Source organism: Thamnophis elegans, chromosome 5, assembly GCF_009769535.1.
Source record: "Thamnophis elegans isolate rThaEle1 chromosome 5, rThaEle1.pri, whole genome shotgun sequence".
Lineage (NCBI taxonomy): Eukaryota > Metazoa > Chordata > Lepidosauria > Squamata > Colubridae > Thamnophis > Thamnophis elegans.
The window spans coordinates 95,804,502-96,038,806 of NC_045545.1; the positions used below are offsets into that span (position 1 = coordinate 95,804,502).

The following is a 234,305-nucleotide window of genomic DNA, read 5'->3' on the forward strand; positions in this document are numbered from 1 at the left end:
TGTCTCTCTCTCTCTCTCCCTCTCTCTCTCTCTCTCCCTCTCTCTCTCTCTCTCCCTCTCTTTCTCTCTCATGATCAGTGGTGTATTAACTATTAAGCAGACTAAGCATCTGCTTAGGGCACCATGCAAAAAATGAGTTAAATTGTTCTGCTTTCTCCCTGTTGCTTGTCACCTTCTTGCCACTTTCTCCCAGCAATGGACCAATGGTTTCCTTAACTTTTTTTCTTGTTTTTAACATGTTGGAAGAAGCTTTTTTTGTTAATTTTTACTTTTGTGGCAAGCCTTTCTTCATTATGAGCCTTAGCTTTCCTCACTTCCTCTTTACAAGCTCGGGCTATTTGCTGATGTTCTGCCTTAGTTATGTCCCCCTCTTTACACTTTTTATATTTATCCTTTTTGTCTTTCATATCTTGTGAGGGGTGGTTTTTTTTTTTTTGAAAGGAGTTCAAATTTCGGCACATTCTGAGACTTCTCACTGCTCATATTTAATTTAGAATGTTGAGGATTGAGTGGGATTTCGGTGGCTGTTTATGATTTTTTTTTAATGTAATACATTTTACTGTCCTATAGGGCAGTGTTTCTCAACCTTGGCAACTTGAAGATGTCCGGACTTCAACTCCCAGAATTCCCCAGCCAGCATTTGCTGGCTGGGGAATTCTGGGAGTTGAAGTCCGGACATCTTCAAGTTGCCAAGGTTGAGAAACACTGCTATAGGGTGCTCTGCTTATAATTCAGATATAATTCATTGACATTTGCCAATGTCAAACGCCTAGGAACTCAGGAGATTCAGGCAGTTCAAATTAGGTATAAAGATTTATTGCAAGCTTAAGCTGTCTACAAGAATCGGAACTACTAACAGTCCAAGCCAAAAATGGCGGGAGATAAGAGTCAAAGTCAATTCCAGGTGGGCTGGGCTTAATTACAATACGATAGCAGAGTTGGAAGGGACCTTGGAGGTCTTCTAGTCCAACCCCCTGCCTAGGCAGGAAACCCTATATCGTTTCAGACAAATGGATGTCCAACATCTTCTTAAAGGCTTCCAATGTTGGGGCATTCACATCTTCTGGAGGCAACTTCTGTTCCACTGATTAATTGTTCTAACTGTCAGGAAATTTCTCCTCAGTTCTAAGTTGCTTCTCTCCTTGATTAGTTTCCACCCATTGTTTCTTGTCCTGCATTCAGGTGCCTTGGAGAATAGTTTGACTCTTTCTCCTTTGTGGCAACCCCTGAGATATTGGAAGACTGCTATCATGTCTCCCCTAGTCCTTCTTTTCATTAAACTAGACATACCCAGTTCCTGCAACCGTTCCTCATATGTTTTACTCTCCAGTCCCCTAATCCTCTTTGTTGCTCTTCTCTGCACTCTTTCCAGAGTCTCCACATCTTTTCTACATCGTGGCGACCAAAACTGAATGCAGGATTCCAAGTGTGGCCTTCCCAAGGCATTATAAAGTGATATTAACCCTTCACATGATCTTGATTTTCTCCCTCTGTTTATGCAGCCTAGAACTGTGTTGGCTTTTTTGGCAGCTGCTGCACACGGCTGGCTCCTATTTAAATGGTTGTCTGCTAGGACTCCAAGATCCCTCTCACAGTTACTACTATTGAGCAAGGTAGAACTTTTATAAGGACTCACACACAGAGAGTTGTCCCATTCTTTCAAGCTGGAACGGGACAATTTGCTGCTGCCAACGTCACCATGGGCAACTTGCCATGCGATAATATAATGTGCGGTGTGTGTGTGTGTGTGTGTGTGTGTCAAACTCAAGGCTTGTCATGTGGGCAGATCCAGCCGGCAACGTGGGAGGATTCAGCCCGTGGGGCCATCCTGGAAAACGTAAAGAGCCGGTCCGTGTTGCTTCAGCCCGGTCTACCCAATGTGAAGAGGAAACAAACGTGCCAGCAGTTTGGGGAATAGTGTCAAGCTGACCGCGCCCACCCAGCCGGCCACACCCAGTGAGTGGCGTTATGCTGGCCACGCCCCCCCTTTGGCCGCACCAGTGGTGGGATTCAAAAATCTTACTACCGGTTCTGTGGGCGTTGCTTGGTGGGCATGGCAGGGGGAAGGCTACTATAAAATCTCCATTCCCTCCCAACTCCAGGGGAAGGTTACTGCAAAATCCCCATTTGATCCTCCTGATCAGCTGGGACTTGGGAGGCAGAGAATAGGGAGGGGCGGGGCCAGCCAGAGGTGGTATTTGCCAGTTCTTCGAACTGCTCAAAACTTCTGCTTCCAATTCTCCAAAACTGGTCAGAACCTGCTGAATCCCACCTCTGGGCCGCACCCACCCAGTCGCCCCCCCCCCCCCAGTGAACTGCAGCCCTCATGTGGCCCTACTGAAAGTGAGTTTGACACCCCTGATGTAATGATTCAATTTAATTATTAAAAAATATTTAAATTTAAAAATACAGTAATTTTTGTCATTCACATTTCATTTTGTCCCTCCTTTTGGATCCTTTCTTTAATGATTCTATTCCACCATTCCTTGATATTATTGTTAACTCCTGTCCTGCAGCGAGTTGTTGCGCAGTGAGTTGGTTGTGGTGAGCTGGCTGCGACTTCTGCGCTGCTTGTGTGTCTTCCAACCTTGGCATAGTAAGAAGGGGGAGTCTGTGGACATGCCAAGCAGGATAAGGTTAGAGCTGCTGCGTGCGGGTACATCAAAGTAGGTGACCACTGGGTGGTGCCACAGAATGGATTTAATCTGTGTCGTCAAATCATCTTCTATAGATAGATGGATGGATGGATGGATGGATGGATGGATGGATGGATGGATGGATGGATAAAAGAGATACATAGATGATAGATGGATGGATAAAAGAGAGATAGATGATAGATGGATGGATAAAAGAGAGATAGATAGATGATAGATGGATAAAAGAGATAGATGGAGGGATGGATGGATAAAAGAGATAGATGGATGGATGGATGGATGGATGGATGGATAGATAGATGGATAAAAGTGATAGATGGATGGATGGATGGATGGATAGATGGATAAAAGTGATAGATGGATCACTTTTATGGATGGATGGATGGATGGATGGATGGATGGATGGATGGATAAAAGATTGATTGATAGATAGATAGATAGATAGATAGATAGATAGATAGATAGATAGATAGATAGATTGATGGATGGATGAATAAGATGGATGGATGGATGGATGGATGGATGGATAAAAGTGATAGATAGATAGATAGATAGATAGATAGATAGATAGATAGATAGATAGATAGATAGATGTTAGATGGATGGATAAAAGAAATGATAGATAGATAGATAGATAGATAGATAGATAGATAGATAGATAGATAGATAGATAGATAGATGGATGGATGGATGGATGGATGTTAGATGGATGGATAAAAGAGATGATAGATAGATGGATGGATAGATGGATGGATGGATAGATGGATGGACAGATGGATGGATAAAAGAGATAGATAGATAGATAGATAGATAGATAGATAGATAGATAGATAGATAGATAGATAGATATACAGACAGACAGAGGCAGATGAGAGAGGGGGTAGAGGATTGGGAGATAGATAGATGGAGAGAGAGAGAGATGAAAGAACATGGAGACAGAAGGAAGAGGAGAAGGAGAATGAAGGAGAAAGAGGAAAAGGAGGAGAAGGAAGGGAGGAGGGGAAGCACATAATCTGAAGACCGTCTATCATGTCATGAAATTCACCTGACATCCTTAATCTGATTACGGCTAGTCCTGGATTCACGACCATGATTGCACCCAAATTTAGTTAAGTGAGACGTTAAGTGAGCTTTGCCCCATTTTATGATCTTTCTTGCCAGTCATTAAGTGAATCACTTCAGTTGATGAGTTAGTCACCTGTTTGTTATGTGAATCCGGCTTCCGCATTGACTTTGTCAGAAGGGGGTGACAAAACCTTGGGACACTGCAACTGTCACAAGGATGACCCCATTGCCAAGATTTTAGATTTTGATGACATGGTTATGGGGTCAAAAAGCGGTGCGGCGGCCTAGAGGTGGAGCTCTTGCCTCACAATCTGGAGGCTGTGAGTTCGATCCTAGGTAGAGGGAGATATTTCTCTCTCTGGGCCCCATGAGAATATATCTGCTGAACAAAATTCCACATAGGCGACAGGGAAGGGCATCCGGCCAGTAAATACTCTACTAGCTCCAGTTGCCCACACTCACTCCCCTCGAGGGATTATGGGGTCATTAAATGAAGATAATAATTATGGGGTTCTAAAAGGAAGGTTCTACATTTAGGCAAGAAAAACGAAATGCACAGGGACAGTATAGGTGGTACCTTGCTCAACAGTAGTAACTGTGAAAGGGATCTTGGAGTCCTAGTGGACAACTATTTAAATAGGAGCCAGCCGTGTGCAGCAGCTGCCAAAAAAGCCAACACAGTTCTAGGCTGCATCAAGAGAGGGAGAGAATCAAGATCATGTGAAGTCTTAATACCACTTTATAAGGCCTTGGTAAGGCCACACTTGGAATACGGCATTCAGTTTTGGTCGCCACGATGTAGAAAAGATGTGGAGACTCTGGAAAGAGTGCAGAGAAGAGCAACATATTAGGGGACTGGAGGCTAAAACATGAAGAACGGTTGCAGGAACTGGGTATCTCTAGTTTAATGAAAAGAAGGACTAGGGGAGACATGATAGCAATCTTCCAATATCTCAGGGGTTGCCACAAAGAAGAGGGAGTCAAGCTATTCTCCAAGGCACCTGAGGGTAGAACAAGAAGCAATGGGTGGAAACTAATCAAGGAGAGAAGCAACTTAGAACTGAGGAGGAATTTCCTGATAGTTAGAACAATTAATCAGTGGAACAGAAGTTGCCTCCAGAAGTTGTGAATGCCCCAACACTGGATGTTTTAAAGAAGAAGTTGGATAATCATTTGTCTGAAACGGTAGAGAGTTTCCTGCCTAAGCAGGGGGCTGGACTAGAAGACCTCCAAGGTCCCTTCCACCTCTGCTATTCTATTCTATCTATTCTATTTGGGTTAAAAAGTGGTAACTGTTAGAAATAGTCATCAGTGCCGTAACTTTAAGCAGTCACTAAGTGAGCTGCGTTTAGTCAAGGAATACCAGTACTAAATTAACCTACTGGCTCAACACATTGAACTATCCACTAACCAAAAAGGTTGACTTTTGGATGTTCTGGAATAAAATTTGGCTGAAAGGGGCAAAGAATTTGAAAGAGTGAAGTCCAGGCAGCTGTGAGTGTCATTGAGGGGAATTTGCCTCTGCAAAGCCAGCAAAATCCTGACACCCAATTGCTAAAGCCGTTTTCCCCTTTCAAAAGTTTTACTTCTCCATTTAGCTTAAAAAAAAAGTTTTAAAATTAAAAAAAAATGCCTAGATTACAAATAACGGAGCAAATGCATTTACTTGCTCAAGTGTTATTCAATTGGGGGCGGGGGAATAGAGTGGAATTGGAAATCAGCAAGAGATCCAGCAAGATCCCTGGGGATCATCTAGCTAATCTTGGTTGGTTTTGAGAAAGGTAACTAGGATCAGCTCAGTTTAAGATTTAGGTGGGAAATGATTACTGTGGAGAATAGACCAGGATTGGGGCAGGGAGGGGAGGGGGGGTGCGATCCTAGATTAATGTTTCTCAGTGTAATGTTTTGTCTGAAACGGTATAGGGTTTCCTGCCTAGGTAGGGGGTTGGACTAGAAGACCTCTAAGGTCCCTTCCAACTCTGCTATTGTATAACCCTGGCAATTCTAAGACTTGTGGACTTCAACTCCCAGAATTCCCCAGCCAGAATGGCTGGCTGGGGAATTCTGGGAGTTGAAATCCACAGTTCTTAAAGTTGCCAAGGTTGGAGACTTCTGCACTAAACACCATTATTTGTTAATCCTGGAATAAATCAGGTGTGTTTTGGCCTCCAAAATAAGGATTAAGACAGAATAATAATATAGCAGAGTTGGAAGGGACTTTGGAGGTCTTCTAGTCCAACCCCCTGCTTAGACAGGAAACCCTACACCACTTCAGACAAATGGTTATCCAACATCTTCTTAAAAACGTCCAGTGTTCACAGCTTCTGGAGGCAAGTTGTTCCACTGATTAATTGTTCTAACTGTCAGGAAATTTCTCCTTAGTTCTAAGTTGCTTCTCTCCTTGATTAGTTTCCACCCATTGCTTCTTGTCCTGCCCTCAGGTGCCTTGGAGAGTAGCTTGACTCCCTCTTCTTTGTGGCAACCCCTGAGATATTGGAAGACTGCTATCATGTCTCCCCTCGTCCTTTTGTAGGAAGTTAGAACCCACCCCTCTCCTAGAAAAATGAAATATCCTGGGAAATATTGAAAAGGCAGAATATTATATTTCCCTGGATAAGAAATGGAGAAACATGTTTTTAGGCAGGAAACAGACTCTCTCTTAATAGCCCCCTCACCTTTGTTAATGGGCCATGAAAAGAAGCCTGAGCTAGTCTTTCATAACAAAGGTAGGATTAGCCTTCTGCAGAAACTCACCACGTGGCATCTGGGAACTCAACCAAGCTTGGGTCTCAAAAAGGCACACGACTTACAAAGTTAGCCCCTGGGAGTCTGACAAACCAATCAGAATACATTTCTTACACAGGAACAGGAAACAGAGAGGTGGGGCCGAACTGAAGAGTATAAAAAACCCAGGAACTGACAGGAAGCCCCTTCTCTCTCTTTTTCGTCTTCACCCAACATCTGGAAGCCTGTGGCCCCCGTTTCCTGTTCAGGAGCTCCAGCCATGTGATCCTGTCCGCCATTAAACCATCTTTCCAAGCAGCCTCCATGTTTCGAGTGTCTTTTTCCCCACTTGGAGCTGAGCCCAGGTGGAGATTTTTTCCAACACTTCTTTCTATTAAACTAGACATCCCCAGTTCCTGCAACCGTTCTTCCTATGTTTGAGCCTCCAGTCCCCTCATCATCTTTGTTTTGCTCTTTGTCTGCACTCTTTCTAGAGTCTCCGCATCTTTTTTATATCGTGGTGATCAAAACTGGATGCAGGAAGGAAGGAGGGAAGGAAGAAGGAGAAAAGAAAGGAGGGAAGGAAGGAGGGAATGTAGGAGAGAAGGAAGGGGGAAGGAAGGAGGAAAGGAAGGGGGAAAGGAAGGAGAGAAGAAAGGAGGGAAGGAAGGAAGGAAGGAGAGAAGAAAGGAGGGAGGAAAGGAGGGAGGAAAGGGGGAAGGAGGGAGGGAAGGAAGGAGAGTAGGAGAGAAGAAACGAGGGAAGGAAAGAGGGAGGGAGGGAAGAAGATGTAGGACCGTTGTAAGATAAGATGGATCTATGGGATGGCAAGAAAGCAATTTTCAAGTATATTGTCAACTGTAGGGAAAAAATTGTTATAAATACATATTATTAATAACAGTTATGAGATCATATAATTGTGAATGTATATAGGAAATTGATAAAATAAAAAATTGTTAAAAAAAAACAACTGGATGCAGGATTCCAGGCATGGTCTTACCAATAGCTGAACATCATTTGAGGAAAACTGTTTGATGCTAGTCACATCTCTAGAGAACGACCCAAGATTTTCAGTGCTAACAGAACTACTACCTCTTCTTGTTCAATCCTTGGTTAAGCATTTTGTAGGGTTTTTACAGTGAATCATCTGGAGGTTAGAACTGAGAACTGAGGTTACGGGACGATAGCTGGAAGATAGACTGTAGAATCCTAAAGAAAAAAGGAAAGGATATGAAACAAAGTTGGGTGTGTGGAAATACCATCCCCAAGAAAACATGAACTGGGATCTGAAAGAGACACCTATAACAATAGGAAAAGAAAGGAAGGGAAGAAGGAAGGAAAGGTGGGGAGGAAGGAAGTAGAGAATGGAGGGACGAAGGAAAGGAAAGGAGTGGAGGGTAGAAGAGAGAGGAAGAGAAGGAGAGATAGTAGGAGAGGAAGAAGAAGTGTGGAGGAGAGGTAAGGGAAGAAGAAAGAGGTAAGGGAAGGTGGGTGGAAGGGAGAGAAAAAGAAGAAGAGGGGGGAGGAAGAGAAAGAAAGAGAAGGAGAGAAGGTAGGAAGGAGAAGAAAGAGGGTAGGAGTAGGGAAGAGGTAAGGGAAGGAAGAAGGGGATAGAGAGGAGGAAGGAAGGAAGTAGAGAAGGAAGGGAGGAAGAAAAGAAAGAGAAAACAAGGTGGTGTCTTAGCAGGTGCGAAGGATGGCAAACAAAGCATTTTAAACTATACCTTATAACCTTTCAAATGGAATAATAATAATATAAGAATGGCAAAGGAAAAGAATAATTATGTGAATGTATATCTATAACTGTATCTAAGAGAATAAATGACAGTAAAAATATAAAGCATAATATAGGTAAATAATATCTGGTCATAAGTAGCTAAGTTTAAAGAAAGAAAGAAATGTACATAAAAATGGATAACGAATAACGAGATTATGAAGCAAGATAGAAATGTATAGAAGGGAAAACACTAACTGCAAAGAAACCGATTCGGAACTGCGATATGATATACGATGGAACTTATTGTTCCTATGTTGTTTTTAAGTTATGTGTTTGTTTTTGTTGATGTGTTTATGTGTTTAAAATAAAGTTATTAAAAATGAAAAAAAAAAAAGAACTGAAGTTACACGTGTAAGTACAAACTGCAGCTATCTGCAGCAAATCTGTGCTTGTCAGCTATTCTTTGCTGTTGCAATGTGTTCCCCAGGAACGAACAAGGACACGGGGTGATGATACGAAGTATAACCTGTAACATTCACTCATTTGAATGATAACACTTGATTCATTCAGGGTGTGAGAACATGTACATTCCCACGAACACCAATGATGTAATGACTAACCAATGATTGTGCCTTGGAGACTTGTTAACCAATAATGATATAACACGTAAAGTAGGTGAGAACTAAAAAGCTGCAAACACTATAAGAATGATGATTAATAATTTTGCTGTTGATTCTGCTATCCATGGAATGCTTCATGCTGTTGATTCTGCTATCCATGAACTGCTTTTCTCAATAAACTTCTGTTGGTTCAGCTATCTGTGGGTGGATTACTTTCTTTCATCTTCAGCCTCGGGACCCTAAATGTTACAACCAATTTATCTACGCCCGGCTAAAACTCCCATGGCTATTTGTTTGTAACCTTCAATTGGGCAAAACGGTGCATTGTAGAGCAATAGCAATAGCAGTTAGACTTATATACCACTTTCAGCCCTCTCTAAGCGGTTTACAGAGTCAGCATATTGCCCCCAATAACAATCCGGGTCCTCATTTTACCCACCTCGGAAGGATGGAAGGCTGAGTCAACCCTGAGCCGGTGAGATTTGAACAGCTGAAGTAGCCTGCAGTACTGCACTCTACCCACTGCGCCACCTCAGCTCTTGCAAGGGTTTTTGAATCAAAGCGTCTAAATTGTGATACCTTACAGAAAGGGACCAAAGTTTTGGGAGCCAGGACTCCAGTAGGAATTGAAATTCAACCAAGATATGGCTGCAGTCGTATAGTCATTGTTTCCGGCACTCCCTGCCAACCTCCCGCAAGGAAGGTCAATGGGGAAGCCAGCAGGAAGTCGGAAGTCTGCTTTTTTTGCCTGTTTGTGGTCGTTCTGTTTCTCTGTTTAGGTGAGGAAATATCTCTGCAAGGAGGACCCAACGAGTCACAGGTTGTCTAATCTTCATCTAAGGCTGTGTATATACAACACACCAAACAGTTTTTCCTTTTCCTCTGGTCTTCCGTTCCAGTCAGAAGAAAAACACATGGACGGCAATTAGAAAGCGCACCTCAGATTTATAGATTTATAGATTTATAGATTTTATTAACATTTGTAGGCCGCCCTTTTCCCTGAGGGGACTCAGGGCGGCTCACATAAAATCAGGGAGGGGGAATACAAAACAATGACGTGGACACATATAATAAAAGTAATAAGCAACATACATTCATCATTCGGGAGGGGCCGCTATCCTTGTCCCCAGGCCTGACGGGCTAGCCAGTTCTTAAGGGCTGTGCGGAAGGCCTGGACGGTGGCGAGGGTACGAATCTCCACGGGGAGTTCGTTCCAAAGGGTCGGGGCTACTACTGAGAAGGCCCTCCTCCTTGTGGTTGCCAGCCGGCACTGGCTGGCCGATGGAATACGGAGGAGGCCCAATCTGTGAGATCTAATTGGTCGCAGGGAGGTAATTGGCAGAAGGCGGTCTCTCAAGTATCCAGATCCACTACCATGCAGGGCTTTATGGGTGACTAATAGCACCTTGAAGCGCATCCGGAGATCGACAGGTAGCCAGCGCAGCTCGCGGACGATAGGTGTTATGTGGGTGAACCGAGGTGCACCCACAATCACTCGCGCGGCCGCGTTCTGTACTAGCTGAAGTCGCCGGATGCTCCTCAAGGGCAGCCCCATGTAGAGCACATTGCAGTATTCCAGCCTAGAGGTCACGAGGGCCCGGGTGACTGTTGTGAGAGCCTCCCGATTCAGGTAGGGTCGCAACTGGCGCACCAGGCGAACCTGGGCGAATGCCCCCCTGGTCACAGCCGTAAGGTGGTGGTCAAACGATAGCTGTGGGTCCAGGAGGACTCCCAAGTTGCGGACCCTCTCTGAGGGGTATAAAATTTGACCCCCCAGCCTGAGTGATGGAATATTGGTCGAATCTTTGGGAGGGAAACACAACAGCCACTCGGTCTTTTCTGGGTTGAGCACAAGCTTGTTAACCCTCATCCAGTCCATAACGGCCTCAAGGCCTCGGTTCATCACGTCTGCCGCTTCATTGAGTTGGCACGGGGCGGACAGATACAACTGGGTATCGTCCGCATATTGATGGTATCTGATCCCGTGCCTACGGATGATCTCTCCCAGCGGTTTCATGTAGATGTTGAATAGTAGGGGGGATAAGACCGAGCCCTGAGGCACCCCATATGTTAGGGGCCTAGGGGACGATCTCTGCCCCCCCACTAACACCGACTGCGACCTGTCCGAGAGGTAGGAGAACCACCGCAGCACGGTGCCTCCCACTCCCACCTCCCGCAGTCGTCGCAGAAGGATACCATGGTCGATGGTATCGAAAGCCGCTGAGAGGTCAAGGAGGACCAGGATGGAGGAATGTCCTCTATCTCTGGCTCTCCAGAGATCATCGGTCAATGCGACCAAAGCGGTTTCTGTGCTGTAACCGGGTCTGAAGCCAGACTGGAAGGGGTCGAGATAGTTTGCTTCCTCCAAGGACCGTTGGAGCTGGAAGGCCACCACCTTCTCAACAACCTTCCCAAGGAAGGGAAGGTTGGAGACTGGGCGATAGTTATTAAGAACAGCTGGATCCAGAGATGGCTTCTTTAGGAGGGGTCTCACCACCGCCGCTTTCAGTGCGGCGGGGAAGTTCCCCTCCCAAAGAGAGGCGGTCACAACCGCCTGGATCCAGCCTCGTGTCACCTCACTGCTGTTAGTAACCAGCCATGAGGGACACGGGTCCAGTACGCAGGTGGAGGCACTTACAGCCCTCATGGCCTTGTCCACATCCCCGGGGGTAACATCCTGAAACTCAACCCAGAGACGTTCTACTTGATCCTCTTGTGCCTCGGCTGGAACTGCAGGGATGGAGTCCAAGTCCGACCGAAACCGAGCAATTTTGTCCGCTAAGAATTGGGCATAATCCTCAGCTCTGCCCTGCAAGGGTTCCCCCGCTTCCCTTTTATTTAATAGGGAGCGGGTTATCCTAAACAGGGCGGCTGGGCGGGACTCAGCGGACGCAACCAAGGTGGCTATGTGAGATCTTTTCGCTGCCCTAAGTGCCCTGGTGTATTCCTTGGTGCAGGTGGTTACCATTGCTCGGTTCGATTCGGACTTATCGGACCTCCATCGGTGCTCTAGGCATCTCCTCCGGCGCTTCATCTCCCGGAGTTCATCTCAGGCCATGTTTTCTGCCTTTCTCTTCCTCCTCTGTTCTCTTTCAACCCCAGCAATGGGGGATTCAGACCCTTACCATGCCAGCTGGACCTGCCCACACTCACCTTTTCTCCCCTTCCAGCAAATCTATTTCATTCCAGCCAGCCACCCGTATTCAGTTATAGACCGAATACAGCCGAGGTGGCGCAGTGGTTAGGGTGCAGTACTGCAGGCCACTTCAGCTGACTGTTATCTGCAGTTCAGCGGTTCAAATCTCACCGGCTCAAGGTTGACTCAGCCTTCCATCCTTCCGAGGTGGGTGAAATGAGGACCCAGACTGTGGGGGCAATATGCTGACTCTGTAAACCGCTTAGAGAGGGCTGAAAGCCCTATGAAGCGGTATATAAGTCTAACTGCTATTGCTATTGCTTTTGGCCTCCCAAACCCTCCGTGCATCGCGTTTTTGCCCTCCCCAGCCCCCAGAAGCACTCTGCACTGCTCTGCACAGCCCGTTTCCCCCAAAAATGGGCCATGCAGAGCACTGCAGAGTGCTTCTGGGGGCCGGGGAAGGGGCGAAAGCGCGACACACAGAGGCCAAAAATTATTATTTTTCTTGTTTTCCTCCTGTAAATTTAGGTGCGTCTTGTAGTCTGAGAAATACGGTATATTGCCCCCAACAATCTGGGTTCTCATTTGATGGTGTAGGAAGTTATCACCCAGCCCTCTCCCAGAAAAAATGAAATATCCTAGGAAATATTGAAAATGCAGAATATTTCGCTGGATGTGAAAAGAAAAGAAACCTGTTTTAAAAGACAGAATAGCTGCCTGTAGCTTCCTGCCCATCCCCACTTTATCAATGGGCCATTACGAAGGCCAGGCTAGTCCCTTTACATAATAAAGACTTCTCCACTTCAGCTCCGAGGGGGGATGAGATTAAAGCATGATAATATTGGCCCTTTACTCAACTGACCACATGGCATCTGAGAACTCAACCAAACCTGGATTCAAAACGCAGCCTAGAGAGTTGCCCCTGCATGGCCCCATGGGAGTCTGACAACCAATCAGAATACATTTCTTACACAGGAACAGGAAACAGAGAGGTGGGACTGAACAGGTTATAAAAAGCCTAGCAAGCCCCTCCCTCAGCCCTTCTCTTCTTCTCCACCAACATAGAAGCATGTGATCCCCTTTTCTGTTCAGGGCTCAAGCCATGTGGCCCTGTCCACCAATAAACCATCTTTCCAAGCAGCCTCCATGTCTCCAGTGTCTTTTCCCCCACTTGGAGCTGAACCCAGAAGGACATTTCTTTCATCAATGGAAGGCTGAGTCAACCTTGAGCTGGTAAGAGAACTGCCAAATAGCTGATAGTCAGCAGAAGTAGCCTACACCACGGGGAATAGGATAGGATAGGGTAGGGTAGGATGACAAAGAATAGAATAAGGAATAGAATAGAATAGAATGACAAAGTAGAATAGAATAGAATAAGGAATAGAATAGAAATAGAATTATATGGAATAGAATAGAATAACAGAGTTGGAAGGGGCCTTGGAGGTCTTCTAGTCCAACCCTCTGCTTAGGCAGGAAACCCGATACCATATGGACAAATGGTTGTCCAACATCTTCTTAAAAACTTCCAGTGCTGGAGCATTCACAACTTCTGGAGGCAACTTCTGTTCCACTGATTAATGGTTCTCACTGTCAGGAAATTTCTCCTCAGTTCTAAGTTGCTTCTCTCCTTGATTAGTTCCCACCCATTGCTTCTTGGCCCTGCCTTCAGGTGCTTTGGAGAATAGGTTGGGGAGAGGATGAAGAGGGAGCCCCTCAAATATTGGAAGACTGCTATCATATCATTTATTTGAATTCCATCCCACCATCACCATCTCCATCTCTGTCATCTCCTTTCTCTGTTTCTTCTTCTCTCCTTCTCCTTTTCCTCTTCCTCCTCTTCTTCCTCCCCCTCCCTTTTCTTCTTTTTCTCCTGTTTTTTCTCCTCCCCTACATCTTCTTCCTCCTCCTCCTCCTCTTCTCCTCCTCCTCCTCCTCTCCTCAAGCCACTTTCCCCATCATATGTCCCCTGTGCACTCTTACAAGCTCACAGGCTTTTCTTGGCCTCCATCACTGCCTCCATACAGGCCCCGTTCCTTCTGGCCTTCCTTGTTTGCCTCCCTCCCCACTTTAAAAATAGACCAAGATTTATTCTCTGCCAGCATGGAAAGCCCCCACCCCCCTGGGGCGTAAGAGAGGAAGCAGACAGGCTTTTGAAAGCCAAGGGGGAGGGCTGACTGGGGAGAAGGGGAAGATGGATGAAAAGGACAGGAAACCACCCTCCCCGCCCACCGGGACAGCCCCATAGAGGGGAACAGGCTCAAATGCAAACTCCCTGCGGTTGACGGGAAACTCCTGGGGTGTCTAGACGTGGTCTTGGCTGACTCTGCTGGATGGCTTCAAGGAACCCAAGAGGGTTCTCTCTCTCTCCCCCCCTGCCTCTCTTCTATCTATATTCTATCTTCTATCATCTTTCTATGATCTACGTGATTACCTATCTATCCTCTATGATTTATATATGATCTCTCTCTCTCTCATCTATCAATTATCTATTTTCTGTCTTCTATCATCTATCTATGATAGATCTTTATGATCTATGATTTATTATCTATCCATCCATCCATCTATCTCTTTTATGATCTATGATTTATTAACTATCTATCAATTTATCTATCTATCTATCATCTATCAATCAATCAATCAATCAATCTATCTATCTATCATCTATCTCATATCTATCTATCTATCTATTAATTATCTATTATCTATCTATTATCTATCATCTATGTATCTATCATCTATCTATCATCTGTCTGTCTGTCTTTATCTATCTATCTATCTATCTATCTATCTATCTATTAATTATCTATTATCTATCTATTATCTATCATCTATGTATCTATCATCTATCTATCATCTGTCTGTCTGTCTTTATCTATCTATCTATCTATCTATCTATCTATTAATTATGTATTATCTATCTATTATCTATCATCTATCTATCTATCATCTATCTATCATCTGTCTGTCTTATCTATCTATTAATTATCTATTATCTATCTATTATCTATCATCTATCTATCTATCATCTATCTATCTATCATCTGTCTGTCTTATCTATCTATCTATCTATCTATTAATTATCTATTATCTATCTATTATCTATCATCTATCTATCTATCATCTATCATCTGTCTGTCTTATCTATCTATCTATCATCTATCTATCATCTGTCTGTCTTATCTATCTATCTATCTATCTATCTATTAATTATCTATTATCTATCTATTATCTATCATCTATGTATCTATCATCTATCTATCATCTGTCTGTCTTATCTATCTATCTATCTATCTATCTATCTATCTATCTATCTATCTATCTATCTATCTATCATCTATCTATCTATCATCTATCTCATATCTATCTATCTATCATAGTCGTCCAGTCCAGTCCATCCATCCATCCATCCATCCATCTATCTATCTATTGCTTGCGACCACCTATAGCTGTGATGGCGAACCTGTGGCACGCAGTGCTACAGGTAGCACACGGAGCCATTTGTCAGGGCATTCGCCTGGCCAGTGTGCATATGTGCGCTGGCCAGCTGACCGGCCTTTTTTTGAGGCCGTTTTTTGCCCTCTGGAGGCTTCCCTCAAGCCTCCAAAGCGTGAAAAACCGGCCCTACGGGCAAACCAGAAGTTCAGAAAAGGACTTCCGGTTTGTTAGTAGGAATGTTTTTTTGCCCTCCGGAGCCTTCAGGGAAGCCTCCTGACGGCCTTTGAAGGCTCTGGAGGTCTAAAATCGGCCCTACGGACATCAACCAGGAAGTCACTATTCCCAAACTTCCCAGTTCCCTGTAGGTCTGTTTTTGCCCTCTGGAGACTTTCCCCTAAAATGGAGGCAAAAACTCTCACGCAGCCCTTGTCAATAGGCCATTAAGGCCTGGGCCAGTCTATTCTACATAACAAAGATCTACCTCCTTCAAGCAGAGCCATAATAGGACTCCCAAAGCCCTTCATTACATCATCACCCACAAGAATCAACCAAGCATGGTAATCCAGGACAGCCTACAGAGTTGCCCCTGCATGGCCCCACGGGAGGCTGACAACCAATCAGAATACAAGCTCAAATTCAAAGCCCAACAGAGGGTCTCTCTGTGTGTGTCTTTCTCTTTCTCTCTCTTTCTCCCTTTTTCTTTCTTTCTCTCTGTTCTCCCTCTCTCTTCCTCCCTCTCTCTTTCTCTCTTTCTCTCTCCTTCTCTCTCTCTTTATCTCTTTCGTTTCCCTTTCTCTCTTTCTCCTTCTCTTTCTCCCCTTTCTCTCTCTCTCTCTCTTTCTCCCTTTCTCTTCTCCTTTCTCTCTCTCTCCCTTCTCTCTCTCTTCTTCTCCCTCTCTCTCTTTCCTTCTCTCCCTCTCTTTCTTTCTCCCTTTCTCTCTCTCTTTTCTCTCTTTCTTTTTCCCTTCTCTTTCTCCCTTTCTCTCTCTCCCTCTTTTCTCCCTTTCTCTCTCTCTCTTTCTTTCTCTTTCTCTCTCTCTCCTCTCCCCTTTCTCTCTCCCCCCTCTCTCCCATGTGCCTTTTTTTTGCCCAGGACCTCAAACCATGTGATCCTGTCCACCATTAAAATCATCCTCCCATGAATCCAGTGTCTTTTTCCCCACTTGCAACTGAACCCAGATGGACATTTCTCCCAACTCTCCCTTGCCTTAATTCAGGGGTGTCCAAACTTTCAAACTTTCAAACTTGTGGACTTCAACTGGCAGGGGAATTCTGGGAGTTGAAGTCCACAAGTCTTAAAGTTCCCAAGTTTGGACACCCCCGCCTTAATTCATCTCCGTTCTGGTCTGGGGTAAGATGGCTGGACTCCCTCCCTGCCAACAGCCCCCTCCTCATCAATCTACAGCTATATCTAGGAGCTGACCGGCTTTTAATTATTGAGCAGAAGCCCCCCCCTCCCTCTCTCCCCCCTGTTCTCCTTGGAGAAGATCAGCCATTGTAGATTCCAAACATATGTGGACCAGCTGTACTGCAGGGCAAATTTTGAGAATGGAGATCCATGCTTTCTAAAATGGCCTTTTCTGTTGTACAATTCTATTTTTCCATCTTTCTGCTTACAGTCCAATGTTTGGAGAGATGAGCAAGTTTTCAGGAATATGCGGGCAGTCCTCCACTTACAACAGTTCATTTAAGGACTGATCCAAAGTTGCAACATCACTAAAAAAATGGGGGGGGACGACTGATGACCACGTTTCACACTTACGACCGTTGCAGCATTTTCAGGGTCACATGATCAAAATTCAGATGCTTGCCAACCAATGCATATTTATGACGGTTGCCATGTCCTGGGGTCACATGATCTCCTTTTGTGCCCTTCTGACAAGCCAAGTCAAAGGGGAAGCCAGATTCACTTTACAACCGTGTGACTAACTTAACAATTGCAGTGATTCACTCAACAACGCTGGCAAGAAAAGCTGTAAAATGGGACAAAACCAGGGGTGAAATTCAGCAGGTTTCTGACAGGTTCTGGAGAAATTTTGTATTGGAAATTTTGAGTACTTCGGAGAACCGGCAAATACCATGTCTGGTTGGCCCCAGAGTTGGGTGTGTTGTGGCCCAGCAGGAGCCGTTAGAGCTGCCACCAGACTCCACCGACAGCGAGGGGCCCTATGAGTCGGCTCTGGAGGATGTGGAGGACCCTGGACAGGGTTCCGACTCCGAGCAGAGCGCAGAGAGGCTGGATGGCCACCAGGAGGCGCCTGAGCCTTGGACCAGTGGGGAGGAGGAGACAAGGGAGAGTGAGCCGGAAGCCAGTACTGAGTTGTTCCTGGATGCACGCCATCGAAGAGCTACTAGGCGTCAGGAACAATTACGCAAGTACAGGAGGTAATTGCACTCAGCTGGTGGTAATTAGGCTCCTCTCCAGACTACAAAAGGACTACTTATGCACACGCCCCTTTTGCAGAAGTCAACGCAGGAACTAATGTTGGAGGACATTATTGTGAGCTTGGCAGGCTGGATTGCTGCCACGGCTTATCTCTGCTGGATTGCTGCCCAAGCTTGTCTGTGCCGGTTTGCTGCCAAGGACCAGTCTGCCTGTTAATTAAATGTCGTAACTTATCTTTGGCTCGGAATGTGTTGGTGTGGGACGAGGGGGGTCAGAACAGGGTGGGAATGGGGATTTTGCAGTATCCTTCCCCTGACACGCCCACCAAGCCACGTCCACAGAACCGGTAGTAAAAAAATTGAATTTCACCACTGGGCAAAACGTACTTCAGTAAACTGTTGTCTTGATTAACAACAGAAAATTTGGGTTCGATTGTGGTCATAAATTGAAGACTACCTGTGTATTGTTTATCCAAAGCAGCTGAAGGAAGGACAAGAAGCAATGGGTGGAAACTGATCAAGGAGAGAAGCAACCTAGAACTAAGGAGAGAAATTTCCTGACAGTGAGGACAATTAAATCGGTGGAACGATTTGCCTTCAGAAATTGTGGGTGTGCCAACACTGAAAGTTTTTAAGAAGGTATTGGAAAGGCATTTTTCTGAATATGGTCTCTTGCTTGAGCAGAGGGTAGACTAGAAGACCTCTAAGGTCCCTTTCAACTCTTCCCTACTCTACTCTCTACTCTACACTCCACTCCGTTCTATTCTATTTTAATATTTTCTGCAGTGCCCTAACATTAGGTTTCTTCACATGGTTCTGTTCTCCAAATTCCTTTTATGACAGTTATATCAGCCATTGTGGTTTCCCCCAGCTACTGAGTCAAACCAGCCCAACTTTCCTTTTTTTTTTAAAAAACCAGATTGGCTTCAAAGCTGGGGAACCTGTTTAACAACGCACACACCCCCTCGCTCTGTTAGAGGAAATCTAAGATTTTAAGCCTAGATTTCACGGATCGCTTGCACGGTTCCGGTGTGGTGAATTACCACAGAAATGTATTTTTATACCTTCCCTCTTGCATAGCTACAGAAGGGGAGAAGGGGTTCAGGGGGGGGGGGGAATGGGACACACACGTGAATTTACCAGAGTTGTTTTTTTAAAAAGCAGCCTGAAGCAAAAGACAAATGTAAGGGAGTTCGAAGCTGCAGTTTATCTATACACCAAGATACACCCACGTTACACCTATCCTCCGCGAGCTGCACTGGCTTCCCATTGGTCTCCGAGCACGATTCAAGGTGCTGGTTATCACCTTTAAAGCCCTACATGGCCTAGGACCCGGATATCTACGAGACTGTCTTCTGCCGCACACCTCCCTAAGACCGATAAGATCGCACAAGATGGGCCTTCTCCAGGTGCCATCAGCTGGACAATGCCGGCTGGCGACGCCTCGGAGGAGGGCCTTCTCTGTTGCTGCTCCGGCCCTATGGAATGAGCTACCCCCAGAGATCCGGACCTTACCCACTCTCATGGCCTTCCGTAAAGCCATTAAAACCTGGCTTTTCCGGCAGGCCTGGGGCTGTTGACCTCTTGATTGAGTGGTGCTCTGCCCGGCTGGAAAGGGGCATTGCCGGCAACTCCCCCCCCCGCTCCAGCTGGGCACAGTGCCACCCACCAAGCTAGTGGTATCCCAAAGGCATCAAGCAATGTGAGTGTCTTTGCCCCCCCCCCAGCTCCCGAGGCTTTGCGCCTTCGGGATATTGTTAGGTTGGTGAGTGGCGCTCTGCCTGGCTGGAGGGGGGGTTGTCCAGGGGGCTTATTATTGGGAGAGGGCATATATTTTTGCCCACAGGAAAAATATGTCATGGCCTTATTATCAGGACATGTCATAATTTCGGGGAAACACGGTAAGCAGCTTGGGTGGGCAGGTAGGCCCTCCAGAGTACCATACCGGAACGATACCGGGCAGGCACCGGTACACCCGTACCAGGGCATACCGCCTGCAACCCACCACTGGTGTTTGTGCTCGAGCATAACTCTGGAGCGCCTCGAGCAATTTCACCCAAACTTGGTACACAGATGACTACTCTCTGGAGAAAAATACCGGGGGGTTAAGACACCACTAACACCCCTTCGGGGTGTGTGTTCTGTTAAGATGCAGCATGTTGTGCTTTAAGACGGCTTCTACTGTACTGCCTTAAAATGGCTTCTATTGGACAGCGCAGTGGAGATGCCACGGTAACAGCTACACAATACTCCACAAGGGGGCTACCTCTGGTAAGGGGGAAAAATCCAACATTAGAAATTACGTTTGGTCCAGACATTTCCCCCCTATAAATAAATGCCCGGGTAACGCTGGGTTATCAGCTAGTAGGTCATAAAAATGGGCAAAAACTTTACCGAACAAAATGTCTCACGTAGCAAACAAAAATGTTGGGCCCAGTTGTGATCGTAAGCCGAGGGCTACCTGCCTTCCTGTCCAATTGTTCTTATTTGAAGCTCGTTCGGTGTGGGGAAACCTGTTTGGAAATTCGCTTCCTACAATTACCTCCGCCGTCGCTTGCCTATCGACCATTGTTCAACCATTGTTCGGAGCGGCGGGTCTGGAGGTCTTTGCTGAAGGTGAACTTCCCTGCAGGTGAGCCCGTAATGGCCCTGCCACATCCCACACCTGCTGGCATCCATCACCGAGCACAAAGCTGTTTCTGCAATCCCTCCCCTTTTGTGTGTCTGTGTGTGTGTGTGGGGGGAAGAAATGCAATTCCATCTGCTAATGGAAAGGGGGAAGATGTCACATTCCATCTCTCAGTTCACTGCCCCAGGGGGAAGTGTGGGGTTAAATCCCTGCCCCAGCCTCCCCCTCCCCACCCCACCAGAAGGTTCCTCCTGCGATGGAGTTTGTTTTAATGCGGGATATATATATTTTTTCTTCCTTCTCTTTGGACTCAAAGGTTGGAGGATGGGAGGAAGGCAGCGGGGAGGAAGGGGGGGTCAAACAGCAAGGGCCCCCGTCTTCCTGAAGGGAGGGGAGGAGCACTGGAATCCGAGGTCAGCCCGGCATCTCCCAGGGATGAAAGGAAAGCAAGGTCACCGAGGACGGGTCCCATCATGGTGAAGATGAGCGGGGTGGGGAGATGGGGGAGGAAAGCTGAAAGGAGAGAGAGAGAAAGAGAGAGAAAGAAAAAAACAGACCTCCCAAATGTTCACCTCTTCTCAAGAAAATAAGAGAACATTTCTTCCTTTCTTTCCTATTTCCTTCAAGACAGGCAATGTTTCCTCGATTGATTGATAGATTTATGTATTAATAAATTCATTGGCATTATTACATTTATTTACTAAATTTATTAAATCGATTCCATATGTTAATATTTTGTTCTACTGTGATTGATGATGATTTTAATGTCTTTTGATGTTTTTATGCGGTAAGCTGCCTGGGGTCGTTGGATATGAGATAGATGGCGATAGATGGATGGATGGATGGATAGATGGATGGATGGATAGAAGATAGGTTGGTGGATGGATGGATAGATAGAAGATAGATAGATGAATAGACAGATAGACAGAGATAGAAACACAGATACATAGAGAAGTTTAGATAGATAGATAGATAGATAGATAGATAGATAGATAGATAGATAGATAGATAGATAGATAGAAGACATGATTGTTGCAGCATCTCCATGGTCACATGATCAAAATTCAGACGCTTGACTTGTGTTTATGACGGTTGAGATGTCCCAGGGTCATGTGATCCCATTTTGCGACCTTCTGATATGCAAAGTCAATGGGGAAACCACCTAACAGCCCTGTTACTAACTTAACAACTAGAATGGTTCACTTAACAACTGTGACAGGAAAAGTCATACAATTCACTTCACTGTCTTACTTAGCAACCGAATTTGGGGCCCAGCTGCAGTCGTAAATCGAGGTCTATCTGTAGGCCCTTCCTCTGCAAAGCTGGTTATATTCTATTTGTCAAGTCTGAATGCTACCTACCCATCTCACTCTAGCGACCTAGTCCTTGACTTACAACCTTTTATCTTTTCGTGAGCAAAGGTACATTAGTAACATGGAGGTTAAGTCAACCTGGCTTCCCCATTGACTTTGCTTGTCAGAAAGTCGTAAAAGAGGATCGTGTGATCCTGAAGACACAGCAACGGTCGTAAGTATGAACCAGTTGCCAACCATTCGTATTTTGATCGTGTGACCATGGGATGTTTGCAGGGGTCATGTGACAAGGTCAAAAGCCACTTTTCCCACTGCTGTTGTAACTTTGAGCGGTCGTAAAAGGCGGGGTTGTAAATCAAGGCTTACCTGTACACATATGGCATCCTGGGAGCAGAAGACAGGTGGCTGATTCAGCACCATGGAGAGTTCTGACTGTAGCTTCTTATTCTTGGTCCCAAAGGTGCTTTTTTCAAGAGGAAACTGGTGTTGTGGCCCATCAGCGGCCAACGGAGCTGGCAGCAGATTCAGACAGTGAGGAGGCTGGGGAGGAAGATGAGCCAGTCCTGGAGTCTGGGGGAGGCTCTGAGGAGGGCTCTGTGTCGGAGGCAGAGGAGGGGTCAGGGCCGTCTGACAGTTATCAGCTGCCTTCAGAGGCAGACGTCAGTGAGGCAGAGGAACAGCTGGAGCCTGTTCCCAGTGAGCGCATGCACAGAGTTGCCCGATGAAGGGAACAGCTAAAGAACAGGGGTCGACTTGGGAGTAAGGCCACAGGTGGACAATGAATGGCCCCTCCCAGAGGAAATAAAAGAGGAGCGACAGGGGAATGGAGTTTGCAGGAGACCATTAGTTCGCTTCATTGTTTTGTGACTCTCCAAGACTCCTTGCCAAGTTTTGCAGCTATCAGCCTGGCAGCTCTCCAAGCCAGAGAAGGTCTGTGACTGTAAATCCTCCCTCGAAAGACTTTGGTGGATGGGAATGTGCAGAATTCACAGTCAATTAATAAAAGGATTTTTGTCGGGACAAGGAGTTTGCTTCAGGCTCTTGGGAAGCCTCGGTCAGAACAACTGGACTTTCTTGTTTTTTCTTGGAAGACGTTTCGCTTCTCATCCAAGAAGCTTCTTCAGCTCTGGCTGGATGGTGGGGAATGGAAGGATTTATATTCCTTGCAGACAGCTGGTCATTTGCATCCTTGATGCATCATTGAAGCCACTTGGAGGGTCATCTGTGCCCTCAGGGTCACCTGAATGGTACAGATGGGTGTGGAGTCTCTTTTTCACTAAAAGTTGTTTTCTCCCTCGTGTCCCTTTGCTGTTGAAGACAGACGCAGGTAGTTGGGGATGAATCTGTCTTGTTTGCATCTCAAAGTAATGGGGAAGCCGAAGTCAATGGGGAAGCCAGATTTGCTTAATAATTGTGTGACTGACTTAAGAACTACAGTGGTTCACTTCACAACGGTGGCAAGGAAAGTCATAAAATGGGACAAAACTCACTTAACAAATGTCTCGCTTAGCAATTCTACATGTTGGCCTCAACATAGTGCGCATTGCATTATAGGTGCGGGCACCTTGTCCGTGCTGTCACGCACACACACACACACACACACACTTTCAGCACACAACAAAAAGGTTAGCCATCACTGTGCTAGCCATTCCTGACTCTAGGGGGCGGTGCTCATCTCCGTTTCAAAGCCAAAGAGCCAGTGCTGTCCGAAGACGTCTTTGTGGTCATGTGGACGCCGAAGGCGCACGGAACGCTGTTCCTTTCCCACCAAAGGTGGTTCCTATTTTTTCTACTTGCATTTTTTACATGCTTTCGAACTGCTAGGTTGGCAGAAGCTGGGACAAGTCACGGGAGCTCACTCCGTTATGTGGCGCTAGGGATTCGAACCGCTAAACTGCGGACCTTTCTGATCTGCAACGTCAGCTCCTTAGCCACTGAGCCACTAAACAATTTAAGGCGGGACTTCCTGGGAGGAGCCTACTGGTGGGGGCAGCAAAAAATCAGCTGCCTCCGAATTCCTGGCTACGTACCTGTTTAGAGGATCTTCCATCTGACGTCTTATCAGGTTTTCTTATCCTTCAGGCAAGAAGGAAAGAAGAAACTGTTTTGCTGGCAAATGCTCTTCGATTTTTGCAGCTTTTGTGCTTGCAGGAAAGGGGGGCTAGCCCAAGGCAAAACGGCTGTCCGTGCTGGGAACTTCAAACTGCCTTGTGCAGGACAAAGTAGGTCTCTCCCACTCTGCTCTAAGCTTTGTTTGATTTATTCTTATCACGAGCTGGATCCGTTTACTGTGGACAATAATTGCTTATCAACATTTTAGCTTCTTTTCTTTTTCTCCTCCGAAAAACTATTTACTCAGAGGCTTCTAAAATGGCGCCGAGCAGGCTGGCCTCTCCGGTAATAACGAACACTTTTTGCTAACTCTCACAAAAATTCAAAACAAAAGAGATTGCTTATCATTTGTTTTGGTTTCACAATAGAAGAATTACTCCTTCATTAACCTTGCTTATTTGGAAGTTAAATGGTGATGAATCTGCTGAATGGTCTTGTTACAATGTTTACTCACTGAAAGTTTTGCCAAGCCTTAAACTTCAAAATAAAAGCCTCTTTACTTAAAGCTGCCAATTCAGGCAATAGAGTTTTATTAACTGCAGGCAGATAAATTTTGAAATGGCTTCAAAACCAAATATTAACTTGAAGTCGTCACCCTCTACTTCCAGGGGCACATCCTCAGTGCCTGGCACAAAGCTGCAGCCTCCGCTTCCTACACCCCCTGCTGGGGATGTGTTAACGAAAGAATTTTTCCTGAGTAATCTAAGCGAGGCTCTCAATGCACAGACAATTAAAATGGAAGATAAGTTTAGAGATAATAGAGAGGAGAGAAAAGAGGAAATAAAAGAAATGAAAGAAGAAATTAAAAGTGAAATAAAAGGACTTAAACAGGAGCTGTATGAGAAATTTGATGCTAAGGTTGATAAAATTAGAGACGACATGCTGAGTCTTGTAACTGTATTAACAGAACATATTTCTGGAGTGGAAGATACTCTAGAGGTTCTTAATGATGCCAATGCTAACTTAACAGTGAAAACAGAGGTGGTGGAACAAAAAGTGGAAAATGCTGAAAAAGAAATTATTATGATACAGTACCGACAAATGGAGTTCGCATTAAGAGTAAGGGGGCTGCGTGAGGAGAAACAGGAGAACCTGAAACAGATCCTATCGGAAGCTTTTGACCGCCTGATGGGAAGACCAGGGACCAATCAAGACTGGCGAATTGACAAAGCTTACCGCGTTAACTCCTGGCTGGCAAAGCAGAAGCAGCTTCCTCGAGACATCGTTATATATTTTACTACAAGAGAGTTTAGAAATATGGTACTGCAAGCATCTTATAATACTAAGCTTCAAATTGGCGGTCAAGACCTGGCTGTTTTGAAAGAGATACCACCTCAAATGTTAAGAGCCAGGAGGGACTACACTTTTTTGGTCGAAGAACTCAGAAATCGTCAGATACAGTATAGATGGGATGCACCATTTGGCATCATATTTACATTTGATAAGCAAAGATACCGCCTCAACTCTGTATGGAAAGCCCGAGATTTTTATTATAATATATTGAAGGCCGGACACCCTGCACCATCTGGACCTAGAGAAAGACCACAAGAAGGACAGGATAGACAGCAAACTATCAAAAAATTGGTTTTATTCAAGTTGAGGATAATCTGTTTAAACAAATAAGAGATCAAAGCTTAATGCATATAAAGAGGATATATAATGTATTAATACAGATGGATTCAGAAACAGAATTAGTTAAAGATTGTATGATAAAATGGGCTCAAAATATTGAGGAACCAATAATGTTGGATACATGGGAAAGAATCTGGGTAAGAAATGTGAAATTTACACAAGCTCAAAATCTGAGAGAAATTTTTTACAAGATGTTCTATAGATGGCATTTAGATCCTAAAAAGTTGGCTTCTATGTATCCGAATGTACAGCCTAAATGTTGGAGGTGTGGTTCTCTCGATGCTACATATTATCATATATGGTGGACTTGCCAAAAGGTTAAGGCATTTTGGATAAAAATATGGTGGGTCATGCAAAATGTTTTTAAAAGAAGGATAAAGTTTAGTCCTCAGTTATTCTTACTAGGTATATGTACTGACTTTACAGTGGTAGAGACCAATTTGACTTTGCACCTGATAACTGCAGCAAGACTGTTGGTGGCGCAATATTGGAAGAAGGAAGACTTGCCTACAATCCAAGAATGGACATTGAAAGTAACAAACTTAGCGGAAATGGCTAAAATATCGGCATATCTCAAAGATCATTCAAATGAGAGATATAAACGAGACTGGAAAAAATGGATTGACTATATACAAAATAAATACGGGACTAAGAAATTCCAGTTAGCCTATGCTTAAGATCAGAAATGATTTAAACTGTTAAAAGTTAGTTCAGTAAGAAGAAGCTAAGGTCAATCTAGAATGTCATTAATTTCTTTATTTCTTTTTTCTCAATAGATTTTAGACTGTGTTAGTTAAAAATCCATACCGGGTACGGGTTCTGGGTAGTCGGGGGGGGGGGAAGGAGGAGGGGGGGTGGGGGGGTGGAGGGAGGGAGGGGTACACACAACAACAAAAAAAAAATTGTACTTCAATGTTTTAATGATTGACAAATGACATATTTGTGTTTTTTTTCAAAGAAAAATAAAAAAGTTCTGTTTAAAAAAACAAAAAAACAATTTAAGGTGGCGCAGTGGTTAAATGCAGCACTGCAGGCTACTGCTAGATCAGCAGTTCAGCGGTTCAAATCTCACCGGCTCAGGGTTGACTCAGCCTTCCATCCTTCCGAGGTGGGTAAAATGAGGACCCAGATTGTTGGGGGCAATATGCTGACTCTCTGTAAACCGCTTAGAGAGGCCTGAAGGCCTATGAAGCGGTATATAAGTCTACTGCTATTGCTATTGCTATTAATCATGGTGAAAACCAAAGCAAAGTTGGCTTCTTCTGCAAAGACTTCCACTGAACTTTCCCTGACCCGGTTCAACGTTGTTGTGTGAATGCAACTTGGGGTTCCCCCCTCCGACAGACCCCCCTCACCTCCTCTGAAGGAACTGCTCGCTTTCCATCTGATTGTGCAAGCCAAGAATGTACCAGTTTCAATTCGGTTCTTAAAAGGATTTAAATAGCAAGGAGGAAACGAGATGGAATGCTGATTATTCTGCTTTCTCCTTGTGCTCGGCTCTTGAACCCAGCGACCCCGAGACCCTCCCCACTGATCTCAAGGTCAGGGAATGCCTTAGGAAAAATTGGGGTCTGCGAGGCTGCTGGCCCAGGGAAAAGATGGAACCAAAAGCTTGTTTTGATAACTCTGTGGGAGCCTCCTTCATTCCTGATAATTTCAAGCTTCGGGCAAATTTAGCTTTCGCATCCGAGACCTTTCGTCCCTGCTGGGAACAATGGAAGGAGCAGCAGCCCCTCCACAGTGGCGGCTAATCCTGTTAGTGGACATTTAACTCTTTGAGGGACTTCATCGGGAGGAAAAGATAACAGAATAACAGAGTTGGAAGGGACCTTGGAGGTCTTCTAGTCCAGTGTTTCTCAACCTTAGTAAGTTGAAGTCCGGACATCTTCAACTTGCCAAGGTTGAGAAACACTGTTCTAGTCAACCCCCCCTGCTCAAGCAGGAGACAATATAGCATGTCAGACAAAGGAGCTACCAGAAGGAAGAGGGAGTCCACTTCGACGTTGTGGGGGCTTCCTCACTGGAGGTTTTGAAGAAGAGACTGGACAGTCACTTATCTGAAATAGTATAGGCTCTCCTGCTGGGGGTTGGGCTAGACTAGAAGACCTCTAAGGTCCCTTCCAGCTCCATTCTATTCTAGCTAAATGAACAACTTTCTAGAAATGAAAAGGGGGTGACATGATAGTAATCTTATTTATTATTTATTATTTTATTTATTAAATTTATAGGCCGCCCAATCCCGCGAAAGAAAAAAGGAAAAGGAAAGAAAAGAAAAAATAATTTAAAATTCACAACACACATTCGTTCTAGTCGAGGCTGGACCTTTCAATAAGGTCAACAGCCCCAGGCCTGCCAGAAGAGCCAGGTTTTAACAGCCTTCCTGAAGGCCATGAGAGTGGGCAAGGTCCGGACCTCTGGGGGTAGCTGATTCCAAAGGGTCGGAGCAGCCACAGAGAAGGCTCTTCTCCGGGGGCCCGCCAGCCGGCACTGACTGGCTGACGGCATCCGAAGGAGGCCCACCCTGTGAGATCTTATCGGCCGTTGGGAGGTATGTGGCAGTAGGCGGTCTCGTAGATACACTGGTCCTAAGCCATGTAGGGCTTTAAAGGTAATGACCAACATCTTCCGATATTTAAGGGGCCGCCACAAATAAGAGGAGGTCAACCTATTCTCCAAAGCACATGAAGGCAGGAGAAGGAGCAACGGATGGAAACTAATCAAGGAGAGAAGCAACTTAGAACTAAGGAGAAATTTCCTGACAGTGAGAACAATGAATCAGTGGAACAGAAGTTGCCTCCAGAAGTTGCGAATGCTCCAACACTGGAAGTCTTTAAGATGTTGGATAGCCATTTGTCTGAAATGGTATAGGGTTCCCTCCCTAGGCAGGGGGTTGGACTAGAAGACCTCTAAGGTCCCTTCCATCTCTGCTATTGTATGTATTGTATAAACTGTGGAAAGAGTGCAGAGAAGAGCAACAAAGAGGATTAGGGGACTGGAGGCTGAAACATATGAAGAACGGTTGCAAGAACTGGGTATGTCTACTTTAATGAAAAGAAGGACTAGGGGAGACATGATAGCAGTTTTCCAATATCTCAGGGGTTGCCACAAAGAAGAGGGAGTCAAGCTATTCTCCAAAGCATCTGAGGGTAAAATAAGAAGCAATGGGTGGAAACTAATCAAGGAGAGAAGCAACTTAGAACTAAGGAGAAATGTCCTGATAGTTAGAACAATTAATCAGTGGAACAGAAGTTGCCTCCAGAAGTTGTGAATGGCCCAACACTGGAGGTTTTTAAAGAAGAGACTGGATAACCATTTGTCTGAAATGGTAGTGGGTCTCCTGCTTGGGCAGGGGGTTGGAGTAGAAGACCTCCAAGATCCCTTCTGACTCTGTTATTCTCTTCTGGTCTGTTCAAATGAAAAGAAGGACTAAGGGTGACACGATAGCAATATTCCAATATTTGAGGGGCTGCCACAAAGAAGAGGGGGGCCAACTTATTCTCCAAAGCACCAGAAGGCAGAGGACAAGAAGCAATGGGTGGAAACTAATCGAGGAGAGAAGCAACCTGGAACTAAGGAGAAACTTCCTAAGAATGAGAACAATTAATCAGTGGAACAACTGGCCTCTAGAAGTCGTGACTGCTCCAACACTGGAAGTTTTTAAGAAGAGACTTGGAGAGCCACTTGCCTTAAATGGCACGTATGGGGCCTCCCGTCTGAGCTGGGGGTTGGACTAGAAGGCCTCCAAGGTCCCTTCCAACCCCATTATTCTTTAAATGGGAGCTGAAGTACATGGGCCATAAAGGGGCCATGGCTGCCCACCCCTGATGTATCCTGGCATGAAAAGGATCCTTATGCCCAAATTGGCAAAGACTTTAAAAATGATTCAGCCTGGAATCCAAGATAAGTGTTGGGACTGCAGTGGGCATAGAGAGGAGATTTATTCCTTCTCTCCTTTTTATGACTCGGGAACTGAAGGGCCTCTTCCAGAATTGACTTTCTTCACCCCACAGGTGCCTGGGGGGATTTTTTTATGGAATGCTTACAGCAGCTGAGAGGACAATGAATTTCTTCTTCAGGACTGGGAAATCAGAGATGGGAGAAATTCTCTCTCTCTCTCTCCCTCTCTCCTTCTATCTCTCTCTCCCCCACTTTCTTTCTCTCTCTCTCTCTCCCACTTTCTTTCTCTCTCTCTTTCTCCCTTTCTGTCTCTCTCTTTCTCTCTCTCCTGCTCTTTTTCTCCCTTTTGCTCTCTCTCCATTTTTCTTCCCCCCTTTCTGCTCTTTCCTGCTCTCCCCCTCCCTAGCTCTTTCTGTCTAATCTTTCTCCCTTTCTGTCTTTCTTTCTCCCACTCTCTCACTTTCTCTTTTTCCCTTTCTCGCTCTCCACCTTTTGTCTCTCTCTTTCTTCCTTTCTCCCTTTCTCTCTCTCGTGATCTCTTTCTCCCTGTCTTTCTCTTTCTCTCGCTCTCTCCCACTCTTTCACTTTCTTTTTTCTTCTCTCTCCACCCTTCTGTCTCTCTTTCTCTCCCACTCTTTCTCTCTCCTGCCCTCTTTCTCCCTTTCTTTTTCTCTCCCCCCTGCTCTCTTTCTCCCTTTCTCTCTCTCCTGCTCTTTCTATCTGTCTCTCTTAATCTTTCTTTCTCTCTCTTTCTCCCACTCTCCTGCTCTCCCTCTCTCTCCACCCTTGTTTCTCTTTCTTTCTCTCCCTATCCTTGTCTCTTTCTCTCCCCATGCTCTTTCTCCCTTTCTTTTTCTCTCCCTTCTGCTCTCTCTTTCTTTCTTTCTGTCTCCTGCTCTTTCTCTCCATCTCTGTCTCTCTCTTAATCTTCCTTTCTCCATGTCTTTCTCTTTCTCCAGCTCTCTCCTGTTCCCTCCCTCTCTCTCCACCCTTCTGTCTCTCTCTCCCGCTCTGTGTCTCTTTCTCTCTCCCCCATGCTCTTTCTTCCTTTCTCTTCCTCCTGCTCTCTCTTTCTTCCTTTCTCCCCACTCCCCCCTGTCACTCCCCTGCTCTGTCTACTCCACATAGGCCCCATACAGTTCATCCCTTGACGCTATTGAAGGGTTTAAGCTGAATTCAAGGCGTCCATGACCATCATCGCAGTTGCTCTCACAATTAAATAGGGATCTTTATGGTTTATTCCATTTTTAGAGTTTACAGATTGCATCAGAAGAGTGCAAACACAGGTGGTCCTCCACTTACAAGTTCATTTAGTGACCGTCCAAGTTTACAACAGTACTGAAAAAAGTGACTTATGATCGTTTCTCACACTTATGACCATTGCAGCATCCCCATGGTCACAAACGATTGGCAACTGACTCATATTTATGACGACTCCAGTATCCTGGGGTCATGTGAACCCCTTTTGTGACCTTAAGACATGCTAAAGTCAACAGGGAAGTGTGTTTCATTTTACAACCACATTACTTACTGTAACACTGTTGTCGTTCCCAACTCTAGGGGGCGGTGCTCACCTCTATTTCAAATCCAAAGAGCCAACACTGTCCGAAGACGTCTCCGTGGTCATGTGGCCGGCATGACTAAACGCCAAAGGCGCACGGAACGCTGCTCCCTTCCCACCAAAGGTGGTTCCTCTTTTTCCACTTGCATTTTTATGTGCTTTCGAACTGCTAGGTTGGCAGAAGCTGGGACAAGTCACGGGAGCTCACTCTGTTATACGGCGCTAGGGATTTGAACCGCCGATCTGTCGACCTTTCTGATCAATGAGCTCAGCGTCTCAGCCCCTGAGCCCCCGCGACCTTTATTATTCAAGTCTTAACTGGCCCCCAAATGCCCCTTTGCCAACGCCCTTCCCCTGTTCCCTGTGCAGGCAGTTCTGTTTCCCACCCACCCACCAGCTGCCCCCGTCCCAGAACCACCTGTAAGGCAAGCGAGCGCCCCTTTTCCCAGAACCAAGGGAAGTGCGTTGTGGCGAGGCTATAACGGGGACAGGCGGGGATTTTCCTGCTGTCTGTTTGATGGATGTGTTCTGGGGGTGGTGGTTAAATCTTCTCCGGTTTGGGTGCCACGCACAAGCTTGAGTTTCATCCTTCAGGCCCCGCGACGGGGGACGTCCACAAGGGAAACAGATGCCCCATTCCCAAGGGCTGTCCGGCATCCGCCAGGTTTTTTCCATCTGGATGTCAGCTCTCCCCTAGCGATGCCCTTCCTTTCCCTCCCTTTTCCCTTCTCCCACTCCTTGCAGGAATCCCAAATGGGGTGTGTGTGGGGGGGTGGGAGTTCTAGATTTCCGGTGCAAAAGGGTCGCCCGCCCCCCCCCCCCCCCAAAGCCCAAAGGAACAGGTCAGGAAAAGGACTGGTGGGGTAGTAGGCCACCTCCAGCTGCAGAGGAAATGAGTCAGAGAGAGAGGAGATGTTTTCACGTCCCATGGTAAGGAGTGGGGGGATTTTGGGGGGAGACGGGAGAAATCCACTGCTTCCACTTTGGAAGATTTATAAGCTGAGGCTCCTGGGGCTGAGCTGGGGAGAGGAGGGAGAAAGAAAGGTCTTCTGAATGAGCACAGGGAAGGCTTTCTCAGACTTCAGGCAACTGGAAGGGGTGTGGACTTCAAATCCCAGAATTCCCCAGCCCAGCCAGCAAGTTGTTGACATTGATAAACACGGTTTTGAAGGTTGCTCCTCTTTCTACCTCTTCTTTCGTCTTCCTCTTTTTCTTCTTCCCCTTCTCCTTCTTTCCCTCCTTCCCCTACTCTTCATCTTCTTTCTTCTTCTTCCCCTTCTTCCTTCTCTTCTTCCTCCCCCTCCCCTCTTCTTTCTTCTTTCTACTTCCTCTCCTCCTCCTTCTTCCCCTTCCCCTTCTTCTTCTTCCCCTTTTTCCTTCTCTTCTTCCCCCTACCTTTTCCTTTCTCCTCTTTCTCCTTATCCTCTTCTCCTTATCACCACCACCATCTCTTATCACTATCACCATCTACCTGTCTTCCCATGTCTGGATGAGGCCCTTCATGAGTGCTTATTTCTAACCCCTATTACATAGTTAGATGGTCAGGCTGAACAAACCACGGCTGGGACCTTCCTTTTGGTGCCTTTACAGCTGCCCAGACCTGCCTAAAACTGTTGCTAAGTGAGACATAGGTTAAGTGAATTTTGCCCCATTTTGTTGTTGTTAGTTGTGAAGTCCTGTCCAACCCATCGTGACCCCATGTTCCTCCAGGCCTTCCTGTCCTCTATCATCCTCTAGAGTCCATTTAAGCTCACAGCTTCGGTGACTCCATCCAGCCCCCTCCTTCTCTGTCGTCCCCTTCTTCTTCTTTTGCCCTCCATTGTTCCCAGCATGAGGCTCTTCTCCAGGGAGTCCTTCCTTCTCATTAGGTGGGCAAAGTCTTTGAGTTTCCTCTTCAGGATCTGGCCTTCTAAAGAGCAGTCAGGGTTGATCTCCTCTAAGACCGACCAGTTGGATGGCCTTGCAGTCCAAGGGACTCAATGCAGGAGTCTTCTCCAGCACCAGAGTTCAAAGGCCTCCATTCTTTCTTATGCTCAGCCTTCCTTATGGTCCAGCTTTCACCGCCATACACTGCAACTGGGAAAACCATAGCTTTGAATATATGCACATTTGTCGGCAGGGTGATGCCTCTGCTTTTTAGCATGCCCCATTTTACTACCTTGTTAAGTGAATCGAAGAAGCTGTTACGTGAATCATACGAACTAACTTCGCCATGTCAGCTGGAGAATTGTGGGAGTTGAAGTCCAGCCCTCTTAATTTTGCTGAGGTTGAGAAATCCTGTTCTAAAGCAGTCTCCTCAACCGTTAACCATTCCTTCCCCATTGGACTACACATCCCATGCCTCTCACAACACAGAGGGTAGCTTAGCTGCCTACCTTGTGATGCTTGCATTGCATTGGCATCCTTCGGTCTCAAAAGACGATGGTATCGTGCTCTGGAAAGAGATCAAAGCTGGAGTGTCCTCTCCAGAGCGCGAGGACTGGGTAGATTAATATGGAGGATCCAAGCAGCAGATCCCCCCTCTCCACGTCACTGAAATAGTCCAATGGAACGGCAGATCCGATACAATTGATTCCAGCTGCGTCGCAGGAGTTACCAAAATGTGGCTGTACACAGTCACGAACTGCTTCTGGGACTCCGGCTCCGGATCTTGCCTCGAGGTTGACTCCAGAAGCCTTTTCCAGTAGTGGACAAGAGCCACAAGGCAGTGGAGGCTTGTAATCAGAGTTTCCTTTTTCCTAGAAGACGGTTCGGCCTCTTTATCTGCCATTGGGGCGTAGAGCCCTCTTCCGCCTTCAAAACTGTTGACCGTCTTCTCCGGTAACCCTGGAAAGGGGCCCTTACGAGATGCTCCCAGCCGGGCCAGCTGGACCAAGGTTTTTTAAGGAGGTTACTCCTCCATCACTCAACCTTTTGTCCTGGCTTGTGACAGGCAGAGCCTGGCTTCCCGAACGCCGGGCCCAGGATGGCGGGTTTAATGCTTGCAACAGCCCTTGGTATCACATGCTCATAGTTTGCAATCTTCCAAAGCAAAGTTAATGTGGGAAACCGGATTCGTTTAACGACTGCAGTAATTTCCTTAACAACTCTGGCAAAAAAAGGGTGTGAATTTGTGCGTGACTCACTTAACGACCACACTGCTTAGTGACAGAACCTCCAGTAGCAATTGGGGCCATAAATCAAGGACTACCTCTAAACAGCGGAAGGTTGGGAAAATCTCCCAGGAAAGTAATTACCTGGATACAGGTAGTCTTCGAATTATGGCCCCAATGGTGCCCATAATTTCTGTTGCTAAATGAGACAGTGGTTAAATGACTTTTACCCCCTTCTTGCCACAGCTGTTAAATGAATCCCCGCAGTTGTTAAGTTAGCAATCTGGTTGTTAAGTGAATCTGGTTTTCCCATTGACTTTGCTTGTCGGAAGGGTGACATGATTAAAAGCTAGACTAAGGGATAGAAATAAAGGGAATATGAATGTACTACATTTTTATTTGACGAAATGAAAGTAATAATGAGAAATAGGTGGCATAATTGAATAATGAAAGATTGTAGCCTAATATAGATGCGTATATTGTTATGGGAATTATATAAGTTGATTGAATGTGATAATATTCAATTTGATCAGTTTTGTTTGTATTGGAATGGATGGTACCACACGCACATTGATTTGACATTTATACTTAACAAAGAGAGAGAGAGAGATCCCTATCATCCAGATTGCATCTGTGTCTTATCAAAAATACGTTTTTATTTTTTAAAAAATACATTCTTTTTTTAAAAAAACTTATTTTTTAAACTTTGGGCTTAAACAAGGCAAGATGCCTATCTAGAGAGCATCAGGGAGGGTATGCATTTCCTTCCCTGAACTCCCACCCATTCATCCACCAATCTTTCTCCTACCTTTGTCAAAGTTAATTTAAAGACAATTCCCCAGTGTGTTTTTTTTCCCCCCACAGCTCAGCAAATGCCTCCTTTCACATCATGGAAAAAAAGACAAAACAAAAAAATTGCAATCAGCTTGTCAACTCCCACCACGGAAAGCATCCTGCTTCACCCACCCCGGGCTGGGAGGGAGCTGGGGATGGCGGGGACAAGGGACCACGACGCATTGCCATGGGGGGGGAGCGGGGGTGTGTGTGTCGTGTACTTGTGTGCCCACACCCATAATTCTATGCGCCCTAGGAGAGGAGAAAGGAGAGGAATAGGAGATAGGGAAAGGCAGAGGAAGAATGGGAGGGAATGTAAGAGTAGGAAAGAGGGGAGGAATGGGAAGAAGAGAGGAAGGGTTAAGGGGAGGAAGGGGAAGGAGAGAAGGGAAAGGAGAGGAGGAAGGAAGGAAGGAGAGAAGAAAGAGAAGAAAGGGGGGTAGGAAGGAGGGAGGGAAGGAGGGAGGGAAGCAAGGAGGGAAGGAAGGAAGGAAGGAAGGAGAGGAGAGAAAAAAGGAGGGAAGGAAGGAGGGAAGGAAGGAGAGAAGGAGAGAAGAAAGGAGGGAAGGAAGGAGGGAATGTAGGAGAGAAGGAAGGGGGGAAGGAAGGAGGAAAGGAAGGGGGAAAGGAAGGAGAGAAGGAGAAAAGAAAGGAGGGAAGGAAGGAAGGAGGGAAGGAAGGAGGGAAGGAGAGAAGGAGGGAAGGGGAAGGAGGGAGGGAAGGAAGGGGAGTAGGAGAGAAGAAACGAGGGAAGGAAAGAGGGAGGGAGGGAAGAAGAAGTAGGACCGTTGTAAGATAAGATGGATCTATGGGATGTTAAAAAAGCAATATTCAAGTATATTGTCAACAGTAGGGAAAAATTGTTATAAATACATATTATTAATAACAGTTATGAGATCATATAATTGTGAATGTACATATGAAATTGATAAAATTAAAATAATTATTTAAAAAAAAATTCTATGCGCCCTACCCCCACGCATGCGCACGTGATCCCCCCATGTTCCCTCCGCTTTTGGCACACGATGGCATGGTGGAGCCATTTTTCGCCCTCTCCAGGCTCCAGATCCTTTGTAGGAACCTGGGAGGGCGAAAAATGCCTTCCCCCCCCCCCCCCGAGGCCCTCCTGAGGCTGAACACGACCCGTTTGCTGACTTCCGGTCGGACCGGAAGACCCATTTTTCGCTCCCCACAGGCTCCAGAGCCTTTCTAGGAGCTTGGGGAGGGCGAAAACAGCCTCCCCTCCCCGGAGGCCCACCGGAGGCCGAAAACAGCCTGTTTCCCGATTTCTGGTGGGCCCAGAACAGGGGTGGGTTTCAACCGGTTCGCGGCGGTCCCTGCGAACCGGTTGGTCGGCGAACCCGGAAGTAAGTAACTTCCGAGAACGGCGAAGGGCCCGCCCGCCCGCCCACGCTCCTTACCCGGTTTTGACGAGTTCTGCGCTTCCACGCATGCGCAGGATGCATACAGCGCCTGAGCGATCCTCCAGGAGCAGCTGGAGCATCGCGCAGACGCTAGTACGCATGCGTGCACCGCGCGCGTGCACGAGGACGCCGCCGGCCCCATTCCAACCGAACCGGTTGGAACGGGGCGAGAAACCCACCCCTAGCCCAGAAGGCTGGAAAATCAGTGGCTTGCGTGTCCACCGATATGGCTCCATAGGATGACATTCTCAAATTACGACCACAATCGAGCCTGGAATTTCTGTTGCTAAGCGAGACGTTGGTTAAGCGAATAACAGAAAAAGAGAGTTGGAAGCGGTGTCGACTATACAATTTCAGAGACATGGCGGGATTTCTCCAGCCCCTTTCACGCCACCTGGCCTTGCTGACAAAGTCCAGGTAGTGCTCAACTTACAACAATTTGTTTAGTGACGGTTAACAAAGTTACAATGGCACTGAGAAAAAGTGACTTATGACCATTTTTCACACTTACGGCCATTGCTGCATACCCATAGTGAGGTGATCAAAATGTGGCGCTTGGCAACTGATTCATATTTACGACGGTCTCAGCGTCCCAGGGATCACGCGATCCCCTTTTACGACCTTCTGGCAAGCAAAGTCAGTGGGGAAGCCAGATTCACTTAACAACGTGGGTTACCAACTTATCGACTGCAGTGATTCACTTAGCGACCACGGCAAGGAAGGTTGCAAAATCAGGGGAGAAAAAAAATCACCCAACAACTGTCTGGCTTAGCCACAGAAATTTTGGGCTCCGTTGTGGTCGTAAGTCGAGGACTACCTATATTTGTGAGATTTATAGGTTGCTGGGCTCCAGAAAGACCTTTGGGGGCCTTTTCTAAAAATGGAGAACAATAAAAAAGGAAATCCTATGCATCTGCAATGAAAAACCCTTCAGATAACTGAAGACACAATTTCCGGGGGCTCCCCAAGAACCCCTTCCACTCCAAGGTCTGGGAGAGCAGCCAGGATTTCCATAATATAGAACAGAATAGAATAGAATATATGGAATGGAATAGGAATAGAATAGAATAGAATAGGGAATGGAATAGGAATAGGAATAGAATAGAATAGAAAAGAATATATGGAATGGAATTAGAATAGAATAGGGAATGGGAATGAAATAGAAATAGAATAGAATAGAATAGAATAGGAATTGAATAGAATAAGGAATGGGAATGAAATAGGAATAGAATAGAATAGGGAATGGAATAGGAATAAGAATAGAATAGAATATATGGAGTGGAATAAGAATAGAATAGAATAGGGAATGGGAATGAAATAGGAATAGAATAGAATAGGAATTGAATAGAATAAGGAATGGGAATGAAATAGGAATAGAATAGAATAGGGAATGGAATAGGAATAAGAATAGAAAGGAATAGAATAGGGAATGAGAATGGAATAGGAATAGAATAGCAGAGTTGGAAGGGACCTTGGAGGTCTTCTAGTCTAACCCCCTGCCTAGGCAGGAAACCCTACACCACTTCAGACAAAGGTAATATAGGTAATCCTTGACTTAAAACCATTCGTTGGATGACTAAAGTTACAATGTCACTGAAGAAAACTTCCGTGAGTTGAAGTCCACAAGTCTTAAAGTTGCCAAGTTTGGGGACCCCTGATTTAAGTCAACAGGACAGAATGACAGTCGGAAGGGATCTTAGAGGTCTTCTAGTCCAACCCTCCCCCCAGCTCAAGTAGGAAAAACTATACAATTTCAGACAAATGGCGGAATTTCTCCAGCCTCTTCACGCCACCAGGACTTGCTGACAACTTATGACTGTTTTTCCACACTTCCGGGGGCCACGTGATCAGAATTCAAGGGCTTGGCAACTGGCACGTACTTATGATGGTTGCATTTATCAGAGTTTGTTGCAGAACATCACTTCCAGAAAGCACACACAGATAACTGATTCAGCTGGATTCATTCACTTCCTTATATACATGTTAACACATGAAGATAAATGTGCAATACCAATGTAGGCTTTCTCCAATGCAGTAGAAGTTACAAGCAGAACACAAGGAACAGTATAGCACAGAGAAGTTTTCAGGTCAGAGCAGGCAGAGTAGTTTCAGTTTCGATTCTCAGCACAGACTCAGATCTGTTTTAAGCTCCCATAAATGAATCAGTGTGGTTCTTAAATTAGCAATCCGGTTGTTAAGTGAATCTGGTTTCCCCATTGACTTTGCTTGTCAGAAGGTCACAAAAGGTATCATGCGACCCTAGGACTCTGCGACCGTCATAAATAGGAGTCAGTTGCCAAGAGTTCGAAGTTTGATCACATGGCCATGGGGATGCAGCAATGGTGGTGTGACAAATGGTCCCAAGTCACTTTTTTTCAGTGGCTTTTTGAGCGGTCACTAAACAAATGGTCGTAAGTCGAGGACTACCTGTGCTTAACTGGATGCAAAAGGCGCGTGACAGCTGCATCTTGAGGTGTTAAAGCGGGCAAGAGACGATGGGTAGTTGAGCTCTTTTTTAGAATAGAATAGAATAGAATAGAATAGCAGAATTGGAAGGGACCTTGGAGGTCTTCTAATCCAACCCCCTGCTTAGGCAGGAAACCCTACCCCATTTCAGACAAATGATTATCCAACATCTTTTTAAAAACTTCCAATGTTGGGGCATTCACAACTTCTGGAGGCAACTTCTGTTCCACTGATTAATTGTTCTCACTATCAGGAAATTCCTCCTTAGTTCTAAGTTGCTTCTCTCCTTGATTAGTTTCCCCCCATTGCTTCTTGTTCTGCCCTCAGGTGGCTTGGAGGATAGCTTGACTCCCTCTTCTCTGTGGCAACCCCTGAGATATTGGAACACTGCTATCCTGTCTCCCCTAGTCCTTCTTTTCATTAAACTAGACATACCCAGTTCCTGCCACCGTTCCTCATATGCTTTAGTCTCCAGTCCCCTAATCCTCTTTCTTGCTCTTCTCTGCTCTCTTTCTAGAATCTCCACATGTTTTTTACATTGTGGTGACCAAAACTGAATGCAGCATTCCAAGTGTGGCCTTAGCAAGGCCTTATAAAGTGGTATTAACCCTTCATGTGATCTTGATTCTAGACCTCTATTGATGCAGCCTAGAACTCTGTTGGCTTTTTTGGCAGCTGCTGCACACGGCTGGCTCCTATTTAAATGTTTGTCCACTCGGACTCCAACTTCCCTCTCACAGTTACTACTATTGAGCAAGTTACCACCTATACTGTCCCTGTGCATTTCGTTTTTCTTGCCTAAATGTAGAACCTTACTCTTTTCACTATTGAATTTCATTTTATTAGATAGTGCCCAATGTTCAAGTTTGTCAAGATCCTTCTGTATCTTAAGCCTAACTTCTGGAGTGTTGGCTATTCCTGCCAGCTTGGTGTCATCTGCAAATTTGATGAGTTCCCCATTTATTCCCTCATCCAAATCATTGATGAAGATGTTGAAGAGTACTGATATCAAGAATCCGTTTATTTGCAAACCAAGTGGCATTGAGGGAGGGGTTGGACACATAGTGGATTGTTTTAAGCTGCTGCTTGAAAGCATTGCCCCAACCCCTCCCCCCCAGTGATTTTTGAAACAGGGGGACAGGCTTCCTCTCTTCCATTCAGAGAGTGGGTGGGGTGGTCAGAGGACATCCTGCCTTTAGAGAGACCCCCTCCTGCAGCCAAGAATTGGATTTCCAAGTGATAATAATTATATCCCTGAAAGTATTGTTTGTTTAAAAAGGCATGAATCATCTTTTCATCTCAATAGCTCCCAAGGCAAAATGCAGGTTGAATAAGAGAGGGGGGGAGGGGGGAGAGAGAGAAAAAAAGAGAGGGAGAAAAAGAGAGGGAGGGAAGGAGGCAGGGAGGGAAAGAGAGAGGGAGAGAAAGGAAGAAAAAAGAGGGAGGGAAGGAGGCAGGAAGGGAGAGGGAGAAAGAAAGAAAGAGAAAGGAAGAAAAAGAGAGGGGGAAGAAATGAGGCAGGGAGGAAAAGAGGGAGAGGGAGAGAGAGAAAGGAAGGAAGAGTGGGAGAGAGAAAGGGAGAAAAAGAAAGGGGGAAGGAGGCAGGGAGGGAGAGAGTGGAAGAGAGAAAGAGAAAGGGAGAAAGAGAGGGGGAGGGAAGGAGGCAGCAAGAGAAAGTGGGAGGGGGAGAGAGACAAAGCGAGAGGGAGGGAAAGGAAGAAAGAGAGCGGGAGAGAGAAAGAGAGAGACAAAGGGAAAAAAGAGAGAGGGAAGGAGGCAGAGAGGGAGACAGAGCGCTGAAGAGAGAGAAAGAAAGGGAGAGAGGGAGGGAAAGAGGGAGAGACAGAGAGAAAGGGAAAAAGAGAGTGGGAGAGAGAGAGAGAGAGAAATTGGGAGAAAAAGAGCTATAAATCTTAAAAACAACCACAATAAACCATTGGGTCTTCCACTGGGGCTAATTTGGGCATCTCCTGGGGTAACAGAGCAATTTGCAGTTGCTTGTTTTGTGAGTTGAGGATCCAGTGTGCTTATGGAAAGCAACAAATCCTGGGTTTTGTTTTGGGGTTATGCCTTTTGGCGTGGGTAAGTGCTTTATTGCAGACCAGGAAAATTTTGTAAGACGGTTTACAAACCACGGCATGAAAAAGTCGAGTCGGTTATAGAAGAAATCAAGAAGTAATGGTTGAATCCACCTAATGTCACTTTTGTAGGCTCCCTACAGCTCAGTGACGATGGAGGTCAACCCAACCTTCTCAGGGTTAGCTTTGAGATGGACGCCTTGGTGCTCTCTCAGAGTTGTTTCCTTGCAGACGTCTCATTACCAAACTCTGTAACCCCATCAGTGCTAGAAGGGGGGTGGGGTTTGCTCTTTGTGTACATGCAAGGAATGTGCCCTGTCAGTGTTAGTGTTGTGGTGACCTCCAATTTCCAAATTGCCTCCCCCCCCTGCAACTTCATCCAGATGTGAAAGCTTCTGGGGACAAATAAGGGTTCAGCTGGGTTCTAACCTCCAAGGATGGAGCGTCCCCAACTTCTGGAACTGAGCCGTTCCACTGACTGACTGTTCTGACGGTCCATGGGATTCACCAGGTATCTCAAGAAGATCTCTCTTCTTCTGGCTTAACCCAAACCAACCAGGATCGAACCCAGTTTGTGCTTGGATGAGAGGCTACAAACAGTTCTCTGCCCTAATGACTGGCTGGGTAGGCCAGGTGATCATGTGACTGGGCGGGCCTGGCCAACTCAATGATACTCATCACACCCTAACCAGGACCCGCCTCCCAGCCACTCACCTCAAAGGCCTCAACAAGGAACAATTTCCCTCTCTATTTGTTTACTACTATTACTGAACATCCAAAAATGGCCCAAAGAACAGCCAAAAAACAGCCCGAAAACAAGGCAGGGGCGGGGCCAGCCAGTGGTGGGAATTAACCAGTTCACTGAACTGGCAGAATTTTAACAACAGGTTCACTTGAACTGGTTCAAACCAATGGAATCCCACCTCTCTCATAAAACCACAAAGTTTTATGTGAGGTGGGAAGTCAAGCACATCCCAAAAGGCCGAAGAAGGGAATCCAATCTAGAAGAAGAGAAGAGCCGATCAGGAGATGCTCCCAGAAGAGAGAACCAACCTAGAATTGAGGAGACGTTAAAGGGACCAGTGTTGCCAACCCCTGTTCTATGTTCTCTGAATGGTTGATGTATCCTTGCAAAGGAATTCTATCCGGGTAATCCTCTGGAATTTTGGTCTAGTTCGCTTTTTGTTAACCGGGGTTAGTTTTGGCCCGTTGACTTAACGCAGCCTGGGATTGAGTCATTGTTCCTTTGCCCAGAGTCTTCTTTCGGGAACACTCAGCAGACGGGAGACAGGAGCAAAGCCGGGGGGGGAGCCTTTGTTTGCACAGTTGTGCAAACACTCCGCGTCCATTACTTCTGTCTTCTCAGCCATCACAAAGGACGGGAAGAGGCTCCCATTTGGTGCCCCGCTGAGGGAGTCCTCAGTAACCCCGAGGCTCTGCCAGGGTGGGGTTGGGAGGAATCAGCACAGCGGCCAGAGAGGGGGAGTTCCTAAAGAGGCCCCGTTTTTTGGCAAAGGGGCTTCTGCAATAGAATCTCAGGAGCCAGGAGAATCAATGAAGCCCCAGTAAGTTTGCACAGTACGAGAGCGGGTGCAATAAATCTATCACCCCCCCCAAAAAAAAATAAAACCCAGCAGGACTTCTCACAGGTGAAAAGGTTGAGATTCTTTCTTTGGGAAAATAGCAATAGCAGTTAGACTTATATACTGCTTCATAGGGCTTTCAGCCCTCTCTAAAAGGTTTACATAGTCAGCATATCACCCCCACAGTCTGGATCCTCATTTCACCCACCTCGGAAGGATGGAAGGCTGAGTCAACCCTGAGCCGGTGAGATTTGAACAGCCGAACTGCAGAATTGCAGTCAGCTGAAGTAGCCTGCAGTGCTGCATTTAACCACTGCGCCACTTCTCTCTCTCCCTCCTTCCCTCCATTCATATCTCTAAATAGATAGATAAATAGATAGATAGATAGATAGATAGATAGATAGATAGATAGATAGATAGACCGACAGACAGACAGACATATCCATCCATGAACTATTCATCTCTCTCTATTCATCTATCCATCCATCCATCCATCCATCCATCCATATATCCATCCATCTCTCCCCCCCCCATCCATCTATCCATCCATTATCTATTAAATTTAAAGGTAGTCCTCAACTTACGACTATAAAGCAGCCCAACATTTTTCTAGCTACACGAGACGTTTTTTAATTGAATTTTGCCCAATTTAATGAACTGTCTTGCCACAGTTGTCAAATGAATCACTGTCATTGTTAAATTAGTAGCATGGTTGTGAATCTGGCTTCCCCTATTGACTATCCTCTCCTGTCCTGTCCTCTCCTATCGCCTATCCCCTATCCTATCATTCATAAACTCTTTGGGGTCCTCAGTGGTTTTTAAGAAGGCAAAAAGGGTCCAGAGATCAAAATACTTGAGAAGAGCTTGGGTTAAGAGAGCCCACACATTCTGCATTCCTGGCACTTGGATGATTGTATGTGTGAACAGGACCAAAAGATGCCCGTCCTGGCTCACATGAACCACCCCGCCTAAAAAAAAACACACACCATCTCCCGTTCTGCTGAGAGATTGTGTTATTTGAGAAGCCGTCTCAAATCTGGGGCCAAACGCAGATGCGAAATGCCGATACAGCATTCCCTTTTCCTGACCAGCTGCTTGTGTGCAAATAATCCGCCAAAGTGAAGAACAGAGATCTTAGAGAGTGTCCAGAAGTGGCAGAGGCAAAACCTTTTTGGGTTTTGAAGTGGTGGGGGGGATTCTTACATTTTTGAGTCTCCCCAAGAACACCCTCCTACCCAGGGCTGCCTTGATCTGCCCTGCTCACTTGGGGGAAATTGCTAGTCAGAAGCTGGGTTGCAGCTGCTGTACCTGGCAGGGGATTGAACCCTGCCAGCTAAATAAATATAACATTGAGGAGGAGGAGGAGGAGGAGGAGGAGGAGGGGGGGGATAATTTTGGAGGGTGGGAAGTACAGCGTGAATGCCTGAAGTCAAAGATCGCAAAGGGCGTTACAAGAATTCAGGAGGAGTATCGAAGACTATTTGGAGTCATAAGCAGCTGGAATGAGGACACCTTTGCGCAGTGTTTCTCAGCCTCAGCAACTTTAAGCTGTATGGACTTCAACTCCCAGAATTCCCCCAACCAGCCATGCACCTTGGCCACTTTTAAGATGTGTGGACTTCAACTGCCAGAATACCTCCCGCCAGTTGACTCAACTGTGGCAAGAAAGGTCGTACAATGGGGATGCTTCAAAGGTCGTACTTTTTTTCAGTGCTGCTGTAACTTTGAACCGTGACTAAACAAACCGTTGTAAATTGAGCACTACCTGCAGCAAGTCCTGGTGGTGTGGAGAAATTCAGCCATTTGTCTGAAATGGTATAGGTAGGGTCTCCTGCTTGAACAGCGGGTTGGACTAGAAGACCTCCAAGGTCCCTTCTGATTCAGTTATTCTGATTTGTTTTCTGAAATGAAAAGGCCCCTGAGTCCCAACAAGGTCACAAGAGTACAGGTAGTCCTTGATTTTGTAACTTTGAACAGTCACTAAATGAATTGCTGTAAGTCAAGGACTTACCTATATTGTTGCAGACACCCGGAACGCATAATTTGCCCAGCTTCCTATCAGTCTAGCCTGTGGTGTGAACCCTGTGGATAGTGTAGGTTCTCTTGCTTGAGCAGGGGGCTGGACTAGAAGACCTCCAAGGTCCCTTCCAACTCTGTTAATTCTATTCTATTCATTCTTTCCTAATTTCATTCTGTTCTGTTGTGTTCTATTTTATCCTAATTTAATTCTATTCATTCTTTCCTAATTTCATTCTATTCTACTCTACACTATTCTGTTCTATTCTAACTTCATTCTTTCCTAATTTCATTCTATTCTATTCATTCTTTCCAAATTTCATTCTATTCTATTGTATTCATTGTTTTCTAATTTCATTCTATTCTATTCTCATTCTTTCCCAATTTCATTCTATTTTATTCATTTCCTAACTTCATTCTATTCTATTCTATTCTATTCATCCTTTCCTAATTTCATTCTATTCTATTCTAATTTTATTCTTTCCTAATTTCATTCTATTCTATACTATTCTATTCTAACTTCATTCTTTCCTAATTTCATTCTATTCTATTCTGTTCTTTCCTAATTTCATTCTATTCTATTCTAACTTCATTCTTTCCTAACTTCATTCTATTCTATTTTAATTTCATTCTTTCCCAATTTCATTATTTCCCAATTTCATTCTATTCTACTCTATACTATACTATTCTAATCTCTTCATTCTTTCCTAATTTCATTCTATTATCTTCTTTCCTAATTTCATTCTATTATCTTCTTTCCTAATTTCATTCTATTATATTCTTTCCTAATTTCATTCTGTTGTGTTCTATTCTATTCATTCTTTCTCAATTTCATTTTATTCTATTCTATTCCTTTGGGGGGGTCCTAAGCGCTAGGAAACCTGTGGGAACCTTCCTAGGTGTGGAATCCACTGGCTTCTTGAGGTTTATTCCCCCGAACACGGCACCTCGGGGCGAGGGGAGCGGACCAGCGCGTGTGAACCTTTCCCGTCCGCGGAGACCGGTTCCCTCCTTGCCGCTTCTCCCTCCTTCGAGGGCAGGAAAGGCCCTGACCGTTGCCAGGACAACGGAAACCCCCGCTTGCCCTTGGCAACAATCTTGTCAGGGCTGCGCTCGCGCTCTCTCTCTCTCTCTCTCTCTCTCTCTCTCTCAGTATCCCATCATGCTCAGCGCTCCCCACAGGTCCGGCCGCTTGACAGTTGCGCTGCTCCCACCTCTCTCTCTCTCTCTCTCTCTCTCTCTCTCGGGGAGAAAACACAAGCGCGAGGCTCCATCGGGGCGTGGCTTAAGGAGACAGGGGTCCTCTCTCTACCCAATCAGGGACGAGATCGCCTGCTTTCTTTCTTTCTTTCTTTCTTCTTTTTTTTTTTTTTAAAGCGCCGGCCGGCCCCGCCTCCTCCTTCTCCTTGCCTTTGCCGGCTCTACCGGGCTCGGGAATGGCCCCTCCCCCCCCAATCTCTCCGGCCAAGTTGGGTGAGGAGGAGGCAGGAGCGCGCGCGCGCGCCCCTCCCCCTGTCCTGGGGGTGGGAGGAGGAGGAGGAGGCGGGAACGCGCTCCGGCGGTTCGCCCCCCCCTCCTCCTCCTCCTCCTCCTCGGCGCGGCTCCCCTTTATCCCCCCCCCCAGCCCCGTGAGGGGAGCGCGGCGAGAGCGAGTGACCGCTGCCCCCTCAGGTAAGCTGAGGCCGAAAGGCGCTTGCAACTTGACAACTTCCCTCGCGGGAGGGGGAGGGGGAGGGGGGTGTTGCCCCCTCAGTGCCCCGGGAGGGTCGGAGGAACCCCTTCCTCCTCTCAGGGCGGGGTTCAAGGTGAATCCTCCTCTTGCCCCCCCTTTTTCCAGCGCCCCCCCCCCTGAGGCTTAAGTGAAATTGGGTGGGAGCAAAAGCCACCTTGCGGGTTGAAAGAAGGGGGGGAGATGAGAGAGAGAGAGGAGGTGCCCCCCCCCAAGCGCTTCCTGAAGCTGGGGGGAGAGAGAGAGAGAGAGAGAGAGAGAGAGAGACCACCTTGAGGGCTATTCTGAGGGGAAATGGTGGGGGTGAAAGAGGAGACAGCCCCAATAGCCTCTTAAGGAGGGGTAGGGGTGAATAGGCCACCTTAAGGGCTGTTCTGAGGGGATATTGGGGGGGGGTGAGAGACAGAAGAGACCCCCCCCCAGCGCTCCCTGAGGCTGAGGGGGGGGAAGGGAGAGAGAGAGAGAGAGACCACCTTGAGGGCTACTCTGAGGGGGTGAAAGAAGAGACACCCCCAATAGCCCATTGAGGAGGGGTGGGGTGAAGAGGCCACCTTGCGGGCTGTCCTGAGGGGATATAGGGTGTGTGAGAGACAGAGGAGACCCCCCCCCCAAGCGCTCCTTGAGGCTGAAGGGGGAGAGAGAGAGAAAGACCACCTTCAGGGCTACTCTGAGGGGAAATTGTGTGTGTGTGTGTGTGTGAAAGAAGAGACGCCCCTTGAAGTGGGGTGTGTGTGTGAAGAGACCACCTTGAGGGCTGTTCTGAGGGGAGATGGGGTGTGTGAAAAATGAGACACCCCCCCAGGGCTCCCTGAGGCTAAGGAGTGGGAGGCCACCTTGAGAGCTATTCTGAGAGATGGGGTGTGTGTGTGTGTGTGTGTGTGTGTGTGTGTGTGTGAAAGACACGAGATGCGCCCCCTGAAGTGGGAGAAGGGGGGGCTAAAGAGGCCAACATGAAGGCTATTCTGAAAGGAGTTTGGGGGGTGAAAGAGGAGCCCCCCCTTCCAAACCGCAAGGGAGGGGGGGAAAGGCCACCTTTCGGGCTGTTCTGAAGGAAGATGGGGTGAGAGAGAGAGAGAGAGAGAGAGAGAGAGAGAGAGCAGATTCCCCCTCCCCAATTCGTCCCCTGAGGTTGATGGGGTGGGGAGAAGCCACCTTGAGGTCTGTTCTTGGAATATCCTGAAGGTTAGTGGTGAGGGGGGGAGATGAGAGAGAGGAGATGATCCCCCTGCAAATGGGGCAGGGGGCGTCCTCTACTCTCCTTTCGCCCCTGGACGCGCTGCCTTATTTGGGGCTGGGGGGCCAAAGGGGTGGGAGGGCTGAGGGCCGGCAGAGGCTGACTGGCAGGGGGTTAACCCCCTCCTGCTGCTCCCCTCCCCCTCCCTCCCCACCTCCAAAAGGGGAATTTTCCAGCTGGTAATTTCTGCTGCGTCAACACCCAGCTGGAGGGAGCGAAGAGGAGGGAGACAAGGGGGCATTTTCATAGCAGCGCCACTTCACCAAAGAGGACCATCCACCCCGGCTGGGCTGGACTGATAAAAGAGATATTTAATTTTTTTTTTTTTTAAAAAAACTTTTTAAAAACTAAGCATTTGTGCAAGTTGGACCAAGAGTTACTCAAGTGAGAGAAGGGGAGAGGATAGAGCGACACCAAACTGCTTGGGAGAAAAGAAAAGAAAAAGGGAATGAGGTAATAATGTTGATGAAACATGTATATTTTCTCACTTTCTGCTTTCTCTTTCTGCCTCTTTAAAAGCTATGCCTGTTCTGTTTGGGATTATTGCCTTTTCCCCTAAAACCTGACCCAGATTGCCTGGTCTTTGCTTCCATTTTAATTGCAGACGGTAAACATTGAAAGTCACCCCGGTACCTTGAAACTCAGCCTTAGAATTTAGTTACCTTTTAGTTCTGGAAGTTCAAAATGCTTGCAAAAACTTAAGAGACCGGTTTGAAAATATAGGCAGGTAAGTACCTTTTAATGGAAGGGCTGTCCTCAGAGAATGATTAGTAGAGGAAAGAAGAAGTTATAGGCTTCTTTTAAAAAAAAAATAGAAAAAGACAGTAACGGTGTGGAAGAGTTTTCAAAGTTAGCGTTTTCTTTTTGTATGTGTAAATAGCTAGGTTTGTTCCATAAATGTAAGTAGCCTTTTATAGGGAAATCCCTGATGACAAATAAAGCACACAATGAAGTGTTCTTGTGGTGGATTAACTGGAATAAATTGAGAAACTGAGTACTTAACCTAAGTGATATACTGTATATATTTAATTTAGGACAAGAAATGTATATGCAAGAACGGTTTCATCTTAATTGAGTTTTCTCCTTATCTTCAGTTTCTTGAATTTGTTTGACATAGAGTACTGAGAGGATTATCAGCTTTATTTCATGATATTATAAAAAGGATATTATAGCAAGTTGTGCTGCTGAAAGTTCCTGTACTGAGCTGAACTGGTTGAACTGGTTGTATATATCATGAAGCAGTACTTCCTTTTTACCTACCTACCTACCTACCTACCTACCTACCTACCTACCTACCTACCTACCTACCTACCTACCTATGCATCTATTGTATATATGTGTGGGGTATTGCTTTTATTATAAAAGGCTTTTTTCCAAAGAGCAAAACTTTTGATTTAAAAAATGAGACACAAATCTTCAATTCTCAGAAGAGTCTTTTTTCCATGTGTATTGAAAACTTTGGCTGTTTTGGGTTACTTTTAATAATTATAGTATATTTCACAAAAGTGCATAATACTGGACAGCTGATTCTGTTTTATTGACTGGCTGATTTGGAATGATTTTATAGCGGTTGAATAAGCTACTACTAGGCAAATTCATTCTTGAAATTTTGTGATACAGTATATATGTACGTCCCTCGACTTTATAGTTTCAATATATGTAGCTCAGGGTTGAACAGTGGAACATCAAGGACTCCTCATTTACAGTTTTAATTTATTTAATGAACAATTATCACTTAACTATATCACATGACAGATTGCATTCTGTAAAATACTTGTGTCTTGATTTAGAACTTGTGCTACATTTACGGTATCAGCTTCAGCACTAATTGTGGCTGTCATTTATTTTGATGAAATATTAATTTTGCTGTTGGTAAATTAGATCACTGATTGAAATTTTGTTCTAATAGAAAGGGTGTACTTCAGGTTGTGATATATCATATGTGCAACTCTTCTAAAACCTGATCCAAATTATGTGGTCTTTTCAAAAGTGTAGTATTTAGTAATTAAATATTTTAATATCTGATGTGGAATATACAGGTCAAATCTTAAAATATAAGGGAAAAAAGGAAATGGGGCATATTGTCCCCATGGCTTGTAATTTTAGGGTAGTTTTATGGTAGTAATTAGGTTTTTTCCAGGTGATATATCTAAAAGAGATGCTTTATAATACAATCTTGGCACACTTTTTGTGGGGAAGCTAGGATAGTACCTTACTAAAAAGAAGCTAGCATTGATATGAGACAGCTATACTCCATGAGGAAATTTCATTTTCCTACTTTATGTGAACCTGTTCAATAATACCTCACTTTCTTGTAATGTTCTTATTAATAAAAGATTGCATACATTTACATATAATTTATCTCATTCTAGCTTATTATGTAAAAGTAAGTTTAGCTATTATTTTGACTATTAATTTGTTAATAAAAAGATGAAAACACTTAGTTAAAATCTTTGAAAGCTTTTCTTTACCTATCCCTTTATCTCCTGTTAGCTATCTTTTATATTCATAATTCCCAGAATTACTAATTATTTCTATATAGAAGGCCATAACAGGTTTAGTAGACTATTTGATGTATTCTCAAATTTCTGTTGGCTAAAGTAGTTATTCTCACAAAATCTGTAAGTTCAACTGTTTAAGTTTTTTTTCAAATAGTAATAGTGCAAATTAAACATTTAAAGCTAAACTTTCAATGTTGCAGTAGTACTAAAAGCTAACATTCTCAAGAATATATATCCTGTCAGATTAATTATTCCACATTTGTTTTAAAAACAGAATGTTAGTTCATTGTTTTGTAAGTATTCTATATAGAAAATAGTATATATTGAAAATAGTATTGTATTCAGAAATCTAGTCCCCATAATCGGTTTCATGTGAACTTAGTCTTTGTATCTGCTAACCATATTCCATGTCTTATATTGTAGAAAACAGGACAATGGGGGCATATAATATATAGTTAAGCTATAGACTGCATAAAAATATATGGACTATAATAAAACCAGGACAGTGCATGAATCCAGCCAGCAAGTGTTTATAGAAGTGTGATGCTTGGTTCAGAGCTTTATGGTTTTTATCACATTTGTTAGTGATAGTTGATCAAATGAATTGTATTCAATTTTGCAGACGGCAAAGCCAGAATGGACAAGTATTATCTTAATTAAAGAAAATAAAATGTAAATAATTTTGTTAGAATGAAAACTGTGAAGACAAAATAACATAAAACACGACATAAAATAAATTAGAAATAATGAGAAATTTAGCATTACAATAGTTAAAAAGGGATATGGGACATAGAATATGTATCTTGAAAGCTATTTACTTGAAAAAACGAGATTGTTGTTTATCACAAATGAAAACTAAACATGAATAGACAATCTGCAACTACAAAAAAGAAAAACTCTGGTGCAATATATGTTACAATAAAGCAACCACAGTACAATGAATTGGAAGTAATCATTCTATTTTATTCTGGCTTATCTGAAATACTAGATCAAGATCTGGGGTATTGCATTTTAATAAGAGGGTAGAAAAATGAATTTAGAGGAAGGTAGTCAAAATAGTCAGAAGTATACAAAGGAAGATACATGGGTAGTCCTGGATTTACAACAGTTTATTTAATGACTGTTTGAAGTTACAACAGCACTGAAAAAAGTAACTTATGACCATTTTTCACACAACTATTGCAGCATCCCCATGGTCATGTGATCAATATTCAGACGCTTGGCAACTGACTCATAGTTATGATGGTTGCAGTATCCCAGGGTAATGTAATCTTCTGACAAGCAATGTCTCTAGGAAAGTCAGATTCACTTAACAACTGTGTTACTAACTTATCAACTGCAATGATTCACTTAACAACTTGTGGCAAGAAAGATCATAAAATGGGACAAAATTTACCTAATTAATGTCTTACTTAACAACATAAATTTTGGGCTCAATTGTGGTTGTAAGTTGATTACTAACTATATAATGTTATGGAAGGTTAAGAACTGGGTATTTTTATGCCTCCTTAACATGGCTATCCTCCAGATGTGTGAATTTCCATTTCCAGAATTCTCCAGCCAGCATGAACTTCTAGGAGGTGCCCACATATAGAATCCCAAGATTTTAAGGCCTATCAAGCCCTTATTCAAATTCATTTGAATAAATTGAAATAGGATTTTAACCTAGGAAGCCACGGATAGATGGAAGAATCTTGGAAGAATCTTACGTATTCTATGGTGCAGCATTGGTAAAAGTCATACCTTATACTAACCAGTGGTAGGTTCCAGATCCTGTCGCAACCGGTACGCTGCGGCGAGGCCGGGCATCCACCGTGTGCACTGCGCACGCATGCGCACCACTGCCCTGCAATGCTCCAGCTGCTCAAATGGCCCGGTTGGGTCAAATACAAGTAAGGAACGCGGGCCAGCGGGTTGGCCCTCCTAAGTACCGTACCTGGTACTCCCAGCAGGCACCGGTATGCTCTTACTTGGGTGTACCCGCCGTAACCCACCACTGATACTAACCCTTATTTTATAAATTCACTGTGATTTAGCATTATAAGTGATGCAGGATGCAGGTTTCTTCAACATCAGCAATTTAAAAGTGTCTTGTTCATTGAGAAGTGTTAATTCCAGCCATTATTTCAGATTCTACTTAAATAATATATAGTAAAATTGAACTTAAAAGGTTACAGTTGTTTTCTTTGCTATTGTTTGTTTGTTTTCTCTCCCCTCCCTCCATATGCTTACAACATAAATAAGATTTTTCCAACATAAATGGGATTTTTTGCTTTCTTCTATCTTTGGTAGGAAAATAAAGGGCTCATTTAGATGTTTTGCATGTTTTAAGAAAAATAAGTATTGTAGCTTAGTATAATTTATAATAATCCATCAAGACTATGCAGGCCTAATAAATTCTGGTATAATTCTCATGAATAGAGTAAGAGGTCTTGAGAGGAATCTCACATCTCACATTTTTTTAAATAATGTTTAACTTGTGAGAAAGAATTTTAAGAAGTAATACACTGAAATGTAGCTGTATTTAATATTTTAACTAAGATGCACTACAATCCTATATTGAACCTAGGAATATTTTTATTGGATTTTGAGAGGAACTGCTTTTATTAATGTCTAATTGTTCCTATGTTATTTTGGCTAAGATTCTAATTTCAGTAGCAAGCATAGCATTCATACTGGAGTATTAGGCCAGCCTTGATTCACAGCTGTGTTCACTTCCATATATACAAAGAACTGTCCAGAAGGAACCTTTTAGCTGATATATTACATCAAAAGCATGATAGCATTTCCTTGCTGCCACAGATTAATATTGCTGTAGTCATTATGGTACCTGCTCATCAGTAAAATTGTGTTTACATTGACTTAAAACTGGTGGAGGCTTGAGGTCATTTTTATTGTGCTTCACATAGCTGATCTCCCGATCAAAAGACATCAAATGATGTTTGGATTTTCAGTGGCAACATGTCAGCCTGACTGTTAATAGCATGTTTTTGAAGAGTAATATATTTGGGCTGCCTTAGAGGATGAGTATTGGATGATCTTTCTATAACACACTTAATTCAGTCCACTACTAATCTTGTCAAATCTCATTACTGGTAGTTTTGGTAATACACAATCATACTATATGAGCTTGAACATGTTTGGAGCTAATGTTTGCGCCTCCTCTCTTCCTTTCAGTTCCTCTGGTTGCTGTTTAAAGAGTATATGTCTTTTCCTGGCATAGGATACCCATGCCAGAACCAAAGCACATCTCTGTTTGGATCGGAATACTATACTGCATATTCTGCTCCCATTAAGTTTTCATTAACTCACTGATAGTGAAATTTTCATTTACTAGAGTTATTGAGTCTGTCATCTGCACGTCCATAACTGTCTGGTTTGGCTCTGCAACCAAACAAGACAGACACAGACTTCAACGGATAATTAGAACTGCAGAAAAAAACATTTGCTACAAACCTGCCTTCCATTGAGGACCTGTGTACTGCTCTAGTCAAAAAGAGGGCTGTGAAAATATCTACAGACCCCTCACATCTTGGACATAAATTGTTTCAACTTCTGCCTTCAAATGACATTATAGAGCAGTGATGGCTAATCTTTTTCTAAAAGTGTGACAAAACTGTGTGTGTGCGCGTGCTATTGCATGTGTGGTGTGCCCACCAACCTGCGCATGTGTGAGAGCAACCCCCTACCGCCCATGTGCAAGTAACCCCTGGCGGGGGGGGATTTTCGCCATCCTCAGGCTCCGGAGGCTTTCCTGAGGGCCTCTGGAGGGCCGTTGGGCCATTTTCGCCCTCCTTAGGAAAGCCTACGGAGCCTGGGGAGGGCAAAAAACAGGCCCAATAGACCAACCGGAAGTTTGCTCCTGAACTTTCAGTTGGTCCTCTATTCTATTAAAACTTGCCTTTTCTCCAGGCCAGTTTATGAAGTGATTATATAGATGTAGTGGAAACAAGAATAATTTACAGATGTAAAAAGGTATGGAGAGGAATTGGGTAAGATAACAATATAAATCAACCCCCTTAGTTATATTTTATTATCTCATGACTTTAATTACTTTGGCATATTTCTTACTACTAGTCTCTGCTTTATATAATTTTTCTCTATTCCAAATGGAAATAGTTGACAGGTTTATATGTATATATGTTTATGAATCAACTGTCTAAATTCTGACCCAAATGAAGAAAACTTGATAGATACTTTCAGACAAGACGAATGTATTAAATGCAAGAAAGACAGGCTTGGACCAAAACACTTTTGGAAGGATAAACAAGATCTGAGGGTAAATCTTGAAGTAAAAACTTAAAGTCATGTGGAAAAAAAAAAGAATGATAGAAGATTCAAGATAGACAAAAAAATATCCTTTGCACAGCATATATTCTGCATATAGAATTACTTTCCCTGAGATGTAGCAATGGCTACCAAGCTAGACAACTTTAAAAGGGGATTAAACAAATTAATGGAGGATAATACGATTAATGATGCTTGTATGCTTCTTTCAGGTCTGAGGTAGCATGCCTCTGACTGCCAGTCATTGGGGAACAATAGCAGAGAAAGACTGTTGCTTTCATGGCCTGTTTACAGTACGTATTCCCACAGGAACTATAGGCACAGGATGCTACAGTAGGCAGCTTTTTAGCCTGATCCAGCAGAGTTGCCTTTAATACTACATTAAGAAAATAATGTTCATCTAAATTGAGCCATGTGTTTACAAGGAAGCTATCACAAAATTAAGAGTAATAAAGGTACTCTATCATGATTATTGTATGAATGTTGTTTGGGGGAGAAGATGCATTCATTGTTCTCTTTGTACGAACATGGATCTGAACATATGTTGTCAAAGCAATCTCTAAATCTAAATGCTAATCAGACCTGCATTTCATGGAATTCCAAAAAGCGAAAACTTTTAAGCCTGAGTTTGCGTCTTCACTTAGCTCTCACATAAAAGTCCAAAGTCATATAATCTTAGATTTTAAAAAAGCTGTCCCAAAGCATTTCCAACGTAGGTAAAAGGACTAGATTATCGTGGTAGTCATAAGGGATGAATTCAAAGTATAAAATACTCTAAGTCAGTCTGTTACAGATATTGTTTCAACACTTGAAAATTCTTAGGCTGAGGTCCCCAGCCAGTCCCAATGGCACTGGTCAAGGCTGATTTCAGATTCTATCTGATGGTCTAGTCTCAAGATGTTGCTCAAAGCAGCCTGTCACTTTTCCCCTTCTGTTTGACTGTCACTGTTGACTTGAAGACCATATTACTATGTCAGGAATGAATATCTAGATTTACAAGTCAGAATGGAAAAAGCCAGTTCAGCTTGAAGAGATTGGGTTTTAGTTAGCTAAACACTTTATTGTGTTTAGCATGGAAACTAGCCTGGTTATACTTATATATTTGACCTAAATTTGAAATGAGTAATAATACTATGTGTGTTTCTGTCCAGGATTCCTGCATGGCTACCTTTCTCTCCTCTAAGATATTTGGATTATTGTACACTGCTGTACATGAGGTTGCCTTTTAAAAGACCATTCAGAAACTGCAGGTAGTTTCCCAACTTGCAACCACAATTGAGCCCAAAATTTCTTTTGCTAAGTCAAACATTTGTTAAGTGAGTTTTGCCCCATTTCTTGCCACAGTTGTTAAGTGAATCTGGCTTCCCTGTTGACTTTTCTTGTCAAAAGGTCACAAAAGGTGATCACATGACCCAGGACACTGCAACCATCAGAAATATGAGTCAGTTGCCAAGCTTCTGGCTTTCGATCACATGACTACAGGGATGCTGCAGTGGTCATAAGTGTGAAAACGGTCATAAATCACTATTTTCAATGCTGTTGTCACTTTGAACGGTCACTTAATGAACTGTTGTAAGTCGTGGAGTACCTTTACAGCTGATTCGGCATGGGGCAGCCTAGTTAGTTATGGACACACTAAGGTTATTTAATACCTTTTCTGGAGGACCTGCATTGATTGTTGGTTAACTTTCACATGCAATTGAAGGTGTTGGCTGTGGCCTTAAAGCCATATATGGCTTAGGGGCTTGGTATCTTTCAGACAGCCTGTTGTGAGTGGAATCTGTCTACAACATTTGGTAAGAACTGGAAAGGAAGGAATGTTAAGAGTCCCTTTGCTGAGATTAAGCCCACTTCAAGGGCCTGGACCTAGACTTTCTTATTACTTTGGAAAACTTTCTTATCCATTGGAACTAGAGATTTTCCCTCCCCTTGAAGATCTGGCTTTTCTGGCATATAATTCTTTATTGGCCAAGTGTGATTGGATAGAGACACAAGGAATTTGTCTTTGGTGCAGATGCTCTCAGTGTACATAAAAAACAACATACATTCATCAAGAATCATAAAGTACAACACTTAATGATAGTCATAGGGTACAAATAAACAATCAGGAAACAATAACAGTATAAATCATAATTATATGGATGTAATACCAAATTATGCATTTTCTTTTTTGTTGTAACAGAATATTTAAATGTTTCCCGATTCTTGCTTCTTGTTACAGGTAGTCCTTGACTTACAACAGTTCATTTAGTGACTGTTCAAGGTTACAATGGCACTGAAAAAGTGACTCATGACAATTACAACTATTGTAGCGTCTCCGAAAGGCCACCTGATCAAAATTCAGGTGCTTGGCAACTGACTCATGTTTATAATGGCTGCATTGCAAATGGAGAAGTCAGATTCGCTTAACAACCGTGTTACTAACTTAACAACTGTGGCAAGAAAGATCATAGAACAGGGCAAAACTCACTTTAAAAATGTCTCAGAAATTTTGGGCACAACTGTGTTGTATTTCGAGGACTACCTGTATATGTATTGTTTTAATATATAATGTAAGACTCCTGATTGGAGACTTTTCTCTCATGGCTTTGCATTTCTATCTAAGATTTTCCCTCCTCTTTTTTATATTTTTATGCATGATACACTGTGTGTTTGAGTAGTATAAGCAATGGCAACATGCTCCTTGCTTGAGTGTCACAAACAGAGGGACATTTTTATTTCCCATATTCTCATATTCCAAGTCATCTAAACGTTATGTATGTTTATATAATCAATATTGCACAAATACCATTGTATTGAGGTAATAAATGCATTAAGAGTTGTAACAATAAAAGGGGAAAAGACATAGCTTACTTTATGCTGGTTACCATAAGGATTGTTCACCTGAAGGTGTAAATAAACTGAGGTTGAAGTGAATTAATGTATAGCTCTCTCAGTACATAGTTTGCTGGTGTAATTGCTTTCTTGACAGCTACTGCTATCTCTCTGAAAAAACAGAATCTGCATTTGTAGACAATTTCAGCAATAGCTTGATATAATCTTTGCATACTATAAGTTCTTTTTAGAATTTAAAACTGCTCATTCTTTTCTTAATTATATTTGAAAGATAGTACAAAATGCTACGGTAATTATTTCAATACCCTATAACTCAGCTTTTCTCAGCAGTAGCCCCGACCCTTTGGAACGAGCTCCCCGTGGAGATTCGCACCCTCTCCACCGTCCAGGCCTTCCGCATAGCCTTGAAGAACTGGCTCGCCCGTCAGGCCTGGGGATAGGATAGTTGCCCCTCCCGAATGATGAATGTATGTTGTTTGCTATTTTATTACATGTTGTCCTACTGTCTGTATTCCCCCCCTTCCCAGTTTTTGTGTGAGCCGCCCTGAGTCCCCTCAGGGAAAAGGGCGGCCTACAAATTCTAATAAAATTCTAAAAATTCTAAATTAAACAACAATAATAGTTGATGAAATCATCTGTCAGAGTTGAATCAAACCCATTGTAAATACGCCTTTGAAATGGTTTTACTAATGTAGAATGCTAATCATTACAGGAATTTTAGCAGATATACTGGTTTTTAGCCTTTCCCTCCCACTAACGACCCCCATGATGTTTGGCATTGATGTTTCTGTCTGCATTGAGAGAAAAACGTCCATTGGTGTCAACGGTGTTAACCTCTCTCTTTCTTCCTCACAGAGTGTGCAGACGTGGGAGTGCAAATACTTTTAAATGAATCATCAGAAGGAAGACATGGAGATTGCCTCCCATTATCATCATCTGCTTCAGGAACTCAACGAACAAAGGCAGCATGGTATCCTCTGCGATGTTTGTATTATAGTGGAAGGAAAGATTTTCAAGGCTCATAAAAATATTTTGCTTGGGAGTAGTCGTTACTTCAAGACATTGTATTGCCAGGTGCAGAAGACCTCTGACCAAGCCACAGTCACTCATTTGGATATTGTAACAGCACAGGGCTTTAAAGCAATCATTGACTTCATGTACTCGGCACACCTTGCATTGACCAGCAGGAATGTTATTGAGGTGATGTCAGCTGCCAGCTATCTTCAAATGACTGAGATTGTGCAAGCTTGCCACAATTTCATAAAGGCTGCTCTTGACATAAGCATAAAGTCTGATGCATCGGATGACCTTATTGATTATGAGTTTGGGGCTTCCTCTAGCAACAGTACGGATGCTCTGATTTCTGCTGTCGTAGCTGGGAGGAGCATCTCTCCCTGGCTGGCTCGAAGGACAAGTCCGGCAAACTCTTCTGGAGATTCAGCTATTGCTAGCTGTCACGAAGGAGGAAGCACCTGTGGCAAAGAGGATCAGGAGCCAAAATCGGATAGTCACGAGGACATTTCATCCCAGTCTCTTTGGTCTACGGATTTGGCCTATGGGACTTTGCGTGTCAAAGAAGAACAGATCTCTCCTGCTCATTATGGAGTGAATGAATTACACTCTGCCAAAGACAGTGCAATGCAAAATGCTTTCTCAGAACAAGGAGCTACAGATGGGTGGCAGCCTACAAGGCGTAGAAAGAATAGAAAAAATAAGGACACTGTGCGGCATATCACACAACAACTTGGAGAGGACAGCAGGACAACTTCACCAGTGCCACCCTTTCTGACTGCCCCTGTATGGCCATACAGTAATCAAGAAGCAAGTAAGAACATCTAATTCAATTTCTATGCTAGAAATTGATTTCTATGCTAGAAATCATGAGCATTCTATAATGCACATGAATAACTGTTTAGAATACATTACATTTTATAAAAAAATAGAAAATTTTAAAAATTATAATTTTTATTAAAAGATTTTACATCTTTAACAAATCCATTCAAAGAAAAAGATAAACCTGAAAGAAAAAAAGAGATAGATAAAAGAAAATAAAAGAACAGAAAACATGAAAAAGAAATATAAAGAAGTGACTTATGATCTTCCTCTCACAGTTATACATAGATTCTAATCAAACCACCCTCTTTAAGATATTATTATTCCCCTTTTTTCTATGATTTTTCTAATGTCATAAAATCATTTTTTACACACAAAAAACCAAAAGGGGCCTCTAGTCATTGATGAATATCGATAATGTTCTTTCTCCAGTCAGGTTTTGTCAATTTTGTCATCAGGTTCCCTCAGTTTCACCAACCCATTTCCTCCATGTTGGGTAGTTCTGGATCTTTCCATCTTTATGAATAAAATAATCTTGCCACAGTAATCCTATATTGACATACTCTTCCATGATTTTTTTAAAAAAACTATATCCATCAGTCCTGAAAGGAAATGTTCTGACTTCATTTGAATGTTTATATTTATTCCATATTCTCAATATGGCATATCTAATAAAGTGATTTTTGCAATCCACTTTTTTATTGTACCATAAACATTCATGCCATCCAAAATTCAGTTCATAATCTAACTTTAAAAATCTTTTGTTTCTCAGCAACGCTCATTCCTTCTTCCAAACCAAACAACAAAGGCAATATAAAATTTCAAATTCGGTAGACCAGTTCTCCTCTTTCTTTTATTTTATTTATTTATCTGTGTCCCAGTTTTATTATTTTAACAAATAAGTCAAGGTGCTAAACATACCCAACACACTTTCCTACTACTACTTTCCTTTTGGGTTGGGCAGAAAGTGATTGGCCCAAAGTCACACAGTTGGCTCTCATGGCTAAGGTGGGACCTACGCTCGCAGTCCTGCTTTCTCATGCTTTCTAGCCTGGTGTCTTAACCACTAGGCCAAATTGGCTTTTAGAATATTTTATATTTAACTCATTTTTCTCACATTTAGATACATCTTTTTTCCATTGCTTGAAAATACATCAATCGTCAAAACAGACACCATCTGAAACAAAATCATTGTTCTAGGAAAAACATTCATTTTTAATCACAGAAATTCTCAACAGTGTCAATTTTAATTTCTACCATCTTAACATGTTTCATGTATTAACACAATTATGCCATTGCTTTCTTGACTGTTGCCCCTGCTTTTTGGAACATTCTCTTCCAGGAAGTGAGATGGGCCCCCAGAAATGCTTAAAGACCTGGCTCTGCCCTCTAGCTTGGCGCTCACAGGGGCCATTGGACTGTTTAGCACCCTGAAAGCCCACCCACCTTTTCATTAAATTTTAATGTTGAATTTTTTTGCTTCTGTTTTAATATTTTACTTGTATATCACTGTTCTGACCCAGCCTTAGCAGAAGCAAGAAAGAGACTCCTTGTCACGAAAAACCTCTCTTTATTTACCTCTTGTGAATTAATTGCATTCACCCACTAAAAAGTCCAGGCAATAGTCCTTCAAGGAGTTAACTACAGTAACAGACCTTATCAGTTCAAATTAAGTTCTGGCAGGCAGTCTGTGGCATGACACACAATGAGCAAAATCTTCAGAAATATGAATTGTTGTCTCCTACGACAACTACTCCCCTTTCCTTCTATTTCCTCCTTTGCTCACCTCTTCTAACTGCTCTGCGCATACATGCATCTGGAACACGCCCCAGCTGTTCTTCCTCCTCACTCATATCAACCTCCAAAGGCAGCTGCCTCTCCGGTGGGAAATGTTGGACGGCCCTGGCTCTATCTCTGTGTCTGACTCAGAGCAAGACTCCAGAACTGGCCCATGTTCCTCCCCAACCTCCTCATCATCCGACTCTGCCACCAATTCCACTGGCAGCTGTCAGGCCACAACAACCACCCAGAAACACTCTGTAAGGGTGATGGGCAGTTTCTAAATTTAATAAATATCATACAATTCATATTTATTATATTTATCTATTAGAAAAATTACTATCACTACTAATGTATCTCATTAATCTTAAAATCTGCTAGCATACCAAAATCCTTTTAATTTTCCATTGATATTTTTACTCCTTCATAACAGAAGACAAGCTCAGGACCCAAAAAGATCTTGAGAGACTTAACAATGGGCCCTATCCAACAAAATGAAATTTATTGTGGAGAAAAGGAAAGTTTTACACCTGGGCAGGAAAGTACAGATTAGGCGAAACCTGGCTCAAAAACAGTATGTGAGAGGGACCTTGGAGTCCTAGTGGATGATCTCTTAAACATGAGCCAGCCGTGTGCGTCAGGAGTCAAAAAAATGAATACAATCCTTGTAAACAGAGGCAAAGAATCAAAATCAGGTGAAGTATTAGTACCACTTTATAAAGCCTTAGTAAGGCCACACCTGGAATAGTGCATCCAATTTTGGTCACACTTGTTCTTGTCACTTCCATTTGCATTTAGGAGGAACTTTTAGAATTGAAACAAACTCACAAAGGAACATAATTTCAATTTTGCATTCTTCTATCACTCACCATCAAATTGTACATTGTCTGCCATGGAACCCTTGCATGCGTTGTAGGTGTGGAGCAACTTGGAAGCCATGGAAGATTATATGTACAAAAGCAAGGATTTCTTCCAGCCAATGAAAATACAGTAATTTACTTAAGGAACTTTTATATACATATATTATCATGCTTCAGGCAAGACACTGATGATTGCAAAATGCAAGTATGTAAGAGTCTATGGATGGATAAGATGTTCTGGTTCGTGTACATATATTCTTCTGATTTGTATGTTATTTATCCCTGGAATCCATATCCATATGACTAATTGCAATTATTAAGAAAAAATAGAGCTCAAATTGAGAAATTATTGAAAACAGCACAATTCATTTCTGAAATATGAGGGAGACCCTTTCCCAGATTCCTTCCTGGGATCTGGATTCCATGGGGATGGATATGGACATACCTTGGCCCATGTTATTAAGTTTCAGTATTGGGAAAGAAGAATGTATTTATAGCCAATCACTTGCTTATTTTATTTATGTGTGCAATTTATATATGCCTGAGTTCTCAAGGCAGTTTACAGACATTACAGATATTTGGAAGTGACCCCATTTCTTTCTCATCATAAGGCAGGGGGAAGGGGTGTGACTTGGATTCAGTCTTAACATGTTAAATGGGAAATCCTGTTTTATATTCAAACTCCCAGCCAAGGTTTTTCAATTCAAACTCTAAAACAGCAGTAATATTAAGATACTTTGAACATAGGAAATCACATAGTATATATACTGAGGAGCACCTTTGAAAATATTGTATTGTTTCTTGAAAACTACTTTTTCACATTTTTAATATACATTACTCATATCAGTTTCTACAACTTTGATGTATTTGAGAAATGCGTAGGTTAAATGTTATACTCATATAACATCAAGAATAGGTTTGAAATGCATATGTTACCAATATCGGGATTATTTTTGGCATTTCAGACCACTTACTGTAAGTCATTCTTCCAATTTGAAGTCCGAACAGATGAAGGCAGGCTTTTTGGTAGCCGTCCAAAGGTGCATGCTGGCAGTAATGAACAACTTGGGTTTTAAATGATGAATGAGCCAGCACTTCTGACATAATGAAAACAATATCCTGGACATTCACCATCTTGTAGTAAAGCTTTAAGTATATGATTTCATTTTAATAGCCCCATTTGTTCCACATTTATTATCTAATTATGATGGAAATATCAGCCTTTCATTACAAACCATTTCCTAGTGGAGGCTCCTTCAGATTGTTTTGGATAGGGTCTGTGCATACTATCAGGGGAGAAATTCCAGATTTATAGCTGGCGAAGGGGTTAATTTTTTCCTGCCATCATAATAAAGAGAAATTGTATGTCTGTCTCTTTCTACACAACTTCACTTTTCATTAAAAAGAGGATTTAAAAAAAAAAGATTATTTGAAGACTCAAATACAATAGTGTTTTAATGTTGCTTCATTTAGCCTAAGATGTGGGCAAAGGTAATGCCAGGAATGCTTTTTATCATATCAAATGCTGCCCTCAAAAAAAAGAAGAAGAAGAAAAAGGCAGATCTGCAACACTCTGGTTTTATTGGTATCCAAGTTAGATTAGTGCACTATGTGTGGCCAATGTTAAAAAAAGTATTTGGAAATGTAATTATTACTGCCCTGGAATATTATCCAGACTACATACCCATGGATCATATAATTCAGTTTTTATGTTATCTTTACAGTTCCCTGTAGACTTTGTGGTGCTCTCTGAGTTTGGCTGTTTGCTTGGTTTCTTTACCCAAATCGATAACATTATTAGTGCTGATCACTGATGGCAGACGCACTTGTTGGGGGTGCTCCTAGATGATTACTTCTTTGTACTATCAATGAAAACTTTGCATATTTATTTTATTTTCTTCTCTTTAATACATTTAATATATTTTCTGTGATTAGGAAAAAATGGAGAGGTACTGGGAAGCAGCAGTATAACCAATCAAAGACAATTTGATTCCTTCCTCCCCTGCTCTTTTGGCAGGTTCTATGAATAAGGCAGAACAGAACTATTGCAGAATAAAATCTGATCTAGTCCCAAATATTGTTTGGGTTTTACAGTCCTGTTTAGTTGAAATCAAGGTATTGTAAGGATCATCTTTGGAGGCCCTTCTTTAGTCCCTAGTTGTATGTAGTGGACAGTAATTCTCAAGCAGGATCTTGATGAGGAAACTTCTGTCTGAGAATGTCATTTTTTATTTCCATCTCCTGTGAATAAAATTTAGAGAGTAAGAAATCTATGCTATATTAGAGGGCATTTGGGACAAAAAAAGCTGATTCTTTCTGGCCAAATTTCATTTCTATTTTATTATTGCTAGTGCAATTGTATTTTATTAAATCACACTGTGTATCTTTTGTGAATAGGAAGCAGTAATAAGATATTTGTAACATTTTCTTTCCTGATGGTTTTTTTTTGGGGGGGGGATTTATATAGCACAATGTCAGTTCTTCATCAGTTTCTGGAGTATATTGTGAAATTTTGTGCATACACTTTTTCTGTGCTGTATATTCTGTTATAGGTATGCAACCTGTTGTATTAGGTTTAAGAACCAAGTGTTCAGTAGGTTCTGTATAATAAAAGCAATGGTCATCATATTACAGGAAGATGAACTTTCTTGAATTAAATAGTGTATGTCAGGTTACAACAGTAAAAATAATGCACATTAGACTAAAATATTCTAACTAGAAGAATTATCAACTATCTTTTCAATAATCTTGGAATAGTAACTACTGTGTTCAAATTCTGATTCTCAATTAACTTCTTTCATTGCTGGCCAGTGATGAATAATAGCAGTGTGTCTTAAGGACATGTAAACAACAGAGAGTTAGCTTTTAGCATGCCATGCTGTCACAGGTTTAAGTCAGGTCTTTATCATGAACAAAAATACATAAACTTAAAATAACCAAATAAGCCAAAATGTCAAACATTTCATGTAATTTTGAGCTGTTTAGGTTTTTGTCATAAATATAGATACATTCAAAAGCCAGGTTGTTATATTTTGGGGAGCAATCAGTTGTTCACAGAAGGGTGAATACATTTTCAGATACCCCAGAGAAACACATGAAGGAAAACAAAACAAAATAAGAAAGGGAGAGAAAACTGAACCTGACGGAGTACAGGAAGTATGCATTACATCTAATAACTGAACTGTCTTGTACAGAAACCTGCTGCAGTCATTTCCTCAGTGCCTCCTAACATTCTGATTAACCAACTGACCCAGAATAGGAAAAAAGAGAAAGCAGTTCTCAGTGAATGCTTGTCTGTTTCTTTTTCCTTTGCTGTTAGGATTCAGTTACAAATGTTCTTTAAAAGTGTGTCTCTTGATTTCTAATTGGACATTAACACCAAGGTGTCTATAGATTTTAAGGTGATAAATTACTTCAAATGTATTTAAAACCATTTTAAACTCACCAGTACATCAACAAAAAAAGGGAATGTGATCAGTAGAAAAAGAAATCAAGGGATCAAAACCTTGGGGAACATTATTTTACTTTATTTATTAAAATTGTACACTATCCTTTCACTAGGTGATCTATATCTAAAAATATGAAGAAATAAAACTTCTATTCCTTAAAAATCAGTGTCTTTCCAAAAAGCAATGTATCTCTTCACCATAAAAATATTAGAACATAACCAGAAAGGGCCAGGCAAGTCACCCTTGTACTTAAGTGGAAAAGTCTGTTTAAGAAGAAGTTTCTTCATACCAAGAACAAAGGGAAGAAACACATATTGTATAAGATCATGGCAACCACAGAGAAAGCCAGTCTTCTGCCTCACATCCTTCTCACCATTCGATGGGGTAGGATCTTAAACATGTCCTCTCTAAAGGAGCAGAAATATTTTGAATAAAGTAGTGCATAATAATGGCAGCGTAGCGTAATCTTTAATGTAAAAGATAGGAATGCTGACATCTTCTCACCCAGAAACCCTGGAATCTTCCTACCCTGGACCTGCCTTTCTGCTTTTGAGGATAATGCCTTGGCTATTCCTGCTACAACCACTTGACTTCTTTGATCTGAGAAAGAAAAAGGAGGATTTTTAAATGTGGCAGATGAGGAAACATTTCATATTTATCTTATAAGCAAGGATCCCATATCTGTTAGGGATTCTGTGACAATGCAGTTGAAGCAACTCGCAGAGGTCCTGATTTAATGTAATCACAAAACAGGGTATGGAGTATATCTAGATTCCACAAACTTGTAACTCAACCCCTTTTTCAAAACTGGCATTGAACCTGATTAATGAGACCATGGACAATTCTTGCCTGTTAATTGTGTGCTTCTATCGGGTGCTTTGTTATAAGAATAATTAAGACAGTGATTTTTTTAAAAATGGGGATAACTATCCCCAAGGAGTAATTTGGGCTTATTTTTGGGGTATAGAACAATTTGTAATTTCTTGTTTGTCAGTCAAGGCTTCAATTTGGCCCTACTGTTGCTGAGATACTTGTTAAAACAACAGATTCTGGGGTTTTTTTGGGTGGGGGTAATGAATGTATGAAACAGAGATGATTGGGTCAAACTGTCATGTCAGATCATTACAAACAGTTTAAAAAGCACTGCCTTATGAGATTGGCTAATCCTACCAGGGATAAACAAAACTAAATTTTATTTAAAAGGTGAAAATATGAAGTTTCTTTTTAATTGTAGATTTTAAAATGGGAACATATTCTGTTGAAGAGAGAAATAAAGGATTGCTTCCAAATGAATTAAAAAGGAAAAATATAAGATGCAGTGCTTAGTAAAAAAAAATTGCTTCTGATCACCTACAGAATCATCAGAAACAAACTGGAGGATGAGGAAAGACAAAAAGAACTAAAGGAAAATACGTCTCATGCAGTCCTTGAAAAAGGACAGAAGCTTTTAGAGATCAGTACAACACATTCTGCTAGCTAGTCCTCTCTGAAATGTATAACGAAAGTTATTTAACATTGCATCTGTATCCGGAAAGAAGGGTAAGGCCGTGAGAAAGATTGTATGTTTTACCTTCTCAAATGTATATACTGTTGGGAAACATGGCCACAGCTATTTGCTAATGTAGAAAATATGCTTAGCGTTCAAGAGGTCCTAGATTCCTTTTTTTGGCATGCCATGTTAAATCTGGGAAAAATCTTCTGAAATCTTATAGATAGCTTCTGATTGTTTACACAGATAGTTGAAGTAGATATATCAACAGTCTGACCACTTTGTATGAAGCTTTATTTAACCTGGAACAGAATCTATATTTGTTTGAAATCTAGGAAATCTTAAATAGACCCAAATCTCTCTGAATTAAATATTTAGCATTCCATTTTGCAAACTGTCAATCACTACATTCAAGTCTATTCCTTAGCACTGGAAATAAATCTTAATAATAATACCATACATTTATTGCTCATTAATCGTGTTTCTCACTTGACAGTCCTTAAAACACCATGCAGTAGCTGATTTTAAGCAATATTTTCCCTGTTTACCATTATTACATTGGAGAATGGGAACTGAAAAATTAGTACCAGTCCAGTAGCTGCTTAATGAATTTAGGTGAGCCAAGATCAGAATCACCGATCTTTAAGCTGATTCTAATAAATGTGAAGCTATCTTTGAGTGAAACTCAATTCCTGGTGATTTACATAGATGGATTAATGAAATGAAAGCACTTTGGGCATGACTTTCTTCCAGGGTATCTTTTGGTTTTTCAGTCTAGCCCTAGACTTAATTCTCTAGGAATTAAGACTAGATAGTACTGGAACTGTAATTAAATGATTTGCAAATCAGTTTGTCAAATACAAACTAATGTCCCAGATCTTTTAGCACTTTCTCGATTTATCAGGATCTTCTTCCTGACTATTATTTTTGTATTATAAACATGCCTTTTTTTTTTTACCATGGATGTTTTACGTTCTGTTCATGTGTACTTGCAAGAGTCTTATGATTTCTATAGTATAAAACCCAATTGAATTAGTACACTCTTTTCGTGTGTGTTTATACTCCAGTGATGGGATACAACCGGTACACCCCGGCTCCCCTGCTGGGAGCACCAGATACCGTTAAGGTATGGTGCTCTGGAGGGCTCATCCACCCAGTTGCAACGGGATCCGGAACCTACCAGTGGTATACCCACTGAAATGTTCCTTGAATTAATAAAATAGCTCGACCGAGTGATTTTCAAAAATGTATTTTACTTTTATGACTTTTGGTGGTGAATAAAAAAGCAAGAGTAAAAAGAGAAAAAAGATTAACAAAATAATAAAATATTTTTATTTCTAAAAAAAAATAGGTTTATTGTAAATAAACTATTCCATTATTCAGCAGTGAGAAGGGGAGAGACTAGGTTTAGGAGGAAGGAAATGATTAGTTCTAGGTGACGATGGGATTTGAAAGGGACTGGGGCAGTGGGTTGGGTAAGGCACGCCGACCTTCCACCGAGAGCAGAGTTGGAGAGGACATGTGAGTTGTATGACGGCTAATTTGATGGAGGTTGTGGAATTGTGTTACCAGGTGCAGCTGGAGGGGATTAGAAGAGAAAAAGCTGAAGATAAGGCAGTGTGTAGAAAAATGTTGCCCAGAACAGTCACTAGCTTCAGCAAAATGAATAGAGGAAGTCCTGAGTAATTGTATAGCAATAATTGGTAGACTATAATATTCGGGTTTCATGGAACAATTACAGGATAAGTAAAGCAATGAGGCTGTGGGAATAGCTCTATTTTAAGGCTCCTTTATGAAAGGGTTAGGTCAAGTTATTTTTAAAAAGAAGCTAAGAGAGATTGCTTGAAACTCAGACCTTTTTTTGACTACACCCTAGTTTTAAATGGGCTCCACCCCAACCCCATTTTTATCTATGTGTCTATTTCCCTTCCCCACCCTGTATTCCATTTTCCTCAAACTCAAAATCTTCTATTGCATCTACTCCTCCCCATAAGAACTGCCTTTCCTGCAATAATGCATTTAACTCTCTATATTGGAGTTTACTTCCTTTCTATTTTTGAATGCTGTTCTTGTTTGCTTTAATGATTGGCTTAATTAGAGACTATGCGATTCACTAATCTACTTATGCTGCCCTTTAAAATAAATTGCTACTATCTTTTCTAATTGTTGCAACCCAGCTTTTTTAACTATAGCTTGTCCTTATTATTTAGACTTTTATATCCAAATTTTGACATTTCAGGTTCTTCTCTGTTCTGTTAAGTTTTTTCAGACCCACAATGGCATATTGATCTCATTAGTTTAAATTACTTAGTGACTGCATCTGTAGCCTCATGCAGATATTAAATAGCTCTGGGGACAAAATAGTATTTTATTTGTCTCCACGGTGCTCTTATAGAAAGATGAAGAAATCAACCTTGAAGCCATATTGTAGCCCTCTTTCTTTTACAAGAGATACTGCAATTATGCCATCACTGATATTTCAGTCTTATGCAGAAAGGGATTCTACCAGGGGTTTCTGGCAGCATTTTTCAAGAACTCCAAGGAGGTTCTACGGTTGCATATGATGCATTATCCATTGTTTGAGCCCATTTGGCCAATGCCTGTGGCTATTTTTAATAAGCTATGTTGGTCAATAGTGAAGAGGTTCTAAGATGGGCTGCATTTCTGCAAGAGTTTCTGAGGTTGATTCCCTTAATCTCTGGCAGAACACTAATGCTAAAATAAAACTTTATACCAGCAAATGTTCTTATATAATCATGTGATTTCAACACCTCCTGTCATCAAATCACCCGTCTCACACAATGGGGTGAATTCCAGATCAAGAGTGTTTGAGATGAAATCAAGAGATTTGCCTGTCCTGTGTTTGTGACCACCAGTGCACCAAAAGGCCTGGTGGTTGCCATGGAGCCCATAAAATCCCCAAATGGATTATCCAAAACAGCATGAGTGTCCCCTTAGAAAATTACCCTGAGGCATACGACTTCATTCTCAAAATGACTTCAGCCAGTTCATGCAGAAAGGCCATTGGGTAACACAGTGGAAGGCAGGCCAATTGCAATTCCCATCTGTCTCTCTGATCTCATTGCATGGTCAAGACGTCACCTGCTTAGCAAAATGGACACTCTATGGGTCACAGTACCCCAATGCCCAAGCCTAGGATGATCATGAACCATGAGTTTAAAATAATTCCACTTATTTTACCCGCCCCCAATCTTATTAATATATTGAATTTCCTCATCAAGGATTAATTTGGCTTTATGAACTGAATTAGTACTGAAGAATAATGCCAGGGGGAAATAGGGAACAGCAGTAGAACAATCAGTTAAGTGGGGAATGGAAGAGGAATTGGTTGTAAATAAGCATGTCTCATCAGCGTACCCTTGGTTACTATAGCAATAGTATTTAGACTTATATACAACTTCATGGTGCTTTGGAGGACTCTCTGAGCAGTTAACAAATGTCAGCATATTGCTCCCAACAGTCTGGTTCCTCGTTTTACCGACCTTGGAAGGTGTATAAATCCAGTCCCTGTGAACTAACTAGAACTGATTTCAATATTGTAAATGTGTGTCAAAATAAATACCATTATGGGACAAGGCATACGGTTGTTTATGACAATGGTTATATAATATTTTTAAATTAATGATTTTCATTGGAAAAGAAGAGACAATGGCATTGAAAATTAGCTATAATTTAAATTTATGTTGACTCTCTCCACTTATGGGAATGTGCCTTTAGCAAAATTTAGAAGACTGAATATGGCCAAAACAATATAGTCTACTCCTCTTTTAAGGGGTTTATTAATCCTATAAATTGAGTTCTCTATCATACATCAAGACCAACGTTTCAAATGTCTTCACAACTTTTTTCTCTACATATATTAGAACTCTAGTTCTATCACTTTATTCAGTTTGTTTTTCAGGTTGATAATGGTAAGCAGAAGTCAGATATTTTTTTAAAAAAATGATAATAATAAAAGCTTTATTTATTTTTTAAAAATTTGAGTTTCTAGTTATTAACTGCTCCAACTCCTTTCTGTAACAGATGGAGGAGGTTTTTCAATTTGTATTCCTGCAATGTCTGATACAGCTCCCACAATTTAATTAAGTTTTTCATTTATCTGTGTCATCTTCTATCACCATTGTATCATAGTTCATGGTCTTGCCCTTCTTCATATAGGAGCAGTAAATTTAATTTTGGACAGTACAGCTCTTGGTTCATCAGTTCCCTGATGTGGGTGTGAAAATAGAATGCTGAAACAGGATAACAAAAATCTGGAAATGATTTTCCTGGCTTTCCAGTGTAATTGGTTCCTATGTACTAAGAATTTGAAAATGGTTTGTTCTTCTGCTTCCAAAGAAGATGAAGGGCAGTGAGGTAGTTCAATGCTTATTTATAGATACTGATTACCCTGATTTTTTTTAAAAATAAACCTTGTTTCCAAGTTGCTTAATTGATTGCAATAGTGTGATTTCAGTGGCAATATCTGGTAACTAGATAGGGCAAGAGTGTCTTTGACAGACCTCAGTGACTTTATTGTTATTGGCAATAATATTTTTCTGGTCCTGATTTCTGAAAAAAGTTATTCAGGAGATGGTTCTATCAACTTGCTATATGCCCTTGTGGCCTTTGGCTTGCCAGTGACAAATCTATAACTCAGACTATTTAATTACATTAAATCATAGGGGGAAATCATGCAAAGGCATCAGTAGCAATAACACTTAGACTTATATACCCCTTCACAGTGCTTTACAGCCCTTTTTAAGCGGTTTACAGAGTCAGCATATTGCTCCTAACAATCTGGCTCCTAATTTAGCAACCTCGGAAGGCTGAGTCAACCTTTGAGCCAATCAGGGTTGAACTGCTGGCAGTCAACAGAATCAGCCTGCAATACTGCATTCTAACCACTCAGCTCAGGTTCTGGATATCTAGGCCGGCTTTGGCCAGCATAGTACAGTATCAGAGCAGGTACAGTATCAGTGCATCAGGTATGATATGAGAAAATAGATCTTGTACATGAGTGGCAGTTCCACCTTTGAATTCAAAAGGTATCTTTAAATGCAGTTTCCAATATATATATAAAAAAGAAAAAATGGGAGAGCTCCTCACTGATAATGCATGTTAGACAGCTGGCTAGGGTACAGTTCCGATTCTTTAGCATTTATCATAAGTATTTTTTGTCATAATTTCTTAAGCTGGGTTTTTTGCATCTCTGCTCAAAAGTATCACATGATATTAGTAAAAAAGTACTTGGTGAAATTAGGAAGGGAAGCATTTTTTAAACCCAACAAAACCTCTGATTTTAATAGGCCATACAAAGTAGATGCTATTAAGATACTAACAAAGTCATACCCTTAACTTCTAAAAATGACTTTTGGAGTATTTTTAGTATTTGTTTTGCTGAGCTGATCAATTTAAAAAACTTGGCAATTTGCGTCCTATAATAACTTCCTGTCAGATCTATCATAATCTTCACATTCTACTACAATCTTTGAAAGCTATTGTTAAAAAATGAAGATATATTGTTATGGGAGTAATAAATTTCATGATTGACCTGCTTTTTCAATCTGCCTTTTAAGTTAGGAAATAATATAAAATGTTATTTAACAGTAATACATTATTAAACTTTAGCAGAATTAACAAAAGAAACAAAAAGCTAATCTGGAGTATTTTTTTTAAACTGGGTAATTAGTCTTCTGCACTATAGCAGCAAAGTTACAACAAAAGTGCTATATATATATATTGTATATCTTGCAAAGTGTACACTATGAAATAATATCAGCGAAAGGATCATAACATGGATATGAAATGCAATGCGGGGGGAGGATATATTTTGAGCCTTTTAGCTCTGAATACTGGTGCTGACTGAGTTCAATTGTGATTTTACAAATGCACCTGCTAATTCTCCATGCTTAAATGTAAACTTATGTTTGTTTCTTTGTTTCTCTTTCATTCAGGTGTGGATTTGACAGGGGCAGAGCCCAACAATTCTGACAACAGAATAGAGAGAGTGGATCTTTATGCAAAGGTTGATGAAGCACTCCTAGGAGGTGATGTGAGTTATCTCTCTCAGCCACTTACTCCAGAGAAAGAGGATGCACTTCAGGCTCTAGCAGTTGCTAACTTGCGGGCAGCTCTTATGAGCAAGAATAGCTTATTGTCCTTGAAAGCTGACATGCTGGGAGAAGAGAGTTCTCTGCTCTTTGAATATTTACCCAGAGGCACACACTCATTGTCTTGTAAGTTGCTGTTTCTGTGCATACTACTAAAAGGTTAATTAGCATTCATAAAAGAGCTGTTAAAGCAAATTCAAGTCACTCTAAATTTATGTCCCTGTGTGATGGACGCCACTTGAAATGTTCTCAGCCATCTTTAGAATCTACATTCTGTGTCTGAAACATTTTAGATCCCAAGTAGCGGCTAGGCCGGGCAATGCATTTATGTTTTGATTGTACCTTTCATAATGCATGAAAAATGCCCCTCTGTATAACCCTTGCTTTCCTCTTGTGATGGCATGTTTTTAGATTTAAGGTTATTTTTCCCATTGGATTGTTTGAGAACATTCAGTTATATGAGTCTGTGATATGTGGTATCCGTACTATTTAATTTGCTGGTCAGATAGCAGTATTTCTAATGTTACAGTTTAACTCTTTTGTGTTTAGTTAAGACTAATTCACACAGATAGACAAATTTGGCTTTCTATATGGAACACTTTGGGCTGATTTATTTTTTTGATTATTAATGTGTATGTTGTGTTTACTGGGATGGTTAAAATGCCTAACGTTAAGTATGTCAAGAGTCTGATCGAGCCATCATATTATTCTAAGGATCAATAAAGTAAATGTATTAAATACTAGCTGAATACCTGTGCTCCACTACAAAACTATGTGATCAGGCTTGATAAATAAACACAGCTTGAAAATTAATGAGTAGTTACCATCAACCTCTCCTTTCCCCTTCTCTCCCTCAGGCTTGCCCCACAGAGCCTCCCCTATCTCCAAACTCCCAGCTAGCAGTCCGAATGAGTCATGTGCTGGCCATGCCCACATCCAAGTTTTCAAGTTGGGGGAGTAGAACGTCTAACTCCTTAGCATCAGAGTGAATTAATAATAATATACGAAATACTAATGCTCTGATGGTCATTTTGAAAAATTCTTTGTTACCGAGCACCTAGAAGCCAAGAGGAACATACATGCCAACTTTCCCGTTTGTAGGTTTTCCGGTTCTGGAGATTTCGTGATTCCTGCATGAGTGTTTTCACGTATATATAGAGAGATAATAACTCGCGATTTGCCATTGGTGCTTTGCTCCTCATTTTGTTAACCACAGAATACATGCCTGAATGGCCTTATCATTTCCCCAAAGTTTTCCTCTTCAAAGTAGCTAAAATCTTGCCTCTTTGAGAATACACCTTGATTTAATGGACCTTGGTTTTGCAGGTTTATTTTTTTAAAGCTCTGCATCCATGTTTTATTCAAATTCTAGGCAATACTGGAATTTTGTTTCTTGGCAAAATTTGTTACTTGGACAAAATTTGTTACTTGGCATCAGTCTGGTCAATTATTGCTATTCCTTCTTGAAGCAGGCATTCACATATTATCTGTAAATATACCTGGGAAAGTAGATATCTTCAGGACTGTCTACTGCAGTGAGATCCTTCCAGGATAAGTTGCTTATTGTCCCCCATTTTCATGAGGTGAGATGAGGTGGAACCAGAAAATACTGTTGTTTCATCATGACTCCCGTACACTTAAATAACTTTCCTTCAGAAGGTAGATGTCCCCTTCAGTGGTGACCTTCCAGAATGTAGTGAAATGATATTCTTCTGAAAGTCTTTGAAGATCGTTATTGGAACCAAATTTTGGCTTGATTCTTATTTATAAATCTTGTGCTGTGGTGTGAATGTGTCCTAGAATAAATACATAAATAAATAAATAGTCTTGTGCTTTATTTGTTCTAATTTGTTTACTTTGACTTGCTGATATAGTGGTTTGGATTTCATTTTATTTTATTATAATCTGCCTGTTCGTTATGATTTAAGCATATTATGAATTTGATAAATCAATTACATTTATTTCATTCACCATTTTACTTGTAGCAAACAGGAAGATCCTGTGGTTTTATTTCAAACTGTAGTGCAACATACAGACTTGTACAACATGTCAAATGCTTTGTGGAATGAAAGTCTCCAATTTCTGCATTATAAATACTGTTTCTGTAATATTGATTTAATATAAAAAAGCTACTCTATTAGAGTGTTTCAGATTGCTGCACTATAGGGAGGAAAACAGAATTTGATTCCTGGACAGAAAAATATGGGCTTATTTTAGGTTCCACCACAAAACCGCGTTCGACTAAAGTGCGCTCGACGAAACCGCGTAGCTGACGTCATCACAGCGCGACAACAGCGCGGAGAAAAAAGCACGCTGTAAACACTAAAGCTAAAATTAACCCCTAAACCTAACCCCCCTAAGCCTAATCCTAACCCTAAACCTAACCCTAACCCTAAACCTAACCCTAACCCTAACCCTAACCCTTAACCTAACCCTAAACCTAACCCTTACCTTAACTTGAATTGGCTTGCTTTCAAAGCGCTATTTAAAGCGCCATTTTTTCTCCGCGGTCGCTGTTGTCGCCCTGCTGATGACGTCAGCGACGCGGTTTAATCGGGCGCGCTTTAGTGGAGCGCGGTTTTGTCGTGCCACGCTTATTTTAATACTGAAATAATTGGAGTAGTTACCTGGCAGGTATTGGTGCTTATTATTGAAGAAATTAAGCATTTGAGTAATAATACTGAGCCACCCCCCTTGCTATCACTCTGCTAAACAACTAATTCCGACAAAACTGTCTACACCTTAGGATGTCAAGCCACCTAGTAGGGCTGTGTTACCTATTGTCTTCATCTTTTCATCTTTCTTATTATCTTAGCTTCTTATAACTATAACTTTGTTATTTGTATCTCATAGTTTATGTTGATTGCTTTTATTTAGTATTCTATTATGATTTATCTTGTTTATTTATTTAGTATCCTATGACCATCACTGAGTTTGTATCTTATGATTTACGATAAGTGTATTTTATGATTATGATCATGATTTATCACTTGTTGTTTTTTTGTACACTGAGAGCTTATGTACCAGACAAATTCCTTGTGTGTCCAATCATACTTGGTCAATAAAGAATTCTCCTCTCTTCTCTTCTCCTCCCTTCCCCTCCCCCCTCCCCTTCCCTTCCCTTCCCTTCTTACTAATTTATTTTTGCTGAAGTAGAAAATGAAATGCTTATTTTTTATAACCACAATAATTACTCTTTGAAAAATAAAATCATGTTTTTCAACTCAACATATCAGATAGAAGGCCCAGTCGAGTGGCATCAAAATCTGGATATAGTTGATGCTTCTAACGTGGACCCCATTTGAGCCAATGCAGTGCATTGAATGAAATTGGTGTTTTCGTCTGATGAATGATCTGTGCTAGGAACTTCAGTAAGGGATGGAGTAGGGTAGAGTTCATTCCTATTACTTCTTTTGCAATTCTCAGTATTCTTTAGTACCATTAACAATGATATCTTTCGGCAGTACCTGACAGAATTGAACCTTGGAATGTTTTCCCACAGTGACTTTAGTCCTTTCTCTTCTGATCAATCTAAAATGTGTTTTTGTTTAACAAGATGGAATCTGAGTTCAGGTTTTGTATAGGGTTTCTGCTTCATACCTAAATGGAATATTTGGGACAGCTAATTTAGAAGTTAGTATTGAAGTGGCATCAATGTTCTGGTGTCCTCAAGCCCTGTTGTACCTGCTCATGTACTGTGACATTAATAATGGACCTAGTTATATTCATAATAGATTATAGTGTTGATCAATAGGGTGTTATGTTTGTTAATTTTGTTTTAAAATGCAGAGAATGAGAACAGACTTTCATTTTTTTCTCATCCTGTGTGTGTGAGGCGGTGTATGTGTGTTTGTGTGTGTGTTTTCTTATTTATCAGTGGTCCCTTGCCAATAAGACAACCAGTCTTCTTTCATTTTTCTTACTCTTGGAAACACAAGGTACATCTGTAATCTTGTGCACTCCTGCAGGGTCATTGTGTAATATCTTAATTGTCTTATCCTTAGGGAACTCTTGATAAAGTGAACTGGATGTTTAAGTGCGCTCCAAGGCCTTGGGTACAATGGCAGCTAGAGTCAGAAAAGACATGTTGGTTCCTGGAATGCAGCTTTTTCTTCCTTTAGGCTTTACATAGATAACCATCGCAGAATAATTACAGTAGTTATTTTTCAGAAAGAGCTGTAGCTGTCAGTGTGTGTGTGTGGCACGGGGACAGCGGGGGGGGGGGGGGGGACCTATTTGGAAATGAGTGTTTTCCTCCCCGGGCAAAAAATAAGGTAATACCCTGGAAATATATTTCTCCTCTTACAAAAGATCTTCCTTAAAAATTCGAGCACATGACCAATGGGAATGCTGAAACAGTCATAAGTGGTTTCCCTTGTCTTTGATTATATGATATGCTTTCATATAAAGTATGGTGAATAGGTCTTATTATTTGTAATCAGTGTTTCAAATATTACTATTTCTACTTAAGCCATTCACAGTTTACATTTGCAGTATTTGTTTCATTAGCTCATTATTGTAATGTAAAAATATGAAGTAGGCAAATTTTCTACAACTTAAAAACTAAATATTTCTGTACTTGCCTGCTTGATTTTTGAAACTTCTAAAATGAGGGAGGAGAAGGAGATATACAGTATAGCATTAAAACCTATTAATCATATCTCTTTTGGTTTTTTTTAGAAGAAGCTCTTGTCTGCCTAATTAACTTAGATAACCTTATAATCTTCTTTCCGCTCCTTCTATCGGCTTTCTTTTTAGAAACTGCTCTAGATATGGGTTATGCTCTGATGTTCAAGTACCGCTTTTATAGGAACAAGCATAGAGTTATGGTGAAGTTACTGTCTTGGAACATTTTTAATACAACCATACACAATATTTAGTGGAAGGGATTGAAATCATTAGGTGTGATTCCCCCCCAACTGGAGATGCCTCTATATTCTCTACTTATTCTATATATTACATAAGTTAAATAAATAAGGTCCAGGATAATAAGATGAAAGTTTGCATACTGCTCTTCATTTTTTGCTTTGGAAGTACAAGGTGTAGAACTGTGTTTTCTTGACATCCCTAATGCTTGAACAACTGCTTTGCATATTTGGTACACTTCATTGTTATGTTCATATCTTGGAATCAAGTCTTACGTTTCCTTCAGCCATATCATGCTGTGCTGCTGTTGTTTCTTTTCATAAGAATCTGCTATAAGTTTTAACAGTATTTTACAATAAGGTGCTGTATAGTTCATTAGATTACATCTTAATGCGGGAGATTGAGAAATGATTTTCCTTACATGCTATATTTTCTTGAATGTCTTTCTATAGAGTAAGTTATTTGCTATTAAAATGTAAAACTACTGTGATTCCAGTGAGCGCTTACGCTTGGTTTAGCTACACTCAGCTCTATCTTGGTGCATGTTATTTTCTCCAGCAGTAGGAATATTTTATACACTTCAGCCTGTATAATCTATGGGACATAGGTACCATAAAATTTAAATTCATGTAACATTTCATTCTTTTTTTTTTAATGAAATTGATATTTTTCCACTGGTATTTTAAGCAAATCTTCATTCTTATTGATTGAGATTCATATATATTTTGTTATGAAGCTCTGTTACAGCACATATCCAACTTTGGATGATACTGGAACAGCTAAGCAGGGTCAGTTCAGTTACCTGGAGGAGAGACCACCAGGAAATCCCAGAGTTTCAGTCTATTTTGAGAAGTTTTGTTTTTTTAAACCCTCCTACAGGCACGCAGATGGCTTCTGTATTGTTACTGAAAAACAGTCTTGTAAGTCGCCAGGCATCAAGCTCAACTAGACAGGATAATTATGACCCTTCCAAACCATCTAATAAAAAAGCAGACTGCATCTGTTGCACTCTTCCCTCACAAATACTGATTTTTGTGGTAAGAAAAAAGATAGGATCAAAGAATAGAAAAGGACAATTATGTTATATCTCGAAGACAGTGACATCTGAACCTCTTTGTAAAATTAATTATCGAAGCAGTTTGATTTTATAGAAGAATCCCTCTCTGGATACATCTGAAAGTCAGCATTTGATTGAGAGTAACTTGAAAATCATTGTTGTTATGGCATCATTTTTTATTTCAAAAAGTTTTGAGAAACCTTTTGGAAAAGCGATACTTGAAAATATTTTGAATGCTACTGAATGCTGAAGAAAGATGATGACGGAATAATATGCCAATATCAAAGGGCGTCTGGAATTTGCTCTCATCACCTTGTCTCCTGGTTCCCTCTGCACTTTTGGGTGGGGAGATTATTTAAAATGACCTGTGGTCGTGGACTGTTTTGTCTCCTCGTTCCCTCTACTGACAGAAGATTTAAGCTGCAGCAGTCCATTCTCTGACTTTTGTAAAACCATCAGCTGATGGTAATTCATGTGGGTGAGATTCGTTTCCTGTGTTCCTCAGGGGCTGGCACCCAGTTGAATAATTCCAGGGGCGAATGTAATGGCAAAATGGAAGTACCACCTCCGCAGCTGGTTTCATCACAGCTTGCCACTCAGATCTCCACTCCCATCATTACCACATCTGATAATGTATCTCTAGAAACTCTTAAGAGAGTGTTATCTTCAACTCAGGTAAGATAATAATTGACTATGATTATGCTTTATGGGACCAGGTATTGTCAAATATTTGGGAGATAATTAGAATTAATCCTGAACCTGTGGCCTGAGGTAGCGTACCGTACTTTGTTAGATGGGGTAATATTTCAGAATTATTAAAATACATTATTTACCTTATATTGGTAACACTATACAGTAGTCCTCGTCTTATGACCACAGAATTATTAAAATACATCATCTTATATTGCTAACATTATACATTAGTCCTCAACGTACGACCACAATTGAGCCCAAAATTTCTGTTGTTAAGTGAAACATTTGCTAAGTGAGTTTTGCCTTTTTTACGACCTTTCTTACCCCAGTTGTTAAGTGAATTACTGCAGTTGTTTAGTAACACAGTAGATAAGTGAATCTGGCTTCCCCATTGATTTTGCTGTCAAAAGTTTGCAAAAGGTTTGCATAACCTTGGGACACTGCAACTGTCATAAGTATGAACCAGTTGCCAGGTATTTGAATTTTGATCACACGATCCTGGGGAATATTACAAAAGTACATGTGAAAAATGGTTATAAGTCACTTTTTTCAGTGCTATTTAACTTTGAACGATCACTAAATGATCTGTTGTAAGTCGAGGACTACCTGTATACCTCTTTTGCCTCTTCTTGTAAAGGCTAAGGATATCTTTGTAATGCATAGATACATGGTGATTTATGCCTTCCACTTCAAACAGTAGTGGGTCTGCATTAAATATGTAGACCAGTTAGACAGCTATTTTGTATTTACTTTTCTGCAAATAAGCCTAATTGAAGTCAATGGATTCTGGAGTTAACGATATTACAAACATGAAAACACATTTGTTTATTGCTTAGAAATACAGGTTTTTATTGGACAGGTTTTATTTTTAGGTTTTCATTGGACAGATTCAGATACATTTGGAAGCCAGCCTTATACCACAGATATCATAAAGCACAAACCATTGTTTAGATAAATATATGATCAAGATATATGGAATTATTTTAGGCTTGCTATTATTCTAAACACAAATACACGAGAGAAGTACTGTTTGATAACTGTAAAATGTAATTTAAAATTCTGTAAAATGTAGGTTAAAAGACTTACGTTTAATTTTTAGCTAAAAGTTTCATAGTGTTCTCAGTGATTAGTGTCCTGACTTAATAGCTGCTAATCCTGTAAAGAAGAACGATCTTTCACATGAGATATACAGTATTTTTCGGACTATAAGACACACGAGAGTATAAGGCGCACCTAGATTTCGAAGAGTAAAAGAAGAAAAAATAGATTTTGGCCTCAATGTGTCCGATTTTTGGGCTCCCCAGCCGCCTTGAGCACTCTGCAGGCCACCCAAACCCTCTGCACATACCGTTTCTGCAAAAAATGGGCTCCTTTTTTATCTCTCGAACCCTGTGCACATTCCATTTTTACTTTCCCCAGTCCCCAGGAGCACTCTGCCGGCATCCCAAACCTTCTGCGCATCCCATTTTCACCAAAAATGGGTCTGGTTTTGCCCTTGTTTGGAAATTTCAAAATAAATTATTCAAATTTGGGGATTTTTTTTCTGTTCAGGAACAGTATAGGAATAGTTTCATATTAGGTTGAATAAAACAATTTTGTAAGAAATTCAGTAACGTTCTCTAAAAGCAGCAAGTGAGAAGGCATGAGAGAGTTTCACTTTCCCCTCTCACCAGCTGAGTCTTCTATAAATAGAACCAATACATTGGAGAAGGTATTCCAAATCTCTTCACAGCTAGGAAGCATTGTGGGAGCTCTTGAGCACTTCATTACATGGAGTCCTGTTGGTTGTTTGGAGTTGAAAATATTTGTGTCCATGCCGAAATGGGATGTATAAGATTTTCCCTTCTATTGCACTTAAGCAATCACCCTCAGAAGATACTTTATAGGTGGCCAACTCCATTCCCCCAGAGCAGATTTTTTAGCACATGGTGGGATTATAGGAGGGAAGAGAAAATTGCATTGCATGGCCAAAAATCTATGGGCTAAATATAACCTATTATCTCCTAAACCCTAACCCTAAACTTAGCTAGTTCAAGAATTAATGAGTAAAAACACTAGTGGCCAGAGAACCAATGTGGCACTTTAATCCTCTTTGATGAATGGCAAGATGTAAATCTATATAAATGTTTCAGTTTCTATTAATCAAAATTTATAATGAAGTAATTAAGACAACTGTTGCTATACTACTACTTTTTAATAAGGAAATTTAATACTTGTTTTACTCATAGCCTAAAAAGGTGCATTGATATGAAATTATAGTCAACTCTCTGTCCAAGTATTAAATGTAATATCTAAAGAAAGGTTTGATTTCTGTATTATTCACTTGAAACAAGGTTGATTTTAAGAACAATAAAATTGAGCAAAATTATAGATGTTCAATGACTTGTTCTTGGAATTTGGATGTCCAGGAAAAGCATGCTTAGCTTTTGGGGATAAAAATAATATTGTGGAGAAGATTTATTAATATTTATGAAATTACAGCCAGATTCAGTACCAAATTATTTGTGAAATAGATATTATTTGTATCTTTAGTGCTGCAGGATATGAAAGAATCAAACCAAATACAAGGAATTTCTGACTGTTCATTAATTTAATCATGCTTTTCTATTTCAGATCACTCATGATAGATTTCTAGCATTGTGGCGTTTAGATGGCTTTCACACAGGTAAATGGAAAAAAACCCACAAAGCTCAGTCATGTATGATTCTAAGTATTAAAACTAAAATTTACTGTATTCACTCCTGTTTTAGATATGAATACTGCACAATCTGAAGACATGGACTTGGACCATGAAGATTTGTTTTTGGGTTTTCCAGGACCCAGGACACTGTGCTGTATTTCCTGCAGGAAATTTTTTAAATGTTTGACAAAACTAAAGGGACATTTCCAAGAACACACATTCCCTATGATTATTCCTCTTGATATGACTGACTATCCTAGGCCCAACCTGACTGGTTCTTCTGAGCACATGTCTCGTCACCTTGCCCGCTTCCAGTGTTCAAAATGTCCCGCAAGCTTCACACTAAAGTCAAACATGGATCGGCATGAAAAAACAACCCCTTTCAATTGGAAGAAGATGCAGTGCCCTCACGGCCTCAAATTATTTCGAGACAAAATGGACTTAAATCAGCATTCTATGTCTGTACACTCCAGCTAATGTCTCTTCTTGTGGGAAGGGCTTTCTTTCGTACTTGGAAAAACCTGACTACTCATAAGAAAGGTTGCTATTTAATTTCCACGCAGCCACCTGAAGAACGTCTACGACAGAATATTGAAAATCAGGAATATGATCTTAAACTAGGAAGTGGCATGGAATTCAGCTCTTCAGACCTTGAAATACCTAACACCTCATCTGGGTAGTGTACAGGTAGTTCTCCATTTAACAACGGTTCATTTACTGCCATTAGAATGTCACTGAGAAAAGAGACTTGTAACTGGTCCTCGCACACACAACTGTTGCAGGAACCCCACTATCAAATGATCAAAATTGGGGCGATTGGCAACTAACATGTACTTATTCAGGGATCACGTGATCACCATTTGTGGCCTTCCCAGCTAGCTTCTGACTAGCAAAGCCAATGGGGGAAGCCGATTTACTTAACAAACTGCATAACAACCATGACAAAAAAGGTCATAACATGGGATGTACCTCAGTTCACAACTGCCTTGCTTAACCAAGGAAATTCTGGTTCCAATTGTCGTAAATTGAGGGCTACCTCTATTAAGTTTTGCTGGTACTGTGGTATAAATCTTTTTAATGTAAAGTAAATCCTGATTAACATCAGGTACAGAAAGGGATTGTTTACTCTTACCATTTCTAAATTCTATGCATAAATCTTAAATGTGAAAGTTTTAATTTTTTAAAGATTTGGTATGCATAATTTTTAGAGAAAACATTTAAAATATTTTTGTACTATATTTTCACAGTTGGTTTAAATTATCTATAATATATTTCATTTTAACGCTGTGTGATATCAGCACTTTGCAATCCTAGCGTAATTCTGCCTTAGTAGCAGTATACTAGTTAGAAGTACATCTGCGTTGATTCTTCAACAGAGTAAAAATACATTAACCATATTTTGTCTTCATTGGAACTTTAAATCTTGCTACGTTGATTCTGAAATATATTTTTCTCCCCCAGGCCTCCTGGATATGTGCATACATTCTATGTCTGTTGATGTAGGCCTACAAAATTCTTCTGGCCTTTTAAAATAAGTTAGAAAGGAAGCAGTCCATCACCTACATGAGGGTATCCAATCAAGGACTCTTCGTTTGACAGTTTAAAAAAAGAGTAGTTTTTGTAGTTCATTTGTAATAGATTGTCTGTGAATGTGGTAGGGTGATTGCATAATACAAGCCTAATTTAAAAGCATCTACAGGATGTCCTATAAAAGAGAGATAATAACCCACACACTTTATTTGTTTATAATTAACAGAACTACTTGTTCTTTGGGACTAGAAAAGCTACTCATAACCATCATTCTGTATCATGTGAACAGTTGAAGAAGTTAGATTGTTGTTGTTAGATTTTGTCAGGCACAAATAATAGCAATAGCACTTAGACTTATCTACCGCTTCACAGTGTTTTACACAGCCTTCTCTAAGCAGTTTACAGAGTCAGCATCTTGCCCCCTAACAATCTGGGTACTCATTTTATTGATCTCGGAAGGATGGAAGGCTGAGTTGACCTTGAGCTGGTCAGGATCGAAGGAATTGAACTTCTGGCAGTGTAAGCAGTGTTAGCCTGCAATACTGCACTTTAACCACTGCATAACCATGCCCTTAACCAGGAACAGGAATTGAATTCAAAGCGCTAAGAATTTATTCTTGCTACCTATAACAAGAATCTCATTTAGTAATGGTCAAGGTAAATTGACCCTAGATAAGGATGAATGGAATTCACCGGGGTGGTGGTGGTGGTGTTGACTTATGTCTATTGCTTCGGTGCAATAATTTCAAACTGATGGAAGGGTTTAACCCTGCCCTCCTGCTCAGCCTGCTCATCTCCTACAGATTTTATCCCACCTTTATTACTTTATCAGTACTGTAATCTAGGTGGCAAACATATATACGGTAATACTCCTTCCTCCCACTATTTTCCCCACAACCCGCACCCTATGAAGTGGGTTGAGCTGAGAGGAAGTGACTGGCTCATGATCACCCAGATGGCTTTCGTGCCTAACGTGAGACTACAGTTTACAGTCCCCGGATTTCTGGGCCAGCACCTTAACCACTAAACCAGACTAGCTTTATAGACAACTTAGTGATCAAACCGTTCTTTCTAAGGGTGGTAGTATCAGTGCTTATGAAGATGAACCGTAAGGATTTTTCTCATTAGTGAGAGTTGTATTTGTAGCAACATACTCTAATGAAATGTCAGGTGTGGGAGTAAGAATCCAGTAGGTCCTGAAAGGAACAGCTGAACCGATTGCAATATTTAGTGTTAAAAGTTTTATTTCCTAATCTTAGGCCAACATCTACTTTTCTGAAATCCAGTTTCTTCACCCATTTGACAATTTTATCCATAGTGATTTTGAAACTGTGTGGAAAATGTTGAGCACGCTAAAATATAAAAATGACTATTGTTCATCCTGATCCTTACTTGGAAGAAATTGTCAGAAAATCTTTTATTATCATAACCTTTTTTTTTAAGTTGATAGTTGTCAACATATTATGTATTTTTTCATATTTATCATTTCTCCACATTGATTCAATTACAAACTCTCGTTCTCATGTACTAAAAATCAGAGCAACATTGCAAGAAGTTGTTTGATGTAATTCAAATCAATACAAGTACACAAAGGCAAACCCTGAATTGTGCTGCCCTTTATTCTTTTTGCAAAAAAGTGAAGAACTTGTATACGCAAGGCAAGGAGGTCTCTAATAAGATAGCTGGATGCTACTGTGAGAAAAACACTTGACTTCTGAAAAATAATTTGGTACCTCAGGTCCTCACCTATAATTATGAAACACAACTCCCTCCAAAACTGCCAAGTCAATGTGCTTGCAGGCCCATCTGCAAAACAGTTGTGCGTAAGTGTGATTTGTAGAATTAAAGGCCTGGCTTCCAGGTCAAATTGAATATCATCTGCTTCAAGGCAAGATCAATACTTTTAACACTTAAGTCACAGAGTTAAGCTCCCAGCTGAAAAGAGAATGAAAAAAAAACACATTGTGAAAGAGGCTTTGTGCTGGCCAAGGGTCACTAAAGACCCTTGAATAATTCTAGGCAGCTTTTTAAAACATGGATTCATTCACAGGGAAGACAATTTGGATAGTGGATTATCATGGTAGAGTGTGTGCTTTCTCTGGTAGTAAATGCATTAGTGAGGAAATTGTGTTGTCTATGTCACACAAACTGCTGGTGGTCTTTTCTTTTTTTTCCCCCCTTATCTATGCGCAAGTTTGTTTGGGAAAGGACATTTGTGCAAGAGTGGGTGTCACATGAAGTAATTTCTTTCTTTTTGTAGTATGTTTTATTGTTTTACTCCGAGAGAAGTGATTAGTAAGTATAAAGCGTAAAGAAGTGAATCTGTGCAGTTAATACAATGAGGGATTGCTTTACTCTAGACTAGCAGGTTTCATATCTCCATCCACTTCAGATGGTATCTCATATAATGTCAGTTCAGGTAATGATAAGCTAGTCTTGCTAGGCTTCGCCGTGCTGTTTGGAGAGGGATTTTTTTAAGCAGGACTGTCTGCATCTAGCCATCATTGGCTGAATACATAAAAGGCTGAACAAAGTCAGACCTAGTTATCCCTTGAAAGGGAGACCACTAGAATATGCTAGAGGTAGGAAAACAAATGTTAAAAAATCCTAAAAGCCAAGATAACTACATGGATGTGTCCATGATGTTACCAAGAGTCAACAATGAGTGGAGGACTTTATCAAGACACAGAAGAAAGCAATATTTGAGGTTTGGTATGCATAACTCTTATTTCTTTCCTAGGAAAATGGCCATTCAAGTTACAACGGCACTGAAAAGTGACTTAGGACCGTTTTTCACACTTAGAAATGTTGTAGCACCGCCATGGTCATGTGATGAAAATTCAGACACTTGGAGACTCATATTTATGACCGTTTCATTGTCCCAGGGTCACGTGATCATCTTTTGCGGCCACCTGACAAGCGGAGTCAATGGGGAAGCCAGATTTATTTAACAATTATGTTACTAACTTAACAACTGAAGTGATTCACTTAACAGCTATAGCAAGGAAGTCATAAAATGGGGTAAGATACACTTAACAAATGTCTCGCTTACCAACAGAAATTTTGGGCTCAGTTGTCATAAGTTGAGAACTACCTGTACTTTCCTCTAACAGCCTCTTTAAATAAGCTATCTTGATTGAAATATATTTAACTTGGTTGTGTATAGAAGCAGAGGCACCAATACACAATGTAGTACAATACAATAGCAGAGTTGGAAGGGACCTTGGAGGTCTTCTAGTCCAATCCCTTACATAGGCAGGAAACACTATACCGTTTCAGACAAATGGCTGTCCAACATCTTCTTAAAGGCTTCCAATGTTGGGGCATTCACAACTTCTGGAGGCAACTTCTGTTCCACTGATTCATTGTTCTCACTGTCAGGAAATTTCTCCTCAGTTCTAAGTTGCTTCTCTCCTTGATTAGTTTCCACCCATTGCTTCTTGTTCTACCCTCAGATGCCTTGGAGAATAGCTTGACTCCCTCTTCTTTGTGGCAACCCCTGAGATATTGGAAGACTGCTATCATGTCTCCCCTGGTCCTTCTTTTCATTAAACTAGACATACCCAGTTCCTGCAATCGTTCTTCATATGTTTTAGCATCCAGTGCCCTAATCATCTTTGTTGCTCTTCTCTGCATTCTTTCTAGAGTCTCCACATCTTTTCTACATCGTGGAATCATAGAATCACCAATCATAGAAGCAGCTAATGAAAAAAGTTTCAGGAACCAAATATTAGTAGAATAATTTAAAACGTGTCTTTTATGTTTCTTGATTAAGGTAGTTTTCAGATATGTTGGCTACAGAATGGTGAAATTCTGTCCTCTTGTCTTTTCATAAATACTCAATCTTGGAATTCTTCACATAGCGGTTGATATCCCAAATTTCAATGATCTTTGAAAGCCTGATGCCTTAAATAGAGACGTGCAAATAATCTCCCTCCCTCTCTCTCCCTCTGTCCCCCCCTCTCAACAAATAAATAATATAAATTGTATTGAGTTGAACTGGGGGGGAAAACCCAAGCAAACTTTTCCCCTTGTGGTATCTTATGTGGAAATGAGTAGAAATTATTCTCAAGCTTATGAGGCCTTTAAAAGGCAACCTTTGCCTTTTAAATAGCAAATCTTTTAAACTCTTCTGTCACCCTGTTTTATGGACTACCGGTAGCAAAATGTTTGCCATGTATGCAAACATTTTTTTTTCCTGTCTCCTTCCAATTAACACAGTTAGCCTGCAATTTTATAGTCTGGCGGCTGCTAAATAATTTATTGTGCTCTTTGGCAAACAGTGGGTGGGGAAAGAAGAAAACACAGCAAGAACCGGCAGAGATCAGCAGATTAGATTTGATATTCTGGGGGGAAACGGCTTCTGGAATATTTGGTTTTGTTTTGTTTTTTAGGCTAAGAAAGAGACAGCAGTTCATTTGCTGAGGCCAGAAGCTAATGGCTGCCTGCGAGAGGCTCCCATGCATGTCCCACTAAATTGAATTCCCCAAGGGCTGGCTTATGCAAAATGCTCTCAGCAGGTTGTTTCCACTTGGTTTACAGTTCAGTGGAAGCTGATGATGCCAGCAAGGCTCACTCCAAGGAGTGTGTAGCCTTGCAACTTTGTTCATTGACAAGGTAATTGTTACAAGCTGTGAGCCAATTCCAAGGTCTTCCAGAGGTCATCTGGACAAAGAATAACAGAGTTGGAGGGTCTTCTTGGGGGTCTTCTAATCTAATCCAGAGATTTCCCCAGCCTCTGGTCCTTGGCCCACTTCCGGGCCTATTTAGAATTGGGCCATGCCAGTGGTGGGCTGGAGTATGCATGTGCGCAGCTCAACTTGCACGAGTGGTGGGCCAGTGGGCAATCGTGCATGTGCCTGCTGGTTTGCTGCTTGCACAAGTCAAGCTGCATGCATGTGCGCCGCTCGTGCAACCCACTTCCACTCCTCCCCACATCCAGGCCGCCAAGACACAAAGATTGGGGACCACTGTTTCAGTCCGACCCCCTGCTCAGGCAGGAAACCCTTTGGTATAGTAGGGCCTATACCATTCCAAACAAATCTCTTCTTAAAACCTTCCAGTGATGAAGTACCCACAACCTCTGGAGGGAGGCTGTTCCACTCCTTAATTGTCCTCACTGTTAATTCCAGGTTGCTGCTCTCCTTGATTAGTTTCCAACCATTGTTTTTTGTCCTGCTTTGGAGAATAATGTGACCCCCTCTTCTTTGTGGGAGGAAGGTGTGCTGGGTACGTTTGCCACCTTGAGTTGGTTGTAAAAATAATAAAGACAGGATGCAAATTAAACAACCTAATCTATATCCTAGGATAATTGCTGTGAGAATAAAAGGAAGGGGTATCCTAGAGAAAGATGCCTTGAGCGCCTATAAAATGATTAGATTAGGATTAGATTAGATTATTGATTGGAAAGAGTGAAACCACTCTGAGATGCACTGCCATAGCTACTGTTTTCTCCTACCTGTTTATTCAGTCTCAATATTATTCCTTTCCTCTTGAATCTTTGTCCTTCATCTTTAACAATCTGATATGTTTGAAGCTGGCATATGTCAACTTGACACCTAGTAGCTACCTGGAATTCTCTATATATGAGGGAATAGGCTGGTTTTCTCTAGAGATGATCGGGCAATAGAGGAATAATTGCTTTTTTTGTGTGAGTGGATTTATTACTCCCTTGCATTTCTTTGCTTCTAGTCTCAAATACAAAATGTTATCTTATTTCGATAATTCTTTTACTACAGAAGTCCAAATTTCATTGGGATGTTAAAATGAGGAATTGTGTCAAAAATCCATATTTTCTGCATTATTGGCTATAAAGTTGTTCTTGTTTCCTTCAATCCTGTTTTCTTTTCATTACCTATAGTGTCAATATACTAATTAGAGTTTCACCTGCTGGATCTTCTTTCCAAGGCAATTGAATTCTGACACTAACTGATATAACAAATTTGGTTATCAAATATTAAGATTAAATATGTGATATAGTCATAGAAAAAAATGAACATAGTTGTTTAGCCATTAATTTAGATAAAAGCCTTAGGACCCTTAAAGATTCATACATATGGGGTTATTAGCTCCCTCTAAACCTGATTTTTTGCTAGCAGATGTTTATTTACCCAAGTAGATAACATTATCAGTATGAGTCAGTGAGAGGTTAACTGCCTGTTTACATGCAGTAGTTTGCTCTGGCAGTTTTGGTGGGGTTGTAGTTTCTTCCTTGGTGGTTCCTTGATCAAAGAATTGTTTTCTGCCTGATTGTTTGTCTGATGTTGATCCCTGCTTATCTAATATTGACTTCTGTGGAGAAGATCTATTGCAGTCTTTTTGCTTCCTTCCTAGGTTTGGCACTATCTCTTTTTAATGGTGTGTAAATGTGGTTTGTCTCTATGTGTCTATTGATGGATGATTTGTCTGAATGCCCAGCCTCCAGGAACTCCTTAATATTTTTGGATTCAGTCCAAGATGTTAATAGTTTTCCACTTGAAACTGTGATTGAGAACAGCCCATGGGGTTGGACTGTGGTTGAGAATAGCACATGTGTTGTCAGATTGTGTTTCATCATGTCTTCTGGCAAGAATTTGGGGGTGATCTGCCAATCTTTTGCCTGCCATGAGTTGATTATGTACTAAAGAAATAATCCTAAATTCATATTTATACATATATAGTTTGTTTAGTGGCTGTTCAAAGTTAGAAAGTTCAAAGTTACAAAGTGGCATTGAAAAATGTCATCACCATACCACCTTTGCAGTTTCCCCATGATCATGTGATCAAAATTCAGATGCGAAAGTCCAGTTACCTGTTGGAAAAAACCACCTTTGGGACAACTTAACAACTGCAGTGATTCACATAGCAATTGCAGCAAACAAGGTTGTAAAATGGGGCAAAACTCACTTAATAATTGTCCTGCTGAGCCACAAAAATGTGGAGTCAATTGTGGTCGTAAGTTGAGGATGACATGTACAAGTAAGAACTGTGGGGTCAGTTAAAGTTTTCCAGGGGTAGCCAGTGCTTAACATAATGGCCTTCCCTTGATAGGCCCAGTGTCTCTACCCCATAAATCATTCCTTAAGACAGAACTTTTCCTTGAGGCATTTGAAGTTTAATGTTACCTTTCCCAATTGATCACTTTGTCATGTTGGTTGTTTTTTAAATCAATTTTATTGCTTAATACTGTTCCTCGAAGGGCTATTCTAAATTTATTTTAAGGTGTAAACCTCTGAGAGTCATTCCAGATTCTAAAACAGAGAATAAATAAATTTCTTTGCAACATAAAAGTACACACTATTTCCATTATCTTGCTGTTCATTTCCAGAAAACAATATAAACGCTTTAAAAATACTTAGAAATAATGTAAGCACTTGAAAAAAAAAAACCCAATGAAACTTCAAAACAATAACAACAAGAAATAAATCAGGCAAAAGATAATATTCTAATCCAGGAACAACCAGGAGGAGACTGCACCCTTACCAAATTGGCAGTATAAGCTACTTGCAGTTAACCTCACACTCACTACCCCTGATAATGTAACCTAGCTGGATAATAAAATGTCTGCAGACAAACAACTAAGTTCAGCACATCTAGAGATATTTCTATTGAAATAAGTACATTACATTTGAAAGACAGTGAGTGTGATTCCATTAAATGAACAAATGTTGATTTAAATTACCCGTCTCCCACAATTAGCTGAACCTGCCCATTGAACTGGAATACCTATTCCACCAGCTGGAATAGGTAATCCAATACATGTACAGCAATATTTTTGTTCAATTACCTATAATTTTAAATCTATAGAAATTATTGTAATTGTTAAAATGGTCTTTCACTAAAGATTCTTATTCCATGCCTCATTATATAGTCAGTCATCTAGCACAGAATGCTCGAACAGACGTGTAAATAGATATTACATTTTATAAAACAATATTGATCAGATGTTGCTAGAGGAGATTCTGAAATACTTAGGGCTGTTGGCCCATATCTGGGTCTCAAAGCATCTTTTAAACTTTTTTTTTCTTTTAGCCCTTTCCCTGAATGAGGAAGCAGTTAAGTTATGGCTCCAATTCTTTCCTTGCAAAATATAGTATGGTCATCAACACAAATAAAAATGTTGAGCAGGCAACAGAATTTCATTTTTGATGTGAGCTAGTGTGCTCATGGTGTGGACGTGGGTACTCTTTGGCTAAGACGTTGAGCTTGTTGACCAGAATGGTTGGCAGCTTAGCGGTTTGAATCCATAGGCCGCATAACGGAGTGAGCTCCCATTACTTGTCCCAGCTTCTGCCAACCTAGCAGTTCGAAACCATGTAAAAATGCAAGTAGAAAAATAGGAGCCACCTTTGGTGGGAAGGAAACAGCGTTCTGTGCACCTTCAGAATTTAGTCATTCCGGCCACATGACCACGGAGACATCTTCGGACAGCGCTGGCTCTTCAGCTTGAAAGGGAGAGGAGCCGTGCCCACCAGAGCCAGAAATGACTAGCATGCATGTGCAGGGGAACCTTTACCTTTACCTAGTGTGCTCACAGTAAAAAAATGACAGTTATATTATCTTTAAAATGTTGAAAACTTACAAGATAAGCTAACAATTATTTTTCTGAAGCCAAACCCAGAGACAGTGCAGAGATTCTCTGAAAAATGATCAGATTGGCTATTTTATTGTTTGTTTGTTTTATCCTGCCTTCATTCTTTTTACAAAATTGTGCCCAAACCTCAAAAGAGAGACCTGTAACCTGCATTGCCTTGTGCTTCTTTTCAGTAAATGAGTCACAGTCATCAGGAAGAAGTTCAAGTGTCCCTATTGCAGCTTCTCAGCCATGCACCAGTGCATCTTGAAAAGGCATATGCGATCCACACAGGAGAACGACCCTACCCGTGTGAAATTTGTGGGAAGAAATTCACCCGACGGGAGCACATGAAGCGGCACACTTTGGTAAGCTGGGACCTCTAGAGACGTTGCAAGAGGCAAAGTGGGATAGAAACTTGAGATCTGCAAGAAAGAGGATGTGGGTGAGCAGAGGGATGATTGACCGAGATATTATGCCCACGGCTTTTGCTTCCTCCTTTCTATTTATTGGGGCATAATTTTTACCAACATTGCATATAGTGATGGATTTAAAATTTGTAACAGAACTATGAAAACATTAAGTACACTCGAAACAAGAATATGGTTTTATTTTTATTTATTTCTATTCTGCTTCATTATATTTTATAAATAGCTAGCTGATAACCCGGGTATGTTTTTATCCCAATCCTGTATTAGAGGGAGCCCCCTTGTGGAGTATTGCAAAGCTGTTACCATGGCAATTCCACTGGGCTGTACAGTAGAAGCCATTTAAGGCACAACAGGCTGTATCTTAACAGAACTTGAATCCAAAATGCACACTATCACTGTCAAAAGTACTGTGACTTGACACTATAGATATAATTCAGTCCTTTTCATTTCAGTGGCCCAGAGTTCTGGAGTTATGCTGGAACACACACGGACACAGACACAGACACACAGACACACACACCGAGCGGTGTTAAGGGTGTCTTATCTCCATAGTATTTGTTTCCAGAGAGTAAGTCATCTGTGTACCAATTTTGGTTGAAATTGCTTGAAGCATTCCGAGTTATGCTGGAACATACACACACACAGCCATATTTACATAAATATACACTCAAGGTGGCAAAGACACACAGTATTTTTTTTCTCCTCCTATTTTCCCCATAACAATTCTGTGAGAGAGGAACTGGCCCAAAGTCATCCAATCAGCTTTGGGGCCTAAGGCGGGACTAGTACAGTCTCCTGTGATTGGCCAAAGTCACCCAGCTACAATAGCTTTCATGCCTAAAATGGAACTAGAACTTACCATTTCCTGGTGATTGGCCCAAAGTCACCCAGCAGGCTTTTGTGCCTAAGGCAGGACTAGAACTCTCAGTCTCCTGGCTTCCTTAACCAGTAGACCAATTAAAGAGTAAAATAACATTAACAAGGCATGTTCGATATGTACAGAATCTACATATTGACTTTGAGAAGCAGGTTTTAAAAACCCATTCCTGGTATGTGTAAGCAGCGTTCTTTCTTATCTGCCACTTATCCTATAAAACTGACAGATAGTTTGTTTTGTTGTTGAAAATCAATAGGTTTATAAAGTAGAGCAGTATTTTTGCCAAATTATGTGATCAGCATTAGTAAGATATATGTGTTGGTAAAGAAGATTGCTTTGGGGATAAGTGATGCTCCAAAGATTACTTAAGTAGCTAATATTTCCTTTTATACTACAAGAGTACTTTTCTAGTTTAATGGTAATCATGGTGGCGTTTATTTTCTGAATTCTTTTTCTTGAGTGAGTTAAAACTACATACCTCCTGTCACTTTCAGAAATGAACCATAAATGGAAATAAATTAATGGGAAACTTATTCAGGAAGACTAATTAAGCAATCTGCCTGTTATCTGGTGATAGATATTGTATTACAGATAGTCTTTGACTTACGGCCACAATTAAGCTCAAAATACCTCTTTGCTAAGCCAGGTAGTTGTTAAGTGAGTTTTTGCACCATTTTATGACCTTTTTTGCCACAAGCTATTAAGGCAAAAAAGTTAATCACTGCAGATGTTAAGTGAATCATACAATTGTTAAATGAATTCGGTTTCCCCCCATTGACTTTGCTTGTTGGAAGTCAGGGTGTCAATTTCCAAGCACCCGAATTTTGATCCTATGTCCGTGGGCATGCTGCCATGGTCATAAGTGTGAAAAACAGTTATAGGTCACTTTTTTCAGCGCCTTTGTAACCTTGAATCAGCATTAAATGAATAGTTTGTAAGTCAGTTCCTAAGGGGATGCGGTGGCTCAGTGGCTAAGATACTGAGCTTGTCGATCAGAAAGGTCGGCAGTTCAGCAGTTTGAATCCCTAGCACCGCGTAACGGAGTGAGCTCCCGTTACTTGTCCCAGCTTCTGCCAACCTAGCAGTTCGAAAGCAGGTAAAAAATGCAAGTAGAAAAATAGGAACCACCTTTGGTGGGAAGGTCACAGCATTCCCTGCGCCTTTGGCGTTGAGTCATTCCAGCCACATGACCACGGAGACGTCTTCGGACAGCGCTGGCTCTTCGGCTTTGAAACCGCCCCCTAGAGTCAGGAACGACTAGCACATGTGTGCAGGGAAATCTTTACCTTAAGTCAGTTTCTATACTATTTTAACAGTAGCATTTTTCTAGAAAATAAGTCTTTTAGTGGGGTTTCAGCTCCAGTTCACACAACACATTGAAGCAAGACAATGAAAGCCCTAGCACCGTGATTGCAAACTTATGGCACGCCTGCCACAGGTGGCACGCAGAGCCATTTCTGAGGGCACATGAAGTGTTGCCCTGTTAGCTCCAGCACGCATGAGCACGCTGGCCAGCTGATTTTGGCCTTGATTTTAGACCATTTTTCGCCCTCCATACCCTTCAGGAAAGCCTCCTGAAGCCTCCGGAGGGAGAAAAAACAGCCCAACCCAGAAACTGGACGTACGAAGGCTTCAGTGAGGCACGGGGGGAGGGCATTGCATTATGGGTGTGGGCATTCCCGACCCCTCCCATGCTCCCCATGCTTTTGGCACGCCTCAACAAAAAGGTTAGCCATCACCACCCTAGCAGGTTTAGTGTTAAATCTTGGTTATAGTTTTTAGTAGCATGTTGTATCATGCACATTCGGTCCATTGGAATACTTTAGGAGTCAGTTTGGATTTAAAACCAGGTTAAATCATTAACCAGTTAAATGTGCTTTATGAGTAGACCAGAGCTCTCCTAATCCATCCCCACACACTCCTCCCGTATTTGGTTTGAAGAAATCGGAGGCCTCCTGGCATCAGAATATTTCAAACGCTTCAGATTTTTAAAAGAGAAAAAAAAAATCTGTGTGAATATTGAATGGAAGTCTCATATCGGTCTTTAAACCATTCCAAGACTTTTGTAGCAAGAGCCAAACATAGGAAGCGCATCCGTGAAAGAAATCCTGTTTCCTCCCAGCTGTTCTCTGGATATCGGGGCAGGATATTTTGCAGACAGGCTGTCTTGCACCCAGTTGCCTTCTGGAAATGGCGTGTCTTCCTTTCCATGGGGAAAAACCTTTCAACGCTCAGCTGATAACGCTACTGTCTGCTTACCGCAAGTGCAAGGTTGCATCTTGCCTTGCCAAATGGCGGCGTTTTGTAGATGAAGATGGGCAGCTAGCTTGCAGTGCTTCAACAGCAATGTTTAGGGGCCACTACACTCTGTTGCCATAGTACCCAGAACCTGCTGCCTTCTTCCTTCTCTCTGCGAATCCTTGTCCATTCGGATGACTGCCTCGGCCATCTGGACAAGGGACCAATTGCTCCCAAGATGCCCCTTGATTTGCTCCACTGGGGCGGGCTTGGGTAGCCCGAGACATTAATTCAGCTACAGACACACATGCCTCCAATCTCTTCTTTGTTCTTTCTTGAAACTAAACTCACCGCAGTGGTCGAATTTCAGGTACATTTAAAATAAAAATAAAAATCGGAAGATTGCAAGGCATGCACAAGGGGGACAAGCTATCATCAGTTGATAATGAAAACTAAAAACTATCTGCACAAAGATGCAAAAAAAGGAAAATGCTTGTATATTTATGTCCTTTCAAATATATAGGGGTTGTTTTTTGTGGGGAAAATAGCAACTGAAAAGAGTAGCCCTTGCTGCTCTCTGAGCTTGGTTGTTTTCTTGCAGACATTTCATCACCCAACTAGGTAACATCATCAGTGCTACTGATGTTGTTATTAGCACTGATGATGTTACCTAATTTGAGTAATGAAACCTCTGCAAGAAAACAACCAAGCTCCAAGAGCACCATGATCCCTCAAGGAATATTTTGTATGTTCACCGCCTTGACTTACTTACAAGGTAATAAAGTTGCGATAGCACACTATTTCATAAAGAATATTTATATTTAATTTGTGCTTTACTATGCTTTTGTGGCATAGGGCAGATAATAACCAAGGCCTTTGGAGGCAAAATAAAATGGAATTAAATCAAAATAAACATTTGTTTATCTGTGGTCACTTTGACAAAATATACTTAAAAGTTCCCCCCATTTTATCTGGCAACAAAACGCCTGGGGAGAGAGAGAATGATTGGCACAGATTCTGCCTGTCGAGATATATAGTTGTGTGGAGACTTTAACTTTTGTCTTCCTTCCCAGGTTCACAGCAAAGACAAAAAATACGTCTGCAAAGTCTGCAGCCGGGTGTTCATGTCCGCCGCCAGCGTGGGCATCAAGCACGGTTCCCGTCGCCACGGCGTGTGCACAGACTGTTCCGGTCATGGCATGGCTGGCCGCTTGGAAGCCAGTGGGGGAGACGGGTCCCCGGATGGATTGTTCGGCCCGAGGGCCCTTACGCTGAAGACCCCGACGACCTCAAGGCGGAAGGAGACGAGGAGGAGGAAGACGACCTGAAATGGAAAGAGGAGATGGAGATTTCACAAGACGAGGCCATCTTGGAAAACGACAAAGATGGCGCTGACTCTGCCCTGGAGAACCCTGGGGAGGCCGAGAAGGATTTCGCTTGGATTTCTTAGGGATTGGGGGGGGGGTTCCTGCCGGTTTGGGGATCGCACGGTGGAAAGAGCTGTATCAGGAAAGCTGCAGCAGCCTCGCGATTGTCCCCGTGTATAGAAACGTACTATGTGTGAGGACCTTTTTTTTTTTTTTTTTTTGGTCAAAGATAAGTTCTCTGTCGGATTTTTGCATCAATAAGCATTTTCCCTCGATGCTGTCACTTCCTTCTCTTAAATCCTTCCAACCGTTTTAAAAATAGGAAAAGGAGAAAATAATATATATATATTATTTTTCCACGGTCAAACTTAACACAGAGAGAATATGTGCTTCTCCAACGATAATTGTCAAAAATGTTTGAAAATAACTACCCTCCCGCAGCAGGGGAACGTGGTATCAAGGTTACCGGTGGTAAACAAACAGTGGGAGCGCTTGAGAGCCCAGCCGGAGAGAACAATAGGTTTGACCGCCTGCAGCAGCCTTCTCTAGAACTGTTGTCCTCTTTCCCTGAAGTGGGCTGATCAAAGGATTAATTTAGCCCACTGGCATTTGAATAACCTCAGGTTGCCTCCATTTATAACTTGCTTGCTAAATGAGGGCAGAGTGAGACACCCACGCCACAAACATGCCCCCTTGTGGCTGAGTCTCAAAAGAAAATCCACTTTTCTGTCTTTGGATGTGTCTCTTTCTCGCTCGTTCAGGGACAGAGGCGATGTTGGAACCGAGCATCGTGGCCGCGTGAGGAACCAAAAGGTTTTCTTGGTCAAGCTCCGTTAAGAAATGGCTGGGTTGGGTTGTGGTTACTAAGCCACGCATCGAGTCACTACGTCGGCTGGGCCGATCTTTGCCGTTGGGTCGAGTGGGGGGGCCTGTACAGTTTGTCTGTGGCACAGTCCCCTCTCAAGGCATGAGTTCTAATCAAGACCACATCAATATAGCAAGCATCATGAGCAGGAAAATTCCACTTAGTTTCCCAGCCTGGATAGCAGATGTCTTTGACCGCCCTAAGGAAATCTCACATATTCCTTCAAAGCAAGGGTGGGGGTTTGGGCAAACCGGTAGCTCCCACAATCAGCTGGGAGCAAACTGGTTTGCTCCAATGATCGGTTCCCCCCCTCCCCCCGCTCTGTCCTTTATTTCCTGCTTTCAAGCTCAACTCAGCTGTTCTACTTACCATTGCTGACTTGGTAAGTAAGCAGCAGCTGAGCTTCTAAATGCTCCATTTTCAGCACCGTGTGCGCAAAGCACATGCTCACAAGTGCATGCTCACCGAAGCGGTTGTTAAACCGGCAGCATCCCACCACTGTCCAAAGGCCTTAGTACCTCTTTACCTGGAGTTTTAGGATCTGCACATTTGGGGAAGCAACCTTCTGTATTTACACAAGATATTTCGTGTCCTTTCTTCTCTGTAATGATTGAATAGGATTTCTGACTACTTTTCTGGGACAGCTTTAAAAAAGGTCGTTTGGCCAATAATGCTTGTTCTTTCATCTTTGCCTCCTGCACTGAAGCAGAAAAAGTGCATCTGAAAGCTCTTAGCTGCAGAACCTGCAGTTTCATTCCAAATACCTTGAGCCTCAAAACCACTATCTTAAAACTGACTTAAAAAAAAAAAACAAGTTAGAGAGGTCAAACAGTTAAAGGTGCTCTGTGTGTGTGTGTGTGCGTGTGTGTGTAACAGGATCTGTGTATTGTCAGATCTGATAACCAAGGTAACATATCATAATTTCTAAAGAGTAATATATCCTTTCCTTCTCTGGCACTTTTTCTAACTTTTGGAATCTCTGAATGTTTTAATAATATAACCTAAGGAGTTGGGAACATCCTGGTTTCAGAGTTTTGTGTCATTTTCTCTATTGCTTTTCATTTGTAGCTTCTTCATAAGTCAGTGGAGGAGGGAGAAGTGTACAAGAATGAAAGACACCTGGCACGGTTAATCCTCCAGAAAGAATCGCCTGAATGTTTCTAAAAGAGAGAAAGTGAAAGAAAAGCATCATTTCCTAGTTAAAGAACTTCCTATGCAGGTTTGTAGAGGAGCAACCTTGGCTTAACCTACCAAAAGCCAGTTAGAAAATGAGTGCTGAAGTGGTGCAGAATTGCAGGGGTTTGTACTTACGATTATTTTAAATTTATTTATTAAATTTGTACGCCGCCCATGGCTCTGCAAATAACTCTGGGCAGTTTATGATGTTACAAATAACTGAATAAAACAATCACAGAATTGGAACATTAAAACATCAAACCCTGACGCGTTAAAAGTAACATTAGATAAAAAGAACCAACGCATAGGTGGGATGGAGGCGAGAGATCTGTACCAGTCTACTTCCAAAATAGGATGCCCGTATCAGGGGCCCTATGTCAGTTGACAGAGCCAGATTTAAGGTAGCATTATCCACCCTGTGATCATGACAAGAAAGTACATCCAGGCCTTATTGTATCAATGCAGTAATTTTGGTGTCTTACTTTGGGCTGGCTTTGAAACACACCCTGCTTCAAACACTGCCTATACTTGTACTTCTATCTAATCTAACCGGAGATTGTGGAAAGACAGAAAATAACGGATTACTAAGAGCAATAGAATCATCTGCCTATGCTTCTATAGATTCTAGGAGGCTGCCCCAGGGACTGAATGGGCTCCATGCCAGGCATCCTGCAACTTAATTTGTAAGGCAGATTGTTTGTGTCTCCCCTAAAAGGGCTTCAAATTCAAAGAAAGGCGGGAGGTAGCCGTCATGGCAGAAGCAGCTTTTCGGCGCTAAAAGGCTCCCCGTTTAAATTTTGCATTTCTCACTGGGGAGGTCCGATCAAAAATGACACTCCGGTTTGCACTAAGGAGCAGTTTCCCCCAAACTGTATATTTTACCTATCTTTGTTTCATTACATATCACAGCTCCACTGTTTCCTTCTTCCTTTAGTGGAGCGGAGCTTGTGCAGCAAAGAGAACCGAGAGGGCAATTTAAGAAACATGCTGTTCTGCTCATGTCTTTTTCCAATCTATCAGTTTCTCACCTTTTCCCCATCATAGTTTTTATTTTTCCCACACTCCCCATTCGTTGGAGGGCTGCGATTTAAGCTACTCTTTTCTTGAACTCAAAGAATGCATTTTATTGCCTGCATTGACCCAACATGCCTACCATAGTTACTGCATCAACTTGTTTTCTGAGGTTTACAGAATAATTGAACCATAAACTAACCTAATAAGAGTTCAGACCACCTGCTAAGACACCAAAACCAAGGTTAAAAGTAACCAAGTTTTAGCATCCAACCCCGAAACGAGCAACACATAAATTTGAAAATGTCTCTGGGGATTCTCAGTCATCAAGGTCATAGTTGTCTCAAAGTGTTTTTTCAAAAGGCAGCTGGCCTCTTTTTTCCTTGAGGAAGAGGTTTCGCTTCTCATCTAAGAAGCTTCATCGGTTCACCAGTTGCCTTTTGAAAAAGATAAAATAATTAAATAAAGGTATAGATGCAGGTGTTAAGTCTGACTCTGCCCTAGTTAAGCAGGTTGGAGAAAATACAGCTTTTGCATGAATGTGGACTTCTTTGAAGAGGTGAAGATGTGTCTTCATTTAACCATTGAAAAAACATCCAACCAAATGATAATATATCATTTTCAAATGAAAGAAGGGCAAATCGGAGGGGGGAAGGGTAATTTTTAACAGATCTTTGCAACTTCTTGCATTTTATATTGTATTTTAACCGGAGGGCGATATTTTAAGATTAGGTTTTTGTATACTTTTTTAAAGGGCTTGGGGGGAAAAAATCAACATTTCACTCACCTCACTGGGTGCAGGATACAAACCTTTTCTTCAGTTTCTCGGCTCTCCCTTGCCTTAGCAACTTTCTTGTTTTTCAATGATGGTTCCAAAAGCATTCCTAAGATTCAGTTCCCTCTTGATTCTATCTCAACGGGCATCTTTGTTTAAAAAAACACAACAGCTGGCTTCAAATTCTGATGCTTAAGGGGGGGGGCAGTTTTCAGGTTTTGGAGACATTCCATTTCCCTCCTACCCAGACCTGAGAACAAGATTTCCCACTCTGCTGCCTTATTCAAGTAGGACTCCGGCAAACCTGGGTTTTACTTCCAATTACATATATGAAGTGCAGTCCTATACAAAAAGAGGGATGGGGGAGGACTTCTAATTTCTCCTGGATCTTTCCTTGTGCCTTCTCCTCCCTCTGCCCTTGTAAGTGTGGTCAGAATCGGTTCCTAGTTGGTCTAATCTGCAATGTTAGCATATAACTGTGGCAAAAGATTTGAATACCTAACCCTGTTCTCTTTAAGTCACTATCTCCTTCTCTTTTCTTTCCCTATTCCATGCTGGTTAGATTTTACTTATTACATTTTGAAGAGGCTATTTTGTTTTTGTTCTTCATTCTCTCGTTTCTCTCTCCTTTCTGCTTAAAATAGTGGACTCTTTGCTTTTGCAGCTGTTTATCGACAACACAGAGGAGAAGCAACCACATTAAAGGCTGTAAAGTTATGGCCAATGTCGGTTGTAATTCTTTTGTGCACAAGGGGGACACCTCCAGATTTTACTAATCAAATTCGGTAGAATATATGATGCTTGAGGTTGAACCATTGGGCCAGGCTGTGTTTTATATTCCACAAATAGTTTTGGAAAAGCAGCTGACATCTTGGGAGTTTCTGAACAAAGAAACCTAACTGTTATGGGACATAAGCCATGTTGCACAGCTTTTAAGAGCCATGATGACACAGTGGTTAGAATGCAGCATTGCAGGCTAAGTCTGCCTACTGCTAGGAGTTCAATCCTGACCGGCTTCAGGTTGACTCGGCCTTCCATCCTTCCGAGGATGAAATGAGGGGCCAGATTGTGGAAGGGAAGTATGCTGACTGTAAACCGCTTAGAGAGGGCTGTGAAGTGGTATATAAGTCTGGTATATAAGTCTCAAGTGCGACTACTATTTTGTCCACCTCATGGGATTCTGCCTAGGAGAATGGTGCAGTAGACTAGAGGTGGAGCTCTCAACTCACAATCAGGAGACTGTGGGTTCGATCCTAGGTAGAGGCAGATATTTCTGTCTCTGGGCACAATGAGAATGTATCTGCTGATCAAAACTCAGCACTGGCAACAGGAAGGGCATTCAGCCAGTAAATACTCAGCTCCATTCAGTTGCCCAGACTCCACCAAGCAAGGGATTATGGGGTTGTTAAAAGGATGATGATGATGATGATGATGATGATGATGGGATTCTACCTAGGAGGCATTGTTATGGGTCGTTCTATCTACTTGCTTTGTGAGCTGCTAGAATGGAGTTCTATCAATCTTGCACAATCCTAATGCTCAACGGGCCAGCCACCGACTCCAATACGATGCTTGCTTTGTTCTGCAAACAAGCCGGGGATGTTTGCTGTTCTAGCAGTTGCGGCGATCTGTACAAAAAACAGGCAAAATGCCAAAGGAATCAAAGGCCGGGCTCGCGTGTTGCACTAGACTTAACTTTGTGTGTAAATCCAGCCCTGGGAGTTCGCAAACATGGATTTACGTCTGGCTTTTGATTTTCGGTGAGGAATGATTAGGTGTGGATTGGGAGGTGTTTTTTTTTTTTTTAAACTATGTTTTAGGTCTTGTATTTTACATTTTGCCTGTTCCATGCCTAGAAATGCCAGGAAAACTTGCCACTGAATTTTCTGCAATTAATAGCCAGGTGCAGATAGAGGACCAAATAGAAAAGGGGCTCAGGTGCTGTATGCAGCCCATTTCATGGCCAATTATGGATTATTCCAGAGTTCCCCAACCTTTCCAGCTTTGTGGACTGGCAGGGCAGGGGCATGAGGGTAAGCGTGTGAGCGACAGACACTCTCATTCATCTGCCACTTCCGTAGTCCGGTAGTGGGCCACAGCCCCCTGGAGCTGGGAACTCCTGGATTATTCAATAGTAAACCGTAGGACGGGAAAAAATGTATCCAGTCTCGGTGCCTTGAAGAGTTGACGAGAGGCATTGATGGATGCTGTAGTACCTCTGGCTGCCTACCAAGTATTACAGCTGGGTTTGCCCACCGTGGCAACTTCTGGATTTCAATTCCCAGAATTCCCCAGCCAGCATGGCTGGCTGGGGAATTCTGGGAGTTGAAGTCCAATGTCTTAAAGTTGCCAAGGTGGGTGTTAGAATAGAATAGAGCTGGAAAGGACCTTGGAGATCTTCTAGCCAAGCCCCCTGCTCAAGCAGGAGACCCTATATCATTTCAGACAAGTGACTGTCCAGTCTCTTCTTCAAAATCTCTGGTGATGAAGCACCCTCAACTTCTTGAGGCAAGTTCTTCCATTGGTTAATTGTCCTCACTGTTAGGAAGTTTCTCCTTAGTTCTAAGTTGCTTCTCTCCTTGATTAGTTTCCACCCATTGCTTCTTGTCCTACCCTCAGGTGCTTTGGAGAATAGCTTGACTCCCTCTTCTTTGGGGCAGTCCCTCAAACACTGGAATTCCATCGTGTCCCCCCTACTCCTTCTGTTCTCTAAAGTAGCCAAACCCAAATCCCGCAACTGTTCTTCATGTTTTAGTCTCCAGGCCTTTGATCGTCTTAGTTGCTTTTCTCTGAACTTTTTCCAAAGATGTGACCCACAGGGCTGGCCCTTTCATCAGACCATCCCCTTTGCGGGGTGTGGGAGGAGAAGAGAGATTGGGGTAATGGGCGCTACAGTCTGCTGGCTATTTCGGCTATTGTACCCAACTCCTCCTGAAATCCTTGGACTGCTACCTCAATTGTGCTAAGGGAAACTCTTTCCCCCTCCAGTCCAATCATCTACTCGTGATCTCAGAAAAGGACATTATGATAGTTGGTCTTGGCTTTTGTCCCAAGAGGCTTTGACGTGACTTTTCCATCTTTGGTAGGACTCATAACACGCAAGCTGCATCTTTGTTGAAAACCCTACCGGTCGTCATGCAGATCCATCCAGCTTTACAGGTTCTCTCCCCACACCCCACCCCGCATTAAAATAGTTTCATGAGTTGAAAGAATTTCCTTTGTATTTCAACACAATAAGCACTGGGGGGTATTTTGCAATCCATGATCTGAAGGATAAAAAAAAGAAAAAAACCACAATTAATTATGGCAGTTCCTCCTCGTTTCATTTGATGAAGACCTTTTATTGGGACTGGAGGTGACAGTTTTGACTCCATGCAGCTTTTGAACACGTAAAGCAGTGATGGGACTCAAAAAATTTATTACTGGTTCTGTGCGTGTGGCTTGATGGACATGGCAGGGAGGAGGATACTGTAAAATCTCCATTCCCATCTCACTCCAGGGGAAGGTTACTGCAAAATCCCCATTTCCTCCCTATCAGCTGGGACTCGGGAGGCAGAGAATAGATGGGGGCAGGGCCAGTCAGAGGTGGCATTTACCGGTTCTCCGAACTACTCAAAATTTCCACTACCGGTTCTCCAGAATTGGTCAGAACCTGCTGAATACCACCTCTGACGTAAAGCTATCACACTGAATTAGCCAGACATCATCTGAATATTTTTGATCTTTCCGAACTGGCAATAGCTTTATTTTGTTTCTCGCAGCAGCTACGGGGTAGATTTCTGCCTAAAAAGTATTTTCTATATCCAGGAGCTGTCTCTCATCCCTCTTCTAAGGGAGGGCAAGTTGGATTTGCAAGAAAGAAATAAAAAGTTGACACAATCAGCGATTTAATCTGAAACACCTGATTCTATTTTGGCAATCCTCAGATTAAGAAAACGTTTTCCTGGAGGCAAACAGGAATCCAATCTATGCTTTTAAAATATCTGCTCAAATCCTTCCAGCATTTTAAAGATGCCAGGATTGAAAACCATCCTGAGATACTAGGTTGCATGTCTTCCCGGGATGAATTTCCTTCCAATTTCAAATACCATTAGCTTTGGTTTTCTTCCCCACCTCGTCCCAAGGCAGGGAGGGATTGAGGAGCCTTTCCTGCAGGACTTTAAACCACAATCTTCCCCTTTTTACAATGAAGCCTGACCCCTGCTGCGCAGAATGGTGAAAAGGGAAAAAGAGGCCATTGGGTGATTGTCTTCTTGGCAAATGCTCGGTTAGCAGATCTGCAAGGAACTTTTGTACATGCGTTTGCACCAGAAACTCTGAAGCGATTGCTACAAAAATCAATAATTAAATAGATTTGCCTGAATCTTGTTTGTAGAACAGCCCTGTTCAATCCGTGCTATTGCAGGAAAAACATCGGCCAGAAATCTCGGAACGGCGTTATCAGCCATGGTGGATAACTTCTAGGGATGCTGGCTGAAAGAAGTTTGATTCACCCTTAGTGGAAAAAAAAGTCATCGGAATGTCTAACAGGATTACAATTTGGTTTTTTGCCTCTCTGAAGTTAGCGCTTCTTGGGCTCAATCCCAGCAGCCTTCTGCTAGGCCGTTCTCATTTCCGTGCTTCCACATTTGCACAGCTTCTTCCTCTGTTAAAATGCCAGACTTGAAAACTCCAGGTGTTGTTGTTTTTTTTTAATGCAAAAACGGGGAGAAAAAAATGCAATAGCAACGACATTTTATTTCATTCTGTGACACGTGCAACTGTTGATGAAAAAAAAAGCCATACCAAATGGTGTTTTTTAAAAAAATTCTTTTGTGGTTCTCTAATCATAATGAATTGGATTTCTGCCTTTTTTTTTAAGGATTCCTTCAGAATAAGGGGTACTCTCTGTGTGCGCTTTCATAAATATATATATATTTATTTTTCGGTGTGCTTTTTCACCCTGCCTATTAAAGCGAACGAGGACAGCGTTTAAGCACTGATTTTTTCCCCACCTTGAGAATATTCTATATTATACTGACTTTATATATTATGATAAACTTGTGTTTGTATTGGCAATGTTTAATATTGGGGAGATGAGGGGACGAAAGATTTTAATGCCCCGAGGTCTTGGGGATATACGTCGTTTGTACTTTTTTCTCCATAGTTCAGGTAACCGGTTTTGTTTTCTAAACCATTTCAAACTTTGTGCGTCTAGGTCAGTGTTTCTCAACTTGGACAACTTTTAAGAGATGTGGATTTCCAATACCCAGAATTCCCCAGACAGACAGTTGAATTGAAATCCACATCTCTTAAAATTTGACAAGGATGAGAAACACAGGCCTAGGCAGCCCACTGTCTGCCTGTCTGATTAGATTTTATCATGGGATTAACTTCAATGCGTACAAAAAAAAAATCACTTTCAATAAATCAGGACATTGCTGCTAAAGTGTATCCGTTTATAATTTCACTGTATTCCTTTTAATAATTTCCCGACCGTTGCCATTTAGATGTGGGATCCTTGGTGCTCTCTGAGCTTGGCTGTTTGCCTGCAGATCTTTCACGACCCAACTAGGTAACATCATCAGTGCTAGAATGGTGTGTGTGGAGAGGATGTTTGTGGGATCCTTGGTGCCCTCTCAGCTGTGTTGCTTTCTGGAAAGATGTTTCATGACCCAACTAGGTAACATCATCAATGCTAGAAGGGAGTGGGGTTTTCTCTCTGTTTATATATACAGGAGCTTGCCCTGTCAGTGTTCTGTGTGTTGTTTTCTCCTTGGTAGCTCCTTTCAAAAAATTGAGAAAATACAATTTGCGTTGACTTTTGGGGGAAGCCAAAGTTGTATGAATCCAGATAGAATAGCAGAGTTGGAAGGGACCTTGGAGGTCTTCTAGTCCAACCCCCTGCCTAGGCAGGAAACCCTACAGCCCTACTGACAAATGGTTATCCAACATCTTAAAAGATTTCCAGTGTTGGAGCATTCACAAAGTTCCCTTCAAACTAAGGTTGGATGCGCAACTAACAGAGATACTGTATTCAGTCCTGCACCAAGCAGGGGGTTTCAACTTGGGGGCTTCCAACTTGGCAACTTTTAAGACCTGTGGACTTCAACTCCCAAAATTCTGGGAGTTGAAGTCCACAAGTCTTAAACTTGGCAAGGTTGGAAATCCCTGGGTAGATGAACTTGGAAGGACTTCTCAATACTGTGATACAGTACTTAGAACGCAGTATTGTAGGCAAATCCTGCCGACTTCCAGCAGTTCAATTCTCACCAGGCTCAAGGTCGACTCAGCCTTCCCTCCTTCCGAGGTGGGTAAAATGAGGACCCAGATGGTTGGGAGCAATAGGCTGACTCTGTAAACCGCTTAGAGGGGGCTGGAAAGCACTGTGAAGCGGTATATAGGTCTAGGTGCTATTGCTATAATAGTTGTCTTTGACTTTTGACCACAATTGAACCCAAAATCTTATGTTGTTTTAAGGCGAGACACTTAATTTTGCCATTTTACGACCTTTCTTGCCCCAGTTGTTAAATACAGTCGGTAAGTTAGTAACAAAGTTGTTAAGCGAACCTGGCTTCCCCATTGATTTTGCTTGTCAAAAGGTCGCAAATGGGGATCACTTGACCTCGGGACACATCAATGGTCATTAAGTATGAATTTTGATCACATAATCATGGGCTGCTACAAAGGTGTGAAAAATGGACTTTCCAAGTACCGTTGTCACTTTAAACAGTCACTAAATGAACTGTTGTAAGTCAAGTGCCACCTGTGCTACAGACTTCAACTCCCAGAATTCCCCAACCAACATGATTATCTCCGAGAATTCTGGGAGCTTAAATCTACACATCTGGAAGGCTAATAGTGAAGGAAATTTTTCTCCAGGACCTGGAATTAGCTCTTGTAACCATGTTAATTTTAATACCACCTAAATTGGTTTCCTGTGGTATCTATTCCTACGATAAATTTAATCTTAAAGGTAAAGGTTCCCCTTGCACATATGTGCCAGTTGTTCCTAACTCTAGGGGGCGGTGCTCAACTCCGTTTCAAAGCCGAAGAGCCAGCACTGTCCAAAGACGTCTCTGTGGTCATGTGGCCGGCATGACTCAACACCAAAGGAGCAAGGAACGCTGTTCCCTTCCCACCAAAGGTGGTTCCTATTTTCCTACTTGCATTTTTTATGTGCTTTCGAACTGCTAAGTTGGTAGAACTTAGCACTGAAGTTACAAGAGACCCCAAAAATGGTCCGATCCGAATTGGGAATTGCTGCCCCCCCCCCCACTTGCTCATGAGCTTGGCAACCTGGTTGCATTTATGACGTTTTCAATATTTATGGCCATGCAACCAGCATGTATGTATGCATGCATGCATGCATAACAGTTGCAGCATCCTGGGGTCCTGTCAGCATCTTTATGACCCAGCCAGCTTTCAAGGAAAGTCAACAAAGGAAACTGGATTCACTTAACAACTGGATGATCCACTTAACCACATTGACTTTACCATGGGGGGAAAAAAAGGTTGTAAAATCATGCATGGCTCACTTAATAACAAACTGCTTAGCCATGGAAATTCCGCTTCCCAATTGTGGCTGGAAATTGTGAAGCTCTGCGTTGTCCTATTGCTGGATCCGACTATACAGGTAGTCCTTGACCTACAGCCACAATTCAACCCAAAACTCCCACAAGGCAAGTTGTGAGGTTTGCCCCATTTTACCACCTTTCTTGCCAGTTATTAAATGACTCGCAGCAGTTAAATTAGTAACACGGTTGTTAAACGGAATCTGGTTTCCCGTGGAATTTCCTTGCCGATTGGAACGCTCCTAGCGAGGCTCGATCCCCAATTTTAAGCCCGACTAGCCAATGATCAAACGGTAAAGCCTACAAGACTCGTACAGTTAAAAATAATAATCTGTATTATTTTTTTTACCAATTCAAAAGTAGGTGTGCGCGCACGTCTGGGCTAAGTGTACATAGAAAGCTTCCTGAATTAACAGAAATGAAAAGTTCAGTCACTCGTTACACATCTTTGCAAGCGAAGTCCAACTCTCTCCCAGAGCTACGTTTTTCCCCCCTGCATTTGATAGGACACACGGCTAATTATAGGTGTGCAACAGGATGATGGCAAAACCCTCAAAAAAAAAAAAAAACACCTGGGATGCAGGCAGACAGCAAGAAAAGTTGATTGTCTCCAAAATTAACAATCGTGGTCGAAGGACTTTGCAGGTTTTGGGGCAGCCACGAGGCTGCAGAGCAAAGCTTTAAAAATGGGCAAAAAAGAAAAAAAAGAGAGGAAAAAGGAAGGCCAGTTTGCTCGGCAGAGCAATTGCCAACTTGGCAGTGTGCAGATGGGTTGGGAACATCCAGCTCCTCCAGAGGATACCCAGTGGGGGGGGAAAAATACCAATAAAGGAGAATATTTGTAGCTCAGGGTTGAAATGAAGAATCCTTGGTGCTCTCTGAGCTTGGCTGTTTTCTTGCAGAAGTTTCATTACCCCAAATACATCACATCACCTAGAACTAGCGCTGATGACGTACCAAGTTTGGGTGATGAAATGTCTGCAAAAAAACAACTAAACTCAAAAGAGCATCAAGAAAAAGAAAAAGACCTTTAAAAAGGGAGGTTTTTAAAAAGTTTAATGCTTTCGTGGAAACCTGTCCTCCGAAGACACATCAGGGCTGTGTGTTGGAAACCCTCTTTCTCACACCCACCCCCGACACACGCAGAAATCAATTTCTTGAAACACACGATGGTTAAAACACCAATCCGGCCAGGGGTGAAATCAAATTACCTTCGCTACTGGTTCAGGCGATGTGAGCACGCCACCTCCACGCATGCGCAGAACCTTCGATTCCAGCAATCAGCTGAGATACCCAATTTAAATTAGCTAGAAAGTAGGAAATCCGACAATTCTAGCTAATATAAATCGCGCGTCACAGCTGATCGTCGGAAATACCAGTTTGCCCGAACCGGTAGCATTTTTTTTTTTTTTTTTACTACCAGTTTGGGTGAACAAGTAGCATTTTTTTTTACTACAAGTTCGAGGCGAATGAGTAGCATTGTTTTACTACCGGTTCGGGCGAACAAGTAGCATTTGTTTTGCTACTGGTTCGGGCAAATGGGGAGCATTTTTTTTACTACTGGTTCGGTGAATCGGTCCGAACCGATAGCATTTCACCCCTGAATCCAGCTAATATTGGCTTCAGTGGAACAGAATAGAAAATAGGGGAGGCAGGAAAAGTTAAAAAAAAACCCTGTGCAGTTTGCAATAGTGCAAAGAAGTAGTAATCCGGGGATTGTAAGTCTTTTCTCCGCAGTCTCATTTCTGGCGAGGGCACAACTGCCGGACAAAATCCAGCGCTTGCACCAACACTTGAGGATCGTTGCAGCGGGACGATCTCTTGGGGCCGTTTGGTCTCAGAGCCTCTCTTCAGTTTGCACATCTTCCGAATCGGGTATTTCCACCAATGTCCACCAAAAAAAACACAAAACAAGACTTCTTTGTTGTTATTATTTGCAGAGGAGAATTATTATTTTTTAAAGCATCCCAGGCGCCGTAAGAAAAGGACAGGTGCATGGAAATAACACCATCAGTTTTAACAGTAAGAAAACACGGTGGCAGAGCAGAATTGGCATGGTGGTTTCGGGTCTTCCTTTTTTGGAGACAAGCCCGCTAAAATAGTGATGGTGACGGGAGACAATCGGAGTTAGAAGAGGCAGGGTTTTTTTTAGGTGTGCAAGACTTGTGAAAATTCCAGGCATCATTCTCTTACGAGCCTCCACCCTTAAAAAATACGAGGGTGTCTGGCTTATATAAAAATTAATTTTGTGCAAGGATTGAAAAGACGCATGGATCTATCCCGTTTAAAGCCAAATACTTTGGGTTACAGCAGTGTTTTTCAGCCTTTGTGACTTTTTAAGATGGTGGACTTCAGCTCCCAGAATTCCACAGCCAGCTGTGCTGGCTGTGGAATTCTGGGAGTTGAAGTCCACCCCACCTTGCAGTTGCCAAAGTTGAGAAATATTTCGCTAGACTTCAACACATCTCACAGCGCCACCATCTGGTGACTTTTCGAAGCAAAACCAGCAAACTTCACGCAGGATCCTGAACGAGCCCCTCCAACCCCCCAACCCCCAATTGCCACCAATCCTGCTCCAAGGAGCTACAAAACCTACAGAAATGGCTTTAAACAAAGCTTAGCCCCAGTTCCAAAGTTCAACACTGATCAATTTTTTTTCGCGGCTGATTTCTTTTTAAAAAAATATATATATCCTGATTCCAAAATTGACTTAAGCTGGCCATTTTTTCTCTCTCTCTTAAGGGAGAACAGGAGAGCAGAGTGGGAAATCTTTCCGATATTCTATCGTTGCCGTTTAGATCGGGGGTGGGGGAGGGGAAGCTATGACAGCGGACAGAAACATCCCATCCCCATCATCCCATTGTGTAAATGTTTTTTTTTTTTTAAATCGAAATTGCACATAAAGGAAATTGCCATATATATTTTTTTCTCCCCGCTGTCCCGAGTCAGCTTTGGATGCAAATTCAGTCCAGGTTGCAAATTGGTCAGGCTACATATTTGGCGCATAGCTTATTCCTTGCGAGAGACTTAACGTTTCCATTCACAAGACGGTTATGCCGAGGAAAAATATTTCCTATAAGTGAGCCTTTCTTTGGCAGGCACCATTGGGAAGGGGATATTTGGGGGGGGGGGGGAGGATGGGGTGGCTGTTTAAAAAAAATAAAAAATCAGAAAACTCCCCGAGATTGGAAAGAAACAGAAAAGCAAAAGAACTTTTTTAAACGTTTTGCTGATGTTCGATAGGTTTGCATTTTTCCCACTCTTCGGTTCTATCCATCTCTTCGCTTCCAAACTGAATTTAATCAAGGTGAGTTTTTAGGAAAACCTGCTTGCAGCCACCAAGTGAAAGTGAAGAAGAGAGAAAGCAGAGACCGTTTCTTCGCCTTCCAATGCCTTTTTTTTTGTCTTCCGCTCCAAAGTCCTGAACGCCAAAGCTTACCAAGAAACGGAGAAAAAATATATATTGCAGGACAGGTATCCAAAAATTTAAAAAACACCACGTGTCAGGCTTGGTTCTCCCATCCCAGAGAACGAAAAATGTCCAAAAGCTTCACATCTCGGCTCTGAAGAACATTCTGGAACTCTCGCGGTCTCAAACCTCAACAAAGTTGGGAGATCCGTAGTGGGAGGTGAAGGAAGAAGAGGAGGAGGATGAAAGACATAGCTTATTTCAGGAGTAAGAAAATAAAAACAAAAACAAACACCATCCAAAGACAAGCAATGGCTTAAATTTTTCACATGTGTGGATGGACGCGGGGAAATCCGACGGAGGCTTGGATCGGCAGGTATCCCTGGGTGAAGGGAGAGGCCATCTAGAAGATCCCGGATGACGCTTCGGCCGGCCAGAGTGGGCGAGACGCTCTGCTCTTTCCTTTCGGCAAAGGGTCCCGCGACTCCGTTCATCCCAGAAAGGCTGGTTTTCCTGAGCCAAGGCACGATTGGGGAAGAGCCCCCACCCCACCAGCTTGGAGAAGGGGGCGAGCGGACGGGTAGGTCAGGGCAAGGGGGTGGGGGGCGGTAGACGGTGCAAGGGGAGACCAGGCTGGAAGGCACCAAAGTGCAAATCGCGCAACGCAGACGGAGGCCAAGGGCGGCTGAAGATTTCTCCCCCCCCCCTCTCCCCAGCTCAATCGACGAACCGCTGGCAGGCTTTCTTCCAGCGACAGGCCGTGCACCACATGCTGCGGTTCTCCATCCCGTAGACTTTGCGGCATTTCTTGGCTTCGCCACGCGGCTTCCTGCAAGGAGGCAGAGAGAAAGGCGGATTGAGAGGATGGAGGAAGCGGGCGAGAGTCACAAACAAATCTTCACTCTAATGCAGTGTTTCCCAAACTTGGCAACTTGAAGATGTCTGGACTTCAACTCCCAGAATTCTGGGAGTTGAAGTCCAGACATCTTCAAGTTGCCAAGTTTGGGAACACTGCTCTAATGAATTGAACTAATTGTTCACCCCCACTGTCAAGTGATCGTATTTCTGGTGCTCAGCAACCTGGCAGATGCTTATATCCATTGGCACCATCCTGTTCTGACCGAGGCTTCCCGAGAGCCTGAAGCAAACTCCTGGTCCCGACAAAACCCCCTTTTATTAACTGACTGTGAATTCTGCTCATTCGCATCCAGCAAACTCTTTCAAGGGAGGATTTACAGTCACAGACCTCATCTGGCTTGGAGAGCTGCCAGGCCGATATCTGCAAAACCTGGCAAGGACTCTCAGAATCACAAACCAATTAAGGGAACTAATTGTCTTCTGCAAACTCCACTCCCCTTTCGCTCCTCTTTTATTTCCTCTGGGAGGGGCCATTCATCATGTGGCCTTACTCCCAAGTCAACCCCTGTTCTTTAACTGTTCCCTTAATCTGGCAACTCTGTGCATACGGACACCGGGAACAGGCTCCTGCTGTTCTTCTGCCCTACTGATCTCTGACTCCAAGGGCAGGCTGCTAACTGGCATATGGCCCTGGCCCCCTCTCTGCCTCTGACACAGAACCCTCATCAGAGCCTTCCCCAGACTCCAGGATTGGCCCATGTTCCTCCCCCACCTCCTCACTGTCCGAATTTGCTGCCAGCTCTGTTGGCTGCTGGTGGGCCATAACGGTGATTGTCAATCTTGGCAAGTTAAAGATGGGTGTGACTTCAACTCCCAGAATTCTCTTCTGGTCTTAAGACTGATAGGAGGTGGGCAGCTATGGCCTGTAGACTTCAACTCCCAGCATTCCTGACTCCGAAGGCAGCTGGTAACTGTCGGATGGCCCTGGCCCCCTCTCTGCCTCCAACACAGAGCCCTCTTCAGAGCCTTCCCCAGGCTCCAAGACTGGCCCAGGTTCCTCCCCAACCTCCTCACTGTCCGAAACTGCTGCCAGCTCCGCTGGTGGGCCACAATAAGGCGTTAGGATCACCCAGAGAACAGGTTGGAGGTGCCAGGCTGGGGAGGGGCAGGAAGAGAAGATCTGATGGATAGCCACCCACCTGGTGCCTGTTGCAGGCTTTGGCACGGAAGAGGGCAATAACGGTTGTCCTTTGGCAACTGATGCAGGGGAGCCTTGGAGGCGTTTCTCTTCCGAATCGGCGGGTTGGATGGGAGTCAGGCAGCCCTGGTAGAGGAGGAGGAAGAGGAAGAAGAGAGCGGGTCATTTGGGAAGGGAGGGAAGAGATCTCAACGGCACAACTAAGAAGTCAACGTGGAGCCCTCGGTCCTCCCTGAGCTTGGTGGTGGCTTTCTTGCAGACGTTTCATGACCCAACTAAGGAACGTTATCAGTGCTAGAAGGGAGTAGGTGTGCGCAGAATGGAGGAGAAGGTGAAGGTGGCGGTAGAGGAGGAGAAAGAGGAGGAGGAAGATGACTGTTGGGTCCTTGGTTCTCTCCGAGCCTGGTGGTTTTCTTGCAAACATTTCATTACCCAACTAGGGATCATCATCAAGGCCCCTGAAGACAGAATAAGAAGCAATGGGTGGAAACTAATCAAGGAGAGAACCAACCAAGAACTAAGGACAAATTTCCTAATGGTGAGAACAATTAATCAGTGGAACAGAAGTTGCCTCCAGACGTGGTGGTGAGATTCCCAAACTAGAACTATTGGAGACACCAGCTCTTACCCAGGAAAAATATTGGGGTGGCCTTCACGTTACTCACTGAGGGGCTTTTGAAGAGGACGGGGGGCAGCGGTGGAGGGAAAAGGACTGGCTGCTGCCACGATATGCTGATTTCCATCCCAGCTGGAGGAGCCTTCAGATCCGTCAGCATCCCGGTGGGACCCATTGCCTGGAAGCGAAAAGACACATGTCAACACGAGACACTGGAGAAACTGAACGTTGGGAAACTTTTACCAGTCAAGGAAAGGAGGAGGCATCAAGCAGGGAAGTAGCCTTGAATCGTTGCATAGCTGCAAGAGACTTAGTGTTCTGACCTAGGCTTCCTCAGCAGAACGAAGCCGAGTCCCCGTCCCGATAAACCCCTTTAATTTAATGTACAGTGAATTCCTCTCCAGCAAAGTCTTTCCTCTCTCACCGTCTTTCAAGATAGTTCACAATTACCCGACCTTTATCAGGCTTGGAGAGTGGTCAGGCCAATATCTTTCAGACGCTACAATACTTGGCAAGAATGCAGGAATGAATGAATGGTCTCCTGCAAACTCCATCCCTTTCACCTCTGCTATTCCCTATGGGAGGGGCCATTCCCTGTCTACCTGTGGCCTTACTCCCAAGTCAACTCTTGTTCCTTAGCTGTTCCCTTCATCTGGCAACTCTGCACATGCGCACACTGGGAACAGGCTCCAGCCGTTCTTCTGCCTCACTGATGTCTGACTCTGAAGGCAGCTGGTAACTCCCAGATGGCCCTGGCCCCCTCTCTGCCTCCGACACAGAGCCCTCATCAGAGCCTTCCCCAGACTACAGCATGGGCCCATGTTCCTCCCCAACTTCCTCACTGTCTGAATCTGCCGCCAGCTCTGCTGGCAACTGGCGGGCCACAACACTTAGGCCTCACCCCTCCCGCCAAATTCCATGGAACCTTATCTGGTTTTTCCCAAGCGAAGGCCAGCAGCCTGGGAAGATTCTTGCATTATAGGCAGGAAAACAACAAAGCGCAGCATTACCTGACTTATGTCCCTTTAGTGACCAAAGTTACAACGGTATTGAAAAAAGTCACTTAGGAGAGTTTTTCACACATATGACGGTTGCAGCATCCCCCCTGGCCACGTCATTCAAAATTCAGATGCTTGGCAACTGGTCCATATTTACGACAGGTTGCAGTGCCCAAGCAATCCCCTTTTGCAACCTTCCGACGAGCAAAGTCAATGGGGAAGCTGGATTCACTTACAACCGTGTTAGCAACTGAACAGCAGCACCGATTCACTTAACAACGGTGACAAGCAAGGTCGTAAAAATGGGCAAAATTCGCTTCACAAATATCTCGCTTAGCCACGGCAGTCGCCAGCTCAATTGTGGTCATAAGTCAAGGACTACCAGTGATCCATTTGAATCCTTCCTGTGTGGGTCTGGTGGACACTGATCTGGCTGGAAAGTCTTCTGACTGAGATTAATTTGCTGTGAATTCTGCTCATTCACATCCAGCAAAGTCTTTAAAGGGAGGATTTATGGTCACAGACCTTCTCTGGCTTGGAGAGCTGCCAGGCTGATATCTGCAAAACCTGGCAAGGAGTCTCAGGAGTCACGAACGAATTAAGGGAACTAATTGTCTCCTGCAAACTCCACTCCCCTTTCGCTCCTTTTTTATTTCCTCTGGGAGGGGCCATTCACTGTCCACCTGTGGCCTTACTCCCAAGTCAGCCCCAGTTCTTTAGCTGTTCCCTTTGTCTGGCAACTGTACATATGCACACTGGGAACAGGCTCCAGCTGTTCTTCTGCCTCACTGATATCTGACTCTGGGCAGCTGATAACTGGCATACGGCTCTGGCCCCCTCTCTGCCTCTGACACAGAGCCCACATCAGAGCCTTCCCCAGACTTCAGGACTGGCCCATCTTCCTCCCCCACCTCCTCACTGTCTGAATCTAGGGGCCAGCTCTGCTGGCCCTAGTGGGCCACAACAGAAAGGCTTCTTTGGATGACTATGGAAACTCACCTGATAGGCATGATCGGTTGGATGTGCTCCAAACCTGTGGGTGCCGACTGGCTGAGGAGGTTTAGGGGTGCCGATTGGCTCAGGTGTGACACCACGGAAACCTTGGGGTTGAGTGGAATAGGCAGAATTTTCTGGACCTCCTCCAGGACTGGAAAGGGAGGGGGCACCGGGGAGGTTGGGGAGACAGGAGTCAGGCTGGAGAGACCATCAGTCAAGGAATCCACATTGACGTCCAGCTCGGTGTAGTAAAAATCTTCCTCTCCATCACTCTGATCCAGGTCAGCCTTCCTCCTGGGGAAAGAGAAGAAAGGGCCCTTAGCACCTTCAAAGAGAAGACAACTGTGGAAGAGGAAGCCTTTGCTGGAAATTCAAGGGACTGTCCTCTTAGGCACGGTAGAAGTACTTATGGTGGCGCTAAGGAGTAGAAGAGATACCCATGAATGAAGAGTGGCAGGAGAAAAGAAAGGCAAGGGGAAGCTTGAAAATCACAGAAGGAAGTGCCTTCTTTGGTATCACCTCAACCTTCTCTTTTTCTGGTATCACCTCAACCTCCTTTCTAGTATCATCTCAACCTTCTCTGTTCTAGTATCATCTCTTTCTAGTATCATCTCAATCTTTTTTTTTCCTGGTATCACCTCAACCTCCTTTCTAGTATCATCTCAAACTGGTAGTCCTTGGCCCATGCATAACTCCCATTTGGCGAATTTCCTACCCAACCCTTCGAAACCTTGTGGGTCCTTCTTCAGATAGATGTCCTCCTCAAAGGAAGCAAGGCAGGTGACTATAAACAATGGAGTTTCCTCAACCCCTCCTTTATATATAGCCCTCCCCAGGTGGAATGGGACTGTTCTCCTGTACCCTTTTTTCGCCCCCCAGGTTTTCACCTCCATTCATTCACCTCTACCATTTCGCCTACGTGTTAGGACCCTAGCTGTTCGTGCCGGCCAATGGGACCCTGCCTCTTTAGTCCCAGGCTGTCAGCTTCTGCTTTGCTGTTGCTTCAGCTGCCATGAAACAGGGAGGGAGGGCATGGTATTTGGGTGGGGTTACTTGATGTGCTGGAGGAATGTTCTGGAGTTCACTGGATGGTCAGACTACGCATGCGTGGGTGTTTCCCGCCTGGACTAACGGCACCGACATTCCATCTTCGTGATGCCTTTTGAAGTTATCTCACACCTGACACTTGAAGGGACTTATGATTGGCCTAGGCCTATGATGCCAGGGGGTGTGGAATGGGCTATTCTATATATCAACTGCTTTCGCGCCTAATTAATCAGACTTCGCTATGCAACCGCTCTCTAACCATTTTTAATTAGTAAAAGTACATTTGATTTTCCACGTATGGAGTCTCATGGTCTTTCTTTCCTAATTATTAAATGGAGAGGTGCTGACACAGGCCCTTCCTCACGGGCCTTTGGGAGAAATACTGTTCACCCTGGGCTTTGGGCTCAGGTGACAGTTCACCGCCCAGCCAAACAGAGGAAGGGAAGGAGGAAAGAGAGAGAGAGAGGGAGGGAGAAGGTGTTCCGTGTGGAGTTTCCTCTCCGGGAGTTGTTTCTCCGCCCAGTTGCCTCGGATCCGAGCTAGAAAATCCTTTGCATTCCCCCCCACCTCGTCACCTCAAGACTGACTACTGTAATGCGCTCTACATGGGCTGCCCCTGAAAAGCGGTTGGAGACTGCAACTAGCCTAGAACGCAGCCGCGCGAGTGACATTGGGTGTACCAAGATACACCCACGTTACGCCTATCCTCCGCGAGCTGCACTGGCTTCCTATTGGTCTCCGGACGCAATTCAAGGTGCTGGTTATTACCTTTAAAGCCTTACATGGCTAGGTCCAGGATACCGCGAGACCGCCTACTGCCACATACCTCCCAACGGCTGGTGAGATCCCACAGAGTGGGCTTCCTCCAGATGCCGTCAGCCAGACAGTGTCGACTGTGGCTCCCCCGGAGGAGGACCTTCTCTGTGGCTGCTCCGACCCTTTGGAATGAACTAACCCCAGAGATCCGGACCTTGCCCACTCTCATGGCCTTCCGAAAAAGCTGTTAAAACCTGACTATCCGGCAGGCCTGAGGCTGTTGACCTCATTGTTGAGGTCTAGCCCCAATCAGATTGGGTCCATGGGTGATGTTTAAATTGTTTCCTTATTTTTTTATTAATTACTCTTCTTTTCGCTTTGTAGCCGCCCGGAGTCCCCCGGGATTGGCGGCCTATAAATCTACTAACTAACTAACTAACTCGTGACCCGTCAAAACCGCGGTCCACTAAAGCGCGCCCGATCAAAGCGCGTACGTGACGTCATCAGCAGTGCAACAAATAAAATTAAAATAAATTAATTAAAATAAAATTAAAGCAAGCCGATTCACATAAAGGTAAGGGTTAGGGTTAGGTTAAGGGTTAGGGTTAGGTTTAGGGTTACGTTAAGCGTTAGGGTTAGGTTTAGGGTTAGGTTAAGGGTTAGCGTTAGGTTTAGCGTTAGGTTAAGGGTTAGGTTTAGGGTTAGGTTAAGGTTAGGCTTAGGGTTAGGTTTAGGTTAGGTTTGGGGGGGGGGTTTAGGGTAAGGTTTTCCGCGTTAATTTTAAATGTACCGCTCACAGCGTGCCGTTTTCGTCACGCTGTGATGACGTCACGTACGCACTTTCGTCGAGCGCGCTTTAGTCTACCGCGGATTTGTGGTGGAACCAACTAACTAACTAACTACTAAATAAATAAATAATAAATAAATACACAATGGCCACAGGGGAAAGTTAAAATCATGACTTTCTACTTGTCACAATTCCTCAGATTCCTCTTACTTTGTTGCAAAGCTCTTAATATTATAATTATTTTAGTCATGTAATCTAACTACATTGTAAACTCAGTCATATACCCTAACATAGAGAGAGACTCCTTCTGGTAGTGTTTATCATTGGTTATTCCTAATTGGCCTATTAACAGCACAAAAGGTGTGAGGATTGCTCTGGTAGTTTGAGTTACTTGCCAATTCCTGGAGGGGATGGGGACGGCATTTAAAAGGACCCGTGAAGGATCCAGATCCCAATGCAGGAAGGATGCAACTGACTGCAGGCCCATGCTTTCCCAGAGGCACATGGGCCACAAATGCCCACAACCAAATGCTCAAAAGGGAACGCCTTTGCATTTATCATTAAACGCCTTTAATGATCAAGAGGTTGACCTACCCCAGGTGAATGGCTCGGATGTGCTTCTGCATCCCTGAGGAACTGCTGAGAAACTTTCCCACAGCTTCTTCCACAAACACTTGAACATCACTTTCGTGGAGTTCTATGTAACAGGAGAACAAAATGCAACTTTTAGGTCAGGTGGACCTCTCATCCCATCTCAGGATTCCCAAGGTCCTCCTGGAGATTCAAATTCTACCATTGGTCGGATCCCTGGCCACCCTGATTACGCGAATACAATTATCCCACAACCCAAGAAATTAGAGAGAAACTCGGAGATAATGGGAATGGATGAGTAATGGCCCGGACTTTCTGGACAAGAGGAATGTTGTGTTTCAGATTATAGGTAGTCCTCGCCTTACAACCACAACTTGAGTCCCAAATTTCTCTTGCTAAGTGAAACAGGTGTTGGGATTCACCTGAAGGCAGGACAAGAGCACTAGATGGAAACTCATCAAAAAGACTAAAGACGCTGTGGCTCAGTGGCTAAGATGCTGAGCTTGTCGGTCAGAAAGTCGGCAATTCGTTAGATTTCAATGTAATTTGACTCCACATGTATACTGTTTTTTTTTCTTTATTTTATATTCTCATTACTATTATTATTACTACTTTTTCTTTAAAAATAGGATAGGCTAAGCATATTGACATGTAGCGGAAATACACCTAAGGAGAGGAGGAGGTGGGAAAGAAGAAAGATGGTAGAGAAGGATAGGAAGAGAGGGCAAGGGGGGAAGATGAGAAGGATAAGGAGGAATGGATTGTAGAGAGAGGAGCAGTAGGAGGGGAAGTAGAGTAGAAAAGGATGATGGAGGGAAGATAGAAAGTTGGAGGGTGGTAGAAGAAAGAGGTGTATGGAGAGCAGAAAGAGCTATAATGGGTTCTATTTTGGGGGGGGGGGCATTGTTGACAAGAGAAACTGATGTAATTATTATATAATACTATATGATATGGGCTATGTATAGTATACATGTGAGTGTGTGTTATGAAAATGAAAATGGAAATAAAAATTTAAACAACCAAAAAAAGAAAGTCGGCAGTTCGAATCCCTAGCGCTGTGTAACAGAGTGAGCTCCCGTTACTTGTCTCAGCTTCTGCCAACCTAGCAGTTCGAAAGCACGTAAAAAAATGCAAGTAGAGAATAGGAACCATCTTTGGTGGGAAGGTAACAGCGTTCCGTGCGCCTCCGCAGTTTAGTCATGCCGGCCACATGACCACGGAGACGTCTTCGGACAGCGCTGGCTCTTTGGCTTTGAAACGGAGATGAGCACCGCCCCCTAGAGTCAGGAACGACTAGCACATACTTGCGAGGGGAACCTTTACCTAATCAAGGAGAGAAGCAACCTAGAACTGAAGAGAAATTTACCGACACTGAGAAACAATTAAGCAGTGGAACACTTGCCACCAGAAGTTGTGAATGCTCCAACACTGGAAGTTTTTAAGACGATGTTGGGTAAACATTGTCTGAAATGGTATAGGGTTTCTTGCCTGAGCAGGGGGTTGGACTAGAAGACCTCCAAGGTCCCTCCAAGTCTGTTATTCTGCTATTCAGATGTGTTGACCACAACAACACATCTTTGACTCCACTCCTATTCCCTTCAGGGTTTTTTGTTCTTCAATTTGATTTCCATCTTAATATTTAGTTCGCTGGGGCACACTTCAACTTGTTATTTTTATTTCCCGAGACACCAAATGGGTTTGGGATTATTGTGGGTTTTTTTTTAATGGGGAACCTACCATAAAATGAACTGTTGTTAGTTTAGGACTACTTGTATTTAACCTTCTGAATAAAATTTAAAATAAAAGCAACTAGGGAGGGTCCCCCCTGAGCCTCTGAGGCTCCAAGATAGAAGACCTCCAAGGTTTTAGAAGAGAGGGACAACCATTATCGGTCTGAATTCTGCCCCATTTTACAACCTTTCTTGCCAGTAGTAGTTGTTCTAGTTGTCTAGTTGTTCTGTTGTCTAGTTGCTAAGTGAACCTCAGCAGCTGCCAAGTTAGTAACCCAGTTACAATACAATACAATAGCAGAGTTGGAAGGGACCTTGGAGGTCTTCTAGTCCAACCCGCTGCCTAGGCAGGAAACCCTATACCGTTTCAGACAAATGGCTATCCAACCTCTTCTTAAAGACTTGCAGTGTTGGGGTATTCACAACTTCTGGAGGCAACTTCTCTTCCACTGATTAATTGTTCTCACTGTCAGGAAATTTCTCCTCAGTTCTAAGTTGCTTCTCTCCTTGATTAGTTTCCACCCATTGCTCTTGTTCTACCCTCAGGTGCCTGGAGAATAGTTTGACTCCCTCTTCTTTGTGGCAACCCTTGAAATCTAATAATCTATGTCTGTCTGTTTATCTATCTTCTATCTATCTATCTATCTATCTATCTATCTATCTATCTATCTATCTATCTATCATCTATCTATCTATCTATCTATCTATCTATCTATCTATCTATCCATCCATCCATCCATCCATCCATTTATCTGTCTGTCTGTCTGTCCATCCATCCATCCAATCATCTGTCTGTCTGTTTATCTATCTATCTATCTATCTATCTATCTATCTATCTATCTATCTATCTATCTATCTATCTATTATCTATCTATCTATCTATCTATCTATCTATCTATCTATCTATCTATCTAATCATCTCTGTCTCTGTCTGTCTGTCTGTCTATATCTATCTATCTATCTATCTATCTATCTATCTAGCTATCTATCTATCTATCTATCTATCTATCTATCCATCTATCCACCCACCCATCTAATCATATCTATCTACCTATCTATCTATCTATCTATCTATCTATCTATCTATCTATCTATCTATCTATCTATCATCTATCTATCTATCTATCTATCTATCTATCTATCTATCATCTATCTTTCTATCTTTTTACAATACAATAGCAGAGTTGGAAGGGACCTTGGAGGTCTTCTAGTCCAACCCCCTGCCTAGGCAGGAAACCCTATACCGTTTCAGTCAAATGGCTGTCCAACATCTTCTTAAAGACTTCCAGTGTTGGGGCATTCACAACTTCTGGAGGCAACTTCTGTTCCACTGATTAATTGTTCTAACTGATTGTTGTTAAGGGATATGGCTTCTCCGTTGACTTTGCTTGTCAAATGTCACAAATTGGAATCGCATGACCCCGCTACACAGCAACCGTCATAACATATGAAACAGTTGCAAAAATCCAAATGTAAATCACCATGCTGCAATGGCCCTAGAGTCTGAAAAATGGTCGTAAGTCACGGTCAGTATACGAACTGTTTGTAAGTCGAGGACTACTTGTATTTTAACCTTCCGAATGAAAATTTAAAGTAAAATATTTCAAAAGCAGCTAGGGAGAGTCCCCGCTGAGCCTCTTGCCCTGCTGCCCATTCTCCTCCTGTGGGCTCCACGGTTTATTATCTAGTCTCCCTTACTCCGGTCTCCAAGGTCTTTCTCACACACCCTTACAGAGCAAGAGATACTGTATTTTTCGGAGTATAAGACGCTCCAAAGTATAAGATGCGCCTAGATTTTGGGGAGGAAAACAAGGGGAAAATATTTTCCTCTGCCTCCCAGCAATTTGCCTCCTTGCAACAAACAGCAAACAGTACAGACAATATACACTCTTTGTAGTGTTATATTTCAGACTATACTTGTACAGATGCTGTGAAAATTGATGCGCTTTCTGGAAGTATAGTTATTCTCTGCTATTTAAAAGATAGCACTTTTAAAACAATAGCACTGGGCCTCTTCAGATCAAGCACTTATTTTAAAGAGCTTCTTACTTTGTTAAGTTGTCCAGAATAATAATAAAGCAGTCTTTAAAAAAAATAAGTCTAATAATTTGAACATTCTATAGGCATTTATAGTTGTTGACTTACCTCCTTGCAGCAAACAGCCTGATTAGCACAACAAGAAGAAAAAATCTGACTCTGGCCTGCCAGCAATTTGCCTTGTGGAGCAAACAGCAAGTTTCACTTCAGTTTCAGCCTGGGCCTCCAGATCATCAGCTGTTCAGGCTGCAGGGATTGCTATAGCTTATTGAAGTGGCTGCAAAGAGGTAATGTCAGGCTTCTGCCTTGCTGTTGCTTCAGCTGCCATGAAACGGGGAGGGAGGGCTGGTATTTGGGAGGGGTTAATGGATGTGCTGGAGGAGTCTTCTAGGATGTTCGAGATGCTCGGATGGCGCATGCGTGAGAGCTTCCTGCGTAGATTAACGGCCTCGACATTCCATCTTCGTGATGCCTGTTTGAAGTTATCTCACACCTGACACTTGAAGGACTTATGATTGGCCTGGAGCTATGATCCTAAGGGGTGGGGAATGGGCTATTCTATATATCAATCGCTTTCGCGCCTAATTAAGTAGACTTTGCTTCGGCAACTGCTTGCTTACCATTATAATTAGTAAGAGTACTTTGGATTTCCATCCATGGAGTCTCTTAGTCTTTCTTTCCTAATTATGTAATGGAGTGATGCTGACAGGTAAATTGCTGGGAGGCAGAGGCCAAAGGGTTGTGGCCGGTGGGTGGGGCTACATTCAGTGTATAAGACGCACCCAAATTTTCACCCTCTTTTTGGGGGGGGGGAATGTGCGTCCTATACTCCGAAAAATACAGTAACCGGGCGACCTTCGGACAGGCTCAAAGTGGAGAAGGTTTCTTCTTCCTCCATCCGCGGGGTCAATATCCGTCCTTACCTTCCTCTTCCTGGGCACGGGTTCCCAAAGAGGAACTGTGTGGCTTCCGTCTCCTCCAGGTCGGACTGCAGGGAAGACAGGAGGCTGGTCGTGATGTCGGCGGTCAGGGGCGGCGAAGGGGTGGAAGGGTGGAAAGGTCGCTCGGGGGATCCCAGCTTCCGTCTCCGCTGTGGTTTCTGCTGGAGCAGCTGGAGGACCTCACGGGGCTTCTTTCCACACGTCACAGTTCATTTCTGTCGCGAAAACAAGAACAAGAGTCAGAAGGTGTCCGACACGAAAGGGCCAGGCTCAAATATCGTAAGCTTCAACTAGGAAGTCCTCGACACGGCCACAAAGGAGCCTGGAATTTCTGCTGCTCAGCAAGACGGTCGTTAAGTGAGTTTTGCCCCGTTTTATGACTTTCTGGCCACCGCCGTTAAGCGAATCGATGCCGTTGTTAAGTTAGGAAGATGGGTTGTTAAGAGAATCTGGCAGCACCATTGACTTTGCTTGCAAGGAGGTCACAGTAGGTCAGGGGTGTCCAAAATTGGCCACTTTAAAGCTTGTGCACTTCAACTCCAGAATTCCCCAGCCTGGGGAATTCTGGGAGTTGAAGTCCACAAGTCTTAAAGTGGCAAACTTTGGGCACCCCTGCAGTAGGTGATCACATGATCCCCAGGGCACTGTCTTTAAAGGCCTGGAGACTAAAAGATAAGAAGAACGGTTGCAGGAACTAGGTTTAGAATACAATAGCAGAGTGGGAAGGGACCTTGGAGGTCTTCTAGTCCAACCCCCTGCTTAGACAGGAAACCCTACACCACTTCAGACAAATAGATATCCAACCTCTTCTTTAAAACTTCCAGTGTTGGAGCACAGCTTCTGGAGCAAGTTGTCCCACTTATTAATTGTTCCAACTGTCAGGAAATTTCTCCTGAGTTCTAGGTTGCTTCTCTCCTTGATTAGTTTCCACCCATTGCTTCTTGTCCTGCCCTCAGGTGCTTTGGAGAATAGCTTGACTCCCTCTTCTTTGTGGCAACCCCTGAGATATTGAAACACTGCTATCATGTCTCCCCTAGAGTGTCAAATTTTTCAATTTTCCATTTCCAAGCATTAAGGGTGCTCAAAAGTTGTGACGTGCCTTGGGTATTGTAAAGATATTTTGGTTACTTCAATAGAATTTAGATGTGCTTGGTAAGTAACTACATAATATCATAACTTTTTAACTTTTTTTTGTTTCATTGTATGCCTAGTTTAATGAAAAGAAGGACGAGGGGAGACATGATAGCAGTCTTCCAATATCTCAGAGGTTGCCTCAAAGAAGAGGAAGTCAAGCTATTCTCCAAGGTACCTGAGGGCAGGACAGAAGCAATGGGTGGAAACTAATCAAGGAGAGAAGCAACTTAGAACTGAGGAGAAATTTCCTGACAGTTAGAACAATGAATCAGTGGAACAGAAGTTGCCCTCCAGAAGTTGTGAATGCCCCAACATTGGAAGCCTTTAAGAAGATGTTGGACAGCCATTTGTCTGAAACGATATAGGGTTTCCTGCCTAGGCAGGGGGTTGGACTAGAAGACCTCCAAGGTCCCTTCCACTCTGCTATTGTATGGTAATTAGCCCAGCCCACCTGGAATTGACTTTGACTCTTATCTCCCGCCATTTTTGCTTGGACTGTTAGTAGTTCAGATTCTTGTAGACAGCTTAAGCTTGCAATAAATCTTTATACCTAATTTGAACTGCCTGAATCTCCTGAGTTCCTAGAAGCAATGGGTGGAAACTAATCAAGGAGAGAAGCAACTTAGAACTAAGCAGAAATTTACTGACAGTGAGGACAATGAACCAGTGGGACAACTTGCCACCAGAAGTTGTGAATGCTCCAACACTGGAAGTTTTTAAGACGATGTTGGATAAACATTTGTCTGAAATGGTATAGGGTTTCTTGCCTGAGCAAGGGTTGGACTAGAAGACCTCTAAGGTCCCCCCCAACTCTGTTATTCTGCTATTCAGATGTGTTGACCACAACAACACATCTTTGACTCCACTCCTATTCCTTCATTTTTTGTTCTTCAATTTGATTTCATTCTTAATATTTTATTTCGCTGGGGCACACTTCAAACTTGTTATTTTTATTCCCCGAGACACCAAAAGGGGTTTTTGGACTGGTGTGGGTTGATTTTTTATTTTTTTTTAATGGTAGGGGAACCTATAAATAACAAAAGCGCACAAAACCAGCCAAGAGTCATAAACAACACATACCGCATGTCAGATGTTTATATTTAGAACTTTAATATCTTTCTTTCTTTTTTTTTCTTTTTGGCTTGGGTGGAAAATATTCTCGCTGCCCCAAATCCTAGCTTGAGACTGTTATTCAAGAGTTGGGAATAGTAAGTGAGAGACATAAACAGATCCCTGGCTGATATCACACTTCAAACCTGTGGACTTCAATTCCCAGCATTCCTGAGCCAGCCATGCTGGCTCAGGAATGCTGGGAGTTGAAGTCCACAGGTCTTAAAGGGACCACAGCGGCCCACCTCCTACCAGTCTTAAGACCAGAAGAGAATTCTGGAGTTGAAGTCACACCCATCTTCAACTTGCCAAGATTGACAAACACTGATGTGATCTGCCAGCGGCCAATGGAGCTGGCAGCAGATTCAGACAGTGAGGAGGTTGGGGAGGAACCTGGGCCAGTCCTGGAGTCTGGGGAAGGCTCTGATGAGGACTCTGTGTCGGAGGCAGAGAAGGGGTCAGGGACATCTGACAGTTATCAGCTGCCTTCAGAGTCTGACATCAGTGAGGCAGAAGAACAGCTGGAGCCTGTTCCCAGTGTGCGCATGTACAGAGTTGCCAGATGAAGGGAAGAGCTAAAGAACAGGGGTCGACTTGGGAGTAAGGCCACAGGTGGACGGTGAATGGCCCCTCCCAGAGGGAATAAAGAGGAGCGAAAGGGGAGTGGAGTTTGCAGGAGACAATTAGTTCCCTTAATTGGTTCGTGACTCTCCAAGGCTCCTGGCCAAGTTTTGCAGATATCAGCCTGGCAGCTCTCCAAGCCAGATAAGGTCTGTGACTGTAAATCCTCCCTTGAAAGGCTTTGATAGACGTGAATGAGCAGAATTCACAACAAATTAATGTTTTTGTCGGGACAAGGAGTTTGATTCAGGCTCTTGGGCAGCCTCGGTCAGAACAAACACTGCTTTAAGGGAAGGCGGGTCAGTGCTAGTCCTCGACTTACAACAGTTCATTTAGTGACCAACGTCACCACAGCACTGAAAAAAAGTGACTTAGGGCCGTTTTTCACCCTTACGACATCCTCGTGTTCCAGTGATCGAAAGTTAAGACACTTGGCAACTGGCTCATATTTATGACGGTTGCGGCGTCCCTTGGGATCTCCTTTTACGACCTCCTGACAAACATTGTCAACGGGGAAAGCCGGATTCGCTTTACAACCGTACTACAAACTCAACAACTGCCACGATTCATTTCAGAACACGGTTGCAAAACGGGGCAAAAGAAAGGTAAGAAGTGGTCTCTTCCTTAGCGACATAAATTTGAGGCTCGATTGTGGTCGTAAGGCGAGGACTACCTGTGTGTCAAACCCCCATCAAGCCGCAATGACCTCTTCCCCCTCCCAGCTCGGGAAATACCTGCGCTGAAACCATTGGGGTGTTGGCCCAGCACCACGGGACTGGTAGACAGGCTGGTGAGGACTGCGGCTGCCATGACTTCGTCAATTCCTGCCTTCTCCGTTGGCTTTCTGTAGGGCACAAGAGGGGAAAAAGAAGCGTCAATCAAAACCCCATTGCATCAAAACCAATGGCAGTAGATATAAGATTGTTTGGTTATTGGAGAGATACAGGTTGATAGATGGAAGAGTATAATTCAAAATTAGCTAAACTTAGCTAAATCCAGTGGTAATAGGTATAGTTAAATAAAAAATTGATAATGATAGTGATGTATACAATGTTGAGCTGTTATGATAAGTAATAATTGGATATGAGAAGGGAAGGCTAGAAATATTTTTGGACTATATAAAGATTATTAATAATAATTATTATTATAATAAAAAAACAAAATTAGATACAGTTAAGTTTTAACTAATAGGGGGAAATAGCAATAGCAGTAGACTTTATACCGCTTCATAGGGCTTTCAGCCCTCTCTAAGCGGTTTACAGAGTCAGCATATTGCCCCAACAACAATCCGGGTCCTCATTTTACCCACCTCGGAAGGATGGAAGGCTGAGTCAACCCTGAGCCGGTGAGATTTGAACCGCCGAACTGCTGATCTAGCAGTCAGCTGAAGTAGCCTGCAGTGCTGCATTTAACCACTGCGCCACCTCAGCTCTTATGTTATGATATAGGATATAGTTAAATAAAGAAAGGATAATGATAATAAATTATATACATGGAGGATTAGAAAATTTTGGTAATAAATTTATGGATGTTTAGCTAAAACAGGATATGAGGATTTAATGTGAATGGAGGATTTTGCAAATAAGTAAATGAAAATGCCAGCATGTGGTTATGTATTGAATCTTGGTATATTTAAGGATGAAGGATATTTAAATAACTATAGTCAAATAAAAGTGGAGGTATGATGATGATGTTTAAAATGGTAAATATTTGAGTTAAGATATTTGAATTAATATGAATGATATTTGATGACGGTGGAAGAGATGCACAAAAGCCTTTTGTAACCAGCTGATACACTTTCTGCAATATGTAAAGAAGGATGTTTGTTTCGAAAATAAATAAATAAAAATAAATAAATAAATAAACCACATTGCATGCAACCCAACCCTGCCCAGGATCTGATGAATACGCCCCTCTGGAATCTCTACCTCTGGAGGGTCACCTTGTGTCAGATGCTGCTTCGCTTAATAACCAAGAAAGAAACCACTCAACTCCATTTTGCAGAATTAAGAGTAACTTTTACTGATTATAAATAAATAGAAGCTAAGCAAAGCTGGATCTGAGCAAAAGCGCGCGAAAGCATTAGATATCAATACATGATTCATTCCCCTCCCCTTGGTAACCCCAGTCCATAGTCCAATCCAATATCTCCACAGCTGTCAGGTGGGAGACATCTTCCAAAATCATCATCAGGTTGGTATGCCGGACAGTTGGCCTTGGCGGGAAACTCCGCCAAGAGCCGAGGTGGCGCAGTGGTTAGGGTGCAGTACTGCAGGCCACTTCAGCTGACTGCTATCTGCAGTTCAGGGGTTCAAATCTCACCGGCTCAAGGTTGACTCAGCCTTACCATCCTTCTGAGGTGGGTGAAATGACCCAGACTGTGGGGGGAGATATGCTGACTCTGTAACCCTAAACCTAATCCTAACCCTTAACCTAACCCTAAACCTAACCCTAACCCTAAACCTAAACCTAACCCTTAACCTAATCCTAACCCTTAACCTAACTCTAAACCTAACCCTAACCCTTAACCTAACCCTAACCTTTACCTTAAGTTGAATCGGCTTGCTTTCAAAGCGCTATTTAAAGCGCCCTTCTTTCTCCGCGCTGGCTGTTGTCGCCCTGTTAATGACGTCAGCGACGCGGTTTAATCGGGCACGGTTTAGTCGAGCGTGGTTTTGACGGGTCATGCCATGGTCCGCCCTCCAGAGCTCCATTTCTGCTGGCAGAGGGATGGAGGAGGCTGTCGCAGCCAGAAATGGAGTTCAGGAGTCCTTTTTTGCTGGGAGAGCACTCGGGACACCACAGGCGGCCCCGACACAGCTGATGTCGAGCTGGCCATGGCCACTCTAGACACAGACACAGACACACACGTCGAACACAACCCTGATGCGGCCCTCAATGAAATCAAGTTTGACACCCCTGCACTAAACACACACACAACACACACACACCGGTTCTGCTCCATTTTGATCCGACTGTTCCTCTAACCCAGGAGAGAACCCTCGCGCCTTTGTTGATGAGAACTAGAAACTTGGATCGCTCTGGCTGTTAAGTTCCCTCCTTAGGATCCCTCCCAGCTTTTGCAGCTTCTGCAGCCAGAGAGGGTAGCCAGTTCCAACAGTGCCAGGAAAAAAAATTAAAATTAAAATTAAATTGAGAGTGCCTTTTGGAAAGGGGAGAGAGGGAGGGGGGAAAAAACCCCAAAGGAAGCGAACTAAAATTGTGCAATTATGCAGGCGTTTCTGAGTGATTTATGCTGTTTACGAGATTCTGCTCGGCTTGGCACCCAATCTGCAGTCTCCTGGCGCACCGATTCACTTTAGTTTCTTCTTCTTTTTTTTTTGAGAACAATGTGGCATGCTCGTGCCTGCCAGGGCACATGCGTGCTAAATAGCAGGCGTTTTAAATCTCGCCTGTCATGAAAAGGAGCCTGGAAACGTTTAGCTTCCCGAGGCTCCAGCAACCGACCAAAAAGGGGGAAAATATATATAAAACTCCCCCCAAAGGCAGGCGTGGTCAGCTGCATGGAAACACACAAGGCAGGAAGCCGATCGTGGCTCAAAGCCTCCTCCGCCAGGCCGGGAGAACCAATGGCCTAGCCGTTGTTGGTGGGAGGGACGCCGTAGTGTTAAAATCCGTGGCAGCCTTTGGATAACTTCCCCTGGCGGGTCCAAAAGGAGAGGATTCCCATTTTTTTGTTCTTCCTCTCCTCTCCAAGTCAGAGACTCCAGGAGTTCCCGGATCCAGAGGAGGGAAAGGCAAGCAGGCTGCCAATGTCCAGAGTGCGAGTCGTACAACCATAATTGAGCCCCAAAGTATCGGTTCCACCACAAAACTGCGGTAGACTAAAGCGCGCTCGACGAAAGCGCGTACGTGACATCATCACAGCGCGACGAAAACAGCACGCTGTGAGCGGTAAACTTAAAATTAATGCGTAAATCTAAACCTAACCCCCTCAAATCTAACCCTAAACCTAACCCTTAACCTAACCCTATACCTAACCCTTAACCTAACGCTAAACCTAACCCTAACGCTTAACGTAACCCTAAACCTAACCCTAACCCTTAACCTAACCCTAAACCTAACCCTAACCCTTAACCTAACCCTTAACCCTAACCCTAACCCTTACCTTTATGTGAATCGGCTTGCTTTAAAAGCGCTTTTTAAAGCGCCCTTTTTTCTCCGCGGTCGTATTTGTCGCGCTGCTGATGACGTCAGGTACGCGCTTTAATTGGGCGCGCTTTAGTGGACCGTGGTTTTGACGGGTCACGAAAGTATCTTGTTAAGAGCCGAGGTGGCGCAATGGTTAAATGCAGCACTGCAGGCTACTTCAGCTGACTGCAGTTCTGCAGTTCGGCTGTTCAAATCTCACCGGCTCAGAGTTGACTCAGCCTTCCATCCTTCCGAGGTGGGTGAAATGAGGACCCGGATTGTTGTTGGGGGCAATATGCTGACTCTGTAAACCACTTAGAAAGGGCTGAAAGCCCTATGAAGTGGTATATAAGTCTAACTGCTATTGCTATTGCTAAGTGAGAAATTTCTCAAGTGTGAGTTTGGCTGCCCTCTTTCTAGCCACCGTTGTTAAGTGAATCCCTGAAGTTGTTCAGTTGGCAACCCGGGTTGTTAAGTGAATCCCTACTGTTGCTCAGTTGGCAACACGGTTGTTAAGTGAATCCGGCTTCCCCGTTGGCTTTGCTCGTCGGAAAGTCGCAAAAGGGGGATATTTAGTGACTAAATGTGAGTCAAGTTGGCTTGGTGCATTAGAGGTGCCAATCCTAGACTGGACGTCTCAACCTGAAGTCCCTCCAGACAGGGCTGGGCCTTCAACTCCCAGAATTCCCCACATGACACACCTCAAAATAACCCCTATTTACCACACAGCAGCAAATACAGGTGGTCCTCGACTTACGACCACAACCGAGTCCAAAATTCCCGTTGTTACGTGAGACATTTGTTTAGTCAATCCTGCCTCGTTTTACAGCCTTTGCTGCCACAGCTGTTAAGTGAACCCCTGGCAGCTGATAGGTTAGCCACACGGTTGTTAAGTGAATCTGGGCTTCCCCACTGGCTTGTCTTGTCAGAAGGTCACAAAAGGGATTCACGTGACCCCGTCAAGCATCTGAATTTGTATCACGTGACCATGGGGATGCTGGGACTGTTGGTCGTTAAGCGTGGAAAACCATCCAGCATTGTAACTTCAAACGAATCTTTGCATGTGTGGCTGTTAAGTATAGGTAGTCCTCGACCTACGACCACAATTAAGCCCAAAACTTCCGTTATTAAATGAGGTATTTCGTTAAGTGAGTTTTGCCCCATTCTACGACCTTTCTTGCCTCCGTGGTTAAGTGAATCGCTGCGGTTGTTAAGTGAGTAACAGGGTTGTTAAGTGAGTCCGACTTCCCCATCGACTCTGCTTGTCAGAAGGTCTCAAAAAGGGGATCGTACAACCCTGGGACATTGCAACCGTCATAACTATGAGTCAGTTGCTCTGAATTTTGACCACGGGGATAATGCAACGGTTCGACGTGTGGAAAACAGTCCTAAGTCACTTTTTTCAAGGCCGTTGTAACCTCCATCCCATCACTAAACAGACTGTTGTAAGCCGAGGACTACTCTTACAGCCGAGGTGGCGCAGTGGTTAAATGCAGCACTGCAGGCTACTTCAGCTGACTGCAGTTCAGCTGTTCAAATCCCACTAGGCTCAAGGTTGACTCAGCCTTCCATCCTTCCGAGGTGGGTGAAATGAGGACCCGGATTGTTGTTGGGGGCAATATGCTGACTCTGTAAACCGCTTAGAGAGGGCTGAAAGCCCTATGAAGCGGTATATAAGTCTAACTATTGCTATTTTAAAAAAACTATTGCTATTTACCCCCAAAAGCTCATGTCTTTTGTTAAACTTGTTGGTCAGAAAAGGGATTATCGGATTCCTCCTGATTTTGTTTGCAAAGATTTCATTTGTTGTTGTTAGTCACGAAGTCGTGTCCGACCCATCGTGATCCCATGGACAATGTTCCTCCAGGCCTTCCTCCTCTCCCATCCTCCGGAGTCCATTGAAGCTCACGCCGGCTGCTTCGGTGACTCCATCCAGCCACCTCCTTCTCTGTCGTCCCCTTCTTCTTTTGCCCTCCGTCGTTCCCAGCATGAGGCTCTTCTCCAGGGAGTCCTTCCTTCTCATTAGGTACCCAAATGATTTGAGTTTCCTCTTCAGGATTTGACCTTCTAAAGAGCAGTCAGGGTTGATCTCCTCTAGGACTGACCGGTTGGATGGCCTTGCAGTCCAAGGGACTCAATGCAGGAGTCTTCTCCAGCACCAGAGTTCAAAGGCCTCCATTCTTTCTTATGCTCAGCCTTCCTTATGGTCCAACTTTCACAGCCGTCTATTTCATTAGCAGCTCCAAACTTGGAGCAGCCAAATTCCATACGAATCCAGAGCTGGGTCTGAATTCATATTGCCACCCAGATCCACCTGTGCAGGCAACCTCCTTCCAGGAAAAGCCCCCCCCCCCCACTTTGCTTGGACCCCAAAATATCCCAAGGCTCTTTTTCTTTCCTCCTCAAAGTTGTTAAAAAGCCCACACACCTGCCCCGAGCGGGAAACACAAGCAGTTATCTGCCTTTTAATCTTCACAAATGTGTGCCTTTAATTAAATCGAGTATTTGACTCACCTCAGCTGCACAGGTAGGAGAACTCACCTGGGCCACCCAGCACAACTCCTGCTAAGTTACTTACTTACACACACACACAGACACACTCTTGAGTGAAAAGAGAGGATTTGGGGTGCTTCAAATCGCTTTAATACCACTTTATAATGCCTTGGGAAGCCCACACTTGGAATACGGCATCCAGTTTTGGTCGCCATGATGTAGAAAAGACTCTAGAACAGTGTTTCTCAACCTTGGCCACTTGAAGATGTCCGGACTTCAACTCCCAGAATTCCCCAGCAGCGAATGCTGGCTGGGGAATTCTGGGAGTTGAAGTCCAGACATCTTCAAGTGGCCAAGGTTGAGAAACACTGCTCTAGAAAGAGTGCAGAGAAGAGCAAGAAAGAGGATTAGGGGACTGGAGGCTCAAACATATGAAGAACGGTTACAGGAACTGGGGATGTCTAGTTTAATGAAAAGAAGGACCAGGGAGACACAATAGCAGTCTTCCAATATCTCAGGGGTTGCCACAAAGAAGAGGGAGTCAAGCTATTCTCCAAGGCATCTGAGGGTAGAACAAGAAGCAATGGGTGGAAACTAATCAAGGAGAGAAGCAACTTAGAACTGAGGAGAAATTTCCTGATAGTTAGAACAATTAATCAGTGGAACAGAGGTTGTCTCCAGAAGTTGTGAATGCTTCAACACTGGAAGTCTTAAGAAGATGTTGGATATCCATTTGTCCGGAAAGGTATAGGGTTTCCTGTCTAGGCAGGGGGTTGGACTAGAAGACCTACAAGGTCCCTTCCAACTCTGCTATTGTATTGTATTGTATGAACTCTAGAAAGAGTGCAGAGAAGAGCAAGAAAGACAATTAGGGGACTGGAGGCTAAAACATATGAAGAACGGTTGCAGGAACTGGGGATGTCTAGTTTAATGAAAAGAAGGACTAGGGGAGACATTCAACTCCCAGAATTCCCCACATGACACAGCAACCTCAAAATAACCCCTATTTACAACCCAGCAGCAAATACAGGCGGTCCTCGACTTACGACCACAATTGAGCCCAAAATTATTGTTGCTAAGTGAGACATTTGTTTAGTAAATTCTGCCCAATTTTACAACCTTTCCTGCCACAGCTGTTAAGTGGACCCCTGCCAGTTGATAGCTTAGTCACCCGCCCGGTTGTTAAGTGAATCTTGGCTTTCCTATTGACTCGGCTTGTCCAAAGGTCGCAAAAGGGGGAATCGCGTGTCCTTGGACACATCAACGGTCATAAATGTGAGTCAGCTGCCAAGCCTCTGACTCTGGATCACGTGACCCTGGGATGCTGGAAATGTAACTGTGAAAACGGTCATACGTTGGTTTTTCAGGTGCCGTTGTAACTACGGTCTGAATAGCCACTAAGTGAATTGTTGTAAAACGAGACCAGCTGTAATTTTGCAAGGGAAAGCGGACATTTTCTCCTCTTCCTCAGAATGAACGCAGGTTTCTCTTTCCACTAGGCCATTGGTTCCCAAACTTGGCAACTTTAAGACTTGTGGACCTTCAACTCTGGCTGGGGAATTCTGGGAGTTGAACTCCACTACGCCAGCTGGGGAATTCTGGGAGTTGAACTCCATCATGCTGGCTGGAGAATTCTGGGAGTTGAAGTCCCCATGTTGGCTGGGGAATTCTGGAGTTGGAGTCCACCATGCTGGCTGGAGAATTCTGGGAGTTGAAGTCCACCATGTTGGCTGGGAAATTCTGGGAGTTGAAGTCCCCACGCTGGCTGGGGATTTCTGGGAGTTGAACTCCGCCATGTCAATTGGGGAATTCTGGGAGTTGAAGTCTACCACCTGGCTGGGGAATTCTGGGAGTTGAAGTCCACCATGCCAGCTGGAGAATTCTGGGAGTTGAAGTCCACAAGTCTTAAAGTTGCCACGTTTGGGAAGGCGACACTGCCTTTGATCATCCTTCAGCTTCATTTCTCCAGCGGAAAAGGATTTGTTGTTTTTTTTCCCCTTTTGTTTCCACGTCAGGTGGATCAGACGGGCTTTATGGCAGAGCCCTTCGCCCTGGTAATCTAAGAAGATTAAACACGCATAAATTGGCCTGTTGACTGATGGCTTATTTTTAGCCTGGTGCAGTGGTGAAGTGTGCAGCCGGCGTGCAGCACATTGGCTGAGAGCTACGGAGCCATGGCAGGCGCACAAAAAGACACAACACAACAACCAGCCAGCCTCTCTGGAATTGGGAGGGACTTGCATTCAAGAACAGAGGCATTTGAACCCGTGTCTTGCCTTGGCTGCAAGTCTCTTAAGTCAGTGTTTCCCAACCTAGGAAATTTCAACTTGGGGGGACTTCAATTCCCAGAATCTTCCCCTTCAATTCTGGGAGTTGAAGTCCACCACGCTAGCTGGAGAATTCTGGGAGTTGAAGTCCACCATACCAGCTGAGGAATTCTGGGAGTTGAAGTCCACCATACCAGCTGGAGAATTCTGGGAGTTGAAGTCCACCATGCCAGCTGGAGAATTCTGGGAGTTGAAGTCCACTACGCCAGCCGGAGAATTCTGGGAGTTGAACTCTACCACGCTGGCTGGGGAATTCTGGGAGTTGAAGTCCACCATGCTCGCTGGGAATTCTGGAGTTAAAGTCCACCATGCTGGCTGGGGAATTCTGGGAGTTGAAGTCCACTACGCCAGCTGGAATTATCTGGCTGGGGAATTCTGGGAGTTGAAATCCACCATGCCGGCTGGAGAATTTTGAGAGTTGAAGTCCACCACGCTGGCTGGAGAATTCTGGGAGTTGAAGTCCACTACGCCAGCTGGAGAATTATGGGAGTTGAAGTCCACCATGCTGGCTGGGGAATTCTGGGAGTTGAAGTCCACCATGCTGGCTGGAGAATTCTGGGAGTTGAACTGAAAGTTTCTGAGAAACATTGCTTTAAAATTAAGCACTGTATTTTTTTCTGATTAATTGTTTTGATAGGTGGTCCTCGGCTTACGGCCACGCTTGAGCCCATCATTTCTGTTGCTAAGCGAGACAGTTGTTAAGCAAGTGATTCTGCAACCTCTGTAACCACTGTTCTTAAGTGGATCACTGCAGTTATTAAGGAACATGGTTGTTAAGTGAATCTGGCTTCCGCGTGGACTTTGCTTGTCAGAAAGTCGCAAAAAAGGGGATCAAGTGACCCCGGGACAGTGCGACCGTCATAAATACGAGTCAGCTGCCGAGCCAGTGAATTTTAATCACACGATGCTGCAAAGTTCGTAACAGTGAAAACCCATCATAAATCACTCCCAGAATTATGGACTATAGCAACTATGAACCTTGCAACTTTTAAGTCTTGTGGACTGCAAATCCCAGCATTCCCCAGCCAGAAATGCTGGGAATTCTGGGAGTTGAAGTTTACAAGTCTGCTGGCTGAGGATTTCTGGAATTATATTGGCAGAGCAGGGTGACTTCGGTTTAGGTTAAACTGAAGTGTGTGTATGTGTGTGTCGGGGGTGGGTTGCTCCCAGTTTGGCCTGGATCAGGCGAGCCAGTAGTACTGGCGGTGGGAGGCTCCGCCCCTGGCCCGTCTGCTTCTGCGCATGCACAGAAGAGTTCTGCATGGGAGTGCGCCCCAACTGATAGTAGAAAAATTGGAAACCCACCACTGGTGTGTGTGTGTGTGTGTGTGTGTGTGTGTTGTGTTTGTGTGTGTGTGTGTGTGTGTGTGAGGGAGGGAAGGGAGAGGAGAGGAAGAAACAAATGGTGGTCCCCACACCTCATACCTCTGCCGGGGCACCGGGATGTAGGCTGAATGGTGCAGGGGGGTTTCATGCACGAGTCGCAGAGCCGTCACTTCCTCCACGGGCTGTTTTAGCGCCACAGGATGCGAGGGGAGCCTCAAGTGGCCGTCCGCAGGCTCCAACTCGGCCGGAAACGCTTTCCCGTTACAATGGTTGGAACCCTGCAAGGAAGAGTTAAAAGACGTTGAGGGTCACCGGTTCTTTTGGGCCCAAGGGCATTTCTTATTTTTTTGCCTCAATGGATGTAGACACGTCCCCCAGTGGTGGGTTCCGGATCCCGTCGCAACCGGCACGCTGCGACGGGGCCGTGCGTCCACCTTGGGCACGTGCACTGCGCACCCACGGCTCTGCGATGCTCCAGCTGCTCAGCGGAGGTCGCCCAGGTGCCGTACGCTGTGCGTGCACGCGCAAAAGGCCCGGTTGGCTTAAATACAGGTAAGGGACACGGGCAGGCAGGTGGGCCCTCCAAAACACCGTTCCGGTACGGTGGCCGGTGCTGTACCGGCCGTAACCCACCACTGTCCCCCATCTCAATTGCATGACTCCAGACCAGGGGTCAGCAATCTTAAATATTCAAAGAGCCACAAAGGTCCTAACCGGAAGCCCCCTGTTCAACTCTGGAGCCAGCCGGAAGTCTGGTTTCCCCCACCATAGAGTCTCCTCCTATTGCGGCGTCCTTTTAACGCTACCTGTCCTAACCGAAAGCCCTATCAAATGTGGAGCTGACCAGAAAACCCGCCCCTTGCCATAGAGTCTCCTTTTGGCGCACCCTGCTTCTCCCACCCTCAAACCGGAAGCTCCTCTCAAAATTGTGGTGCCGACTGGCAACAGGGAGCCACAGCAGAGGGATAAAAGAGCCACATGCGGCTCCAGAGCCGCAGTTTGCTGACCTCCCCCTGCTCTAGACGGTTTAGAACAATTCACGAGTACCAAAAGAACAAAGTGTAGTCTTAAAATAAAACAATAAACCATCTACCATATTTTTCGGAGTATAAGACGCATCTTAGTTTTTGGGGAGGAAAATAGGGAGGGGGGGGGGAATTCTGCCTACAAGGTATTCATCCAGCTAGCATCCTTAGCCCGATCAGGTTCAGAACATAAGTCGGAGTATAAGATGCACCCAAATTTTCATCCTCTTTTAGGGGCGGAAAAATTGCATGTTATAGTCTGAAAAATACAGTGGCCGAATAACAAAATTCACAGCTGGGCTCTAAAAAACAATCTACCCTCAGCAGAAACACCATCAACATGAAACATAGAGTAACCGACTTGGAAGGGACCTTGGAGGTCCTCTAGTCCAGCCCCCTGCTTAAGCAGGAGAACCTATACCCGTGATGGGGAATCTATGGCACGCGTGCCACAGGTGGCATGTGGAGCCCCCTGCGGGCATGCGAACTGTCGTCCAGCTCAGAGCATGTTCGCCATCATGGGTCTAATTTGATGAAAAAGGACCAGGGGAGACATGATAGCAGTCTTCCAATATCTCAGAGGTTGCCACAAAGAAGAGGGAGTCAAGCTATTCTCCAAGGCACCTGAGGGCAGAACAAGAAGCAATGGGTGGAAACTAATCAAGGAGAGAAGCAACTTAGAACTGAGGAGGAATTTCCTGACAGTGAGAACAATGAATCAGTGGAACAACTTGCCTCCAGAAGTTGTGAATGCTCCAGCACTGAAAGTTTTTAAGACCATGTTGGATAAACATTTGTCTGAAATGGTATAGGGTTTCTTGCCTGAGCAGGGGTTGGACTAGAAGACCTCCAAGGCCCCTTCCAACTCCGTTATTCTGTTATTCTATTCTCTTATTTCTGCAGGGATGAGGGAACCACCACAGAGAAAGCCCTTCTTCTTGGCCCCACCAGATGGACCTTCTTAAGAAAGCTCCAACAGCTCTCCTCAAACTCCAGCCATGAAAATCGTGGGAATTGCACCATGCTGACATGCTGAATGGGACGGGAGAACCGTCTTTTCGCTTCTGATTTTAGCGGAATCTTTGCTTTCCCAAAAAGCTCCCTTATTTCCGCTGGGGCTTGTAGTCCTGCGAATCCAGCCAACCCTGAACCTCTCCCCAAAGGCTGCAGAGTCTCTGCCGTTTATCTTAGATAAACACAGCAGGTGTAGACACACGAGCAGTGCGCAATCTCGCCCCCGCGCCAACTTGAGAATTCAGACTCCGGGAAGTTCTAGCGATAAGCATGTTGGAACACGGCGTGTAATTCCTCAGCTCTGGCAATGGGAATCTGCACCCCATCGGGCTGCGTGACAACACAATGCAGTCTTTGCAACAAGTAGGGCTGGACAAACTCACACTAAAGATGGCTGCAAAGGCGCAGGAACGGTGAGATTTTTCGCACAGCCTGCCCGAGCATGCAACCATCCAAAGAGCTTTTTTTGGGGGGGTGGGTGGGAGGGGTGCCCTCTTTTTCCGGTCTCCCTTACAACCGTACAGAAAAGATTGCCCCGGATTTTGCACGCCCCTGAATATGCAAGGCCGGGACAAAAATTAAAATCCCGTTGACATCCAAGCTTAACCGAAATGAAGATGCATCGACGATATAATTTGCAAATCTGAAAGCTCACTCTGGCTTATTTTCTTGGCCAGGTTCGCCGTCACTCTCTTACGAGATTATGTGTGGACTTCTCCCTTTGAAATTTCCTTCATCAAGGATTAACTACCGTATTTTTCAGAGTATGAGACACACCTTTCCCCTCCAAAAAGAGGGGGGAAATCTGGGCGCGTCTTATACACTGAATACAGCATTTTTGGCCTCCCAAAACCCTGCGCCCTTCGCAAAAATGGACGTTCATAGCCTTTAGGAGGCTTCCAGAGTGCTCCTGGGGGCTGGGGAGAGCAAAAACCGTGGCACGACAAAACCGCGAAACCCTTATCCGGGAGACATAAGCACATCGCTAAAGCCGCGACGTCATCACCGTGCGTCATCACCGCCGCGACAACAGCGCAGCAACAGAAGGGCGCTTTAAAACGGCGCCGCAGCAAAAGCCGATTAGGTTTAGGGGTTTTTTTAGGGGTTTGTTTTAGGGTTAGGATTAGGGTTAGGGTTAGGGTTAGGTTAGGGTTAGGTTTAGGGTTAGTTTAGGGTTAGGTTTAGGGTACTGAGTGCTTGGGAATGCACGGATTTGCCCTCCACGATTATATCATCGCGGTAGGGTCGCGTTTTTCCTTAGCGCTTCGAACGGCGCAAATTAGTCTTCGCGCTTATGTCTCCGCGGATAAGGGCTTCGCGGATTTGTGGTGGAACCAGCAAAAACGAGCAAAAAATGGGCTGTTTTTTTCCTCGTTTTTGCCCTCCCAGCCCCCAAAGCACTTTGCAGGCCTCTCAAACTCTCTGCATGCCCCACTTTTTGCAAAAAACAAGAGGGTTTGGGAGGCCTGCAGAGTGCAAAAAACTGTTTTAAATTTATCTGTTCAAATCTTGGTGCATCTTATACTCCGGTACGTCTTATACTCTGAAAAATATGGTAGTTTGTTAGGTACAAACCTAGTTAGGGTTTTTTTTTTTTTTTGAGACAGGCCCAGGAGTAACTGTAAATGCCCAGTTTGATGGAGAGGTTATGGTGCTGGCCTAGAAACTGGGAGTTGGTGAGTTCTAGTTCCGCCTTAGGCATGAAAGCCAGCTGGGTGACTTTGGGCCAATTCCCAGGTGAGTTCTAGTTCTGCTTTAGGCATGAAAGTAGGCTGGGTGACTTAGGGCCAATCATCAGGAGATGGTGAATTCTAGTTCTGCCTTAGGCATGAAAGCCAATGAGATGACTTTGAGCCTATCACCAGGAGACAGTGAGTTCTAGTCCCGCCTTAGGCATGAAAGCCGGCTGGGTGACTTTGGCCCAATCAATCTTTCTCAGCTGAACCCACCTCACAGGACTGTTGCTGTGGGGGGAAAAGAGGAGGCAGAGAGAGCATTCTTCATGTTTAACCACCATGTTATTTATAAAATAATATAAAGGTGAGGTAAAAATTTAATAAATAAAATAATAAAATAATAACACCTATATGTCCATGGAGTTGCTTTGGCCACAATATGGAAGGCATTACCAAGATCTTCCTCCAATACTGTATTTTGGCTTCTCAGAGATTCTGTACCCCTAAGGTTTCTAGTAGGTCTCTCCTCCAATAACTAACCGGGTCTGCCCCTGCTTAGCTTCCCAAACTTGACCATGTGCTGCCACCTAGCAGAGCTAATGCAATTTGCACCTACTAATTAAAGTGTTTTATTATCTTTCAGTTGCAAATGTGAGGGTAGATTTGAAGGATTCTTGGGAACACAGGCATGGTCAGGAGGGGTCCTGCAACCTTGGAATAAACTTTGTCATCCATCTTATTGCAGCTAATACAGTTACGGATATCAACCATCTAAAGTTGCTTCAAATTTATACGGCCGGCATATAAATTTAATATAGTTACAAATACCAGTAAATGAACTCATGCCAAGTTGCAGAAATAAGGTGAAAAAGGGGGAACAAGGGAAAAGAGACAAGCAAGCGGCGGGGTGGGGTGGGGAGAGATAATCCAACATCTGCATTCATCCCATGGATAAAAGGACTTTCGTTTTAATCCAATTCGTTTCATATTGAGACAGTATGTGCAGTGGTTAAGGCACTGGGCTAGGAAACAGTGGTTTCTACTCCTGCCAGGCTCAAAACCATATGGATCACTTTGGACCAATCAACAGGAGATGGTGAGTTCTAGTCCTGCCTTAGGTATGACAGTGGGCTGGGTGACTTTGGACTAATCAATAGGAGAAAGTGAGTTCTAGTCCCACTTTAGGCATGGCCTGGGTGACTTTGGGCCACATCAGGAGACCGTGACTTCTAGTCCCTCCTTAGGCCTGAAAGCTTTCTGGGTGATTTTGGGCCAATCACCAGAGGACAGTGAGTTCTAGTCCTGCCTTAGGCATGAAAGCCGACTGGGGAACTTTGGGCCAATCACCAGGAGTCTGAGTTGTAGTCCCGCCTTAGCTATAGAAACCCTTTGGGTGACTTTGGGCCAATCATGAGGAGACAGTGAGGTTTTAGTCCGCCTTAGGCATGAAAGTTGTCTGGGTGACTTTGGGCCAATCGCCAGAAGGCAATGAGTTCTAGCCCCGCCTTAGGTATGAAAGTGGGCTGGGTGACTTTGGGCCAATCACCAGGGGACACTGAGTTCTAGCCCCGCCTTAGCCATAGAACCTTTTGGATGACTTTGGGCCAATCACCAGGAGACAGTGAGTTCTAGCCCTGGGTGCGTTCTAGCCCCACCTTAGGTATGAAAGTGGGCTGGGTGACTTTGGACCAATCACTAGGAGACAGTGATTTCTAGCCTCACTTTAGCCATAGAAATCTTTTGGATGCATTTGGGCCAAATACCAGAGACTGTGAGTTCTAGTCCCTCCTTAGGCATGAAAGTTGTCTGGGTGACTTTGGGCCAATCACCAGGGGACAGTGAGTTTCTAGTCCCTCCTTAGGCATGAAATCTGTCTGGGTGACTTTGGGCCAATCACCAGGAGGTCGTGTTCTAGTCCCTCCTTAGGCATGAAAGCTGTCTGGGTGACTTTGGGCCAATCACCAGGAGGCCGTGAGTTCTAGTCCCTCCTTAGGCATGAAAGCTGTCTGGGTGACTTTGGGCCAATCACCAGGAGGCCGTGAGTTCTAGTCCCTCCTTAGCATGAAAGCTGACTGGGTGACTTTGAGCCAATCATCAGGGGACAATGAGTTCTAGTCCCGCCTTAGGCATGAAAGCCAAGTGGTGACTTTGGGCCAATCACCAGGAGTCTGAGTTGTAGTCCCGCCTTAGCCATAGAAACCCTTTGGGTGTCTTTGGGCCAATCACGAGGAGACGGTGAGTTTTAGTCCCACCTTAGGCATGAAAACCATGTGACTTTGGGCCAGTTTCCCCCCCCTCTCAATCCAGCCCAGCCCACCTCACGGGTTGTCTTGAGGAAAATAGGAAGAGAAAGTGTGTGGGGTATGCTGGCCAGGTATATACCTGGAGCGAAGGAAGGTATTATACAAACCCAAGGATAATGTCAGGTTAATGTAAATTAAGCTTGTTCTGCAAAGTCAGTCCCTCTGGGTTGACCCAAAGAGGGGGGAAAAAACAAGCTAAGGTTGCACCTTGCCTGTGGTCACCTGCTCCCCACCCAAATAAATCCATCTGTCTTGAGTTCAAGTTGCGACACGCTTTCCGTCATCCACTGCTGAACTCTGGGACCACAATGGTCACCATTTCTGGATGGCGGAAATCCCACAGGTGTAACTTCCTCTTTTGCAGTTACCGTAGCCAGGGTCACGACTGGCCCCACCCCCATCTTCCCCTCCCTTGCAAGATCCACATCCTGAACCCTTTGGTCCCACCCCCCACCCCCTTTCAATTCCGATCCTCCTGGCTTGTGCCCTTCTGGCTGTGGATTATCGAAAACTGTCAATCAAACCTAATTGTTGGCTTTTCCCCTTTACAGATTAACAGTTGGAAGGGATCTTGTAGGTCATCTAGTCCAACCCCAACCTCCCCAAGCTTGTTCGAGCCTTCTTTGGTTTTTACCTGGATATTTTTTCCCCTAAATAAGGCTTCCATCATTTGCCTCTAAAAAGCTCCAAATTTATTTATTTAATTGCATTTATCGACCGCCCATCTCTCTAGGGAGAAGCGCTGCCGCCCGACCTCCGCCAACAACTGCGCTTGCTGAACCACGAAGTGCGACCGCGGGAGCAGTTTCTAGTCCTCATGACCCTAGATCTAGTCTAGATCAGGATTTCCCCCGACCACTGGGACAGAGAAGCGATCGCCACCTCATTGCTGCGGGCACCAACTTGGCACACACACACACACAACAACCACACACACACCAACCAGGTGGGCTTGGAAGCGACGCGATCGTGAGAACGGAGCCGACACGGGTCTTGCACCCCGTGTCGCGAGCGCCCCGCAATGCCGGGTTCCGGTGTCTCTCTTCCCAGGGGCAGCGGGGCGGGATCCACCGCCGTCCTGCCTGCGCTCGCCTCCTTCCTTCGCCCGGCCCCGCGTCCCCGACGCCCCGCCCGGCCCACGTGAGAACGCGGCCCGCCCGAGTTCCGAGGGCGGCGGCGCTTCCCCCCACGCACACACCCCGGTTGGGTGGGAAGGGAGAGACCCACCTCCGGGGCCGGCCGACCCCTCCGACTGGCCGGGCTGGCTTCCCGGCGGCTGGTGATGATGATGAGGAGCCTCCGGCCGAGCACGCAGCCCCAGCCCAGCCAAAGCCGGCGGAGCGAGCCTAGAAGGCGGCCCCGCGCGGCGGCTGGCCAAGTCCCGGCCCCTTCGCAGTCCCCTCCCTTCGTCAAACTTTTCCGCCCAGCCGCCGCCGCTGCAGTCGGGAGGGCGCCATCTTTTCCCCCAGGCCGCCCCGCCGGAGCCCCCCGGAAAAAAGCCGGCCGGGGGGGGTTTCCCGGGAGGCGGCACCCTCGGGTCCCGCGGGCGCCCGTCGCCCCAGCCGTCGGGAGTGGGTTCCCAGCCGTCTCCGTTTGAGGATCTCTCCAGCGGGGGCCCTTTGGAGGGGGGGGGTTCTCTCTCTATCCGGCTGGGGGACTGGAGCCGACGGGCGCTTTCCAAAGGGGGCAGCGCAGGCAATCCAAACCCCCCCCTCCACTCCGCCCCGTCTCCAACCGGAGCGAGGAATTCCCGGCTTTGGAAGCCGCGCTCCGCTTGCAAAGAGTTGCAGCCGGGTGCAGCCCGTCACCCCTCCCCACACCACCCCAGTCCTTTCCTTCCCCCCTAATCCGGCTTTCCTAAAGGGCAGGACGTGATTAGGGGGTCTAAATTTCCTGCAATCTGCTCGACGGGCGGGCAGGGCAGACGCCCCTTCCCGCTCGGCTTCTGCAAACGCGAGAGGAGACACCCCACCCCCAGGACTGGATCCCGGACCCTCCGCCCCCCCCATGCTCTCCCCACGGCTCGCTTCTCCCCCTAATAACCCCCCTCGTCCGCCCCCTCGGGGGAAGGGGGAGAGAAAGGGAAAAAAGGGGACCACCGCTTCCCGCCCCCGGCCGGCTTTGGAAAGCGGAGAGGAGCCCCCCCCCGGATGATTCCAGGGCGCTCCGCCCCCGCTTCTCCCCAAATAACCCCCTCGTCCGCCCCCCTCGGGGGAAGGGAGAGAAAGGGAAAAAGGGGGGACCACCGCTTCCCGCCCCCAGCCGGCTCTGGAAAGCGTAGAGGGACCCCCCCCCCTGGATTGATTCCAGGCCGCTCCCCCCAAATAACCCCCCCTCCGTCCCCTCGGGAGTTGGGAGAAAGAAAAAGGGGGGCAGCCCTTCCCGCCCCCGCCCGGCTCTGCAAAGCGGGAGAAGAGACCCCACCCCTTGGATCCCCCCCCCTTAATAACCCTCCCGTCCGTCCCCTCGGGGGGGTGTGGAAAGAAAAAACCGGGGAGGCTTCCCCGTTGCAAGCGGCAACTCCGCCGCCTTGTCAAGCCTCGTAGGCCCCGGGCCGGAGACACAACCACCCCGCTGCTTCTCCCCTCCGACCCAGCCAAGGCCGGGCGTGCGGGACGGGACGGGGAGCCGCGCGATCTCGCCTTACCTTGGGCCAAGCTGGACTTGCTTCGGGCGCAGCCGGTGGCGGGGACGGCGGAGGGTCTCCGCCGGTGCCGTCCTCGCAGCTCCGGCGCCGGGCTCTCCTCCTGCGAGCGACGCCGGATCGCCCACCAGGACCGTTAAACGGCGTTGCCGGGCGGAGCGGCGGCGAGGGGCTTGCAAGCGGGGCCGCCGCCGGGGCTGCTGTCAGGGCAGCAGGCGGACGTCAAGCCCCGGCGGGAGCAAATCCGACTATCGCCACCGCCGCCCGGCAGCGGCGCGTTTGAAAAGCCGCGGTTTGGCTGCTGCTTCCATGCTTTTCTTGCGGGGCCCGCCGGCCGTCTGCCTGGCTTGGCTGGCTGAGCGTGCGGGGACCCCCAGGGCCCTCCCGTCGGCCGGAGAGGGGCAGATCGCTTGCAGGGTGAAGCCCCGCACGCCGCCGCCGCCGCCTCCTCCGCCGCCGAGAGTTTCCTCCAGCCGCGCGCTCCCCCGCCGGGCCCCGCCCCCTCCCCCGGCTGCCCCCCCCCCCCACCACCTCGGAGCTGGAGCGAGCGGCTACAAAAAGTGTGGTGGGGGGGGGTCGTCACCACCGCTCTCCTTAGCGCCGCCCGCCATTGGCTGCCGCGCTGTGTCAACATTCCAAAATGGAACGTTGCCCGAGCCGGCTCGCGCGCCCATTGGTCGGGACGAGTGCAATAGAAAGCGAGTGGAAGAGAAATGAGGCGGGGTGGGCGAGTCGCCGCCGCCGCCGCGTTCTCTTGCCAGTCGGCACGCAGCCGCCGCTGCCGCCGGCTGCTCGTCTTATCCTCTCCGCGCTTTAGTTTTGTGTGTTTTTCTGCAATAATACATAGAGAGTTGGAAGGGACCTTGGAGGTCTTCTAGTCCAACCCCCTGCCTAGGCAGGAAACCCTATACCGTTTCAGAGAAATGGCTATCCAGCATCTTCTTAAAGACTTCCAGTGTTGGGGCATCACACTTCTGGAGGCAACTTCTGTTCCACTGATTGATTGTTCTGTCAGAACAATTTCTCCTCAGTTCTAGGTTGCTTCTCTCCTTGATTAGTTTCCACCCATTGCTTCTTGTTCTGCCCTCAGGTTCTTATAGAAAGCTTGATTCCCTCTTCTTTGTGGCAACCCCTGAGATATTGGAAGACTGCTATCATCTCGCCCCTAGTTCCTTCTTTTCATTAAACTAGGCATACCCAGTTCCTGCAACCGTTCTCATATGTTTTAGCCTCCAGTCCCCTAATCATCTTTGTTGCTCTTCTCTGCACTCTTTCCAGAGTCTCCACATCTTTTCTACATCGTAGCGACCAAAACTGTGTGTTTGTGTGTGTAAAACTTTTATTTTTTTTCCATTTTAAAAACATTTCATCAGTGTGTCATCTGAGTACATGTTTTTTTGTGTTATACTAGTTACAGCTTACTACCGAATTCTTCATATACGTCTATTCTTTATTTTAAGGGACGCTAAGGCGCTGAGCTTGTCGATCAGAAAGGATTGGCAGTTCGACGGTTCGAATCCCTGGCGCCACTAACAGATTGAGCTTTTGAGCTGGGATTGCTGGAGAAGGTTCCTGTGCGCAAGGAGCTCTCGACTTACAAAAGTTCATTTAGTGACTGTTCAAAGTTACGTCGGCACTGAAAAAGCGATGTAGGAAGGCCCTCTCCCAGAAAAATGAAATATCCTAGGAAATATTGAAAAGGCAGAATATTTCTCTGGATGAAAAGAAAGAAACATGTTTTAAAAGACAGAATAGCTGCCTGCAGCTTCCTGCCCAGCCCCCTTTGTTAATGAGCCATTAAAGCCTGAGCTAGTCCACTTTACATAATAAAGAGTTCTCCCTTCAGCTCCAGAGTGATGGGATTAAGGCATGATAATATTGGCCCTTTACCCAACTGACCACATGGCATCTGAGAACTCAACCAAACCTGGATTCAAAACGCAGCCTAGGGAGTTGCCCCTGCATGGCCCATGGGAGTCTGACAACAATCAGAATGCAAGATCAAGACCAAAGGCCAGAGGATAAAACCAGCGACTCAGCATCTCAGTCCCTCCTTCTCTTTTCTCCACCAACATTGAAGCATGTGATCCCCTTTTCTGTCCTGTCCTCCATTAAACCATCTTTCCAAGCAGCCTCCATGTCCAGTGTCTTTTTCCCCACGTGGAGCCGAACCCAGAAGGACATTTCTTCCAAGCGACTTAGGACTATTCACTCTTACGACCATTGCAACCTCCGAACGGTCACATGATCAAAATTCAGACACCCCCCCCCCAGGCAACTGATTCCATTTCTGACAGTGGCATTGTCCTAGGACCATGTGATTGTGACATTCTGATAAGCAAAATCAATGGGGATTCACTTCACAGCCTCATTAAGTGCAGTGATTCACTTAATAAATGTGGCAAGAAATGTCACAAAATGGGACAAACTCACTTAAGAAACAGTCTCACTTCGTGACGTAAATGTTGGGCTCAATTGCGTTCATAACGCGAGGACTTTCCTGTATTTTTGTGTTGAGGTTTTATTTCAGAATGCAAATTGCCCCGAGCCTTGGGGGGGGGGAAGAACAGGAGGGTATACAAATGTTGTCACAACTAAATAATGGTGAGTTTAAAGCCGACCTCAACAAAAGTGGAGAAGTCACTTGATTTCTCTGCAAAGGAACCGAGATTCAGGTCGTAAATCTAGAAAATGTATTGTGTATGGCAGGCGTGGCAACATCTGGCCCTGGTTCTAATCCAGCTGTAAGATTGCATCTATTTCCCAAGACACTTACAATCGCAACAACTTACAATAGAAACTCCAGACACAATTGTGGCCGTAAGTCAAGGATGTCAGAGTTTGTTGCATACATTCAAATCCAGAAAGCACGCCCAGATAACTGATGCAGCAGGAGCCATTAACTTTTTATATACATAAGACTAGATGGATAAATGTACAATACCAACAGGTGGTTCTTCCTAGTAAACACAAGGCAGGAGAGTTACAGGCAAAGACAAGCAGTTAGCTTCATATCAGCAGACAAGCCAGACAGACTGCTAGTTTACTTCTCAGAGCAGCAGACTGCTTAAGTTTCGGTTTCAGTTCTCTGCACAGACTCTGCTCTGTTTACACTCCCATTGGCTGGCTTAGTTGCTATGCCCGTTCATTGGCTGGCCTTGTTCCCATGTCTCTCCCAGTCATGAATATTTTTAACAACCTAGGCACCTTATGAGCCAAGGTGGCGCAGTGGTTAAATGCAGCACTGCAGGCTACTTCAGCTGTAGTTCTGCAGTTCGGCTGTTCAAATCTCACCGGCTCAGGGTTGACTCAGCCTTCCATCCTTCCGAGTGGGTAAAATGAGAACCCGGATTGTTGTTGGGGGCAATATGCTGACTCTGTAAACTGCTTAGAGAGGCTGAAAGCTATGAAGCGGAATATAAGTCTAACTGCTATTGCTATTGCTACCTTCCCAACCATGAGGTCTAGACCCTTGACTGGAAGATTGACACTTGTATTCCTCAGTTCCTTTTGAAACTCCTCTCTTTGTCCGACGCCATTGTTCATTTAAAGACCGGTGCTTCCCAAGGTTGGCCACTTGATAGTGTGTGGACTTCAACTCCCAGAATTACCCAGCTGTCTGGGGAGTTCTGGGAGTTGAAATCCATTGATCTTAAAAGTGGCTAAGTTTGAGAAATTCTGCCATTGATCAACCCGTCAAGAACATTTCCAAGGTACAGGTAGTCCTCAATTTACAACTGTTCATTCAGTTACCGTTTAAAGTTACAATGGCGCTGAAAAAAAGTGACTTACGACCAGGGTGGGATTGAAAAAACGTTAGCAACCAGTTCTCTGCCTATTTACTGGGTGGGCGTGGCCATGGTGGGCATGGCCTACTCGGCTTCCTGTGCGATGGCGGGGGTATATGTGCATTTGTGCCCTTCCCAGGCTCTGGAGGCTTTCCTTGAGCCTCCGGGAGGGTGAAAATGGCCTCTCCCGGGCTCTGGAGGCCCTCCGGAGGCCAGAAACGGGCCCATTCCAGACTTCTGGGAAGCCCGTTTTTCAACTTCCCAGAGCCTCCATGGAGCAGCTGGCTTAATGAATGGGCTGCGTGGAGACTCCTGGGAGGGGAGAGGTGGGCGAGGCCAGCCAGTTCTTGCAATAACCAATTCGGCGAACCAAATGCAACATTAACCTCCGGTTTGCCCAAACCAGTGCGAACCGGCTGAATCCCAATCCTGCTTATGACTTTTTTTCACATTTATGACTGTTGTGGCATCCCCACGTGATCAAAATCCAGGTGCTTGGTAGCTGGCTCATATTTATGACAGGTTGCAACGTCCCGGGGGGGTCATCTGATCCTCTTTTGTGACCAACAGAGTCAACGGGGAAGCTGAATCCACTTCAAAAGCTTCCCAACTTATTGAACAACTGCGGTGATCCGCTTAGCAACCGTGGGAAGAAAGGTCGTAAAATGGGGAAAGGTCAGTAGAGATTCTCCGTCATCCAGGTCGAGGCTGTTCTCCCAAGGTGCTTTTTCAGGAGGCAACTGACTTTCTGAGTTTTTTCTTTTGAAGATGTTTCTCTTCTCATCCGAGAAGCTTCTTCAGCTCTGACTTTGACGGTGGAGAACGGAAGGATTTATACTCCTTGCAGACGGCTGGTCATTTGCATCCTTTTAGAGGGTCGTTGAGGCCACCTGGAGTTTATCTCTGTCCTCAAGGTCACCTGAGCGATGCAAATTGTTCTTTCCATTCCCCACCATCCAATCAGAACTGAAGAAGCTTCTTGGATGAGAAGCAAAACGTCTTCACAAGAAAAAAGGACAAGGAAGTCCAGTGGCCTCCTGACAGAAGCACCTTTGGGACAATCGTGGCCTGGATGATGGAGAATCTCTACAGTCTTTTGCCTCTGCAATTTGGGATGGAGACCCTTGGGAGGGTGGGGAGTAGGAACAGATTTCCAGAGGGAAAAAACTGTGGACTACAGGAACCATTTGCACCACTCAGGTGACCCTGAGGACACAGAGAAACCTCCAAGTGGCCTCAACGACCCTCTAAAAAGGATGCAAATGACCAGCTTTCTCCAAGGAGTAGAAATCCTTCCATTCCTCTTCATCCACTCAGAGCTGAAGAAGCTCCTTGGATGAGAAGGGAAACGTCTTCAGCAGAAAAAACAAGAAAGCCCAGTTTTCTCTTGAACAAAGCACCTTTGGGGAAAAGCCACTTTGTGGCACGACAAACGCGCTCGACTAAAGCGCGCCCGATTAAACCGCGTCGCTGACGTCATCAACAGGGCGACAACAGCGAGCGCAGAGAAAGAAGGCGCTTTCAATAGCGCTTTGAAAGCAAGCCGATTCAACTTAAGGTAAGGGTTAGGTTTAGGGTTAGGTTAGGGTTAGGTTAAGGGTTAGGTTTAGGGTTAGGTTTAGGGTTAGGTTTAGGGGGTTAGGTTTAGGGGTTAATTTTAGGTTTAGCGTTTACAGCGTGCTTCTGTCTCCATGCTGTTGTCGCCCTGTGATGACGTCAGCTACGCGGTTTCGTCGAGCGCGCTTTAGTCGAACGCGGTTTTGTGATGGAACCAAGCCACTTAACAAGTCTCGCTTAACGACAGAGACCAATACTAATCCTAAAACTAGGATTCCCTGTATGTAACGGGGGGGAGCTTTCTGCTCTTAAAAGGGGTAGGGGGATGCTTACCAGAATTGGGGAAGGGGCACGAAAGTGGCAGTGGGTGGGGGGGAAAGGAAGGAAGCTTAATCCTCTCTTTTTCCGTGCCAAAACAGTCTCGGTGAGAGCCAGAGGGCACCGCGCCTCCACCGGCAAATCGGATTAATAATTAAAAATCGTTATCTAAGTTTGGTCGGCCCGTTCCTTGGCTAGGACCGGTGCCAAAATTTCCCCCTTTCTTTTAACAACTCATTATCTCTCCTTCCTCTGCACCGTTCCTTCTCTATGGCAGAAGTCCTCGAGGTACAGCCACGAGGGAGCCCGACATTTCTGTTGCTAAGCGAGGCAGGTGGGATGTGAATCCGGCCTCATCTTACGACCCTTCTGGCCATCGTCCTTAAGCGAATCCCTGCAGTTTTTCAGTTGGGAACACGGTTGTTTAAGCGAATTAAATATATATATATTTAAAGTCACAACTCCTGGTATGCCCCAATTATGGTTCGAATCCCAGTAAGGGTATGGCTAGCTGATGAGAACTAAATAGCTTGAAATAGATCTATACTAGTCTCCCTTTATTTATTTATCAGCACAAATAAAACACACACACCACATATATAGATAGATAGATAGATAGATAGATAGATATATAGATATATATAGATATAGATATAGATATAGATATAGATAAGATAGATATAGATAGAGATAGATATATAGATAGATATAGATATAGATATAGATAGATGATAGATATAGATAGATGATAGATATAGATAGATGATAGATAGATAGAGATAGATATAGATAGAGATATAGATATAGATATAGATATATAGATATAGATAGATAGATATAGATATAGATATGTTTAGTGTCCCTTTATTTATTTATCAGAACAAATACAACACACATATATATATATATACATACACACACAGTACATACAATACAATACAATACAATACAATATAATAGCAGGGTTGGAAGGGACCTTGGAGGTCTTCTAGTCCTTGCCTAGGCAGGAAACCCTGTATCATTTCAGACAATGGCTATCCATCTTCTTAAAGACTTCCAGTGTTGGGGCGTTCACAACTTCTGGAGGCAATTTCTGTTCCACTGATTCATTGTTCTAACTGTCAGGAAATTTCCCCTCAGTTCTAAGTTGCTTCTCTCCTTGATTAGTTTCCACCCATTGCTTCTTGTTTTACCCTCAGGTGCCTTGGAGAATAGCTTGACTCCCTCTTCTTTGTGGCAGCCCCTGAGATATTGGAAGCTGCTATCATGTCTCCCCTGGTCCTTCTTTTCATTAAACTAGACATGCCCAGTTCCTGCACCGTTCTTCATATGTTTTAGTCTCCAGTCCTTTAATCCTCTGTTGCTCTTCTCTGTCTTTCTAGATTCTCCACATCTTTTCTACATCGTGGTGACCAAAACTGAATGCGGATTCCAAGTGTGACCTTACCAAGGCCTTATAAAGTGGTATGAACCTTCACGTGATCTTGATTCTCTCCCTCTGTTGATGCAGCCTAGAACTGTGTTGGCTTTTTTGGCAGCTGCTGCACATGGCTGGCTCCTATTTAAATGGTTGTCCACTAGGACTCCAACATCCCTCTCACAGTTACTCCTATTGAGCCAGGTACCACCTATACTGTACCTGTGCATTTCGTTTTCTGCCTAAATGTGGAACTTTACATTACTTCCCAGACTAGTTTCAACCCTTGGGTTTCCTGGTGGCCTCCCATCCAATGACTTAAATCTGGCCCCGCTTCTCTTTTTCAGCTAAGGTTGTTAGGTGGCACTTGGGGAGTACACCCACATACAGTCCTCGACTTACACCACAATGGAAGCCAAAGTTTCTGTGGCTAAGTGAAACATTTCTTAATCGAGTTTACCCCATTTTATGACCTTTCTTGCCACGGTTGTTAAGTGAATCACTGCCGTGAAGTGAATCTGGCTTCCCCATTGAATTTGCTGGTCAGAAGGTCACAAAAGGGGATTGTGTGATCCCGGGACACTGCAACAGTCATAAATACGAGTCAGTTGCCAAATGTCTGAATTTTGATCACGTGGGGATGCTACTATGGTCATAAGTGTGAAAATTTGGTCCTGTCACTTTTTTCAGTGCTGTTGTAACTTTGAACGGTTGCTAAATGAACCGTTGTAAGTCAAGGTAGTTTTCTTGACTTGGTTTCTTCCTTCCTGCAGCATAGGGAAGTCCTCAACTTGCAACCATTCATTTAGTGACCATTTGAGGTCACAATGGCACTAAAGAAAAGTGATTTAGGATCTTTTTTTCACACTTATGACCGTCTTAGCATCCTCTTAATCAGGTGATCAGAATTCAGACATTTTGGCAACTGATTCATATTTACGACGGTTGCCGTCTCCTGGGATCATGTGCTCCTCTTCTGACAAGCCAAATCCAAGAGGAAGTCAGATTCACTTAACAACCGTGTTACTAACTTCACAACTTGCAGGGATTCACTTAACAATGGTAGCAAGGACGGTCGTAAGATGGGACAAAACTACAAATGTCTTGCTTAGCCACAGAAATATTGGGTTTGTTTGTGGTCGTACATCGAGGACGGCTTGTACTTTGTAACTTTTTTTTCCTAGTCTGTCATAACTGTGAACCGTCATTATGCAACTGGTTGTTAAGCGAGGACTGGTTTAGATTTGCAGCTTGGGGTTGATGGAAATCTAATGCACACCCCTGGCATATTTTACTCAACTAAGGCAAATAAAAAGTGGGACGTGGTGGCTCAGTGGCCAAGACGCTGAGCTTGTTGATCAGAGAGGTCGGCAGTTCGGCGGTTCGAATCCCTAGCACCGCATAACGGAGTGAGCTCCCGTTACTTGTCTTAGCTTCTGCCAACCTAGCAGTTTGAAAGCACGTAAAAAATGCAATTGAAAAATAGGAACCACCTTTGGTGGGAAGGGAACAGCATTCCGTGGGCCTTCGACATTGAGTCATGCCAGCCACATGACGACGGAGATGTCTTCAGACAGCGCTGGCTCTTCGGCTTTGAAACTATCTATCTGTTTCTCTCTCTCTCTCTCTCTTCTATCTATCTGTCTGCCTGTCTATCACTATCTATCTATCTATCTATCTATCTCTATCTATCTATCTATCTATCATCATCTCTTATCAGGGACGCGGTGGCTCAGTGGCTAAGACGCTGAGCTTATCGATCAGAAAGGTCGGGAGTTTGGCGGTTCGAATCCCCAGCGCCCCATAACGGAGTGAGCTCCCATTACTTGTCCCAGCTTCTGCCAACCTAGCAGTTCGAAAGCACGTAAAAAATGCAAGTAGAAAAACGAACCACCTTTGGTGGGAAGGGAACAGCATTCCGTGAGCCTTCGGCTTTTAGTCATGCCAGCCACATGACCACAGAGACGTCTTCGGACAGCGCTGGCTCTTCAGCTTTGAAACAGAGATGAGCAGCGCCCCCTAGAGTCAGGAACGACTAGCACATATGTGCAAGAGGAACCTTTACTTAAGGCAAATAATTGATGTGTTTGTAAGGTTACCTAAGGTCTCTCGGCATTAGTTCATCCTTTTTGCATTTACTAGCTTCCTATAGTATTCTACAATTCCAGCCGGAAAACAAAATGATTTATTAAATTTAAAACCACCCACACTTCCTGTTGAAATGTCATTGCCACGTGTCGGTTTTTGCATCTCCAAAAAGCTTTCTTTAAAAAGGAAAAAAAAACGCAGGTTGTTATTTTTTCCTCATTATTAAATGACACTCGCATTTAATTTAAGATATCCATCGTTCTTTATTGCCGTGTGTATTATCTTACCAGTCGTGCCTATGATTTATGATGGATACTGGTCGTTCCGATTGTTGGGCAAGTCTGGTTTCTCTCCAGCTGCGGAAATAATTTGCTTTCGAGTTGCGGCGGAACTGCAAATCCCATCAGGCCTTGCCATTAGTGAGGGATTCTGGGAGTTGTAGTACAACAAACATCTGGAAGGTTGCAGACTAAAGCTCAGATGATGACTTTGTGACAACTTTCTGGACTTCAACTCCCAGAATTCCTGAGCCAGCTGTGGCATTTACTAGTAAATGGGTGACTCTTGTAAGCTTAAGAAATAAGATAGATTTATTATTTTCTTTTTCTATCTGTTCTTAGGTTTACAAATTGCTTTGTTATGTTGGAAGGATGGGACGCTTTGGGACTTCATTTACTTATTTAAACTTAAGAGGGGGGGAATGAAAATATAGAGAATATATTTTCATTTCTCCCCCTTTAAGTTTAAATAAATGAATCCAAACAAGGCTGTCATCTCAGATGCTTAGCTGAATTTGTATCTTAATTCTTTTTTCTCTTTCTGTCTCTCTTTCTCTATCTCCCTCTGTGTGTGTGTCTCTTCTATCTCTCCCTCTGTCTCCCCCCTCTCTCTGTCTTCTCTCTCTGTGTCTGTCTGTCTGTCTCTCTCTCTGTTTCTCTTTCACTCTCCCCCTTTCTCTCCCTTTCTATCTTCTTCTCTGTCTCTCTTTCTCTATCTCCCTCTCTCTGTCTGTCTCTCTCTCTGTTTCTCTTTCTCTCTCCCCCTCTTTCTCTCCCTTTCTATCTTTTTCTCTACCTCTCTCTTTCTCTCTTCCTGTCTCTCTCTCTCTGTCTCTTTTCTCTATCTCCCTCTGTGTGTGTGTATCTCTTTCTCTCTTTCTCTCCTGTCTTTCTTTCTCTCTCCCTCTTTCTCCCTTTCTATTTTTCTCTACCTCTCTCTTTCTCTCTCCCCGTCTCTCTCTTTTTCTCTCTATTTCTCTGTCTCTCTCTTCTCTATCTCTCCCCCCCTCTCTCTGTCTTCTCTCTCTCTCTTCCTTTCCCTCTCTCTGTTTGCATGGGATGAATCTCAGACGTTTAGCTGAATTTGTATCTTAATTCTTTTTCCGGGTGCCTTTATCAGGTTGTCTCCACATTATATATTCATTATTTTATTTATTAGATTTGTATGACTTATAACTGATGTACCTGATAATCCTGCCTCTTCCTAGTTTTCCCAACAACAACCTACGAGGTGGGTTGGGTTGACAGAGAGACGGACTGGCCCAAACTTACAGTGGCTTTCATGCCTAAGGTGGGACTAGAACTCACTGTCATCCGGCTTCTAGAACCAGCATCTTAACCACTACCCCAAACTGTCTTTCTCTATTATAGCAAGGGTAGAAATGATGGTGAACAATGGTGCCTGTTGGAGTGGAATTCCTGGGTTTTGGGGGGTGTCTTTCTAGCTTCACCTAGTTTTTGCAGGGATTCATCCCATGCAAACAGAGGGAGGGAGAGAGAGAGAGAAACAGACAGAGAGAGAGAGAGAGAGAGAGAGAGAGAGAGAAGGAGACAGAGGGAGAGATAGATAGATAAAAGATGGAGAAAGAGAGAGGGAGAGAGAGAAGGAGACAGAGGGAGAGATAGAAAGAGAGAGAGAGACAGAGAGAGAGAGAGAAAGAGAGGTAGAGATATATGAAAAGAGAGAGAGAAAGAGGGAGAGAAAGAAAGACAGGAAAAAAGAGACAGGAAGAGAGAGAGAGGGAGAGAGAGAAGAGACACAAAGAAGAGAGAGAGAGGGAGGAGGAAGAGAAAGAGAGAGGGAGAGAAAAAGATAGAAAGGGAGAGAAAGAGGGGGGGAGAGAAAGACAGGAGAGAGAGAGAAAGAGAAACAGAGAGAAAGCGAGGCAGAGAGACAGAAAGGGAGAGAAAGAGAGGGAGAGATAGAAAGATAGAGGGAGATAGAGACAGAGAGGGACAAAGAGAGAGAGACAGGGAGAGAGAAAGAGAGAGGTAGCGGAAAAGAGAGAAGGGAGAGAGAAAGAAAGAGATGTCAAGTTGTCAACACACACACACAAAGAAAAAGAGAGAGACAGAGAGACAGAGAAGAGGAGATAGAGAAAGAAACAGAAGGAGAGAGAGAAAGAAGAGACGAAGCTAGAGAGACAGAAAGGGAGAAAAATTGAGGGAGCGATAGAGAGAGAGAAAGAGGCAGAGGGAGAGATAGAAAGAGAGAGAGAAACAGGGGGAGAGAGAGAGACGTAGGGGGCAGTTCTGACCTCACCGGTCTTCCCTCATCCCGAACCTTCACTGACTTTTTACAAGAGTTTTATTTTTGGGATTTGAAGGTTGTACAAACATTTCCTACACTTAATATCAGGAGGAAAGGCTGAGTGATTCCCAGCGAGGGAGGGAGGGCGGGAGGGAAGGAAGGAGGGAGGGAAAGAGAAGAGCAAACAAACAGAGCAATCAGCCAGCAAGCCAGGAATTTATTTGCCAAGGAAATTAAAAAGGCAGAATTAATTTTCTTTCCCCACCACCGGAAAACCAAGACCTTCTGTGGGTTTTCCTCGTTTATTCCCCTCCTTCCACACTCCCTCTTCCTTTCCCCTTAAGCTCTGAGCCTGCCTGCTTTTCCCTTGTTTAATATTTGACATAAAAATGCTGATCAGGCTTTTTTGCTTTGAAAAAAAATAATTAAATATTACACAATAGCAAACACAAGAATTTCGCAAGAGCCTCTCTAATGCAAAGCTGTTCAGATTCGACACAACTTTTCTCGGCTCATCCCTCCAGGCTGGGTGTTTTCCCCACGCGCTCCCTCTCTCGCCTTCCCCTACACGGGCAGTCCTCGACTTACGACAGGTTCAGTTTGTGGCCATTCGAAGTTACGACAGCACTGAAAAAAAAGTGTCTTCCGTCATTCACACTTTACCACCGTTGCAACATCCCCGCGATCAAAATTCAGACGCTGGGCAACTGACTCGTACTTAGACGGTCGTCGTGTCTCGGGGGGGGGGCGGGGAAGTCACCTGATCCCCTTTTGCGACCTCCTGACCGGCAAATTCAATGGGGAAGCCAGATTCACCCCACAACAGTTTGACAAAGTTAACAATGACCATGATTCACTTAACAACATGCTCCTCGCTTAACAACTGCCGTGATTCACGTAACAGCGACGGCTAGAAAAATGGGCCAAACTCCCTTAAGATATTTCTCGCTTAGCGACGTAGATTTGGGGCTCAATTGTGGTTGTACCTCGACAATTATGGCAAGAAAGGACGCAAGCGGGGCACAACTCAAGCGTCTCGCTTAGCGACCTAAATTTTGGGGTCAGTTTTGTGGTCGTAAGTCGAGGACTACCTGTAATGTGGACACAGTTCTGGCTGGGGGGAAAAAATGAAGATAAATAATATCGTTATTATTCTTTTCTCTTTTAAAACCTTTGTGAGAAGCCTGACTTCAGATCCTAGAGCCACACAACTGTTGTGGGTTTTTCGTGCACTCCTTTTCTATTAAGTGGATGGCACAGGCAACACTTTGAAAGCTGTTTCACCCGTTCATTTATTCCACAGAATCCGAAGGGGTCCCCCCGAGGTCATCCAGTCCAGCCCCCCGTCCAGTGCAGGGTTGATTACAGCACGAAGGAAGGAGGATCATTCCGTGGGCTCGCGGGATGGTTTTTGAAATCCAAATCCCGTGGAAATTGCAAAGGTGGAGGCCCTCCGAGGGTCCGAAGGGAAGAATTTCCAATCTTTTCACGCACGGAATATTTTCAAGGCCTGAAGAGGTGCACTGTAATTTATTTATTTATTTTTTTAATTTTCTTTTGTTCAACAAAACAATCTTTCACCTTTTAAAAAGAGATATAAAAGCATATAAAAAGATAACCCTAAAAAAACCCCAAAATGACATTGATTGGTTAATTGTTAAGTCGTGACGGTAGTGAAATTTTACAACCTTGCTTTGCAGTGATTGTGAAGAATAGCAGAGTTGGAAGGGGCCTTGAAGGTCTTCTAGTCCAACCCTCTGCTCAGGCAGGAAACCCTATACCACTACAGACAAGTGTTTGTCCAATCTCTCTTGAAAACTTCCAGTGTTGGAGCTTTCGCAACTTCTGGTGGCAAGTAGTTCCGCTGATGAATTATTCTAACTGTCAAGAAAGTTATTCTTAGTTCTAAGTCCGTGATGGCAACCCTATAGCACATGTGCCACAGGGAACATGCAGGGCTCTCTCTGTGGGCACGCAAGCCATCGGCCCAGCTCAGCTCCACCGCGCATGTCCGTGCACCTCCCGCTGGCCAGCTGGTTTTCAGTTCTCTGCTGGGCATGCACGGGGAGGGGGGGGGTTGGGCGCACTTGGGAGAGGCACATGCATGCGCGGGGATGGAGGGTCATATGTACCTGCACAGGGACAGTGGGAGCAGGGTGTGTGCGCGTACATGTGTGGGGGGTGGGGGGGAATGCAGGGTGGTCGCTTATGTATGCCTCCAGTCCTCTAATCCTCTTTGTTACCACAAAGAAGAGGGAGTCAAGCTATTCTCCAAGGCACCTGAGGGCAGAACAAGAAGCAATGGGTGGAAACTAATCAAGGAGAGAAGCAACTTAGAACTGAGGAGAAATTTCCTGACAGTTAGAACAATTAATCAGTGGAACAGAAGTTGCCTCCAGAAGTTGTGAATGCCCCAATGTTGGAAGTCTTTAAGAAGTTGCTGGATAGCCATTTGTCTGAAAGGTACAGGGTTTCCTGCCTAGGCAGGGGGTTGGACTAGAAGACCTCCAGGTCCCTTCCAACTCTGCTATTGTATTGTATTGTATTGTATTGTACTGTACTGTATTGTATTGTATAAACTCTAGAAAGAGTGCAGAGAAGAGCAAGAAAGAGGATTAGGGGACTGGAGGCTAAAACCTATAAAGAACGGTTGCAGGAACTGGGTTTGTCTAGTTGAATGAAAAGAAGGACCAGGGGAGACAGGATAGCAGTCTTCCACTGTCTCAGGGGTTGCCCCACAGAAGAAGGAATCAAGCTATTCTCCAAGGCACCTGAGGGCAGGACAAGAAGCAATGGGTGGAAACTAATCAAGGAGAGAAGCAACTTAGAACTGAGGAGAAATTTCCTGACAGTGAGAACAATTAATGAGTAGAACAGAAGTTGCCTCCGGAAGTTGTGGATACCCCAACACTGGAAGTCTTTAAGAAGATGTTGGATAGCCATTTGTCTGAAAGGGTATAGGGTTTCCTGCCTAGGCAGGGGGTTGGACTAGAAGACCTCCAAGGTCCCTTCCAACTCTGCTATTGTATTGTATTGTATTGTATTGTATTGTATTGCATTGCATTGCATTGCATTGCATTGCATTGCATTGCATTGCATTGCATTGCATTGTCTCTTCTCTGCACTCTTTCTAGAGTCTCCGCATCTTTTTACACCGTGGTGTAAAAATAAAACTGGATGCAGCACTCGAAGTGGCCACCATGATTCTTAAGCAAAGCGACGGTTTGCTCTGCTTAAGCGCTGAAAAGATAAGTCTATGGTTTCATTTACTCAGCAGTGTGAAGTTCTGATTGTAACCTAGGAGTGAACTGCCTGGAGACATAGATTTTGCCGAGACAAACATAATAAAAATGTGGGGCTCATTTATACTTTACACAGTAGGTTAAAAAAAAAAAAGAGTTGTGTAATGTATTACAAATAAACCCTGGAATAATATTTGCGTTAGGCAGGCACATATAGAATTGTAACTTTTTACTGTATTTTCACAGGTGGTTCTCGACTTACAATCCTCAACTTACAACCATTCTAAGATACAATGGCCCTGAAAAAAGTGACTTATGACCGTTTCCCACACTTACGACCGTTTTAGCATGCCAGCAGTGATGAGAATTTGGAGGCGTGGCAACTGGATTGCATTTACGACGGTTGTTGTGCGAGTCCCCCTTTTGCGACCTTCGGACAGGCAAAGTCGACGGGGAAGCCAGTTTCCCTTAACAACCATGTTACTAACTTCACAATGGCAGCGACTCGTTTAACAACCGTGGCAAGGAAGGTCGGTAAAACGGGGCCAAACTCACTTAACCACTGTCTCACTTAGCAACAGAAATGTCAGGCTCAATTCTGGTCGTATATCGAGGCGTAGCTCTACTATCGCTTCTCTACATTTCCACCCACCTGTTCTGACCGAGGCTTCCCAAGAGCAGGATGCAAACTCCTGGTCCCGACAAAACCCCCTTTTATTAATTGACTGTGAATTCTGCTCATTCCCATCCAGCAGAGTCTTTCAAGGGAGGATTTACAGTCACAGACCTCATCTGGCTTGGAGAGCTGCCAGGCCGATATCTGCAGAACTTGACCAAGAGGCTTGGAGAGTCACGAACCAATTAAGGAAACTGATTGTCTCCTGCAAACTCCACTCCCCTTTCGCTCCTCTTTTATTCCCTCTGGGAGGGGCCATTCATCGTCCACCTGTGGCCTCACTCCCCAGTCGACCCCTGTTCTTTACCTGTTCCCTTCGTCTGGCCACTCTGCGCATGCACACACTGGAACAGGCTCCAGCTGTTCTTCTGCCTCACTGACGTCTGATTCCGAAGGCAGCGGAGAACTGGCATACGGCTCTGGCCCCCTCTCTGCCCCCGACACAGAGCCCTCATCCGAGCTTTCCCCAGACTCCAGGACTGGCCCATCTTCCTCCCCAACCCCCTCACTGTCCAAATCTACTGTCAGCTCTGCTGGCCACTGGCGGGCCACAATACCACCCACCCTTACATCCCCACTTGTTATCCTTTTTTAAGGGTTAGATGACAACAATTTAAATTATGCAGAATTGCTTAAGCCTGCAGATTGGTACAAAGAAAGTACTACGTCCGTGGCTGGCTGGGGAATTCTGGGAATTGAAGTCCGCACATCTTCAAGGTTGAGAAATGGTTTTAGGACTTTCATGCGCCCTCTGGTGGTAGCAAGCCTAAAGTGCCTGAAGAATGTTCACTGTTCCTTTTCCCCAAATTTGGGAGGCATGCAATCCCATAGCCCCCGGATCAAATTAGAAGCTGTCGTGTCTCTTGTCATCCACAGCTTTAAGAAGTGTGGTTCCCAGAATTCTCCAGCCAGACACCACAGGGAAATGGGATTCTGTAAATATCCAGATCTTGAGGTGTGTAATCCTTTAAAGGGAACAACAAGGATTTCAGTTGCACCTGGAAACAAACTTCAACGCAGAGATATTGTATGGAACAAAGATGATTAGGGGACTGGAGACTAAAACATACGAGAAACAGTTGCAGGAACTGGGTATGTCTAGTTTAATAGAAAGGAGGACTAGGGGAGACATGATAGCAGTCTTCCAATATCTCAGGGGTTGCCACAAAGAAGAGGGAGTCAAGCTATTCTCCAAGGCACCTGAGGGCAGAACAAGAAGCAATGGGTGGACACTAATCAAGGAGAGAAGCAACTTAGAAGTGAGGAGAAATTTCCTGACAGTTATAATACTTAATCAGTGGAACAATTTGCCTTCAGAACAGTAGTGGGATTCAAAGTTTTTTGCTACGAGTCGGTAGTGTAGCTTGGTGGGTGTGGTTTGATAGGCGTGGTGGAAGGGGAAGGATACTGTAAAATCTCATTTCCTCCTGATCAGTGGGATTCGGGAGGCAGAGAATAGATGGGGGCGGGGCCAGTCAGAGGCGGTATTTACCGGTTCTCCGAACTACTCAAAATTTCCGCTGCTGGTTCTCCAGAACTGGTCAGAACCTGCTGAATACCACCTCTGTTTCAGAAGTTGTGAATGCTCCAACACTGAAAGTTTTAAGAAGAGATTGGACAACCATTTTTCTGAAATGGTATAGGGTTTCCTGCCTAGGCAGGGGGGTTGGACTGGAAGACCTCAAGGTCCCTTCCAACTCTGTTATTCTCCTCTTTTAAATTATACATTGTTATGCTTGTTTTTTAAAAATTTTTGTCTGTATCCCCCTTCCCCGGTTCGAGTTGTGAGCCGCCCTGAGTCCCCTTCAGGGGAAAAGGGCGGCATATAAATATAATAAACTGAACTGAACTGAACTGAACTATTCTCCTCTCTTCTATCCCATTCTATTATCTGTTTTTAAAACGAAATCTCTGCAGGTATGTCAAGTTAACCACACCAGGGGGCGCCACGGCACCCACAATTGATAGCTCTGAGTAATTACATCCTTTTCTCCTTAATTTTTAGGATATAATTCAATTCACGCAGTTCTCAAAGATTACATGTATTTATTTACTGTTTATCTTTATCTTTGACCTTTATCTTTATCTTGGTTTTATGCTGCGTAGAATTGACTTTGCTGAGATGGGCAGCTAATTAATTAGAGAAATTCAATTAGTCCTCAACTTACGACTGCAACTGAGCCCAAAACTATTATCGCTAAGCAGACGGTTCTTAAGTGAGTTGTGCTCCATTTACCACCTTTCTTATTGCTGTTGTTAAGTGAATCGCTGCAGTTTTTAGTAGCACGCTTGTAAAGTGAATCTGGCTTTGCTTGCCAGGGGGTCGCAAGAGGGGAGCATGTGAACCTGGTACACTGCAGCCGTCATAAGTGTGAGTCAGTTGCCCTGCATCTGAATTTTGAATCATGTGGCCATGGGGATGCTGCAATGTTGTTAAGTGTGGAAAATGGCCCATAAGTTGCTTTTTTCAGGGCCGTTGTAACTTCGACACCGTCAGTAACGAACGGTTGTGAGTCATGGAAAATAAAGGAAAAGGAAAATAAGGAAGGGAAAGGAAAATAAAGGAAGGAAAAGGAAAATAAGGAAAGAAAAAGGAAAATAAAGGAAAATAAAGGAAAAGGAAATAAAGGAAAAGGAAAATAAAGGAAAGGAAAAGGAAATAAAGGAAAATAAAGGAAGGAAAAGGAAAATAAAGGAAAAGGAAAATAAAGGAAGGAAAAGGAAAATAAAGGAAGGAAAGGAAAATAAAGGAAGAAAAAGGAAAATAAAGGAAAGAAAAAGGAAAATAAAGGAAAGGAAAAAAGGAAAATAAAGGAAAATAAAGGAAAGGAAAAGGAAAATAAGGAAAATAAAGGAAGGAAAAGGAAATAAAGGAAAAGGAAAATAAGGAAAGGAAAAGGAAATAAAGGAAAAGGAAAATAAAGGAAAGGAAAAGGAAAAATAAAGGAAAAGGAAATAAAGGAAGGAAAAGGGAAAATAAAGGAAAAGGAAAATAAAGGAAAATAAAGGAAAGGAAAAGGAAATAAAGGAAAAGGAAAATAAAGGAAAGGAAAAGGAAATAAAGGAAGGAAAAGGAAAATAAAGGAAAGAAAAAGGAAAAATAAAGGAAAGAAAAAGGAAATAAAGGAAAGGAAAAGGAAAATAAAGGAAATAAAGGAAAGGAAAATAAAGGAAAATAAGGAAAGGAAAAAGGGAAAATAAAGGAAAGGAAAATAAAGGAAGGAAAAGGAAAATAATGGAAGGAAAAGGAAAATAAAGGAAAGAAAAAGGAAAATAAAGGAAAGGAAAAGGAAAATAAAGGAAAAGGAAAATAAAGGAAGGAAAAGGAAAATAATGGAAGGAAAAGGAAAATAAAGGAAGGAAAAGGAAAATAAAGGAAAAGGAAAATAAAGGAAAATAAAGGAAAAGGAAAATAAAGGAAAATAAAGGAAAGGAAAAGGAAAATAAAGGAAAAGGAAAATAAAGGAAGGAAAAGGAAAATAATGGAAGGAAAAGGAAAATAAAGGAAAGAAAAAGGAAAATAAAGGAAAGGAAAAGGAAAATAAAGGAAAAGGAAAATAAAGGAAGGAAAAGGAAAATAATGGAAGGAAAAGGAAAATAAAGGAAAAGGAAAAGGAAAATAAAGGAAAGAAAAAGGAAAATAAAGGAAAGAAAAAGGAAAATAAAGGAAAGGAAAAGGAAAATAAAGGAAAATAAAGGAAAAGGAAAATAAAGGAAAATAAAGGAAAAGGAAAATAAAGGAAAATAAAGGAAAGGAAAAGGAAATAAAGGAAAGGAAATAAAGGAAGGAAAAGGAAAATAATGGAAGGAAAGGAAAATAAAGGAAAGAAAAAGGAAAATAAAGGAAAAGGAAAAGGAAAATAAAGAAAAGGAAAATAAAGGAAGGAAAAGGAAAATAATGGAAGGAAAGGAAAATAAAGGAAGGAAAAGGAAAATAAAGGAAAATAAAGGAAAAGGAAAATAAAGGAAAATAAAGGAAAAGGAAAATAAAGGAAAATAAAGGAAAAGGAAAATAAAGGAAAATAAAGGAAAGGAAAAGGAAAATAAAGGAAAGGAAATAAAGGAAGGAAAAGGAAAATAATGGAAGGAAAAGGAAAATAAAGGAAAGAAAAAGGAAAATAAAGGAAAGGAAAAGGAAAATAAAGGAAAAGGAAAATAAAGGAAGGAAAAGGAAAATAATGGAAGGAAAAGGAAAATAAAGGAAAAGGAAAAGGAAAATAAAGGAAAGAAAAAGGAAAATAAAGGAAAATAAAGGAGGAAAAGGAAAATAAAGGAAATAAAGGAAGGAAAAGGAAAATAAAGGAAATAAAGGAAAGGAAAATTACACCTTCTCTCCCTAATTCTTCTTGGCTGCTGTTTCAGCCTTTGAACTCCTGGGTGTCTCTTTTTCGAGACAGGCGTAACTGCACAGTGTGTTGGAAACACTCAAGGCCAAAAATACTGTTAGAGCTGTGCAGGTTTATCGCATCTCCCGTCTGCAAACTTTCCAGCACCATGACTGTCATTTGTCACCGGGGGTTTCACTCAGTGGTATTTCAGCTTAACACCTGCTTCCCCTTTTATCCCCAAAATGCTATTCAGCTTTTTCAGCTGGCTGCATCCCCCTTCCTTCGCCCTCCATCCCTCGCTGGACTTCCATCAATCTGCAATTGAATATTATTTGAGGAAAAAAGGAATAGCTCCTAGGCTTATCTACCGCTTCACGGTGCTTTTAGACCCCTTTCTAAGCAGTTTTACAGAGTCAGCCTCTTGCTCGCAACAATCTGGGGTTCCTCATTTTACCCACCTCGGAAGGATGGAAGGTTGAGGTCAACCTGAGGTGGTCAGGATCGAATTGCTGGCAGTGGGCAGAGTTAGCCTACTATACTGCATTTGCAGGACGGAAGAGGAGGGAGGTTGGAAGGAAGGAAGGAAGGAATAGTAATAGCACTTATATACCACTTCACAGTGCTTTACAGCCCTCTCTCAGCGGTTTACAGAGTCAGCCTGTTGCCCCCCAACAATCTGGGTCCTCATTTGACCCGACCTGGAAGGATGGAAGGCTGAGTCAACCTGAGCCAGTCAGGATCGAACTGCTGTCAGTGAGCTGCATTAGCCTGCACTGTTGCATTGTAATAGATAGATATGGATGGATGGATGGATGGATGGATGGATGGATGGATGGATGGATGGATGGATGGACGGATGGATTTCATTTCGTTTCATTTATTAAATTTCTATGCCGCCCAATCCTGGAGGAATCCGGGCGGCTTACAGAAATGAAAAAATTAAAAAGAATTATTAAAACAATTGGACACAACAAGGTTAAAAGGGAACACAACAAACACTCAATCAGGAGGGGGCTGGACCTCAATCAAGGGGTCAACAGCCCCAAGCCTGCCAGAAAAGCCAGGTTTAAATGGCTTTGCGAAAGGCCATGAGAGTGGGTAGGGCCCCGGATTATCAGGGGGCAGCTCATTCCACAGGGCCGGAGCGGCAACAGAGAAGGCCCTACTCCTAAGCGTCGCCAGCCGACATTGTCCCGCTGACGGCACCCGGAGAAGGTCCATCCTGTGCGATCTTATTGGTCTGCATTAGCAACAGCAACCTGAGACCAGAGCCCTGGCTTCTCCGGCCACCTGGTCCTTGAGTTGAGCTTACAGGGCCGGAACGAGGGATCGCTGTGACGTAGCGAGCCCTCCTTCCCCGGTAATGGCTAGCCTGTAGCCCCCGTCGTATCTGCCTCTCCCACACATGACCGGAATGCTCGGCCCGCCCCCATCCCAGAAGGCCCTTCCCCCCCTCCCACGGCCCCCACTCCACCCAGCAGGACACATCTAACACTCATTCTAGGATGAGGGGTAGGCCTGGATGGATGGATGGATAGATGGATGGATGGATAGACAGAAAGGGACGGATGGGTGGATGGGTAGATAGATGGATGGACAGACGGAAAGGAATGGATGGTGGGTGGATGGGTGGGTGGATGGATGGAGATAGATGATAGGGAGGGAGAGAGAGAGAGATGAGACAGATAGACAGATGATAGATAGATGGATAAAGATAGATAGATGATAGATGATAGATAGCTAGATAGATAGATAGATAGATAGATAGGTAGGTAGGTAGGTAGGTAGGTAGGTAGGTAGGTAGGTAGGTAGGTAGATAGGTAGATAGGTAGATAGGTAGATAGGTAGATAGGTAGATAGGTAGATAGATAGATAGTCAGCAATAGCACTTAGACATATACCTCTTCACAGTGCTTTCCAGCCCTCTCTAAGCGGTTTACAGAGTCATCCATCCTGCCCCCAACAATCTGGGTCCTCATTTGACCCACCTCGGAAGGATGGAAGGCTGAGTCAACCTTAAGAAAGTCAGGATTAAACTGCTGGCTGTGGGCAGAGTTGGCCTGCAATGCTGCATTCTATCCACCGCGATACCCCCACAAATGCACACAACGGCAGGAAGTGTGCAGATTTCCTTTATATATCAGAACTGGCGAAGAAAACAATGTTTGTAGAAGCAGACAAAGCAAAAGGTTTTGGAGCAACCAGTCTGAGTTGGGACCTTCTACAGGCTTTTGGACCACACTACCCATCCTCCCCATCCACCAGATACAAGGAGGGCTGGGTTGAGATGGGTTGAGTGGCTGCCCAAATCACAGAGGTTACCAAAAGGAGGGCAAATATACAGGTGGGCAGCTTATCAGAAGCGCATTAACCGTTCTCAGGTCTGGTCACATATGGTTAATGGCCTCTTCATGGCATGTCCTGCCATTGGGAGTTGAATTTTATTGACCGTAAGCTTATAAGTTTAAGATAAAACACATAGTCCTCGATTTACGACCACAATTGGGACCACAATTTCCATTGCTAAGCAAGTCAGTCGATAAGTGAGCCGCAGGTAGTCCTCGACTTACAACAGGTCATTTAGTGACCGTTTGAAGTTACAACGGCACTGGGGAAAAAGTGACTTATGACCGCTTTTCACACTTATGACCATTGCAGCCTCTTCGCAGTTACATGAGGATGCTTGGCAACTGGTTCATATTTATGACGGTCGCAGTGTCCCAGGGAGGGTCATGTGATCCCTTTTTGCCACCTCCTGACAAGCAAAGTCATGGACTCACTTAACGACCATGTTAGTCGCTTGACAACAGCGGTAATTCACTTAACAACGGTGGCAACAAAGGTCATAAAATGGGGCAAATCTCATGTCAGGCCTGCAGCCATCTTTTCTTTTGGGTCTTTGGCCTGCCATCCTTTTTATTCTTCTACTATGCATTTTCTATTGTGGGAAAACAGGAGGGGGGATTGTACAGAGTTAGATGATATGTAGCCATAACAACATTCTTTCTAGAAAACCAAGGTCATCCTTTGTCTTTGCACTTCTGCACCTGACCGGAACTGGATGGGTGGAAACTGCCAGAATGGCAGTGGGAGAATGGACCATGGGATGGACTTGTGGGCATGGGGGCAGGATCTTGAACTTTCAATTGTGTGGGGAAAACCGGGAAACTTTCAGATTCGGGTTTCCCCAGATGTGCCAACGTGTCTCTCTTCATCAATTAGAATTTTGAGCAATACTTTGCCTCGGACTCTGATTTACTTTTGGATGCTATTTGGAACCCTGACATCTTACTTGACAAATGCCTCACTTAGCAATGTTAACTTTGGGCCAATTGTGGTCATACGTCGAGGACTGCCTGTGTCCTAATTGATTAATCGATCGAATGATTCATCGACTGATGGATTGGTTGGTTGTAAGTTGAAGACTCTCTGTTTGTACTTCCCTTTTATCGGTTGAACCTGGGTTGTGGAACCCGTAAAAAGGCCACAGAAAGTGTCAGCTTTCCAGTTCTGATGTCCGGCCTCGGCCCTAAATGGCCACTTGGTCGATGCTTTCGTACAAATTTTCGGGCGTCATTTTCTTCTTCTGTACTTTTGATTTCTTTTTCACCTTGTTCCAGTAAGTGTCCACGGACTCATAAGCCGGCTCAGCCACTGGCTGATTTGCAACTTTAGTCCAGGGTTCACAAGGCACGGTATCATAGTAAGGCTCCATGGCGGTGGGGAGCGATGAGGGCTGGTAACTTGCAATGCCGTTGGATTCCAGACTGACCATAATCTCCTGGCAATGCCCTGGATTTCCCTTTGCTTGGGGCGCTGCCTCTTCGCCATCCCCTTCAGGACGCTGGGCTTTCTTCTTCTTTTTATCTTTGCACACCACCGAGTACATTTCTTCTATCTGTAAAAGAAAGAGTTGTTAGGGGCCGAAGCAGCCGTACAGGTAGTCCTCGCTTAGCGACCACAGTTGGGAATGTCAATTCCGTGGTGAAGTGAAACTCCGCCATTTTATCATTTTACTTCAGCCTTTTTGTTCTGCTTTACAGACCTGAAAAAGATCTTCACACTGGTCTCAACAATGCTTTAGGACAGGGGTCTCCAAATTTGGCAACTGTAAGATTTGTGGACTTCATGATGGCTGGGGAATTCTGGGAATTGAAGTCCGCAAGTTCAACTTCCCGAATTCCTCAGCCAGTCAGCCGGTCTGGCTGGGCAATTCTGGGAACTGAAGTCCACAAGTTCAACTTCCCGAATTCCTTAGCCAGTCAGCCGGTCTGGCTGGGGAATTCTGGGAATTGAAGTCCGCAAGTTCAACTTCCCAAATTCCTCAGCTCATCAGCCGGTCTGGCTGGGGAATTCTGGGAATTGAAGTCCGCAAGTTCAAGTTTCCGAATTCCTCAGCCAGTCAGCCGGTTTGGCTGGGGAATTCTGGGAATTGAAGTTCACAAGTTCAACTTCCCAAATTCCTCAGCCAGTCAGCCGGTCTGGCTGGAGAATTCTGTGAATTGAAGTCCGCAAGTTCAACTTCCCGAACTCCTTAGCCAGTCAGCCGGTCTGGCTGGGGAATTCTGTGAATTGAAGTCCGCAAGTTCAACTTCTGGAATTCCTCAGCTCGTCAGCCGGTTTGGCTGGGGAATTCTGGGAATTGGAGTCTGCAAGGTTATCTTTTCGAATTCCTCAGCCGGTCAGCCGATCTGTCTGGGGAATTCTGGGAATTGAAGGCCCCAAATTCAACTTCTAGAATTCCTCAGCCAGCCATTCTGACTGGGGAATTCTGGAAGGCCCCAAATCTTAAAGTTGCCAACTTTAGACCCCTGCCCTAGAAAATTAAGCACAATGGATCTATAATCCTTCAACTCAGCTCCAGTCGTAGGAAGAAACAGGCAAATAGTTAACAAACTAAGATGAAGGGGAATACATAGGGGTCTTCCAATGCTTGAGGGGCTGCCACAAAGAAGAGGGGGGGGTCAAACTATTCTCCAAGGCACCCAAAGGTAGAACAAGAAGCAATGGGTGGAAACTAATCAAGGAAAGAAGCAACTTAGAACTGAGGAGGAATTTCCTGACAGTGAGAACAATTAATCAGTGGAACAGAAGTTGCCTCCAGAAGTTGTGAATGCCCCAACACTTTAAGAAGATGTTGGATAGCCATTTGTCTGGAATGATATATAGGGTCTCCTGCTTTGAGCAGAGGGTTGGACTAGAAGACCTTCAAGGTCCCAAGGATATCCTGTCCCGTTTATCTGGGTGGAGCCTTGATGAAACTATTGGGATGCTCTCCAGAATTCAAAACAGGCGAATCAGCTAAGGCTTGGCATCTACGTTATGGTGTCATTTCAAAGTTTCTCAACCTTGGCAACTTTTAAGTTATGTTCAACACTTAGAATCCCCCAGCCAGCATGCCTTCAACTTATGACCACAGTTGGTAGCAGAACCAAGGGCGAGGACTCCCTGCACATTTCATAAACCAATCAATAAATTTTCCACGGTCGCCTAAAAGAATGGTCTATCTATGGCAGTGTTTCTCAACCTTGGCAACTTGAAGATGTCTGGACTTCAACTCCCAGAATTCCCCAGCCAGCAAATGCTGGCTGGGGAATTCTGGGAGTTGAAGTCCAGACATCTTCAAGTTGCCAAGGTTGAGAAACACTGATCTATGGGGCTTAGGAGGGGAGATCTAACAATGGAAGCCACCATTCTTGAACAGAACAAGAACGTTTCTCTTGAAGGCCCCTTAAAAACATCTCCTACCTCTTTTGTCGGCAGAGATAACCCCGTGCCGGTGAGAAGAGACATCTGTGGAGGTTTATCCACCTCCACCCAGGTTTGTTTGCCATCGGCTGTGGTCTTCTTCTTCACAACACACGCATAGCTGGGTCCTCCTGGCTGGGCGTGGTGTCCAGGGACGTCCTCCACGATCTTATCTGCCACAGGATGAACGTCCCGGCTTTCTTCTCCCTCCACTCTCTGGGATTCGCATAGCGTCACCTCGCCTCGTTTTGGGAAGCTGAGGTTGGAGTAGGTCATGTCTGGAGAAGACGGGACGTTGGGCAGGTCCCTCTGAGGGAGGATGAGGAAGCTGCAGCTGCCCACCGCGTTGTCGCCTTCGTTCGACGGGTGAGGAAGAGTCAGCAGGGCTGGTGCGATGTCTGCAGAGGGAAACACACCAATTGTCAGGGTCCCAATTAATGCACCCATAGCAAGCAAAGGACCACCTGTATTTATTCCTAAAAACAAAACGTTTGCCTTTAGGCGCAGCCGTAGAAAAATGGGGTACAGTGACACAGTTTTATAGGGGAGTTTCTCCATGCTGATTTTTAGGGTTGACACTTGAGGGGCATGGCAGCGTGTAGGTATGTGTCATCTGTGATGTTTATTCATATGAAAACGCAGTGGCACGACAAAACCGCGCTCGTCAAAATAGCGGTGATAAAACCGCATCGCTAAAGCCGCGACGTCATCACCGCGCGTCATCACTGCCGTGACAACAGCGCGGCGACTGAAGGGCGCTTTAAAACAGCGCGGCGGCAGAAAGCCAATTTAAATTAAGGTAAGGGTTAGGATTAGGTTTAGGGGTTTGCTTTAGGGTTAGGTTTAGGGTTAGGTTTAGGGTTAGGTTTAGGGTTAGGGTTAGGTTTAGGGTTAGGTTTAGGGTTAGGTTTATGGTGCTGAGTGCTTCGGAAGGTGCGGATTTGCCCTCCGTGGTTATGTCATCGCGGTAGGGTCGCATTTTTCCTTAGCGCTTCGGACGGCGCGGATTTGTCCTCCGCACTTATGTCGGCGCGGATAAGGGCTTCACGGTTTTGTGGTGGAACCTGAAAACGCAGTTCGCTGGGAGACATAATTAACTCTGCTGGTGTTTATAGACCTTCTCCTTTGATATGTGGATTAGGCAGGCATGAACGCCTATATTCATTGCTACCGGTTCGGTAGTGGGAATGCACACACTTCTGGGCATGTGTGCAGCAAGACCTCCTGCGCATGCGTGATGATGTCAGTGTCAACTCTCCGTGTTGACATTCCACACATACCGTTGGTGGAGCGGGATCTCAGATTACAGTAGCTGGTTTGAGATGGGTGTATCTATTGGGAAACGTGATTTATGACACAGAGTGAGGGGAGGAAAGGAAGAGGGGCAAAGTTCAGAAGCAGATAAACCCAGCAAAGGAATGGCTGCGAATAAATCTTGCCTAATGAATAATGCCTAGTAAAGCTGTTAATAAATCACTGGTTTCTGTATTAAAACATTGGCTCTTATTATGAGTTAGTTACGGCATCGTTAGTTTAATGGATCGAGGGTAGAGACGACGCGAGAGCCAGGACTTCACAACAAGAACAAGGTTTATTCAGAAAGAGCAGTGACAGCGATTCAAACGTAACTTTTCCCCGCCAAGGTATTTATATACAGAGATTGAATAGGGGGACCAATCACAGGCCTAGGAGCGTCTAGCAACTGTTGACGCAGTACCCCGGCCAATCAGGTTGGCCCGGTTGGCTAGCAACAGGCTATGTTGCGCCTCAGCCAATCAGGGTGCAGCCTACACTGTTGCTGTCCTCCCGGTTGTAAGTGGAGGATTTTCTGAATCCTCAACAGTTAGGAAACTTTACAGTCAGCTTGGCCGCCACTATAAACTCAGCCGAACTGGTGATGACATCAGGGCCGCCACCACTAATGGTTCGGCCGAACCAGTGCAAACTAGCTGAATACCACCTCTGGGATTAGGTCTGAGTAATTTATTTGGGGGTTTGAGGAAGTTTGGGTAAAAGATTTTTCTCCATGGTTTTTTTTTTTGAGGGAAGATGAAGACAGTATAAATTAAAGAATAAAACATATTTGGATATAAAACTTTTCGCAACTTCAACTCCCAGAATTCCTCAGCCAGCCATTTTAAGACTTGGGACTTCGACTCCCATAATTCCTCAGCCAGCCATTTTAAGACTTGGGGCATCGCCGCATCGACTCCCAGAATTCCTCAGCCAGCCATTTTCAGACTTGGGACTTCGATCCCCAGAATTCCTCAGCCAGCCATTTTAAGATTTGAGGCATCGACTCCCAGAATTCCTCAGCCAGCCATTTTCAGACTTGAGACTTCGATCCCCAGAATTCCTCAGCCAGCCATTTTAAGATTTGAGGCATCGACTCCCAGAATTCCTCAGCCAGCCATTTTAAGACTTGGGGCATCGACTCCCAGAATTCCTCAGCCAGCCATTTTAAGACTTGGGACTTCAACTCCCATAATTCCTCAGCCAGCCATTTTAAGACTTGGGGCATCGCCGCATCGACTCCCAGAATTCCTCAGCCAGCCATTTTCAGACTTGAGACTTCGATCCCCAGAATTCCTCAGCCAGCCATTTTAAGATTTGAGGCATCGACTCCCAGAATTCCTCAGCCAGCCATTTTAAGACTTGGGGCATCGACTCCCAGAATTCCTCAGCCAGCCATTTTAAGACTTGGGACTTCAACTCCCAGAATTCCTCAGCCAGCCATTTTAAGACTTGTGGCATCGACTCCCAGAATTCCTCAGCCAGCCATTTTCAGACTTGAGACTTCGACCCCCAGAATTCCTCAGCCAGCCATTTTAAGACTTGGGACTTCGACTCCCATAATTCCTCAGCCAGCCATTTTAAGACTTGGGGCATCGCCGCATCGACTCCCAGAATTCCTCAGCCAGCCATTTTAAGATTTGAGGCATCGACTCCCAGAATTCCTCAGCCAGCCATTTTAAGACTTGGGACATCGACTCCCAGAATTCCTCAGCCAGCCATTTTAAGACTTGGGACTTCAACTCCCAGAATTCCTCAGCCAGCCATTTTAAGACTTGTGGCATCGACTCCCAGAATTCCTCAGCCAGCCATTTTAAGACTTGGGGCATCGACTCCCAGAATTCCTCAGCCAGCCATTTTCAGACTTGGGACTTCGACCCCCAGAATTCCTCAGTCAGCCATTTTAAGACTTGGGACTTCGACTCCCAGAATTCCTCAGCCAGCCATTTTAACACTTGGGACTTCGACCCCCAGAATTCCTCAGCCAGCCATTTTAAGACTTGGGACTTCAACTCCCAGAATTCCTCAGCCAGCCATTTTAAGACTTGAGACTTCGACCCCCAGAATTCCTCAGCCAGCCATTTTAAGACTTGGGACTTCGACTCCCAGAATTCCTCAGCCAGCCATTTTAAGACTTGGGACTTCGACTCCCAGAATTCCTCAGCCAGCCATTTTAAGACTTGGGACTTCGACTCCCAGAATTCCTCAGCCAGTTGGCTGAGGAATTCTGGGAGTTGAAGTCCCAAGTCTTAAAGTTGTCGACTTTGGCGGTTCCTGGTTTAGGACAAGGACTTTTGGGGTTCCTAAAACGGGTCTCGGAGCAGCTTAAATGCTGAGGTTCAGCAACCTGTTGTTTTCCAGAGCTCTCATCTTACAATGACTGGCTGATGAGACAGGAAACCCACCACAATTAACCGAAACCTGACCGAGTTTAAAAAAAACAAAACCCACCCCCTCACACTCACATCTGCCAGAGAGGCAGGAAACCCACAAAACTTAAAACAGAATTTTAACAAAGTTTTTAAAACAATGATTCCTTCATTCACCTGCCCCCACCTCCACCCCTAGCACAATAGAGATTGTTTTCAACTTACAATTCTCTGTTTAATGACCATTCAAAGGTACAACGGCACTGGAAAAGGTGACTTATGACCGGTCCTCGCACTTACGACCCTAGCAGTCAAGTCACGTGTGGAAAATTCAGACCCTTGGCAACCACATGTATTGATAATGGTTGTAGCATCCCAAATTCAAGTTTTCCTTGTTCGTGACTATGTCAGATGACCTCCGGTAAGCAAAGCAAACAGGGGAAGCCAGATTCGCTTAACGACGGCAAGATGCACTCAACAACTGCCGTGTTTATTTTTCTGAACAACCCTGGCCAAAAGGGTGTACACAATCGGGCGTGATTCGCTTAACAACGGGCTTGCTTCACAAGAGAAATTCAGATTCCATTCGTGGCCATGCGCTGAGGACCACCTGTGGGAAACCTGATGGGGGAATCCCATTTCATGGAAAAATTGGGAGTGGTGAGGTGGCCTAGAGGTGGAGCTCTTGCCTCGCAATCCGGAGGCTGTGAGTTCGATCCTAGGTAGAGGAAGATATTTCTCTCTCTGGGCACAACGAGAATATGATCTGCTGAACAAAACTCCTCATCGGCAACAAGAAGGGCATCGGGCCAGTAAATACTCCGCTCCATTCAGTTTCCCAGATTCCACCCCGCAAGGGATTTTGGGGTCTTTAAAAGAGGATGATGATTTCATGGAAAAGTCGGGGAGCTCCATAATTCCATTCTCAAATTCCAATGGGCCTCCCCACCCCCAATTCTGATGAGAAAACATCTGGACACTTACTTGCATCTCCTGGATCTCTCTCACTGCCGTGCTGCAGACTGGGCAGCGATCCTCCGAATGCCAAGGGTGCCATCGGTCCTGGCACAGCCTGCTAAAGGACAAGGAAAGCCGGTGATGGGAGGTTCAGAAGCAGGAACCCCAAAGGGAATCTATCTGGGCCTGGAATTCTGTGCACATGTCCTTTCAGGTGCTTCCCCCCCTCCTATTTTTCTCTGCAACAACAACTCAGTAAGGTAGGCTGGAGAGAGAGAGAGAGAGGGAGGGAGGGAGAGGGAGGGAGGGAGGAAGGGAGGGGCTGGTGCGAATTTTTCCAGGGTTAGCTTCTATGTCTATGGGAAGATTAGAACGCAGATCTCTCTGTTCTAACATTTTCTGTACTGTACTTACAGGTGAGATGTGGATAGAGACAGACAGACAGACAGACAGACAGACAGACAGACAGGATAGGTGATAGACAGAGATAAGAGATTAGATAGATAGATAGATAGATAGATAGATAGATAGATAGATAGATAGATAGGAAGGAAGGAAGGAAGGACAGACAGACATAGATGACAGACACAGATAGATGATAGATAGAGATATAGATGCATACATACATACATACATGCATACATAGATGACAGATATAGATGACAGACAGACGAGAGAGAGAGATATGATATGATATGATATGATATGATATGATATGATATGATATTAGATAGATAGATAGATAGATAGATAGATAGATAGATAGATAGACAGACAGACAGACAGACAGACAGAAGGATAGATAGATAGAAGATAGACAGACAGGATAGATGATAGACAGAGAGAGACATATATGTTATAGATAGACACACAGACAGACAGACAGATAGGATAGATAGATAGATAGATAGATAGATAGATAGATAGATAGATAGATAGATAGATAGATAGATAGATATAAATAGATAGATGATAGATGATAGATAGATAGATAGATAGATAGATAGATAGATAGATAGATAGATAGACAGACAGACAGACAGACAGACAGACAGACAGATAGAAGATAGACAGACAGGATAGATGATAGAGAGAGAGAGAGAGAAACAGATAGATGTTATAGATGGATAGATAGACAGTCCGACAGACACATATAGATAGACGGATGGACAGACAGACAGGGTAGATGATAGACACAGAGAAAGAGACAGACAGATAGATAGATGATAGACAGGATAGATGAGAGAGAGAGAGAGAGAGAGAGAGGATATACGGTAGGTAGATCATAGGTGAATGAATGAATGAGCATACATATACAGAATAGACAATAACAGAATTGGAAGGGTCCCTGGAGGTCTTCTAGTCCAACCCCTGTTCAGGCAAGAGACCCTATGTCAAACAATGCTGCAGCCCCCTCTCTCTTTATTTTCTAAGCCTCTGGACCAAGCTCACGTGGTCTGTTTTCGCTTTTCAAAGCCCTTTGTTTGTCTCTCACACCTACAATCAGGCACAGGGACCGAAACCAGCAGGGCATTTGACTAAGGAGAGTTCTAGTCCTCATGAACACCGGGAGAATGTAATAGGAGAAGAACTGCACTCACGGGCTCATCACACGACACCTGGTCATCCACCAGGGAAGACAGCTTGCTCTCATCTTTCCTAAATAATACAAAAGAGGCAAAATTAATCCCTGGAGAGGTTAATCGCTTTGTGTATATTAAGCGAATTTTGTTATCTTGCTCCAGAAAAGTAACACTGGAATATCCATTCAATTAAAGTGGACACAATGACTCCACATTCACAAATCCCAAAACAGTTTCCATATTTGGGCATTTTCCAGCTAACCTGACTTTTCCTAACGTTTATAAGGCGGTGGCTCAGGGGTTAAGACGCTGAGCTTGTCGATCAGAAAGACCGGCAGTTCGGCGGTTCGAATCCCAAGCGTCACATAACGGAGTGAGCTCCCGTGACTTGTCCCAGCTTCTGCCAACCTAGCAGTTCGAAAGCACGTAAGAAATGCAAGTAGAAAAATAGGGACCACCTTTGGTGGGAAGGGAACAGCGTTCCATGCGCCTTCGGCGTTGAGTCATGCCGGCCACATGACCACAGAGACGTCTTTGGAAAGTGCTGGCTCTTTGGCTTTGAAACGGAGATGAGCACTGCCCCCTAGAGTCGGGAATGACTAGCACATGTGTGCAAGGGGAATCTTTACCTTTACCTATGGGAAATGAAAGTTTCTGATCCTTGGATTTCCTTGTGGTCTCCTATTCAAAGATTAACCAAGCCCAGCTCGGTTGAACTGCCAAGCTTAATAAAACCAGCCAGATGTTCTCCTTGCTGGGACCCAAAAAACAAATCAATTTCATCATTGTGGACTCTCCGTTTTATACATCGTAATATCACCGTGCCCAAATGAGCCACCATGTTGTTTTGGACAACTTTTTAAATTATTTGTCTATCTAAGCATTATTGTGTTGAGCTGTTCTGACCGAGGCTTCCCAAGAGCCTGAAGCAAACTCCTTGTCCCAACAAAAAACCCTTTTATTAATTTGCTGTGAATTCTGCTCATTTGCATCCAGCAAAGTCTTTCAAGGGAGGATTTACAGTCACAGACCTTATCAGGCTTGGAGAGCTGCCAGGCCGATATCTGCAGAACTTGGCAAGGAACCTCGGAAAGTCACGAACCAATGAAGCGAATTAATGGTCTCCTGCAAACTCCACTCCCCTTGTCCCGACAAAAACACCTTTTATTAATTTACTGTGATGGCAAAGTCTTTCAAGGGAGGATTTACAGTCACAGACCTTCTGTGGCTTGGAGAGCTGCCAGGCTGATCTCTGCAAGAAGTCTTGGAGAGTCACAAACCAATAAAGTGAACTAATTGTCTCCTGCAAACTCCACTCCCCTTGTCCTGACAAAAAAAACCTTTTATTAATTGACTTTGAATTCTGCTCATTCACACCCAGCAAAGTCTTTCAAGAGAGGATTTACAGTCACAGACCTTATCAGGCTTGGAGAGCTGCCAGGCTGATATCGGCAAAACTTGGCCAGGAGTCTCGGAGAGTCACGAACCAATGAAGCGAACTAATGGTCTCCTGCAAACTCCACTCCCCTTTCGCTCCTCTTTTATTCCCTCTGGGAGGGGCCATTCACTGTCCACCTGTGGCCTTCCTCCCAAGTCGACCCCTGTTCTTTCGCTGTTCCCTTCCTCTGGCAACTCTGTGCATGCGCACACTGGGAACAGGCTCCAGCTGTTCTTCTGCCTCACTGCTCCGCTGGGCCACTGGCGGGCCACAACAGGAGCCTTTGCTGCCTTCTGGGCTCGATTGCTTTCTTGTGGGCGTTTCATTACCCAATTACGTAATAGAATCAGTACTACAAGAGAGCCGGGTTTGCTCTCTCTTTATTATATAAGTGACTTCCCTTTCAGTGTTGGTAGGGATGGTGGTTGATTTTCTCTTTGATTAGGCTGTTATTGTTTGTTTGTTTGATGTCTGACTCTGAAGGCAGCTGCTGACTGTCAGACGGCTCTGGTCCCCTCTCTGCCTCCAACGCAGAGCCCTCCCCAGACTCCAGGACTGGCCCATCTTCCTCCCCAACCTCCTCACTGTCTGAATCTGCCACCAGCTCTGGTTAATTTTTAAAGTAGGTATGCCCAGATGCTGAGTTCCTTTAGGGCAGTGGTTCCCAAACTTGGCAACTTTAAGACTTGTGGACTTCAACTCCCAGAATTCTCCAGCCAGCTCTGCTGAGCTGGCTGGAGAATTCTGGGAGTTGAAGTCCACAAGTCTTAAAGTTGCCAAGTTTGGGAACCACTGCTTTAGTGGGGGACACTGGCCCAAAAAATTGCTCCCATGATTACCTTTTGCAGGCTGTACAGAAAGCCACGAAACAGGCGGACAGCAGGGACACCCCAGCGATGAAGAAGGGGAACCCTCCCACCGGTCCTCCCTCAAAGACGGACGCCATAAAACGGAGGCCGAAAAGCTGCTTGGCCCAGGAAGCTGTAAGGAGAGAGAGACACAGAGAGAGAGAGAGAGAGAGAGAGACAGAGAGACAGAGAGAGACAGAGAGAGAGGGAGAGAGAGGGAGGGAGGGAGAGATCAGCTACTGAAACACAGATAGTCCACGACTTACAACCACAACGGAGGCCAAATTTCTGTCGCTCAGCGAGACATGGGTTAAGCGAATTCCGCCTCGTTTCACGACCTTTCTCGCCATAGTGAAGCACCGCAGTGTTCACTTCATAACCCGGTTGCTAAGTGAATCTGGCTTCCCCCTTGAATTTTGTTCGTCAGAAGGTCGCAAAAGGGGATCTCATGACCCATACAAGTCAGTCTTCATGCGTCTGAATTGTGATCAAAGCGTCATAAATACGAGTCAGTCTTCATGAGTCTGAGTTTTGATCAAAGCGTCATAAGTATGAATCAGTCTTCAAGCATCTGAGTGTTGATTCTAGGGCTGCTACATAGGTTGTAAGTGTGAAAAATAATCCTAAGTCTCTTTTTTTCAGCCCCGTAAATTTGAACGGTCACTAAGTGAATCATTGTAAGTTGAGGACTACCTGTATTTGCCGATTGCAATCATTCTTTTCAGAAATCAAGCTTGGGGCCTTAAGTAATTGCCCATCATATGCCAAATTAGAATATATATAGGGATTCCTATATATGCTTCCATTCTCTGTCCATCGGCTCGTCATAAGACACCATCCAGACAGAAACCCAATATTTTTACTGTTGCCTTTGTTACATTTGTGTTGTATTTGTACTGATAAATAAATAGAGACTAATATAGATCTATTTCAAGCTATTTAGCTCTCATCAGCTAGCCATACCCTTACTGGGTAGCAGTGAACTTCCTCCCATATTTGGGCATACCAGGTTGTGACTTTAAATATATACCTTTCTCCCTGACTCAGCTGATAAGGAGAAGAACTCTGTGGCTTAATGGTTAACACATCTGCCTAAGATGCAATACAGCACAGGTTCTAATCCCAGTAAGGGTATGGCTAGCTGATGAGAGCTAAATAGCTTGAAATAGATCTATACTAGTCTCCCTTTATTTATTTATCAGCACAAATACAACACACACACACACACACACACACACACACACACACAGGTCTTCAAACTTGGCAACTCTGGGAGTTGAAGTCCTGTGGACTTCAACTCCCAGAGTTCTCCAGCCTTCTCTGCTGGAGAATTCTGGGAGTTGAAGTCCACAAGTCTTAAAGTTGCCAAGTATGGGGACCCCTGTTCCAGCTTGATCAGTTGGTTAGTCTTCACCATGTCACTTCTTCTTCTTCCCTTCTTCCCTACATCTAAGCAAGCCAATTCTCAATATCTATCTCTTCTCTGGAACCACATCTGAGCTCCAGGTTCCACAGAATCAGATAATAACAGAACTGGAAGGGACCTTGGAGGTCTTCTAGTCCAACCCCCTGCTCAGGCAGGAAACCCTACACCATTTCAGACAAATGGCTGTCTAATCTCTTATTAAAAAGCTTCAGTGTTGGAGCGCCCACAACTTCTGGAGGCAAGTAGTTCCACTGGTAAATTGTCCTCACTGTCAGGAAATTCCTCTTTAGTTCTAAGTTACTTCTCTCCTTGATTAGTTTCCATCCATTCCATCCTGCTTTCGGGTGCTTTGGAGAATAGGTTGACCCCCTTTTCTCTGTGGCAGCCCCTCAAATATTGTAAGACTATTATCACGGCACTAGTACTCCTTCTTTTTATTAAATTAAAGGTAAAGGTTCCCCTTGCACACATATGCTAGTCGTTCCTGACTCTAGGGGGCGGTGCTCATCTCCGTTTCAAAGCCAAATAGCTAGTGCTGTCTGAAGATGCCTCCGTGGTCATGTGGCCAGCATGACTCAATGCCGAAGGCGCACGAAACGCTGTTACCTTCCTACCAAAGGTGGTCCCTATTTTTCTACTTGCATTTTTGTACATGCTTTCGAACTGCTAAGTTGGCCGAAGCTGCAACAAGTAACGGGAGCTCACTCCGTTACGCGGCGCTAGGGATTCAAACCACTGAACTGCTGCCTGCAGCATAACTCTGGCTCCTATAATTTTAAGCAATTGTCTACTAGGACTCCAAGATCCAGATCCAACTGCATTCAGTTTTAGTGGCCACGATGTAGAAAAGATGTGGAGACTCTAGAAAGAGTGCAGAGAAGAGCAACAAAGACGATTAGGGGACTGGAGACTAAAACATATGAAGAACGGTTGCAGGAACTGGGTATGTCTAGTTTAATAGAAAGAAGGACCAGGGGAGACATGATAGCAGTCTTCCAATATCTCAGGGGTTGCCACAAAGAAGAGGCAGTCAAACTATTCTCCAAGGCACCTGAGGGCAGAACAAGAAATAATGGGTGGAAACTAATCAAGGAGAGAAGCAACTTAGAACTGAGGATGAATTTCCTGAGAGTTAGAACAATTAATCAATGGAACAACCTGCTTCCAGAAGTTGTGAATGCTCCAACACTGGAAGTTTTAAAGAAGATGCCGGATAGCCATTTGTCTGAAACGGTATAGGGTTTCCTGCCTAGGCAGGGGGTTGGACTAGAAGACCTCCAAGGTCCCTTCCAACTCTGCTATTGTATTATATTGTATCACAAACCCAACCAGGTTTGGCCTAGAAAAGGACCAAGGGGGCTTCACAGAAAGGAAAGAGAATAGCCGAGTTTTAGTGTTCAAAGAAACAACTTACTTCACTCGTTCAAGAACAGGAGGAAACCAAGGTCATGGTTACAATCTTTCCCACGTGCCCGTTTTCTCGTGGATCTTCTCGCAGGTTGGACCTTCTCGAGGGCGTCCTTCAAGCCACAACTCTTAACTCCTGCTTTGGATGCCCTTTTCTGCTGCTGGAGACACCCCCAGCTCTCTCTCCCGCGGCCGTTTTCCCCAGAAGGTGTTCAGCGCACCAGCCAAACATGCGCACAGCCGAAGACAAAGCTTCGGTTTCCTGCCCAGGCGACCCACTTACAAAGCGGCTGTTTGAAACCAAACAACTCAAAAGCAGGCAGTTCTGACAGGCAGGCGGGGGGGGGGGGGAGAGGAGGGAATCGTCTACAGGTAGTCCTTGACTTACGACCAGCATCGAGGTCAGAATTTCTGTTGCTCAGTGAAACTTCGGTGGAGTGAGTTTTGGCCCATTTTTGGGGGGAAGTGAATCCCTGCAGTCGGTCGGTTAGGGACATGGTTGTTAAGTGAGTTAACTTTGCACGTCAGGTCACAAAAGGGGATCACGTGACGCACCGGGCACCGCAACCGTCATAACTACAAGTCAGTTGCTAAACGCCTGGATTTTGACCATGGGGATGCTGGAACAGTTGTAAGTGTGAAAAATGGTCATAAGTCAGTTTTTTCAGTGCCGTTCAGGGCTGGTATTAACTTGCCTTCCCTAGGTAAAGGTTCTCCTTGCGGTAATTGACTTAACAACGGTGGCAACAAAGGTCATAAAATGGGGCAAATCTCATGTCAGGCCTGCCGCCATCTTTTCTTTTGGATCTTTGGCCTGCCACACTTTCTATTATTCTACTGTGCATTTTCTATGGTGGGAAAATGAGAGGTGGGATTGTAGGAGTAAGATGCGATGTAGCCATAACAACATTCTTCCTAGAGGGTCAAGGTCATCCTTTGTCTCTGCACCTCTGCACCTGACCGGAACTGGATGAGTGGAAGCTGCCAGCGTGGCAGTGGGAGACTGGCCCATGGGATGGACTTGTGGGCATGGGGGGCAAGATCTTGAACTTTCAACTGGGTGGGGAAAACCCAGGAAGCTTTCAGATTCAGGTTTCCCACAGATGTACCAACATGTCTCTCTTATTAAATTGGAACTTTGATGAAAGCTATGCCTTGGACTCTGATTTAATTCTGGATGATATTTGGAATACTGAAACAGTTTATGTTTTGGCCAGAAGTGGTATTCAGCCAATTCGGACAGGCTCAGGCGAAACAGTAGTGGAAATTTTGAGTAGTTTGGAGAACCTAAATACCACCTCTGGCTGGCCACGCCCTCCCTCCTGTTTATCCCTGTCCTATATTCCCTTGTTTTTTAGCTCAGTGCACTAGTGCTGACATCGAGGGCGGTCTTTGAGTGTTGCGAGCACGCGCGCAAAGCCCCCTCTCATACAACCGGTAGGAAAATATTTGGAATCCCTCTGCTGGTTTTGGCCCATATTATGACTTTCTTGCCACATTTGTTAAGTGAATCCCTGCAGTTCTTAAATGAGTAACACGGTCGTTCAGTGAATCTGGCTTCTCCCATTGACTTGGCTCATCAGACAGTCGCAAAAGGGGATCACGCAGCCCCGGGACACTGCAACAACGGTCGTAAGTATGAACCAGTCGCCAAGCGTCTGAATTTTGATCGTGTGTCCACGGGGACGCTGCCACGGTCCTAAATGTGGAAAATGGTGATCTTCAGTGCCGTTGTAACTTCGGTCACTAAACGAACAGTCGTAAGTCGAGGACTAGCTGTGTTCCCAGCTATTTCCCTCAGCATCTGATCATTGATGCGTCTTGTTTTTTCTGTATTGCCAATGTATAATATAATGAAAGAAGGAAAATGGAAACCTTCCCTGATATTAAGGGGGCATTATTATATCCAAAATGAGAAGCTTCCCAATTTGGGGAATTAGAATAGCGAAGAAAAACTGCATTTTACAAGAGGACTAGCTGCTTGTTTAGCAGTTTGTGATGAAGTCTGAATTTGAAAAAAAAACTCTGCTTGCAAAGATGAAAGGCGGGGGGGAAGGGAAGCCACAGGAGTTCATTATTTTCCACTTTGATGCGCGAGAAAATGTGCACAGGAAATAAGGGCGATAAACAGAGTTATTGTGGTCCCATCTCTTCACTGCAGCTCTTGGTGTGCGCCCCGGGAGCAGGCCGCTGATTCTCTCGCTGTGGTCTAGCGGCTTGTTCGCTTGCCATCATTGCCTCTGCTGAGTCGAAGTAAAAAAAACAAACAGTGGTTTTCTGTAAAGTGCTATTTTTTGCTTTTTCAAAAGGCAACCAGACTGTCTTGTTTTGCTAGAAGAGATTTCGCTTCTCCTGCAAGAAGCTTCTTCCGTTCTGACTGAACGGTGGAGGATGGAAGGATTTACTGTATATTTTCTTTTGCAGTCACATCTGGTCGTTAGTACTCTCTCTTGAGAGCCATTGAGGGCACTTGGTGTATCTGTGCCCTCGGCCACCTGAAGAGTGATCTTCTCGCAACTGCTGAAAGAACCGTGTTGTAGGCAGGGGAGAGGTGGCGTCTTATTCCCCCACCCCTCTTTTCAAATAATCAGTGGAACAACTTCCCTCCAGAAATTGTGGTTGCTCCAACACGGGAGGTTTTTAAGAAGAGCTTGGACAACCATTTATTTGAAATGGGATATGGTTTCCTGCCTGAGCAGGGGGTTGAACTAGAAGACCCCCAAGACCCTTTTCAACTCTATTCTATTCCATTCCTTATTTTATTCTACCGTTCTGTTCCATTCCTTATTCTAGTCTATTCCATTCCTTATTCTATTCTAATTCCATTCCTTATTCTATTCCATATTCCATTCCATATTTTATTCCATTCCTTATTCTATTCTAATTCCATTCCTTATTCTATTCTATATTTTATTCCATTCCTTATTCTATTCTATTCCATTCCTTATTCTATTCTAATTCCATTCCTTATTCTATTCTATTCCATATTTTATTCTATTCCTTATTCTATTCTATTCCATTCCTTATTCTATCCTATTCCATTCTTTATTCTATTCCATTCCTTATTCTATCCTATTCCATTCTTTATTCTATTCCATTCCTTATTCTAATTCCATTCCTTATTCTATTCTATTCCATATTTTATTCCATTCCTTATTCTGTTCTATTCCTTATTCTATTCTAATTCCATTCCTTATTCTATTCTATTCCATATTTTATTCCATTCCTTATTCTATTCTATTCCTTATTCTATTCAAATTCCATTCCTTATTCTATCCTATTCAATTCTTTATTCTATTCCATTCCTTATTCTAATTCCATTCCTTATTCTATTCTATATTTTATTCCATTCCTTATTCTATTCCATTCCTTACTCTATCCTATTCCATTCTTTATTCTATTCTATTCCATATTCTATTCCATTCCTTATTCTATTCAATTCCTTTCCATTCCATCTCATTCCTTATTCCATTCCATTCCTTATTCTATTCTATTCCATTCCATTCTTTTCTAATCCTAATTCTATTCCCTCTGTTGAGAGAGGGTTGTTAAATGTTAGTGTAGACGGCTGCTTTGACCCCATGCTGGACAGAGAGGACCGCTGGTTTGAATGAGAGGTCAAACAGTTCTTTTAGCAGTTCCAAGAAGGCCCCACACCCATTTGAACTCTGATTCAGGTGTCTCAGATAAACTTGATAAACCTCAGAATAGAGCTGGAAGGGACCTTGGGGGTCTTCTAGTCCACCCCCCTTCTCAAGCAGGAGACCTTACACCATTTCAGACAAGTGACTGTCCAATCTCTTCTTAAAGACCTCGAGTGATGGAGCAGCCACAATTTCTGGAGGCAAGCTGTTCCACTGGCTCCTTGTTCTGCTAGGAAATTTAGTGACTCCATTTGTCACTTCATCATCAGGGCATTTGCTTAATGACTGTCATAAAAATGGTTGCCTGGGTCAACTGGGTGACTTTGGGACAATCACGAGAAGACGGTGAATTCTAGTCCCGCCTTAGGCATGAAAGCCGGCTGGGTGACTTTGGCGCACTCATCTCTCTCCGCCCAACCTACCTCACAGGACCGTTGTGGGGAAAACAGGAAGAGGAAGGCGTGCATTGGATACACTCACTATCCTATTTGTAAAAAATAATGAAGGCGGGATGTAAACAAATAAATAAAAGAAGTGAAAAACGACACAACCTGTTGTGTGGCCTGCCAGCGGATCTGGCAGCAGATTCGGACAGTGAGGAGGTTGGGGAGGAAGATGGGCCAGTCCTGGAGTCTGGGAAGGCTCTGTATCGGAGGCAGAGAGGGGGCCAGGGCCGTCCAACAGCTGCCTTCAGAGTTGGAGATCAGTGGGGCAGAAGAACAGCTGGAGCCTGTTCCCAATGTGGGCATGCACAGAGCTGCCAGAAGAAGGGAACAGCTAAGGAACAAGGGCAGACTCTGGAGTAAAGCCACAGGTGGATGGTGAATGGCCCCTCCCAGAGGGAATAAAAGAGGAGCGAAAGGGGAGTGGCGTTTGCAGGAGACCATTAGTTCAATTCATTAGGGTGAAGATCTGTTCCTGACTCTTTGCCAAGTAATTGCTGCTACAGCGTGGAGTTTGCAAGATATCAGCCTGGCAGCTCTCCAAGCCTGATAAAGGTCTGTCGTTGTGAAATCTCTCGAAAGACTGTCGGACGGGCCTTTGCTGGAGAGGAATTCCCTTTAACCTAAATAAAAGGGGTTTTATCGGGACGAGGAGTCGGCTTCATGATCTTGGGAAGCCTAGATCAGAACACAACCCAAGGACTGCTTTGTGCAAGAATATCATTGCGCCTCCTGCTGGTCAAACAGATTAATGTTAGTACCAAAAAAAGAGAGGGTTTTTCTCATTTTATTTTTTCTCCGTTCTCCATAGTAGTGCTCCTGTCTGTGAAAATCGGGGGGAAAGAGGCCATCTGTCCCCAAGCAACCATAGAGAAATCCTGGAGAAACCAAGTATCAAAGAGATAGGCAGAATATAACATAGGAATAGGCAACTCTAGGACCCCGTGGACTTCAACTTCAGCAACGCTGGCTCAGGAATTCTGGGAGTTGAAGTCCACAGGTTGTAAAGCTGTCCTAACCGAAAACCATCCTGAATCAGGCCAGTTCTGAATCTGCTGGGGCTATTATTTTGGAGGAAGATTTCTCTGAAGCTCCCAGTTCAAATCCAGCCCGCTTGTCCAACGGGAGGAAACGAAAGCCGGAAGAAAGGAATTGCTTTCCACTGCAGCAGCTCCTCGGCAGCCATCTTGAAACTGAAATATCCTTTTTTTTGTGTGACACGGAGAAAAACCTAGAACTCGGTCATTTTTTTATGCGTGTCCGCTTTCTTCTGCTCCTGCTGGAGACTCGCTTCCAAAGCCCGCAGCTCACCCAGTTTCTTGTGGGCGCCCGACAGCTTCTCTTCCAGCTTCGCGGTGGCGATGGTGTGCCTAGAAATCGTGAGAGGGAGAGAGAGAGAGAGAGATTGGGAGTGGGACAGGTAGGCCTCGAGTTACGACTGGCCACTTTGCAACAACTGTTCAAATGTGGGACGGACCTAAGAAAGAGGACTTACGACCGGGATTCAAAGTTCTGACGGATGGGCCCAGAGGTGGGACTGAAAAATGTTAGCAAGCAGTTCTCTCTCCCTGGTTGCTGGGTGGGCGTGGTCATGGTGGGTGTGGCCTACTCAGCCTCATGCACCACGGCAGGGGAGGAGGGCATTTTCGTCCTCCCCAGGCTCTGGAGGCTTTTCTTGAGCCTCTGGGAGTGTGAAAACGGCCTTCCCCCGAGCTCCGGAAGCCGAAAACGGGCTCGTTTCTGGACTTCTGGAAGGCCTGTTTTTTGCCCTCCCAGAGCCGTGTGGAGACTCCTGAAAGGGCAGGGTGGGCATGGCCAGCCAGTCCTTGCAACTACTGATTCGGCGAACCAGATGTAAAATTAACATCCAGTTCGCCCGAACCAGCTGAATCCCACCCCTGGATGGGTCCCTTTGTGGTCGCAAGAACGAGCAAACTTCGGGTGCGTGGCAATACAGCTGCGTTCATGGTGTTTTGTAGCATCCCACGTTTTGTAGCACCCCACGAAAACAGAAGCGTTTTCCCCTTCCTCCAGCCCTGCTGAAGCCTGCAGAGTGCTCCTGGGGGCCGGGGAGGACAAAAACTTTTTTTTTCTAACTTACCGCTTCGAAATCTTGGTGCATCTTATACAGCAGTGCGTCTTATAGTCCAAAAAAATACGGTAATCTTTAGTTTGCACGATATACCAAATCACGAACTAACCCAACAGATCTGGAGCTCCACACCCGGCTAACCCACATAAAATCTTCATCTGAGCGAGCCACAAGCAGAGTCTGCCAGTTGGGGAAAATCTGGACCTTGGTTTGACCTGGGTTTAAAGGCCCTTTTGATTAAAGGCAGAGACATCTGTGGCAACTACCACCAGTTGTCCTGCCAGGAGCAGGTCCCTGCACGCCTGCCTATCCTACGCGGGAAGACCCGAGAGACGTGTGTTAATTCCCTGCCGCAGGATCAGCGGAGGTCAGCCGAACGACCCCTCTCCCGCCCAGCAGGCGCGCTCCTTACCGCCCGACGTTGCGCGCCAAGGCCTCGCGAATCCCTCGGATGTCCCTCTGAGTCTGCTCGATTTGTTCCACGGTTTGGAAGAGGCGGACGTTCAGCGCCTTCTTGGTGCTCTTGCTGGCGTGGTAGATCTCCTTGCTGCTCCTCTCCAGCGGAGGCAGCGTCCCTCCCGGCTGCCCCCCAGAGTCCTGGCTCTGCAGCTTCTCATTTAGAAAATCAAACACGTTCCGTCGGGGTTTCGGGATCTGCTGGCGGAGTCGGGCCGCGGTCTTCCCTTTCGCCCTCCGTTTCCTGGGCTTGGATGGATCCAGCTTCCCCTCCTTCTTCTTCTGCAAGATCTCCGCGCATTGGTCCAGCGACTTCCCCTTGGGGAGCACGACGGCTAATACTGGCTCGATCCGACCCTCTGAATTTTTGCCCAGGCCTGGAAGGGAAAGAGGGAGACGGGCGTGCGCGTGTACAAGAAGAATCGCACCTGGGGTATCCATTGGAGGGCAGGCCCTCCGTGGGGGTGTACACCTCATCCCTCCCCCCCCAACCCACACTTACCTTTACCAAGCTCGTAACCCATCTGGGCCATAAGTTTGGAGCCAATGCCGCGCGTATGGGCTTCCCAGCTGCCAAAGGATGAAAGACAGGTCGATGTGCCTTCTCCATTCTCCGGAATGCTGCCGTCAATGACTGGAGAAAGGAGGGAGAGAGAGATTAGAGGCAGAAAGTGGCATTCTGGGAGTTGAAGTCCACCCGTCTTAAAGGATGCTGGCCAGGGAATTCTGGGAGTTGAAGTGCCCCCAACTTAAAGGATGCTAGCTAGCGAATTCTGGGAGTTGAAGTCCTCCCATCTTAAAAGACGCTGGCTGGGGAATTCTGGGTGTTGAAGTCCACCCATCTTAAAGGACGCTGGCTGGGGAACTCTGCGAGTTGAAGTCCACCCATCTTAAAAGATGCTGGCTGAGGAATTTGGCTCAATAATTATGAATTAATTAGGGCATCGTTAGGAAATTTGACACAGTAATTACTGGGCAGTGGGAAAGTCAGAAAAGCAGAGGCAGAGTCCCATTATCTTTTACCCTTAGCGTATGCAGAGCTAGGAATATTAGGAATATAATCTAACAGTTGGGTTGGCAATATATAAATCATGTAACAATGCTGTACCTGTTTCTTTAAATCGTACTGCAAAATGTGATTGGTTGCTGTTTCCTCAATCGGCCATAAGAGGGAGCCAGAATGACTGTTAGCTCTCTGTTTCATTAGATGCTGGGCTGATCTGAGTGTTTTTGGAAGCTGGAAGTGCTGTGAGCTATTGTAAGTTTTGCAACTGCTAGTAAACTTTGAGTACCGGACTGTTTGTATGATTATGAACTATGTTATTTGGATTATCCCTTAACTGAAAGACGTTGATGACTGACTGTCTTATCCGTGTATGACTTGGACTGTTTGATGGACTCTGATACCTCTATTTCCACGAAAGTAAAAGCCTATTTAAACTGCAGTGTCTCTGTATGCTGGTTGGTGTGTTCTCCAACACAACTCTCACAACGCTTCGCTGAACGTACTCGCTCTCCCAACGGGGAGCTTACCTAACAGAACACCTAATAAATCACTGGTTTTGTATTAAAAACTCAATAATTATGAATTAATTAAGGCATTGTTAAGGAAATTTGACACAAGTAATTACTGGGCAGTGGGAAAGTCAGGAAAGCAGAGTCCCATTTATCTTTTACCTTTAGCGTACGCAGAGCTATCCAATTCATCGCCTTCGGACTCAGAGGAGGAAGAAGAGGTCTCCTCGCTCCGGAGCGGAGGGATTATGCCATCCCCTTCCACCACCGCTTCCTTCAGGAGCAGCGAGTCAAACTTCACTGTGTAATAACCGCTGTCAATGTCTGAGAAAGGAGAATGAAAATGGTCTATGGAGCTTCTCCGTCATCCAACTTGTGGTTGTTCCCAAAGGTGCTTTTTTCAAGAGGCCACTGGGCTTTCCGGTTTTTCTTCGAAGACGTTTCGCTTCTCCTCCGAGAAGCTTCTTCAGCTCCTTCTCTTCTTCAGCTCTGAAGAAGCTTCTCGGATGAGAAGCGAAACGTCTTCAAAGAAAAATCAGAAAGCCCAGTGGCCTCTTGAAAAAAGCACCTTTGGGACGAGAATGAAGATTATTCACGTTATTTATATTCCACCTTAATGATTTCTTTTTTTTAATATATTTTTATTCTTTTTAAACAAAACAACACATACAAAACAAAGCAAGAGAAGAAGAAAAAAACAACTTTCCTCCATTTCATCAAGCATGTTGTTTGGTTACAAGTTTTCGTGCATCAATTCTTAAGATTAAGAATAACATCACTGGTTTTGCATTAAACATAACTGAATATTTCGCTGTCATTGAGCATTATGTGTTCAAATTACCATTAATATTCTTTCATTTGTAACAATCCTTATTTCCTTGAATTCATAATTATCTGTCAAATAACAATAAGTCTTTAAAGTATTATAATATCACCTATCTCCAAGGAGAAAAGGAGGAAATTAAAACAAAGAATTCCCATTAATTTATAATATACATTCATATTTTCGATTGACCATAATGTCACCAATCATCCAGAGTTCCAAAAATAGTTTTCCATTATTCATTATTAATCCATATAGTGGTTAAGTATTTCAGATCAGATGTATATCAATTGTTCATTACATCATCATTGGTCCGTTTAACACCTTAAATGATTTCTATAAGTAACTCAGGGTGGCGCATATACAAATGTACCTTGTTACTCAATTGCTTGAAAACACATCAAATTTGCTACTCAATGCAATTTGATGCAAATTTTTTGTCCCAGTACTCATTGTTTGTTTGATACTCGACGCACAATTTAGAGCTTGTTGGCGTTTGGCTGTCTTGTGACTCACTCCATTATTCCTTATGGGAAAATGTGTTTGGTACTCATTGTTTTTGTAACTCAATAAACCAATAAACGACGAGTACCGAGGTACCACTATACCTAATACTTCTTCCTTCTCTTCCTATTTTCTCTACAATAAGAACAACACTGCAAGGTGTATTGGGTTGAAACGAGAGTGATTGGCCCAAAGTCACCCTGCTGGCTTGATAGAACTCAAAACTCTCCAGGTGATTGGCTGGCTGGGGAATTCTGGGATTTTAAGAGACTTAAAAGTTGCTGAGTTTGAGAAATCCTGAGTTAAAAGGATGGCAAAGAAATGGGCTGCTTCAGGTCTCCAAAAACTTCTTAATCAATGAGCCAAGGAAACGTTAAAGAAAAAAACAAACTTGGAATACGGCAGCAAAGCTAGGGGGAAAAAAAGTTACCTCTGGATTTCCTAAAAGAGCAAATAATCCACCAAATCTGGATGCAATTAAGGGGTGCTCAGTTCTAGGCCAGAGTTCTACCTGTCCCAGGTGTGGTTGCCAGCATCCTAGACTGTTCTGATGCAGCCTTAGCAGAAACAAGAAACAGACTCCTTGCCTCTTTATTTATCTCCTGTGAATTAATGGCATTCACCCACCGAAAAGTCCAGGCAGTCTCTGAGGCACATAACACAATGAGCAAAATCTTCAGAAATACGAACTGTTGTCTCCTACGACCACCACTCCCCTTTCCTTCTATTTATTCCCCGGTCAGGGGGATTTTGCATTTTGCTTTGCTTCTCGAGTCGTCTCCTTGTCCTCCGCTGTTCTCCTCTCCTAACAGCCCTGCGCATGCATGCATCTGGAACAGGCTCCAGCTGTTCTTCCTCCTCACTCATATCAGCCTCCTAAGACAGCTGCCTCTCTGGTGGCTGGGAAATGTTGGAATTGCCCTAGATCTATCTCTGCGTCCGACAGAGAGCATCCATCACAGCCTTCCCCAGACTCCAGCACTGGCCCAAGTTCCTCCTCAATCTCCTCATCGTCTGAGTCTGGCAGGCCACAACATAGATTCTTCATACAATGAAACCCATGGGGCATGCCGACCTTACCTGTGATTTTAGCAGCATACCAGATCCCATCCTGGTGCCTCCCCAGGCAGGCTGATCCCACAGCTAGACAACTGAGGTCAGGCTCTTCGAAGGGGCGCAGCTCCTCAATGGATACTACTTGCCCATGGGAAAACCTGCCATGAAGACCACAAAGGGAGAGTCCATTGTAAGTGCCTTGGTTTCCAAACACCGTAGCTTTATACAGGAAGTCCTCAACCTACGACCAGACCCTAAGCAACCATTGCAGGTTACGACAGACCTCTCTGGCGGAACACATGACCCAGATTTGGAGATCTGATGAATGTCCATTCCCCGCCTCCTCGGAAAATTGGCCATTGGCAGCGTCCCGCATATGATCAAAATTTGGATGCTTGGAAACTGACTTGTAATAACGACGATCATAATATCCCAAGTCATATCACCACTTTTTGCAACCTTCTGACAAGCAAGATCAATGGGGAAGCCAGATTCACTTAACAACCAGGTTAATTAACTTAACAACTGCAGTGATTCACTTAAATAATTGTGGCAAGAAATGACGTAAAATGGAGCAAAATTCACTTAACAACCCTTTTTGCTGGGCAAAAGAAATTTGGGCCTCCACTGTGGTCATAAGTCGAGCACTACCTGAACAGAGATTCCCTAAGCAGGAAAAGAGCAATCTTATCATGAAGATCAGGGGTGTCAAAACCAATTTGAGAGCCGCATCAGGGTTATGTTTGACCTTGGAGGACTGGGGGGGGGGGGGGGGATGCGGTGGCATGGTGGGCGTGGCCAGGGGTGGGCGTGGTGGACATTTGACACAGGCTAAAGATGCATTATATTCCCTTCTCTTCTTTCTTTCCAGAGTTCTTCACCATTACCATTTCCCTCTCTCTTCTACCAGATATTCCTGGTCAACATTATTACTTATTCTTCACACTCCGCTAAACTTTTTAGCAATAGCAATTAGACTTATATACCGCTTCATAGGGCTTTCAGCCCTCTCTAAGCGGTTGACAGAGTCAGCATATCGCCCCCACAGTCTGGGTCCTCATTTCACCCACCTGGGAAGGATGGAAGGCTGAGTCAACCTTGAGCCGGTGAGATTTGAACCGCTGAACTGCAGATAGCAGTCAGCTGAAGTGGCCTGCAGTACTGCACCCTAACCATTGCGCCACCTCGGCTCTTTTATTTCTAAATTTATAGTAAACTGCTTTTCCAAGCAGAACAGCCACTTATACTATTGTATTCTTATTGTTCAACTAAGAATAAAAATACAACAGCGTATATAACGTGATAATGCAAGCTCTAACAGCAGAGGTCAATTTCCAGGAAGGCAAATAGAAATGGCTATCAATTATAGGTGGGTGATTGTAGATTAAATGGTCCTACAGTGTGTAAAATCCGGCATTAAACTGTAGTATTAACATAGGAGGTGGCTTGTTTTCTATCCAGATAAGGCACTTATTTGAGGCCTCATAATTGAAATCCAGTCCAATCCAGTCCTCCTGCAGCACTCTGCTGGCCGAAAACAAGCTGCACTGGGGTGTGTGGCCCCCGCACAGCCCGTTTTCGGCCTACCCAGCCTCCTGCAGCACTTTGCTGGCCACAAGGAGGCTGGAGGCCAGGGAGGCTGAAAACAGGCCTTGACGCGACATAGGTTCTTTCCGCATAATGAAAGAGGTGCGTACCAGGGTACCCCGGCCCTCCCCTACCAGTCGATCTACTTACCGACAATTCTCCTTAAATCGACATTTGTCATCCAGGAAAAAGGGACAAGGCTTCAGAGACTTGTGAGTTGGGTAGAGGTAGAGCACCCTAACTCCCTGCCCTCCATCTTCCAAGCGCTCACTACCTACGATCATAGCATTGTGATACTCCAGGGTTCCCCAGGAACTGTAGTAAGGAGCTTTCACTTTCATCCCGCTGGCTATTTCTTCTTCTTCTTCTTCCTCCTCCTCCTCCTGTTCTTCTTCTTCATCACCCATCCCGTCTCTGTCCTCCTGAGTCCTTAGTGGGCCATCCTCTCCCCCTATTTCTTCAATGGCTTCCTTAAAAGCAGCATATTCGTCATCGGCGTTCGGGCGGCCAGCTGCTTCCCCGCCGCTCTGCTGAGGATGGAGGGATGAGGGCGTGGAAAACGTTTCGGTGTCCAAAACTGAACAAAGCTTGCTTTTTTTCACAGAGAGGAGGCTGGCTTCGGTCAGTTCTATCAGCTGCCTTAAATCGGCCTGCAGCTGGATTAGATCGGCCTGTTGTGTTGGGTCCAATCTGGCTCCCAGAGCCATGTCCACCTGCTCCAACTGAGCATTGTAGGTTTGAATGGCTGCTTCCAAGCTCACCTCGTCCATGGCTGATCTCCTTTTCTGTTGAGAACTCAGCGCATTTTCAGCTTAGCAGGCAAGAGAGAAATAACGATATTCATCCAAAAATAAGGACCACACACTCGAGTTCATGGTGGCTGCTGTTTTTAATCCAAGCTCATCGCGCTACAAGAAACAAGAGATAATTGTCAGTAGGTTTATAGTACTTTCCAGGAAAACCTTTCAAAATTCTGCACATTGACTGGGTTACAAAACAATATTACAGGTCGTCCTCAACTTACGATCACAATTAAGCTCAACGTTTCTGTTGCAGAGCAAGGCAGTTGCTAAATGAATTGCACCTCATTTTCCCTCTTTTGCCACGTTTATTTATTTATTTATTAGACTTAGATACCGCTTCATAGGGCTTTCAGCCCTCTCTAAGCGGTTTACAAATTTTTTTAGCAAATTGAGTCCCCCGAGCTCCGGAAGCCGAAAACGGGCTCGTTTCTGGACTTCTGGAAGGTCTGTTTTTTGCCCTCCCAGAGCCGTTTTTACAAATTTTACAAAAGCCGAGTTTACAAATTTTTTTAGCAAATTGAGTCAGCATATTGCCCCCAACAATCCGGGTCCTCATTTCACCCACCTCGGAAAGATGGAAGGCTGAGTCGACCTTGAGCCGGTGAGATTTGAACCGCTGAACTGCAGATAACAGTCAGCTGAAGTGGCCTGCAGTACTGCACCCTAACCACTGTGCCTCCTCGGCTCTATGAGTTTGTTAAGTGAATCCTGTGGTTGTTAAGCAAATCAGGCTTCCCCTATTGATTTTGCTTGTCAGAAGGGAAGGTTACAAAGGGAGTGCGTGTTTGTGTGTGTGTGATGTGAGACCAGGACAGTGCAACTGTCATAAATGCATGCCAGTTGCCAAGCGCCCACCTGACCCTGGGGATGCTGCAACGGTCATAAGTGTGAAACCTGTTCACGAGTCATTTTTTCCCCCCAGTGCTGTCGTAACTCCCAATGGCCACTAAACAAATGATTGTAAATCCAGGACAACCTATATTGGGAAATTAAGCAGATAGCATCTAAAAAGCACCAAGATATTTATTCTATCTTCTGAAGTGGCAGAAAATTTGCAGTAAAAGGTGTCCCAGTATTACGACTCGGGAAATGAGTGGCTTTTCGGGAAAAACAGATCAAAATTTCTAAGGAAAACCAAGTCAGAAAACCATTTTTATCAGGAAACCAGGTTAGAAAATCCAAACACCTGCAACCAAATTATAGTTTCCCCCCTCTCTTCTGCTGCTAACGGTGTGCCTTTTAACGAACAAGCCAATGAAATAATTCCTGATACGAAGGGATTAAAATTTCTGCAGTTGATACTTCTTAATAAATTAATTTTTTTCCCAGGTGATATTTAATGGCAGGAAAGGAAAAGTGGCAACTCCAGCTGGTCTTCAAGCAGAGAAAAGAAATATTCTTTTATTCTTCAGGGCTGGCAGCTTCTGCCTTGTGAGCCAGGCAGAAATTCAACAGGGGGAAAAATGCTGATATGATTCATATTTCTGCAGTTGATATTTCTTAATCTCTTAATAAATTAATCTCTGCAGCTGATATTAACGGCAGAGGCGCAAAGGCAGGAAAGAAAAGGTAGCAACTCCTGCTGGTCTCTCTGGGCAGAGAAAAGAAATATGACTTTTCCCTCCCTTTTATTCTTCAGGGCTGGCAGGTTCTGCCTTGTGAGCCAGGCAGAAATTCAACAGGAAACGCCCCAGCAAATAAATAAATGAATAAATAAATGAATTTGCGAGCAGATAGGAAGAGGCCTCGTTCCAAGCTAGACCTTCCTTTCCTTTGCTGTTCACTCAGACCAAAAAAAGAGGGAAGTCTCAGCCCACCCAGGACGATGGATTCGTCTCCCATCATCCACAGCCATATGGGTCCACTAAGGAGGGAGGGAGATGAGCTTTGTAGTCCTGGGCTCCTGGAGAACAGCGTCGCGCGCCACGCCAAGCGAGGGGAAAGCGGTCCACCGGCACGACGTCCCCGCCTCAACGACGGTCGGCTTTTCCCCTTTCAGTATCCAACGTCCGCCATGACGGCTCTCGGGATCCGCCTCCGCTTCTGGTCTCCTGTAGAGGCCTTCATGACCATAGAGAGAAACCGACCGGAAACGGCTTCCTTCTCCTCCCTCTTCTTTCCTTCCCCGTCTATGATTCGTGGCCGGCGAATAGGACCGGAAATGGCCCCTCCTTCGTTCCTTCCTTCCCTGTCTATGGTTCGCGCCCGGCGAATCCGATCGAAAATGGTTCCTTCTCCCTCTTGTTTCCTTCTCTGTCTATGGTTCGTGCCCGGCGAAGTCGACCGGAAATTGTTCCTCCTCCGTTCTTTCCTTCCCTGTCTATGGTTCCTACCCGGCGAATCCGACCGGAAATGGCTTCTTCTCTTTCTTGATTCCTTCTCTGTCTATGGTTCGTGCCCGGCGAAGCCGACCGGAAGTGTCTCCGCCTCCCTCTTTCCTTCCTTGTCTATGGTTCGTGGCCGGCGATGCGGGAGAGGGCGTGGCGTGGAGGCGCAGAGGCTCCCGGGGATCGTGGTTTTTTTACAGCCCGCGGGACGCCGTCGCCGGCGGGGACGGGACTCCATTTCCCAGGGTGCCTCGCACGAGCGGGGCGGACTGAGGAAGGAGCCCGTAAGGAAGGCGAGCAGGAGCCGTTAACCGAATTCGCCCCCTCTTTGTAAAGTGCCCGGTAAGTCTCCTCCGGCGCCGCCCTCCCGCCTCGGAGGGGCTCACGGACCCTAGCGGGGAAGGGGGGGGGACTACAATCCCCATCTGGCAGGTGGGAAAGGCACCTGGGTGGGAGGGATCCAGAAGCAGCTTGGGGCAAAGGAAAGCACTCTGTTCATGCTCAGGCGCCCTATTGAAACTTCCCAGAGGACGTTGAAAGACCAAGACATTTGCATGCATAATAAAGCCAATAGCAGGAAATTCCTTGCTGGGATAATATATATTTGTTCCTATTGTACAGGCAGTCCTCGACTTACGTCCACAATGGGGGGGGGGCATTGCTAGGCGAGACTTTGGTTAAGCGGGTTTTGCCCCATTTTACAACCTTTCTTGCCTCCGTTGTTAAGTGAATCGCCGCAGTTGTTAAGTTAGTAACCTGGTTGTAAAGTGGATCTGACTCCCCCATCGACTCTGCTGGCCAAAGCGGATCCCACGATCCCAGGACACGGCAGTTGAAAATGGGACGCTCCCGCTGCCCATTGTGCCTGCTTCGATGTGTACAGCGCTCTGATTGTATATATACGCAACATCTCCCTCCGGTTGGATTGCACACTTAGTGTATTTTGTATTTGGTTTATTTGTATGCTGCCCTTCTCCAGGAGGGACTCAGGGCGGTGAACAACTCAGGGGGGGAAAGGGAACATAAACAACAGTACATATAATTAAAATACACGAAAATCACACAGCCATACCAGTCGAGAGGGGAAGGGAACTCATCAACCCCAGGCCTGCCGACACAGCCAGGTTTTGACGGCTTTCCGGAAGGCCTGGAGAGAGGTGAGGGTTCGAATCTCTGCGGGGAGTTCATTCCAAAGGGCCGGAGCTGCTACAGAGAAGGCCCTCCTCCGGGTAGTAGCCAGATGGCATTGGCTGGTGGACGGAACCCGGAGGAGGCCGACCCTGTGAGATCTAATGGGTCTTTGGGAGGTAATTGGCAGCAGGCGGTCTCTCAAGTACCCAGGTCCAATACCATGAAGGGCTTTATAAGTTACGACTAGCACTTTGAAGCGTATCCGGAGACTGATCGGTAGCCAGTGCAAGTGCAGCTCGCGGAGGATAGGTGTAACGTGGGTGTACCGAGGTGCACCCACAATCGCTCTCGCGGCTGCATTCTGGACGAGTTGAAGTCTCCGAATGCTCTTCAAGGGCTGCCCCGTGTAGAGCGCATTGCAGTAGTGGAAAGGTCTGTGTCGTTTCCGTGAAAGCAAGGTGGGATTTTTCTAGTGTGAAAAAGGAAGATCTCTTTGAAGGGCGAGATTACAGGGAGTCCTTGATTCTGGGACCAGAATTTCCGTTGCCCAGGGAGGCAGTTGTTAAGTGAGATGCACCCAGTTTTACTACCTTTCTAAGTTACGAGTTGTAAGTTATAATACTGGTACAACCATTTCTGCCTAGACCAAGTGGTGAAAGGCACCAGAAAGTGGGAGACGGTGAGTTCTAGTCTAGTTCTAGGTATGAAAGTTGCTGGATGACTTTGGGCCAATTCAACCAGCAGACTGTGAGTTCTAGTTCTGCCTCAAACATGAAAGCCAGCCGAGTGTTTGGGCCATTCACCAGGAGACTGGGAGTTCTAGTCCTGCCTTAGACATGAAAGCCATCTGGGTGACTTTGGGCCAATCACCAGGAGACTGGGAGTTCTAGTCCTGCCTTAGACATGAAAGCCATCTGGGTGACTTTGGGCCAATCACCAGGAGACTGGGAGTTCTAATTCTGCCTTAGACATGAAAGCCAGCAGGGTGTTTGGGCCAATCGCCAGGAGACTGGGAGTTCTAATCCTGCCTAAGACATGAAAGCCATCTGGGTGACTTTGGGCCAATCACCAGGAGACTGTGAGTTCTAGTCCTGCCTCAGACATGAAAGCCATCTGGGTGACTTTGGGCCAATCACCATGAGACTGTGAGTTCTAGTCCTGCCTTAGACATGAAAGCCATCTGGGTGACTTTGGGCCAATCACCATGAGACTGTGAGTTCTAGTCCTGCCTTAGACATGAAAGCCATCTGGGTGACTTTGGGCCAATCACCAGGAGACGGTGAGTTCTAGTCCCTCCTTAGGCATGAAAGCTGTCTGGGTGACTTTGGGCCAATCACCAGGAGACGGTGAGTTCTAGTTCTCCCTAAGACATGAAAGCTGGCTGGATGACTTTGGGCCAATCACCAGGAGGTGGTGAATTCTAATCCTGCCTTAGACATGAAAGCCAGCAGGATGTTTGGGCCAATCACCAGGCAACTGTGAGTTCTAGTCCCACCTTGGGCCTGAAAGCCATCTCTGAGCCAGTCACTCACTCTCTCAGCCCTACCTCACAGGGTCGTTGTCAGTAAAATAGGAGGAAGGTGTGTTGGATATATTTGCTGCCTTCAGTTAAATAATGAAGGTGGGATACAAATAAGTAAATAAATATAAATTACCATAATATTATGCTCACGCAGTTTCATCATTTTAGAAAATCTTGGAAAAATAACTATTGTATGAATTGGTGAACCTCAAGAAAACCTCTGTTTCTTTTCATTTACGAGGGAAATTCCTGCAGTATCGGGGGGAAAACAAGGATCCTTTTTGCCAATGTTGTTGTGTTTGTTTACAGGAGCACAATGTACACACTGCTTTCGGGGCTTTACAAGTATATGTTCCGGCGAGATGAATACTGCATCTTAATCCTGGGATTGGACAATGCTGGAAAAACGGTGTGTATCTAGGCTTATCCGTAGAAACGGGAAAATCTCCACTTCTCCCCACTCTCTGTGCTTGTATTGGTTTATTCCGAGTCACAAAGTAGAAATCTCCAACTCCTGCATGAGATAAATTTCTCCCATCTCTAATTCCATTAGGGGGTGTCACCTGCAGGTAAAGAGGCTATCCCACTAAGGGCCTCCTCAAATGAAAATTTCACAATAATAAAAAAATGTTTAAATTGCCGAGACTTCATGAGACTTCATTGACTGTGTGCAAACCAGCATCTGCATTTCCTGTGCCGGATGAGGAGAGCACATCTTTCTCCTTCTCTCCTGACCAGAGACACAACTTGAGAGCGTTCTAACAAACGGCATCACTGTTTGGTTTGGTGGCAGCAGCGCCTCAGAGAGAGAAGGTCAATATAGAGAATGGTGAGGACAGCAGATAGAAAGTCCATACAGAGAGTGGTGAGGACAGCAGAGAAGATTACAGGAAGCTCCCTTATTCAGGAGGCTGCTTATAAGCGCTATGCACTTAGAGACTTGAAGCATTGTTAAGAGGCCCCATGCACCCAATTTACGGTGTGTTTGTGGTCCTCCCTTCTGAGTGAAGATTTCCAAATATTTCTAGCAGGACTACCAGATTCTTGTTCCCTGTGCCATCCATCTGATAAAACTCACAAGATTCGTTTTTCTCGCCATGTACGTGTATACATCCAAACTAGACCGTGATGTTTCTCTGTGTCATAGAATATATGTGGGTATATGCATAATTTTGTATGTATGTATTTATTTTGTCATGTTTATGTAGTGCATATTCTGACCGAGGCTTCCCAAGAGCATGAAGCAACTCCCTGTCCCAACAAAAAAAAAACTTTTATTAATTGACTCTGAATTCTGCTCATTCGCATCCAGCAAAGTCTTTCAAGGGAGGATTTACAGTCACAGACCTCCTCTGGCTTGGAGAGCTGCCAGGCCGATATCTGCAAAACTTGGCAAGGAGTCTCGGAGAGTCACGAACCCATTAAGGGAACTAACGGTCTCCTGCAAACTCCACTTCCCTTTCGCCCCTCTTTTTTACATCCTCTGGGAGGGGCCATTCACCGTCCACCTGTGGCCTTACTCCCAAGTCAACCCCTGTTCTTTAGCTGTTCCCTTCATCTGACAACTATACACATGTGCACACAGGTTCCAGAAGTTCATCTGCCTCACTGATGTCTGGCTCTGAAGGCAGCTGATAACTGGCATACGGCTCTGCCCCCCCACCCCTCTGCCTCCGACCCAGAGCCCTCATCGGAGGCTTCCCCACACTCCAGGACTGGCCCAGGTTCCTCCCCAACCTCCTCACTGTTCGAATCTGTGCCAGCTCTGCTGGATGCTGGCGGGCCACAGAAGCAAGATACTCTTTGCTTAATCTCAAGATCCAGAATTTGCAGTAATTTGTGTCTCGGTTTCGTAGCAATCAACAAATATAAAAAATGCCCAAGTTTTCTTTTATGTTTCCTTTTTCCCCCCCCAGACTTTTCTTGAACAGACAAAAACGAGATTCAACAAGAACTACAAAGGGATGAGCTTATCCAAAATCACAACCACTGTCGGTTTGAACAGTAAGTCGAATGCCCAAGAGTGGGAGAATACAAGTGGGTGACATTTGCCTTGGATTGGTGTTGCCCAAAGTTCTGGTGGTCATTCGACAGATGACGAGGAGACAAAAAATTAACCCCATCAATACTGTGTTACCCTCTGAGCTTGGTTGTTCTCTTGCAGACGTTTCATGACCCAACTTGGTAATGTCATCAGTGCTAAAAGGGAGTGGAGTTTACAGAGAGGAGGAGGAGGAGAACTGTGGGGTCCTTGGTGCTCCATGAGCTTGGTTGTTTTCTTGCAGATGTTTCATGGCCCAACTAGGTAACATCATCAGGGCTAGAAAGAAGTGCGAGGAGGAGGAAGATTGTGAGGTCCTTGGTGCTCTCTCTGAGCTTGGTTGTTTTCTTGCAGACATTTCATGACCCAACTAGGTAATATTATCAGTGCTACAGGGGAGTGGGGTTTGCTGTCTGTTTATATACAAGTGGCTTTTCCAGTCATGTTATTGGGAATGCTCTTCGTGGTTGCTTGACTGTGCTATGGCTTACTCTTTGTTTGTCTGAACTGATCGTTCCTTCGAAAAAGGACACAATAAGAGATTTTAAAAAATAAATTATGGAAGAATTTTAAATAAGGGAAAAATAGAAAGGGAAAATAAGGGAAAAATAGAAAGAAAGAGAGGGAAATTTTATAGTCAGCATTTAACAATGAGATTGGCCTATAGTTTTGAATCTGTTTTTTATCTGCACCTTCTTTAAATATTAATGTAATATGTGCTTCCCTCCACGAATCCGGTATTTTTGCTTTCATCAGTGCCTCATTATACATCTCCAACATCAAGAGTTCTATCAATTCGTTCAATTCATCTATTATTTTACACCATTCTGCTGGAAATCCATCTGGGCCAGGCGTTTTATTATTTCTCTGTTTTTGGATCGCCTGTTTCAATTCTAGTTTCGTTATTATTTTTGACAACATTTCTTTCATGTCTTCTGTTATTCACAGTGTTTCTTCTCCGTTCAGATATTCTTTTATTTGTTTTTCATCTGCTTGTTCCCCTTTATACAGATTCTCAAAGTACTTGTATGCAATCTTTTTCTTCCCTTCCATTGTATGTTGTAATTCACCAGTTTCTTCTTGAAGTTGAAATATTAATATTTTTTCTCTCTCTCTTCTCAATCTGTATGACAACCACCTCCCCAGTGTATTTGCTTGCTCAAAGAAGTTTTGTTTTGTTAGTTTTAGGCCCTTTACCATTTCTTCCTGGTCTGATATATTTAATTTATGTTTTGCTAACATCCAATCCTTTCTAATTTTGTCATTCCGTGGCTTATTTTGTAATTCTATTTCTAAATTTTTAATTTCCTCCTCTAATATCTTCCGTTGTGCCCATTTCTCTTTGTTTCTTTTTGCTGAATACGCTATAATAATTCCACGGGAATAAGCTTTCATGGTGTCCCATAGATTTTGTATAGATGTCTGTTCCTTATTCTTAAGGAATAACTCCAATTCGTCTCTACATTTTTGAATAAATTCTTTTTCTTTTAATATTTGCAAATTTAACATCTATCTTCGTGTAGGTTTTTTTTCCTTCCCAAATTATTTTAATGGTGTTGTGATCCGCCCACGTATTTGGTAATATTTCAATTGTATGTATTTCTGCCCCAATTTCCCCATTCATCCATGCCATATCAATCCGTGACCAGGATTGATGTGGATTGGAGTAAAAAGTAAATTGTTTTTTTTCTGATTCCATTTTTCTCCAAATATCTATTAAATTTAGCTCCTCCATCATCTCAAAGCAAGTTGTTGGTAATACTTATTTTATTTTTAGTTTTTTTGTCACTTACGTAACCTTTTTTACTGTCCGCTATGGCATTATAATGTCCTATTATACAAATAGTCCTCAATCTAATTTCTCTAATTTTTTCGTGTAGTTTTTAATAAAAGTCCTTCTGATTTTCGTTTGGGGCATGTATTGCTACTAGTAGTACTGATTTTTGGTTTATCCCTCTCTCTATCATTAATATTCTTCCCTTTGGGTCTGCATAAATTAAATTTGTCTTGATCCCATCTTTAACATATATCGCTATCCCTTTTCTCTTTTCTTCTGCTGATGCTGCATATAATTTTCCTAATTTAGGACATTCCAGGTATTTTATATCTTGTTTTTTAATGTGTGTTTCCTGTAAGCATATTATATCTGCCTCTTGTCTTTCTTGTTAATTTTGCCCAGATACACTTTCTTTTTTGAAGCAGTATATAAGTCTAACTGCTATTGCTATTCTCTCTCTCTCTCTCTCTCTCTCTCTCTCTCTCTCTCTCTCTCCCTCCCTCCCTCCCTCCCTCCCTCCCTCCCTCCCTCCCTCCCTCCCTCCCTCCCTCTCTCTCTCTCTCTCTCTCTCTCTCTCTCTCTCTCTCTCTCATCTACGGTATCCATCCATCTATAATCTATCTTATCTGCTAACTCTGCCCACTGCCAGGAGTTCATTCCTGACCGGTTCAAGATTGACTCAGCTTTCCATACTTCCAAGGTCGGTCAAATGAGGACCCAGGTTGGTGGGGGCAAGAGGCTGATTCTGTAAACCACTTAGAGAGGGCTGTAAAAGAACTGTGAAGCGGTATATAAGTGCTATTGCTATTGTTATCTCTTTCTCATCAACGGCATCCATCCACCCACCCATCCATCCATCTATTTATCATCTATCTATCTATCTATCTATCTATCTATCTATCTATCTATCCATCCATCCATCCATCCATCCATCCATCCATCCATCCATCCATCCATCTATCCATCTATCCATCTACCTACCTATCTCTGCCCACTGCCAGGAGTTTGTTCCTGACCAGTTCAAGGTTGACTCAGCCTTTCAGCCTTCCGAGGTATGTAAAATGAGGACCCAGACGGTTGGGGGCAAGAGGCTGGCTCTGTAAACAGCTTAGAGAGGACTGGAAAGCTCTGTGAAGCGGTAGATAAGTCTAAGTGCTATTGCTATAAACAGAGATCAAACCCTACTCCCTTCTAACACCGATGATGTGGCTTAGCTGTGCACGTAGAATATTGATTGATTTGCTACCAATTCTTTTAGGATGAAAAGAGAGAGAGAATTGGAAAGGAATGCAGATAGACTTACGACCACAATTAATCCAGAAATTTATTTCGGCTAAGTGAGATGTTTGTTAAGTGAATTGTGATCTATTTTTTACGACCTTTCTTGCCATGGTTATTAAGCGAATCCCTGCAGTTGTTGAGTTTGGTCACCCGGTTGTTGAGTGAATTTGGCTTCCCCCGTTGATTTTGCTGGTCAGAAAGTTGCAAAAGATCATGACACACACACACACACACACACACACACCGGGAAACTGCGACCGTCATAATTGCAAGCCAGCTGCCAAGCGTCTGAATTTTAATTTCACATTTTTATTGAGTTACAGGGTAAAATAAGATACAAAATACGAAAGTAAATAGGAAAACGGTGGGGAGGAAGAGGGGGAAGAGAAGTGAGGAAGGATTAGAAAAAAAAACAGAAAAAGAAACATAGACTTCCGACTCTCTCCGTTGCGGTAAAATAAGGCATGGACATCAAATCACAACTTTTTGCTTTTTCAGAGTAATATGAATAAGCCATTTCTATAATAAATAAGCCAGTCTAATCAGTAAAACCCCAAATTAAAATTTTGTTCTTTTCCAAGCATCTGAATTTTGATCACGTGAACATGGAGATGTTTCAAAGGTCAGAACTCTGAAAAACGGTCATAAGTCACTTTTCTCAGTGCCATTGTAACTACTGTTCTAACCGAGGCTTCCCAAGAGCATGAAGCCAACTCCTGGTCCTGACAAAAAACCCTTTTATTAATTGACTGTGAATTCTGCTCCTTCACATCCAGCAAAGTCTTTCAAGGGAGGATTTACAGTCACAGACCTTATCTGGCTTGGAGAGCTGCCAGGCGGATATCTGCAAAACTTGGCAAGGAGTCTCGGAGAGTCACGAACCAATGAAGCGAACTAATGGTCTCCTGCAAACTCCACTCCCCTTTCGCTCCTCTTTTATTTCTTCTGGGAGGGGCCATTCATCGTCCACCTGTGTTCCTACCTCCCAAGTCGACCCCTGTTCTTTAGCTGTTCCCTTCGTCTGGCAGCTCTGCACATCCACACACTGGGAAAAGGCTCCAGCTGTTCTTCTGCCTCACTGATGTCTGACTCCGAAGGCAGCTGAGAACTAGCATACAGCTCTGCCCCCCCCCCCCTCTGCCTCCGACACAGAGCCTTCCCCAGACTCCAGGACTGGCCCATCTTCCTCCCCAACCTCCTCACTGTCCGCATCTGCTGCCAGCTCTGCTGGCCACTGGCGGACCACAACACCACGCATTCTTACATCCCTACTTTCTATCCCTTTTAAGGGTTAGGTGGTCAACGATTTAAATTACGCTTAAGCCCTGCAGATTGATATAAAGAAAGTTACTACATCTGTGGCTGGCTGGTGAATTCTGGGAATTGAAGTCCACACATCTTCAAGTTGCTTAAGGCTTTCATGCGCCCTCTGGTGGTAGTAAGCCTGAAGTCCCAGCAGAATTTTCCCTGGTCCTTTCCAATTGGTTTTGGAACTTTGAATTGTCACTAAACGAACCGTTCGTAAGTCGAGGACTATCTGTTATCTCCAAAGCTCTTTAGACATTCTGTCGCATGCCTCTGTCGTAGAGTGAGTCGACCCCAAAGAAGTTAAATTAGTTGTATTGCAGGAAAAAAAATACGTGCACATTTTGAATTCTCTGCTTGTGTCTCCTAGTTGGCACCATAGACGCTGGAAAAGCTCGGTTGATGTTTTGGGACCTCGGAGGTCAGGACGAACTTCAGTCTCTTTGGGACAAGGTAGGGTGGAGAGATACGACCACGGAATTACACGGTCCTTAAACAAATCAACAATGCATTACGGAGGCAATTTTGCTGAAACCGGACATATAATACCAGTTTGGGGTTAAAAACATCATAAAATGCACTTCAAGTAGTCACATGACCACAGTGGGAGGGGCGTGAACTTTGGAACGTTGAATCCAATTCCAGATAGACCCCATCAGAACTTCAAATGGTCACTAAACAGCCAGTTGTAAGTCAAGGATCTGTCTGTATAGTTCCCTTTAGAGGCATTGAAATGTTGACTTTTTCCAGGCTGTTAGCTATTGCGATATTCTCCAGATATTGAGATTGAGATTGAGATTTGTTTTATTTATATGCCGCCCTATTCCCAGGGGGACTCAGGGCGGCGAACAACTCAAAAGGGAAAGGGAACACAAAAGTACAATACAAGTAGTTAAAATAGCCAAGAGTCACACAGCCACACAAGTCGAGAGGGGGAGGGAACTCATCAACCCCAGGCCTGCCGGCACAGCCAGGTTTTAACAGCTTTTCGAAAGGCCTGGAGAGAGGTGAGGGTCCGAATCTCTGCGGGGAGTTTGTTCCAGAGGGCCGGAGCTGCCACAGAGAAGGCCCTCCCCCGGGTCGTAGCCAGATGGCATTGGCTGGTAGACGAAACCCGGAGGAGGCTCACCCTGTGTGATCTAATGGGTCTTTGGGAGGTAATTGGCAGCAGGCGGTCTCTCAAGTACCCAGGTCCAATACCATGAAGGGCTTTATAAGTGACGACTAGCACCTTGAAGCGTATCTGGAGACCGATTGGAAGCCAGTGCAGCTCGCGGAGGATAGGTGTAACGTGGGTGTACCGAGGTGCACCCACAATCGCTCGCGCGGCTGCATTCTGGACGAGTTGAAGTCTCCGAATGCTCTTCAAGGGCTGCCCCATGTAGAGCGCATTGCAGTAGATATGTTGGCATAGCTTAGTTCAGTGGTAATCAACCTGGTCCCTACCGCCCACTAGTGGGCGTTCCAGTTTTCATGGTGGTGGTGGTGGGTTGCTGTAACTCTGCTTTGTAAATTTTATAAAGTAAAGTTACTTCCCTACTTTATAAATCACCATTACTGTGGAACCGGTGGCAGGGATACAAAAGTGGGCGGTAGGTATAAAAAGGTTGACTACCCCTGGCTTAGTTAATAAGTTAATTATGTTAATAAGCTAATGAGTTTAAGTTATTACTTAGAGGTCTGAAATGGTGTGGGGTCTCCTGCTTGAGCAGGGGGTTGGACTAGAAGACCTCCAAGGTCCCTTCCAGCTCTGTTGTGATTAATTAATTTTACCATTCCTTCTTCGGATACTCACCATATTCCGGGGGTTATTCCATATTGCTGATATGTGGAGTGTTGATCTAACAATATTTTAGTATTAGAAGTTCTTTGTAAGTAGGGAATATCTTTTCCAACCAGGACAACTTTAAGACCCGTGGACTTCAACTCCCAGAATTCCCTGTCTAGCATGGGGAATTCTGGGAGTTGAAGTCCATAAGTCTTGATGTTGACAGGGTTGGACCCCCCCTGTTCTAAGATATTTTGAATGCTGATAGCTCTACTCTTTCTTTGAATCTATCTGTCTTTCTTCTCTCTCTCTCTCTCTCCTCCATCTGTCTGTCTGTCTATGCTGCTCATTTTGCCGAGATGCTTCTAGGCAGCTTACAGTCACACCGTTCAAAAATTCAGCATACATTTAACTTTAAACATTCAAAATGTACCCTTTGTGGTATTACTTGGGGTTTTACAATTGATTTGTTTTCCTTTTTATGTGGTCTCAGTATTATGCGGAATCCCATGGGGTCATTTACATTATCGATTCCACCGACGAGGAAAGGTTGTCGGAATCCAAGCGAGCTTTTGGTAAGTGCGTGAGAGAGAGAGAGGAGAGAGAGAGAGAGAGGAGAGAGAGGTGGGGAGAGAGAGAGGGAGGAGAGAGAGGAAGGAGAGAGTGGGGAGAGAGGAGAGGGAGAAAGAGGATAGAGAGAGGATAGAGAGGGAGAGGGGGGGAGAGGGGGGAGAGAGAGGAGAGGGAGAAAGAGGAGAGAGGGGAGAGAGAGGAGAAAGAGGGGAGAGAGGAGAGAGAGAGGGGGGGGAGGAGAGAGAGAGAGGACAGAGAGGGGGGAGAGAGGAAAGGGAGAAAGGAGGGAGAGAGAGGGGGGAGAGAGGAGAGGGAGAAAGAGGAGAGAGAGAGGAAGAGGGAGAGAGAGGGAGGAGAGAGGAGAGAGAGGGAAAGAGAGAGGAGAGAGAGACTTTGCTAGCAGAGGAAACACACTTAAGCAAGAAATCCAGACCTTTAGGGTTTGACATGTGTCCAGCTATTAATGCTTTCCTCCCTGCAGTGAGGGAATTCAATTGAACAAATTGCCAATAGCCAGTTTGGGGTAATGGTTAAGATGTTGGCCTAGGAGCAAGGAGACGGTGAGTTCTAGTCTTGCTTTAGGCATGAAAGCTGGCTGGGTGACTTTGGGCCAATCACCAATAGGTGGTGAGTTCTACTCCCGCCTTACACAGGAGAGCTGGCTGGTTGACCTTGGGCCAATCACCAGGAGTGATGAGTTCTAATCCTCTTTCGCCATGAGAACTGGCTCGGTGACTTTGTGCCAATCACCAGGAGACTATGAGTTCTAGTCCCGCCTTAGGCATGAAAGCCGGCTGAGTGACTTTAGGCCAATCACCAGGAGATGGTGAGTTCTAGTCCCTTCTCAGTCATGAAAGCTGCCTGGGTAACTTTGGGCCAGTCGTTCCCTCTCAGCTCAGTCCACCTCACAGGATTGTTGTGGAGAAAACAGCAGGCGGAAAAAGTACTATGTCTGTCCTCTGCCTTGACTCAAATTATATAGTAATAAAGGTGGGATCAGAATCAATAAACCTTATTTTCAGAACCTATTTGGACAAATCCAGCCTGGATTTTTGATGTTTCTCTCTCTCTCTTGCTTCTTTGCAGAAAAGATGATAACCAATGAGGTTCTGGAAGGCGTCCCTTTGTTGGTTCTTGCTAACAAACAAGATATAGAGGTGTGATTTTTTTTTACAAAAATTATTATTTTCTAAAAGGTACCTGTATTTAGGGACGCAGTGGCTCAGAGGCTAAGACGCTGAGCTTGTCAATGAGAAAGGTCGGCAGTTTGGCAGTTCGAATCCCTAGCGCCGCGTAACGGAGTGAGCTCCCGTGACTTGTCCCAGATTCTGCCACCCTAGCAGTTCGAAAGCACGTAAAAATTCAAGTAGAAAAACTAGCAGTTCGAAAGCACGTAAAAATTCAAGTAGAAAAATAGGAGCCACCTTTGGTGGGAAAGGAACAGCATTCCGTGCCCCTTCGGCATTGAGTCATGCCGGCCACATGACCACGGAGATGTCTTCGGACAGCGCTGGCTCTTCGGCTTTGAAACGGAGATGAGCATCGCCCCCTAGAGTCTGGAACGACTAGCACATATGTGCGAGGGGAACCTTTACCTTACCTGTATTTATTTTAATAGATCCAGGTTGCTTTTCCGTCTACAAACAAGGAGAGCATCATGGATGGATGTGTGTGTGCATAATTAACACACACACATCTTTATTTTTTAAATTCATATGCCACCCATCTCTGTAAAGGATGGCTCTATGAGGCTTTTTTTTAAAACAAAAGTAATGATTATACACCCTGCCAACAAAAGTGCGTCTAGTCAAGGCTTATGGTTTTCCCACTTGCAATGTGGGCTGTGAAAATTGGACCATAAGGAAGGCTGAGCATAAGAAAGAACGGAGGCCTTTGAACTCTGGTGCTGGAGAAGACTCCTGCATTGAGTCCCTTGGACTGCAAGGCCATCCAACCGGTCAGTCCTAGAGGAGATCCACCCTGGCTGCTCTTTAGAAGGCTGGATCCTGAAGAGGAAACTCAAAGACTTTGGCCACCTAATGAGAAGGAAGGACTCCCTGGAGAAGAGCCTTATCTTGGGAAAGACTGAGGGCAAAAGAAGAAGAAGGGGACGGCAGAGAAGGAGAGGGCTGGATGGAGTCAGCGAAGCAGCCGGTGTGAGCTTCAATGGACTCCAGAAGATGGTAGAGGGCAGGAAGGCCTGGAGGAACGTGGTCCATGGGGTCGCGATGGGTCGGATACGACTTCACAACTAACACAAATGAAAAAGTTGAAGCAGAAACCAAACAGCTTTCTATGGAATTAACTAAAGTAACCTCATTTTTCTGGTGGTTTTCTTAAGATAATTGATTCATAGCCGGTGGTTGCTTTAATGTAGAAATCACTGAAGAGAGTTCCTTGTTTTACAATAGTAAAAAAAAAAAAAGTGTTTCTCTCACGGATTCTGCATTACATCCAGAGGTGGGTTCCTACCACTTCGCACCTATTCGGTAGAACCAGTTCATCAAATCTACCGAACCGGTTAGAAGAGGTTCCACCAGTGGACCCGGAAAGCAGGCCACACCTACAGAAGAGGTTCCAAATTTTTTTGAAACTCCTTGGATATGATTATTCTACACTTTCATGCTCGTATTTATAAAACTCAGTGCCTCTGTAAAAGGTAAGGATGACTACTGCGTTTGTGGTGCAATCAGAACATTGCGTGTGTTGAAGTTGTTTTAGTGCAAACCAAAGATGCCTTTTAAAAAACATCATATTACATCATATTCTTATGCAGGCCAGTGCTGTGTGTGAAGTAATTTAAGGTGGTTCTGACAAGTGTCGTCGGCATCTTCGTATCCGGTCACACGGGCGGCAAGCCACTCCCACAAAGGAGGCCACACCCACAGAGTAGGTTCGAACAATTTTTGAAACCCACCACTGATTACATCCCAATGTTTCTATGGATACCCCTTGATCACAGTCTAGAGAAGTGGTCCTGAACCTGTGGGTCACGACCCCTTTGGGGGTCAAACAACTCTTTCATAGTGGTCGCCTGAGACCATCAGAAAACACATATTTTTGAAAAAAATACCGAAAACATCAAATAATTTTATGGTTGTGGGGTCACCACAACATGAGGAACTGTATTATAAGGGTCGCAGCATTAGGAAGGTTGAGGCCCACTGGTCTAGAGCAGTGGTTCCCAAACTTGGCAACTTTAAGACTTGTGGACTTCAACTCCCAGAATTCTCCAGCCAGCTCTGCAGAGCTGGCTGGAGAATTCTGGGAGTTGAAGTCCACAAGTCTTAAAGTTGCCAAGTTTGGGAACCACTGCTTTAGGGGGGGGGACCCTGGCCCCAAAATTGCTCCCATGATTACCTTTTGCAGGCTGTACAGAAAGCCACGAAACAGGCGGACAGCAGGGACACCCCAGCGATGAAGAAGGGGAACCCTCCCACCGGTCCTCCCTCAAAGACGGACGCCATAAAACGGAGGCCGAAAAGCTGCTTGGCCCAGGAAGCTGTAAGGAGAGAGAGAGAGAGACAGAGAGAGAGAGAGAGAGAGAGAGAGAGAAATCAGCTACTGAAACACAGATAGTCCTCGACTTACGACCACAACGGAGGCCCAAATTTCTGTCGCTCAGCGAGACATGGATTAAGCAAATTCCGCCTCGTTTCACGACCTTTCTCGCCATAGTGAAGCACCGCAGTGTTCACTTCCTAACCCGGTTGCTAAGTGAATCTGGCTTCCCCCTTGAATTTTGTTCGTCAGAAGGTCGCAAAAGGGGATCGCATGACCCCAGGGCACTGGCAAACCGTTATAAATACGAGTCACAAGTCTTAAAGTTGCCAAGTTTGGGAACCGCTGGTCTAGAGGAAGACGAGACAACAAAAAAGCAATAGGTTTTGGTGTTTTGCAACCTTGAAGACCATCAGGTATACAGGTAAATCTTGGACTTGCGACCACAAGTGAGACGGGCGTCTTAAGTCATTCGGGGAAGCGGTCATTCAGTGAGATGCTTAACCCAACGACCCGGCACCATCCCAGTTGCGATCGTTGCAAGTTCTCTCCTGGGACGATCAAGCAGGTGGAGCAAAAGAGAAGAGACTGGAGAGATTCAGAAGAGGCTGGCTGGAAAAAAAATCCATCTCAAAACCCAAGCAAGGATTTTGGCAGTCATCCCTGTCGGCTGCAGGAAACCAGGGGCCAGAGTGGTTCAAATGAGCACAAGTTTATTCCACGCTCTCTCTCTCAACAAGAATCTTCTAAACCAGGGATGTCAAACTTAAGGCCCGAGGGCTGGCTCCGGCTCCCCTGGGGTGCTTAGATCTGGCCCATGGGGCCGCCCTCAAAACTGTGAAGGACCAGCCCGTGGTGCCTCTGCCAGCAAAAATGGAGCTTGGGAGGGCCGTTCTGTTTTCGCAGGCAGAGGGTTGCAGGAGGCCGTCACAACTGAAAATTGAGCTCGGGAGCCCGTTTTCACTGGCAGACGGTTGCAGGAGGCTGTCACAACTGAAAATGAAGCTTGGGAGCCTGTTTTCACTGGCAGAGGGTTTCAGGAGGCCGTCACAACCAAAAATGGAGCTCAGGAGCCCGTTTTCACAGGCAGAGGTTGCAGGAGGCCGTCGCAGCCGAAAATGGAGCTCGGGAGCCCGTTTTCACAGGCAGAGGGTTGCAGGAGGTTGTCACAACTGAAAATGGAGCTCGGGAGCCCGTTTTTGCAGGCAGAGGGTTGCAGGAGGCCGTCGCAGCCGAAAACGGAGCTCGGGAACCCGTTTTCGCTGGCAGAGCGCTTGGGCCTCCACAGGAGCCCCCTGATACGAGTAACATTGAGCTGGCCACGTCCCTGCCACACCCTTCCGAAGTCAAACACAACCCTGATGCGGCCCTCAATGAAATCAAGTTTGGCTCCCCTTGTATTAAACGGTCAAAGCAAATTGGCGGTAGGTAAGAGTTGAGTCGACGTAATTGCTGGTGTGACGCGCCTTGTTAAGTCCTGTTGCCTCTTCCAAAAAAAGCACCACTGGGACAACCCGTGACCTGGGTGACTCTCCGTCGACATTTGCTGAGAGGACTGGGTTTTAAAGAAGAGCCGGGCGATGTTGCATCCCTCCCCTTCTGTGGAGAGAAACCCATTTCAGTTTTAACACAAGCGCCCTCTTTGACCTCTCTTTCGAACCCGAGGCCCTCTCTGTCCAGAGTGTAAACTTGACCCTGTTGCAAAGATGACGAGATGTTGCCAATTTTGAACCTTATGCGTCTTTACTGTGCACTTAACAGCTGCAGTAGCGGGTGCTGTCCCCCAGGGGGCGCCGGCCCTCTGTTGCAAATGAACGTTACCGTTTGATGCCATAGAGTTGGCCGTTGCGTCTGGCTCTTCTCACCCTCTTGCACCATTCCGGCTCCAAAGAGTTGCAATCTTTGTGTACCACCAAACATATGTGAAGAAAGGAAGGAGGCCCTGCCGTTTCCAAATATTTAAACATCAGACGCACCACTATTAATAAACTCAGGATGTTGCACAACGCACCAGACACGTGACTCACTTTTTATTTACGTTTAAGACTGTTGTGTTCACAGTGGTGGTTGTTTTTAAAAAATCCCACCCACCCACCCACCCCCAGCGAACTCTAGGAACTCCTTTTCAATTGATCTGGAAAAGCCACAAACCACAGAGTATGTGTCAAAGCATGTTTCATGTTGTGTACAGATAGCCTTCGACTTTCAAGCGTTTGTTTAGCGAACAAAGTTACAGGGACATTTGAACGCCGTGACTTACGACCGGTCCTCGCGCTTAACGGCCATCGTCGCATCCCTAAGGCCACGTGATCAAAATTCAGTCGCTTAGCAAACAGCATGTATAGGTAATTCATTTAGTGACCAACGTTGCAAAGGCATTGAAAGAAATGACTTAGGACTGCTTTTCACATTTAAGATGGTTGCAGCATCCTTCTCCTCGCCACCCCACCCCACCGGCTCTCTCCTTCCTTGGATTCTTCCCTTGGAAAAAGTTTCGCTTCTCATCCAAGAAGCTTCTTCGGTTCTGACTGAATGGTGGCGAATGGAAGGATTCGCGGTGTATTATTTGTAGTCCTCTGGTCGTTAGTACTCTCTCTGAGAGTCGTTGAGGCCGCTTGAAGGTTCGTCTGTGCCCTCGGGGTCACGTGAATCAGAGTGCAAATGGGTGGGAAACCTCCTTGGAACTGCTGAAAGGACTGTGTTGTAAACCGGAGATAGGTGGGGGCCTAGAGGTAGTATTCAACCGGTTCGGATCGGTTTGACCGAACCGGTTGCAGAAATCGCAGGTTGCCCTGCCCACCCACCCTGGCTCTACGGCATCCCATTTAGGCCGTTTTTTTCCCCACCAAAAGCGCATGCATATCTGCAAACCAGTAGGGAAGGTAAGTGACCACCACCCCTGGTGGGGTTGTATCCTCCTCCTCCTCTTCTGTGGAGAGAGAGCTGTTCAATTTTGACATAGATGTCTGCTTTGACCACACTCTGGACTGAGAGGACAGCTGCTTGGAAAGAGGGGTCCAGGAGGCCGTTCACGTTTAGATCCAACGTCCCTCTCTCAATGGGGGGGGGGAGGGATATGAACCCCCGCCACTATCTCCTGTCTACTACAGGGTCCTTTCAGCAGTTCCAAGAAGGTGTCCCAGTCGATCCGCACTCTGATTCAGGTGACCCTGAGGGCACAGACCAGGGTTGATTGATTGATTGATTGATTGATTGATTGATTGATTGATTGAATGGAGCTCGGTACCCCGTTTTCACTGGCAGACGGTTGCAGGAGGCTGTCACAACTGAAAATGGAGCTCGGGAGCCCGTTTTCACTGGCAGACGGTTGCAGGAGGCTGTCGCAGCCGAAAGTGGAGCTCGGGAGCCCACTCTCAAAGAGACTCAGGGCGGCTTACAATAAAAAAAGTGGGAGGGAGGGACATATAAAAACAACACAACGTTAAAAAACACAACATTCACAACTGAGGGTGGGGCTGGACGATTCAACAGCCCCAGGCCTGCCGGAACAGCCAGGTCTTGGTTGCTTTGCGGAAGGCCGGAAGGGTAGTGAGGGTCTGGATCTCAACGGGGAGATTGTTCCAGATTGGGTTGGGTTGCTACCAACATTACCGCCAGTTCGGTGCAAAAATGCGTGCGCATTTACACCACAAAAGGCCCGCACTTGTGCAGAATGTTACAAAAGGGGGAGAAAATTACATTTCTGCAATGGAGATTGTTCTGCACATGCGCAGAACCAAAAATCAAGATGGCACCGCCGACAATAAAACCGGTTTGGGTCCGTGAGCGGCTAAGTTACTACCTACTTGGCCGAGCTGGTAGGAACCAACCTCTGGCACAGACGAACCTCCAAGGGGCCTCAGCGACTCTCAAAGAGAGTACTAACGACCAGAGGACTTCAAGGAATAGACAGCGAATCCTTCCATTCGCCGCCATTCAGTCAGAACCGAAGAAGCTTCTTGGATGAGAAGCGGAACCTCTTCAAGGGAAAAAATACCCCAAGAAAGTCCCTTTCGCTCTCTATCTCTCTCTCTTTTTTTTAAGCAAGACTTTACTTCAAAACGCAACTTAAAGAGATCGTTCCTGGACCTTGAATAAAAAGATGGGTGTAATCTGCTTTCCACTGATTGATGAGTAAAACTGCTTTCGTGCCTTGTTACCCATGCTTTAAACATTTGTTACCTAATTCAGCACGAATGTTTTGGAAACAGAAATTCGGTTACTAAAGAATTTCAGAGTCGTGTAACGTTGCTGTCCGGCCAGTGCCTTAGGAAACGTCGTTGGGTTTCAAGTTCAGCTTGGCCCTTGTTGCTATGTTGTGTAAACGTAATTAATTGTGAGTCACGTTCTTGCTCACGGTGACATTTCCAGATGAATCCATTCTCCCTTTTCATGTTTCTTTCCCTCCAGTGCTGCTTATTACTTGTGGCCCGGCGGCTCAGTGACTAAGATGCTGAGCTTGTCGGTCAGGAAGTTCAGCAGTTCGAATCCCTAGTGCCGCGTAATGGAGTGAGCTCCCGTTACTCGTCCCAGCTTCTGCAAAACTAGCAATTCGAAAGCACATAAAAATGCAAGTAGGAAAATAGGAACCATATTTGGTGGGAAGGGAACAGCGTTCGGTGCGCCTTCGGCATTTAGTCCTGCTGGTCACATGACCACGGAGACGTCTTCGGACAGCGCTGGCTCTTCGGCTTTGAAACGGAGATGAGCACCGCCCCCTAGAGTCGGGAATAACTACACATATGTGTGTGGGGAACCTTTACCTTACTCATTACTTAATTCTGCCCTTTTCCCTTGTATTTTAATGTTTAAATAACAGGCAAACCAGTCAAGAGTGGATTAAGATCATTAATGGGTTAAAAACACAATGGCAATATAAGGATGATCCTTGATTTACAACAGTTCACACTTACAACGGGGGCCGTGTCCCCAGATCCTGCTGTCCCCTTTTGCGACCTTCTGACCAGCAAAGAGCCGAGGTGGCGCAGTGGTTAAATGCAGCACTGCAGGCTACTTCAGCTGACTGCAGTTCTGCAGTTCAGCTGTTCAAATCTCACCGGCTCAGGGTTGACTCAGCCTTCCCTCCTTCCGAGGTGGGTGAAATGAGGACCCGGATTGTTGTTGGGGGCAATATGCTGACTCTGTAAACCGCTTAGAGAGGGCTGAAAGCCCTATGAAGCGGTATATAAGTCTAACTGCTATTGCTATTGCTAAAGTTAACGGGGGAGGCTTAACGACCAGATTAATCAACTTTTATCAACTGCAGTGATTTCACTCAACAGCCACGGGGGCCAGGAAAGGTCTCCCTTAACCCCAAAAAGGTCGGGCTCTCTAATGGTCATAAGTCGAGGACTTGCCCACATTCATTTCGGGAAGGTTTTACTTTCTGTTGCCGTTTCTTAGAAGTCAGTCGGTTTCTGAGAGCATCTTCTGAGTTGGCAGTAAAACCGCCTCTGTTCTCGACCTTGACGTCAAAAGACTTGTGCCAATTCTGGCATTTATTTGCTTTTGGTTTCCGTGCCTCCGTGTTTCTTTGCTCTGTGCCAGGCAGTAAACCTACTTTCAGAGGCTTAAGTAGTTGTTTGAGGTGAAGCCACGAGTAGTTTGCGTCTTGATACTTGGAAGTTATTTGAGGATGGAAACGATGAAACAGATCCCAGCTTCAATGTCACCAAAGCAGCAAGAAAGTTAAATTAATGGCTCCCGAGTTAGGATCAATGTGTCTTGCTCTACACCAGGGGTGTCCAAACTTGGGAACTTTAAGACTTGTGGACTTCAGCTCCCAGAATTCCCCAGCCAGCCATTCTGGGAGTTGAAGTCCACAAGTCTTAAAAGTTCCCAAGTTTGGACAATCCCTGCTCTACACAAAATGGGCTAAATCAGTGATGGCGAACCTTTTCGGCACCGAGTATCCAAACCGAAATGTGCGTGCATGCGCACACAACAGCCAGCAGGTCTTTAGGGTTTTTAGTGCGCTGGCGCGCATGAAGATCAGCATGCCTATTCCTTGGCCATTTTTCGGAGCAAAAACGGTCCCAAAAAATACCAGCCTGAAAATGGCTGAAAAACAGTCTGAAAGCAGTTCCAAAAACAGCCCTGAAAATGGCCGGGTTTGGGAATGGTTTTGGCCATTTTCCGGGCCATTTTCAGATTGTTTCCTGGCGCTCTGCTGCCCATGAAGGCCAGCTGGCTGGCACGCCGGAAACCAGAAGAGCAGCTGGCGACAGCGTGCATGCCCGCAGAGGGGGCTGTGCGTGCCACTTCTGGCTGGTCCATCTGCTGGTCTGCTCTCGAGTTGCCATCGGAAAGGGGTGGGTGGGAAACTGATGAAACAGCAGGGCAGCAAAAGTCAGGTGCACATTCCAGACTTATCTCCCTCAAGGCTGTATCCCAGGGTTACTTAGGCCCGGAGGGGAGTGATCTGTACAACCCAGAAATTGCCCCATGATTGATGATACACCTTGGGAGGGGGAGGAGGGGGAAACAGGGTCATAACTTGGCAGTAAATTATGTGGGGTCAGAGCTGGCTTCACTTGGGAATGTGCCGACATGAAGCTCCTAATAAAGAACTGGATTTCTTTTGAAACTTGGCTCAAGGCTCATGATTCAATTTGGGCATCCGTCGTCGGAACCCTATCAGTTGTAAGTCGAGGAGTACCTGCAACGGGTAGGCTCCATTGCAATTGTAGGTCCAGGCCAGTGATGGGATTCAAATAATTTAACAACCGGTTTTCTGCCCTAATGACCAGCTGGGTAGGCTTGGCTCGGTGGTCATGTGACCGGGTGGGCATGACTAACTCAATGTCACTCAGGTCGATGGGCGCTTCACCTTAGCTGTTACAGTGTAATAAAAGCTAATCAGAGAGGCAGTTTCTGTAAGCAGGGCAATAAAGATTAGGTTAGAAACACCAGAATATTTCCTTCCTGCCTTCCTTACAGGATTAGCCTTGCAAAGTGGGGGGGAAAAAACACAAAATGAGATTTCCAACAACCGGTTCTCCGAACTGCTTAGAAAGTTAACAACCGGTTCTCCCGAATAGGTGCGAACCGGCTGAATCCCACTACTGGTCCAGGCCTACCGGAGTCTACCCTCCATCTTTCCCAACAGGGAGCAGAATGTCGGAGGTCTTCCAAGCTACCCGTGTTCAGAGAGGTTGGTTGAATAGATTTCCCAAAGCGTCACTAAATCTTCCTTTCTCTTCCTCCTCCTCCAGAACTGCCTCTCGATCCCCGACATCAAGACGGCGTTCAGCGACTGCATCAACAAAATTGGCAAGAGGGACTGCTTGACTCAAAGTTGCTCGGCCCTCACTGGGTAGGTATCGGGGGAGGAGAACATGGGGAGATGCTGGGGAGGCCTGATCCAAAGGCGGACAACTCACTCTTTTAGGACCCCTACTCAAATAGTATTGGCCTGGATTCTGGAAGAACCTAGAATCCAAGAATGTAAGACTTGCAAGGGGCTTTAGAGGTCCTCTAGTCCAGCCCCCGCCCATGGCAGGAATACGCCCCTGCAGCACCCCGACATCTGATTGCTGTTAAGTAGGGGACTACCGTTACAGGTAGTCCTCGCCTTACAACAGTCCATTTAATGACCAAAGTTTCAACAGGAAGGAAGTGACTCACGATCATTTTCACGCTTAACAATGGTTGCAGCATCCCTCGTGGTCATGTGAACAAAACTCAGGACGCGTGGCAACTGACTCATATTTATGGCGGTTGGAGTGTCCTGGGGTCCGATGATCCCCTTTTGTGACCTTCCGACGAACAAAGTCGATGGGGAAGCTGGATTCACTGAACAACCGGATGACTAAACTGCAGTGATTCAGTTAATAACAGTGGCAAGGAAGGTCACCCAAATGGGGCACAGTTCACTTAACCAATGTCTCACAGAGCAGCAGAAATTGGGGACTCCAGTGTACAGGGCGGGGCATAACCTTTTCCTAGGGGGTCACAGCAAGATCGACAGCAGTTTACAACTTCCGCGACACCTCATTTTAAAGCCCATAAAAAACTGAATTGAATGAGCTATTAAATGTTAAATTTGCTTTAAGAATGGCTGGAAAATTCGATTCGGAAGAACAAAGGATCATTGACAGAATAAAATGCATTGCCTTTCGAGAGGCTCGCGATGCTGGAGCAACAACAATGTCGAATTTTGGGGCAATGACGTCTGGCCGGGAAATTCGCCAGATCTCAATCCGGCAGAGAACATTGGGGCCATAATTAAGGATGAAGTGGAAGCTCTGATGATTCAGGAGCATGGTCAAAATCGATATTCGGTTGAAACTTTGAGAATGAATTTGGAAACTGTGTTGAAAATCTGGAAAATCGAACGGAACTGTTTGAAGATTTGTTGTGTTCTTATCTACCTCGTTTGAATGCTGTTCGAAGGGCTAATGGTGGTCATACTGACTATTAAATCGTGTCAATAAACTCAGTTTTTGATGGGCTTTCGAATGGTGTATGAATTATTTGTGTTGTTATTACAAGTGTTGCTGTGACCCCCTAGGAAAAGGTTATGCCCCGCCCTGTAGTTGTAATTCGAGGACTCTCTAAAGTAACTCTGGGCAGCTTACTGGAAATTTGAATGTAGACATAGAAAACCAGACAGTCGTTCTGACCCAGGATTCCCAAAAGCATGAAGCCAGCCCCTCGTCCCGATAAAACCCCATTTATTTAGGTGAAAGGGAATTCCTCTCCAGCAAAGTCCCGGCCGACAGTCTTTCAAGAGATTTCACAACTACAGACTTTTATCAAGCTTGGAGAGCTGGCAGGCTGGTATCTTCCAAACGCCACGCTGTAGCAGCAATTACTTGGCAAAGAGTCAGGAAGAGATCTTCACCCTAATGAATTGAACTAATGGTCTCCTGCAAACTCCACTCCCCTTTCGCTCCTCTTTATTCCCTCTGGGAGGGGCCATTCACCATCCACCTGTGGCTTTACTCCCGAGTCGGCCCTTGTTCCTTAGCTGTTCCCTCCTCCTGGCAGCTCTGCGCATGCACACACTGGGAACAGGCTCCAGCTGTTCTTCTGCCCCACTGATAACTGTTGGGATGGCCCTGCCCCCCTCTCTGCACCCGACACAAAGCTCTCATCCGAGCCTTCCCCTTTCTCCAGGACGGGCCCATCTTCCTCCCCAACCTCCTCACTGTCTGAATCTGCTGCCACATCTGTGGGCCACAACAACAGTCTCGTCAGGGAAGGCCGAATATCTAGAATCCCCCAAAAATGGAGGTGGCCTCTCTCTTAAAAGACTAGGACCCTCCCACAGGTGATTTGGAAGCCCCGTTGCACCCATCTGTGTGTGTCTCTCTCTACAGGAAAGGCGTCAACGAAGGCATTGAGTGGATGGTCAGGTCCGTGGTGAGGAACATTCATCGTCCCCCGAGGCAGAAGGACATCACATAGGACGACCAAGTGATCGCCACGCCAGACACCTTGGTCCCTCCAGAGAGACTCTCCTCCTCCTCCTCTTCCTCGTTTCTCCTTCCCCCTCTCTCTGTCCCTCAAGGAGATTCCTGCGACCTCCCATTCTTCCTTGAATCAAAGAGACGTTTGTCCTCTCGCGGCGTCTTACAAGAGGCCTCAACCTCCGAGAAGAACTGGGAGGGGTCCCCCTTTCCTTCCTGATCTGTCCCGCCTCCTGGAGCATGGAGTGGGATCGATGTTCCGAATATGCACAGGACATGTCCCTCTTTTTTTTCTTTTTTCTTTTTTTTACAAAACTCTAAACCTGTCGGGCGTCGAAGACTTCTGGGGCTACTTGATCAAACTGGGAATACGGGGAAGTGGGGGAGTGGGGAGAAATCCGGTTTCCCAGTGATTTTTCTGGGCCGTTCCATAAATCTGGTTTTGCACTTGTGTGGAAAAGGAGCGATCGGCAGTGGTGGGGTGGGGTGGACTCTTCTTTTATAGAAAGTGTACGCCTCATGAATGCTGCAGTGAGAGAGAGAGAGAAAAGAAAAAGAGAGAGGAGAGAGAGAAAGAAAGAGAAAAGAGAGAAAGTGAGAGAGGAGAGAGATAAAAAGTGAGAGGAGAGAGAAAGAAAGAGGAGAGAAGAGAGGAGAGAGAAAGAGTGAGCGGAGAGAGAGAAAGAAAGAGAAAAGAGAGAAAGTGTGAGAGGAAAGAAAGAGGGAGAAAGAAAGAGAGAGGAGAGAGAAAGAAAGAAAAAGAGGGAAAGAGTGAGAGGAGAGAAAAAAAGAGGAGAGAGAAAGAGAGAAAAAAGAAAGTGAGAGGAGAGAGAAAGAGTGAGAGGAGAGAGAGAAAGAGAAGAGAAGAGAGAAAGAGAGGAGAGAAAGAAAGAAGAGAGAGAAGGAGAGAGAGAGAGAGAAAGAAGGAAAGAGAGAGATATCACTGCCGGAGTTCTATGTCCTTTTTTCATCTCGGTTCCTATATTTGTGCAGAGGAGTAAAACTGATTTCTTGTTCTTTTCTGCTCTGTTGTTTTTCTCTACGGTGTGAATAGAAAAAAAAAAAAGCCAAGTGCTAGTGAAGGACACGTTGAAATGTTCTGGCTCTCGTCGCAGAATGGGACAACTCGCCTCGGCCAACTGGCCTCCGGACAATTCAGCGATTCAGTTGAATTGTTGAAAAATAATTTCAACAATTCTAATTTTGGTCCCTCCCGATTTCATTTTTTGCATCCTTTCTTTCATGCTCCTATCCTGCCGTTTCTTCGGTATCGATGCAAACTCTGGTCCCGCAGCAAGTTAGCCCTGCCCAGTGGTCCAAGACCTCTCTGGTCATCTTGGTTAAATGAGGAAAAAGACTAACTGGGAACCAGTTTATAAACGGGGGAAGGCCAGATGTTGCCAGGCTCCAACATCTGAAGAGATTGTAAAAAGATTACGGTCCGATGAAGCTTCATTATCCCTTCGTCCAGTGCTGAACCTGATCGGGACTTGTGGCTCTCTCCCATTCTGTGCAGTGGAGATGGTCAGCCTGGCATAATGTAATACAGTACAATACAATAGCAGAGTTGGAAGGGACCTTGGAGGTCTTCTAGTCCAACCCCCTGCCTAGGCAGGAAACCCTATGCCGTTTCTATCCAACATCCTCTTAAAGACTTCCAGTGTTGGGGCATTCACAACTTCTGGAGGCAACTTCTGTTTCACTCATTAATTGTTCCCACTGTCAGGAAATTTCTCCTCAGTTCTAAGTTGCTTCTCTCCTTGATTAGTTTCTACCCATTGCTTCTTGTTCTACCCTCAGGTGCCTTGGAGAATAGCTTGACTTCCTCTTCTTTGTGGCAACACTTGAGATATTGGAAGACGGCTATCATGTCTCCCCTGGTCCTTCTTTACATTAAACTATACCCAGTTCCTGCAACCATTCTTATGTTTTAGTCTCCAGTCCCCAGTGGCCAATGGAAACCGAGATCATCGTCATAAAATCACATCATCAGTTTTAGAGAAGAATCGTGTTTGCGGAGTGTAGGAGGAGGAGGAGGAAGAGAGGGAGGGAAAGGGCAGAAAGAAGAAGAGGAATTTGATCGTTTTCTTGGAGACGTTTCATTACCCAACAGGGGAACGTCATCAGTTTTAGAAGTGCAACCGTCATAAACAGATGAAGGGATAGAAGGGGAACATATCAAATTTGCAGAGGATACTAAGCTGGCAGGAATAGCTAATACCCCACCCAGAACAGTAATGGCTTTTTGTTCTTTTTTGTTGTTGGGTGCAAAAAATGCGAGCATATACGCACAATAGTGTGTGTGTGTGAGCGCCCCCTCCAGGCACAAACCCCCTCCCACGTGGGCCGCACTGCTCGCCTCTGAGCTGAGCATGGTATTTCTTCCGGGAGGGCTGGGGGAGGCCATTTTTGCCCTCCCCACCAAAGTTTGGGGAGAGCGGAAAACAGGACCAACAAACCTATCGGAAGTTCGGAAATGATTCGTTTCTGGCTTCCGGGCAGTGGTGAGATTCAAATAATTTAACAACCAGTTCTCTGCCCTAATGACCAGCTGGGTAGGCGTGGCTCGGTGGTCATGTGACTGGGTGGGCATGGCCAACTCAACATGACTCACAACGATGCGTGCTTCGCTTTAGCTGTTACAATGTAATAAGGGTTAGCCGGAGTGGCAGTTTCTGTAAATGGCAATAAAGATTAGGCTAGAAACCAGAATGTTTCCTTCCTGCCTTCCTTACAGGATTAACCCTGGAAAGTGGGGAAAAACAAAAGGAGATTTCTTCCAACAACCGGTTCTCTGAACTGCTTAGAAAGTTAACAACCAGTTCTCCCGAATAGGTGCGAACTGGCTGAATCCCACCACTGCTTTTGGGGGAGGCGGGGGGCTCAGGCTCCGGAGCCTTTCCTGAAGTCTGAGGAGGGTGAAAACGCCCTCCCCCACTGGCCCTCTGGAAGGCCGAATATCAGCTGGCTGGCACGCACATGCGTGCTGGAGCTGATGGCTCATGTGTCGGCAGATATGGCTCCACTTGCCACCTGGGGCACACATGCTATAGGTTTGCCATCACAGCCCTAGAAGATAGGCTCAAGATAGCAATAGCAATAGCAGTTAGACATATACTGCTTCATAGGGCTTTCAGCCCTCTCTAAGCGGTTTACAGAGTCAGCATATTGCCCCCAACAACAATCTGGGTCCTCATTTTACCCATCTCTGAAGGATGGAAGGCTGAGTCAACCTTGAGTCGGTGAGATTTGAACAGCTGAACTGCAGAACTGCAGTCAGCTGAAGTAGCCTGCAGTACTGCACTCTAACCACTGCGCCACCTCGGCTGCAGACGCACCTTGACAGAGTTGAACCCTGGGCCCTATCAAAACGGAATCCAATGTAGAGGAAAGTAGAGTCTTACACTTAGGGAAGAAGAACCAAAAGTGCACATATAGACTGAGTGAAACCAGGCTTAATAGCAGTAAGTAACTGGGAGAGGGATCTTGGAGTCTTAGTGGGCAACCAGCTAAACATGAGCCAGCCGTGTGTGGCAGCAGCCAAAAAAGCCAATGCAATCCTAAATTGCATTGACATAACAATCAAGATCAAGGGATGTACTAATACCACTCTATAAAGCCACACCTAAAATCCTGCATCCAGTTTTGGTCCCCACACTATAAAAAAAGAGGTTGAGACTCTAGAAAGAGTGCAGAGAAGACCAACCAGGATGATGAGGGGCAGAGGTGGGTTTCACACAACCGCACACCGAAAATGTGAGCACGCACATGCGTTTTGCTCATGCCCGCAGCTTGCACGCATGCACGTAGCTTAGAAAATGTGGCTAAATAGGATGGCATAGCACCGGTTTGCTGCTACCAGTTTGCCCGAACCAGTTCAAACTGGCTAAATACGACCACTGATTAGGGGATTGGAGGCTAAAACATACGATGAATGTTTGCGGGAACTGAATGAAATGGTTGTTAAGCTGAGGACCGCCTCTAATTTAAAACAAATACTATTGTTCATATGGCTTGTTTAGAAGAGACTAAAATGTGCCCTTGAAAATATTAAATCTCCAGCCTAGGAAAGGGGGAAGTTTACGGTATGATGAAGGTGAATCACTTCACTGCAATTTTCCATTGATGAAACATCGCAGAACAAATGAAACATATATTATATAATCAGATTTATTTTAGCACCATTACGTCCTCTTGACATTTTGCATCTCTTCCCGGAAAAATAACACTAAAAATGATTTAATGGAATACGCTAAGCTCCAGACAATTAAAAAAAATTACAATCCAGGCTTTGTCAAACTAAATATTAGTATGTCCTTTTCTGATTTTCTGATTTTATTAAGGATTTATATGCCGCCCTTTTCCCTGAGGGGACTCAGGGCGGCTTACAACAATGAGGGGAAGGGGGTGCAAGACAAGACTTAAAAGAAAAAAAAATCGTGAATAAAAGAAAATAATCCATAAAAACACAACATTCACTCAACATTCGGGCGGGGTGAGAGTAATCCTATCCCCAGGCCTGACGGGATAGCCAGGTCTTGAGGGCTGTGCGGAAGGCCTGGACTGTGGTGAGGGTACGGATCTCCACGGGGAGGTTGTTCCATAATGTCGGAGCTGCAACTGAGAAGGCTCTCCTCCGCGTAGTCTTTCCTTATACGAATTAGGCTGAGTGTATCACCTATTTTCATTCAGCCTTGTCTGGTGTGAGTCAGCCTTTTTTTTTTTTTCAGATTTAGCTCCCTTTCAGTTTATTTTTGGAAGAAAATAAAATACTTTTCTCAGTTCAAAGGAATCCCTTTCCTGTCATACCGTACTAATGGGGAAGTTTGGAAGGTTGAAATAATTTTTGGCTGCAAACCTGAATGATAGTGGAAATTTTAATTTGTTGCCAAGACATTTTTTCCCCCGTGGCATCAATAAATAACCAGCCTACACAATCTGAGCGGATTTATTTTATCATGCTGAACTATGTTGCAAACAGAAATGCCTCTCCTCCTTTTGCGTCATCTGGATGACAGGCAGCATAAGCTATCTGACAAAATGAAATTTAACACAGGGGTGAAATTCAGCAGGTTCTGACAGGTTCTGGAGAACCGGTAGCGGAAATTTTGAGAAGTTCGGAGAACCAGCGAATACCACCTCTGGCTGGCCCCGCCCCATCTCTTCTCTACCTCCTGAGTCCCAGCTGATCGGGAGGAAATGGGGATTTTGCAGTATCCTTCCCCGGGAGTGGGGAGGGAATGGAGACCTTACAGCATCCTTTCCTTGCCACGCCCACCAAGCCACGCCCACAAAACCGGTAGTAAATAAAAATTGAATTTCACCACTGATTCAATGGTGAAAAAAGTGAGGTTCTACATTTAGGCAAGAAAAACGAAATGCACAGGGACAGTATAGGTGGTACCTTGCTCAATAGTAGTAACTGTGAGAGGGATCTTGGAGTCCTAGTGGACAACCATTTAAATAGGAGCCAGCCGTGTGCAGCAGCTGCCAAAAAAGCCAACACAGTTCTAGGCTGCATCAACAGAGGGATAGAATCAAGATCACGTGAAGTGTTAATACCACTTTATAAGGACTTGGTAAGGCCACACTTGGAATACTGCATCCAATTTTGGTCGCCACGATGTAGAAAAGATGTGGAGACTCTAGAAAGAGTGCAGAGAAGAGCAACAAAGACTAGTCCTTCTTTTCATTAGAAAAGACCAGAATAGAATAACAAAGTTGAAAGGGACCTTGGAGGTCTTCTACTCCAACCCCCTGCCCAAGCAGGAAACCCTACACCACTTCGGGCAAATGGTTATCCAACATCTTCTTAAAGACTTCCAGTGTTGGGGCTTTCACAACCTCTGGAGGCAACTTCTGTTCCACTGATTAATTGTTTTCACTGTCAGGAAATTCATCCTCAGTTCTAAGTTGCTTCTCTCCTTGATTAGTTTCCACCCATTGCTTCTTGTCCCGCCTTCAGGTGCCTTGGAGAAAAGCTTGACTCCATCTTCTTTGGGGCAACCCCTGAGATATTGGAAGACTGCTATCATGTCTCCCCTGGTCCTTCTTTTCATTGAACTATATGAGTTCCTGCAACCGTTCTTCGTATGTTTTAGTCTCCAGTCCCCTAATCCTCTTTCTTGCTCTTCTCTGCACTCTTTCCAGAGTCTCCACATCTTTTCTACATCATTGCGACCAAAACTGAATGCAGGATTCCAAGTGTGACCTTACCAAGGCATTTATAAAGTGGTATTAAGACTTCACTTGATCTTGATTCTATCCCTCTGTTTCCACGTATGTTTGAGCCTCCAGTCCCCTCATCATCCTGGTTGCTCTTCTCTGCACTTTTTCTAAAGTCTCAACATCTTTTTTATAGTGCGGTGACCAAAACTGGATGCAGTATTCTAGGTGTGGTCTTATTAAGGCTTTATAGAGTGGCCTTAGTACCTCCCTTGATCTTGTCTCCTGCTTGAGCAGAGGGTTAGACTAGAAGACATCCAAGATCCCTTCCAGCTCTATTCTGATTCAAAAATCTAATTTGCAATTTTTTTAAAAGAAATCTGCTTGGCCGACACCGGCTGCGGAAAAAAGGAAAGCGGGAGGTGTATTAATGCTACAAATTCTCAGCATATTTTTTGCATACAAAGGAAGAAAAAGACCATTTTTTTCAGGTAATGACTGAATGTAAAATTCTGTGTTTCAGATTCCAGGGAAGCTCACAGATGTAATTCCCTCAAAGTTTCAAGAGGTTCTGGTAGTTGTTGAGCGAAGGACTTCAGAAGGGCCATAAAAGGAGAATTATATCCGAAGCACATTGGTGCTCTTGTTTATTCCAAATTAGGTGGTTTTTTTTAGCTGATGCAGGATTTCTATGAGGTTCCAGGAAAATTTGCAGCCTCAAGAGCAGGGAAACTGACCAACGCAGTGATCTCAGATTGCATGCAGTTCTGCAATTTCCCAGATGAGTGTTTTCCACCTGATCATAATTATGCATTAATCATAGTGTTAGTCATTGTTATTGTATTGCCTGCCGTGTGTAATTTAATCCATGGTTCAACCGGCTTTGCAGAAATAGGTAATTGGAAAAATTGGGCTGTTTACTGCAAATGTTTTGTGCTCTTAGGCTAGGGAAGGGAGGGACCAGTCTCCTCTTAAAAACCTTCAGTGATGGAGCACCCCAAACTTCTGGAGGCAGGTTGTTCCACAGGTTAATGGTTCTCGAGGTCAGGAAATTCCTCCTTAGTTCTAGGTTGCTTCTCTCCTTGATTAGTTTCCATTCGTTGTTTCTTGTTCTACCTTCTGGTGTTTGGAGAATAGCTTGACTCCCTCTTCTTTGTGGCAGCCCCTGAGATATTGGAAGACTGCAATCAAAACCACTTAGAGAGGGCTATAAATCACTGTAAAGTGGTATATAAGTCTGAGTGAGCCGAGGTGGCACAGTGGGTAGAGTGCAGTACTGCAGGCCACTTCAGCTGACTGCTAGTTCAGCAGTTCAGCGGTTCAAATCTCACCGGCTCAGGGTTGACTCAACCTTCCATCCTTCCCAGGTGGGTAAAATGAGGACCCAGATTGTGGGGGCGATATGCTGACTCTGTAAACCGCTTAGAGAGGGCTGAAAGCCCTATGAAGCAGTATATAAGTCTAACTGCTATTGCTATTGCTGTTACTGTCATGTCACTTGGTTGGGATCAGTTTCAATTTTCCTTGATATTCTTGGCTTAAGGGACGATTTCTTCCTTGGTTGCAATCAACACCCATATAAACAGATAAATAAACATCAAGATTAATGCTAGATCAACAACCAAGCACTAAACAACATTCCAGTCAAGAGACGACCAAAAAGCTATGGAAAAATGGAGAGGGAACATGAAATATACTTACAATGGGAAACTATTGAGATTTAAAGACAGAATCACACATTGGGGGCGTGTAAGGATGTATAATTATATAAATATAATGATGAGAACAATTGGGAATTGTACCCAAGTCTACATCTCGGCCAAAAATAGGCTGTTTTTTTATAAAAAGTACAATGACTATATATGTATACTTTTTTGTTCTCTTTTCTTTTAAAAGGAGGAAGATAAATGTCAAAATTAAATATGTATATTGAAAAGGAATTATAAACACCATCAACATAAAAGGGAGCTCTCTCAGAAACTGAAATATACCCAATAAAGGAGATGAAGGATGGGAAGTAGAGGAGAGAGAGGGAAGAAGAGAGGGATAGGAGAGAGAGCCGGGGGAGAGGAGGAGAAAGAGGAGGAGTGGAAAGGGGAGAGAGGAAGGGGAAGTAGAGAAGAGAAGGATGACAGAGGGAAGAAAGGAGGTAGGGAGGGGAGGAGAGAAAGGAGGAGTGGAAAGGGGGAGAGGAGAAGAAGGGGAAGTAGAGAAGAGAAGGATGACAGAGGGAAGAAATGAGGGAGGTAGGGAGAGGAGAGAGAGAGAGAAGAAAGTGATGGATAAGGTACAAATATGGTGTATGGAGAGCAGAAGAGCTAATAATTGCTTTTGGGAGTTGACGGTAAGGTGAATTGATGTAAACATTTAATAATATAATATGATGTTGGCTATGTAATAGTATACATGTGGATTATATCATGTTATGAAAATGGCAAAATAAGAAAAACTTAAAAAAAAGAAAGAAACGACCAATCTAAAGCAAATGACAGCCTCATCAAGGAATCACCAAGAATACTCTCACCAACACTGACAGAGCAAGCCATGTGTATGTAAACAGAGAGCAAACCCTACTCCTTTCTAGCACTGATGATGTTACCTAGTCAGGTCATGAAACGTCTTCAATTTAAAAAAAACCCATGTCAGAGAATGCCAAGAATCCCACAATCCTCCTCCTCCTCCTCCTCCTCCTCCATACACCCCATTCCTTTCTACCACCAATGATGGCAATAATAAAATAAGGAAGGAAGGAGGAAAGGAAGGAGAGAAGGAGAGAAGAATGGAGGGAGGGAAGAGGAAGGAGGGAGGGAAGGAAGGAGGGAAGGAAGGAAGGAGAGAAGAAAAGAGGGAAGGAAGGAAGAAGAAGTAGGATTGTTGTAAAATAAGATGGGTCTATGGGATGGTAAGAAAGCAATTTCAATTATATTGTCAATTGCAGGGGAGAAAAATTGTTACAAACACATATTATTAATAACAGTTATGAGATCATATAACTGTGAATGTATATATGAGAAATAAAAATTTATATTAAAAAAAAAGTTCTTTCCTTTTAAGTCTGTCTGACTGTCGTCTGTGAACGAGCGAAGAAGGGGGTCAGAACCCTTCCTCATCGTTCCTATCCCCCATCTCCTCCCACTTATGACTGCAGGACTGTAACTTTCTTGCTTGTATCCTTAGGATTTATATTGATATGGATTGTTTCCTGATTGCTTATTTGTACCCTATGACTATCCTTAAATGCTGTACCTTATGATGCTTGACAAATGTATCTTGTCTTTTTATTATACCCTGAGAGCATCAAAGACAAATTCCTTGGCCAATAAAGAATTCTAATCTGCGATTTCTGCATTTGATGGAATGGTTTTTAGTTTCCAACTTTGGGCATATGAAATTCTGGCAGCAGTGATTAGATGAAGCATTAAATATTGGATATCCTTACTAATATTATTTTTATGATTAAAAAAAATCATTAAAAAGGTGTTAGAATGCTCAGAAATGGACAAATTAACAATGGAACTAAGCAGTGGCATGCAGTCAGGGGAGGCAGGGGAGGCACAGCCTCACCACTGTCATCATGAAAAGAAAAATAAATGTAAAAGGAAAAAGACAAGAGCTGAGGTCAGGCTGAGCTAGTTGCTGCCAGAGTCACAGTGGATGACTCTGCTTAGTGCTTAACTGTTTAAAAAAGCCTCTAAAAAAGCGCCCTCTACAGGAGGAGGCGGGAGAACCACGTGCCTCATTTAGTCTGACTTTATGATCACTTGAGCAGAGTTAAGCAAGGGTTAAAAGCCAAAAAATTCCTTATGTAGATGAGGCACGTGGTTCTCTCGCCTCCTCCTGTAGAGGGCGTTTTTTTAGAGGCTTTTTTAAACAGTTAAGCAGAGTCATCCATTGGAGGCTCTGGCAGCAGCTAGCCCAGCCTGACCTCAGCAGCTCTTGCCTTTTTCCTTTTACATTTTTTACATTTTCATGATGGCAGGCAAGAGCAGAGTTGAAATCCTCTGTGATTGTGAAACAGCTGGAAAAGGTATGTCGGATATAGTGCCGGGGCAGCCGAAAGCCACTTTCTTTCTTTTTGCCTCACCAGCTATAAACCTCACCGCAGGTCACTGGAACTAAGAGACAGACAGGAAACCGAGTACTATAAGATATGGAACAGGTAGTATAACTGGCTTGAAAAGAGATGTAAAATCAATGCATAAGGCACACCTAGCAAACACAATGAAAAGAGATGGCATATATTTAGAAAGCAATAGAAATGGAAATATTGAATGTAGATATGTATACATTGTAAAAATGAGAAAGTAAACAAAGAAGAATATGTACAAAATAATAGAATGGAAAATGGAAAACCCGAAACCAGAAAAAACAAATACCGATAACAGAGAGCTGTAAAAGTGTAATTGTGACTTTAATGTTTGGAAAACGTCGAATAAAAAGAAATATTTGAGAGAAGAATTCTAATCTAATCTAGTCCTATTTTGGGCACAGCTGGATGACCTTGGACCAATCCCTAGGAAGGAATCCAGGCCAAAGACACTTCTGAAAAACAACACACACACACATAAAATCTTATTTTTAATCCTATTTATAAATCTGTCAGGGACTGAATTGTCCAGTGATGAAGTTCTCAAACATTCCTTAGTTGAGTGAGATTTGGCCTGGTGTAAAATAATATTATCCGGCTGAAATTGCCGTTGAATTGCTCGTATGTTGAGAGATTAAGGGATTTTTGTTATTCCTTCTAGCTGCCTCTTGACTTTCAGGAATATATTTTCCATTTCCATTTCCCCAAAAGTAGACAGTTTTGCTAAAATCCAGACCAAGAAAGGCAGCACAGCCTCTGCTTGTCAACAACTTGGATTACCAAGAATTTCTTTCTCACTCTGTCCTAGTTTTAGCCAGTCACGCAAACAAGTTCAGGCTCCCTTGGCTGTCCGACTTTTTCTTCTGTCACCGCTGAGCAAGGATTACGAATACTTGAGAAAGATCATTTCTCAATCCAGGCTTGAAGGCGCAGGATAGAATTATTAAACAACTATCTGGCGCTGCCCAGTTATTTATTTATCCCAACCGTCCTTCCAGGAACATCACTGCAATTTCTAATATTGGATTTTCTCCCTCACCAGAGGGAGGCCCCTTGTGGAGTACTGTGAAGCCGTTACCATGGCAGCTCCACAGCGCTGTACAGTAGAAACCATTTTAAGACAGTACGGTAAAAGCCACACCAGACTGTTTCTTAAAAGAACACATGGGTATCGAAGGGTGTTAGGGGTGTCTTACCCCCCACAGTATTTTTCTCCAGAGAGTAAGTCATCTGTGTACCTAGTTTGCTTGAAATTGCTCAAGGCGTTCCAGAGTTATGCTGGAGTATACACAGAGAGAGAGAGAGAGAGAGAGAGAGAAGGAGGGAGGGAGATAGAGGGAGAGAAAGACAGAGGGATAGGGAGGGAGGGAGAGAGAGAGAGGGAAGGAGCGGGAGAGGGGGAGATAGAGGGAGGGAGAGGGAGAGAGAGAGGGAGAGAGGGAGGGAGGAAGGGAGAGGGGGAGATAGAGAGAGGGAGAGGGAGAGGGAGACAGAGGGAGAGGGAGAGAGAGAGGGAGAGAGGAAGGGAGAGGGAGAGG

General features: G+C 44.4%; 6 protein-coding genes across 8 annotated transcripts; 3 read left to right on the forward strand and 3 right to left on the reverse strand.

Annotated features, from left to right (window-relative positions):
• The first annotated feature begins 45,928 nt into the window (after nt 1-45,928).
• ZBTB46 (zinc finger and BTB domain containing 46) lies at nt 45,929-92,138 on the forward strand. The gene is made up of 7 exons (XM_032217811.1): nt 45,929-47,789; nt 57,815-58,784; nt 72,327-72,608; nt 78,911-79,080; nt 81,712-81,763; nt 81,849-82,465; nt 92,054-92,138. The coding sequence occupies exons 2-6, from the start codon at nt 57,848-57,850 to the stop codon at nt 82,253-82,255; spliced, it is 1,848 nt and encodes a 615-aa protein (XP_032073702.1). The 5' UTR covers nt 45,929-47,789; nt 57,815-57,847; the 3' UTR covers nt 82,256-82,465; nt 92,054-92,138.
• LOC116509477 (zinc finger and BTB domain-containing protein 46-like) lies at nt 90,253-97,141 on the forward strand. Its single transcript, XM_032218628.1, is given in 5 exon segments — nt 90,253-90,265; nt 92,062-92,142; nt 92,145-92,227; nt 96,479-96,661; nt 96,664-97,141. Coding segments are annotated over 5 exon segments (552 nt in total). The 3' UTR covers nt 96,856-97,141.
• Nucleotides 97,142-110,829: 13,688 nt separating this feature from the next.
• SLC2A4RG (SLC2A4 regulator) lies at nt 110,830-144,666 on the reverse strand. Its single transcript, XM_032218188.1, is given in 14 exon segments — nt 110,830-112,390; nt 113,619-113,743; nt 114,283-114,411; nt 116,231-116,250; nt 116,253-116,521; nt 119,412-119,473; nt 119,476-119,514; nt 124,099-124,121; nt 124,124-124,228; nt 124,231-124,305; nt 124,308-124,331; nt 127,716-127,825; nt 137,379-137,557; nt 144,525-144,666. Coding segments are annotated over 12 exon segments (1,059 nt in total). The 5' UTR covers nt 127,792-127,825; nt 137,379-137,557; nt 144,525-144,666; the 3' UTR covers nt 110,830-112,278.
• A 24,504-nt stretch (nt 144,667-169,170) lies between these two features.
• Nucleotides 169,171-213,100, reverse strand: LOC116509153. Of its 3 annotated transcripts, none has more exons than XM_032218147.1 (6): nt 212,962-213,100; nt 180,112-180,253; nt 177,853-177,910; nt 176,279-176,369; nt 171,633-172,030; nt 169,171-169,782 (listed from the first exon to the last, which is right to left on the reverse strand). In XM_032218147.1, exons 2-6 carry the CDS (start codon nt 180,216-180,218, stop codon nt 169,414-169,416), a joined length of 1,023 nt encoding a protein of 340 aa, XP_032074038.1. In that variant the 5' UTR covers nt 180,219-180,253; nt 212,962-213,100; the 3' UTR covers nt 169,171-169,413. The 3 variants fall into 3 exon arrangements, with proteins under 3 accessions (XP_032074038.1, XP_032074039.1, XP_032074037.1); XM_032218148.1 differs by lacking the exon at nt 212,962-213,100 and adding an exon at nt 182,961-183,212 and having other exon boundaries at nt 176,279-176,366; XM_032218146.1 differs by lacking the exon at nt 212,962-213,100 and adding an exon at nt 182,961-183,212.
• ZGPAT (zinc finger CCCH-type and G-patch domain containing) lies at nt 187,812-198,100 on the reverse strand. Its single transcript, XM_032218145.1, has 7 exons — nt 197,694-198,100; nt 195,224-195,981; nt 193,511-193,644; nt 191,266-191,427; nt 190,091-190,222; nt 189,545-189,965; nt 187,812-188,410 (listed from the first exon to the last, which is right to left on the reverse strand). Exons 2-7 carry the CDS (start codon nt 195,841-195,843, stop codon nt 188,272-188,274), a joined length of 1,608 nt encoding a protein of 535 aa, XP_032074036.1. The 5' UTR covers nt 195,844-195,981; nt 197,694-198,100; the 3' UTR covers nt 187,812-188,271.
• On the forward strand, nt 198,359-223,122 carry ARFRP1 (ADP ribosylation factor related protein 1). Its single transcript, XM_032218149.1, has 8 exons — nt 198,359-198,545; nt 201,166-201,265; nt 202,773-202,860; nt 207,631-207,713; nt 209,522-209,603; nt 210,688-210,758; nt 220,317-220,417; nt 222,426-223,122. Exons 2-8 carry the CDS (start codon nt 201,173-201,175, stop codon nt 222,511-222,513), a joined length of 606 nt encoding a protein of 201 aa, XP_032074040.1. The 5' UTR covers nt 198,359-198,545; nt 201,166-201,172; the 3' UTR covers nt 222,514-223,122.
• Nucleotides 223,123-234,305: the final 11,183 nt, after the last annotated feature.

Coding starts and splice junctions, on each gene's coding strand:
- ZBTB46 (XM_032217811.1), top strand. CDS start 57,848: ATGAATCATCAGAAGGAAGACATGGAGATTGCCTCCCATTATCATCAT. Junction 72,609..78,910: donor AGGCACACACTCATTGTCTT/GTAAGTTGCTGT, acceptor TGTGTTCCTCAG/GGGCTGGCACCCAGTTGAAT. Junction 81,764..81,848: donor TTTAGATGGCTTTCACACAG/GTAAATGGAAAA, acceptor CTCCTGTTTTAG/ATATGAATACTGCACAATCT.
- LOC116509153 (XM_032218147.1), bottom strand. CDS start 180,218: ATGGCGTCCGTCTTTGAGGGAGGACCGGTGGGAGGGTTCCCCTTCTTC. Junction 176,370..177,852: donor AGGTGTCGTGTGATGAGCCC/GTGAGTGCAGTT, acceptor CTTGTCCTTTAG/CAGGCTGTGCCAGGACCGAT. Junction 169,783..171,632: donor TATCTCTGCCGACAAAAGAG/GTAGGAGATGTT, acceptor TTTCTTTTACAG/ATAGAAGAAATGTACTCGGT.
- ZGPAT (XM_032218145.1), bottom strand. CDS start 195,843: ATGGACGAGGTGAGCTTGGAAGCAGCCATTCAAACCTACAATGCTCAG. Junction 193,645..195,223: donor CGATTTAAGGAGAATTGTCG/GTAAGTAGATCG, acceptor TCTTCATGGCAG/GTTTTCCCATGGGCAAGTAG. Junction 189,966..190,090: donor GGGTTACGAGCTTGGTAAAG/GTAAGTGTGGGT, acceptor TTTCCCTTCCAG/GCCTGGGCAAAAATTCAGAG.
- ARFRP1 (XM_032218149.1), top strand. CDS start 201,173: ATGTACACACTGCTTTCGGGGCTTTACAAGTATATGTTCCGGCGAGAT. Junction 209,604..210,687: donor GGAATCCAAGCGAGCTTTTG/GTAAGTGCGTGA, acceptor GCTTCTTTGCAG/AAAAGATGATAACCAATGAG. Junction 220,418..222,425: donor AGTTGCTCGGCCCTCACTGG/GTAGGTATCGGG, acceptor CTCTCTCTACAG/GAAAGGCGTCAACGAAGGCA.